This window comes from Oncorhynchus gorbuscha, linkage group LG18, assembly GCF_021184085.1.
Source record: "Oncorhynchus gorbuscha isolate QuinsamMale2020 ecotype Even-year linkage group LG18, OgorEven_v1.0, whole genome shotgun sequence".
NCBI classification, from domain to species: domain Eukaryota; kingdom Metazoa; phylum Chordata; class Actinopteri; order Salmoniformes; family Salmonidae; genus Oncorhynchus; species Oncorhynchus gorbuscha.
This window is the reverse complement of record NC_060190.1, coordinates 56493538-56754875: the sequence shown is the minus strand read 5'-3', so window position 1 is coordinate 56754875 and position 261338 is coordinate 56493538. Positions and strand designations below refer to the sequence as shown.

The 261338-nt window shown below is 43.2% G+C and overlaps 5 protein-coding genes and 3 long non-coding RNA genes across 14 annotated transcripts; 4 read left to right on the top strand and 4 right to left on the bottom strand.

The window, feature by feature from the left end:
* Positions 1–20878: 20878 nt before the first annotated feature.
* LOC124003817 lies at positions 20879–24199 on the bottom strand. The gene is made up of 3 exons (XR_006833276.1): positions 23981–24199; positions 21576–21616; positions 20879–21005 (listed from the first exon to the last, which is right to left on the bottom strand). It is a non-coding gene; the product is annotated as an uncharacterized LOC124003817 (long non-coding RNA).
* A 30736-nt stretch (positions 24200–54935) lies between these two features.
* LOC124003537 lies at positions 54936–100845 on the top strand. Of its 3 annotated transcripts, none has more exons than XR_006833249.1 (6): positions 54936–55174; positions 56241–56314; positions 56952–57037; positions 63856–63904; positions 64137–64250; positions 99581–100845. It is a non-coding gene; the product is annotated as an uncharacterized LOC124003537 (long non-coding RNA). The 3 variants fall into 3 exon arrangements; XR_006833248.1 differs by lacking the exon at positions 99581–100845 and adding an exon at positions 64548–65617; XR_006833247.1 differs by lacking the exon at positions 99581–100845 and having other exon boundaries at positions 64137–65617.
* A 303-nt stretch (positions 100846–101148) lies between these two features.
* On the top strand, positions 101149–176281 carry LOC124003536 (prickle-like protein 2). Its single transcript, XM_046311867.1, is given in 9 exon segments — positions 101149–101235; positions 160133–160316; positions 168152–168265; positions 168431–168568; positions 169245–169448; positions 170166–170352; positions 172918–173001; positions 173004–173777; positions 174793–176281. Coding segments are annotated over 9 exon segments (2649 nt in total). The 5' UTR covers positions 101149–101179; the 3' UTR covers positions 175701–176281.
* Positions 176282–189522: 13241 nt separating this feature from the next.
* Positions 189523–196706, bottom strand: slc2a9l1 (solute carrier family 2 member 9, like 1). 2 transcript variants are annotated; one of them, XM_046313212.1, is made up of 12 exons: positions 196470–196706; positions 195621–195716; positions 195200–195360; positions 194991–195115; positions 194709–194838; positions 194419–194567; positions 193949–194136; positions 193749–193859; positions 190987–191088; positions 190704–190779; positions 190436–190563; positions 189523–189984 (listed from the first exon to the last, which is right to left on the bottom strand). In XM_046313212.1, exons 3-12 carry the CDS (start codon positions 195232–195234, stop codon positions 189799–189801), a joined length of 1230 nt encoding a protein of 409 aa, XP_046169168.1. In that variant the 5' UTR covers positions 195235–195360; positions 195621–195716; positions 196470–196706; the 3' UTR covers positions 189523–189798. The 2 variants fall into 2 exon arrangements, with proteins under 2 accessions (XP_046169168.1, XP_046169167.1); XM_046313211.1 differs by lacking the exon at positions 196470–196706 and adding an exon at positions 196186–196281.
* LOC124004366 (26S proteasome non-ATPase regulatory subunit 6-like) lies at positions 196541–203275 on the top strand. The gene is made up of 8 exons (XM_046313213.1): positions 196541–196835; positions 199048–199253; positions 199529–199674; positions 199868–200087; positions 200372–200480; positions 200631–200799; positions 201011–201088; positions 203019–203275. The coding sequence occupies exons 1-8, from the start codon at positions 196691–196693 to the stop codon at positions 203113–203115; spliced, it is 1170 nt and encodes a 389-aa protein (XP_046169169.1). The 5' UTR covers positions 196541–196690; the 3' UTR covers positions 203116–203275.
* A 15-nt stretch (positions 203276–203290) lies between these two features.
* Positions 203291–244989, bottom strand: LOC124004364 (ataxin-7-like). Of its 2 annotated transcripts, XM_046313210.1 has the most exons (14): positions 244824–244989; positions 244569–244710; positions 236320–236419; positions 232428–232637; positions 232197–232265; positions 226325–226429; positions 212149–212407; positions 211203–211486; positions 210152–210234; positions 209731–210002; positions 209409–209607; positions 209073–209194; positions 206505–207513; positions 203291–206303 (listed from the first exon to the last, which is right to left on the bottom strand). In XM_046313210.1, exons 4-14 carry the CDS (start codon positions 232627–232629, stop codon positions 206286–206288), a joined length of 2622 nt encoding a protein of 873 aa, XP_046169166.1. In that variant the 5' UTR covers positions 232630–232637; positions 236320–236419; positions 244569–244710; positions 244824–244989; the 3' UTR covers positions 203291–206285. The 2 variants fall into 2 exon arrangements, with proteins under 2 accessions (XP_046169166.1, XP_046169165.1); XM_046313209.1 differs by lacking the exons at positions 244569–244710; positions 244824–244989 and adding an exon at positions 242452–242803.
* Positions 242474–245449, top strand: LOC124004367. The gene is made up of 3 exons (XR_006833370.1): positions 242474–243030; positions 243801–243921; positions 244157–245449. It is a non-coding gene; the product is annotated as an uncharacterized LOC124004367 (long non-coding RNA).
* A 3751-nt stretch (positions 245450–249200) lies between these two features.
* Positions 249201–258844, bottom strand: LOC124004363 (interferon-induced GTP-binding protein Mx1). Of its 3 annotated transcripts, none has more exons than XM_046313206.1 (12): positions 258213–258844; positions 252967–253104; positions 252606–252760; positions 252343–252481; positions 252048–252246; positions 251832–251910; positions 251610–251732; positions 251239–251380; positions 250905–251063; positions 250638–250714; positions 250248–250487; positions 249201–249902 (listed from the first exon to the last, which is right to left on the bottom strand). In XM_046313206.1, exons 1-12 carry the CDS (start codon positions 258400–258402, stop codon positions 249678–249680), a joined length of 1866 nt encoding a protein of 621 aa, XP_046169162.1. In that variant the 5' UTR covers positions 258403–258844; the 3' UTR covers positions 249201–249677. The 3 variants fall into 3 exon arrangements, with proteins under 3 accessions (XP_046169162.1, XP_046169164.1, XP_046169163.1); XM_046313208.1 differs by lacking the exon at positions 258213–258844 and adding an exon at positions 257571–257665; XM_046313207.1 differs by lacking the exon at positions 258213–258844 and adding an exon at positions 253596–253752.
* Positions 258845–261338: the final 2494 nt, after the last annotated feature.

Sequence of the window (261338 nt, the reverse complement as noted above, 5' to 3'; positions counted from 1 at the left end):
GTCTCTGTGTAGTGTTCACCAGATAGGCTGTAATTAGTTTTCACGTTCCGTTTGTTGTTTTGTATTTGTATCAGTTATTTCATGTATCGCGATTCATTCATTAAAGACACGAGTAACCACCACGCTGCATTTCGGTCCGACTCTCTTTCGACAAACGAAGAACGCCGTTACAGAATCACCCACCACACACGGACCGAGTGGCGTGGTAACAGGCAACGACAGCAGCGGCAGCGAGAGGAGGATGAATTATTCGGATAATGGACATGGGAAGACGTGTTGGATGGCAAAGGTTGTTACACTTGGGAGGAGATACTGGCCGGAAGAGATCGCCTCCCATGGGAACAGGTGGAGGCACTTAGGAGAGCAGAGGCAGCATGAGATAGGAGCCGACGATACGAGGGAACACGGTTTGCAAGGAAGCCCGAAAAGCAGCCCCAAAAATTTATTGGGGGAGGCTCAGGGGGCTTACAGGGAGTATGGCTATGCCAGGTAGGAGACCTGCGCAAACTCCCTGTGCTTACCGGGGGGCTAGAGAGACCGGGCAGGCACCGTGTTATGCTATGGAGCGCACGGTGTTTCCAGTGCGGGTGCATAGCCCGGTGCGGTTCATACCAGCCCTTCGTATTGTCCGGGCTAGAGTGGGCATCGAGCCAGGTAAGGTTGGGCAGGCTCGGTGCTCAAGAGCTCCAGTGCGCCTGCACGGTCCGGTCTATCCAGAGCCACCTCCACACACCAGTCCTCCGGTAGCAGCTCCCCGCACCAGGCTTCCTGTGCGTGTCCTCGGGCCAGTACCACCAGTGCCAGCACCACGCATCAGGCCTACAGTGCGCCTCGCCTCTCCTGCGCTGTCGGAGTCTCCCGCCTCTCCACGCTGTCGGAGCCTTTCTCCTCTCCTGCGCTACCAGAGTCTCCTGTCTGTTCAGCGCAGTCAGAGCTGCCAGCCTGCATGGAGCAGTCAGAGATGTCAGTCTGCATGGAGCAGCCAGAGCTGTCAGTCTGCATGAAGCAGCCAGAGGTGTCAGTCTGCATGAAGCAGCCAGAGCTGTCAGTCTGCATGGAGCAGTCAGAGCTGTCAGTCTGCATGAAGCAGACAGAGCTGTCAGTCTGCATGAGGCAGCCAGAGCTGTCAGTCTACAAGGAGCTGTCAGTCTGCAAGGAGCTGCCAGTCTGCAAGGAGCTGCCAGTCTGCATGGAGCAGTCAGAGCTGCCAGCCTGCATGGAGCAGTCAGAGCTGTCAGTCTGCATGGAGCAGTCAGAGCTGTCAGTCTGCATGAAGCAGCCAGAGCTGTCAGTCTGCAAGGAGCTGTCAGTCTGCAAGGAGCTGTCAGCCTGCATGGAGCAGCCAGAGCTGTCAGTCTGCAAGGAGCTGCCAGTCTGCAAGGAGCGGCCAGTCTGCAAGGAGCTGCCAGTCTGCAAGGTGCTGCCAGTCTGCATGGAGCAGCCAGAGCTGTCAGTCTGTATAGAGCAGCTAGATCCGCCAGTCAGCCATGATCTTCTAGATCTGCCAGTCAAACAGATTCTTCCAGATCTGCCAGTCAACCAGTCTCTTCCAGATCTGCCAGTCAACCAGAATCTTCCAGATCTGCTAGTCAACCAGAATCTTCCAGATCCTCCAGCCAGCCAGGATCTACCGGAGCCTACTACCTGCCTGAGCTTCATCTCAGTACTGGGCTTCCTCTCAGTACTGGGCTTCCTCTCAGTGATGGGCTTTCTCTCAGTACTGGGCTTTCTCTCAGTCCCGGGCTGCCCCTCAGTCCCGGGCTGCCCCTCAGTCCCGGGCTGCCCCTCAGTCCCGAGCTGCCCCTCAGTCCCGAGCTTCCCCTCAGTCCCGAGCTTCCCCTCAGTCCCGAGCTGCCCCTCAGTCCCGGGCTGCCCCTCAGTCCCGAGCTGCCCCTCAGTCCCGAGCTGCCCCTCAGTCCCGAGCTTCCCCTCAGTCCCGAGCTTCCCCCAGTCCCGAGCTGCCTCAGTCACGAGCTGCCCCTCTGTCCCGAGCTGCCCCTCAGTTCAGTGGGGTTCTGGGTGAGGACTATTAGGCCATGGTCGGCGGCGAGGGTGGATTATCCCAGGACGCGAAGGGGAGGAACTATGACATTAATGGAGTGGGGTCCACGTCCCGAGCCGGAACCGCCACCATGGACAGACGCCCACCCGGACCCTCCCTATGGTTTTGAGGTGCGTCCGGGAGTCCGCACCCTAGGGGTAGGGGGGGGTTCTGTCACGCCTTGGTCATAGGTTTTTGTGTTTTCGTTATATATTTGGTCAGGCCAGGGTGTGACATGGGTTTAATGTTGTGTTTTGTATTGGGGGTTTTGTAGGTATTGGGATGATTGCGGCTGAGTAGGGGTGTAGCATAGGTTGGCTGCCTGAGGCGGTTCTCAATCAGAGTCAGGTGATACCGTATTTAGGTAGCCGGGGTTTCACTTTGTATTTTGTGGGTGATTGTTCCTGTCTCTGTGTAGTGTTCACCAGATAGGCTGTAATTAGTTTTCACGTTCCGTTTGTTGTTTTGTATTTGTATCAGTTATTTCATGTATCGCGATTCATTCATTAAAGACATGAGTAACCACCACGCTGCATTTCGGTCCGAATCTCTTTCAACAAACGAAGAACGGCGTTACACCTAGTTTGTAAATGGCGTTAAGCTATATGACTGCCATCTAGTAGCCACAATAAATTCACGACACACAAGCTTTGGTTCAAGAATCCAGCACTGCAGGTGGTGGTAAATTATCAACATTAGCTTAAACACGTTTTTCAAACATCAAAAGCAGAAGAAGATGGACTACTTTAAATGGAGATGCAGATGCCATAATGGCACAGATAAAATGTTGCGAACTCTATACATCTGTATGGAGAAGAGAGGCAAAACATCTGCACTTTTAAGCTCATTTTAGTTACAGGAGGACTAGTGTCTAGGGAAAAAACTGATAAACGTACACTCCGGGACACTGGTTTCTAAAAATAGTTTCATTAAATGAGATAATTGCCATGAGGAAACACTAATAGTGAAGCAAACACATTCACTTACACTACCACAGGCAAGCTTGTAGTCCTGTTAAAAATGTAATCTACAAGTCTGTGCTTTAATTAAGACGATTTCCTTCAGACTTTACACTAATTACACTAGGAACGTGGAAGTGATCATTATAATTAACCAAATTACCTACTATGGATTAAATAGGAAATTATCTCTACAGAGAGCATTACTCGAGCTCACTAACTGGTGTTTGGAAAGGGGTGTTTTCAGTGAATGAAAATGTACAAATCACTGAGCAATATCTTGTCTTATGAGGTCAGGGCCCCAGTGACCTATTTGAGCAATCATGATTTTTCTGTCGGCCAAAGTTCAAAGCCTTTTGTACCAAGGGAAATCTTTATTCTCTGTGACACTGACAAGATGGATCCCCCACTTACTGAGCTTATTCACTCCTCATGCCTGACATGTTTTTTTTTTGTGTGCCTGGCAACACGTGCTCTACAACTACGTTGCCCCCTCATCCGCCCCTCGCCAGTCCCCCCTCGCCCAATGTGGGTTGATGACATTGTTCTGATGGTGGGGGGCTGGTGACAGTGACTCAAATGAAAGAAAGACAAGGGTCAGAAAGACAAGGGTCACATTTGATCTGGGATGGGCCCCTTCGCTGTACAGCTAATCAGCATGGATGGACTTCTGGGAAAGGGCTGTGATCCAAGGAAAAAGCCGGGAAAGCCCTGTTGTCTGTGGGGGCCCGGAAGGCCCAGTCGCCTTTGATTCCGAGACGGAATGCAGACTTTGGAATGTGGTTTATTTTAGGCACAACTTGCTGTCTGTCCGGGGCATTGTTATATTTGACACTGTAAATAAAAGCATCTGATTTAAATGGTACAATCAAATTGCGTCTGACTGCATGATAGTTGAAAATAGTGTGATAGTTGAAAATTGTGTTGTAGATTAAAGGTAGTTTTGTGATGATTACACTTTACATTGATATCAATATATACATTTCACTCAGAGCATGCTAAAATATAAGCCCATTTATACCTGGTTGCCATAATACACCCTTTGTCCTGATCTTGTCCAGATTCTGATTGTGCCCACATTTTTAAACAGGTGTAGATGATTGAAAGATGCATTGTGATCTGATTGTGATCCGCTCTTCCTGACCATCTTTAAAGGTTGTCAGGCACATTGTATCTGGAAATCTTATAAGTGTAGACGCATCTGGACAGTGAAACCATTTAAATCATTATCCTGTTCTCTAAAATCCCTCTCTCCCCCCCCTTAAGATTTAGATGCACCATTGTAAAGTGACTGTTCCACTGGATGTCATAAGGTGAATGCACCAATTTGTAAGTCGCTCTGGATAAGAGCGTCTGCTAAATGACTTAAATGTAATGTAAATGTAAAATCATTGACATGTGGCACTACTGACTTAAGGCTTCAATATGTGTCTTAAAATAAATAAATAAATATCTGTCAATTAATCTGTCAAATAAGTTGCATAGGGAGAGACCAGAAACTCTGGTCACAATGCAGAAACAGTGGACAGATAAGACACATTTTAATACCATGCATACATGCATTTCTGAAGATGTGGGCACAATAAGAAAGTGGACAAGATCAAGACATACTTGGTAGTGACAGGTATAAACAAGGCTATAATGTCTAGTTTAAGTAATGGTTGTTGGGTAAATTTCTGCATGAATCACATTAACTAACTGCATGTAATAAAGGTGTCAAGTTGACACCCATATCGTTTGTGGATATAGAGAATTGGTGGGTGATTTACTTGTGTTCACTAACTGGTGCGTATTGACAGTGCTGTAATGATTGAAATCCAAGGTAATAGCAAGTTATTGGAGCAGAGTAAAATATCTGGAACGCTCAGTTAAAGAGTATATAAAACCTTGAGGAATGATCTGATATTTGAAAAGCAGCACAGTGACTGCCTGCCCTTTGTTGTAAATGCCTTTTATTAAATGATTTAAGCCTTTGTATAATACTATTTCTCCTAAACGGCCCTCCAGTACCATGATCCTAGCCTGTGTGTCTGCTCTCTGTGTCTACCTAAATCCTAATTCCAAACACCACTGTAATGCCTGCTCGTGGGTAAAACAATAGTATCTAACTTGGAATGTTACCTAAAACACCATATATGGGGCAATAAGAGCACCTTAAAAGTAGAAGTGGCCTGCATGCTCTTAGAGTCCTCATGCAGACTGATGGCTGGCCTCAAGTGGTACTTATAAAGGAGGGCTAACTGTAACTGGTAACAGAATCACGCAATGCTTGGCCCAATAACAGCCTCTTACAGATTTATGCATGTGAGGAACATCTGGAGACTAAGGCCTAGATTAAATCAGATCGAGCGTTAACCAACGTTGGCCGACACCCGCACAGCAGATGTTTTGGCGGTGTTGGAGGTGTAACTGTGGTATGAGCTGACATATCGTTGAGCGGCTTTTCTTGTGTGCAAAAAACACCCTTCCTTATTATCCCTTTCGTGTTAGAAGCTCAAAACGGAGCTAGAAAGTGTAGGCTCTATCAATGTTAGAAATAATTACTTTCAAATGTCAAACCATTGATGATAGGCTAATGCATGTTTTCATGTTAATTTGGATGTGGGGGATTTATGCCTATCTGTCAAATTCAAGTCTTTGAACTTGTAACACGGCTGCATGAACTTTAACCCAACTGCATAGGATTTGTCGGATTATAGTCAGGTGTGGTTTTGTTGCATCCGATGGCATTATACACGATAAGGTCACACAACGAGCTGCTTGTGAATTGAACAGCTTTAACGCAGTTCCACTTCCAACACCGCTAAAACAATCTGATTGAAATTAGCCTTAAGCCAAAACACCAAAATGTAATGGGGGGCTCCTCACAGAAAGACATGTATACATTACATTACAGTACATACATTAAAATGGTCTCCCTTATGTTTATTGAAATTCATTAGAACAAACATATTTCAAATAGTGCGGTACAGAGAGTAACCACGCATTGTTGGTGTTTTGGCATCATTTTTTATTTGGTTATGTCATTCTCCATCTCTTAAAGATGCAACATGCTACAATTCTGATAGTTTGCCTCATTTCAGTTCATGTGATAAAACAATCAAAGTGTAGAGAATCATTGTACCATCTAAACCGCTGTGAAATATCTTTTCAATAAGCAAAAATATTGTATTTTCAGCTGTTTGATCCTGGTGTACCAAACTGAACAAAACAGAATAAATCTACAACTTTTTAGACTTGCTTCCAAAGAGAATGGCAGATCTATACCTCAAATTTCTATGTGAATTTGGTGGTCCCAAAATGTTACATATTGCAGCTTTAAATTAAATGATTTTAGTAACTTTAGATTTGTCATTCCTTTTCATTTTGTGCTTTTGTTTTCATTTGTTAATATAAAATGAAATGCCAATAATAGTGTATAATGCATATAAAACAAATCCATTCACAAAGTGCTCACTTCTACAGTAATTTCCGGTGGGAAGTAACTTCCAGTTGTTGTCCTCTGGACCCTGGGGACATTTAGCCCCGCCCTCCCTCTCCTAAATGAGGTGAAAGGTTGTCGTGGGTTCCTGTCCGGCGCGGTCCCTCACTGAGCAGTGCAGTGCGCCATGCTGGGATACTTACTTGTTCAACCGAGAGCCTGTCGCATCCTATCTGTACTTGCAACTCTACACTGCTCATGGGGCATTTAAGCCCTGAACAGCGCCTGACAAGCAGGCCTGTCTCCCAGGCTGTGTGCCACCCCCAAGACCAAAGCCAGTCGCATGCAAGGAACAACGAGCAATGAAGCCACATTCAAACAGAGCCAGAAAGCTGAAGCCTAGAGGATAAAAGGTAATATAGCTTGTATCTTTCAAAATTAAGACAACTGGTGCCGGAAGTGGCAGCAGTTTACGGGCGCCGAACCAATTGTGCTATTATGTGGGGTTTTTTTCTCATTATTTGTAACTTATTTTGTACATAATGTTTCTGCTACCATATCGTACGTCAAAAAAGAGCTTCTGGATCTCAGGAAAGCGATCACTCACCTTGAATTAGACAGAGTTTTTCTTCAACAAGCAGGATGCACAGGATGTACTTCAAACACCCGACAAGGCCAACATCCCGTCATTGGCAAGAGAAAGAGACGCAGGTACAGAGGACACAGAGCGGGGTGCCTCGTAAGGATCCACAGACGGCGAGTGGGAAAGCAGCCGTTACCGTCAATATTACTTGCCAACGTGAAATCATTGGAAAATAAATTAGACAAGGTACGATCATGAATATCCTACCAACGGGACATCCTGAACTGCAACATCTTGTGTTTCACGAAATCGTGGCTGAATGATGACATAGGTATTCAACTAGCGGGATATACGCTGCACCGGCAAGATAGAACAGCACACTCCGGTAAGACGAGGGAGGGGGGGTGTCTGTGCATATTTGTAAACAACAGCTGGTACATGAATTCTAAGGAAGTCTTATTTTGCTCGCCTGAAATGGAGTATCTTATGATAAACTGTAGACCACACTACTTGACAAGAGAGTTTTCATCCATACATTTCGTGGCTGTTTATTTACCATCGCGGCTGTTTATTTACCATCACAGACGGATGCTGGCAATAAGACCGCATTCAGTCAGCTGTATAAGGAAATAAGCAAACAGGAAACGCTCCTAGGGGCCGGAGACATTAATGCAGGGAAACTTAAATCAGTTTTACCTCATTTCTATCAACATGTTAAATGCGCAACCAAAGGGATCACCTAGATCACCTGTACTCCACAAACAGAGAAGCATACAAAGCTCTCCCTCGCCTTCCATTTGTTAAATCTGACCACAATTCTATCTAGATTCCTGCTTACAAGCAAAAATGAAAGCAGGAAGGACCAGTGGCTCGGTCTATAAAAAAGTGATCAGATGAAGCAGATGCTAAACTACAGGACTGTTTTGCTAGCACAGACTGGAACATGTTCCGGGATTCTTCCGATGGCATTGAGGAGTACACCACATCAGTCACTGGCTTTATCAATACATACCCCAACAGAAGCCATGGATTACAGGCAACATTCGCACTGAGCTAAAGTGTAGAGCTGCCACATTCAAGAATCTAACCAGATAGCTTATAAGAAATCCTGCTATGTCCTCCAACGAACCATCAAACAGGCAAATCCCCAATACAGGGCTAAGATTGAATCATACTACACTGGCTCCAACGCTCGTCGTTTGTGGCAGGGCTTACAAACTATTACAGACTTCAAAGGGAAGCACAGCCGCAAGCTGCCCAGTGACACAAGCCTACCAGACGAGCTAAATTACTTCTATGCTTGCTTCGATGCAAGCAACACTGAGGCATGCATGAGAGCATCAGCTGTTCCGGACAACTGTGTGATCACGCTCTCCATAGCCGATGTGAGCAAGACCTTTAAACAGGTCAACATTCACAAGGCCACGGGGCCAGACGGATTACCAGGACGTGTGCTCCGGGCATGTGCTGACCAACTGGCTGGTGCCTTCACTGACATTTTCATGTCCCTGATTGAGTCTGTAATACTAACATGCTTCAAGCAGACCACCATAGTCCCTGTGCCCAAGAACACTAAGGCAACCTGCCTAAATGACTACAGACCTGTAGCACTCAGGTCCATAGCCATTAAGTGCTTTGAAAGGCTGGTAATGGCTCACATTAACACCATTATCCCAAAAACCCTTGACCCACTCCAATTTACATTCCGCCCAATCAGCTCAGGATTCATATGATGCATATGATACTGTGGGTGAGCACTATTCCAGCCAGGTTGATCAGATTCAATAGCAGACTCAGAGGCTCATGAGTCAGGATGCTGCCATTCATGGTTCCATGTTGAATCATTTAACCCCTTCCCTTCTCTCTGCTGGCTCCCTGTGCCACTCCAAGCTAGCTGGGTCTCTATGAAGCATGCATGTAGTGGCCAGTGTCCCAGTGGCTGCCATAAAGACACAGCCAACGCAGGCAGCCCTGTCAGCACAAGCAACCTGCTCAACCTAAACAGGCAACCTGCCCCTCAGAAGGCAAGCCCACCTATTGCCTCAACTTCTTTCTTTGGATTCAACCTCTTATTAAGATTAAATGGATAGACTGCATGCATAGTAAACTATTGCATATTGTGTTATTCTTAATCCCTCTTTAGGGTCTTTAATGAAAGGAAGACAATGTATTATTACTGAGGATATGCGGTATATGATCTGTATTTACCATTTCTCTCTGCATGTGTGTAACTGTGTGCATTTTGTCCCTCCAGTCACTCCATACCCAAAGCCAGAGCTCATCTACTATGCTGAGCCTGGGGTTCCGGAATTCTAAGTTCTATAGGAGTCCAATCGACCTACAGCTCCAGCAAATGGAGATTTTGTTTTAATTTCTTAAAAGGGAATTATTTTACTTGAACCAGTCCAGTCAATTGTTTATTAAGTATCTCCTTAACAGTCTCTAACAGTCTCTAACTGTGAATGGGAAGATATGATTAAGATGTAAGCCATGTTTGGCAAGTTTGGAATAAATTTGCCAACCCTTTTAATCACAAGGCACTTTTTTATATTGTACTTTTCATATCATGGAACAAATGTATAACATCAAGGGTATGTGTCTTAAAATGACACTATATACCCTGTATAGTGCACAACTAGTCCTGGCCATAGGTAGTGGGAATAAAGAGCCATTTCAGAAGTAGATGCTCATTGCCTGCTTGTTTACCAACTAGTAGAAATATGCCATAGTAAACCAGAATGATCCTGAACCGTAACACTAACATGTCAATCTGCTTGTTGATGAAGGTCCTTCTGAGCTAGGCACTGTTCAGATGTCTTAACCTTTGTATGATATTGATCAGTTCATGCGCAGTTTGGGAGTTGAGGTGTTTTGTAGATTAAATAATTAGTGAAAAAACTATCTCAAACTGGACCTCTAGAAGAAGCACAGTGGCTATTATAGAGGGTATGCTCTTTTGAGAGCATGTTTCAGAATATTGCCAATAGAAATGTAATGCATAGAATCATTTATGGTGTTTACGGACATATTCAATCAATTCTTATCCCAGTCTGCTGTGCCCACGTGCTTCAAGATGGCCATCATTGTTCCTGTTCCCAAGAAAGCTAAGGTAACTGAACTAAATTACTATCGCCCCATAGCACTCACTTCTGTCATCATGAAGTGCTTTGAGAGACTAGTCAAGGATCTTATCACCTCCACCCTACCTGATATCCTAGACCCACTCCAATTTGCTTACCACCCCAATAGGTCCACAGATGAGACAATTGCCATCACACTGCACACTGCCCTATCCCATTTGGACAAGCGGAATACCCATTTAAGAATGCTGTTCATTGACTACAGCTCAGCATTCAATACCATAGTACCCTCCAAACCCGTCATTAAGCTCGAGACCCTGGGGCTCGACCCCGCCCTGTGCAACTGGGTCCTGGACTTTCTGACGGGCCACCCCAGGTGGTGAGCGCCTCATTTCATTCATGATTATCATACACTAAATATCTGCTCTGAGCACATGGAATAGAGCAGCCTTTTAAAATAAATACCACCACTAATACTGACCATTGTCTTTGACAGTTATTTACTTGGGACCAGGTTATGACTCTGTCATTTCTCGAAGCATGTTGACGTCCCTTGCATGTGCTACACAAAAACAAATATAATTCTGTTCATGGACACCCTGGCTATAAATATTCATTACTTATGACTTTCTTGTACACTCTATTGTGCCAGATTAGAGCAACTGAAAACAGGAGCTGAAAAGTGGTTGCTGATCACAGGGGAGTATATTTTTTATGGTCTTAGGCTGCATTTACACAGGCAGCCCAATTAGATTTTTTTGCCCAATTATTGGCAAAAGATCTGATCTGATTGGTCAAAAGACCAATATTAGGCTGCCTGTTTAAACACAGCCCTGTTGTAGGTACTCCGTCATTGTAAATAAGTTAAATAAAGGTTAAATACAAAATATTGTGTGCTGTGGTGAGTGATCTGAATGTTCAGAGTCTGCAGCTGTACATCTGTGATGTCACCACTGAGGTACATAATGTAGAATATGCATGAACTATAACTCAAGTATGTAAAAGACAAAACAGACCAACACGAACGTGAGCAGTAGATCGCCTGCTGGGTGTCGACGAACAGTGGCCATTCAACATGTAGAATCATTGGGAAATAATCAGAAAATGGCTGCAAATATTCTGAGGCTGTGCAAGACCGACGTTAGCGCTGGTCGGTCGTGTCCTTTATAAGGAACAAAGTTGGATGAGACAAGCCATTATCTTCAACAGTGCATTTATTGTCATAGGTCGAATTCAACGTTGCTTCTTATCCGAACACAAGCCGGAAGGAAAAAGAACACCAAAATGTACACAAGCACTAGTCGGAATAGCAAAAAAACAAACAACAATGCTTAAATAAGAGTTAGGGTGCAACCCATTTCAACAGGAGGCTAATGTAAACTGGGGGAGTGCTTTGTAGTCTTAGTAAGAGAACTCATCTCCCCACAGCTAAGGCAGGGAAGTCCTTAGGGTGGTCTGGGTTTGGGGCTACAACATAAGTCTGGAGAGCAGCACAATAGTACATATGAATATACAATAAGTGGTGTTAGGAGATAGGATAGGATTCTAATACATATTTTCTTCATGCTTCTAGAAGGAGAGGTTGCAGCACCTCACAAAATTGACAGAATTTTATGGTCGTCTTGTCATTGGTTTCCAGCATCTTGTCTAAAGGAGAGGATACCTACCCTCTGAGTCTTCTCTGCTCTCTCTGGGCGACTAGTCGTTTCTCTTCCCCCTGACTCGTCCCGTCGACTAGGGTGCTGCAGTCTTCTTGGGCAGGATGCTAAAAGCTTTACATCTGGTTCTTTCATGATCTTCTCTTCAGATCCTCTCAAGCTCTGTCAGGTTGGAGGTGGAGTTCCTAATTAGCTATTTTCAGGTCTCTTCAGAGATGTTTGATCGGGTTCAAGTCCGGGCAATTCTGGGCCAAATGGTTTCAAAAATGAAGCTGCACCTGAGTTGTTTGATTGGTGGTAAAAACTGTTTTCCCTGAAGGGAAGACAATTTCATTATCTAGCCCTACTAGCTGCTGGCAAACTTAGCAAAAATTCTAAATAAAAAAATAAAAAAATATCTCAAACACACATTGAATAATGGACTGCATCACTTCTTATTTTTATAAGAAACATTCATGTGGTGAAAATCCCAAATTGTTTGCATAGTCATGCTTCACCGTAGGGATGGTGCCAGGTGTCCTTTACACGTGAAGCTTGGCATTCTGACAAAAGAGTTCAATCTTGCATCAGACCAGAGAATCTTTTTCTCATGGTCCCCACAGTCCAAAACAAATTCAAGAAAGCATACAGTATTATACTGAGGATTGGCCTTCATCTGGCCACTTCTTCCATCTCATTGGGGGAGTGCTCAAATAAACAGTCAAATCTGGTTAAAAAAACAGATCTCCAAGAGGAACTCTCTCTGTCAGAGTGACCATTGGGTTCTTATCACCTAAATACCCTTCTCCCCCGTGTGTATGCATTGATATTGGTGGTTCCAAACCTCTTCCATTTAAAAAAAAATGATGGAGTTCTGTTCTTGTCTACTTTCATGTTCTGTATTATGTTTCCCCATGTCTGTGCCTGGACTCCAGGAAGAGAGCTCTGATTTTGCAACAGCTAACAGGAATCCTAATAAAATACCAAATAGCAAATCTCAAATTAGCTACTCAATGTCATTTCTTAACAGCTTCTCACTTCTTTGTTTCTCCAGTATACACACTCATTTGTGGCGCACAAATTCAAACATAGCAAAGGGTTTGAACACTTGTGTAAATAAGGTATTTATTCTTGTTTTGCTAATACAGTTGCAAACATTTTAGAAACCTGTTTTCCCATTGTCATTATGGGGAGGTGGGAAAAAACTATTGAATTGAATCAATTTTAGAATGAAGGCTGAATTCAAAATTGTGAAAAAGTCAAGGCATGTCCTTTCCGAAAAACAAAAATAAATTCATCTTTAACAAAATACATCCTTATTTGTTCATATGGAAAATTTTTTTTTCTGAAATGGACCAACAAGTCAGAATTCAGTCTTATGAGCCTCTGCATGCTGCTGAGAACATACAGTACCAGTCAAAGGTTTGGACACACCTACTCATTCAAGGGTTTTTCTTTATTTTTACTATTGTCTACATTGTAGAATAATGGTGAAGACATCAAACCTAAGAAAGTGTGCAAAACTGTCATCAAGGCAAAGGGTGTATTTAGATTTGTTTAACACTTTTTTGTAACTACATGATTCCATATGTGTTATTACATAGTTTGAATGTCTTCACTATTATTCTAACAATGCTAGCTAATCAAGTTCAACTAATTAGCTAAACCCTTGAATGAACATGTAATAAAAACAATTCTAAATGGTTTTAAAACATTAACTGTCACCTTAAGGTTTGTCATTATAGAGAAAAAAGATGTTTATCTCTGAAGGGAATACAATTTCTTATCTGGCCCTACTAGCTGCTGGCAAACTTAGGAAATTCTAAATATCGTATCTCAAACAAAAATAATGGATTCCATATTTTGTATTTTTATAAGAAACATTCATGTGCTGAAAACTCAGAAATGCATCTGAAATCATCCTTAGTTTCAGCATATCAAAAACCATATGAAGGTCCTGATATGGACCTCAGCCAGGAGAAGGATATCTGGAATCGATATAGCATAATATCTTGTATGTGCTGAGAAAAAACAGATATGCAATGTACAGTATACAGTCAGTATTTGTCAACATGAAGAGAGAAAATAGAATGTCACATATCTCAGGATATTGAATGAGTCCATATCCGACTATAGGAAATGTCCAAGTGTGATATTCGGAGTAATCTCAAAATATCATATGTGAATTAAAGGCACATCTGGATTCAGAATTTTTCAGGATGTAGTACATATCCAAAGACTCATAATATGCATTGGAAATGCACTATATTCTCTAGAATATCAAAAACGTGTAATGCAAAGATATCCCCTGATATAGACCCTTTTCGCCCAGTGATTCAGGAGTCATAGCCATGGGGAGTACCGGTACTGAAACAACCCCTGAAAAAACTTTTTTTTATATACAAAATTGATGCACTGGGCCTTTAATAGTTCTATATTAGCAGATATATCCATCTTCAGCACCAGCCCCGGGACGTCCCCATGACTAACCAAGAACTAGACAAGACCTCCAGGTGACCATGACACAACGTTCAAGGAACATTCTAAAAACGTCCCAAGGACAAACTGGGAACAAGACAAAATCTCCAGGGGACCAACATCCCAAGAACATATAGGGGAACTTCAGGGGAACATGACACAACGTCCCAAGTACATCCTAAAAATGTCCTCGGGACAAACCGGGAACTATAAATAGGTGCCTCAGAGAATATTCCCTTGGGACCATCATGCAATGTCCCAAGGACTGGTAAATGAGTCCTGAGAACATCCGAAAAAGGTCCTGACATGGTCCTCAGCGACACCCTGGTAACTTAGAGGGAACTACACAAAAGTCCCCCAGAGAACGTTCCCATGGGACCATCACCCAATGTTCTTGGAGTGTTCTCCAAACTTCAGTGGGATAACTTAAGGAACCTAATGGGAACATCGCTGAATGGCCCTCATGACGTCCCCAATTTGTTGGGTAGCTAGCTTGCTAGCTAACAAGACTACCTAGTTGACTATTTAGATAAGCAGCCCGGCAACCAATCAGTCTTATATAATATTAGTTATATATCAGTATAAAGTTGCCTTATTTTTGAAAGGTGCTAGCTATATTACCTTTTTTCCTCCAGGCTTCAGCTTTCTGGCTGTTTGAATGTGGCTTGATGGCTCATTGTTCCTTGCATGCGATTGGCTCTGGTCTTCCGGGTAGCACACAGCCTGGGAGACAGGATTGCTTGTCAGGTGCTGTTCAGGGCTTAAATGCCCCAGGGGCTCACACTCTGACATGCTTTGATTACCCAACCCGAACCCAACAGCCCCACTGAACTCACAGGCCTGGGAGTACTGGACTGTGCTGGGGGGTGCTGGTGTGGGGTGCCTGCCTGTCAGACAGAGTTAGACCTGGGCCTGCTCAATGACCCTGGATGTGAACGTGGCTGCTGACTGTGTACTGTATGCTTGGCTCACAGCGCAGCAACTAACTCTAAATGACTCTACCTTCTAATATGGACATCCGTTTAACTACAGGGCCTCAGCTTCCGTCGCACATTTCTGTACACTCCGCTTGCTTTTACAAAAAGCAAAAAAACGATGCACTGTAGCAAATGTTTTTTATGTGAATGTCAGTAAATGAAAATCTCAAATTATCAAATATCAAAGTGCTAAATGTGGGAAATTTCTATGTTCAATCTATGTTTATTTGGATTCAAACCAATTCTCATGACTTATGCACGATCCCATGTTATGTACAGTATTTGCTAATGAAAATGTCCCTAACCTGTTGTGCGCTCTGAAGCCCTGTACATGTGTGATATTGTTCTCAAGAAGAAGTACACTGAAAAACTATTTAAACTATTCCCATTGAAGTCATAAACTACTTGACATTGTTCTGGTATTTGTTTTCTGTACAACCCCTCCTCTTACAGTGCTCTGCCACCTGTGGTAAAAGATGGAAGAACTGTAAGGTGAGCTGTATGACCAGGTCAGGTCGACCTGTTTCAGAGGACAACTGTAAGCACCTGACCCAGCCCAGCAAAGAGAGGAGCTGCTGGGGGCACCGCTGCCCCAAGCGGACAACAGTGAACTGGGGAAAGGTACTCTTTAAACGTGCAATAAAACACTGCTGACTACCACCACGAATCATGCTCCCACTTCAGCACTCTTTATTTTACTTGCTTATTCACTGGTGGTGTGTGAGCATATGCGTGTGTGCACGTGCACTGTGAGCTGGGTATCTGAGCAATGTGGTGTCAGCGGAATTTGTATTATTCTGTACATACATCTGTGATAGTCCATTTAGTATGCCATATAATGTTACGTTACTTTATGAATGGAATAGCGGTCATAAAATATAACATTAATTATAGCACGTATACTATCATATGTCTTACCCGGTCGTATAATAGCATGCGAATTGGATAATTGTCACGTTCGTTAGTATAGACGGACCAAGGCGCAGTACGTAGACTTCCACATATTTTTTAGACAGTGAAACTTAGAAAAAACAAAACAATAAAGAATAAACTAAATGTGACAACAATGCAGTAACTAAACATAAACAATATCCCATAACCCACAGGTGGAAAAAAATTGACTTAAGTATAATCCCCAATTAAATCAAATCAAATCACATTTTATTTATCACATACACATGGTTAGCAGATGTTAATGCGAGTGTAGCGAAATGCTTGTGCTTCTAGTTCCGACAATGCAGTAATAACCAACGAGTAATCTAACCTAACAATTCCACAACTACTACCTTTACACAAGTGTAAAGGGATAAAGAATATGTACATAAAGATATATGAATGAGTGATGGTACAGAACGGCATAGGCAAGATGCAGCAGATGGTATCGAGTACAGTATATACATATGAGATGAGTAATGTAGGGTATGTAAACAAAGTGGCATAGTTTAAAGTGGCTAGTGATACATGTATTACATAAAGATGGCAAGATGCAGTAGTAGAGTACAGTATATACATATACATATACATATGAGATTAGGTATGTAGGGTATGTAAACATTATATTAAGTGGAATTGATTAAAGTGGCTAGTGATACATTTGTACATCAATTCCCATCAATTTCCATTATGAAAGTGGCTGGAGTTGAGTCAGTATGTTGGCAGCAGCCACTCAATGTTAGTGGTGGCTGTTTAACAGTCTGATGGCCTTGAGATAGAAGTTGTTTTTCAGTCTCTCGGTCCCTGCTTTGATGCTCCTGTACCGACCTCGCCTTCTGGATTATAGCGGGGTGAACAGGCAGTGGCTCGGGTGGTTGTTGTCATTGATGATCTTTATGGCCTTCCTGTGACATCGGGTGGTGTAGGTGTCCTGGAGGGCAGGTAGTTTGCCCCCGGTGATGCGTTGTGCAGACCTCACTACCCTCTGGAGAGCCTTACGGTTGTGGGTGGAGCAGTTGCCGTACCAGGCGGTGATACAGCCCGACAGGATGCTCTCGATTAGAGAGAATGATTACCAGATGCCTCTAATTGCGACTTATACAAATCACCAACATAGAAAATAAACCTAGAACCACACATAGAAAATATAAACTAGAACAACCCCTAGTCACACCCTGACCTACTCTACATTAGAAAATAAATGCTCTCTATGGTCAGGACGTGACAGTACACCCCCCCCCCCAAAAAGTGCGGACTCCGACCTCTAAACCTGAAACAAAAAGGGAGGGTTAGGGGGATGTCTAGTGTCGGTGGCGGCTCTGGTGCGGGACAAAGTAACCGCTCAGCTCTTGGATCCACCATCTTTAGTGGTGGCTCTGGTGCAGGCCGAAGAACCCGTTCATCCAACGATCCAGCCAGGGACCCAGGCTGAACACTGTGCCTGGACTGGACCTCAGTGCAGATGAAGAATCCTGCCATGGACCGGGACTGAACGCTGTGCCTTTACTGGGCACCAAAGCCAAAGAAGACTCTGGCCTTGGAACTGGACTGGACGCCGTGCTTAGACTGAGCATCGGCGCAGGGGAAGGCTCCAGCCATTGGAGCTTGAGGTTCCGGACCGTTGACCCTCGCAGGAGGTTCGGGACCATTGACCGTCTCAGGAGGTTCCGGACCATGGACCGTCTCAGGAGGTTCCGGACCGTGGAACGTCGCTAGAGGTTCGGGACTGGGGAACGTCGCCGGAAGCTTCGGACTGGGGAACGTCGCTGGAAGCTCTGGACTGGGGAGGCGCACTGGAAGCCTGATGTGTGTAGCCAGCGCAGGTGGCGCCAGACAGGTGACACGCATTTCAGGGTGAGTGCGAGGAGCAGGCACAGGACGCACCTGACTGGGAAGGCGCACTTGAGGGAGAGTGTGAGGAGCAGGAACAGGACGTACCAGACTGGGAAGGCGCACTTAAGGGGGAGTGCGAGGAGCAGGCACAGGACGTACTGGGCTGTGGAGGCGCACTGGAGGTCTGGAGCGTAGAGCTGGCACAACGTGTCCTGGACAGATGACAACCTTCACACAGCAAGTGCGGGGAGCTGGCACAGGACGTACCGGGCTATGGACACGGTGAGTAGAACCGGCACACATTGTACCGGAACTTTAACACACTTCTCAGGACAAGTACGGGGAGCTGACTCAGGTGGCACTAAACTGACAACACGTTCCTTAGGGCAAATGCCGTGCATCCTCCACCAACTCAACAATTCTCCCATTTTTCTCTCCTCCAAATTCTCCCTCTTCTCCCAGACTGGCTCTGGTTCACTCCTCGGCTTCGCCGACTGCTCCCCCCCAGAAAAAATATTGGGGTTTCTGTGGCCTTCCTCCCCGACATCGTCGCTGTCCTCTCATGTTCCTAAGAGACTCCCGTCAAGAAGGCGATCCTGTCCTGACAGGATTTCCTCCCAAGTCCAGGATCCCTTCCCATCTAGGATCTCTTCCCAAGTCCAGGATACTTCCCCCTCCTGGGCACGCTGCTTGGTCCTTTGTTGATGGGAAATTCTGTCACGTTCATTAGTATAGACGGACCAAGTACGTAGAGTTCCACATATTTATTAGTCAGAGAAACTTAGAAAAAACAAAACATTAAAGAATAAACGAAACGTGACGACAATGCAGTGTGAACAGGTAACAATATCCCATAACCCACAGGTGGAAAAAATTATACTTAAGTATGATCCCCAATTAGAGACAGAGATTACCAGCTGCCTCTAATTGGGAATCATACAAATAACCAACCTAGAAAATAAACCTAGAACCCCACATAGAAAATATAAACTAGAACAACCCCTAGTCACGCCCTGACCTGCTCAACCATAGAAAATAAATGCTCTCCTTGGTCAGGACGTGACAATGATTCATAATGATTCTTCTTTCTCTCAGATTGCTTTTTGCACTGTAACAATAAAGGAGAATTACAGGGAGAATTAACTTTGGCAGTTAGTGTAACTAACGACAATGGTTAGGATAATTTATGTAGCAGGTTAGTTGAAATGGGTTAAGTTTTGAATAAGGGTTAGGAGAAGGGTTCGCTAAAATTACGCGACTTGAACATAAAACCTTTGGATTGGATTACGTCCAACCATCCTCCCCGACCAACCTCCCTGCTTTCGTTTCTGTCTGAGGTAACTAGACCATTAGTAGGTATCATACATCTTGGAGGTGCTCAGAAATACATAAGGATGTTTTGCATGGCTAAACATAAACAATATCCCATAACCCACAGGTGGAAAAAAATTTGACTTAAGTATAATCCCCAATTAAATCAAATCAAATCACATTTTATTTATCACATACACATGGTTAGCAGATGAGGTAACTAGACCATTAGTAGGTATCATACATCTTGGAGGTGCTCAGAAATACATAAGGATGTTTTGCATGGCTCTGAGGCCAGGCAGTGAGTTGGCATTTTTTCTACCATGCATGACTGCTCAGTAACACGTGTCCTGTTGCACATCACCTTGTGGTCTGTCTGCTAAGCTGTAGCTCATCCCTCTGGCAGTTTGAGACGATCCCATATTGGGCTGCTATCTGGGGCAGAGGGAGGGATAGTCATGCCTCCTCTTTCATCTGAGCCTGGCTGAGGTTGACTCTAGCCAGCATGAAGCTCCCTGTGCCGCTCTCCCTCCCCGTCTGCCCTCCTATCCCTCCCCAATGGGAAACGTGTCAAAGGCTCCTCTCCCTCTACCCCGCCAAAGAGACAATCTACTTACCACAACAGACCAGACACATTCCCAACATGCACCACCCCAGCTGGAGAGTCTGATGCTCTTTCTCCCGCTATTTCTCTCTCTGTCTCTTTCTCATTCTCCCCCTCCTCCACTGATCAGGGGCCCAGAAGAGATATACATATGCCCTCTATCTCAGACAGCTCAATTGCATACAGCACCCTAAACAATCTTAAAACCCGGAAAGAGCTGATTTAACTGAATGTACTGTACTATAATCATTTAACAGACACCCTATGGTAGCCATGGACCATTTCACAAGATTTACAAAATGCACACATTTTTTGCATCCACAATTGGCAGATAAAAATAAATAAATTCTCCACATGTTAACACCTGCCAACCGGCATTCACACATGTACCCACTTGTGAAGCCATGGTGCCCTCAAACTCAAGTTACAGTTCCACTGCATTTTTTTCATTGTTCCCCTCTAATTGGGGACTGATTTAAACCTGGGACACCAGGTGTGTGCAATTAATGATCAGGTAGAACAGAAACCTAGCAGGCTCCGGACCTCGTAGGGTAACGATTGAGGACCCCTGCCATAGTGAGTAGTACCTTCATAAACAATCAGCTTTATTTTGAATGTAATTATGAAATATGATATTCAACAAATCATTAGTAATTACAAATACAGTCTTAAATGCTCTTAATCTTTTGACATTTCAGAGGGGAAATTTTCCTCCTTCAAGCAGAACTTTTTCAGTAATCACACTTGGAATTTCTTGTTTTGATAATTACATCAATACAAATGATTGAAATATAGAGAAAATAGGTAGCATAAAGAGATGGGATTATTGGCGCTTTTAATGGTTTACATGCACTCATTTAACAAGGCAGTTTCTCACCTCTCTCGCTCTTCGAGCCTCAGGAGGGCATGGACATCTGGATGTGTTTACACACACACACACACACACACACACACACACACACACACACACACACACACACACACACACACACACACACACACACACACACACACACACACACACACACACACACACACACACACACACACACACACAGACACACACACGCACACGCACAGACACACACACACATATACATGATAATGAAAGGCCTTACCTTCATGTGCCGTTAGCACGTAAAATCTCCCTTGGGAAAATGCACAATTAGCAATTATTGTTGGTGCACAAAATCCAATTAAAATGTCATTACAAACACTTTCAGGATTAACAGTATTGAAAGTAGCTATTTGGCTTTGAAGACAATACGCATTCACATTTGCCTTGTTAATGTAACTCTATGTTTCTAATGTTGTATTTTTAAATACCTAGATAGGCCTGCTGTACATGCACATGTGCAAGGTAAGCCATGTAGTAGTGAAACATTACACACCAACCAATATCATACTTTCTACTTACATGTAAACATTACACACCAACCAATATCATACTTTCTACTTACATGTAAACATTACACACCAACCAATATCATACTTTCTACTTACATATAAACATTACACACCAACCAATATCATACTTTCTACTTACATGTAAACATTACACACCAACCAATATCATACTTTCTACTTACATGTAAACATTACACACCAACCAATATCATACTTTATACTTACATGTAAACATTACACACCAACCAATATCATACTTTCTACTTACATGTAAACATTACACACCAACCAATATCATACTTTCTACTTACATGTTGGGATTTTCCTCCAGATGTATTTCTGTTGCGTACAGCTGTAGATGAAGTTTATAAAATCTTTTACATTTCTTGCATTTTTGAAGAAGAAAAAACATGGTCAAATCAGAAAGACATTCTACATTCAAAATATGCAATGTCCTCAAGGCAGGGGTTCAAGCTTGACTGTCTAATGGAGATAACTCTCTCTCTCTCTCTCTCTCTCTCTCTCTCTCTCTCTCTCTCTCTCTCTCTCTCTCTCTCTCTCTCTCTCTCGCTCTCTGTCTGTCATTCTGTAAACAGAACCTTGGTTCAACCTTGTTCCTTGTTCTTGCACATAAAATCATGCTTTTGAACCAAATTCCTAGACCGATCCTTGTTTTGATAAGACTATATAATGTTTTGCAAAGATTATGATGTGTTAGCTCTAATTAGAAGTATTCCTGTTGATATTGAAGCAAATTGTAGTGAATGATGTTGAATTTAAATTATAGTGGTATAGCAGTCCAATGTTTAATAATAAGCTGTGTCCTTCAACCTGAAGCAGCATATCGTCTAAGTCAAGATATATTACATACACAAAGTACAAACCACAGAGGGGTCTGGTGTGAGTCAAACAAATGTCTTATAATCAACAAACAAAATGACAGGATGATTTATGCCATTTAATTAACTTTCTACATGTAGTTCCACAGGCACATGTAACTGAAGTTGTTTGCTTGATAGTGTAGTCTTGTACAGGGACATGATCTTATTGAAGACTTAAAGACTTGCTAGCTAACCCAGGCTCAACACCCGGTAAGTTAAACCAGTGTATGAGAATGACATTATAAACTTGATGTCTTTGCTGTGGAAAGTAAGGGAGGTAGCCGTGAATCATGCCACCACCTTCCCTGCAACAACCGCCTGAACTCAATTCAACAGAATTCCACACACAGGTCCAAAATGAGGGTAATGAACAGAGAAATGAGTAATGATACTCTATGTTAAAGAGTTCATCATTTGCATATTTTGTTTCAACAAGTGCACAATTGTAACGTGGGAAGTAGATGGCTAGGCTAATTGTTCCACTGGAACAGGTGATTCGAAGATACAATTAAAACTAAAGAGAGAGAGATACACTTGTATTGCCATATACACTATATATAGAAAGGTATGTGGATACCCTTTCAAATGAGTGTATTCTTTTGAAATTAGTGGATTTTACTATTTCAGCCACACCCGCTGCTGACAGGTGTATAAAGCACACAGCCATGCAATCTCCACAGACAAACATTGACAGTAAAATTACCTTACTGAAGAGCTCAGTGACTTTCAATGTGGCACTTCCAAAAAGTCAGTTTGTCAAATTTCTGCCCTGCTAGAGCTGCCTGGGTCAACTGTAAGTGCTATTATTGTGAGGTGGAAATATCTAGGAGCAACAGCGGCTTAGCCGCAAAGTGGTAGGCCACACAAGCTTACAGAACGGGACCTCCGAGTGCTAAAGCATGTAGCGCATAAAACTTGTCTGTCCTTGGTTGCAACCCTCACTACCGAGAACTGTTCATCGGGAGCTTCATGAAATGAGTTTCCATGGCCGAGCAGCCGCAGACAAGCCTGAGATCACCATGCGCAATGCCAAGTGTTCGCTGGAGTGATGTAAAGCTCGCTGCCATTGAACTCCAGAGCAATGGAAACACGTTCTCTGGAGTGATGAATCACGCTTCACCATCTGGTAGTCTGACGGACAAATCTGAGTTTGGCGGATGCCAGGAGAACGCTAAGTGCCCCAATAGATAGTGCCAAATATAAAGTTTGGTGTAGGAGAAATAAAGGTCTGGGGCTGTTTTTCATGGTTCGTGCTAGGCCCCTTGGTTCCAGTGAAGGGAAATCTTAACCCTACTGCATACAATGACATTCTAGACAATTCTGTGCTTGCAAATTGTGGCAGCAGTTTGGGGAAGGCCCTTTCCTGTTTCAGCATGACAACGTCGCCATGCACAAAGCGAGATCCATAAAGAAATGGTTTGTCAAGATCGGTGTGGAAGAACTTGACTGGCCTGCACAGAGCCCTGAACTCAACCCCATCGAACACCTTTGGGATGAATTGCTACGTCAACTGCGAGCCAGGCTAAATCGCCCAACATCAGTGCCCGACATCACTAATGCCCTTGTGGCTGAATGGAAGCAAGTCCCCACAGCAATGTTCCAACGTCTAGTGGAAAGCCTTCCCAGAAGAGTGGAGGCTTTAGTAGCCTTTAATAGTCCTTTACTGGTGGACCGATATTGCCATCTGCAGTGCGAACAAAAAAAACTCCCTTTGGACTCAAACAACTTACTTGGTGATGGAAAAAATGGGTAGGGTGGAATGGTATCATTCACAAACATTATGACAATCAAGCAAACCTCAAACATGTAAGAGAATCATTTTTCATGAGTCCTACCTTCTGTCCTGTTCTCTTTCAGTACTCAGCATCAAGCAGCAATGGAGTACAAGAGCGGCCAGACCTGCCGGGTCACTGACTGCCCCTCCTGTACTGGTGGAGATAGGGAAAGTGGCATTCGGTAAGTGCAGCCTTGACGGCTCTTTGGACAAACCCATCCACATGTTCTCCAAAATGAAGGTCAGTTGGAGCGTGGATATTTTGTGTACTTCTGTTTTAAGCGAGGTGAGAGTGCAGCTGACAGACAGAGTGGAACCTCGAGCTGGTCCCAGAGACATTCACTGTCAGGAGGGGGCCGAGGGAGCTCTAGAGCGTGCAGTGGCGTGTGAGGAAGGATTGGAGAGCAGCGCCTGTGATAAAATCTGATGAATCCCTCTCTACCATATCCCTCCTGCAGTGTTCAAACAGAAGCAGTGCTTTGGTAAAAATCAATGGGGAAGCCAGGAATAAAAGGCTACAACCTATGTGTTGTGATAAGTGTGCTGTTTGCTGCTCTATAACCTGTTAGTTCATACGCCACCGTGATATATAAGGCCAAGATAACAAGAAGACAACAGTCCCATAGTGGGCAGAATAAATTCAACCACATGTTTGTTTCATCACAAAACGTTGGGTTACGAATGTAACCTTGGTTCTCTGAGTAGAGTAATTGCTTGCAAAACGACCTATGGGAATTCCTTCCCGTGATGTGATTGAGATGCTTAATATCAAATATGTTTATAGTCACGCCACACCCTTATTGTACCCACGTAGCCTGTCGCTATATAAGGCGGAGTGGGGTGACATACTGTCTACTACTTCACTCGAACCCCCATGGAGGTGGAGGAACAACATGAATACTTGGTGACCCGTTACTCTACTCAGAGAACTAAGGTTACATCCATAACCCAATGTTCTCTTTCGTTTTTGTAATGACTCAACAAACAAACTATGGGAGACGCTGTACCAAAGAGGTAATTTGGGATAATTCACCATTTAACTAAGTCCAGATTAGTCCCTCGGACATCCTTGTATCCACCACAAGATGCAACAGAATATAATACCCAACAAGGTAACACAGAATTTCAACTGTGATATTCAACTGCAAACTGAAAGCTAGAACTTAAAACATGAGGTACAGAACATCTATCTCCCTGATGGTTGATAAGTAAGTATTACAACGTTCATGGTACGCTCACTTATCTGGGTTGAGAGAGCGTGCCGTGTCCAGAACCACAGACATAACATTGACTCTGTAGTACCTCATGAAAGTTGTGGGAGTTGCCCAACTTGCAGTAGCACAGATATAGTCCAGGCAGGCCTCTCTGAACAGGACCCATGAAGTGGCCACACCCCTGATGAAGTGTGCTACCAAGCTGTCTGGAGTTGGTCTACCTGCTGCGGCGTATGATTTTGACACTGCATTGGTAATCCAATATGCCAGTACCCCTGTGCTCCCCATAACACACAAAAAGCAGTTCTGTTTGATGAATAGTTGCTGTTACAGCAAGAGAGGCACTCAACACCCTAACCGGGCAAAGTGTATTCAACTCACAACTCTCCTGAGTGAGGAGGCAGGTGAAATACCGTTATGATTAAGGGCTGGTTAGTATGTGATGATGAAAGCACCTGAGTTAAAGTACCTAAGAATGCTGTATTTGCCCGAAGCACTGCCTTATATCCATCTTCTGCTAAAGTAAAGCATGAAGGATTGGGAGAAAGCGCATGTAATTTTCCAACAAGCTTTGCTGAAACAATAACCAATAGAAAGGCAGTCTTGACTGAGCTCACAACACACAAGTGAAGACAGGGGCTTAAATGTTTGGATCAAATCAAATCAAATTTTATTTGTCACATGCGCCGAATACAACAGGTGAAATGTACAGTGAAATGCTTACTTACAAGCCCTTAAGTTTTCAGAAAATATCGAAAGAATAAATAAGAGATAAGAATAATAAATAATTCAAGAGCAGCAGTACATAACAATAGCGGGGCTATATACAGGGGGTACCGGAACAAAGTCAATGTCAATGTGCGGGGTCACCGGTGTTGAGGTAGTTGAGGTAATATGTATATGTAGGCAGAGTTATTAAAGTGACTATGTATAGATGATAACAACAGAGAGTAACAGCGGTGTAAATGAGAGGGGGGGCAATGCAAATAGTCTGGGTAGCCATTTGATTAGGTTTTCCGGAGTCTCATGGCTTGAGGGTAGAAGCTGTTTAGAAGCCTCTTGGACATAGACTTGGAGCTCCGGGACCGCTTGCCGTGCGGTAGCAGAGAGTACAGTATATGACTAGGGTGGCTGGAGTCATAAGTGATCGTAGGACAATATCTAACTCCCATGAGGGTACTGAAGGAGCGATACTAGAGGGTACGTCCCTGGTGATGAACCCACAATTTGTTCATGACCCATAGAGATGGCTGCCATATACACTTTCAATATAGATGGGTACTTCCCTGCAAACTGACACGCTCTCGAGACTGATCTTCCTCAAGACCTGTCATGCTGATTGAGTTCGAAAAACAGGCTGAAAGCTTCAAAAGGAGGGTGGTGCTTGGAATCATTGTTCTTCCTCTGTCAACCATGGTTACCTGCAAGGAAACATGTGCCGTCATCAGTGCTTTTCAAAAAAAAGTGCTTCACATTGCTGCCAGTAACATTGCACCTAAATCAACCATTTATCAGATCATCAAGAACTTCAAGGGGAGAGGTTCAATTGTTGTGAAGAAGGCTTCAGGGCGCCCAAGAAAGTCCAGCAAGCGCTAGCACCATCTCCTAAAGTTGATTCAGCTGCGGGATCGGGGCACCACCAGTACAGAGCTTGCTCAGGAATGGCAGCAGGCAGGTGTGAGTGCATCTGCACACACAGTGAGGCAAAGACTTTTGGAGGATGGCCTGATGTCAAGAAGGGCAGCAAAGAAGCCACTTCTCTCCAGGAAAAACATCAGGGACAGACTGATATTCTGAAAAAGGTACAGGGATTGGACTGCTGAGGACTGGGGTAAAGTCATTTTCTCTGATGAATCCCCTTCCGATTGTTTTGGGCATCCGGAAAAAAAGCTTGTCCGGAGAAGACCAGGTGAGTGCTACCATCAGTCCAGTGTCATGCCAACAGTAAAGCATTCTGAGACCATTCATGTGTGGGGTTGCTTCTCAACAAAACATCAATATTTTGGGTTCATGTCCATTGAAACTCCCCAGACCTCAATCCCATTGAGAAAGTGTGATCAATCCTCAAGAGGCGGGTGGACAAACAAAAACCCACAAATTCTGACAAACTCCAAGCATTGATTATGCAAGAATGGGCTGCCATCAGTCAGGATGTGGCCCAGAAGTTAATTGACAGCATGCAAGGGCGGATTGCAGAGGTCTTGAAAAAGAAGGGTCAACACTGCAAATATTGACTCTTTTCATCAACTTCATGTAATTGTCAATAAAAGCCGTTGACACTCATGAAATGCTTGTAATTTTACTTCAGTATTCCATAGTAACATCTGACAAAAATATCTAAAGACACTGAAGCAGCAAACTTTGTGGAAATTAATATTTTTGTCATTCTCAAAACTTTTGGCCACAACTGTTTTCACATTCTATAAGGTTGAATAGTGCAGTGCCAACTCTACTATAACATGAAAATGCAGGACCCTGTGATGCATGCAGGACCCTGTGATGCATTCTATCAAAGTTAGACATGCATGGTCTATCCTGTGTATCTATCTCATAAGCCCTTTTGAGAAGAGTACCGTTGCTGGTAACCAATATGCCCTAACCATGATTACCAAATGGGTAATTGCTGAACTGTTGTCGGGCAAATCGGGAACAGAGATCGCTTCAATTATCAGCAACAAACCTCTTGATTTTGGACTTGTGGACAACATTATCACTGACAGGGAAGGGGAGTTTGCAAACGATGCATCACGGTTGACAACTCCATTGTGTCCTCCTCCCAGAGCGCTAAGAACCTTGGCGTGATCCTGGACAACACCCTGTCGTTCTCAACTAACATCAAGGCGGTGGCCCGTTCCTGTAGGTTCATGCTCTACAACATCCGCAGAGTACGACCCTGCCTCACACAGGAAGCGGCGCAGGTCCTAATCCAGGCACTTGTCATCTCCCGTCTGGATTACTGCAACTCGCTGTTGGCTGGGCTCCCTGCCTGTGCCATTAAACCCCTACAACTCATCCAGAACGCCGCAGCCCGTCTGGTGTTCAACCTTCCCAAGTTCTCTCACGTCACCCCGCTCCTCCGCTCTCCCTACTGGCTTCCAGTTGAAGCTCGCATCCGCTACAAGACCATGGTGCTTGCCTACGGAGCTGTGAGGGGAACGGCACCTCAGTACCTCCAGGCTCTGATCAGGCCCTACACCCAAACAAGGGCACTGCGTTCATCCACCTCTGGCCTGTTCGCCTCCCTACCACTGAGGAAGTACAGTTCCTGCTCAGCCCAGTCAAAACTGTTCACTGCTCTGGCCCCCCAATGGTGGAACAAACTCCCTCACGACGCCAGGACAGCGGAGTCAATCACCACCTTCCGGAGACACCTGAAACCCCACCTCTTTAAGGAATACCTAGGATAGGATAAAGTAATCCTTCTACCCCCCCCCTTAAAAGATTTAGATGCACTATTGTAAAGTGGCTGTTCCACTGGATGTCATAAGGTGAATGCACCAATTTGTAAGTCGCTCTGGATAAGAGCGTCTGCTAAATGACTTAAATGTAAAATGTAATGTAGCTTCACTGTCCATGATGTCAAACATTGGTCATGAAAAGTCTAACATTTTCTAATCATAACCATGCAAATGCTATGTTTCTCACAACAGATCCATATATAGACACAATGTTTGCCCAGCTAGAAGCAAAAACAGAGCTAGTAGCAGAAATGGAGACCAAGTATGTGATTTTACAAAAAATGTGAAGTGTAGTAATTCATGTCATGTCTAATGCAAACATCTCCCCTCAGACACCATGCATTAACAGTGTACATTTATCGCAATAGGTGAAAACACTTGCCTTGTGTGCATTCATATTCTGGTTGTGCAGTTGGACTAACAGTTCCTGGAGTATCCTTTAGGGGTTCTTCAAATTGAAACTGTGTGGGAACCCCTATAAGTTATTCAAAGAACCCTTGAAAGCGTTTCTTCGAATAACCCCTTATAATACTTCCTCAAAGAACCTTTTTGTGTTCATTTTTTTAACTCCACCCTCCATTATAAAACATATTTTAATAATAATAATAACAATATTGACAATATTGATTTTAATAATTCACTGTTTATTGAGTGGCACCACAAATGTGAATTAATATTTACTAAACAATTTACCAAACAAAACACATTACAAAATTGCTAAATTTCTGCAGACATGTCAGACCATAATAAATAATACATGTACTTTGTATATTGCTTTCCATTACAATTCCAGTGAATTGAGTGGACTAAACTTGAGTGGACTAATGGAAAGGCTCTGTAAGACATATTATATATATATTTTTTAATTTAACCTTTATTTAACTAGGCAAGTCAGTTAAGAACAAATTCTTATTTAAAATGACGACCTACCCCGGCAAAACCCAGATGACACTGGGCCAATTGCCCTTTGCGACTCCCAATCACAGCCGGATGTGATACAGCCTGGATTCGAAACTGGGACTGGAGCGATGCCCAAAAGCATAATCTGTGCTTGAACTCCCCCTTGCAGTGGTATGGAGCAATGAAGCAGTGGCACAGGGTACTGTACTAAACCACAAAGTACCTCTAAATCCCGCAGCATAATCTCAAAACTTTTAGTTGAGCAACCACTGTACCACAGCATTCTGCAGCGATACACCATCCAATGCTTAGGCTGTGTAAGGGCTATTTGACCGAGAAGGGGAGTGATGGAGTGCTGCATCAGATGACCTGCCCTCCAAAATCACCATACCTCAGCCCAATTGAGATGGTTTGGGATGAGTTGGACCACAGAGTAAAGGGAAAGCAGTCAATAAGTGCTCGGCATATGTGGGAACTCCTTCAAGACTGTTAGAAAAGCATTCCAGGTGAAGCTGGTTGAGAGAATGACAAGAGTGTGCAAAGCTGTCATCAAGGCAAAGGGTGACTACTTTGAAGAATCTTTGTTTAACACTTTTGGTTACTACATGATTCCACATGTGTTATTTCCTAGTTTTGATGTCTTCACTATTATTCCACAATTATAGAACATAGTATAAATAAATAAAAACCATTGAATGAGTATGTGGTTCCAAACTTTTGACTGGTACTGTACATTGTGTTCAGCTGTAATCATCCTCAGTGTGGTTAGGTAGGTTTAACCTAAAACGTATAATTCCTATATCGTATTGAAGCCCATGTATCTAGTTAAATGTCTATCAAATCGTTTTCAAAGGGAAAGATGCACATCCCTATGCTTTTTATTTTGTATGTATGCCACTACCATATTGTAACACCAGCAAATCGTTAATACGGTATGTCTAACTCATCATGACAAGTAAATAGGATTTCATAACTGTTGTCTTCTTACTGTTTAGTGATCTGCTTCTTGTTACGTTGTTTGCACTTATTCTTAGCTTAAAGTAGCCTACAGCTTTGTTTACTTATGTTAGAATAAAGTCAGGCATGCACTGTATACTCCTAATCATTCGATGCACATGTATCAAACTCATCCCACACAGGGCTGAGTGCCTGTGTGTTTTCAGCCTAACCCCTGGCCTAGTGTCTGTGGGGTTTTGGTTCTTCCTTTCAATTAAGACATAGACAACCAGGTGAATGGAGTTCCTTACTAATTAGGGACCTTAATTCATCAATCAAGTACAAGGGAGGAGCGAAAACCCTCAGACACTCGGCCCTCCGTGTAATGAGTTTAACACACCTGATTTAATGGAAATAAACAACATTTCAGCACATTCTTCAGCAAGGGTTGAGAAAACCACATAGACTGCGTTTACACAGGCAGCACAAATTCGGATTGTTTTCCTACAAATTGGTCTGTTGCCCAATTATTGTTTATGCCAATAGTTCAGAATTGGGTTGCCTGTTTAAAAGCAACCATAGTGCTGAACCTTGTTTAATTCTAATATCCTGAATGCTGGGAAGTATACAGAAATGTATTACTTTATTTTTGTTGGTCAGCATCTCAATTTGGTGGGGGGCATATCTACTCATTTGATTTGCTTTTTAAAGTGTAAAATACCTGCTATAAGACAGCAGTTTGTTGAAATGTGACTTGTTTATGCACGTTTTTACATCTATTGCTTTTGATCTGATATCTGCCAGGATGATAGTTTTATTTTGGATAGCCTGTAAATGTCTCTTCCTCTTACACCCTGAAATAAAATCTGTTCACTCAAATATTTCACTGTCAATTTCTGTTTTCAACCTATGAATTAAGCATATGGCCATACATGCCATCAAGGACTTGCTTCCTCCTTGGAAATATTCTGGCGACAAACTTGGAAGACACTCACAACACAGTTGAGTCTTCAGTTCCACATTACGACATGAGAGGCCACTCAAGTAACAACAGACAGGAAAAACAGATTATTTTGGAGTAATTTCAGTACCGTGGGTTAATTATATAATTATTTGGTAATAGTGTTGATAGTTGATTTGGCTTTGTCGCTAATTAACATTGAATTTATTTGCAGTGCTACCAATTACTTTCTACTCAAGGATTGCTCCAGCAGAGGCTACTGTTGGCTTTGGGTAATGTGAGAAACGGTGGGTAAAGTTATAAGCTAGCTGTGAACACAAGCTAGTTGTTCTAGCTTGCAAGTGTAGCACAGAATGGCAGATAGCTAGATCAATACATTTGGTTATCAAAAGTAACTAGTGGAGATGTGAAAATGTTGTTTAAACTTTAGCTAAAACCTAGCTTTTATGTGTGTTTACTCAGCTATACAAACAACGACATAACGACATACAACAATTCAGTTTTTCTGTCAATGACGTTTTGCTTTTGATGTGATATGATTGGTGTGAAGCCAAATCCAAATTGGCTTCCCATCACACGTTTTTTTTTGTGTGTGCCAGGAACATTCACAGTTGTGCTCACTGAGTTTAGCTCAACGCTGATTGGCTATTCTTTTATAATAAAAAATATATAGTAAGGGAGGCCAAATGCTCGCTGCCTTCATTTGCTATTGAATTCAACGCTACTGGCGGCAACAATGTCATACTCTTGTTGACCAGACAGCATCAGATAGATTTGCCACACATAGAGACAGAGGGGCACTGTTTTGCTCACTCTGGTTCTTTCTCCAGTGGGATACATTCAGACACTCGTGAATTGAAGGACAATTATGAAACACAGAGAGGTGAAAGACACATTATTATAATTATTTTTTATTATTGGTCTAATTTTTGGGGAAGGCTGTCTTCCCTTGGCATTCATGAATACACACCACTGGATTCCAATCCTTTCCAGTAGGCCTACAAAGCTGATGTCACGATCGTCATATGGAGGGGACCAAAGCGCAGCGTGGTTAGAATACATCCTTCTTTATTTCAGGAAGACCACTAAAACAAAACAACCGCTATATAACCAATGTGGTAACGCATAACATAGACAATAACCCACAAAATATCCAAAGTAGATGGCTGCCTAAATATGGTTCCCAATCAGAGACAACAATAAACACCTGCCTCTAATTGAGAACCAATATAGGCAACCATAGACCTACATAAACACCTAGATGGAAACAACCCCATAAATCTACAAAACCCCTAGACAGTACAAACACCCTAGATGAGACAAAAACACACATGTCACATTCGGACCTTTATTTCCTTTGTTTTGTCTTTATTTAGTATGGTCAGGGCGTGAGTTGGGTTGGGCAGTCTATGTGTTTTTCTATGTTTTTCCATTTCTATGTTTGGCCTGATATGGTTCTCAATCAGAGGCAGCTGTTTATCGTTGTCCCTGATTGAGAACCATATTTAGGTAGCCTGGGTTTCAATGTTGGTTTGTGAGTGTTTGTCGCTGTGTGAGTGTTTGTCGCAACATGGTACTGTTTGGTTATTTCACGTATTCGTTTATTGTTTTTGTATTTATTAGTGTTCAGTGCTTTTCTTATTAAAATCGTCATGAACACTTATCACGCCGCCTCTTGATCCGATCCTTACTACTCTTCAGACGACGAGGAGGAAATCTGCCGTTACAGCTGAAGACATAATTTATAATGAATATGCGCTTGAGGCACACTCTAAAGAAAATGTTTATTGAACACGAAATCTTGACCCAATCTGACCTCATCAACAATTTTCTTTGGGTAGCCAAAAGTTCAGATCAACAGGCTATCATACACACTGTTATCAGTCTGTTGGTTGTGTTTTTTCTCAGTCTTTTTGTCTTTAAAGGGTGCATTAAAGTTGTATTTTTTTTTATTTATGTTCAGGAAGCCTTAAATCTAGGTCAACAAGCAGCATGAACTCACTGCACTTAGAGAGTGTAGCCTAATTAGTAGAGAGAAAATACCGCCTTGGCACCCCTCAAGCTGCAAACAGCTGAAGGTAATTATGGCAGTTAACCTCATGCTGCTGTTGGACGTTTGGCGGTTCAAGTTGCCTCACTGAAAGTTCCGGAGGCTGGAACTCCTCAGGTCTCTCTAGTCCGTTTAGCCACTGCGGTATCAGTGCACCAAGTTAGGAACCAACAAGACCCTGAACAGCTTCTACCCCCAAGCTTGAGACTGCTAAACAAGACTGCTAAATAGCTAATCAAATGGCTACCCAGACTTCCTGCATTGACCCTTTTTGCATTGAACTCTCTTTCACTGACTCAGATACACACACACTACAAATGCCCACACACACTTAACTTGCGCACACATGCATACTGACGCCACACACTTTCACACATACGCTGCTGCTACGGTCTATTATCTATCCCGTTGCCCAGTCACTTTACCCCTGACTAGATGGCTACAATTTAAAAAATGAATTACATTAAAGGTACTGTTAGATTAATGCATGGATACTATGAGTGGGTTTTATCTTTAGAGTTAGTGATCCAGCTAATGTATTTGGAGTCACCTTTACATTAACCAGGGAGGCCAGTTAAGAACAAGTTCTCATTTACAACTGCGACCTGGCAAAGATAAAGCAAAGCAAAGCAGTGCAACACAACCAACAACACAGTTACACATGGAATAAACAAACATACAGTCAATAACACATTAGAAGAAAAAAACGGCTATATTCAGTGTGTGGAAATGGCGTGAGGAGGTAAGGCAATAAATAGGCCATAGTAGCAAAGTAATTAAAATTTAGTAAATTAACACTGGAGTGATAGAGGTGCAGATGATGATGTGCAAGTAGAAATACTGGTGTGCAAAAAGAGCAAAACAGTAAAGAAGAACAATATGGGGATGAAGTAGGTAGATTAGATGGCCTATTTACAGATGGGCTGTGTACAGCTACAGTGATCGATAGCTGATGTTTAAAGTTAGTGAGGGAGATATAAGTCTCCAACTTCAGCGATTTTTGCAATTTGTTCCAGTCATTGGCAGTACAGAACTATAAGGAAAGGCAGCCAAAGGAGGTGTTGGCTTTGGGGATAACCAGTGGGATATACCTGCTGGAGCGTGTGCTACGGGTGGGTGTTGTTATCGTGACCAGTGAGCTGAGATAAGACGGAGCTTTACCTAGCAAAGACTTATAGATGACCTGGAGCCAGTGGGTCTGGCGACGAATATGTAGCGAGTGCCAGCCGATGAGAGCATACAGGTCACAGTGGTGGGTGGTATATGGGGCTTTGGTGACAAAACGGATGGCAATGTGATAGACTGCATCCAGTTTGCTGAGTAGAGTGTTGGAGGCTATTTTGTAAATGACATCGCCAAAGTCGAGGATCGGTATGATAGTCAGTTTTACGAGGGTATGTTTGGCTAATTCTCCACCTGATTAAGTCTCCACTTAAGTCTCCACTTAGTCAGGTGGTGAATTAGCCCCAAATAAATTTGCTTATGATATTAGAGCACATTGAGGTGCATAAAGACTTTAACTTTACATTGTTGGAAAAGGACCCGTATATGAACATTTCAGTGTTGGTCTACACCTGTTGTTTATGGAGCATGTGACAAATAAAATGTGATTTGATTTGCTATATGTCATTGTCACTTCATGCAGATCTGAAAGTTACAGACCATTTCCATGTCCATTTGTACCATATGCCCTGTCCTTTCAGGCCTAATGCCTTTGTGGGCTAAGCTAGCTTCTCGACCAGCTGTTATATTGCCTTCCTCCTTTGTCAGTTAACCTGAAAGCTTGAGGAAAGGTTTTCAGTGGCAGTCTGTTCTTTGTTTTTCTCACCATAGATTAACATAACATAGATTAACATAACATAGATTAACATAACATAGATTAACATAACATAGATTAACATAACATAGGCTAGGCCACTCATTCTAATAGCTAGGAGTTCTAATATGTCATATTATGAGCAAGTTCCTCTGTCCATTTGTACAATATAATTGTATAGGCTACTTGGTGCTCTTAAAGTTATAATGTTATAGTCGTCATAATGTTATAATTGTTATAATAACACATTTAGAATGGTTTTACATTAGCCCAAACCCACCAGCCTGCTATGACAGGCTAAATTCCACAAAGGCACAGCATGGCTGCTCAGCTCACAATAACAATTCCAGGTATTTCATTTGTTTGACAGCGTTGGACGCATAACATAGATGAAGACCAGCTGGAGTGCATTTGTAAGAGCTGAACTGAAGTGTTTCTGACGCAAGGCAAGGCCTCTCAAGCCCTTCCAAAAAATCTCTAAACTTGGATTACCACCATAACACTGTCCAACAGCATCACAACATTTGTATTTATTTAACCTTTATTTAACTAGGCAAGTCACTTGAGTTACTACGTACATACACTGAATGTACAAACATTAGGAACACCTTACTAATATTGGGTTGCACCTTTTTTTGCCCTCAAAAATGCCTCAATTTTAGTCGCATGGACTCTACAAGGTGACAAAGTGTTCAAAAGGGATACAGGCCCATGTTGACTCCAATGCTTCCCACAGTTGTGTCAAGTTGGCTGTATGTCCTTTGGGTGGTGGACCATTATTGATACACATGGAAAACTGTTGAGCAGGAAAAACCCAGCAGCATCGCAGTTCTTGACACACTCAAACCAGTGCACATGACACCTACTACCATACCCCGTTCAAAGGCACTTAAATATCTTGTCTTGCCCATTCACCCTCTGAATGGCACACATAAACAATCCATGTCTCAATTGTCTCAAGGCTTAAAAATCCTTCTTTAACCTGTCTCCTCCCCTTCATCTACACTGATTGAAGTGTATTTAACAAATTGCATCAATAAGGGATCATAGCTTCACCTGTATTCACCTGGTCAATCTGTCATGGAGAGAGCATGTTTTGTACACAGTGTACATCTGGATGTAGAGAACGAGGGTGATGGCCTGAGATTTCTGTCAGTTCCATCATAAAAGTACGTCTGGACTACAAACATGTTTCAACACACTGCTGTAATGTCGATAGCACACTGCCATCATGTTATTTATCAATTCTCACTCTTCATCCAGCAAATCAACAAGTTCATATACTCTACAGTCTTACAGGAAGTCAAAGGGAGGTTTTGAAATTGTTTAAAGCCTAGTGTTGTAGTATTACCATTGTTGGTCATGCTGAGTAATGTTTCCCATCTCTTATATTCCCCCCCAACCAAGGCCTCTGTCCTCCAACACAGGAGTGGAGGGTTGGAATCTTCGAAGCTGTAAATGGCTTCCAGTCTCTATCAACTATCAGTGTTATGTTTTTTCTCATTTTAGTACTTATTGCCCGTGGCAGGCACCATTACTCCTACTCTTTTCTCCCCCTCAGTGTTAAGTGAGCTGTGGAGATGGAGTAATGGAGAGGACAGTGCAGTGTATTTCTGCTGAGGAACTAGGCAGTGACTGTTGTCCCTCAGACACTAAAACAGAGGCCAGCGAAGCCTGCAGCAGCCCTGCCTTTCAGTAGACATACAGTATCCTCAGTCTCTTCTTTACCTAACTCCTGTTATAAAGTATGTGTGTAATACACCTCTGTAACATAGCTATACCTCTTTTAGGCCATCTGCCCCCGAGCCACAGTGACGTCCAGAGTGTTACCTTTCCTGCCTCGCCTCCAGACTGTAGTCGGAACGACTCAGGGGAGCCTTACTTCCAGGGCCAGAGCAATTTATGGATGCTCTGGGGTAATTCCCACCTTTGTGGATCTTATCTGCTGCTAATGACGAGTTAGTCTGGAATTCCACTGTAGTAGTTGACATTTATTAAACTTGTACACCATGTGAGGTATTCTGAATGACAAAATGAAGTAGTGGGCTACCGGAGAAAAAAGAGCGTGGCTCACAGTTTGGCTACATCTCCCCACCACCACAATTGCATCATAAATGAAAGTTAACTTATTATGTAACCCATAATGCACTTTAGTGTTTCTAATCTATACCCTTACTTTACCAACAAGAGTCTGTCTGATCTCCAGCCTGATGTTGAACAGAACCACCATTTTCTTTTTTCATTTTGTTCCACTGTTCCGACCAGCAATATAAAGGTACCGGTTTATATCGTTCCTTTCTGTTCATTTTTTTAACCTGTGAAATCAATAGTTTACATTTAGTTCATTAAATTACTTCACAAATCTGTACAGATAGAGCCTGGAACGTAAAATAACGTTATTAACCGGTTCCCAAACTCTTAAAATATGGTTCCAATTTGGTTCCAGGTTCCATTAATGTTACTTGAAAAATGTCCTTATTTTCCGGTTTTCTGTTCTGTTCCCTGAACCGTTCCAGCCCCTGATTATAACAAGTACATTTGTTTTTCCATTCTGAAGTTGCTACCCAAGCGGGCTGGTGATTAGTTATTTTCTCATGTTTTAGATGAATGAGACTGAGGGGAACTTCTTTTGTCTGTCTGTCTGTCTGTCTGTCTGTCTGTCTGTCTGTCTGTCTGTCTGTCTGTCTGTCTGTCTGTCTGTCTGTCTGTCTGTCTGTCTGTCTGTCTGTCTGTCTGTCTGTCTGTCTGTCTGTCTGTCTGTCTGTCTGTCTGTCTGTCTGTCTGTCTGTCTGTCTGTCTGTCTGTCTGTCTGTCTGTCTGTCTGTCTGTCTGTCTGTCTGTCTGTCTGTCTGTCTGTCAGTCAGTCAGTCAGTCAGTCAGTCAGTCAGTCAGTCAGTCAACCAGATCAGGTCAGGTTTAGAAATAGTATGTCGTCCTGAAGAGGTTTTAAATTAAATCTCTGGGCGAGTTCTCTCACCCCTTCTTCCTCCTTCCTGTCATTCCTCAGCTCCTCTTCCTCCTCAGGACTTCTGTGCAGGAATGCAGACTGACAAGCCACGGGAGTACATCACCCTGACGACCTGAGAGGGAAAGAACTACTCTGAAGTATTTGCCTTCAGGTAAAGCAACCTATGGATTACTTAATGTATCATAATGTAACTGTCAAAAGTGCAGAGGACAAATGTTATATGAACTTGATTGAGACAGTATGTTTGCTATTTTCCTTTCTAGACTGATATACCCCACACAGTGTCCTATTACAAGGGCCATGAGAGAGGACTGTGAGTGTAGTAGAGACTACACCACTGCTGGCCTCCAACTTCACAAGTGCATGACTAGACCTCAGCAAGACGCACATCATCAGTGAGTAGGTCAAAACCAGTTGCAGAACACATTCACCAAGGCCATGTAGACTACCCTACCAATTATAGTCAATCATTGCAACACACACACACACACGCACGCACGCACGCACACACACACACACACACACACACACACACACACACACACACACACACACACACACACACACACACACACACACACACACACACACACACACACACACACACACACACACACACACACACACACACACACACACACACACACACACACACACACACACACTACATCATAGTTAATTACGCTAACTTGAATGTAGTGTAGTGTCAGGGTACCGTGATTGACTCCCACAACATGCTGTAAAATAAGAGCCTCCTCTTCTCTCCTCCTTATCCTCCTCCTCACAGAGACATTTCATTAAGTCCAAGCAGAGTGGGGTTAATGGGATCAAGATGTCTTTTAGGGTCATTTAGGAGCACGCAATTAAAGGGCCTGAGGGGAGCCGTTTAAATTGCACTAAGTAGATGGAATTATACTGATATTGCCATTACGGTGACCCTAAAAGCAAGGTTCGATTTAGGTTATGTGAAAGTGTACTCATTTTGGAAGAGGCAAGTTGTTATTTTGCTGCTATATGAGTTTTTATAGCGATGCTGGCCAGTCAAAAAGATTGAGCTATGTTCCAGATTGATTTTTACGAAGCATTTGTCTTGTCTACTAATATGTTCTGCCATTGTTTTTCTCTCTTGTCATTTAGCTACAGACTTACAGTTTGCTTTCACACGCGAGGGCCACAGAGTCCCCTTTGCCACAGCTGGAGACTGCTACAGTGCCCCCTGGTGTCCACAGGTAAGAACTAGGGTGTGAGTTTTGAGGTTAGGATTTAAGAATTCTATTGTCCTCACGAATCTAGGTTAATCTTGTTTATTCGGTGTGTCTTTGACAGTGTGTCTGATAGTATTGTCACGATACCAGAATTGCGATGCTATGATACCAGATTTTCCTTGGCAAATTAGAAAACACAAAACAGAGTTAACTCCATGGTCCTTTTAAACTTACTTTTGTAAAATATTGTGTGCTATAGCTTGAAAAATAAACAACTGTGACTATGAGTGAAAACATAAAGCTGTTTTTTACAACATTAGGGCTGTTTTCCTCAAGAAATTGAGTCTGCTTCATATTTTGTTTCCTGTGCTTCCTTATATCCTAGTATCGCGATACTGGTATCCAATCAAATACATTTTTATTTGTCACATGCGCTGAATTCAACATGCTCTGATATCGCTTGCCGTGCAGAAGCAGAGAGAACAGACTGTGACTTGGGTGGCTGGAGTCTTTGACCATTTTTAGGACCTTCCTCTGCTATAGAGTTCTTGGATGACAGGGAGCTCGGCCCCAGTAATGTACTGGACTGTACGCACTACTCTCTGTAGCCCCTTGTGGTCGGATGTGTATTGTGACAACACTAGTGTCTGACCATCTAACAGTGCTGTTGAGTTCAATGTGTGCTAAGTTCCAGCAGAACCTCATGCTCAAGAGGTTAGTGAGGTGCTGAGTGTGGTGATAGTGTTAACAGAGAGTGTTTTCTGTGAGTGGGGACCGAGCAGAGCAGACACACATGTCCTGAGGACGGGGCCCGTCTGTCTGAGGGGAGATTTGGACACACTCCCTGCCTGGGCCAGTCTCTGCAGATCCTATTTGCCTGTGAGAGGAGGCGGCTGGCTGGCACACAGACACACACACACACACTCTCCACTCTCTCCCTTCACCACTGATGCTGTGTGTGAGACTGTAATAATCCCATGTCTCTCTGCATGATGTTGTGCAATGTCTACCTCTCATGTGGGGTCTATCAGAGACAGGCGAGTGTGTGAGGGAGTGCACCTGTGTATGGCTGTGGAGAGGGTATCTGTATATAGTGCCTTCAGAAAGTATTCACACCACTTTATATTTTCCACATTTTGTTGTGCTACAGCCCGAATTTAAAATGGATTACATTTAGATGTTGTGTCACTGGTTTACACACTAATTAATTAAAAATGAAAATCTGAAATTTCTTGAGTTAATAAGTATTTAATCCCTTTGCTATGGTGAGCCTAAATCAAGGCAGGAGTAAAAATGTGCTTAACAAGTCACATAATAAGTTACATGGACTGACTGTGCAATAATAGTGTTCAACATAATTTTTGAATGACTACCTCATCTCTGTACCCCACACATACAACTATCTGTAGGGTCTCTCAGTCGACCAGTTAATTTCAAATACAGATTCAACCACAAAGACCACAGAGGTTTTCCAATGCCTCGTAAAGAAGGACAACTATTGGTAGATGGTTAAAATAAAAAAGGCAGACATTGAAATCCCTTTGAGCTGATACACTTTGGATGGTGTATTAATACACCCAGTCACTACAAAGATGGGGTGCTTCCAAGTGGCGCAGTGGTCTAAGACACTGCACCTCAGTGCTAGAGGTGTCACTACATACAACCTGGTTCAAATCCAGACTCTATCACAACTGGCTGTGATTGGGAGCCCCATAGGGCGGTGCACAATTGGCCCAGTGCCGTCCTAGTTTGGCCGGTGTAGGACGTTAATTGTGAATAAGAATGTGTTCTTAACTGCTTCCAAGTGGCACAGTGGTCTAAGGCACTGCATCTCAGTGCTAAATATTCCAAAACATACATCCTGTTTGCAATAAGGCACTAAAGTAATGTGGCTGTCATGTTTTGTCTTATATCATCTTGTCATTTTGCTTTTCCTTCTGTTCGTTTCCCCCTGCTGGTCTTATTAGGTTCGTTCCCTTTTTCTATCCCTCTCTCTCCCCCTCCCTCTCTCTCCTCTCTCTATCGTTCCGTTCCTGCTCCCAGCTGTTCCTATTCCCCTAATCATCATTTAGTCTTCCCACACCTGTTCCCGATCCTTTCCCCTGATTAGAGTCCCTATTTATTCCTTTGTGTTCCGTTCCTGTCCCGTCGGTTCCTTGTTTTGTATTCACCATGCTGTGATTGTGTTTCGCCCTGTCCTGTCGTGTTTTTGCCTTCATCAGATGCTGCGTGTGAGCAGGTGTCTCTGTCTACTACGGCCTCGCCTACCATGCAGTCTGTGGCCGCTTCTCCAGTTATTCCCCTCTACAGACTAGTTTCTGTTATTCCCTGTTTGGACTTAAATAAACTCTGTTTCTGTTAAGTCGCTTTTGGGTCCTCTTTCACCTGCACGACAGTGGCAAAGATATGAACTTTGTGTCCTGAATACAAAGCGTTATGTTTGTGGAAAATCTAACACATCACTGAGTACCACTCTTCATATTTTTGAGCATGATGGTGGCTGCATCATGTTATGGGTATGCTTGTCATCGGCAAGAACTAGGGAGATTTTTAGGACGAAAAGAAACGGAATAGAGCTACGCACAGGCAAAATCATATAGGTAAACATTGTTGAATCTGCTTTCCAACCGATACTGGGAGACAAATTCACCTTTCAGCAGGACAATAACCTAAAACACAACTATACACTGAAGTTGCTTACCAAGATGACATTGAATGTTCCTGAGTGTCCTAGTTACAGTTTTGACTTAAATCGGCTTGAAAATCTATTGCAAGACATGAAAATGACTTTCTAGCAATAATCAACAACCAACTAGACAGAACTTGAATAATTATTTCAATTATAATGTGCAAATATTGTACAATCCAGGTGTGCAAAGCTCTTTGATACTTACCCAGAAAGACTGACAGCTGTAATCGCTGCCAAAGCTAATTCTGACATGTTTTGACTCAGGGGTGTGAATACTTATGTAACTGAGATATTTATTTGTTTCATTGTCAATACATTAGCTGAAATGTCTAAAAACATGTTTTCACTTTGTCATTATGGGGTATTGTGTGTAAATGGGTGAGGAAACAAATCATTTGAATCCATTTTGAATTCAGGCTGTAACACAACAAAATGTGCAAGTGGTATGAATACTTTCTGAAGGCACCATATGTGTGTGCTGTCCATGCATGTATGTTTCCATGTGTACACACGTGTGTGTGTGTGTGTGTGTGTGTGTGTGTGTGTGTGTGTGTGTGTGTGTGTGTGTGTGTGTGTGTGTGTGTGTGTGTGTGTGTGTGTGTGTGTGTGTGTGTGTGTGTGTGTGTGTGTGTGTGTGTGAGCTTCAGCCAGTGCATGGATAAGGGGTTCTATCTGTATGTGTGTGTATATGCCACCATTCCCACAGTCCCAGCCAGCTCCCAATGTGTGGCACATATGATGAGTCTCCAGAGTGTCGCAGACTGCAGCCCACCACAAGGGAAAGCCAGTAAAACAGGAAGAAACATCCTTCAAAGACACCATTTCACCCACTTTCCCCACACTTTCCCTCCCCTCTTGATGCTGCTTTTCGACTGTAACTCCAGTGTTACGCTAGCCTTATGTTATACTAGGGACATTGTGTTTCCATAGCTCGGGCTGACAGTGAGGACTTGTGACGAGCAGAATCAACGACCTCTGCATAATCAAAACAGTTGCTTTGTAAGAATGTGTTGAAGTTCACAGTAAATGCAAGCTGAGAAGTAACAGTGGCCTGGCTTTGGCCCCAAGTGAGAGCAGGTTCGCTGGAGCCATGGCCCAGTGAGACACGGGTGCCAACCCATGTAAATGCAATTTTTTCAATCATTTCAGGAGATAGGGCTGAGGCCATGTGTTTCCAACGACCGAAAAAGACCCCAATGAAAACTATTGCACCAAAACATGTTGGTTTTGATAGGCTAATAAATAAATATTTCATTGGACTCCAAGAGTTACTGAACATGTTTTTAATTTCCATGAACACAACACACCATGGTAATCAGAAAACGTGTGCACACATTTACAGTAGTAATATACTTCTCACCATGCTCTGTTAACTTGACAAATACTTATGCTTCCATAAGAGAGTTCCAAGAGACGACCTCTGTTTATAGCTGTTTGTGCTGTAAAGAGTCTGGTATTTGTCGCTGGGTTTTGGCAGGCATATATAATCTGGGCTTTGATGAAACTTAAATACAGCTGTGGCATGTAATTGAACTGGTCTCTACTGCTCCCTGCTGTTGGCCTTATGGGGGAGGCGCTGAAAGGGTTGTAAAATTCTGGAAACTTTCAATAAATTCCCTGGTTTTCCAGTAATCCTGGGTGGAGACATCCGGATTTCCAGCGTATTCCCTCCTGATTCCGCGAATCCTCCAACCGTGATTTCGGGAAAATCAGGGAATTTATTTACAGTTCCCAGAATTTTGCAACCCTAGTGCTGATATCTCCCTTGCCCTCTCTATCTCTCTCTCCCTCTCCCTCTCCCTCTCCCTCTCCCTCTCCCTCTCCCTCTCCCTCCCCTCTCCCTCTCTCTCTCTCTCTCCTTCCTTCCTTCCTTCCTTCCTTCCTTCCTCCCTCCCTTCCTTCCTTCCTTCCTTCTCCCTCCCTCCCTCCCTCCCTCCCTCCCTCCCTCCCTCCCTCCCTCCCTCCCTGTGTCCTCAGGGTCGATTCAGCATCAACCTCTCAGCAACAGGCTTCCAGCTAGCTGAGGAAACCAAGTGGATCTCCCAAAGAAACTATGTAGCTGCTGATATACACAAATCCCAGGCAAGAACATGATGCACATCACATAGCCTCATGTTTGGTCACTTATGATGGTGAGTTTTCATCTGAGATTTACCCCAGTGTTTTACCCAACAGGCTTTTCACATTCCTGGTTTCAGACATCATTCTCCACTTCCCTCCTTCCCTCCTTTCTTCTCTCTCTTTCCATCCATCCATCCATCCATTCTTCCCTCCCTCCCTTCCTTCCTCTTGGCTCCAGAGGCTTCTCTGCTCTGGGCATTGGCCCAAGTGGGCTCTGTATCCCAGAATCCTCTGATGCCTTAAGTGCCTGGAGAGACCAGAGCCGCCTTATTGGGCAGTTGCACTGTGAAGTGGGTTTTGTAATGGAGATCAGGCTGAGGACGCTGAATCTGTCTCAAAGCCAGTGGAGCTCTGGACACTCAAGGCTGGTTAACTGAATACCGGTTGTTTTAAGTCAAGTGCAGTGGAGGGCACTCACTATAAGTGTTGTCCAACTACAGAGGAGATGCCGCTCCTTTCATTCCGTGGGATAGATTTGTTGCATTTGAGTATCCTGTGTATTAAGCTGAAAGTGTTCCACATCATTGCTTATTCAAATGCTATTAGATTACTGTGCATTTACACTACCTGTCAAAGGTTTTAGAAGATCTACTCATTCAAGGGTTTTTCTTTATTTTACTATTTTCTACTTTGTAGAATAATAGTGAAGACATCAAAACTATGAAAAAACACATGGAATCATGTAGTAAACTAAAACATGTTAAACAAATAAAAATACAGTTTATATCTGTGATCTGAGATTCTTCAAAGATTCTTCAAATCGTTTGCCTTGATGACAGCTTTGCACACGCTTGGCATTCTCTCAACAAGTTTCATGAGGTAGTCGCCTGGAATGCATTTCAATTAACAGGTGTGACCTTCTTAAAAGTTCATTTGTGGGGGGGTTATACAGAAGATAGCCCTAGTTGGTAAAAGTCTATATTATGGCAAGAACAGCTCAAATAAGCAAAGAGAAACAACAGTCCATCATTACTTTAAGACATGAAGGTCAGTCAATACAGAACATTTCAAGTTTCTTAAGTGCAGTCGCAAAAACCATCAAGCGCTATGATGAAACTGGCTCTCATGAGGACCGCCACAGCAATGGATGACCCAGAGTTACCTCTGCTGCGTAGGATAAGTTCATTAGAGTTACCAGCCTCAGAAATTGCAGTACAAATAAATGCGTCACAGAGTTCAAAACAGACACATCTCATGTCACGGTCGTCATAACGAGGAGACCAATGCACAGCGTGATATGAATACATTCTTCTTTATTAAAACAAAACACTAACTAAAATAACAAAAGTGACACTACAACACAAGTGCTGACATGCAACTACACATAGACAATAACTCACAAAACCAATGGAAAATGGCAACTTAAATAGGATCCCCAATCAGAGACAACGATAAACAGCTGTCTCTGATTGGGAACCAATTCAGGCTAACATAGTCCTACATATACCTAGACATACTAAAACCCCATAGATATACAAAAACCATAGACAGGACAAAAACACCTAGACAATACAAAAACTAAACCAACCGCCCTTGTCACACCCTGGCCTAACCAAAATAATAAAGAAAACAAAGATAACTAAGGTCAGGGCGTGACATCTCAACATCAACTGTTCAGAGGAGACTGTGAATCAGGACTTCATGGTCGAATTGCTGCAGAGAAACCACTACTAAAGGACACCAATAATAAGAAGAGACTTGCTTGGGCCAAGAAACATGAACAATGGACATTAGACCGGTGGAAATGTGTCCTTTGGTCTGGAGTCCACATTGATTTTTGGTTCCAACCGCCGTGTCTTTGTGAGACACGGTGCAGGTGAACGGATGTTCTCCCCATGTGTATTTCCCACCGTAAAGCATGGAGGAGGAGGCGTTATAGTGTGCGGGTGCTTTGCTGGTGACACTGTCTGTGATTTATTTAGAATTCAAGGAACATTTATTCAGCATGGCTACCACAGCATTCTGCAGTGATACGCCATCCCATCCGGTTTGAGCTTAGTGGGACTATCATTTGTTTTTCAACAGGACAATGACCCAACACACCTACAGGCTGTGTAAGAGCTATTTTACCAAGAAGGAGAGGGATGTAGTCTTGCATCAGATGACCGATGACTTGGCCTCCAAAATCACCCATCCTCAACCCAATTGAGATGGTTTGAGATGAGTCGGACCGCAGAGTGAAGGAAAAGCAGCCAACAAGTGCTCAGCATATGTGGGAACTCCTTCAAGACTGTTGGAAAAGCAGCCAACAAGTGCTCAGCATATGTGGGAACTCCTTCAAGACTGTTGGAAAAGCATTCCAGGTGAAGCTGGTTGAGAGAATGCCAAGCTTGTGCAAAGCTGTCATCAAGGCAAAGCATGGCTATTTGAAGAATCTCAAATATAAAATATATTTAGATTTGTTTAGCATTTTTTTGGTTGCTACATGATTCCATATGTATTATTTCATAGTTTTGATGTATTCACTATTATTGTACAATGTAGAAAATAGTAGAAATTAAGAAAAACCCTTGAATGAGTAGGTGTTCTTAAACTTTGGACCGGTAGTGCATATGTAATTCATTCAGCGGCCCCATTTTACAGTTTGGTTTAATACCTTTATAACGTTGTGACAGAGAACCTCACAAAAGGCCAGAGCCTAAAACCACCTTCAACTGGTTTTTTTTCTTCTCATGGCCAGTTATAAAAGAGATGGCATGGTAGATGAGTTGATACATCATGATTTGTGTTACTGTTACTAAACTATGCTGTATCCTGTTTATTATAGCAGTGTAAACATTGTTCCTTGTTTGTCCACAGGATGGAAGCAGAGTGACATTAATGCGTCGGGGTTACTGTGAGAAATGCACTCTGTCTTCTGGCTCTGTCCTGCTCATCACAGTGGCCTAAATTGACAGTTTAACCGTGTGTATATTATTAACTATTCTTTAGAAATAGATCATGTTTTATCACTATTTACCACTATTTCCCTCCTAAACATGAAACATGTCACCTGTATTGTCTTTGTATCCATAGTACACTCACACAGAGAAAAGGTTTCCAAAAGGATTTTACCGGCTCACCCCATAGGAGAACCCTTTTGGGCTACAGGTAAAAACCCTTCTTGGTTCCAGGTAATAAGACTTTTGGCTCCCTCTGTGGAAAGGGTTCTACATGGAACCCAGAATGGTTCTACATGGAACCAAAAGGGTTCTACCTACAAACAAATAGGGTTCTTCAAAAGGTTATCCTATGGGGACAGCCTATGGTTCTAGATAGCACTTTTTTTCTAAATGTGTGTGGTTTTGGCATCCCTCTGTATTGGCATCCCTCCCTCTCTTCACAGCTCTCTTCAGCTGCTCTTCAAGCCAAGATATCCAACCTCTCAGTGGTGCTAAAGTAATGAGGGTTCCATCCTCCAAAGGACCCCTATTCCCTCCAATGTTTAAATATGTCAATAGAACAGGTGTAAGTACTGTACATAGTATGGTAAATGACTTATTTATTATACAATATACTCAACATTTATTTTTACATTGTAAGATCCTTTAAGAATTGTGTTTTTTCTCTCCAACAAACACCACACATTGTACTGTATTTACTGTGTATCTATCCACATCCCTTCACCATACACTAGAACAGGGGTATTCAACTCTTACCCTATGAGGTCCGGAGCCTGCTGGTTTTCTGTTCTACCTGATAACTAATTGCACACACCTGGTGTCCCAGGTTTAAATCAGTCCCTGATTAGAGGGGAACAATGAAAAAACACAGTGGAACTGGCTTCGGGCCCAGAGTTGAGATTGAGGGCACTAGAACATAAAAATGTGCCTTAGAAATATGTAGCATCATATTCAGTCCAGTGTACTGTAGCTGCTTTGTGTTTCTTGCAGTGTTTTTTCTCTCATATTATGGCAGTGTTACGGCCTGGCTCTTCTTTGTCTAATGAGGCAGAAGAAGACTGTTAGTTTTGGGTATGTGTATGAATATGTACACACTTTGTATGCACTTTCTCTCTTACACTCTTAGCTGTATTACAGTCTCTGCATCCTTCAGCGTTGTTTTTCCTATGCTCTGTGGTGTCACTATCCAAGCTAGTTCAGTGGCTGAGTGTTTATGGAGCAGTGTAGTAAGTGCTATGATCCTTCCCAGTGCTTTAGTTCTTGTAATGGCTGTTTAGGCTGGTCTAATTACCTGGTCTAAAGCAGTACACGCAGTCACCAGCAGTGAGCAGTAGGATGGTACATTAGTCAGGTGCCCTTGCAAATGGCAAATGACAGCCCTGCTCGGCTTTGGCACAAAGGCACGAGGGAAATAAGTATTTGACCCCTCTGCAAAACTGACTTTGTACTTGGTGGCAAAACCCGTGTTGGCAATCACAGAGGTCAGACGTTTCTTGTAGTTGGCCACCAGGTTTGCACACATCTCAGGAGGGATTTTGTCCCACTCCTCTTTGCAGATCTTCTCCAAGTCATTAAGGTTTCGAGGCTGACGTTTGGCAACTCGAACCTTCAGCTCCCTCCACAGATTTTCTATGGGATTAAGGTCTGGAGACTGGCTAGGCCACTCCAGGACCTTAATGTGCTTCTTCTTGAGCCACTCCTTTGTTGCCATGGCCGTGTGTTTTGGGTCATTGTCATGCTGGAATACCCATCCACGACCCATTTTCAATGCCCTGGAATGCCCAAGATTTGACGGTACATGGCACCGTCCATAGTTCCTTTGATGCGGTGAAGTTGTCCTGTCCCCTTCGCAGAAAAACACCACCAAAGCATAATGTTTCCACCTCCATGTTTGACAGTGGGGATGGTGTTCTTTGGGTCATAGGCAGCATTCCTCCTCCAAACACGGCAGGTTTATGCCAAAGAGCTCCATTTTACTCTCATCTGACCAAAACACTTACACCCAGTTGAATCATTCAGATGTTCATTGGCAATCTTCAGACGGGCATGTATTGGTGCTTTCGTGAGCAGGGGGACCTTGCGTGCACTGCAGGATTTCAGTCCTTCACGGCGTAGTGTGTTACCAATTGTTTTCTTGGTGACTATGGTCCCAGCTGCCTTGAGATCATTGACAAGATCCTCCCGTGTAGTTCTGGGCTGATTCCTCACCGTTCTCATGATCATTGCAACTCCACGAGGTGAGATCTTGCATGGACCCCCAGGCCAAGGGAGATTGACAGTTATTTTGTGTTTCTTCCATTTGCGAATAATCGCACCAACTGTTGTCACCTTCTCACCAAGCTGCTTGGCGAAGGTCTTGTAGTCCATTCCAGGCTTGTGGAGGTCTACAATCTTGTCCCTGACATCCTTGGAGAGCACTTTGGTCTTGGCCATGGTGGAGAGTTTGGAATCTGATTGGTTGATTGCTCGTGTGGACAGGTGTCTTTTATACAGGTAACAAACTGAGATTAGGAGCACTCCCTTTAAGAGTGTGCTCCTAATCTTAGTTCATTACCTGTATAAAAGACACCTGCGAGACAGACATTTTTCTGATTGAGAGGGGGTCGAATACTTCTTTCCCTCATTAAAATGCAAATCAATTTATAACATTTTTGACATGCGTTTTTCTGGATTTTTTTGTTGTTATTCTGTCTCTCACTGTTCAAATAAACCTACCATTAAAATAATAGACTGATCATGTCAGGTTCTGACTTTAGTTCTTTTGTTATGTCTTTGTTTTAGTATGGTCAGGGCGTGAGTTGGGTGGGTTGTCTATGTTCTTTTTTCTATGTGGTGTTTTTGTGTTTGGCCATGTATGGTTCTCAATCAGAGGCAGGTGTCATTAGTTGTCTCTGATTGAGAATCATACTTAGGTAGCCTTTTCCCAACTGTGTGGTGTGGGTGATTATTTTTCCGTTTCAGTGTTTGCATCATTCAGGACTGCTTCGGTTTTCATTTTGTTTCTCTTGTTCTTTTTGTATTCTGTATACATTCTCATTAAATTACATTATGGATACATACCACGCTGCATTTTGGTCCTCCGATCCTTCCTACTACTTCTCCTCAGAAGAGGAGGAGGAAAGCCGTTACAGATCATTTCTTTGTCAGTGGGCAAACGCACAAAATCAGCAGGGGATCAAATACTTTTTTTCCCTCGCTGTATGCTAATACATAATTTTCATACACAAACCTTGATGTATCACACTATGAAGTATAATATCAAATCATATGTTATTTGTCACATGCTTAGTGAACAATAGGTGTAGACCAACGGTGAAATGTTTACTCATGGTCCTTCCTAACAATGCAGACAGAAAGAAAATAGAGAAATAATAGAAAGGTAATAACACATAATAACACAAAATAATAAATAACACATAATAATAAAGGTAATAATAGCTATGATCTTGCTATGAATAGACAAGAGAGAAGACATGCCTCTGCCATAAAGCGCTCATTGCTTTCATGATGATCACTTTAACATTATTGCACTTTCCCGACCATACCATAAAAAACAGATTTACGCTGTGCATATATTTCTGTGAACCCTCCCCCCATCTTTGTTTGTCTATGGGGGTCTGCTCTAGACAGTCACCTGGTCCTCCAGGTGTAATTACTGGTTGGTAGTTTTTTCTAAGATGTGCAGTACTGTGACCATGTGCTGTTGACTGTCTGTCATACTGTAGCTTACGAACCATACATGAAAGGGACTTGGGAATACAAAGCCAATGCTATGACCAAGGGGCGCCATGAAAATGCATTCAAATAAGTTGTGTGCTGAGGCTCCAGCTAGTTTGTGCAAGCCTACAATACACCAAATCTCAGGTGTATTGTAGGGAGCTTGCGGATTATTTTAGCTGTTAGTTGTCAACAGATCCAGAGGGCTCTATTAAACGCAAGAGAGTGTCTACAGTAGCATAGAAGTGAGGAGAGACAGAGGGAGAGAGAAAGTCATCAGTCTACCAAGCAGAAGGATCTGACAGTGCCATGCCAGAATACCTTGTGTTTCTACAGAGCTGTTCCTGGAAATGACATGACAGATTTCATGCTCACAGGGAAATTATTCTTGTTAGGTAGTGTCATGACGTGGCCCTTTCTGGGTGTAGATTGTGGCATCCCCCCCTCTCTCACTCTCTCCTACACCCAGGTTCTGTTATCTCAGGCCATGAATTCCTGGCGGAGACTCTCTCCTCCTGGCCATACAGAAAGAGAGACACAGAGAGAACAAAGGATTTCACATGGCAAACTCCTAAATCCCCAAAATGGGAATTTGAAACAAAATATCCACTTGTGGGAATGGTCCGTGGACACTTAAGGGATGGGTATGATGAGTGTGTTTCATTTGGTGACATCAGAGAGGACAGGAAACACACAACTATATCTCTGAATCTGTACATTTCAAAATCATGAGGTTTGCATCTAATTATTGTATAAAATGAATGAGTAAAGATGAAACTATTTGTGAAAGGATGTATTGTGATGTTAAACCTTTAGAGAGAATTGTATTCCCTTTAAAGTTTAACTAAGTCATTGGCCCGCCTCTGTGAGCACAGACATGATCTGGCGACATGAACCGCACTTTCCTATTGTTACGAATAAAGACCCCTCCTGAGAATCTTCTTCAGACCACAAAAACCTCAGCATAAGCTAAGGGTGCAATGGTTGTTGAATTGCTAACCATACCACGTGGAGTATTGGCTACACAGGTGGAAATGGTTAAATTCTGAGACAATCAATCCCAACAGAATAAGAGCAAATCTTAGATACTAATTACTAGTCTGCAGCTAGAAATTGTCAACCTTGGATGCGAGACAGACAACCGCCGAAACATCCATTCTATGAGAACATTTCTGAATTGTATTCTGAAGTATCCATTCTAACCACAAAATACTTTGATTTTCAGGGAAGCAGAGAGAGATGCTGATGAACTGACTCTCTGCAGAAGGACCGGATTCCAACAGAAATCACGACGACACACTGGGCGTAAATATATATTAATTGCAATTATACCTGAATGAGTGAGCGTTCATGTGCAAAGGATTAGCATTTCAATTAATATAATCAACTGTATAGTGATTCCATTTGTCTTTCCCGCATGTTTTCAGTCCACACCCACTTCCCTTTGTCCACCAAGCCATCATATCTACTTAGCCCACTAGGGAACCTCCCCTAACATTTCCTTGTAACCATATCTACTGTGTTTGTTTATGCATTTCTGTGATTATTTAGTTAGTTATTAAATAAATGATTAAGCCAATTGGTGTATGGATGATGCATAGTAAAGGCTGGGTTCGTGCAGATAACCAACCATTTGGAATGTGACTAAAGTGAGATAAAGAATAATTCATTAATTAGAAGACTAATTGATCAGATATTCAAATATCTGAAGAGTTATATTAGGAAAATTATAACTTTGTAATCTGAAGATTTTCCTTGGTGCCCCGACTTCCTAGTTAATTACATTCACATGATTAGTTTAATCACAAAGATAATTACAGAGAATTGATTTAATAAAATAACAGTCTTCACCTTTAATGATGCCAAAGACACGACAGTAGCCTACAGTAGATATTGCATTCAATGTAATAAGGTTTTCCTGTGGTGAAGTAGAGGACCAAAACGCAGCGTGGTTATATTGACTCATGTTTAATAAAAACGGATAAACATGAACACTACAAAACAATAAACGTGGAAAACCAAAAACAGCCCTATCTGGTGCAAAACACAGAGACAGGAACAATCACCCACAAAACCCAACACAAAACAGGCTACCTAAATATGGTTCCCAATCAGAGACAATGACTAACACCTTTGATTGAGAACCATATCAGGCCAAACATAGAAATATTACAAACCAGACACACAACATAGAATGCCCACCCAGCTCACATCCTGACCAACACTAAAACAAGGAAAACACATATGAACGATGGACAGAACGTGACATAAGGTTGGTCTGAAACCAGTTGTTTTCGTGTCCAGACAGTTTGTGATGTAGCACTTCTGTGGGTATGTTGTGGATCTAATATACAAGGACCATGACCATGTCATTATCTAAACAAAACCACTGGTCTTTGGCAGAGTATCAATCCTCAGAGAGATAACATCCAATGTACTGTAGCAACCCACATTGACCAGATGTATGGACATTCCCTCAGACCTCAGGTTAAATTAAACAGCCCATTCAATCTCATGTTTTCCAATGTAGGAGGTAGGTCCTCTGTAATATGTTATGGTCATTGGTTCAGCACTAACATGATGCCAGAAAATAGATGACTTTACCTGTGATGGTTATGAGCATTTGATTGATTGTTTTTAAAAGCATGTGTAGCTATGTTACTTAGAACGACATCTCTGCCAGTAGAATGTGTGTATGTGTGTGTGTGCTTGCGCGCCCTCCAACTCACCTGGTATGGTTACTGTTTACCATCTCCATGGATCCTTCCTCACGTAGGCATGTTCTGTTTTAACAAGACCCAGCAAACACCTGTAAGTCTACGGAGCCCAGGTGCTAGGATCACACTGTCATTCACAGCTCCAACTTCAATTATCACTGTCAAAAGGAGAAGATCGAACAACTACTCTGACACCTACAAGGTAAACTGGGTAATTAACTTGTTTCTCCAATCACTTTCTAATATGCTTATGAGTTACAATCTCTCAGTGGACACGTATCTACTGTTTTATTGGCATCCTAATCACATGGAATCTGTTTCCATGAGTACTTATATGAGGTGCTATGACTTGAGCTCAATCTAACCTTATCAGCAATTCATACACACTCATATCCTCTGGCAATACTCAATCTGGAACAGACTGCTAAATAGGTGGGTTGATATAATTATCCAGGTAAAGTGTTTAGCCTAGGGTTAGAGCAGCCGCAGTGTCCCACCTGAACTGTTGCCTCCTCCCCTTCGGGTGAGTTCAGCGTCACTGCACCCTGTATCACCAACCAGAGCCCTGTGCCATGCTAACTAAGTGGTAACAGACAGAAAACCCCTTTGTGGGTATGCTACTAAAACAACCTTAGTATGCAGTATTCCATTGGAAGGCTTTGACATTTCCCCCTGCAGCAGTGCAGGGAGAGTTACCTCTGAATTATGCAGTAGAGCAAGTTCAGCTGTTTCTTTAATCTAACCTCGTGGAGCTGTGCAGACTGCATGTTCATATTTTTTTAGAGCACCTTTAATGCTGGGAGTGGTTGGAGTCCCCTGTCAATGTGTAAAATGTGTTTTGTGTGTATTATGTATAGATTACATGGTTTCACATCATCATCTTGTACTGGAGTGAATATTTAGAATCAATTTCTATTCTATTGCATGTTTGTATTTTTTTATTTTGAACTACAGTTTATATCTAACCATTGTGTAGAATCAGGTGTGTGTGTGTGTGTGGGGGGGGGGGATGGGGTTAGGGTTGTCTGTGTTTGTATCTGTACCTGTGCTTGCATCTGTGTCTGTCTATGTCTGTGCCTGTGTGTGATAAAATCAGACATATTCCCAGATCTTCCCACACAGATTAAACAGTGACCTCGGTCCTTATAGGTCCTGGGGCTCTACTGTACATTCCCAACACATGTGTCCTTTATCCTAAGGACATTTTATTTCTGAACACTGAAAATTGTGAGGTAAAAAATCATGGCATGCCCTGGGAAAAATAAATGAGACACCTCGACCATGATGATCCTCATCCTGTTTTTAGATAACATCAGGATTATGGTAAACCCAGAGGCAGATAAAACACCTTGTAGAACAGCCCCCACCACCATCACCATCATTGCTGTACATACACAACTGTGTGTGTGTGAGCGCGCGTATATCTCTCTCTCTGTCTGTATAGAGCCTGCTAATGTGGAACATTGTGGACGTTTTAGTCCACAGGAGTGAGGAAGTCTGAAGATCAAAGCTCTCACCTTCAAACAGTAGACAGCGCTGACTTCTTCAGAGTAGTGCAACCTTGTTCCAGATTCAAAAGTGTTGAAGACAGATGTCTGAACATTGTGGGAAGTGAAGCAAGGTAAGCACATAGAAATGTAGTGAATTGAGTGGTACATGAGCATGTTGAAGATAGAGAAAAGCCAAGAGGGAATTCAAGGAGTTGTATAATATATTAGGCAGTAATACCATCCTTTGAATGAATCTAAGATATGGGTTCGATTCCCGGGACCACCCATATATAGAATGTATGCACACATGACTGTAAGTCGCTTTGGATAAAAGCGTCCGCTAAATGGCATATATTATTATTATTATATATATACAATTGCCCAGTAAAGTGAATAGAGCCCTGAGCATGGAGATTATTGCAGTGATATTTTTAACATGGCTCTGCTCTCTGTGAAGAATTCTCCTTTGAGAGGAAAAGCAGTCTGTCTGCCTGAGTCTTGGTGATGCAGCAAAGCTTTTCTCTGGTGGTGAATGGCAAGCACTTGTTGGAGAGCCAACTCTGCCTGCTATACCTCACAGGAAATTGAAATGGGAAATTCCAGAGTGGGAGGAAAAAGTTGGACACTTCATCAAACAAATGGTGGTAAATTGTATCATTTCTGACCAAATGTGACTTGGAGAGAATACAGTGAAGTGAGTCCTCAGTTCTGTGTTTGAGAAGGGGAGTTTCTTGGGTTGGCTTGGTTACAGTCTGATGGTAAAACATTAGCATAGGAAAACTCATGAACGATTCAAAGGCAAAGTTTTCCAACTTTTTAGTTTATTTCATACAGTAGGCCTATATGATGGACACATACTCTGATAATTCACTTGTAATGTCAATTACATTTTGATTCTATGTAGCCTAATGAACGTAGTGAATATGGTTAACACTTTACTTTTAGAAATGTAATTAATAACGACAGTGTAAAGTGTTACTTGCAATATTTAGCTGTGAATATGAATATATTCTGCGGAATTTGCTGCTTCTATTGGAGGCAATAAGGTAGAGCTGGAGTATCTGGAAACCGCGCTGCTTCATTGATGAATGAAACGCGAGGGCAGGGCTCTCTGTTTGAGGAAAGTCGAGCGCCACGATTTGTTTACGAACATGCGCAGACACTCTTCAAGTGTACCTTTTGCTTTATTGGTCTCAGTTCTCATCCCACCGTCCTGGAACAAGACTGGTATGTTCACTCGCAGCTCCAAGAAGAGAGAATCCAGTAGAACGGTGAGTGATGCAAGTTGTCGTTTTTCATAGGATCCCACGTTTTTGCAGAAATATAATAAAACGATGCTTGCATGACAACGGCATCAGTGTGGTTACCAGTTTCCACAAACACTGTGCTGTGTAAATGCAGTCTGTGGACTTTGTTTCTCAATCGGCAAAGCAGTGCAATCCTCTTTGTACCGTTTCCGTGGGGAAGTTACAACTGCTCGGGAAAGATAACGCATCCACCAATACAAATCAAAGACTAATTAAGTCACATTAATTGGCCTGCTGATGAATAGTTGGTTTGTATTATACGCCAATACGCATACTTTGTCAAACCTTTCATAGAGACTTCTGTTTTTATGAACTGTTAGACTGAGGCACAGAACTATATTTCTTTCCAACATATTTTCTTTGTATCATATTTTGGGGGAATTTTGCCCAGGTCATATACTCAAAGGGAGTAGGGCCTAATGCACCTGGATTTATGTCATTGTAATGTCTCAAAATTTCGATGCCTTTCGAGATAATCTGTAACCCTACTCTGTCCCAATGTGAATTGTTGTCATGTGAGAGACAGCATATTGTATGTGTTTGATGAAGAGATGCGTTATACAAGGAGGTATCATATATTGGTTCTTCTCTCTGTCACTAGCTGAACACCCTTGCTGAATCAGAGAGTGAACAGCTGTGTAACGTGTGTGGAGACCAGTGACCGGGCTTCATTCTGCACCAATGGAGGTAGGGACCCTCTCTCTCCTTCTCTATTTATACACTTACCCTTACTTTTACAGGGCATATCTCTACTCCCTCCCTGCCTGCCAAAAACTTCAGTTAGTATCAGTTAAAAGATTCAGTGGTGGTAGTTGGTAAGGTGGAATAGTGCTGGCTCCTTGTTTGAGAAAACACCCTGAGGAAACTCTGAATGCATACTGCTCTTGAATAGTATAGACCATATCTCTATTCCAGTTTGAGGCATTGGACACTTCCTTCTCTGCTGGAGCACTGGTCTGGAGGACACCTGTGAGTTACTGAAACCCTCATGTGTTAAGGTTTTAATGGACTCAGCCATGCATATCAGAGTCAGCAAAGCATTGTTCATGATCTGTGTGCCCTAACATAAGTTGACTTTAACAAAGCCATTTATGCAGTATGGGATATTTGAAGCAGTCATTCTACACACACTCTCCAATTGTATTTGTTTTAGAGTGAAAGGAATGAGCGTTGGGTAGACTTTCATATGCAGCACTTATAAACTGTATTGTTATGAATTAGGTATGATTCACTATGAGGCTATATATTAAGACAACATTAATTTTCCAGAACTGATTAAAATAGTTGAACTGTGTGTGTGCAAACTTTATTACAAAACTTAAACTGGGTGGGACAAGCAAAAGCTCTTTTCAGTGTTAAATCGGGGCACTCATCGATTATTGAAAGCATTTCTTCCAAGAAAAAGTAGACATCCCTCTATGTGACACGTCCTCTCTATCAGCAATGTAAGCAGCCCTAATGAAGGCCAAGCCTGGTCTGTCTGTAAAAGAGGGTCTACACTGAGAGAGGAGGGGCTGCCAGTCTTGGCAGAGGCTCATCAGGCCTCCATTCTGTAAACTATTACAGGGCAACAGCCAACCTCTGGAATGTGCCTTTAATTGCCTGTGTTTGCAGTGCCACAATAAAAGTAAACCTTTTCCCGACAAACCAACCCAACGGCAGACATTTCTTACAGACGGCCTTGAAAACTCTGCTTTGTGTGCAGAAGCTAGAACAGTGCGAGGGAACTTTATGGCTACGAACATCACTGACCTCCTTTGTTCCTTTCTAAAGAAAACACTCCAACCAGTCTCTTCCTCCCTGGTTCTCAGCAAAGTATGTTTTCATGCCGATTGATGTAGATATGGGTGTTTTATTTTGAATGTGGACTTTAGCTGACCTCAGTGTTGGAGATTAGGTCATCGGAGAAGGCAGGTGCGTACATAGTATAGATAGTACTGTAGCTAGGCTACTATATAACCCTGCTGTTTATTAACTAAGAGTGCCAAAACTGCTAAGTCAACACAGGGACCTGCAAGACTGCCAAAATCAGACCTTGAATTGTCTCCCTGGGATATTATTGATGATGCTCATGGTGTATATGGATTGGGACTGGGCTATTTAAAAAAAAATATATATATATATATATCTTGTTCTCTATAACAGCCTTTAAACAGCCACTGTTGCTGATGTCAGACATAGTTGCACAATATCACCCTCTTTGATGACATGCACTGTGTGAGTCTGGAGGAAAGCCAAGGAGGTTGGGAAAGCCAAGCCATGTAAAGAACTGTGTTGAACTCTCAGAAATGAATAACTAACAGTAAAAGGGACTGGGCTAAGTAAGCGCTGAGATCCACATCCCCCTACCATTCCCTACACTAACATGTTTATCTCCAGAATTCTCCAAAATATTGATGCTTTTCTAAATGTTCAGGAGCTTGAGATTTCAGGAAGAGTTTGCGGCAGTTTTTTTTTCTTCTTTCCTTCTTCTGTTCTATAAAGAAGCTTCCGCTAAGCTGGTGTCCAGGGGTTTTATACCTACTCTTCCGCAGTGGTTTTATTGTGTTGGCTGGTCCCATTCAGGTCCTATTGAAGGCCCAGTCAAGTGCCATCCATTTTAAATGACTCAGGTCTACTACTGACCAGATTCTTCACCGACCACTGAGCTTTCACCCAACCAATTACACTCAGTTTCTTACACTCAGTTTCTCACACTCTTTCTGAAAAAAGATTGACTAAAGGAAAACTCCAATAAGAATCTGTCACTTTAGTATAACATGATTTGTTCTCAGAAAAGCAATGTATGCAAACGGGAATATGTTATGCGTTACTGTGAGCTACTGTCTTCTAAATAGACTACAGGATGAATAGACTACAGGATGAATAGACTACAGGATGAATAGACTACAGGATGAATAGACTACAGGATGAATAGACTACAGGATGAATAGACTACAGGATGAATAGACTACAGGATGAATAGACTACAGGATGAATAGACTACAGGATGAATAGACTACAGGATGAATAGACTACAGGATGAATAGACTACAGGATGAATAGACTGCTGTATGCCTAGTTGTATTGATTCAGGGGATTAGTTTGATTTGCCTCTGGCTTCAGAACAATTCAATCTGTCCATTTCAATAATGGCAATATATTCTGCTGAAAAGTAGCTGCACATTACTAACCCTAATGCAAGTGTGTCAGAGAGCCAGTGTAGCTGTGTAACCAGAGTTGGCAGGTCTAGGCAGGGGAGGTTAGGATAGGGGAAGACAGGAGTGGATTTAACTTGCACAACGTGCACCTTTGAATTATTAATGCTAGCCGTTGGCTTGATTGATTTTGTTCCGTGCTAATGAGACTCATTACAGAGCTTATTAACATGAGCACTGTGTGAGAGCAGATATCTGATCAGCCTGATCGTGTGACCCACTTAACTCTCCACTGGTGTGTTTTTAAAGCTGTGTTCGATAACTCACCTAACGCACTGCCAAGGCATGTTGGCGCACCACTGCCAATGATTCTTGAATGTTAACACTTGACCAGTAGTTAATACTAGGGCAGGTTATAGTCATTTTACTGTAACTCCTGCAAAGTCTTCCTATTTGCAGTAATTTCTTCGTGCCAGTATCTTAATTCACGTATTACAATAGGTTAGTCTTGGTATTTGGAAAAAGCCTGCTCTTGTATGCACCACTGGCCTAAGCTGAAACCCAAGTTGGAGTAAAATCAGAGGAGAAGGGATATGGAGGGTGTTTGGGTTTGAGTTTTAATCCGGCCTCAGTGAGCGCCCTAAAAGCCCACTGACGTCTGTCCTCACAGTAACCCGATCTGATCTGCATAACACAGACCCACCTTGCTATTCATCATGTTAACAAGTAGCCCGGTCAAATAAAACTGTCAGCCTGGTTTGGCATATGAATGTCCCTTTAAAAAGGACCCTCTCGTTTTAGTTCTGAAGAGGCCACAGCACTAAGGCGGGGGGGGGGGGAGACCCTGGTGGCCACCACCACACAATAGGCCTGTTGGATTTACCATGTAGTGTCAGTATTGGCATGGAGATGGATGCCAACCTCCAGTGAGAGCCCTGAAGAGGTTTACTGGTAATTATTGGACCAAATCCCTATCTCCTCCACTCCCTGTGTCCTTTGAAGTGGTAAGCAGCAACATCTGTGCCGCGTGGTAACACTCATTTAGGTCAGGAGGCAAATGAAATGTTGTGGCGGTTTTTTATTGTGTAAATTGAATGTTTTGTCTTTGTCATTTAAGAGGATCCAATTTTAAACGGCTGTGTTTTGACAGCGCCGGAGGGTTTTTGCTCAGCAATAATACAAACCCAGAGAACTTTTAACCCTGAAATTAATCATAGTTTGACCTTTACAGATCCTCTGACAGGGTTGGGAGCCTATCCTCCCTCTTTTTCCCCTCCCTTTCTAGCTCTCTTACTCTCTTACTCCTCTCTCTGCATCAAAGGCTGGGTCAAGATCAGTTGCTTCTCTGAAAGCTTCTCTATGGGCTCAAGAGGGAGAAGCTGTCTTTGATTGGCTGTAATTCTTTTTTTTAAATTATTAAACGTTCCATTAGATATGGTGGTCACGGAAACGGGGAAGCATGTGGTAACCCGCTGAGACACCGAGGGCCAATCGGACGGCTCGTGAATTCCAATGGAGTGGCATGTTAAAAGTTGAGATGAGCCAGGGTTAGCTGTATCTAAAAGTCACCCCATGTGATGCAAACAGAGGTCATTGTGGAAGGACTACTCCCCAGATAAGAGCCTGTTTTATTAGTTCAGTGTCTCTCCTATCCAGCGCTCTCCTTTGATCTCCAGTCATGTTGAAATATTGTGTTGTAAGCGCTGCTCTTTATGGCCTTTCTGTGTTTGTCTACCTGGAGAGGGGAAATGATATCTTTGGTCTGGATGAGATCCAAGTAGTAATGACACCTCTGTAACAGATGCTTTACGCTGCTCAGGGAGATGAAATCCGTGTATGTGTGTTTTCTGTTACAAGGGTGTCATCATTTAAGCTAATGATTACATGGCGGATGTGTTTGTATTCTTATTTGCAATATGGTAATCTGATGACTGTGTTGTGACCCAGTGGAAATGTCATAAAATAGGCCTACCTGATTACTTCTTCTTATCCCTTGCGCAAATAGCCTACAGCTGTATCTGTCCCAAGCTCACTGGCTCGGGTAACTCTGAGGGCCCAAAATATGTCTTACATTGTTGCAAGAAGCTTCAGGCCAGACCCAACCTGATAGTGTTTCAAGTTCGTTGCAGACAGGCCGTGCATAGCCAATGTGATATATTTATTTTTATCAGGATATTTTCTACCTGCAGGCTGCAATGTTTTTATTTGTTAGCTTTATAGGCTATTTTTACATAGTTGGCAATAGAAGTTAATTTTTTAGGTTTGCATCATTTTCATTTAGATAGAATTTTGATTAACCACGTGACAGTGATTTTGAGATACGAAGACTTTATTATAATAATGAAATTAAACCGTTCTACAAATGTACATATGAAAACCATAACTGGCACGCAGATCAGTAGAAATGGTAAGATAAATTGGCATTACACATGAAAGTTTTCTGACTCCTCATGTAGCCTTTTACCGACAATTCCGGGAAAGTAAGGCAGAATCTGCGAAAACCAGTAGGAGCATGTGGATAGTCGGGTCAGGTTTTTTTTAATGACCTTGATCTCTGGCTCCCTCTTGAGTCATTTGAGTGTTATTTCATCAAACAGTGAGCTTAAAGCATCAGACATGCTCAATGCATACAGTGCAGTGCGTGACTTTTTCCACAATTTGTTAGGTTAAGCCTTATTCTAGAACATATGTTTTTATTATCTACACCCCATAATGACAAAGCAAAAACAGGTGTTTAGGAATTTTTGCTAATTTATTAAAAATAAAAACCAGAAATATCACATTTACATAAGTATTCAGACCCTTTATTCAGTACTTTGTTGAAACACCTTTGGCAGCAATTACAGCTTTGAGTCTTCTTGGGTATGACGCTACAAGCTCGGCACACCTGTATTTGGGGAGTTTCTGCCATTCTTCTCTGCAGATTCTCTCAAGCTCTGTCAGGTTGGAGGGGGGTTTTGCTGCACAGCTATTTCTTTTGTTCTCTCCAGATATGTTAGACCGGGTTCATGTCCGGGCTCTGGCTGGGCCACTCAAGGACATTCATAGACTTCTCCCGAAGCCACTCCTGCTTTGTCTTGACTGTGTGCTTGGGGTCGTTGTCCTGTTGGAGGGTGAACCTTCGCCCCAGTCTGAGGTCCTGAGCGCTCTGGAGCAGGTTTTCATCAAGGATCTCTTTATACTTTGCTCTGTTCATCTTTGCCTCGATCCAGACTAGTCTCTCAGTCCCTGCCACTGAAAAACAACCCCACAGCATGATGCTGCCACCACCATGCTTCACCATAGGGAAGGTGACAGGTTTCCTGATGGTGACATGCTTGGCAATCAGGCCAAAAATCTTGTTTCTCATGGTCTGAGAGTCTTTAACTCCAAGCGGGCTGTCATGTGCCTTTCTTACTGAGGAGTGGCATCCGTCTGCCCACTCTATCATAAAGGCCTGATTGGTGGAGTGCAGCAGAGATTGTTGCCCTTGTTGCCCTTCTGGAAAGTTCTCCCATCTCCACAGAGGAACTCTGGATCTCTGTCAGAGTGACCATCGGGTTCTTGGTCACCTCCCTGACCAAGGCCCTTCTCCCCCGATTGCTCAGTTTGGTCGGGCGGCCAGCTCTAGGAAGAGTCTCGGTGGTTCTAAACTTCTAAACTCTAAACTCCCATTTAAGAATGATCCAGGCCACTGTTCTTGCAGACAGTCAATGCTGCAGAAATGGTTTGGTACCCTTCACAGATCTGTGCCTCGACACAATCCAGTCTCGGCATTCTACGGACAATTCCTTCGACCTCATGGCTTGGTTTTTACTCTGACATGCACTGTCAACTGTGGGACCTTATATAGACAGGTGTGTGCCTTTTCAAATCTTGTCAATTAATTTAATTTACCACCGGTGGATTCCAAGTTGGAGAAACATCTCAAGGATGATCAATGGAAATGGGATGCACCTGAGCTCAATTTGAAAGTCTCATAGCAAAGGGTCTGAATAGTTGTGTAAATATGGTATTTCGGTTTTTATTTATTTTTATTTAGTCCATTATAGAATAAGGCTGTAACAAAATGTGGAAAAAGTCTAGGGGTGTGAATACATTTCGAAGGCACTGTATCTAGTTGATTTCATTAAAACACATAGGGTGTGTCTATATATGACATTGTAAAAAATAATTTTGTTCTTAACTGACTTGCCTCGTTGAATAGAAAAAAATGGATTAAGACATGATTTAAAATTTAGACCAATTGGAGACAGCCCTAAAACCCAGACAGCTTTTAGGGAAACACTTGTGACCTCTCATTGGGTTAAAAGCCACGGAAGAAGAGTAGCCAGAAGTTAAAGCTTAATGTTTCTGCATGACGTCTCATTTTTAATTATTTGCCAACAGGGACAGTTTCGTGGCGAACAAGACACTAATTTGCCATTGGATAAATATGGTAAGATGAACACAGGCCTAGCTATCTGTCCATTCCCTAGCCTGTAATTTCATTAATTTGTGTGGTATTAAAATAATATCCCGCAAATGTTGAAAATTATGTAGAATTGCATCAAATGTTTATAAAAGGTGATTTTTTTTTTCTTTTTTCTCTCAGACCTGCAAATACGATGATAGATTCATAACATTTATAGTAAAAACATTGTATCTTTCCACCCTATTCTTGTCCACAGTTGTCTGCAAACCCACAACCTTCTGGCCCTCAGCCCTGTGCGCTATCAAAATTCCTGCGTTGCCATGTAATGCTTACAGGATGAAGAACCGTTTGGTCTGTCCAAGAATTGAGGGTAAACGGTAGACATGTTTTCTGCTATCCACTTTGTTTGAATTATTATTTAGGGTTTAAACAAGGGCCCCTTTTTATTTTCAAGCGTTCAGGGAGGGTTTAGGTACAATATATTTTGCTGACGGGAGAGCCATCCATGTAACCCTTATTATAAATAATGTTTACTCCCTAACATAAATTAAATATTTGAAGTCATTAGTGTATGCTGTGCAAATGTTAACTATACTATAATTGTGGTAGTGTATAAGGCTTCACATTCCTACAACCCATCGACTTGTGCATCTTGTTCTCTAAACAGCCATGAAGCCAAATTGAAGTGCTGTTGATTAATATCTTGGCCCGGGCAGACAACAGAAGTCGTCTCTTTACCCTGACTTTGACCCTGTGGACTGGCCAGTGTGCCAGTGCCAGAAAACCCACATAATCAGAGAGCCCAGAAGTCACAAGCCAAAACAGGCTCTCTTTGTGTTGACTCAGCATTGTGGTGACTTGCATTTTGAGTAGGTGCTTTTCATTCTGGGATGTTCAAAACCTTTTATTCAGTGTTGGGGGGTGACTTTCATTGTTTTCTAATTCTATGGGACCAGATCTTGTTTTAAGCTCTGAGGAGTCTTGTTCTCCACCTTCACTTAGTTGTTTGTGTTTACTGTCTCAGTGTTGAAACGCTTTTGTTTCTCCACAGGGAGGCGAACATGTCTCATACAGACTAGACTGGAGTACATATCCTTTGTCCTAAAGGGCAATTAGTTTGCAGCAATAGATATCAAATATGGATGTTTAAAAAATGGTCACCCAGCTTTTATTATTGTGTTATCATTTTTTAATAGTGTTCTGCAATTACATGTTTTTAACAACCATGAGAGATGGTCCTCATGGCACTGTGTGTGTTCCACAGCTGATTCCTAAACAAAAACATATCCTAATCTTGTGCCAGACTAGGGGTATCTCTGTGTGTCTTGTTGCTTTAGTCTGATCCCCATCTATTTTCCTAGACTGTTACTAGAGGTCATAGTGAACAGGTGCCAAGCACTCTGGGTATTGGACTGAGACAGATAGGCATCAGAAAATCCCTCTGACCCAGAGAGGGACTGGAGAAGAGGATGAAGTCACTCACTAGATTAGTGATGTAGACCAGCTTATCTACAGTATGTAGGAGAGAGGGAGAGGGCAAGTGAATCCCAATGTCTGGAGAAGTGCATTTGGTATTCTGAATCGATTTGTAACTTTGACTGTCATTGTAACTTTACATTCCTGTAGGAAAACATTCGTCCTCGTGATTTTGTTCGATTTGAATACAAACCTTGTGGTTGCTGTTTACATGTTTGTTCCACTCTGAAATTAGGAGAATAAATAGATCAATGCACTCTCCCCCTTGATGTGAATAAATCCTGGACTTGCCAGAGAGCTCCTTCCCCAGTAGTTTCTAGCCATGAAGGCAGTGTTCTGCTCTGCTTTGGAGTCTAGTGGACTTATTCCGCATGCATCTCCACTGGTGCTGATCCTGGCTTAATGAACTGTCACCTGGAATAAAGGGGGAGCCTCGTAGCCGTCAGTCACACACTGACTTCACTACGTACCACAGCCTACAATTTCCACCCGCCCACACTTGTTAGGGTTTGCACTGTTCATTCATGTTATTTGACATGTTTTCCCGTTAACATCAGGCGATGCAGTCATTATCTCTGTGTCCCTTAGGCCAGGGTCAAAGGCCAGCGCTGACACACTGTCACACACACTGGCTAAGATACACCAGAAACACAGCTGTGTTGGTATCTATCTCTGTCCCCTCACCTAATTACCAGCCCCTCTCCACTTCCCATGATATTCCTGTGACTATTGGCACGTTCAGCAGTCTAACTTTTACCTTCTGTTCATCTACAGTCCCCTTACTCTGGTCTGGTGAACTCCGATGAGTCCTATACGCAGGATGATGAGTTTGCTGTTACACCACCTAGTTGTTATTTAAAGTATTAGGATAGATTTCAGCTCTAGCCCAGAGTCTCCAGCAGAGGTAAGTGTTGTATCTGACGTTATCGCCTGCCATTTTCATCACCAATATGGCCAGAAAGTTAGTTTCTCACTGTCGATTCAATTATTTTTTATATCCATATAATGTATATATAATCAACATAACAAACAAATCAGAAGAGTGGCCCAAGTCAGGTGGCTAAAAGACAAAACAATAGACATTTTAACACTTTCACTTAAATGTTTCCCTCTGGGATGGAAAATGGTGGCACTTCCTATTTTCATTGGAGCAGTATTCATTTGTTTAGTCACAAAAAATGAATTTGATGACACAGCAGACGGTGTTGATGTATTGGAATGGTTTATTGATTTAGCCAACTGACTGGATATTGGTTGCCTTTTAGTAGCGTATTGAGCTGCAAGCATGACCATGGTACAATTCAATCTAACCAACACAGTGGTATATCACATCGTTTAAATGTTAAATCATATTTGAAGTGGTGTAGTAAATGAATGTTTATAAGCTAAAATGAACATGTTCTGGTGTGTAGGTTTGCTTGTATCTGGCCCAAGATGTCTTGCGGACTGTGTTGCATCTATTCCCTCATGCTCAGGCTTTTCATACTGCGTATTCTGCATCATCCGAGGAGTGGGCGAAGTGTTATTTTTGGTCCCCATCACATCCACAGCTCACAATGACTCAAAGCACACAGCAGAATCCATGAGTGACGCAGTAGCAGATATCGTCAACAACAAAACAGAGGAGGAATATTATAGAGACCAGAAAGATCCTTCGTCACCGGTCAACATTTTATGATGTCCCAAAGATTCTATACATACAGAAGCCTTTTTCTCTTGGCTATGCATATTGAGGTGTTTAAGTGTCCATACTTTGTGTGTGTGTCTATTAATAGCCAGGAGGACGCTAGTGAGCCCTGTGTTTCATAGATGAAAGAGTAGCCGCTCTGCTTTTCTGGACTCTGCTTATCAGTCCATCTGAAAGGAGAGGGAGAGGTCAGGAAGTTGCCTCTAATAGGAGGTCTGAGGCACTGCCAGCTTCCTGTGATCAGAGAAGGGACAACGTACGGCTTCCAGAGATCCTGAACACCCCAAAACAAACACGCACATCCTCTCCTTCACAACCTCACACACACACACACACACACACACACACATGTACCTGCACACGCACACACATGTTATGTTCTTCTATCCTCGTGGGGACCTAAAATTAAGTACCATTCCAAATTCTATTTACCCTAACCCTAAACCTATTTACCCTAAACCTATTTACCTTAACCCTACCTTAACCCCTAACCCTAACCACTAACCCCTAATCCTAATTGTATCCCTAAACATAACAACCTAACCCTTAAGCTTAAAATAGCCTTTGTCCTCATGGGGACATGGGAAATGTCCCCATGAGGGACACTGAACACCATGACACTCAGGCCAACACAATCACACATTCCTTCACAAACTGACACACACGCATGCTATGTTCTTCTATCCTCGTGGGGACCTAAAATTAATTTCCATTCAAAATCCTTAACCGCTAACCCTGACCATAAACCTAACCTTAACCCCTAACCCAAACTCTAAACCTAACCCCTAAGCTTAAAATAGCCTTTTTCCTCATAGGGGTGTGGGAAAATGTCCCCACAAGGGAGAATTTTACTATCTTTGTGGGGACCATTTGGGGATTTTAGGTCCCCACAAGAATAGTGTAACCAGTGTATCTCCGTTTGATAGTAATGGCACCACTGGGCACTGTGATGGTCTTCCACCTGAAACTTGAGAACATGAGACCTTTAAGACTATTCTTGTCATGTTTGTCATTTATTATCATGTCTTGTCCCTGTGCTCCCCATTCTGTTCGTTTCCCTCTGCTGGTCTTATTGGGTTCTTTCCCCCTTTCTATCCCTCTCTCTCCCCCTCCCCCTCTCACTCTCTCGCTCTCTCTTCTCTCTGTCGTTCCGTTCCTGCTCCCAGCTGTTCCTATTCCCCTAATCATCATTTAGTCTTCCCACACCTGTTCCCGATCCTTTCCCCTGATTAGAGTCCCTATTTATTCCTTTGTGTTCCGTTCCTGTCCCGTCGGTTCCTTGTTTAGTATTCACCATGCTGTGATTGCGTTTCGCCCTGTCCTGTCGTGTTTTTGCTGTGATTGTGTATCGCCCTGTCCTGTCGTGTTTTTGCCTTCATCAGATGCTGCGTGTGAGCAGGTGTCTCTGTCTAACCTAACCTGCAGTCTGTGGCCGCTTCTCCAGTTATTCCCCTCTACAGACTAGAGGATTTCTGTTATTCCCTGTTTGGACTTAAATAAACTCTGTTTCTGTTAAGTCGCTTTTGGGTCCTCTTTCACCTGCATGACAGAAGGAACCGACCAAGGAATGGACCCAGCGACTTCAGACGCTCGTTACAAGATCCAAGGAGCCATGCTCGGCAGACACGAGCAGGAATTGTCTGCTGCTCGCCATGCCGTGGAGAACCTGGCCGCTCAGGTTTCCGACCTCTCTGGACAGTTCCAGAGTCTACGTCTCGTGCCACCTGTTACTTCCTGGCCTGCCGAGCCTCCAGAACCTAGGGTTAATAACCCACCTTGCTACTCCGGGCAGCCCACTGAGTGCCGCTCCTTTCTCACGCAGTGTGAGATTGTGTTCTCTCTCCAACCCAACACATACTCTAGAGAGAGAGCTCGGGTTCTTACGTCATTTCCTCCTTACTGGCCGGGCTCGAGAATGGGGCACAGCTATCTGGGAGGCAAGGGCTGATTGCTCTAACAAGTTCCAGAACTTTAAAGAGGAGATGATTCGGGTTTTGACCGTTCAGTTTTTGGTAGGGAGGCTTCTAGGGCCCTGGCTTCCTTTATTCTATTGAGTTTCGCAGTGAGTGGAATCCTTAACGCTGCTCGCTCGTTTTCTGGAGGGACTCCGCAGTGGTTAAGGATGAGATTCTCTCCCGGGAGGTTCCTTCAGATGTGGACTCTTTGATTGCTCTCGCCATCCGCATAGAACGACGGGTAGATCTTCGTCACCGGGCTCGTGGAAGAGAGCTCGCATCAACGGTGTTTCCCTGCTCCGCATCGCAACCATCTCCCTCCTCTGGCTTTGAGACTGAGCCCATGCAGCTGGGAGGGATTCGCATCTCGAAAGGAGAGGGAACGGAGGATCACCAACCGCCTGTGCCTCTATTGCGGAGTTGCTGGACATTTTGTTAATTCATGTCCAGTAAGAGGCCAGAGCCCATCAGTAAGCGCTACTACTAGGTCTCTTCATCTAGATCTTGTACTACTATGTCGGTCCATCTACGCTGGACCGGTTCGGTGCTACATGCAGTGCCTTGATTGACTCTGGGGCTGAGGGTTGTTTCATGGACGAAGCATGGGTTCGGAAACATAACATTCCTTTCAGACCGTTAGACAAGCCTACGCCCATGTTTGCCTTAGATGGTAGTCATCTTCCCAGTATCAAATTTGAGACACTACCTTTAACTCTCACAGTATCTGGTAACCACAGTGAGACTATTTCTTTTTTGATTTTCCGTTCACCGTTTACACCTGTTGTTTTGGGTCATCCCTGGCTAGTATGTCATAATCCTTCTATTAATTGGTCTAGTAATTCTATCCTATCCTGGAACGTTTCTTGTCATGTGTTTAATGTCTGCCATCCCTCCCGTTTCTTCTGTCCCTACTTCTCAGGAGGAACCTGGCGAAGTGCCGGAGGAATATCATGATCTGCGCACGGTCTTCCACCAACTCCCTTCCTCCTCACCGGTCACTATGATTGTAGTATTGATCTCCTTCCGGGGACCACTCCTCCTCGAGGTGACTATACTCTCTGTGGCTCCCGAACGTAAGGCTCTCGAGGATTATTTATCTGTGTCTCTTGACGCCGGTACCATAGTGCCTTCTTCCTCTCCGGCCGGGGCGGGGTTCTTTTTGTTAAGAAGAAGGACGGTACTCTGCGCCCCTGCGTGGATTATCGAGGGCTGAATGACATGTTTAAGAATCGTTATCCGCTTCCCCTTATGTCATCAGCCTTCGAGATTCTGCAGGGAGCCAGGTGCTTTACTAAGTTGGACCTTCGTAACGCTTACCATCTCGTGCGCATCAGAGAGGGGGACGAGTGGAAAACGGCGTTTAACACTCCGTTAGGGCATTTTGAGTACCGGGTTCTGCCGTTCGGTCTCGCCAATGCGCAGCTGTTTTTCAGGCATTAGTTAATGATGTTCTGAGAGACATGCTGAACATTTTTGTTTTTGTCTATCTTGAATATCCTGATTTTTTCTCCGTCACTCGAGATTCATGTTCAGCACGTTCGACGTGTTCTACAGCGCCTTTTAGAGAATTGTCTCTACGTTAAGGCTGAGAAGTGCTCTTTTCATGTCTCCTCCGTCACTTTTCTCGGTTCCGTTATTTCCGCTGAAGGCATTCAGATGGATTCCGCTAAGGTCCAAGCTGTCAGTGATTGGCCCGTTCCAAGGTCACGTGTCGAGTTGCAGCGCTTTTTAGGTTTCGCTAATTTCTATCGGCGTTTCATTCGTAATTTCGGTCAAGTTGCTGCCCCTCTCACAGCTCTTACTTCTGTCAAGACGTGTTTTAAGTGGTCCGGTTCCGCCCAGGGAGCTTTTGATCTTCTAAAAGAACGTTTTACGTCCGCTCCTATCCTCGTTACTCCTGACGTCACTAGACAATTCATTGTCGAGGTTGGCCTTCAGAGGTAGGCGTGGGAGCCATTCTATCCCAGCGCTTCCAGTCTGACGATTTCATCCTTGCGCTTATTTTTCTCATCGCCTGTCGCCATCTGAGCGCAACTATGATGTGGGTAACCGTGAACTGCTCGCCATCCGCTTAGCCCTAGGCGAATGGCGACAGTGGTTGGAGGGGGCGACCGTTCCTTTTGTCGTTTGGACAGACCATAAGAACCTTGAGTACATCCGTTCTGCCAAACGACTTAATGCCCGTCAAGCTCGTTGGGCGTTGTTTTTCGCTCGTTTCGAGTTTGTGATTTCTTACCGTCCGGGTAGCAAGAACACCAAGCCTGATGCCTTATCCCGTCTGTTTAGTTCTTCTGTGGCTTCTACTGATCCCGAGGGGATTCTTCCTTATGGGCGTGTTGTCGGGTTAACAGTCTGGGGAATTGAAAGACAGGTTAAGCAAGCACTCACGCACACTGCGTCGCCGCGCTTGTCCTAGTAACCTCCTTTTCGTTCCTGTTTCCACTCGTCTGGCTGTTCTTCAGTGGGCTCACTCTGCCAAGTTAGCTGGTCATCCCGGTGTTCGAGGCACTCTTGCGTCTATTCGCCAGCGCTTTTGGTGGCCGACTCAGGAGCGTGACACGACTGCGCGCAGACTAAGTCGGGTAACTCTCCTCCTGCCGGTCGTCTCAGACCGCTCCCCATTCCTTCTCGACCATGGTCTCACATCGCCTTAGGCTTCATTACCGGTCTGCCTTTGTCTGCGGGGAAGACTGTGAGAGCCGCCAATAAACGCAGGATTAAGAGTCCAAGGTATTGTTGCGGCCAGAGAGTGTGGCTTTCCACTCGCAACCTTCCTCTTACGACAGCTTCTCGTAAGTTGACTCCAACAGGGTCCGTTCCGTGTCTCCCAGGTCGTCAATCCTGTCGCTGTGCGACTGCTTCTTCCGCAACATCTTCGTCGCGTCCATCCTGTCTTCCATGTCTCCTGTGTTAAGCCCTTTCTTCGCACCCCCGTTCGTCTTCCCTCCCCCTCCCGTCCTTGTCGAGAGCGCACCTATTTACAAGGTACATAAGATCATGGACATGCGTTCTCGGGGACGGGGTCACCAATACTTAGTGGATTGGGAGGGTTACGGTCCTGAGGAGAGGAGTTGGGTTCCGTCTCGGGACGTGCTGGACCGTTCACTCATCGATGATTTCCTCCGTTGCCGCCAGGATTCCTCCTCGAGTGCGCCAGGAGGCGCTCGGTGAGTGGGGGGGTACTGTCATGTTTGTCATTTATTATCATGTCTTGTCCCTGTGCTCCCCATTCTGTTCGTTTCCCTCTGCTGGTCTTATTGGGTTCTTTCCCCCTTTCTATCCCTCTCTCTCCCCCTCCCCCTCTCACTCTCTCGCTCTCTCTTCTCTCTGTCGTTCCGTTCCTGCTCCCAGCTGTTCCTATTCCCCTAATCATCATTTAGTCTTCCCACACCTGTTCCCGATCCTTTCCCCTGATTAGAGTCCCTATTTATTCCTTTGTGTTCCGTTCCTGTCCCGTCGGTTCCTTGTTTAGTATTCACCATGCTGTGATTGCGTTTCGCCCTGTCCTGTCGTGTTTTTGCTGTGATTGTGTATCGCCCTGTCCTGTCGTGTTTTTTGCCTTCATCAGATGCTGCGTGTGAGCAGGTGTCTCTGTCTACTACGGCCTGCGCCTACCCGGTTTAGACCTGCAGTCTGTGGCCGCTTCTCCAGTTATTCCCCTCTACAGACTAGAGGATTTCTGTTATTCCCTGTTTGGACTTAAATAAACTCTGTTTCTGTTAAGTCGCTTTTGGGTCCTCTTTCACCTGCATGACAATTCTACACCATGTTTATGGATGTAACATGTTTAAAAGGCTGTGTGTGTACGTGCATGTGTGCCTGCGGTAGCGAGAGGGAGATGGGAGGCAGCGTTAAGAGTATTTCAGAATGAGCACCATGTGAGGTTCCTTCAGTAGGCCTTGCCAATATCACCCTATTAAATCCTCCAATCCTAGAGGAGAATTATTGCACAAGAAACCCTAACTCTTGCTCCAGCAACTCCGTATAGCACTGCATATTTGAATGCAACGCAATGCTCTCTCTTGTAGGGACACATTTATTTGTGTAAATTGACTAATTGCCAAGGAGATGTGTGTGAGTGGCTGCTGGTGCCTGTTGGTGCCTTGACAACTGGCCAGCCCAGAATAACATTGTCACCCTAATAATGGTAATGGCTATGGTCAGAGAGCCAACAGGCAGTTCCTATACAACACAGCCAGATTAACAGCTAGAAGAAGGAAGGCAGTGGGAGAGAGGAAAAATAGCTATTTTGTGAATTGAATTGGCTTTGGACTCCAGTGACCTTGTTTTGTCCTAATAATCTGCTTAGTCATACTACACGTCCTGAGAACAGCTCAGTATTGCTCTTCAGCGTTCGCTTGGTCCTGCTCACTGCATCGCTGTAAAGTTGAGGCTGAGTGAGGAACTTGGATTGAGTTCATGTAGATAAGCTTCAACGAACCTCAACCTTTTTTTTAAAGATAAGCCAGACAGTTCTAAGAATGAAGCACTTTGTGAGGGATAGAGTGTTCCATTTCAACTAATTGACATCAGGTAAGGGTCCCCTCCTAAAATGTGTCATTGACACTGCAGAATCAAATCAAATCAAATGTTATTGGTCGCATACACACACATAGCAGATGTTTTTGCGGGTGTAGGAACACAAGCATTTTGCTATCTCCCACAGTGCAATAACATCTAACAATGAAAAGCAAACCCTTTACTGGTCTGTTGAGGGTTTGATAGTTTGGTATGTAAATAAATGACCCAAGGTTTGTCTGGACTGTCTCAGTGTAGCAGAGTCACAAAGAGTTATTGAACTCATAAAGTCTGCATTGCAATTGAAAAGTTTAGGACCTTGTGTCTTGTGAAATAGGAGACTATATAACTAACAAGTCAAGGCCATTTTTCATGTTTAGGCCACGCAGTGATTTATCTCTCAACCTGATATCCTTGTAGTTTGAGCTTGCAGGGAGCGTTCTTCTTTCACTCAGTTTGAAGTTGAACGTGTTCAAATGAGCTTTGACTATTAATAGGATGTCATATCTAACGACCAGAATCAGTCCAGTCCATGGCATCACAGGTTATTGTAAGTTCAGTACCACCACACTGCCACCAACCCAGCAGAGTGACGTGGTGAATATGCAGGTTGTCATGTGTTAAAGTTAACCAGGAGAATACTGCAGGCTCACTGGAGACTGAGACATCATGGAGGAGGGATTACATATCGTAGGTGTGAAATCATCACTCTCTAACCACACTCTCGCAGGATCCTGATGTGGTGTCACTAATGTGGAACAGCACTTTCTATGCTTTTGGCAGTTTCAAACAAACCAACAATCTGACAACTGTCTGTTTGGCTTTCTGTCACGAATAGAACAAACCATACAGAATCACATTGGGGAGGGATTTATCATCTTTATCCAGTTGACGCTCAGACAAAACCTAGATAATGACTTATTTAAGTGACAGCTTGCATTTAAAGCCTCACCAGAGAACAGAACACCCTGATCCAGCGAATCAAAAGACTGTTGTATCAATGTCAGAGGTCAGCTTTTAACTAACATCCATTTACCCTCCATAATCCTCTGCTTTGTGGTCTTCTCACATGCAGGACAGTGGACAGAGAGGCAGGCCAAGCCAGGGGGACTCTGTTTACATTTCACCAGGCTGGATCCTGTCAGACACATGCAATGTTGTGAATGTTCCATAGTGGTCTAGTGTACCTATAGTCTAGTAGTATGCTTCACGATAACTAATTCAGCTACAAAGCAAGTGATGAACTTGGCTTTCTGTTCAGTAAAGTATTGGAAAACCATCCCGCTCTCCATTCTTATGAACATACAGTAAAAATCCAATGTGATAACAAACAGATACCAAATTATACGGACAATATTTTACTGCACAATACAGTGTAAAAAGCATTGACACTTATTTGTGCTTTACCCTAGTTTAAACCTTATTATACAAAATGTCTCTACCTTTCTACTAAATCTTCATCAGACTTTCTTCTATACGGTAGAGGTGACGTGTTTCCTCAAGCTGTCAACACCTGGACTGCTGAATGTTCAGACTAATAGTTCCCTGGTCTCTGGGTCTGTGCTCTTGACTCACGGCTCTGTGCTGCATACTTTTAGAGTTAGGTTAGCTTTACCTCAGTTAAACCCCTCTCTGTAAAGCAAGCCTCCGTCTATATCATCACACGCACACATTCCTTTCTGTAGAGTGGATCTTGCTCATTTAGGGCAGCGATCAAAGGCTCACATATTTAACAGTCTTTTGGGGTGTAATTTCTTTCTCGTTTGATTCTAATGAGCAGGCCTGGTCTTATTTATTTACTTAAATCCTCTTCTTCCTCTTTTTGCCTCTAATGTCTGCTGATTGAAGCCAAATACACACATAATGAATGCTGTATACAAGTATGCTGAGTAAAATGTAAACTGTTTAGGTAAAAGGGGTGACGCCTTAGCCATAAAAAGGCATTTTGTGACCTATAAATTGGGAATCCATTGTCATGTCTTGTTGAGAAATATCACCTATAAACGGTGACTTAACCTCAGCCGTCCCGTATGGGTTTCACAGTGCAGTTCACCAAGCCCTGTTGCTGCATCTGGCCATCTGGTTTGAATCAGAATCTCTGTTTGTTTGTCTCCTAATGTGTTTTACTAGGGAGGCTGACTATGATGACTGGATCCAGAACCATGATGCATGTGTAAATGTTCCTGCACTGGTATCCACTCTGGGATGAGCGGTCCAAAATATTTCCTTTCACTCCAGATAGGAACAAAAGAGTGAACGTGATATGTTTTAAATGTAGGGCCATTATGGGTTGTGTTGGAAGAAGAGGTGTCTGTATATCGGAGAAGGATAGGCGGGGGGTCTGACATCGTCCGAGGTGTTCCACTCCTGTCGTCCGAGGTGTTCCACTCCACTAATGTCCAAGGTGTTCTCTTTGTCACTCTGATAGGTGGGGTTTAGTGGCATGTGTGTGTCACCATACGGTAGGGTGGGGTACAGATGTTAATATTCATTTGATCTGCCTGTTGCAGGAGAACCTTTGGTGTATTTGAGGTTTAAAAAGGCGTCTGAACTTTAATTTCCCGTTATGAAATTTCAGACTTGATTTTCAAAAATGTGCATTGATTATAATCCACATAATAATTCACATTTCCTGTTGCTTTAGGATTATTTTCCTGCAACAAACTGGCTCAAATGAATATCTTACATCTGTACAGGCTGGGGGTGTGAGCAGGTGCTCAATGCCTGATCTCGTCCTGTGACAGAAGGACGTCCAAAGGTTTGTGTGTGTGTTCCTCCATATTAGGAGGGCGTTTTCATATCTTAATTGTTAAAGAGTTGATGCTTGACACGGGTCTTCTGTCAGCTTGTGTATCTATCCATTCATATGGTCCAATTCAGTGTGTTTTGATGAATGTCTATGGGAGCCTCAGAGAGTCCGTAGGGACTGTTGGCCTGGGCATGAATGTCTGTGTTGTGTAAATGTGAAGCTGGTCCTCCTGAGAGGAACAGTGGCCTTATCTGTGTCTCAAAGTTGACCTTTTATTATTACATCTAAAATAAATCCATCTCAACGAACTGATGGCTGAGACTGCAATGTCCCAGTAGACACACACACAGAGACTGTGTCTTTGTTCCAGGGGTCCAGGTTTGCAAGGGTAGCAGAGAAATTGCCTTGTGACTGTTAAGGCCTCACCCTCCGCCTACGTCAGCGAGGGACATCATGTGACAGACATCATATCATGTGAAGCCTCAGTTATGCAAAAGATTCTTTCTCTCTCCCTTCTTCTATTTCAATCTCTCTTACTCACTATCCCTCCCCTCTTCCTCTCTCTCTCTCTCTCTTGCTTCCTGTTCCTCTATCTCCCTCCACTCCCTATTCTTCTCTGGGTCTCTCACCACCTCTTCATCTGGTAAGTCGGGCACGTCCTGTATGTAGATTGGAGCCACAGCCTCTCTCAATGCAGACTCAGCCTCTGCCCTGTTTGAATTGTAAATGCTCAAACTCGGGCAAGCTGTGCATCTTTTACAGTGAATAATGCATTTGGACTACAAGGAGAATGTTTGATGTGTGTGTGCATTTTGTTAGTGTCTATAGGCCAGAAGGTGACGGTTTTGAATTAAATAAACCCAAGTCTTCTCTTCTACTGTGACTCACTGTGACAATTCCTTCTTTTACTAACAAGGATCAATATTTCTCAGTCAACAGTCTTTAAAAACTATGGCTTTTGTGTGTGTACATGTACAGTTGAAGTCGGAAGTTTACATGTTTTTCAACCACTCCACAAATATCTTGTTAACAAACTATAGTATTGGCAAGTCGGTTAGGACATCTACTTTGTGCATGGAAAATTCTAGAAAATTATGTCATGGCTTTAGAAGCTTCTGATAGGCTAATTTACATAATTTGAGTCAATTGGAGGTGTGCCTGTGGATGTCTTTCAAGGCCTACCATCAAACTCAGTACCTCTTTGCTTAACATCATGGGAAAATCAAAAGAAATCAGCCAAGACCTCAGAAAACAATTGTAGACCTCCACAAGTCTGGTTCATCCTAGGGAGCAATTTTCAAATGCCTGAAGGTACCATGTTCATCTGTACAAACAATAGCACGCAAGTATAAACACCATGGGACCACGCAGCCGTCATACCGCTCAGGAAGGAGACTCGTTCGGTCTCCTAGAGGTGAACTTACTTTGGTGCGAAAAGTGCAAATCAATCCCAGAACAACAGCAAACGATTTTGTGAAGATACTGGAGGAAACGGGAACAAAAGTATCTATATCCACAGTTAAAATGAGTCCTATATCGACGTAACCTGAAAGGCCGCTCAGCAAGGAAGAAGCCACTGCTCCCAAGACCGCCATTAAAAAGCCAGACTAGAGTTTGCAACTGCACATGGGGACAGAGATTGTACTTTTTGGAGAAATTGCCTCGTCTGAGGAAACAAAATAGAACTGTTTGGCCATAATGACCATCGTTATGTTTGGAGGAAAAGTGGAAGGCTTGCGAGCCGAAGAACACCATCCCAACCGTGAAGCGCTGGGGTGGTAGCATCATGTTGTGGAGTTGCTTTGCTGCAGGACGGACTGGTGCACTTCACAAAATAGATGGCATCATTAGGCAGGAACATTTTGTGGATATATTGAAGCAACATCTCAGAACATCAGTCAGGAAGTTAAAGGTTGGTCCCAAATGGGTCTTCCAAATGGACAATGACCCCAAGCATACTTCCAAAGTTGTGGCAAAATGGCTTAAGGACAACAAAGTCAAGCTATTGGAGTGGCCATCACAAAGCCCTGACCTTAATCCTATAGAAAATGTGTGGACAAAACTGAAAAAGTGTGTGCGAGCAAGGAGGCCTACAAACTTGACTCAGTTACACCCAATTTATTGTGGGAGGCTTGTGGAAGGCTACCCGAAACGTTTAACCCAAGTTAAACAATTTAAAGGCAATGCTACCAAATACTAATTTAATGTATGTAAACTTCTGACCCACTGGGAATGTGATGAAAGAAATAAAAGCTGTAATAAATAATTCTATATTATTCTGACATTTCACATTCTTAAAATAAAATGATGATCCTAATATTTACTAGGATTCAATGTCAGGAATTGTGAAAAACTGAGTTTAAATGTATTTGGCGACGGTGTATGTGAACTTCCGACTTCAACTGTACATGTGTGCACGCCTCATTGGGTTAGCCATAGAAGAAACCAGTGCATATATTAGTCTGAGGCGATGGACTGTCGTGGCTGATTTTAATGGTGTGAGACAATTGAGTGGTCGGTGGACAGACTTTCTGCCCAAACACAAAGAGTCTTTCTCTACACCCACAAAGGCTCTGGCCCAGTACAGGCAACCTCATCACTGAGACAGTCATCAGGCCTGGCCTGCTAGACTTGGATTTGGAGCAGCCAGCACCTGTGAACTCCAGTAGGTTCTAATGATGAGGGAGAGACCAATATACCACAGTCCTTCTGTATTGGAAATGGGCCCCGAAGGGCCACAATCATAATATTATTTCAGAGGGGCTTCTCAGGGAATTGTGTTCAGGCAGACAGCTGTAAGTGATCTTCAGGGTCTTTAACTTGGATAAAGACCCTGAAGTCAGTGTGTTTGGCTAAGAACCGCTGGGATTTCAAAGCCACAGTACTGCGTCATGGCAGCTATTACAAAAGTAAAAAGAAAGTAAATATTCCTACACATAGCTATTGTTCCCATACATCCTTGTTATAATGGTTTGGTCTGTGTGTTTCTGTTACCTAGCACCTTAGTGCAAAATGATGGGGCGTATGACAATGTTGATTTCAAAACCATTACAAAAGTGTAATAATTGACTCCTCTATTCCTAAAACGTTGTTTCCTAGCTTTTCACCCACCTATTGTTGAGGCCTTTTGTACTTGCACAATACCTGGGTGGGAGCTATTCATTTGTACATCCTTCAGTCTGACGTTTTGTAATGATAGACCTGGGTACAATTCTCAGCAAGCCAGGTTGTTGTGGTGGCCTGTGTGTGTTTATTGTCAAGCCTCTAGTGCTGATGATCAAGCCAGCGGAGACTGTTGAATATCTGTGCTCTCTGCACACTGGAATTTATGTATTTCTGAAGAGGCATTTCTCTCCTGTAAGTTCAGAGCTGTGGATCCATCCGCTACATCAGACGCCTTCTGTGTCAGACCACAAATTATCAGGCTATTTTCAGACTCTTCATGATTTCCCCCCTCTTCCCTGTTAAAAGGCTTCTCCCTCCCTGTGCCTCCCTTCCTTCCTTGTGTGATAATGCTCTCCAATTTAGGGGGATCAAAATATTTGTAATCTCCTTAAAGAGCTACAAATTTATTATTTTTCTGAAATCTCTGAGGTAGATCTTCAGGCTTTCGGTTGTGTAATAAGGGGTTCCATAGCTTGGGTAGATCAGATTTGGTGTTTGGTTAGGATTTGATATCATATGTAAAGGTGATAAGCCTCTGCTGGTTCTGTGCCAGTCAATCCCAGATCCTTGTTTTCTGAACATGAGTGTAGGATTAGGGTCCTCTAAATAAAAGGGTACGTGATGAGAGTTCTTCATTGTATTTGGGTGGGTTTCTTTTACAAGTCTCTCTTCAGATTTGGCCTTTCTCTCTACACACAGACGCATGCACACACACTAGGTTGCATATAGTTCAATAATCAGCTTGGTGATTGTGCTGAGGAGCTGTGCTTAACTTAAACTCGACTGTGACAGAGTTTGCAGTAATCCTTTGCCCACCATCTGTTGTTTGACCTCCTCCTGGTCAACATAGAGCAGATGAGGAACCAGCTCTGATAGGAGCCGTCTGTCTGCCTGTCTCTGTCTGTCCGTCAGTGTGTGACTATCAGTCAGTGAATCAGCTGAGCTGGGACCAGGAGTGAGGTGTCATGAGTAGGCCTTGTTTTGGGTTAATAGGGTCAAGCACTAGTCAAAGGTCCACATGTGGAAGCTATTTTGGTGTGAGTGTGTGTTGGGGGGGGGACATACTCGGGTTTCAAAGTAGACACACTAGCAATGGATGTAGAATGTGGTGTTGTGTTTGGGGAAAAATGACTGGTTATCTGAAATCGTGGTGGAAACGGACTTCATTCAGTCTCTACATTCTCTTAACGGATAGCTTGCAGGACAACATATCATTTTACATAGGCCTAGGCCATTTGACCTATTTCGATTTGTAATTGACAATCGTCTCGTTGGCCTGCTGGGTAATGGCTACCAAGTTCATTAATCAGAAGTCAGTATGAGGCTGTAGGACCCCACAGTGACCCCCTGTCCAGCACCCTGTGGCCTTCACATCCCAGTCTAATGACAGCACGCTCATATCAAGACCAGGCATCGCTCTCCTTACTAATACCAATCAGATGCCTCTACAGTCCAGTCCAGGTCCAGAGCTACTCAATGGCCAATCAGACACATTCATGTAGCCATTCTCGCTCTTTCCCCACTGAGCCTGAGCAGTGTATGATTGACTCTCATCAGATGGAAGGAGGTCATTACGAGCCGCATTCTTGGTCTTATTACTGGTGGATTGGTGGGGTCTTAGGTCACTTGTTCTCTGTAGTTATTTTAAGTAGAAAACATTTGAATCCGTTAGAGGCAGACTGAATAGTACTTTTCATACTTTGACTGTGGGAGACATTTCTGCATGGAGATTTCTCGACACTGGGATAAATTTTATACATGTAACACATCTCAACCTTGTTTTATTCCAAAATGGTTGGGTAACATCTTTCCTAGGGGGCTCTGTGGAGAAAAGTTAAGGTGTCGTGAAAGAGATTCTCTGGCAGGCTTCTGCACTGCATGGGTCTTATAGTGTTGGATATGCTATGTGCTTTTCAGAGTTCCGCTCCTGTGCCATCTCTCTCTCTCACACACACACACACACACACACACACACACACACACACACACACACACACACACACACACACACACACACACACACACACACACACACACACACACACACACACACACACACACACACACACACACACACACACACACACACACACACACAGTAGTAATACAAATACACACAATGCGCTGAGCTGGAAGTCGGGCTACTTTTTTTAGCATTTTTGGCAGGCTCTGCCTTGTTGATCTTTCCAAGCTCTCACAGAGATGGTAATGAATGAAAAACTAGTCCATTCCTAATACCTCTGTCCTAAAACCTCATTAGGACACAGTGAAGGATATGAAGGGTACAGTCTGGGGATGTATGCAGAGCTTTCTCCAGCGTCAGCATTGTTCAAATCCAGGAGTTGAGGAGCATCGAAGCTAAGAGCTCTACTCAACAGACTGAACTACTTAGTGATTTGTGTTGTGACTAAAATATCTCCCATATGCTGCTGCTCACAAACCCTGCCAGAGCAGCAGCATAAGCCAGCGGTGTGCACCCCTCGCGTCTGTAAAAGTTTACCTTCCAAGTGGCTAATATAAAACGGCTCCACCACATGGACTGTGTAGTTGTGTATACACAATGTTGGTGTGAGCATAAGTACAGTGTAGGTTGGCTGTTCTCCTTCACCAGTCATAATCTGACGATATTGGGTGTAATGACCCAGGTGAGCTTCATCAGCCATTTCCCTCTCTGAGCTTCTCTGGTCCGATGGGCTGCCTGGAGTGTGAGAGCAGTCAGCCCGGTGTAAAACCTGGGAGAAACAGGGCAGGTAGCCTGGGTGAGGCTGGTGAAACAGGGAGGCTGGGTGGGATCTTGGTAAGAGGCAGATGCCAAGTGGACGGTGTTAGTTTTATTTAATGTCATCTTTAATTAGTCCACCTGGCTCAGAGGAGATGCAGTCTGGCTTTGAACTAAAGGAAATGGACTCTGACTGCAGGTCCAAGGGAACAGAATGTAAATCATCGTTGAAACTTTGAAAAGTTGGTGCTCTGGATATTTCACAACCTTAACCCTTAACTTTAGCTACTTCCTGAAGAAAAGATTGGCTTTGCTGGTGTGTGTGCATGCATTTGTGTTTGCGCTTCCGTGTGTGTGTGTGTCTATATGCATGTTTTATGTGTGTAAATTGGCTGCTTTACAGCAGAGTCTGGGTAAGTCTCCATGGGAAGGGGTATTTATGATGACCTGTTGCATGATCAACAGAAGGAATCATTATCTCACCAGGCCACTTTGAAGTTGTGCCCTCTTTCTGTTTATCTCTCGCTCACATTGATTTGCATCTGCTAGTTGCTAACCTTTGTAGTGCAAAAAAAAAACAAGTTCACTTCCAGCTAATGAGCTCCATTTTCCCAAAATGTTCATATTTTTTAGGAACGGGGCAGTCTTTTTTCAGGTGAAAAATATGCAATGCTAGTGCAATGAATATATTTTGTGAAATGGGGCCATCTTTATTTAAGAGTTTATTAGTCTAACTTTGTCATCATGGACTACTGTTTAGAGAGAGCTGTGCTGCGGTACTTGGCCTGTGACATCAGTCTATGGCTGTCTGAGCTCTGAAATAGACTTTCAATAAAGTGTCATCCTTCCTTTTTGTGTGTGAAATGCAGGACCAAATAGCTGTCTATTGATGATTTCTGTTCAGATAGAGAGTATAGCCAGGGGTTAGCAGAGATGGACAGATTGAGAGTGAAGGAGAGAAAGAAGGTCTGTGAGAGGGAGAAAGAGAGGCCGAGAGAGGGAGCAAGGCAGGGTTTCTACACTAACTTTTTTCCCTGGTGGCACTGCTGCTACCAACTTATTCAGTTGGTGGCATCAGCACATGATTTGATCTCACCGATTTAAAAAAAAAAATATATATATATATATATATATATATATATATATATATATATATATATATTATTTTTACAAAAATATCTGTAATTGATAATGAACTGGCCTATGTCCCGTAATGTCAAATCAAATCAATACACATACACATGGTTAGCAGATGTTAATGCGAGTGTAGCGAAATGCTTGTGCTTCTAGTTCCGACAATGCAGTAATAACCAACAAGTAATCTAACTAACAATTCCAAAACTACTGTCTTATACACAGTGTAAGGGGATAAAGAATATGTACATAAAGATATATGAATGAGTGATGGTACAGAGCAGCATAGGCAAGATACAGTAGATGGTATCGAGTACAGTATATACATATGAGATGAGTATGTAAACAAAGTGGCATAGTTAAAGTGGCTAGTGATACATGTATTACATAAGGATGCAGTAGATGATATAGAGTACAGTATATACGTATACATATGAGATGAATAATGTAGGGTATGTAAACATTATATTAGGTAGCCTTGTTTTAAAGTGGCTAGTGATATATTTTACATCATTTCCCATCAATTCCCATTATTAAAGTGGCTGGAGTTGAGTCAGTGTGTTGGCAGCAGCCACTCAATGTTAGTGTTGGCAGCAGCCACTCAATGTTAGTGGTGGCTGTTTAACAGTCTGATGGCCTTGAGATAGAAGCTGTTTTTCAGTCTCTCGGTCCCAGCTTTGATGCACCTGTACTGACCTCGCCTTCTGGTTGATAGCGGGATGAACAGGCAGTGGCTCGGGTGGTTGTTGTCCTTGATGATCTTTATGGCCTTCCTGTAACATCGGGTGGTATAGGTGTCCTGGAGGGCAGGTAGTTTGCCCCCGGTGATGCGTTGTGCAGACCTCACTACCCTCTGGAGAGCCTTACGGTTGTGGGCGGAGCAGTTGCCATACCAGGCGGTGATACAGCCCGCCAGGATGCTCTCGATTGTGCATCTGTAGAAGTTTGTGAGTGCTTTTGGTGACAAGCCGAGGTTGAAGAGGCGCTGCTGCGCCTTCTTCACTATGCTGTCTGTGTGAGTGGACCAATTCAGTTTGTCTGGGATGTGTATGCCGAGGAACTTAACTTACTACCCTCTCCACTACTGTTCCATCGACGTGGATAGGGGGGTGTTCCCTCTGCTGTTTCCTGAAGTCCACAATCATCTCCTTAGTTTTGTTGACGTTGAGTGTGAGGTTATTTTCCTAACACCACACTCCGAGGGCCCTCACCTCCTCCCTGTAGGCTGTCTCGTCGTTGTTGGTAATCAACCCTACCACTGTTGTGTCGTCCGTAAACTTGATGATTGAGTTGGAGGCGTGCGTGGCCACGCAGTCATGGGTGAACAGGGAGTACATTGTTGAGGATCAGCGGGGTGGAGATGTTGTTGCCTACCCTCACCACCTGGGGGCGGCCCGTCAGGAAGTCCAGTACCCAGTTGCACAGGGCGGGGTCGAGACCCAGGGTCTCGAGCTTGATGACGAGCTTGGAGGGTACTCTGGTGTTAAATGCCGAGCTGTAGTCGATGAACAGCATTCTCACATAGGTATTCCTCTTGTCCAGATGGGTTAGGGCAGTGTGCAGTGTGGTTGAGATTGCATCGTCTGTGGACCTATTTGGGTGGTAAGCAAATTGGAGTGGGTCTAGGGTGTCAGGTAGGGTGGAGGTGATATGGTCCTTGACTAGTCTCTCAAAGCACTTCATGATGACGGAAGTGAGTGCAACGGGGCGGTAGTCGTTTAGCTCAGTTACCTTAGCTTTCTAGGGAACAGGAACAATGGTGGCCCTCTTGAAGCATGTGGGAACATCAGACTGGTATAGGGATTGATTGAATATGTCCGTAAACACACCAGCCAGCTGGTCTGCTCATGCTCTGAGGGTGCGGCTGGGGATGCCGTCTGGGCCTGCAGCCTTGCGAGGGTTAACACGTTTAAATTTTTTACTCACCTCGGCTGCAGTGAAGTAGAGGTGATGAATGTAATGAACTCGCACACCGAATCAGCGTATTCGTCAATGTTGTTATCTGACGCAATACGAAACATATCCCAGTCCACGTGATGGAAGCAGTCTTGGAGTGTGGAACCAGCGTTGGACAGACCTCAGCGTGGGAGCTTCTTGTTTTAGTTTCTGTCTGTAGGCAGGGATCAGCAAAATGGAGTCGTGGTCAGCTTTTCCGAAAGGAGGGCGGGGCAGGGCCTTATATGCGTCGCGGAAGTTAGAATAACAATGATCCAAGGTTTTTCCCGCCCTGGTTGCGCAATCGATATGCTGATACAATTTAGGGAGTCTTGTTTTCAGATTAGCCTTGTTAAAATCCCCAGCTACAATGAATGCATGTATGGATTCCAGTTTGCAAAGAGTCAAATAGTTTGTTCAGAGCCATCGATGTGTCTGCTTGGGGGGGAATATGGTCCTTCTGTAGCTCAGTTGGTAGAGCATGGCGCTTGTAACGCCAGGGTAGTGGGTTCGATCCCCGGGACCACCCATACGTAGAATGTATGCACACATGACTGTAAGTCGCTTTGGATAAAAGCGTCTGCTAAATGGCATATATTATTATTATTATTATAATCGAAGAGAATTCTCTTGGTAGATAATGCAGTCGACATTTGATTGTGAGGAATTCTAAATCAGGTGAACAGAAGGATTTGAGTTCCTGTATGTTTCTGTGATCACACCACGTCTCGTTATCCATAAGGCATACGCCCCCGCCCCTCTTCTTATCAGAAAGATCTTTGTTTCTGTCAGCGCGATGCGTGGAGAAACCCGCTGGCTGCACCGCCTCCGATAGCGTCTCTCCAGTGAGCCATGGTTCCGTGAAGCAAAGAACGTTAGTCTCTGATGTCCCTCTGGAATGCTACCCTTGCTCGGATTTCATCAACCTTGTTGTCAAGAGACTGGACGTTGGCGAGAAGAATGCTAGGGAGTGGTGCATGATGTGCCCGTCTCCGGAGTCTGACCAGAAGACCGCCTCGTTTCCCTCTTTTACGGAGTCGTTTTTTTTGGGTCGCCGGCTGGGATCCATTCCGTTGTCCTGGTTGTAAGGCAGAACACAGGATCCGCTTCGCGAAAATCATATTCTTGGTCGTACTGATGGTGAGTTGACGCTGATCTTATCGACTGTATGTAATGAAACCTAAGATGACCTGGGGTACTAATGTAAGAAATAACAGTCCACGATAATATTTAAACCACATCAGGGGACCATTCTGGAGGTCTGGTAAAAAACGATATATATATATACAGTATATACACTGTTCAAAAAAATAAAGGGAACACTTAAACAACACAATGTAACTCCAAGTCAATCACACTTCTGTGAAATCAAACTGTCCACTTAGGAAGCAACACTGATTGACAATAAATTTCACATGCTGTTGTGCAAATGGAATAGACAACAGGTGGAAATTATAGGCAATTAGCAAGACACCCCTAATAAAGGAGTGGTTCTGCAGGTGGTGACCACAGACCACTTCTCAGTTCCTATGCTTCCTGGATGATGTTTTGGTTACTTTTGAATGCTGGCGGTGCTTTCACTCTAGTGGTAGCATGAGACGGAGTCTACAACCCACACAAGTGGCCAAGGTAGTGCAGCTCATCCAGGATGGCACATAAATGCGAGCTGTGGCAAGGTTTGCTGTGTCTGTCAGCGTAGTGTCCAGAGCTTGAAGGCGCTACCAGGAGACAGGCCAGTACATCAGGAGACGTGGAGGAGGCCGTAGGAGGGCAACAACCCAGCAGCAGGACTGCTACCTCCGCCTTTGTGCAAGGAGGAGCCCTGCAAAATTTAATTTGAATTTTACCTTTATTTAACCAGGCAAGTCAGTTAAGAACAAATTCTTATTTTCAATGACGGCCTGGGAACAGTGGGTTAACTGCCTGTTCAGGGGCAGAACGACAGATTTGTACCTTGTCAGCTCGGGGGGTTTGAACTCGCAACCTTCCGGTTACTAGTCCAACGATCTAACCAAAATGACCTCCAGCAGGCCACAAATGTGCATGCCCAACACCAACACCGTGCAGGACGTTTGACACTTGACAGAGAACACCAAGATTGGCAAATTCACCACTGGCGCCCTGTGCTCTTCACAGATGAAAGCAGGTTCACACTGATCACATGTGACAGACGTGACAGAGTCTGGAGACGCTGTGGAGAACGTTCTGCAGCCTGCAACATCCTCCAGCATGACCAGTTTGGCGGTGGGTCAGTCATGGTGTGGGGTGGCATTTCTTTGGGGGCCGCACAGCCCTCCATGTGCTCGCCAGAGGTAGCCTGACTGCCATTAGGTACTGAGATGAGATCCTCAGACCCCTTGTGAGACCATATGCTGGTGCGGTTGGCCCTGGGTTCCTCCTAATGCAAGACAATGCTAGACCTCATGTGGCTGGAGTGTGTCAGCAGTTCCTGCAAGAGGAAGGCATTGATGCTATGGACTGGCCCACCCGTTCTCCAGACCTGAATCCAATTGAGCACATCTGGGACATCATGTTTCGCTCCATCCACCAACACCACGTTGCACCACAGACTGTTCATGAGTTGGCGGATGCTTTAGTCAAGGTCTGGGAGGAGATCCCTCAGGAGACCATCCGCCACCTCATCAGGAGCATGCCCAGGCGTTGTAGGGAGGTCATACAGGCACGTGGAGGCCACACACACTACTGAGCCTCATTTAGACTTTTAAGGACATTACATCAGAGTTGGATCAGCCTGTAGTGTGGTTTTCCACTTTAATTTTGTGTGACTCCAAATCCAGACATCCATGGGTTGATACATTTGATTTCCATTTATCATTTTTGTGTGATTTTGTTGTCAGCAGATTCAACTATGTAAAGAAAAAAGTATTTAATAAGAATATTTCATTCATTCAGATCTAGGATGTGTTATTTTAGTGTTCCCTTTTATTTTTTTGAGCAGTGTATATATTTACCCTCCAATTCAAATCATATGTAGCAAACTTGTGATGGATTTTTCAAAACAAATGGCCACTGGGTTGATGCAAATAATAAAGATTCTGCCAGGTAGAATCTGGCAGAATGCTACTTTGTATATACCTATTAATTGCCTTTCCATCTACCTGAAAAAGTTAGGCTATCATTAGCATCACTAATGGATACACAAAGTGGTAGACAAATAGGCCCTACGCACACAGCAGGGATCCACAGTCAGGTAAATTTATCAGTGGCACACCGGTCCAGTGCCAACTGAAAGCTACTGTGGCAAATGAAAAGAATACTTCTACATTTTATATGTAATTGTTGTAATTGTCTTTATAGAAAAAGTATGCATTAGTACTTAATGTATTCTTTAATAGGCCTACCCAATGGCATTATGCATTAGTACTTAATGTATTCTTTAATAGGCCTACCCAATGGCATTATGCATTAGTACTTAATGTATTCTTTAATAGGCCTACCCAATGGCATTATGCATTAGTACTTAATGTATTCTTTAATAGGCCTACCCAATGGCATTATGCATTAGTACTTAATGTATTCTTTAATAGGCCTACCCAATGGCATTATGCATTAGTACTTAATGTATTCTTTAATAGGCCTACCCAATGGCATTATGCATTAGTACTTAATGTATTCTTTAATAGGCCTACCCAATGGCATTATGCATTAGTACTTAATGTATTCTTTAATAGGCCTACCCAATGGCATTATGCATTAGTACTTAATGTATTCTTTAATAGGCCTACCCAATGGCATTATGCATTAGTACTTAATGTATTCTTTAATAGGCCTACCCAATGGCATTATGCATTGACGTTCACATCATTTTTACATTCTAAAATGTCATAGTAATGTGGACATTGCCTGACTAAATACATGCATGCTCCCAACACAAACACATTAATGGAGTCTGTGCAAGAGCTAGTCAGTCACGCCATTTCAGATGTTGAAGAGTTTTGAGGGGTTACTGTATTACGTTTTAAAACGAGAAAGCATCCAAAAACCATGTTCCCTTTTGTAATGGACCGGTCTGTATAGAAAACCAAGTTGAACCAACATTTGATGTTGTCGTGCTCATAATAACCCTATGTGGTTTTACCACAAAAAGCACAACAGAGCAGCGCAACACCTTTCCATTGAAACGGTGGGAAACAGATCAGATATGAAATCCTAACTTGTAAATCGGCTATCATACAGCCTTCAGAAAGTATTCACACTCCTTTACTTTTTTCCACATTTTGTTGTCAAATTCTAACATTTGCAAAAAAAGAAAATCAATGAAAAATAGAACACGAATATACCTTGATTATATAAGTATTCACCCCCCTGAGTCAATACATGTTAGAACCACCTTTGACAGTCATTACAGCTGTGAGTCTTTCTGGGTACATCTCTAAGAGCTTTCCACACCTGGATTGTGCAAGATTTGCTCATTTATTATTTTCAAAATGTTTGTTTCAAGCTCTGTCAAATTGGTTGTTGATCATTTCTAGACAACCATTTTCAGGTCTTGCCATAAATGTTGAAGCAGATTTAAATTCAACTGTAACTTGGCCACTCAGGAACATTCACTGTCTTCTTGGTAAGCAACTTCAATGTAGATTTGGCCTTGTGTTTTAGGTTATTGTCCCGCTGAAAAGTGAATTCACCTCCAAGTGTCTGGTGGAAAGCATACCGAACCAGATTTTTGTCTAGGATTTTTCCTGTGTTTTGCTCCATTCTGTTTCTTTTATATCTTGGAAAAACTCCCCAGTCCTTAACAATTACAAGCATACCCATAACATGATGCAGCCACCACTATATGAAAATATGGAGAGTGGTACTCAGATACTCCAGTAATGTGTTTTATATTTCCCAAACATAACACTTTGTATTCAAGCCAAAAATGAATTTCTTTACCAATTTTTTTGCAGTATTACTTTAGTGCCTTGTTGCAAACAGGATGCATATTTTGGAATATTTTTATTCTGTACAGGCTTCCTTGTTTTTACTCTGTCAATTAGATTAGTCTTGTTGAGTAACTACAATGTTGTTCATCCATCCTCAGCTTTCTCCTGTCACAGCCATTCAACTATGTAACTGTGTCACCATTGGCCTCATGGTGACATCCCTGCGGGGTTTCCATCCTCTAAGGCCACTGAGTTAGGAAGGACGCCTGTATCTTTGTAGTGACTGGGAAATATTGATACACCATCCAAAGTAATCAATAAGTTCACCCTGCTCAAAGGGATATTCAATGTTTGTTTAGTTTTTTAACCTTTTTTATCCAAAAATAGTTACCCTTCTTTGCGAGGCATTGGAAAACCTCCCTGGTCTTTGTGGTTGACTCTGTGTTTGAAATTCACTGTTCGACTGAGGGACCTTACAGATAATTGTTTGTGTTGGTTACAGAGATGAGGTAGTCATTCAAAAACCATGTTAAACCCTATTATTGCATACTAAGTGAGTCCATGCAACTTATTATGACTTGTTAATAAGCACATTTTACTCCTGAATGTAGTTAGGCATAAAACAGAGGTTGAATAGTTTTTGACTCTAGACATTTCAGCTTTTCATTTTTATTAATTTGTAAAAATGTCAAAAAACATAATGATGAGGTATTGATTGTATGCCAGTGACCAACAAATCTCAATTCAATCCATTTTAAATTCAGGCTGTAACAAAATGTGGAAAAAGTCAAGGGGTGTGAATACATTCTGAAGGTACTGTAACTTCAATGACTTTTTATGGTTGGAAAAGCCTAGAAAAGCCAACTGTTACTTTGAACTTTTTAAATACCTGTTTTGCATACCCATTCTTGCCTTAGCATTTACTGGTATATATCATAACTTGGAACATCATTTCCACCGCTTTCCTATCCTTACCTCTGTCGGTCTTCACTCCACGCAACAACCAGCTGTTTGAGAGCAGCGAGCTCTCTCTGCCCTATATCATTTCTATAGGCTATATATGTGCAGCGCGTGTGATAAATAATCAACATAATGAACAAACAGCTTCGGGGATCCATCTGTTTTTTTTATAATCAATTCGATAGCCTATATTAAAAATAGCATTATTACAATATTATTGTTTACTGGCGGCTGGCCCGGAGGTTTTCCAAAACCTCTCCTGTATGCCGAGCCCTGACGCACAGACTGGGACAATCCCATGCCGTTGTTGCCTTTTCATAAAGTTGGTTTATTTGTGGTCAATTGCACATTACTGTTTGAATAAATCATGATGATTAAAAAGAAGTTAATTCTGAACCAGTAAAACGTGTATCACACTGCCAGTCAAACGGTCACAAATATGACTGTTTTGATCACAGTATGGAACCCTGGAGCAAGGAGATGGCAGGGAAGACATTGAGCCTGAGAAGGAATGAGGCAGAGGTGAATCTATCCTGAATGCTTGTTTCCATGGTACAGACGTGATTCGAGAATCAGTACAATGACAGCTCTCTAACCTGACCCCATGTGCCCCTTCTCGCTCATCCTCTCGCTCATCCTCTCGCTCATCCCTTTTCACCACTCCTGTCTGCGCCTCTCCACTCATACTCATCAGTCAGGCAGAAGACAGATGCTGTATTTAATATGGAAAAGCATAGATTTGTCTTCCAAGATAGCTATACTTTGTGCTACATTGTGGGTTTCAGCAGTATCAATTGTCTGGTGTGTACAGTATAAACTGTCAAGCTGTGGAGAAAAGACTAGTCTGTGATCTAAACAGCACAAAAGGAGAATCGAGAAGACGGGAGTGTTTTCCATCACCTGATACTGTATTTTTAGCTTCCACAAATGTGCAGATCCATATAAATATCTAATGAACTATTCATTCCACTCATCCATTTTTCCAATCATCTAATCATTCAAGTCATTTGTAAAACTCCCTTGGGGCAGGACAACGCTTTGTTTTGTCTGTCTCTGTCTCAAACATCAGATCTGTATACTTTATAAGGCTCTGCAGGGTCTGATCGGGCAGACCTAGTCCTAATGTTAGGGTGAAAATGATTAGACACAGAGGTCCATTAGTTTATCAGCTAGATCACTACAGCCTTCCTCAAGACATTAAGGGTTAAACAAGTGATGTGTGGGTGAGAGAGGGAAAGACAGGGAATTAGAGTGAGTGAGAAGACTGAGTGATCTGGAGAATAGAACATAAAGTAAGGATAATCCTACCTAATATTATTTTCTCTCCCTCTGGATTTTCACTTGTTTGACTCTCCTTTTCTGTCCCCAGAAATGTATCTTGCTCCCCTCACATGTTTTTGTAGTTTCAGGACAGCTTCCGTACTTACTGTGCTACCAGCACATACTGTACTGTAGAAGGACCGAGCCAGAGAGGCAAAATTCCAAATATAAAATGAATCATTCCCTGAATTTGTGTTTCTGCCCATGTTCAACCTTCACCAGGGTGGTGATAAATCTTATTAAAACGTATAATCTGTTTTCTGCCACTAGGGAATCAACAGCTCATCTGAGTTAGAACCCCTGAACCATGAACAGCCAGACCTGGACCCAGATAGGACACCCCAGCACTGAGGGAAAGTGGGAGAGTGACGTGTGTGCTTGCATGCGTGCATTCGTTCGTGCGTGAGCGATCACTATCCCCCAGGTCCATAGAGAGATGCCTCGCGTCAGCTCACTTGGTGGTGTCTCGCCTGCTGTCTGTCATCCCTCAGCTGACCTATAAGACAGTAATTACAGATATGGACGCCTATTTGAGAGGGTCCTTATACGAGTGTACCTACAGTGTGCATGCATAATGATATTTTGCTTCCTGTGTCGAATATTTGTCTTGAAATATTAGACTACATAGTATACATCATTAAACAAAATACATCATATTATTTTGGTGTTAATGGTTATGTAGTCATGTAGAGCAGATTTTAGTTCCTCAGCCAGTCAAATCCCTCATGTCTTTGAGGACCAGCTCTTCAATTGATTACACATATTCCATCTCCCATCCAGCCCTCTCCTTTCAAACGGACTTGTACAGGTCAGCACCATCACATCATAATAGCTGATCGGACAACCACTTATTGTGCCAAGTTCTTTAAATACGCCAGAAAGTAAAATAGCAATTTAATAGCCTTTCATTGGAGAAATGATTGAATTGTAAGGAGAAGGGGCTGGTTGGCTGGCTGCTGTAATTGTGAAAGAGGGATAGATGGCTACAGTAGCCAGGTCACATTACAGTGAAGTGACCCCACTCTGTCGCTGCTTCTATTGCTTGTTGTTAAGGTCTCCACTCTGTGTTCTCTTTTACGTTCATGTGTGTTGGGGCCTGCTGTCCTGCTCCTCACTTCACAGACAAAGGTAGCCTTTGAGTGCCTGCTTTCCAGGGCCCACTGATCATCCCATTGTTCCTCTCCTACATACCTACCCCAAAGACCAGAGGGAAGGTCTATGGCCTTGCGCTAGCTCTCTCCCTTACTCCTTTTCTCTGTCTGTTCGTTCTCTCTCTCTCTCAAAGGAAAGGATGTTCGGCTGAATAGATGTTTGGCTTCCTTGGAGAGTCTAATATATGACATCTGTCTGTGTGAAATTGGATTCTGGCCATCCCATGTGGCACATGTAAATGCATCACCGGTATTTCTCTGTTCTGTGCGGAGGGATAGGGGGTTGGGGGGGAGCAGTATGATAGGCGTGAGAAGGACCGTGCTTTTCGGAGAGATAAAAATCACTCATGCGGAACTGGGAGAGGAACTGACACTGGCTTCATGAAGTTTACACGTTGCTGTCAGGGAGCTTATTGCCTTTTCCATCCCTCTGATAGTGTGTAAAACGGCTCTGTCTTCCTCTGGAGTGTAATTTCGCCCTCTGCTTCCTGTCCAGTTCAGATTCTAGCCTCACTAATGGTTCTCCCTCATTGCTTACATCTTAGCAGTTCTCTGTCAAAAGAGATCTGTTTTCTTCTAGGGGTTTTACCGGCCTACTGTGATCTCATTTTCAATTTTAGTTTATTTTCAGCGTCTTATTTTCCCTAATTTGATACCCTCTTCTTTAAACAATCACTGCATTATGCGCAGGTTGACATTTATTGTCATGAGTCTTGTCCTGGAGGCAGAACTGAGCGATTTCCCCCTTAGTGAGGCCAGCTGCAAAGTCAAACTAGGCTACATTGTAAAAATTTATTTAAGGTTCAGGTTAGGCATTAGGGTTAGCAGGGTGGTTAGGCGTTAATGTTAGCAGTGTGGTTAAGGTTAGGTTTGAAATGAGATTTTATGACTTTGTGCCAGCTAGTGACGACTGCAGAGCTGCCTCAAGAACCAGATTCATGACAACGAATGCTAACCTGTGCATTATGCATGCACAGAAAGTGAATCATAGTAAATTAAATATTCATAAGGCTATACACAGTGGCCCCCAAGGAAAGTATCATTTTGTGCTGTCTGATTGGGTTAGTAGATAGGATCTATAGACTGAGCATGTGAGGAAGGGAGAGATGAAGTGAAAATTAAGAGAAAGATGTGGACACAAAGATGGAGGATGAAATGTTTAGGGAGAGAAGCATGAAGGAGGAGAGGAAGAGTGGGAGGTAACATCATAGACTCTTATGGACACTGTCAATAGAATCAATATCTGCTGATTGATAATGTCATTGTGTCACACAGTGCTGGTCCCCAGTGACCAGGGGTGAAGGGGGGGGGGGGCTGTTCGATTATATGGGTGTGACCACTTGCATTTGTTCGGGACACTTTTGAGGGAGGCAATGTGTTTTAGATGAGAGGAGGAAGGAAAGGAGGGAGCATGTGTTTTGCATCATTGTAGATTGGGTTTGGAGAGATTGGTTTGGCTGTTCTCAGATGTGCTTGCTGATGAGCAAAAAAGCATTTCATGTGTTTATACCCCCAGGACATCAGAAGAAAATGCATTGTTAGGATTCGCGAGGCAGTGGTCTTTACCACAGCTCATCACACGCTCTCTGGCTGCCAAACTAAGGCATCTCAAATGTGTGGAAGACACAAGCAAAAATCATCTTCTTTCCATATTCTGTATTTTATTGCCGCCCCAGACTCCAGTGAAATAAGCTTTGTCGTTCTCCCAGTGGGCCTTGTTGATTTGTGACCTTTCAGATGCCTCTTCTTACCCTTGTCCTTTCATCATGACTCTCTGTGGAGATGTGTACATTATTAGAGCATTGGTCATAGAAGACTTAACGTCATCATCCCCCTTAACACAGAGAGATAATCCAAACACGCTAACTAGAGTTTGCTTACTTAGTGCATAGCCCATTCACTGCTGTAGGTTAGAGATGTTAGTCAGGGGTAGCTGGATTATGTGTCTCTGGATCTGACCTCGGTGTGGTTGAAGACCTCAGAGCCACTGTCTCTAACAACCTCTCTGACTGAATCCCATGATGTATAATAAAGGATGAGGCAGTAAATGGATCGTGCTCAATGCCCACCCTGTGAATGTGTAGCAGATGGACGGTCTATAATCAGTGGCAGCAGAGGTCTAGAGCTGTAGCTCAGCTGTGATGGTCTGACTGGCTGACTGGCTGACTGGCTGACTGACTGACTGGCTGACTGGCTGACTGGCTGACTGGCTGACTGGCTGCATTCTGTGGTTATACAGTCAGTATCTCCCTCCTTCCGAGGACTGGCTGCCGGGAACTGACTCAGGAGTCTCAGCCCCATGACCCTCTCACCTCCTGTTCACTGTGGCGAGAACACTCCCAACTCGATGGATAGATCAGGGTTCTAACAGGACATAGTCTTGTTTTAGTTTCCTTTGGTGACCACAGATCTGAAAGAGTGCTACCCTTGAGAGAACAGTATTCTGGAGCTTCATCAACATAGTTATGGAGCCATCTATCTCCACCATGTTGAATAGCTTTGACCTATCCTTTCAGGTGAAACGTGTGGCCAGTAGACAGGGGGAATGAGATGAGACACCCAGGCTGTATCATCACTGTCTGTTTATGGCGTAAAGTTAGGATGAGGTCAAGGCTCCCTCAATCTCTATCACTCTCTCCATCTCCTCCACTAACTGAAATGACCAAAACTCTCATCAACATAATAACGATCACTGCTACAACGCTCACTGTCCCCAGAATCGACCAGTTCGTTATATTATTTTAAACAGACACTGATTTCTCTATGCGACTCCCCGCCTTGGTGCTGAGTGTGATTGACAGATGTGGCGACTACTGTGTATAGCTCATTAGCTTGTGTGTACTGTGAGCTCTCTTCCTCTGTCGGGAGGGGAGTGGCTCAGCCGGCCAGCGGTTAATAAAGACACACTGACTGACAAGTCTGGGACAGAGGCTGCCTCTTTACTGTCACAGACTATGCGTATGTGTGCGCGCCTCCAACTATCCCTGGAGAGAGGACATGTCTGGAGAGGAGGAGTAGATGGACGGAGGAGACTATGAAGGGTGGAGGGGGGGATGAAAGGATGGACTTGAGCCTTTTGTAGCAGTGGCTTGATCCCCAGCTCTGATCCCAGTCCCCAGAGTCTGTGTTCTGGAACGTCTAAACTGCAGCCTGGCATTTTCATTGGCTTTCTGGAGAGGCAAACAGCTGGGCATTGTGAGACTAAGTGGCAGGAACACCGCTGGACTTTAACCCCTTGAGCCCTGCACTACAGGGGCGAACTTATCGCCTATACATACAGTAGTTTATCTATATATACAGTATGACTCTTTGCCTCAGGGGTTCTAGTGTGGACTTTCCCCAGGTTGACTTCTGTCATTTAAACTTTTCTCATCTCCCTTTGTTCTGAGAATACACAGATCAGAAACAGCTGTCAGAGACATCTGTCTTCTCTCTGACCTCGGCTAACTTTGTTCTGCAGTCATACTGTAGATCTCTGTCCCCCCCATCTCTCTCTATATCTCTCTCTCTGTATTTCTCAACATCTCTCTTTATCTCTCTCTGTGTCTCTTTCTCAATGGATTGCATGAAACTCGTTCCAAAGTTTCAGTGTTGGTTTAACCTTGCTCTCTTCTCATCTGACATTTTGGGTGATTTTCAGCCCCCTCCCACATCGCCTTCCACCCCCAGTATTACCCAGACGCAATGGATACCAGAGGGCCTGCCAAAGGGCTCACTGCCAGGGCAGTGCAGAGAGGGGGGGATTGGTCTCTCTCTCCTTTCTTCACCTCCCCCCTCTCTCTCTCCATCTTGGCTGACGGTCAGCCTGTGGTCTAAAGGCGTACTAGGTTTGGTTTGCTCCTAGCAGAATGGCTAGGCGAAGTGTACGTCTGTGCCTCGCCTACTCCCTTAAAATACCTTCCCTTGAAAAACGAGGAAAAAGCAGCAATAGTACTTTTTGTCTCTCTCAGAACTAACCTAAGATAATTCATTTTGTTGTTTTTGCCAAGGAGGTCTTAGTCACACAATTTTACATCTAACTAAGATGTTTGGTGCAGTATTTCTCAAGTGAAAATGTTTACATGAAAACGAGTCATCTCTTGTTGAATGACAACAAACACTTAATTGAAGAATCCCTACTGTTGATCAATCACTGACGAAGGGGTGTAGACTTCAGTTACCAAACTTGGGCTTGCCTCAGCAAAGAAAATGTTGCGCACAAACAGCCCAAAAAAACCTTGCCGGAGACCTAAAGGAACGAAAACGTCACAATGTTTTCATAATATATGCTCTAAATGTTTCAGATGGGAAGCATGAGGACGCCTGAAGCGGGCCTCTCCTCTGGGGTCTGAAAGGGTAACCTAGGCATGGTAATGTGCCAGTGAGCTGACAGTCCGAGCCCGTAATTGGCCCAGTGTGGATAGCCTGGATCAGAGCTTCCATCCTTAGCACACTCCTTGCTGTGGTTAGGCTCTGCATCAGGGTAGTCTCAGACAGGATTCTGCTCTATATGAGCTCCTAATGCTCTACTACAGTCTAGACATGCTTATACTGTAGGCTGAAGCAATGGGGTTCCTTTGATACTCTATTGTACCATGTCACTCTGTCTGCCAGCTGTCTCTCTAATGGCTTCAGAATCGGAGAAGAAAGCAGATTCCCAGCAAGAGACGGAAGCAGAGTTCTTAATCGTGAGGATTCTCTGTTATGTGTATGGGATGTCAAAGCCCATTGTCTGCGTGACACATTTACTTTGTGAGAGATGGCTTTAATAGCTACAGCCGTGTTATTGTGTTATATTGGTCTTTGCTCTCTCTTTTCACCGGTATGGGTGAGAAGACAATATTGATTCAGATATGTGGGCACTAACTATCTTGTACCAGCTCATTACTTCCGTCACCATTGATTACCTTTGCCAAGTTGCCAACCCACAATTCTTTGGTGCACTATGGGTATATAAAAGACTCTTGATGAGTAGTCTGTGACATTTTTAAATCATTTGTATTACATTGTACCATGCTGTTTATTTTTGCATGTTATAATAGTCATGTCTTTTTTTCAAGTCCCCTTATAAGGCAGATGGCTCATGATTATCTCAGAACGGCTTGTGATAAACACACACTCTCCTTTCACTCGGGCAGTTAGCTGCCTCTACCACTCTACAGAATGTGTGTGCTGTTGGCCCATGTTCCCCTCTCTCAGTGAGACTGAGCAATTGATTGATCACTTAATTTAGTCCTGAGGGGCAGACAACGAGTTAACCTCTGTGGGCAGTGGGATGGGTGATGGAGGGATGGGGTGGAGGAGGGGAGAGTCACGTCTTTAGCATTTCCTCTGCATGACCACATACACTAACCTTGTTGCGATTAAAAGCAAAAAACTGTTTTCAGTGAGAAGTAGGCATTGGTCTGAAATTCACATGAGCAACACAATGTGTACTTCACCCATGCTCTACCAAGGTTTTCCAGCCTACAGTCTATTGTACTTCCAACCATGTGTAGGCATGTTGCTTAGGATTCAAACCTTTTCAAACAGCTTAATTCATACTCTTAGAGGAGGTTCTGCCACAATAATGTGATTTATACCAGATACAAGGTAATGTATAGCATTCTTCCCACCCCACATTAAGACATTACCCCATTCCCACTACCATTTCAAGCTTTCTTTCTTTTTTTAAATGAAAGCAAGCTTTAGTTTTATACTTACAACACCATCAGGCTTGATTGAATGAGCAGTTTTGTCATGTAGTAATGTGGTGCCTGCCTGTATTTCCTTCAATATTTATTTTAAAAATACATGTAATTGAAAGTACATTTTTCATAACACATTTTTGAGTCAGTAGGTACCCAACATAACAGGAGGTGGTGTGTTTGACACAGTCACTCATAAAGATATAGAGGTCTATAGAGCCTGTCTGCATTCCTCATTTCTGTAACCGTTAGCTTACCAGAGTAATACTTTTCAAGCATGGTCCTGTTTTATCATATCCTGTGCTGAACAATGGACAGTTAATTACCTCTGTCATATGACTATGTAGCAGCTTAAAGTTATGTGTGTATTTGTTAGTGTTGTGTTGGAGACCACCTAAAGTGAGACCGATCCAAGGCCGGAGAAAATCTAGTCCGAGTCAAGACCAAGACCAGAAGGGGTCGAGACAGAGTCCAGACCGGGAAGGGGACGCGGGATCTGAGACCAGAAAAATAATAACAGAGTTGAAAATGTCCAATATTTCTGTGTTCATATTTCAGAACAACATATGGATTCTTTAGACATTCAGAATGGTGTACATAAAATGTATGCTGAGAGAAAATAGAGACAGTCTACAAATGTATTACTAACCCAAACACAGTGGGAAACAATGAGGGCCTTAATGCCTTCAGAGAAGGGGTAAGGATTTATAAAATATTATTATTCTTTTCAATGATGTTCTGATTTAATCTCTACAGTTTTAGTTGGAAAGTTAAGACTAAAGAGAAAAAAGATCCAATGTGGACTTTTCTTTGGTGGTCTCTCAGGGGAGATAAATATAGCTAGCCAAGTCAGCCATTGGCAAGGCACCAGAAGCTAGATAGAAGGCATCTGCCATTCAACTGTATTAAGGGAAAAATGTTGAGTGACGGTGTAATCAACCAATCACATTTTGACTTGAAATAGGTGTGACTGTTTTCACAAAAACGTAAAAACACTGCGCAATTGTGAGCAGTAGTTGTCCCACGGTCTAGCTTGCTAGTTTTTGTTGTAGGATAGTTTGCAACGGCTCCAGCAGGTGTATCGAAGAGGATGTTGCTAATTTGTTGGCCTCTCCCTTTTCAAGAATAACTTTCAACAGCAAGAGTGGTGGTGGAATAGTTTTTTTTTATCTTTGAAAATAACTTGTGTGTTTCACACCCTGAGCGGTTTCACCTGTCTTTGTGATTGTCTCCACCCCCCTCCAGTGGTTGCCCATCTTTCCAATTATCCCCTGTGTATTTATACCGGTGTTCCTGTTTGTCTGCCAGTTCGTCTTGTTTGTCGAGTCATCAGCGGTTTTTGTATCAGCACCTGCTTTTCCCCAGTCTCTCTTTTCTCGTTCTCCTGGTTTTGACCCTTACCTGTCCTGACCCTGAGCCCCCCCGCCTGACCACTCTGCCTGCCCCTGACCCTGCCTGGCGTCCTGTACCTTTACCCTGTTGCTGTAATAAACATTGTTACTTTACGTTATTATTTCCGTACTTGCATAATTAATAAAGATTATTTATATACAACAACAAAAAATCTGGTGTTTGTCAGTGTTATCATATTTCAGTATTATGTGATGTATATAAAGTGCAATATTGGGATGCAAACTAAAAATTGAATAAATGTCAACTCTATATCTGACATGGTACAGGTGTCTACTTTTTTTAAAGGCCATAACGAGGTGTATACTGTACTTTTGTTTCTAAGTATATTTGTTTAAGACTACCAAGAATACCTCTGTGTGATCCTGATTTAGCCCACTGCAGTAAAATGTTCATGTTTCAAGAATGGAGTGTATATATTTGGCCTGGCAAAGCGGTTTTATGCACTGACTGAGTGGAAGCTAATAATTCAGAGTTTGTTTTACTCCGCTGGTCTCTGGAAGAAATGATGAGTCCTCCCTTTCCGAGACCGACTCAAGACACTGAGACAAGACCGAGACACTCAATGTGGTCTCAAGACCAGACCCAAGACCAAGACTGCTCTCAAGTGCTACAACACTGGTATTTATAATTATTTTTGCAATAAAGATGATGACGCTACAATACACATTTACAATTGGCCTATGTCTAAAAATACAAACAGCCTAATTATATCTATCTATATATACTACCGTTCAAAAGTTTGGGGTCCTTGTTTTTGTGCTGACATAATTGCTAAAGGGTTTTCTAATGATCAATTAGCCTTTTTAAAATGTTAACTTGTATTAGCTAACACAACGTGCCATTGGAACACAAGAGTGATGGTTGCTGATTAATAAGCCTCTGTATGCCTACAGTATGTAGATATTCCATTAAAAAATCAGCCGTTTCCAGCTACAATAGTCATTTACAACATTAACAATGTCTACACTATATTTCTGATCAATTTTATGTTATTTTAATGGACATAAAATGTGCTTTTCTTTCTAAAATAACATTTCTAAGTGACCCCAAACTTGTGAACGTTTTTATGTGTTTATGTTTATGTTATTTTAATCGCAGGACACCATTGTCCGTTATCCCTCTGAAGAGTATGAATCCTAAGCAACCTGCCTACACATTGTTGGAAGTACAATAGACCAGCATAGCTACTGTAGTAAGTCAAAGCTGTGTGTTGGTAGAGCATGGGTGAAGTATGCATTGTGGTGCTCATCTGAATTGACTTTCTTTTTCAGACCAATGTAGTTTTTTGTTTTTAATTTCCATGGCTTTTACATCTGAAGGTGATTATACAACATTATAATACAGCTAAACAAAGCAATACAAGTAAAGTAATAGTACACAATGACAAATGGCAACAGAAATAATGTAGTTATTAGTATTCATTTAATATTAACAGCTGTTTTTCCAGAGGGAAGCGAAAAAACTGAAACCCATTTATGCCAATATGGAGTAAACTAGACATTTGTTCCCTGATCTCTTAACAAGACAATTGAAATGGCTCCTGTAAAATACACAAAATAATCATCTACCCATTACCTATTTACATGGAAATGTACTTTAAAGTTTACTGAAGAAAGGCCTAGTACTACATTACCTGTAAACTATAGTGAATTAGTATAAAATATACAATTTACAATCAAACGTACATTCATCAGATATAGTAAACTTTATACATAGAATTCAAGCATGGCCACAATTGCTCTTGAAGAGTTACAGGGTTATGCAGGCGTTCTTGTTCATGCCCAGTTTTAACAAACCTGATTCTCGATGAACAGCTGAGGTCTTGATGAACAGTTCATAGAATCAGGTGTGGTAGCACTGGGCTTGAACAAAAAAGCCTGTATAACCCTGTGGCTAGTCAATAGCAATTTTGGTAACTCCTAAAACAAACAAATGACAAACGGCCGAGAAGCACCTGTAAAATACAAAGTCATTAGACGAGTACAAAACACTTTGAAGAATACGTACGTACAAATCTGACAATGGATAGGCGCTCTAAATCCTTTAGCTCCAAACGTTCTTACTAATGCTGTACACCGCTGTCCAACTCCAGTAAAATGGCACACATTCCCACATTTATAAATGGCAGTATAAATATAAGAAACAGATGCGAGTACTCACAGGTTGGGAATAGAACATACATAAGTACTACTGATAATGGGCATATGAATAAGCGTAAGTCATTTGTCAGCTCCACATTGGCCAGCTTGACCAATTTCATGCTTCTCAAATGACAGAAGGTGCCTGAAAAGGAGAAACATTTACAACCTGTACAACTTATCAAGTGCATTTGTACCATAGGGATGGCGTGCATCTGACAGTGAGGACAACGACCACTTCCTTGAGAGTTTGAGAACTGGTCTCTCCACTGTTCTCTCCTCCATGGTAGCAAGACACCACAATAGTACTAGTACACATCACACTCTGACCCTTGCCACTCAATGATGCCCAATGAACCCAAAGGCTCTTTTAAGAGACACCAAGTAAATAACAATAAGCACACGCTCTTGGTGTGTGTGTCGGGAAACGGAGGTGGGGAGCGGGTCTGCGGTAGGCAAACCCAGGACCTTCAAATCCCAGGGCTGTGAAGCTAGCCATTATAGATAGTCAACTTGACATTATTTAAATGGACAGTCTGATGATGACAGTCTGGCGATAACAAAAACATTGTCAAACATTCAATCAGTACTGAGTACATTTTTTTCTTGCTTGGTTAAAAACCAAATAGTCAAACAGTTGATGTGTTGAAAATGGTCTCGTTTTTATTACATAGCTAACCAAGTTATCAGTCATAACATTTTCTTTTGACTGTGAACAGATTGCGAAAGGAACCCCAGATCATCATGTTGTTTTACCTGGATGCTTTTTGGGAAGACATTGTAACGTAACTTGACACTGTGTTGATCAGTCAGTGTAAATTTGGATTATAATGACAAGAATAAATTGTGTTGAGAAAGGAGGGAGCGTACTGAATTAATGCACATGGTAAGGGATCGAATTTCCTCTGGATGTTCTAACAGCGACACATTTGTTCTGCTGTGTGCATGTATTGTAAATTTGAAGTGTGACAGTTTTTCCAGAGTTTGGTGTATATAACTTCAGCCAAGGACATTCATGAGCTTATTTGTTTGTCCCCTGACTACACGCAAGTGTCCAGGTCAGCAGTTTTATGAAAGCCATATGAAAAACTTTCCATAGCTAAATATACCTAGCTAGCTACCTTCTGCTTCACATCCAACTGGTGTTAGCTTGGCCATAGTACAACACTGGGGCTGAGCTTCCTGCCATCAGGGACCACCATACCAGGCGGTGTCAAAGGAAGGCCCTACAAATAGACCCTAGTCAGACTGTTCTCTCTGCTACCGCACGGCAAGCGGTACCGGAATGCCAAGTCTAGGTCCAAGATGCTACTAAACAGCTTCTACTCCCAAGCCATAAGACTCCTGAACATCTAGTCAAATGGCTACCCAGACTATTTGCAGACTACTTGCGAATTCCACATTGATGTTATATTGGCTTAGATATGATGGCAGGGAGATTTGACTTTAACATTGAGCTTCAACCAATGCATACTATCGTGTGGCTCGACTATAATACTAACACCAGTTAAATCAACACAGCTGCCGGTATTTTCCTAAATTGAGTCTTTACTAGTGATCCAAAGCTTGTTTTGGACATTAGATATTTCTCAGTGTCATGCATAAATTATGATGCACTTTAGCATGCAGCTGTCCATAGTAGCAAAAAATAGCAACATCTGAGACATTTATTGAGGTTGAGTGTGGCTTGTTGCCTAGTACTGGGCTAATATACAGTACATTAATGTTAAGTGGCATACACACACGCTGCTGGGGAATGTTCATGTGTGTGTGTGTGTGTGTGTGTGTGTGTGTGTGTGTGTGTGTGTGTGTGTGTGTGTGTGTGTGTGTGTGTGTGTGTGTGTGTGTGTGTGTGTGTGTGTGTGTGTGGGTGTGTGTGTGTGTGTGTGTGTGTGTGGGGGGGCGGGCGGGCGTGCGTGCGTGCGTGTGCACGAGCATGAGGGTGATGATGGTTGTAAAGAGAACACTGGCACTAGTTGTCAGGTATGAGTGCGTGCTGCTCTCCTGGTGTGATTCCTTGTCCTCCACCACAGAAATCCATATGGATTGTAGCAGTGTAGAGTGCTGCTGTAGAACCAATCATATTCTACCCACAGCACACTACTGACAGGTCCAGAAACCTCACTCTGGCTCTCTAGTGATAAATGGCTCTGATTTAACCTGTACTCACATGCTCTACAGGTCCTGTTCCTATATTTATTGGTCATGTGAAGAGGGGGCAGTTTGGGGAGAGAAGATGTTTGGCATGGAGAGGCCTATGGTAAGATGAGGTTACACTCCATTTAAGATGTGTGCACAGTTGAAGTCGGAAGTTGACATACACCTTAGCCAAATACATTTAAACTCCATTTTTCACAATTCCTGACATTTAATCTTAGTCTTAGGTCAGTTAGGATCATCACTTTATTTTAAGAATGTGAAATGCCAGAATAATAGTAGAGAGAATGATTTATTTCAGCCTTTATTTCTTTCATCACATTCCCAGTGGGTCAGAAGTTTACATACACTCAATTAGAATTTGGTAGCATCAACTCTCCCCATGCCAATCACACGGGGATTGTTTAATTTGGGTCAAACATTTCGGGTAGCCTTCCACAAGCTTCCCACAATAAGTTGGGTGAATGTTGGCCCATTCCTCCTGACAGAGCTGGTGCAACGGAATCAGGTTTGTATGCCTCCTTGCTCACACACACTTTTTCAGTTCTGCCCACAAATGTTCTTTCGGATTGAGGTCAGGGCTTTGTGATGGCCACTCCAATAGCTTAACTTTGTTGTCCTTAAGCCATTTTGCCACAACTTTGGAAGTAAGATTGGGGTCATTGTCCATTTGGAAGACCCATTTGCGACCAAGCTTTAACTTCCTGGCTGATGTCTTGAGATGTTGCTTCAATATATCCACATAATTTTCCTTCCTCATGCTGCAATCTATTTTGTGAAGTGCACCAGTCCCTCCTGCAGCATAGCACCCCCACAACATGATGCTGCCACCCCCGTGCTTCACAGTTGGGATGGTGTTCTTCGGCTTGCAAACCTCCCCCTTTTCCCTCCAAACATAACGATGGTCATTATGGGCAAACAGTTCTGTTTTTGTTTCCTCAGACCAGAGGACATTTCTCCAAAAAGTACTATCTGGCTTTTTTTATGGCAGTTTTGGAGCAGTGCTTCCTCCTTGCTGAGCGGCCTTTCAGGTTATGTCGATATAGGCCTTGTTTTACTATGGATATAGATACTTTTGTACCTGTTTCCTCCAGCATCTTCACAATGTCCTTTGCTGCTGTTCTGGGATTGGGATGGTGCAAAAAGTGCAAGAAGTACATTCATCTCTATGAGACAGAACGCGTCTCCTTCCTGAGCGGTATGGCGGCCATTGTGTTTATACTTGCGTACTATTGTTTGTACAGATGAATGTGGTACCTTCAGGCGTTTGGAAATTGCTCCCAAGGATGAACCAGACTTGTGGAGTTCTACAATTTTTTTGTGAGGTCTTGGCTGATTTCATTAGATTGTCCCATGATGTCAAGCAGAGGCACTGAGTTTGAAGGTAGGCCTTGAAATACATCCACAGGTACACCTCCAATTGGCTCAAATTATGTCAATTAGCTTATCAGAAGCTTCTAAAGCCATGACATAATTTTCTGGAATTTTCCAAGCTGTTTAAAGGCACAGTCAACTTAGTGTATGTAAACTTCTGACCCACTGGAATTGTGATACCGTGAATTATAAATGAAATAATCTGTCTGTAAGCAATTGTTGGAAAAATGACTTGTGTCATGCAGAATGTAGATGTCCTAACCGACTTGGAAAAACTATAGTTTGTTAACAAGACATTTGTGGAGTGGTTGAAAAACTAGTTATGACTCCAACCTAAGTGTATGTAAACGTCCGACTTCAACTGTAGCTCTCTTGTAGTTAAACCAATAGAGTGTTACTAGCTGCACATCACATAAGATCTGGCTCTACAGAAAGTATTATAGCAGATGTTTCCATCCAGTTCAGCACTGTGCAGACAGGTATGTGGAAGTAGAGGTGGATTATAGTGAAAAGATGCTGGCTGTACCCAGTTTCTCCACTCTGCTCCGCTCCAGTCTTTTCAGTAGGTAGAGGAGAGTAAAATACCACAATGAAACCTGAAGTTAACCTTCTACTGTCCTTTTTATATGGCACAACATGTTGATTAGTCCTCTTTTCCCGAGCTTTCCACTGTGGCAATCTAACCTCCATGCTAACTGGGGGTCCTGGCTAAGGAGCCTGCCTGCTCAGCTCCTAGCTTGGTGATCATCCCTGATCACATTCCTCTGGTGAGCAGCTCTTTCCCGCTCTCTGTCCCTCCTTCTCTCACTCCATGCACCCGTATGGTTGATCCACTGGTTGCAGTCTAGTGCAATCTTCCCCTTCAGATCAGCAACACACTCAAGGCAATCATCTCCATGTCAGTCTCTCTCTCTCACCCTTCTCTCCTGGTTGCTCATCTGAGAGAGGAACAGCCTTTTTCAATTACATAAATGTTGAAAGTGTTTTCAGGCTATCGTGCTGCAGTGATTATCCTCTGAGAGCCTCTGTCGTTTAACTGCATGATCCCCAGTCCCTGCACTGCTCAGCCAGCTGGAGGGGAAGTGGTGAGTAACTTTTACATATTAATTCAACTCTGTAGCAAACATGCCATTTCACACACACACAAACTGACAGCCATGGAATCTCTGCCTGGATACACTCATGTAAGTTTCCTAGCTTTTCTCTCTGTTGTGTCCAATACCTTTAGTGATTGACTGACTTGTGTTTCTGTAGGCAAATGTGTACACAACTGGTATTTTAGGTTATTTGGAAATACATTTCTGTGTCTCTATAAGCCTTTTGTTGTCGTGAGATGTTGTGGGATTCAGATTGTGTGTGTTAATGTGTGAAAGGCTTGTGACATTTGTGATGTCAACATCTTTTGAAGCATGTCCTTCCGTTCTCTTAGGCTCTGTAGAGCCTGCCAGGTAAGGTGCTGGGAGTGGGTAGGCTCTGTAGAGCCTGCCAGGTAAGGTGTTGGGAGTGGGTAGGCTCTGTAGAGCCTGCCAGGTAAGGTGTTGGGAGTGGGTATGCTCTGTAGAGCCTGCCAGGTAAGGTGTTGGGAGTGGGTAGGCTCTGTAGAGCCTGCCAGGTAAGGTGCTGGGAGTGGGTAGGCTCTGTAGAGCCTGCCAGGTAAGGTGTTGGGAGTGGGTAGGCTCTGTAGAGCCTGCCAGGTAAGGTGTTGGGAGTGGATAGGCTCTGTAGAGCCTGCCAGGTAAGGTGCTGGGAGTGGATAGGCTCTGTAGAGCCTGCCAGGTAAGGTGCTGGGAGTGGGTAGGCTCTGTAGAGCCTGCCAGGTAAGGTGCTGGGAGTGGGTAGGCTCTGTAGAGCCTGCCAGGTAAGGTGCTGGGAGTGGGTAGGCTCTGTAGAGCCTGCCAGGTAAGGTGCTGGGAGTGGCTGCCAGGTAAGGTGTTGGGAGTGGGTAGGCTCTGTAAAGCCTGCCAGGTAAGGTGCTGGGAGTGGGTAGGCTCTGTAGAGCCTGCCAGGTAAGGTGCTGGGAGTGGGTAGGCTCTGTAGAGCCTGCCAGGTAAGGTGTTGGGAGTGGGTAGGCTCTGTAGAGCCTGCTAGGTAAGGTGCTGGGAGTGGGTAGGCTCTGTAGAGCCTGCCAGGTAAGGTGCTGGGAGTGGTTGCCAGGTAAGGTGTTGGGAGTGGGTAGGCTCTGTAGAGCCTGCCAGGTAAGGTGTTGGGAGTGGGTAGGCTCTGTAGAGCCTGCCAGGTAAGGTGTTGGGAGTGGGTATGCTCTGTAGAGCCTGCCAAGTAAGGTGTTGGGAGTGGGTAGGCTCTGTAGAGCCTGCCAGGTAAGGTGCTGGGAGTGGCTGCCAGGTAAGGTGTTGGGAGTGGGTAGGCTCTGTAGAGCCTGCCAGGTAAGGTGCTGGGAGTGGGTAGGCTCTGTAGAGCCTGCCAGGTAAGGTGTTGGGAGTGGGTAGGCTCTGTAGAGCCTGCCAGGTAAGGTGTTGGGAGTGGGTAGGCTCTGTAGAGCCTGCTAGGTAAGGTGCTGGGAGTGGGTAGGCTCTGTAGCGCCTGCCAGGTAAGGTGTTGGGAGTGGGTAGGCTCTGTAGAGCCTGCCAGGTAAGGTGCTGGGAGTGGGTAGGCTCTGTAGAGCCTGCCAGGTAAGGTGCTGGGAGTGGGTAGGCTCTGTAGAGCCTGCCAGGTAAGGTGTTGGGAGTGGGTAGGCTCTGTAGAGCCTGCTAGGTAAGGTGCTGGGAGTGGGTAGGCTCTGTAGAGCCTGCCAGGTAAGGTGCTGGGAGTGGTTGCCAGGTAAGGTGTTGGGAGTGGGTAGGCTCTGTAGAGCCTGCCAGGTAAGGTGTTGGGAGTGGATAGGCTCTGTAGAGCCTGCCAGGTAAGGTGCTGGGAGTGGATAGGCTCTGTAGAGCCTGCCAGGTAAGGTGCTGGGAGTGGGTAGGCTCTGTAGAGCCTGCCAGGTAAGGTGCTGGGAGTGGGTAGGCTCTGTAGAGCCTGCCAGGTAAGGTGCTGGGAGTGGCTGCCAGGTAAGGTGTTGGGAGTGGGTAGGCTCTGTAGAGCCTGCCAGGTAAGGTGCTGGGAGTGGGTAGGCTCTGTAGAGCCTGCCAGGTAAGGTGCTGGGAGTGGGTAGGCTCTGTAGAGCCTGCCAGGTAAGGTGCTGGGAGTGGGTAGGCTCTGTAGAGCCTGCCAGGTAAGGTGCTGGGAGTGGGTAGGCTCTGTAGAGCCTGCCAGGTAAGGTGCTGGGAGTGGGTAGGCTCTGTAGAGCCTGCCAGGTAAGGTGCTGGGAGTGGGTAGGCTCTGTAGAGCCTGCCAGCTAAGGTGTTCGGAGTGGGTAGGCTCTGTAGAGCCTGCCAGGTAAGGTGCTGGGAGTGGGTAGGCTCTGTAGAGCCTGCCAGGTAAGGTGCTGGGAGTGGGTAGGCTCTGTAGAGCCTGCCAGGTATGGTGCTGGGAGTGGGTAGGCTTTGTAGAGCCTGCCAGCTAAGGTGTTGGGAGTGGGTAGGCTCTGTAGAGCCTGCCAGGTAAGGTGCTGGGAGTGGGTAGGCTCTGTAGAGCCTGCCAGGTAAGGTGCTGGGAGTGGGTAGGCTCTGTAGAGCCTGCCAGGTAAGGTGCTGGGAGTGGGTAGGCTCTGTAGAGCCTGCCAGGTAAGGTGCTGGGAGTGGGTAGCTTTATCTTTGGAGTGAGAGATGGAAAATAGTCAAAGGGTGAGTACAGTGAAGAGGGAGAAAAGGAGGAAACAGCGGGAAGAAAGAGGGAGAGAGAAGAGAGAGAGAAGAGAGAGAGAAGAGAGAGAGAAGAGAGAGAGAAGAGAGAGAGAGAGAAGGGAAAGGCCTGTAAAAGCAGTCTCCTGTCATCTCAGCTGTTGTGATTTAAGTGGACTGACAGCACACAAATCTCCCTGCATCTCACAGCTGTGACATACCTTCCTCTTTTATTTTTAACTCCACTTATATGGGACTATAGCAGGGACAGGGAGCATACTATTGTCTCATCAGGTGTGTGAGTGTATTAGGGTTGTGCGTTAAGGTTGTGTGTAGTTGGCTGTGAATATCAGGGTAGTCTAGGCATTTATATCAAAGGCTTTTGGTGTGTGTTATGCTTCAAATCATGTCAGATATGACAAGTTAAAGTACAGTTTATATCTGAGCTATACACTGCTGGGTTTGCCGTCTTTATTGTCCGTGTGAGTGTCTATAAATTGCGAGGTACATTCCACATAGATGTGCCTGCACTCAATGTTTATGGCCCCCGGGTGTGAGTGGCTGGCACAGGCCTAGTAGGGAGAAGAATAGGGTTTGACACATAACAGGCTGTGGCTTCCTGAACACGCCCTTTCTGTCCCTAAAATGGCCTCCATGTTGACTGATTTAGAGCCAATGGTTAAACCAGGAAAAATAGAACAGATATTTTGATTGAAAGTGGTATCAACAGGGGCAGATGTAAAACTGTCAGCTAGATAAGAATCTTGGAAAGTTAATCCCATTTTGGGTTCCAACTGGCCATTTGAACCTTTACTTAGAGCTACATACTGAAGGCTAGTGCTGACTGCATCAATCCACACAGACCCAGGACAAACAGCCTCCTTTCAATACAATACCCCCAGGAAGAGGGCTCTGCTGAGCGCAGAGGAGGGGAAGATTAAAGGAGGGAGAGAGAGTGAAAGACAATGGGCTGGATGGATGTGGTGTGTTGATCTTTAGAGGCTCTCCAGGTGGTAGGTGTGCCCATTGATTTAAAGAGTGGGTGTGCTGCCAGCCCCATTTCCTGCTCTAATGCTGTTTACTGATCAATGTCCTGGGCACAACTCTCCACGAGCCAAACCAGCGGGCAGATTTAATCTTGAATCATATTTAATCTCAGACACTTTGGTTTAATGCTGCCAATCAGGGTAGCCTAGTGGTTAGAGCGTTGGACTAGTAACCGAAAGGTTGCAAGGTGGAATCCCCGAGCTGACAAGGTACAAATCTGTCGTTCTGCCCCTGAACAGGCAGTTAACCCACTGTTCCTAGGCCGTCATTGAAAATAAGAATTTGGTCTTAACTGACTTGCCTCGTAAAATAAAGGTAAAATTAAAAATCCATCTTTAGTCTGTTACTGTTGTAGCTCCTCCTGTTCTAGTATAACAACATAACCAAATATAACACCAGTCAACTGTCCACTGACAAGAGTTTGAACAAGGGCGACATGAGCGACATTGATATGGAAACAGAGCCGGAACCCCTCAGTGAGCTCACAATGCAGACTGCCTCTGTAGTGATGTCACAGTGTAGGCCTACAACTTGTAACTGGGGAAAATAGAGAAGCGTGCGCCAACATGAACAAATTCATTCCATCTGTACATGGAATTTCAAATAATTGCATCTGAGTGACATTTAGTATGTTTATATTACACATGTCCAACATCATTTTTATTAGATTTTCTTTGTGTGCTAAGCCAACCGTATCTTTGTCTCCAGTGTTAGGCTCGACACCCACCACACTTGAATCTGCCAGAGAGACAAGAAAGCGGGTTGACTAACCAGCCTGCCACTCAGTACTTCCAAGCCTGCCATCTGATAGCACAGGCCAGGAAGGTGACTGCACTCTGGACCTGTCTGTCAAACACAAGGCCTTCCTTCAACAACTCTAGAGAGGGGAGAGAGAGAGAGGATAAAGCAGCCTGAATTTGATTTGAGAGGGTGGAAGAGGGGGAGTGAGGGAGAGATAAATGTAGAGGGGGGGGGGACAAGGGAGGTGCTGAAAGAGAGAGGGATAAGAGTGAGGTGCAGAGAGAGGGCTGAGTGAGGGGGGGGGAGAAAGAAGGGATACTGAAACGATGAGGCCAGATTGAGGGGAAAGGAGTGGAGACAGAAGGAAAAGTGAGAGAGAAAGAAGAGGGATAAAGAGAGTGAGACCCTCTGTCTATGTGCCAGCCAAACCACTGCTCTCCTCTCTCATCTCTCTGTCATGGATCTAACCAGAACACATTTTTCTATTCCCTCTACTCACCCAGTCCTCTCATTTTCAGATTGTTTCCTCGCTAAACCAGACTATGTTTCATAGAATTAAACACATTATCATAAAATCTCATGGAAATCATGTCAAATCCAACTAGCTCGAATGACATTACAATAGGGCTTTCTCTGCTGGCTTCTTTTATACAGAATAGTCTTAGCAGATTTCCCCCTAGGGGAATGTAAATGTGAGATAGTTGGCTTAGAACGCAAGACCTTCATCCCCTCTACTTCTACCTTGTTGACTGAAACTTTTTTATAGTTGTGCTGACAGAGATGAAACTGAAATCTGCCAGTGCTGCCTTTTCTACTGAGGATGGTCACGTCAGTCTATTGTGACTTGGATAGACTGTTAGTTGATAGACTGCATTGCTCACGCATATGCAGGCACGCACAGACTCACTCACTCAAAACCTCACGCATTGCCGCACACACCCACAAAGGATCTCTCTTTGTCTGAGCTATAGTGTAGATAATCAGTCATCGAAGAAGCCTTAGATGATGCAGATATTTAACTATCTCCATCAGCCATCTCTTTACATTCTGGTGAAAGTGGTTTGTAAATCGTTACATTGGTAAGGTCTTACTCCTAACCGTGGGTTCATTACACATGAAAGGCTATATTGGAGTTTCATTGGAGAGAGAGAGCAGCCTCAGTTCTCTCTGCTTGAGTTAATGAAAAGATGAGACACACAGCTGAGCCATTGTGCTAAAGCTCTGTTAATTGGGCTTACCTCCCAAACAATTGCTTTGTGTTTCCTTCATGTTTGCTTAGGGGACAGAACACTAGTTGCCAAGCACACCACTCCTAACGCTCACCAGTTTACACTGGAAAGTAGACTACACGAACAGTTTGGTGGTTATGATTCTGCTCCTAGAATATTTCAAGCATCTGCATTTCCTTTTTCTGTCTTGATTCCACACAGATTGGCCTATAACCTGTAACGACTGGATGACGGGTGCTCATTTTTCAGACTGACAGGCCTGCTTTAGAAGAGTGCTTTGGGCAAATGAGTCCTGGGGTCATGTGTTAATGTTGTTGTGTCATATGTCAGGTCACATTGAGCAAATCCCAAAGGCATGGCGTATATCTTCCTTTCCCTATCTGGCCTGGGACATGGTGGTGGTTAGCTAGCTAGAGCTGTGGGACTGCGGAGATGCAATCCAAGTTTACAAAATAACTGTCAGTGTGACCAGTGTCAGAAAGAGAGAACCACTTGGTTTCATTCGGGAACACATGTGTAAAGAAGTTGTATTTTCTGTCTTCAGAGAATGTAAAGGAGTTCTATTAATTTTCTCCCATTGGCTTAGTTGTCTGACAACACGCATCAGACATGGCTGTTTTAAAGGTTTCTATATAGCACACACCACATGCCAAAGAGCAGTGGGTCAGGGCTCTGTTGAGAGGAGGGAGGAAAATGGCATGCCATGAAGTCAGAAGTCCCGTTAAGTGGGGCTTGCTTCTTTACCAGAAGGTCAAATTGCGATCAGCCACGCCACAACACACTTTATGACAGCACTGTGGAGTAGCAACCCCTGGGCATTTAACTCTGCTGCTACGGATCCTGGGAAGTTGCATCTGTCTCTTAGGAGAAGCATCATCACAGCAGACCCAGGCTCGTTACGGTCATTATACTTTCTCCTTTTATCTCCTGTTTATAATGTCAAGCTTCCCTAAGTTAAATACAGGACCAGAGGGACTAATGATGTTCATCTACAGCGACTGAGCCCTAATTGGACAGAATGCCATCCATATGTTATTGCAGGTAGTGGTGGTCGCCAACCCTGTGGTCCTAAAGCTCACAGGCAGGGCTCTGGGGGGAGGGTAAAGGTGTGGGTGGGAGGCAGGGTTTTTATGAGACGGTTGGTTTATATGGCGGCAGAACTTGGGGCTCTGTAGACACCCAGGTCTCTGTGCACTGACTGCATTGCAGATGGCTTCAGTGTGCAACGTTCCGTAAGGTGTGTGTATATATATGTGTATATATATATATATATATAGTGCCTTGCGAAAGTATTCGGCCCCCTTGAACTTTGCGACCTTTTGCCACATTTCAGGATTCAAACATAAAGATATAAAACTGTATTTTTTTTGTGAGGAATCAACAAGTGGGACACAATCATGAAGTAGAACGACATTTATTGGATATTTCAAACTTTTTTAACAAATCAAAAACGGAATAATTGGGCGTGCAAATTATTCAGCCCCTTTACTTTCAGTGCAGCAAACTCTCTCCAGAAGTTCAGTGAAGATCTCTGAATGATCCAATGTTGACCTAAATGACTAATGATGATAAATACAATCCACCTGTGTGTAATCAAGTCTCCGTATAAATGCACCTGCACTTGTGATAGTCTCAGAGGTCCATTAAAAGCGCAGAGAGCATCATGAAGAACAAGGAACACACCAGGCAGGTCCGAGATACTGTTGTGAAGAAGTTTAAAGCCGGATTTGGATACAAAAAGATTTCCCAAGCTTTAAACATCCCAAGGAGCACTGTGCAAGCAATAATATTGAAATGGAAGGAGTATCAGACCACTGCAAATCTACCAAGACCTGGCCGTCCCTCTAAACTTTCAGTTCATACAAGGAGAAGACTGATCAGAGATGCAGTCAAGAGGCCCATGATCACTCTGGATGAACTGCAGAGAACTACAGCTGAGGTGGGAGACTCTGTCCATAGGACAACAATCAGTCGTATATTGCACAAATCTGGCCTTTATGGAAGGGTGGCAAGAAGAAAGCCATTTATTTTAAGATATCCATAAAAAGTGTCGTTTAAAGTCTGCCACAAGCCACCTGGGAGACACACCAAACATGTGGAATAAGGTGCTCTGGTCAGATGAAACCAAAATTGAACTTTTTGGCAACAATGCAAAATGTTATGTTTGGCGTAAAAACAACACAGCCCATCACCCTGAACACACCATCCCCACTGTCAAACATGGTGGTGGCAGCATCATGGTTTGGGCCTGTTTTTCTTCAGCAGGGACAGGGAAGATGGTTAAAATTGATGGGAAGATGGATGGAGCCAAATACAGGACCATTCTGGAAGAAAACCTGATGGAGTCTGCAAAAGACCTGAGACTGGGACGGAGATTTGTCTTCCAACAAGACAATGATCCAAAACATGAAGCAAAATCTACAATGGAATGGTTCAAAAATAAACATATCCAGGTGTTAGATTGGCCAAGTCAAAGTCCAGACCTGAATCCAATCGAGAATCTGTGGAAAGAACTGAAAACTGCTGTTCACAAATGCTCTCCATCTAACCTCACTGAGCTCGAGCTGTTTTGCAAGGAGGAATGGGAAAAAATTTCAGTCTCTCGATGTGCAAAACTGATAGAGACATACCCCAAGCGACTTACAGCTGTAATCGCAGCAAAAGGTGGCGCTACAAAGTATTAACTTAAGGGGGCTGAATAATTTTGCACGCCCAATTTTTCAGTTTTTCATTTGTTTAAAAAGGTTTGAAATATCCAATAAATGTCGTTCCACTTCATGATTGTGTCCCACTTGTTGTTGATTCTTCACAAAAAAATACAGTTTTACATCTTCATGTTTGAAGCCTGAATTGTGGCAAAAGGTCGCAAAGTTCAAGGGGGCCGAATACTTTCGCAAGGCACTGTATATATAAAGGAAAGCACAGACTTCAGAGTGCCACCCACCAGGTGCTGTTGATGCTCATTGTGCTCCCCAACCCTCTCCCACGTGCCACCCACAGGACCCATGAGGCTGTGGATGTCACCAGGTGCCAATGATACCACCCTCAGGCTTCCAATACACACACACACACACACTGAAAATGCATCAGTGAATCCCCATATTTCCCAATTGTCACGCGATGCTCACAGAGGACAGATGAGGCAAGCAGAGTGCAGAGGGCACCCACTGGCACGGAGAGCAGCAGGAGGAGGAGGAAAGGGGGAGTGCTGGAGTGAAAACAGCCTGACAGGTTGAAGGTTATTGGGTTACCAGAGAGGAGGAACAGTGGTGGGAGCTAGGAGAGGCATTTAGAGACAGAAAGAGGGATAGGAGGTTGTTAGTCAGTTGCACAACTGAATGCATTCAAACAAAATGTGTCTTCCATATTTAACCCAACCCCCTGAATCAGGATGGTGTGGGAGGCTGCCTTAACATCCCTGTCATCGGCACCCAGGAAGCAGTTGTTGGGGGTTAACTGCCTTGCTCAAGGGCAGAAGAACAGATTTGTACACCTTGCTCTGGGATTCAAACCAGCGACCTTTCGGTTACTGACCCAACACCTAACCTAACCGCTAGTCTACCTTCCGTCCCCACAGCCAAAAGACCGGATAGATAGGAGGGAAGTAACTACATGAATAAAGGGGAGAAATAGGGAGTTAAGTATGAGAGGGAGAAGACAGAAAGAGGGACAAAGATTTAGGGAGGGAGGTAAGTAGAAAAGGAGAGAGAGAGTGGGAGTGAGGAACGCTGCCAAGATGTCCCATGGGTGATAAATGAGGCCATAATGATGTATCTGTGCTCATCTCCCTCTGGCTGGAGAAAACTGCAGCCTTGGCACAGAGCAGGCCTCGCTCTATCATGCCATGGAGAAACACACACAGCTCTCATCTGCATAAAGTGTGCTCTGATTGTCTCCATATATACAGGGTAAGTCCTACCTGGCCCTGGCAGGGTGGGTTACTTTGCGCATGCCTTTGTTCAGTGTGACAGGGCTAGGGTTGCAAAGGGAGGTTATTTTACTGGAAACTTTCAAAGTTTACCAGTAAACTACCAGAAGTCTGGTATCTTTCAAGGATTTTATGTAATCTATCACAAAACATCTAGTGTACCTTAGATTATCACAGGTATATGTAATTATCTCTGGCTTTATCTCATGTAAAATATATAAAATAATTAAATAAGATGATTTTAAAATAAAAAATGGAATGAAAAAGCTGTATAACATGATCAACTAATTGAATACCTTTGGTGTTTTATATGAGGGTTTCAGCATGAATATCCTTTATATTGTTTTTGCTATGTCAATATGTATTTGTAGTCAATGTTTTGGCATCAAACTGGTGGCATTTGTGAAAAAAAGTCATTAGTTGGACAAGTTGCAGAAGTAATTGAAAATAATGTAATTCTTGATTAGATACTTTTTTCATTAATTGGGCTATTTTCTCTAGAACCAGATCTACTAAACTAATGGACAATGAATACTTTTATATAAATACTTTTTTTTTAAAAGCTGCAATATAACTTTTTAGGTGACCTGACAGAATTCACATCAAAATTTGAGTTCTAGATTTGTCATTCTTATCAAATCAAATCAAATTTATTTATATAGCCCTTCGTACATCAGCTGATATCTCAAAGTGCTGTACAGAAACCCAGCCTAAAACCCCAAACAGCAAGCAATGCAGGTGTAGAAGCACGGTGGCTAGGAAAAACTCCCTAGAAAGGCCAAAACCTAGGAAGAAACCTAGAGAGGAACCAGGCTATGTGGGGTGGCCAGTCCTCTTCTGGCTGTGCCGGGTGGAGATTATAACAGAACATGGCCAAGATGTTCAAATGTTCATAAATGACCAGCATGGTCAAATAATAACAAGGCAGAACAGTTGAAACTGGAGCAGCAGCACAGTCAGGTGGACCGGGGACAGCAAGGATTCATCATGTCAGGTAGTCCTGGGGCACGGTCCTAGGGCTCAGGTCCTCCGAGAGAGAGAAAGAAAGAAGGAGAGAATTAGAGAATGCACACTTAGATTCACACAGGACACCGAATAGGACAGGAGAAGTACTCCAGATATAACAAACTGACCCTAGCCCCCCGACACAAACTACTGCAGCATAAATACTGGAGGCCTTGAAAGCAAGTTTAAGAAGCTGTAGATCTATTCTATGTGCACTATTTCTATGCTTCCCGTGCTTAAGTTTTTGCTTCTTTTACTTTGTTTTCTAAGCCCGCTTCAAACAGCTGAAAATACAATATTTTTTCTTATGGAAAATGTATTTCACAGCGGTTTAGATGGTTCAATGATTCTCTACACTACACTTGCTTGTTTTGTCACATGAACTGAAATTAGGAGAACTATTAGAATTTTACCAGGAAATGGCAGAACAATTTCTGAGTGGTGCATCTTTAAAAGTTATTCAAGTATAAATTACCAAATCCAATGATGGATTGCCATATGTTTTTTATTAATTACCAAATTTACTGATGATTCCAGTAACTTTGGTAAATTACCGGTACCTTTGCAACCCCAGACATGGCTCTGATGTCAAAGGCAGTGTGGTTCTCTCAAAGGGAATGATGGAAGAGAACACATGTCAATAACTCTCTGGAGGAAACAATGGGGTCTTCTGCGGTTTGTTGTGGCACTTTCTCACTGAGATGTTATTCTGTTAGTCCTCAAGATGTGTAACAGTGAATCTTAAGTGTGCAAAAAACGTAAGGCATTTTTGTAAGATGACAGTGAAATAACAACAGTGTGTATGGGAGAGAGGGATTGAGAAAGAGAGAGACAGAAAGCGAGGGATTGAGAGAGGGAGAGGGAAGAAATAAAGAGAAAAGAAGCAGGATCATTTTTTAAAGACCAGATGTTAGATAATATCATGAAAGATGAAGAGACACAGAGTCAGCAGCGTTCTATGAGATTAAAGCATGAAAACCTCACGCAGCAGCCAAAGCAAACCTTTCTCCTGCACCTGAGTTGTGGCTGTTTTGCTAGTGAAGGTGTAACCCTTAGTGTCAACACCTAGCCCCAGAAATAGAACCCTCCTGTGAATTCCATATGCCAGTGTCAATCAGTACGGTTTGGGCCAGGGTGTGTGTGATGGGATGGGGGGAGTGTTTGTTAATTAAGTGGTCTATCTGGACCCAGGTCCCGAGGCCAACACAGCACTGACGTGTTGGGAGACATGGCCCTCTGCCTTCCTTAGGAGGAGGAGCTGCAGGAGGTGTGTGTGTGTGTGTGTGTGTGTGTGTGTGTGTGTGTGTGTGTGTGTGTGTGTGTGTGTGTGTGTGTGTGTGTGTGTGTGTGTGTGTGTGTGTGTGTGTGTGTGTGTGTGTGTGTGTGTGTGTGTGTGTGTGTGTGTGTGTGTGTGGCTGCTGTTACATGGGATCTGTCTCTTAGCCTGCACGTGTCACTTGATTGACACAAAGCGTCTCTGTCTTCATACTTCCTGTTGTTGTAGCCTTTCCTTTAACATAATCTCATTCTGTCATCTATTCCATAGAAGGCCTGAACATGTTTGAGTCAGGAACTTTTATAGTGGTTGTGTAGTGCTATTTGGGTTGTTCATTGGATTTGTCCTGATGTTCTTTTATTTATTTGTGTGTGTGTATTTGTTTGACGTTTTACTGCATTGTTAGGAGCTAGTAACAAGCATTTCGCTGCACCCGCTATAACATCTGCTAAACTGTGTACGTGGAAAATACATTTAGATTTGATTTGATTGAGAGGGAGGAGAGGTTAGCTTTGCAGTGACTGTGTGGACCGAGGCTTTCTCATATTCATCCCAGTGGACAAGGGGAGGGGAGAAACCTTCACTGGAAAGTAGCACAAGGATAATGTGTGTGTGTGCATGTGTGTGTTTACAGTACACATATGTATACATGTGCATTCAGATATAGGATCTTAATTTGATCACTATTTTGCTGAGAATTTTTCTATACAGAAGGAAATGCAAATGTGTAATGTATTAGATGTTTAAAAAGGCTTCTAAAGTTTGTAATTTCCACTTTAAAATTTCAGACTTGATTTGCCATAACAAAAACTGTATCAGCCCCTACAAAAAATGTCCATTAGTTATAATTCACATGTTCTGTTACTGCAGGATTATTTTCCTGCTGCAGCAAACTTGCTCAAATTAAGATCCTACATCTGTACGTGTGTCCTACATACATTAGTGAGGAGTGTGCAGTGTTGGTCTGAGTTTTCCCAGTGTGCCACTAATGTAAAGACCATATGGAGCAGGCAGTCCAGGCCATGCCCACTCCTACATGCCTAGCTGGTGCACGATTCAGGATCTCTCTCACACTGCCACCTCATCAACCACCTAGCCACCCACCCTCCATGCCACTGCACCCCTCTAAGAGATATACGGGAGGGACTCAGGGTATAAAGTGGTCCTCACCCAGAATGCTAACCACTCTTGGCATATAGTTGTAAACACACATACATTACATGCATAAGGCATTCCCATAGGCTTCCCTGTTCCCTGTAGGGCACCTGCATATGAGTTTGTTCCTGCTGAGGAATGACCTCATTTCCCGTATGCACCAGAGAGCACTAAAGCAACGCCCAGTATGTGACTTCCCCTGACCTTCATCCATCTGAAGCCCATAGGAGCAGACCTGTTATAGTATGGATACACTCAGAAACACTCTACTTTCGAGTTATTTGAGTTATTTTGTTCTGATAGTACAGTGTGGCTAAAACAGTTTTACTCTAACTTGCCATGTTTAGCGATGGCAAGTTAGTAAATCTATGTGACTGTGTGAGGGATCCAGTATTGTAGATTGACTGTGTTCTTTGGTAGCATGTTCAATATGGGTCTGTGTTCAAATATCTCTAGGGAGTGTCTCTAGCCCAGCCAGCCCCGTGTAGCCGAGGCCCAGCAGAACCAGGCTATGACCTGCCGTATCGTGATGGAGGTTGTAGTGGTGATGGCGGTACACTCATAGAAAAGAAAGGTGCCATCTAGAAACAGAAAGGGTTCTTCAGCTGTCCCCATAGGAGAACCCTTTAACGAACCCCTTTTGGTTCCATGTAGAACCCTTTTGGATTCCATGTAGAACCCTTTCCACAGAGGGTACTACATGGAACCCAAAATAGTTCTACCTGGAACCAAAAAGGGTACTACGTGGAACCAAACAGGGTTATCCTATGGGGACAGCCGCAGAAACATTTTCTAAGAGTGTAGAGATGATGGGGGTATATGTGCTTTGACTCACCATGAAGTAGACCAGGGATAAGCAACTTTGATGGGGGTGGGGGCCACAAGAAATCTGAAGTCATCATGAGGGTTCACAGTACCCACAGCCACACAGAGCTGCCCTGGCCTTTTGGGGGCCCTATTCACTGCATCGATACAGTGTATTTGACAATAAAACATAAATATATATTTATACTATTCTAACTCTCAACAGTAAGTTGAGACCCTGACTGAGTTCCTACAAAAGGGGGCTACATGGTCACCCATTGCCCGTCCCTGAAGTAGAGCAACACAAACAAACTCCAGCCTGGTGAACTCAGCCTTTAGCATTCAGCAGTCTCTCTCTCACTCTCCATTTCCCCTCTCCTCTCCACTTCGGGGACAAGGAAAATGGTTTCATGAAGTCATTTCCAGAAGTCTGTGATCCGTCTCTCCTCCTAATTGTTTTCCCAAATCCTGAGTGGGCGGGGTTTAGGACAGAAGCGTGGAATGCAGGGGAAGGTTATTACACACTTGAACCTCTGTCTTTAGCCCAACATGTTGCTACGTTACACAGAGTGCCAGATCGGTCTAAGATACTGGCTGGGTAATGGAGGGTGCATACAGTGTGTGGTTGATGTATGTTTCTGTGTGTTGAGAGGGAGAAATGGGGGGAGAGAGGGAGAAATGGGGGGAGAGAGGGAGAAAAAAACAAACGAGAGAGATGTAGGGAAAGTGGGAAGCATATAGAAACCAAGAAAGAGACAGACAAAGTGAAAGAAACAGTGCATACCATAGAAAAAGAGAGATGGACCAAGAAAGAAAGAAGCGAGAGATGGCTGGCATTGTAAAGGTCAATGTTTGTGTGACCGCGTTAAGAACTGGTGAGGCTGAGGATAATTCTAATGTGTCTGAGCTCAACACACCTCCACAGTCCACACACTCGTGGGAAGACTGCCTGTCCATCAAACACTAGAGGGTCCAGTATGAAATAAATAACAGTGCAGAGTATACACACACACAGACAAAAATGCACATACAGTACACAGCAGATGCATGTACACACATTAATTACAACCCCAATCCCTCGTCTTCTCACTAAAGCAATTCCACCATAATTTGCCACATATTTGCTCATATTTCCACACTTAATGTGTTTGTTATATTGCAGTAGAATATCCTGTCTATGTTCCTATTCTTTATATTTAGAATTCTCAATCAGTCTCATAACTTAAAGTATCTTTGATCTGAACTTCCCAACCGGAGTATTAAAAGCCTATTAGTGAATAGTGCTGAAACTGTTGTTTTTGGGAGGTGTGTGTGTGTGTGTGTGTGTGTGTGTGTGTGTGTGTGTGTGTGTGTGTGTGTGTGTGTGTGTGTGTGTGTGTGTGTGTGTGTGTGTGTGTGTGTGTGTGTGTGTGTGTGTGTGTGTGTGTGTGTGTGTGTGTGTGTGTGTGTGTGTGTGTGTGTGTGTGTGTGTGTGTACATGTGTGTGAGCAGTGAGTGTGGCCTTGCTCGCCCCTGCGGTATTGTTTTTCTGGACTTGCTAAGCATTTATGAGGTAATTGAGGTTGGCTGGAGCTGCAGCGCTAGTGATAAGGCCTGTCTCCAGACCCATTATTAATGTTCCACGCTTCACTGGGGCTCCAGAGGGGCCCACAGACCTGCAAGCAGCCTAATTGGAAGAACTGGATCTGTTTAGGGAGAATTCTGATGACTTTCAGAACTGTGTGTGTATGTGTGTCTACTTAGTGTGCTGCATGTGTGTGTGTTTGCCAGATTGAGCCCCATTATTTGATCTCTTACTGTATGTTGTGTTTGGGAAAAACACATTACACAGCTGAGCAACACCCCTGGAAATTCTCACAGCCTGAAAAACATAAAATAGGGAAGCTGCCAATATCATAACTTAAAATGTTCCTAATGTTGTATTGCAAATTGCATTTATTTCAAACTTCCACATCAGCCAGCACTAAGAAATATGAGGTGGCATGAAGCTGTGAAGTAGTAACTGCCTTTCCTTTACATCGGGTCCCAGGGAGAGTCCACTGTTTGCTCTGGTTCAATGTTAGTGTGTGGGGAAAAATAGCTTTTCCTCTCCCCCATCTCTGACCCCATGGTGACTGTAGCCACGACGACCCTGTGGTGTCTGTCTGTGTCTGCGTCATAAAACAGCACGTAAAGAGAGGCCCTCCTTTGAATCTGGACAATGACCTCAATCTTGTCGCTCTCCGAAACACCCCTCTGCCGTTGTGGTGGTCGAAAAAAATCAACAGCGGGAGAGACTTCCTACACATTGGTTTAGGTGTGTTTAGGTGTGTGTGTGTGTGTGTGTGTATGAGTGCGTGTCGGGAGGTAAAATACTTGTTTTGCCATGGAGATGGGGGGGGGCAATAGGGAGTGTGGGTTGGGTTTGGTTTTGAGTGTTGGTCTTTAAAATTCCTTCCTGCCTGACCTCTGATGTCATCGATGGACGCCCCCACCCCCCACAGACAGCACTGCATGTGGCTGAAAATTGTTCCGCCCACAAACACGCAGAGAAAATAGAAAACACATTTATGCCATTAATGAATCGCTTCAACCGCAAAACCATCTTTCCCCTACACGCAAACACAGACAAATGTACCCAGTAACCTCTCTCTCTGTTTGTGAATCACTTCGTAAGCGGTTGGGGGAACCTTTTGGTGTGCCACAGCAAATAAATCAATCATGTGCAACCAGCAGTACACAATGGCTGACCCCCCTAAGAGACAGCAATAGCACAGCGTGATTCTGTTTGGCTACAAGTCGATATGTTGAAAATGTGCCCCATCGAAAATGTGTCCCATCGGTATTCCATTTGCAGGTGATTATGCCTGTCCCCAGTGTCATCGCTGTGTGTCAGAGCTGTGTGGTTTCCTGCTGGTCTGAGGACAGGACTATTCCCTTCCTAATGAAGGACACTGAGCTGGAACCACGTTAATGTGATGCCTCGCCTTAAATCATGTTCCAAGCTTTGTCATGTTGTATAATCATCTGCTCTATTCTCTCACACACACACACACACACACACACACACACACACACACACACACACACACACACACACACACACACACACACACACACACACACACACACACACACACACACACACACACACACACACACACACACACACACACACACACACACACACATTACACAAACACCTCCCCCACATCTCACATAACCCAAATCTGTCACATTCCACATTAAACAAAGATGCTACAACATGGGTGTGTTTTGTATTATTGTATCACACAGCCAAAGCCCCTTCTTCTAAGTAAGAACATTAACAAAAACAGACACTACCATCCCTTTGGTGCTGCTGACTTTTTGTTCTCTAAAGTTCATTGTAATGTTCTCAGTCCTTTCTCATCACATTTGTGTGGTGTGACACTGGTACAGTAAAAGCTGTCCCTGTCACGCTGCTGTGTATGTCCCTGTCACAGAGCGAGAGCCTTCAAATGGGAGGACAGGCAGGACACAGTGACAGTGGTGAGTCACTGCTGGGTGTTAATGTCACCTCCAGGCAATTAGCTGCCTCTCAGTGTGATACAGGGATCAGACAATGAAAGAGACACCGAATGAATCACCACTGAGACACAGAATGAATCACCACCTAATTACTTTCCCTTAGTCCGTACTACACTACATCAATCCCGTCACATTCTGATTCTTACACTGTTTTATTAGACTGATTATGGGTTGTTTATCATAATTTCCCCATCTGAGACTAGTCCGTGGCCATTTGCTTGGTTGTTATGGTACATTATAGTTGATGTAGTGCTTTAGGTGGCCATATGACCTGACCTTGATGTGAGTGACAGGAAAGCCCAGCCCCTTAGTCTCATATCCACACTTCTGCTTTCTCTCCCTGTATTTTGTTAATTTTCTTTAACCCGCCAACGTCCCTATTCTATGGAGGACAACGCTTTTTGTATCTGTGCAATTCGTATGTACAATCAGCACAAAATAGTATCCGTGCGAAATAGTACACAAATGCATGCACTCACTACTGTAAGTCGCTCTGGATAAGAATGTCTGCTAAATGACTCAAATGTAAATGTAGTTGATGCACAGTATGATGTATCTCTTTGCATCCCCCTACCCCTATAGCTGTGGGATAGGACTTTCTCTTTCTAAGCCCAGCCTACACACGTCACCCAACAGTGACTGCCTCTCTGGGTGTGTGTTGTGCTGTAGTTACAGTATGTCCCTGACCTCTGGGCTGTTTGGCTGAACCGTGGACTGTGGTCTGGTCCCACCCACCACAGGGACACCAGATGTGGTGGGCCCACCTCAGGCCAACCAGTGGCTGGTAGGTTAGCTGGTAGGGTAGGTAGGAAATACGTTTCAATTTATGAGATCTACCAGTAAATGCTAACTAAGGCAACAATGGGTATGTAAACCAGGTATTGAAAAGTTTGGTCCGGAGTCTTGGTTAGTAAGCTAATTGCAATGGGCAGTTCAGTCATCATGCTCTGTTTGAATGAACATTTCTAAAGGCTTTCCCCAAAAAACTTCCCAATTAAATGTTGATTACAAAGTAGGCCTACCTGACATAATGATATCATGTTGGTTTGTATCAGTGGGGGGGGGGGGGGCATTTGTTTTGCAAACTCTGCCAATACGTACTACACCAGCTCCAACTAGTGGCCATGGGTGAATTTATTTGGCCCCCTAAGTTTTCTGAGCAAATTTTTTAAATAATAAAAATAATAATTTTAAAAAGTAAAAACAAATGTTGTACATAAAATATTGTAAAAACCAGCACAAAGTGATTTTAACTTTGGAAAGCTGTTCCAAAGTATTGTCACACATACAGTGGGGCAAAAAAGTATTTAGTCAGCCAACAATTGTGCAAGTTCTCCCACTTAAAAAGATGAGAGGCCTGTAATTCTCATTATAGGTACACTTCAACTGTGACAGACAAAATGAGAAAAAGAAAATACAGAAAATCACAGTATATAGGATTTTTTATTTATTTATTTGCAAATTATGGTGGAAAATAAGTATTTGGTCACCTACAAACAAGAAAGATTTCTGGCTCTCACAGACTTGTATCTTCTTCTTTAAGAGGCTCCTCTGTCCTCCACTCGTTACCTGTATTAATGGCACCTGTTTGAGCTTGTTATCAGTATAAAAGACACCTGTCCACGACCTCACAGTCACACTCCAAACTCCACTATGGCCAAGACCAAAGAGCTGTCAAAGGACACCAGAAACAAAATTGTAGACTTGCACCAGGCTGGGAAGAATGCATATGCAATAGGTAAGCAGCTTGATTTGAAGAAATCAACTGTGGGAGCAATTATTAGGAAATGGAAGACATACAAGACCACTGATAATCTCCCTCAATCTGGTGCTCCACGCAAGATCTCACCCCGTAGGGTCAAAATTATCACAAGAACGGTGAGCAAAAATCCTAGAACCACACGGGGGGACCTAGTGAATGACCTGCAGAGAGCTGGGACCAAAGTAACAAAGCCTACCGTAAGTAACACACTACGCCGCCGGGGACTCAAATCCTGCAGTGCCAGATGTGTCCCCCTGCTTAACTTCTTGCGTCGAGCAATCCCGTATTCGGGAGCGTAATCATAGCCTCAAGCTCATTACCATAATGCAACGTTAACTATTCATGAAAATCGCAAATTAAATGAAATAAATATTGGCTCACAAGCGTAGCCTTTTATTAACAACAATGTCATCTCAGATTTTCAAAATATGCTTTTCAACCATAGCTACACAAGCATTTGTGTAAGAGTATTGATAGCTAGCATAGCATTAAGCCTAGCATTCAGCAGGCAACATTTTCACAAAAACAAGAAAAGCATTCAAATAAAATCATTTACCTTTGAAGAACTGCGGATGTTTTCAATGAGGAGACTCTCAGTTAGATAGCAAATGTTCAGTTTTTCCAAAAAGATTATTTGTGTCGGAGAAATCGCTCCGTTTGGTTCATCACATTTGGCAAAAAAAAAAACGAAAATTCAGTCATTACAACGGCAAACTTTTTTCCAAATTAACTCCATAATATCGACAGAAACATGGCAAACGTTCTAAACGTTGTTTAGAATCAATCCTCAAGGTGTTTTTCACATATCTATTTGATGATAAGTCATTCGTGGCAGTTGGGTTTCTCCTCTGACGCAAATAGAAAAATACATGCAGCTGGAGATTACGGAGGACACCAAGCGAGCACCTGGTAAATGTAGTCTCTTATGGTCAATCTTCCAATGATATGCCTACAAATACGTCACAATGCTGCAGACACCTTGGGGAAACGACAGAAAGTGTAGGCTCATTCCTTGCACATTCACAGCCATATAAGGAGACATTGGAACACAGCTCCTTCAAAATCTGGGGCATTTCCTGTTTGACATTTTATCTTGGTTTCACCTGTAGCATCAGTTCTGTGGCACTCACAGATAATATCTTTGCAGTTTTGGAAACGTCAGTGTTTTCTTTCCAAAGCTGTCAATTATATGCATAGTCGAGGATCTTTTCGTGACAAAATATCTTGTTTAAAATGGCAACGTTTTTTTATCCATAAATTAAAAGAGTGACCCCTATATCCAAGAAGTTAAGCCAGTACATGTCCAGGACCATCTGAAGTTTGCTAGAGAGCATTTGGATGATCCAGAAGAAGATTGGGAGAATGTCATATGGTCAGATGAAACCAAAATATAACTTTGGTAAAAACTTGTCGTGTTTGGAGGACAAAGAATGCTGAGTTGCATCCAAAGAACACCATACCTACTGTGAAGCATGGGGGTGGAAACATCATGCTTTGGGGCTGTTTTTCTGCAAAGGGACCAGGACGACTGATCCGTGTAAAGGAAAGAATGAATGGGGCCATGTATCGTGAGATTTTGAGTGAAAACCTCCTTCCATCAGCAAGGGCATTGAAGATGAAACGTGGCTGGGTCTTTCAGCATAGAATGATCCCAAACACACCTCCCGGGCAATGAAGGAGTGGCTTCGTAAGATGCATTTTAAGGTCCTGGAGTGGCATAGCCAGTCTCCAGGTCTCAAACCCCATAGAAAATCTTTGGAGGGTGTTGAAAGTCCGTATTGCCCAGCAACAGCCCCAAAACATCACTGCTCTAGAGGAGATCTGCATGGAGGAATGGGCTAAAATACCAGCAACAGTGTGTGAAAACCTTATGAAGACTTACAGAAGACGTTTGACTTCTGTCATTGCCAACAAAGGGTATATAACAAAGCATTGAGATAAACTTTTGCTATTGACCAAATACTCATTTTCCACCATCATTTGCAAATATATATTTTTTAAATCCTACAATGTGATTTTCTGGAGAAAAAAAATCCTCGTTTTGTCTGTCATAGTTGAAGTGTACCTATGATGAAAATTACAGGCCTCTCGTCTTTTTAAGTGGAAGAACTTGCACAATTGGTGGCTGACTAAATACTTTTTTGCCCCCTGTACACGTTGTTCATATCCTTTGCTGGTTTGTGAGTTATTAGCCCCGTTTTAGATCATTTGTAGTCAGTAATAGTGGAGTGATTGCTTCCTACTAGAGCACAAAATGTATACATTTCTAGACATCTTTGAAACGTGAGTCAGGTAACGTTTTTTTTGTCTTAAAGGGGAAGTTGTATATTTTGAGACAGACTTGAATAAGATAAGTAGCCAATAGGCAGAGTTTAGCATAGTGTGTCTAATTCTATGTAATAATGGTATGAGAATAAGAATGCATTTTATTTTGCATCAAACAGCGCAAAAACATTTTCAGGCACCTTCTTGTCTGAATGGCAAGTGGATAAACAGGTTAATGTCAAGCCCTGCTTTTTTTCAAAATTTTCATGGAATGTAGGCCTAAATTGAACACGTCACATTGGCTGCTACTGTAGGCTGAATGATAGAACAGCTATTTCCATTTTAAAATGTAAAGGGATGCATTTTCTCCATTGTTTTTGATGGTGGACCACTCAGATAGGCCTACATTATGACCAAATAGCCACAGTAGCCTACATGGCCACTATTAAAACTGTAACTTAAAGCGGGTACAGCCTCAGTGTTCACAGTAAACGTGCATTGGAAGTTGTACAGAATTTTCACAATGTTCAAGTTTGTGCTCAGCAGACCTGAAATTTGCTCCGTGCTAAAAAATGTTTGAGGCAACATTAGTTGAGTGAGGTTTACCGAAAATAATGCTGTCTGTTTTAAGCTTAAAGTTAATGTCATTGACTTCTTTGACTGCCTGTATGTGACACATTGAACTTGGCTTCCTATCATATACTGTAGGTTATCGTGACTTTTGATCATAGGTGCGTTTCTTAGGTCTGTCCATACAAATTGCCCTTGTAGTCCATAATGTCTACTTTGTCTGTGTTTTTTTTTATTTGCATGCCCAAATTAAACTGCCTGCTTCTCAGGCCCAGAAAATAGGATATGCATATATTGGTAGATTTGGATAGAAAATACTCCAAAGTTTCCAAAACTGTTAAAATCGTGTCTGTGTGTATGATTATTTTGTTGTTGTAGTTTTCTATTCAATGCCATTACAGTATCCATTGATTTAGGACTTAAATTGCAGTTCCTATGCCTTCCACTAGATGTCAACAGTCTTTACAAATTGGTTCAGGCTTGTATTCTGAAAGATTAGGGAGTAAGAGCAGTCTGAATGAGTGGACCCTGCAGTGTCACAGAGCGTGTGCCTTTCTTGTTTACCTTTTATATTGATGACGTTATTGTCCGGTTGAAATATTATTGATTATTTAGTCTAAAAACAACCTATGAACTGAATATAAACATCGTTTGACATGTTTCTATGAACTTTACGGATACAATTTGGATTTTTTTGTCTGCCTGTTGTGACTGCGTTTGAGCCTGTGGATTACTGAAGAAAGCGTGCAAACAAAACTGAGGTTTTTGGATATAAAGAGAGACTTTATCAAACAAAACAAACATTTATTAAGTAAATGAATGTCTTCTGAGTCCAACCATGTGAAGATCATCAAAGGTAAGGGATTAATTTTATCTCTATTTCTGACTTTTGTGACTCTTCTACTTGGCTGGTTACTGTTTGTAATGATTTGTCTGCTGGGCGATGTTCTCAAATAATCGTAAGTTATGCTTTCGCCGTAAAGCATTTTTTAAATCTGACACCGTGGTTGGATTCACAAGAACATAATCTTTAAACCTATGTAAAATACTTGTATGTTTTCTGAATTTTTATAATGAGTATTTCTGTATTTGAATTTGGCGCTCTGCAATTTCACTGGATGTTGGCCAGGTGGCATCCCACATACCCTAGTGAGATTTAAGACACTAACATCTTACAGATGGTAGGCAATTAAGGTCACAGTTATGAAGACTTAGGACACTAAAGAGGCCTTTCTACTAACTCTGAAAAACACCAAAAGAAAGATGCCCAGGTTCCCTGCTCATCTGTGTGAACGTGCCTTAGGCATGCTGTAAGGAGGCATGAGGACTGCAGATATGGCTAGGGCATTATATTGCCATGTCTGTACTGTGAGACGCCTAAGACAGGGAGACAGGACGGACAGCTGATCGTCCTCGCAGTAGCAGACCACATGTTAACAACACCTGTACAGGATCGGTACATCCGAACATCACACCTGCGCGACAGGTACAGGATGGCAACAACAACTCCCCAGTTACACCAGGAACGCACAATCCCTCCATCAGTGCTCAGACTGTCCACAAGGGGCTAAGAGAGGCTGGACTGAGGGCTTGTAGGCCTATTGTAAGGCAGATCCTCACCAGACATCACCGGCAACAACGTCGCCTATGGGCACAAACCCACCGTCGCTGGACTAGACAGGACTGGCAAAAAGTGTTCTTCACTGACGAATTGCAGTTTTGTCTCACCAAGGGTGATTGATTCGCGTTTATCGTTGAAGGAATGAGCGTTACACTGAGCCCTGTACTCTGGATTGGGATCGAGGTGGAGGTCCATCATGGTCTGGGGCGGTGTGTCACAGCATCATCGGACTGAGCTTGTTGTCATTGCAGGCAATCTCAATGCGGTGTGTTACAGGGAAGACATCCTCCTTCCTCATGTGGCACCCTTCCTGCAGGCTCATCCTGACATGACCCTCCAGCATGACAATCCCACCAGCCATACTGGTTGTTTTGTGCTGAGTTTGTGAGCACGTGGAGGGCTTCCCCAAGTTTAAGAGATGTGTTTGTGGTTCGACACAGGATCTATAAAGTTTACCCAGCTTGCCAGCCAAGGGGGTGCCACATTTCACCCCTCTGCTCTAAAACGGTAATTTGCAGCTGAGAATGCTGGGAGTGTGAAGGGGCTTGTTTTGGAATTTCTGCTTGGTTGGTTTCTCTGTACAAAAGGGAAAATAAATCAACTTAAATATGGGTTGTATTTACAATGGTGTTTGTTCTTCACTGGTTGCCCTTTTGTAGTAAGAGTTATCACACATCTCACTGCTGTGATGGCACACTGGTAATTCACTCAATAGATTTGGGAGTTTATCAAAATTGGGGAAATATGTGTCTCTAATATGGTCACACATTTGGCAGGAGGTTAGGAAGTGCAGCTCAGTTTTCACCTCATTTTGTGGGCAGTGTGCACATATTATACAGTCTTCTCTTGAGAGCTAGGTCTACCTACGGTGGCCTTTCTCAATAGCAAGGCTATGCTCACTGAGTCCATACATAGTCAAAGCTTTCCTTAAGTTTGGGTCAGTCACATTTTTATTTTGATAGGGAAGCTGAAAGGTCAAATATATTTAGGTTTACACCTTCACTATTACAGTGAAACATTTTGTCCAGGAAGTTATCTAAAAAGGCTTGAATTTGTTGTTACCTAATTGTTTTTTGGTAGGTTTCCACACTATTTTCCTTCCTTTCTTAATATTATTCAGTTCCTTTGGCTTTGATGCCTCATGATTGAGTATTGATCTGTTCAAGTAGACCATGATTTTGCTGTGATCTGATAGGGGTGTCGGTGGGCTCACTATGAACGCTTTGAAAGACTCTGTGTTGAGGACAGTGATGAAGTAGTCTACAGTACTACTGCCAAGAGATGAGCTATAGGTGTACTTTCCGTAGGAGTCCCCTCGAAGCCTACCATTGACTATACCCAGCATGCGACAGAGCTGCAGGAGTCGTGACCTGTTTTTGTTGATTATGTTGTCGTAGTTGTGCTTATTGGGGCATATAGAGGAGGGAATGCTGTCACAGGTAGGTGTTTGTCCCCTTGTGTGCTGAGGGTGTCAGGTTCTTGTCCAGTTCAGGCATTTAGGTCGCACAGGCTAGTACATGTCCCTGGGTCTGGAAATTATTGATTTCCCCCTCCAGGATGGAGAAGCTGTCTATATTATTATTATTATTATTATTATATATATTTTAAATGTAACCTTTTATTTAACTAGGCAAAGTATGGAGATTCTAGTGTGGGGATATAGGTAGCACACAGGAGGACATTTTTCTCTGAGAATTTCTAACCAAATGTAAAATGTTCCTGTTTTGATTAATTTAATAGTGAGTTAGGTCTGCTATATACCAAATTAGCATACAACCTGAGTCCCTTCCCTGTTTCACACCTGGTAGTTTGGTGAATGGGACTACCAGCTCTCTTTAACCTAGAGGGCAACTAGTGGGTCCATCTCCTCTATACCATGTTTCTTGTAGGATGACAATGTCTGTATTTCTGATTTATTTGGTGAAGTCCAGGATCCTGCTCTTTAGGCCAAAGGCAGATGACCTCAGGCCTTGGATATTCCAGGATGAGATAGTGAAGGCGTTGCGGTCCATAAAGTGTCCAATAATGTTAGTAGTGTTGTTTGGCCTCAGACCAGTAAGTGTAAGCAGAGCCTGCTGAGCATCTGGTACATGCCATTGGCTTGGGCTAGTATAAAAGTGGGGGTTGGTCCTGTTTGCCTGCTCACTGCCTGATCGTATGTGTGACTTTCATGTTGAGGCCCTCTTCATGGGAGTGGGGGGAACGGGGTGGGCACGAGCGGCATAGGTCTGATCTGAGGGGGCCTATATGGGGTGTGGGCATGGTTGGTTTGGGGGGGGTATTGATTGGTTGGTATGTGGATGTGGTGCTGTAGTCTAGATGTAGGTAGGTCCGCTCACTGTGGGTCCTCTATATGTAGGTCCGGGGAGGGTCCGTAGGTCTGGGAGAGTGTCTTGCTGATCTGGGCGCGGTGTCTATTTATCTTTGCTCCTGTGTGTGGTGTTGGGGCTGCGGTTGAGTGCGATGTCCTTTAGGGTGCTGGCGAAAGTGGGCACTGCTGCCTTGTATAGGTGGACCTGGTCATAGAGGCTGTTCTAGTCCAGATTGGAGTGGTGGGCCAGGTAAACATTTGGTTTTGAGGCACTGTCACAGGAAATACTTGCGTTTACCTGCTGTATGGTAGCAGGGTGGAAGTATTTTCATGGTAGCAGGGTGGAAGGGCGCGAAAGACAAAAGACACTACACGGTTGATAATTATAATAATTGAAATGCTAATCCTTCGCACATGAACGCTCACTCATTCTGGAATAATTGCACACAATATATATATTTACTCTCAGTGTGTCGTCGTGATCTCTGTTGGAATAGTCCTTTCTGTTGGAAGTTCATCAGCCTGTCTTTCGTGGTTAGAATGGGTACTTCAGAGTCCCATTCAGAAATGTCCTTATAGAATATATGTTTCGGTGGTTGTCGGTCCTCGCATTCACAGGTACATAATTTCTAGCTGCAGAATAGTAATTAGTATCGAAGAGTAGCTCTTATTCTGTCGGATCGATAGTCTCGGATTTTAACCATGTGGTATGGTTAAGAATTCAGAAACGAGGAATGCATGGTCTCTACTCAAACCTTAGCCCTCTCGGTAATCGAGGTAAGCTGGTCTCAAGGGAAATTCCCAAGGTGGGGGTTATATCCAGAACAGTAGGAAAGAGCTGTCCCATGACACTAGATCAATGTCTGTGCTCATGGGGCGGGCCTATGACTTAGTTAAACTCCAAAGAAAATTGGAGTTTCCTTCATTAAACAGTTTAAAATCACATTACATAATTTCACAAAGTTTCATCTTTAGTCATTCATTTTACACAACAATTAGATGCAAGCCTCACAACTGAGACTCTTGTATAAACAGAGTTATGGTAATGTGGCTGTATTGTCTCTCATGAGTTTCACAAACATTAAACGAAATGGACTGGTCCTAGCTGGATGCTCCCCCAACCGTGTACACATTCTCCAAAACATGGACAGACATTGTTCAGTTCTCAAGCTCTGTGATGCGGAAGAGTTTCCTTTGTTCTCCTGTGAAACTTTCTCTCTATACTGTCTGGTCATGAGGAGAGACTCCTCTAGGAATTTATGACCTGCATAACAGAGCCTGGGTGTATTGGGAAGATAGAGAGGTGGTGAGAGAGAGAGGAGGATGGTACTCGCTATCCCCAAAGAGGGCCACGTCATGACAGGACTATCGGGGTGGCTGACGTGGGGGGTGCTCAGAGGGGGTGGCATCCCTGGGTTTGGGCTTCTTCACTATACTATACTTTGCTTACTTATGCTTAGAATATAACATTCAATAGGAGTAAACTTGCATCAACAGATTAAAGACATCTCAAATATTATTTTTGAGAAATATGTAATAATTTGCACATACTAAATGTGTCTCAGATGGCAGGGTTCATGTGTTGTTCAAGCTTTTTGTGCAACACTCTGGTTTCTGCTATGTCATCATCTTTTCCCATTTGGGAGACATCTTATATTGCTTGTTTTTATTTTTAGATTTATCTAACCATTTCTCGTGACCATCTGTCCATTTTCACATTTTTTTAAGAGACTGAAGCTGCTCTCTCAATTAATACTTTCCCCAGCCTTTTCCAATGTATTGATTGGAAATGGTTAAGGAAATGGACGTCCTCCCCTATGTCCACATGAAAGACTAAAGGCTCTGCATTTTAGGAGTATTCAATAGAGTTTAAGGTGAGATGAAACAGTGGGCTGATCAGGTCCGTGGCCTTAGGGGACACAGAGGGACCAGGCTTGGTCAGGCCAGCCGAATACTAATATACCTCTGATCAAAGGGCACATTAATGCCAGGTATACTATCAATTCAATTGAAATGGCTTTATTGGCATGGCAACCATATGTTTACATTGCCAAAGCAAGTGAACTAGATCATGAACAAAAGTGAAATAAACAATAAAATATTAACAGTAAACATGACCCACTTTGGAGGAATAGAGACAATTCAAATGTAACATTATGGCTATGTACAGTGTTAAAACAATGTGAAAAACAATGTGAAAATAGTTAAAGTAGCAAAGGGAAAATAAATCAACGTAAATATGTGTGTTGTATTTACAGTGGTGTTTGTTTTTCACAGGTTGACATATTCTTCTGACAACACTGGTAATTCACCCAATAGATATGGGAGTTGATCAAATTTTTTGTTGGTCTGTGTAATCTGAGGGAAATATGTGTCTCTAATATGGTCACACATTTGGCAGGAGGTTAGGAAGTGCAGCTCAGTTTCACCTCATTTTGTGGGCATTGTGTACATAGGCAGTCCTGGCTCTCAAGAGAAGGCAGGCTATCTCAATAGCAAGGCTATGCTCACTGAGTCTGTACATAGTCCAAAGCTTTCCTCACGCTCTCCCTGGAGGTGCCGGCACAGCAGAGGGCCCTAGGGCCCACGGGAAGTCATCTTGACTGAGGGCGGTGATTTAGTGATGGCCAAGGGCTCTGCACTGTGAGACAGAGAGGAACTCTCATTGGTTGGTCCATGTCATTGACCTCACCCCTCCAGCCCCTGGTTTCACTGTGTAGATTAATGGCCTCCCTCTCAAAGCAATAGGGGACATACAGAAGTCTTATGATGAGAAAACCAGAATGATCTGTCAATGGAAGGTTTCAATAATGTGATACACTCCATGGGGAAATGTATTCTAATTACTTGTAGCCAGCCAAATACCAACTCCTGGTGGCACCATGTCAGATGAATGACTTCTCTTCCACTGCTTTTTCTCTTCAATTCTCTCTCTCTTTGGCTTTCCCTCTCTCGCTCTCTCTTATTTCTCTTTCTTCTTTCTCTTTCATTCCGTCTGTATCTCTCTCTCTCTCTCGCATTCTCTCTCTCTCTCTCTCTCTCTCCCTCTCGCAGTCTGTTTTCTCTGACCTCCTCATCTTCTTTAAAGCTGGGTGGGCAGGCTGAGGGTCATTCAACTGGACTCCAGGCAGCGCTGTCTTCTGGCTGGCAGACCAGTAGCACTGCAGCCTGTATCATAGCAGCAGGCTTTACTCTGCCCACTAATACACTGGCCTACATACCAGAGCTGTGGCACCAAGCACATTTTTCTTAAATTCAATACAAGGATTAATTCAATTGGATTTGGAATTCGGGCTGATTTTCCCGTAATGTAAAAGGGGCTTTTTGAAATCAAACTGCCGTGTCCAATTCCAAACCATTAAATGTTCTTATTTTGTAGTTTAGCCCAAGCTCTTCTGGAAAAGCATTGCACAATAAGAAAACAAATTATATGTCTAGTGAAGCTGATGGAAATGCGTAATATTCTCAGCTGGTCATGTGTATGTGAGTGTGTTTCTGTATAAAGTAACTGGTGGGAGCTACAGATGCTCAACATAGCAACAGAGGTGAGTAGGAAACATTTGCAGTAGTTAAACATTCCACCTGCAAGTAAATGGTCAACGAGTCCAACAAGTCAAAGGGCCTTTAGGGGATATCTACAGAGGGTTGAAGTCTTCAGAAGGAAAATCACTTTAACCCAAAACAGACCTCAACTGACATTCAGTTGCTAGGTTATAATTGTTCTAATGATTGCACATATACACTGTGTAAAACTAGTGTGTAACTGAGAATGGGTGGAGCCTGAAACATTAGATTCATAACGTAGTCTTATGTCAAATGTGACAGCATTGCCATCTGATTTTCCTGGTCAATATTCCCACATCATACTGAACAGTCTATTTCTTGCCATTAATGTATGAGTTGCTATTTTAGAGAAACCCACACATGGATAGTTGGGAGTCAGAAATCACAACTGTAAGCAGCTAAATCACAGCCCACCAGTCCTTCATAAATGTCAGTCTAGCTAAATGTCTGTTATTTTACATCTCAGTACATTCACACCCACAAAAAGTAAACTACGAAAAGTTAACTCAATATTGTACAGACATCTATCTATTTGGCTGTGCGCGCATGCGTGTTCTTTGAGATTTCACAGTATCTGGCTTGGTGGCACAGTCCTTCCAGGCTGTGGATTAAAACATTGGGTTCATTGACGATACACTCTCTCATCCTCCCCTACCCCTAGGCACTGTTACCAACCCCATCCCAAACCCACTATTCCTCCAGTCTCCCTCCTTCATCACAGGGGCTGCTTTGAGTAATCTCCATGCATAGTCACTGGCATTGTGCAGTGGAGGGATCTGGAGAGGGACTAGCAGGCAGTGGTCAAGAGCTGAAAGAGTACTACCCATATGTGGGTCACAGTGCTCTGTGGCTTCAGGAAGGCAGTGGGGCGTCTGCCGTGCAACCCTGGCTGGGCACACAGAGGACTATCTGTGCCTGGAGAAGCAAAGGAGTGCCAGCGCCTGCTGGGAGATAAACACGCTGTGAAAAGTGTGCTAAGAGCGTGGAGGAGTGTGAAAGGGGCAGGACACAGGATATGCTTTAGAATAGCCGACCTTGCCTTCCCCTTCCACACACACATGGATGGTGCTGTTCGTAGTTCAAATAAACAGGGGCGAATGGCAGGCCGGGATTATATAAACAGCCTTGTGCCTGGGTCATTTAGTTCTTCTCAGGGTGTTGCTCTCTCACTGATTTCTAATGGGCCAAAGTCTACACAAGGGGAAGTAATAGAAGCTACAGTGAATAGCAGGAACAGACAGATGGAAGAGTAGCAGTAACGGCAGTCTTCTGTTCTGTGGAACGTGGTGGAGGGGCTCCTGAGTGTCTAAATGCCTCTACCTTTTGTTGGATTGTCTGTGAGTGTGAGTGTGTGTGCGTGTATTTGTGTGTTCTGCTGAGTTTTCATGATTACACAGTACACATGGATGCTGAATGAGTTATCTATTCCTTATTCCTTAGTGCTGTCTCAGACCTTCTCCAATCAGTCCTTGCGTTGCTAACACACTGAGTCTCAACACAACACATACTAGGCTTGGGCGATATACTGTTTATACCTTATACCGGGATATTTCAAAATACCAATATCTTTAAAAATATATATATAGATGTTTGGGGTGGGGCAATTAGAAATCTTAGATGTGAACTAAATTAATAATAATAATAATAATATATGCCATTTAGCAGATGCTTTTATCCAAAGCGACTTACAGTCATGTGTGCATACATTCTACGTATGGGTGGTCCCAGGGATCGAACCCACTACCCTGGCGTTACAAGCGCCATGCTCTACCAACTGAGCTACAGAAGGACATTATATCCACCTCAGGGCTCCAGCTATGCATTTGGTTTGCTAACTTGTGGCTAGATGTCAAGATCAAGCTTGTTGGTTACAGCAGAGACATTCAATCCCTCCTGGATCCAGATCCCTAATGCCTAAATAGTTTTGTGTGTGTGGGTGCGTGCGTGCACAGTTGAAGTCGGAATTAGGTTGGAGTTATTAAAGCTAATTTTTCAACCACTCCACAAATTTCTTTTAAACAAACTATAGTTTTGGCAAGTCGGCTAGGACATCTACTTTGTGCATGACACAAGTCATTTTACAACACTTGTTTACCAACAGATAATTCACTGTATCGCAATTCCAGTGGGTCAGAAGTTTACATACACTAAGTTGACTGTGCCTTTAAACAGCTTGGAAAATTCCAGAAAATTATGTCATGGCTTTAGAAGCTTCTGATAGGCTAATTGACATCATTTGAGTCAATTGGAGGTTTACTTGTGTATGTATTTCAAGGCATACCTTCAAACTCAGTGCCTCTGCTTGACATCATGGGAAAATCAAAAGAAATCAGAAAAAAAATTGTAGACCCCCACAAGTCTGGTTCATCCTTGGGAGCAGTTTCCAAACGCCTGAAGGTACCACACTTATCTGTACAAACAATCGTACGCAAGTATAAACACCATGGGACCAGGCAGCCATCATACCGTTCAGGAAGAATGCGAATTCAGTCTCCTAGAGATGAAAGTACTTTGGTGCGAAAACTACAAATCAATCCCAGAACAACAGCAAAGGACTTTGTGAAGATGCTGGAGGAAACTGGTACAGCAGTATGTATATCCACAGTAAAACGAGTCCTATATCGACATAACATGAAAGGCCACTCAGCAAGGAAGAAGCCACTGCTCCAAAACCGCCATAAAAAAGCCAGACTACAGTTGGCAATTGCACATGGCGACAAAGATTGTACTTTTTGGAGAAATGTCCTCTGGTCTGATGAAACAAAAATAAAACTGTTTGGCCATAATGACCATCGTTATGTTTGGAGGAAAAAGGGGGAGGCTTGCAAGCCGAAGAACCATGAAGCACGGGGGTGGCAGCATCATGTTGTGGGAGCGCTTTGCTGCAGGAGGGACTGTTGCACTTCACAAAATAGATGGCATCATGAGGGAGGAAAATTATGTGGATATATTGAAGCAACATCTCAAGAAATCCGTCAGGAAGTTAAAGCTTGGTCGCAAATGGGTCTTCCAAATGGACAATGACCCCAAGCATACTTCCAAAGTTGTGGCAAAATGGCTTAAGGACAACAAATTCAAGGTATTGGAGTGGCCATCACAAAGCCCTGACCTCAATAGGCAGGAAAGCCTAATGGTTAGAGTGGTGGACTAGCAACCGGAAGGTTGCAAGTTCAAAACTCCCGAGCTGGCAAGTCTGTCGTTCTGCCCCTGAACAGGCAGTTAACCCACTGTTCCTAGGCCGTCATCGAAAATAAGAAGTTGTTTTTAGCAAGTGCCTAGTTAAATAAAGGTAAAATAAAAAAATCCCATAGAAAATTGTGGCCAGGACTGTGGCCAAGTGTGTGTGAGCAAGGAGGCCTACAATCCTGACTCATTTACACCAGCTTTGTCAGGAGGAATGGGCCAAAATTCACCCAATTTATTGTGGGAAGCTTGTGGAAGGCTACCCGAAACATTTAACCCAAGTTAAACAATTTAAAGTCAATGCGACCCAAATTCTAATTGAGTGTATGTAAACTTCTGACCCACTGGGAATGTGATGAAAGAAATAACGGCTGAAATAAATCATTCTCTCTACTATTATTCTGACATTTCACATTCTTAAAATAAAGTGGTGATGCTAACTGACCTAAAACAGGGAATTTTTACTTGGATTAAATGCCAGGAATTGTGAAAAACTGAGATTAAATGTATTTGGCTAAGGTGTATGTAAACTTCTGACTTTAAGTGTGTGTGTGTGTGTGTGTGTGTGTGTGTGTGTGTGTGTGTGTGTGTGTGTGTGTGTGTGTGTGTGTGTGTGTGTGTGTGTGTGTGTGTGTGTGTGTGTGTGTGTGTGTGTGTGTGTGTGTGTGTGTGTGTGTGTGTGTGTGTGTGTGTGTGTGTGTGTGTGTGTGTGTGTGTGTGTGAGTGAACTAGTGCCCCCTGTTTGCACATTCGTTAATATCGTATAAGCCGTTATTGTATGGAAGTGGTATGAAAATCTGGATAACTCCCTACCCTGACACATACTCTGTTGATCCTAGAATGCCAATCTCTCTTCAGTTACCGGTCCATAACTGCCACCGGAGCTGGGCAAGACAGCTCCTGTGGAGAAAGCAGTGGTGGTCATATCGACATGGGGCGTGTGTCATCACAGCTTATTGCAGGAAATCTGATAATGAAATGGACCTTGGGTGGAATAACTGGCCTGACCAAAGTGAACTGTTGTTGTATTTGTAGTTGGTGAATTGGATGGGTGGTTCTTTTATTTCAGGGTTGGTTGAGATGAAACACTGTTGATTGGATGAGGACCCCCCTCACAGAACCTCTGTTGTGTGGTCAGGAAGTCATCCTCTTTATATTTCTATTGGCCACTTAGGTAAGCTCTGAAATCAGATTCAGTGTATTAAATCCCCCTTTTCTCCTTCTCCAATGTCATCTGTTCATATCAGACAAGTCTATTCAATCCTGACTCTACACACCTTCGCTTTTACTTTATTCTGAAAAACCTCATCAATTAAATTAATTTTAATCCAAAATAGCCTGTAGTACTAAAAGCATAATTCCCCTGTGAGATAGTGATGTAAGTGAAACGCTTTAGGGTTATTGAGGTGAAAAGGGGAGGGTGGAAATGGATTGGTGAGTAAGCCGGTCTGTTTTCCTATTCCTGTGTAGGTCTACATAGAGTTCAGATGGGCTTGACGGTAGCAAACTGGCTCTACTAATGCTGCAAGATATGGGCCTGTGTGAAAGTTTCTAACCAATCATATTTTGACAACACCAACCGATCAAACTGACTGGAGCTTGGTGTTTGTAATAGGCATGTTGCAGGCTGAAAGGACTGATCCGATTTTTCAAATGTGCTATTCTCTGTTGCAAATCACGGAGGTATTTAAAGCATGAGCTAATGGTAATATGTTTTCCTACAGATGAATAAAAGAGCATCCTGGTTTTCGCTAGGTCTCTCTCTCGCAATCTCTCTCGCACTCTCACTCCTGTAACAGGAAGCTATATCAGTCCGTCCTGGGCTCTGATTCACGCCCTCCCTGATCCCTAACCCTGATACATTTACCAGACTGTGTGTGTGTGTGGCTGCTGTTGCATGAGTTGTAGGCTGTCATTGTAAATAAGCATTTGTTCTTAACTTCAAGGTTAAAGCTAGGGGACAGAATTTTCACTTTTGGATAAATAGCGTGCCCAATTTCAACTTCCTGCTACTCATGCCAAGAATATAATATATGCATATTATTTATAGATTTGGATAGAAAACACACTGAAGTTTCTAAAACTGTTTGAATCATGTCTGTGAGTATAACATAACTTATGTAGCAGGCAAAACCCCGAGGACTAACTGTTCAGATTTTTTTCCCCCCATCTCTCTTCCCTATATTGTCTTTGCCATTGGAAATTGAATAGGAACATACTTTCAGTTCCTACTTACTGCACAAATAAAATCTGACAGATTATTTTTTTTCTAGTAACCGAAAGGTTGCAAGTTCGAATCCCCGAGCTGACAAGGTACAAATCTGTCGTTCTGCCCCTGAACAGGCAGTTAACCCCACTGTTCCTAGGCCGTCATTGAAAATAACAATTTGTTCTTAACTGACTTGCCTGGTTAAATAAAGGTAAAATAAAAATAAAAAATTTTTAGTCTACTACATGTTCTTATTCGTGCAACAACTAGGAGGAAAAGTGTCCTCTAGACAGTTGTCTGAGGAATGTTCTGCCATGGCCTTGAATTGTGTTGATAACAAATTGCAAATCAAACGGAGCTGTAAGTGGACATAAGCAGAGCACTGTACTCCCTCCTGGTCCTGGACTAGAATGGACAGACAGAACCGCTCAATCAGACCCACCACTGTTTGACTGATCCTTCTCTCCTTCCAGCCAGTCTTTCTCAAACTAAATATTTAAACATGGCATACTCGAGCAAGGGTTTATTTAACTAAAAGTTTGGATGGCTCAAGTTTAAACCGTTACAGGAGCCTCTGGAGAAATTGGAGCACTACCTAAGTGATTGGCTTAAATAGAAGAAGATAATCACACGGCTGTGTTTAAATCACTGGGCCGACCGACCTGAGGATTTTTACTCTCTATTGATGTTCAACATGAAAACAAGTCTACGTCTTTGTCCTAGACCACATATTGTGTTCAATTTTGCATCTTCTATTTCTCTCTTCAAGTAGTATGCATTATCAGCATGTACTGTTGTTCTGCATACCTGTCTGTGGTGTTGTAGAGTGTGCCTGAGGCTTTAGTATTGGTATTGTGTGGTGTGACGTTCTCAAACAGAATGAGGCAATAATGTATCAAGCTGCTGGGTTGTTGCACTGCTGTGGTCACCCTAATGAGGGTGATCATATCCTTTATTAATGAACATCTGGTCACTCCTCTCCGCATGGCGACTGCAGGGAGAAAGGAGAGGGCTGCAGAGCTCCAAGGAGGAGAGATGTATGGTGTTCCAGAACCCTGCAGTCTGACTGAATGGGAGTGATCACCCATTGAGGTACTGACACCCACATGGCCGACATGACTATGGATTATTCCTCCCACTGGTGGATGAATGGGAGCTTAGTCATGAAACTGCCCTTGTATGTTTGGTGTGGGAGGTTTAGACAGCAGGTGGTTCACTTTAATTTTCCTATTTCACGTTGATGTAAAACCATTTCTTTCTACATTTTTCATGTTTATGAGTCGACATTTCCCTGTGCATCTACGCATACCTTTACTACGTCCCACCCCTTTTTCAACCAGAGGAAAGTGTGACCCAGTTATGTTTTTAATCAGAATCCGCATGTAGGACTGGGAAAACTCAGAGAGACAGAGGTAGAGTAGGGTACTGTGGACAGAGGAACGTGCTCCACAGCCCCTGAAAGCCAGGCTTCCTGTGGCTTGAGATGGATGGGGCCCTAGCTACACGTTTCTCCATGCTGAAGACCTCTTGTTTTAAGTGGGCCAGCAGGGGCAGAAATAGCCTACCCATCAGGAGCCTCTCCTCAAGATCACTCCAGTGGCCCCTCCATGAATGGAGTTGGAGCAGGACAACACACTCTCTCCCTGTTCACGAACCCCCAGGCAAATTATAATTTCAACAAACTGGCTAAACTTTTCTCTCCCCTATAAAAATACAATTATGCTGCTCAAACCGTGTGGAATTAATCCATTTAACATTCAACATGGAGTGTGTAATAGTCACTTATCTGCTGTGAACACTATTGTAGAAGTGCTCGTGAGCTTTGTATCCATCCACAGCCTCAGACCCTCTAATCTAAGGATAGAGTACATGGGTAAACGCGCTGGAAGAGACTTCTAAAAGCGGTAGCAGAGATTTGGGGAATTACTCCAACCCCCTAAATCCCTATCAGAGGCTGGAAATATGTCTAGTCTGTGGGAAAGGAAGTTGGATCAATCTAACTTGCTTGTTGGTCCCAACTGCTTTGATGCAAGCCCAGCCCAGTCACTACACACCAGAATGTAGATATCTATACACACCAGAAAAGGAGTGTTATTTCTTTCTCTCTCTCTCGCTTGCTCTCTCTGTTGCTCTCTCTCTCCCTCTATTTTCTCTTGCTCTCTCAATCTCTTTTCTCTATCTCTCCTCTCTCCTTAGTGATCAGCTGTTGGGGTGAGATTCAGCTGCCTTGGTGTTGACTCAGTGATAGTCATCATCAGCATTTCCCACATGAAAGGAGAGAAGGGGGTGGTGTTACATGAAATTGTGGGTCAACTCGGGCCATTGGAGCCATTGCTCTTTGTTATAGTGACAGATAATTTTTTTGTTGTTGCTTTAGTTTGTTCCTTGGTAAGGTTTATATAATATCGGTGTATGATAAGATCCTCTCAGGAAGTGCAACTATAAAACATATTTGACATGGCTTGTTCATCCCTCGGGCCAGTAAGTATGCGCTATCGTTCATCTTGTGCTTTGATAGGGACAAAAGCACTGATATGCTCCTACATGCTTTTGAAGGGAGTAAACTTGTACTCCTCGACTAAAATGACCATGCAGAGGCACTGCATGCCTACAGTAAAGTAAATGTTATCTGTGGCATGTTTCCCAAGCTGGCCTCTACATTTTTATTAGAGCATTAAAGCAGTTACAGGCCCTGGATAAGTTTATTGGGAAAGTGCAGAGCCCATATGAGGTTAGCAACGGTCCCCAGACCAGCTGATCCGCTCTGTGGCTATGAGGAGTGGGGACGCTGTCACTTACAGTTCCTCATAAAATCCTGTGGAAAGGCCTTAGGTTCAGGATAAGGGGCAATTGATACTCTTGTGTGTGGGGCTAAAAGACGTGCAGGCCAGGGAGAGGCGGTCTGCCACGTGTGAAGATGGAATCCAAGCCAGACACAGCATTGGGAGCAAAAGCTGTAGGCTGACTCAAGGAGGTAAAGGAGAACGGAAAGAAGACTGCGTCTTCCTCAAACTGTGGAGGTCATTCAGAGCCACCGGCTGGTTTTACCAGCTTCACAAACTGTTTATACAGCGTTCAACCACTGTTTCAAAGTGTTTTGTTTTTTTACTTTACTTTTTGGCTCTTGGCTAAAGCAGTGCAGAGGCTTTTGAGGAAGAATAAACACATCTTGATTTAATTACAAACTCTCCCTCATTGCACCGTTTCCCCTTTGAAATCAACCACATTCAATGCAAGACAAATAAGCAAATTAGCAGCAGCAGTCAGACATTGTTAAACACTCCTAACACTGATTCTGGAAAGGAGCTCAGATAGCATTACAGGCTTATAGCCATGCAAGTGTTTGTAAATTACGACTAACCAAAATAGCCCAGATATAATGAATCTAGTAGAGAACAATCAGCCTGTTTATTTAGTCCCTTTTAATTGCAGGTTGAGTCCACAAGTAAACCGATCAATACCAAATCACATCCCAAATGGAAGAATTCATGTTGATTGACTTTCCATAGTTAAAGATGCACTCCGGGCGGCCTCCCGGGTGGCGCAGTGGTCTAGGGCACTGCATCGCAGCGCCAGCTGTGCCACCAGAGACTCTGGGTTTGCGCCCAGGCTCTGTCGCAGCCGGCCGCGACCGAGAGGTTCGTGGGGCGATGCACAATTGGCCTAGCATCGTCCGGGTCAGGGAGGGTTTGGCCGGTAGGGATATCCTTGTCTCATCGCGCACCAGCGACTCCTGTGGCAGGCCGGGCACAGTGCACAGTAACCAAGGTCGCCAGGTGCACGGTGTTTCCTCCGACACATTGGTGTGGCTGGCTTCCGGGTTGGATGGCGCTGTGTTAAGAAGCAGTGCGGCTTGGTTGGGTTGTGTTTCGGAGGACGCATGGCTTTCGACCTTCATCTCTCCTGAGCCCGTACGGGAGTTGTAGCGATGAGACAAGATAGTAATTACTAACAATTGGATACCATGAAATTGGGTAGAAAAAGGCGGTCTTATTTAAAAAATGTATTTTTTTAAATGCACTCCGGGATCTAAAGCCCAACCAATTTGAAACATATTGCAGGAATTGGATTTGGAACATATCACACAAATTGCTAAATGTGTATGATATAATATAAATGGCAAAACTCAGAACATATCACACTAAATGGATGACGTAGTACACAATTGGATACACAAGTACACAAAAAAACGGGTACCACTTTTGGCTCGTGAGCACCACTTTCAAAACTACTGGCTGAAATTATACAAAAGTTAGAGAGTTAGTCAAATGAATATTTTGGTTTGCAACTTGACACACTGATTTCATTCCAAAAGTGTAACTATTTATTTTGGTCCCAAGCCGACAGACCCCTATCACCCAGTGTATAGTTCTTACAACTGCTTATACTGTATGTCATTGTTTCTACATTTGGAAGTTGTTTTATGAAGGAAGTACAAGGTCAATATGAATTGTTTTGTCTCTAAACTATGTTTCAATTGCCTAGTGTTCAATAACTGTCTTGCCTGTCTCCATCCCCTCATACTCACTGTTGTGGAAGAGCTGAAAGGTGAACGCTATTGTTCACTTCTGTTTTTTTATTATTTATTGGACCTTTTTAACAAGTCAGTCAATTCTTATCTTCAATGACAGCCTAGGAACAGTGGGTTAACTGCCTTGTTCAGGGGCAGAATGACAGATTTGTATCTTGTCAGCTCGGTGATTTGAACTTGCAACATTTCAGTTACTAGTCCAATGCTCGGGAAGCTATTTGAGAGACCTTGTAACAATGTATTTCTTCTAAATCTGTTGATAAACATTTGATAACTAACTAAGCAGTATATTATAGGACCTCTTCGGCTACAGTGTATTGGGAAATAAGGGCAGGGGGAAGAGTAGCTTCTGCTTTTGCAAAAGCTAATGGGGATCCTAATAAAATACAAAAAACGTTTGGTTACCTTACTCTATTCCACACCAGTGTTCTGTAACCTATAGGCTATCTATAACCCTTCTCCATTCTCCTCCATTATTTTGGTAATTGTTATGCATTTTGTTTCCAAATCAATGTTTGTCACATGCACCGAATACAACAGGTATAGTGAAATGCTTACTTACAAGCCCTTACCTTATAACCAACAATGCAGTTTTAAGAAGAGTAAGTGTAAAGAAAGTATTTACTAAAATAAACTGAAGTTTAAAAAAATAAGAAAAAAATAAGAAAATAGAAATGAACAAAAAATTGATGAGCAACAAGAAGATAACAGTAGAGAGGCTACATACAGGGGAACAGTCACTTTCACTATTGTAAAGTGACTGTTCCACTGGATGTCATAAGGTGAATGCACCAATTTGTAAGTCGCTCTGGATAAGAGCGTCTGTTAAATGACTTAAATGTAATGTAATGTTAAATGGATACGGGGGGGGGCAGGCAATGCAAAGAGTTTGGTGTAGCCATTTCATTAGCTGTTCATGAGTCTTATGGTTTTGGGGTAGAAGCTGTTAAGAAGGCTTTTGGACCTAGACTTGGCGCTCCGGTACCGCTTGCCGTGCAGTAGCAGAGAGAACAGTCTCATGACTACGGTGGCTGGAGTCTTTGGCAATCCCTCCAATACCGCATGGTCCTTCTATTCCCTTTCTCGCTCTCTAGCTGGCTGCCCTGGGGCAGTTGATTCAGTGAAATTGTTTAATTTGCATGCAAATAACTCCAAAAAACCAGTCATTCACGCCGCTAATTATACCAGTGTTGGGATGGTGACTTGCTGACATCACGGATGGTCATTAGCATTCGGGAGGGGTGGGGGTGTGGTGGTCCTGGCAAGGACAGGCTACTCCGTTATTCAGCCAGTCACTCGGGGTGAGCAAGTCCCCTGCTCAGCGCTCCTTAACTAAGCGCATACGGTAAAGGAGTCCCTGTGGATCGTTTTTCAACTTTCTAGCTTTCTGTTGCTGCCTCCGTAAATTATTGTTTTGGATTCGTTCGAAACGTAATCTACAAAGTTAAGGCTATTGCATTATCTCAATGTAGGTGGACTAAATGTAGGGGTATTTGTGTTTAACCGCTTATTGGGTTTTGTGTCGCTTTACCAATCCTTGCGCTTGGTGAATGTGTTTGCAGAACAGCTTGACAAAAAGGCTCACAGAGCGAAGAGGACAGAGCCTAGAGGAACAGATTGCGCCTTCGCACTGACCAGAGAGTGAGAGTGCCGGATTCGTAAAATTGTGTCGCAGGAATAGTAGACTATGAAAAGGCTTGCAATGAGGAAAGTGTGGTTGAAAGCTATTATCACCGGGTGCATAGCCATGCTCTCCCTCACACCTACTTGGTGATAAGGTAAGCATTGACTACATTTTACCGTTTGTGGCTCCGTTATTTTGTATCAATCTGTTATTTACACAGCTGACAAGACTATCTTTGCGCTCTGTTGTGTCCGGAACTTCAAGACAGTATCTATTTCAGGTTTTAAACTGTGGCCAAGTTTAATCAGCATTTCCAGTTTGAGTTAACTTTTACTGCGGTTGAAAGGTCGTGTTTAGAAGGGGTTTGATATTTCCTGACTGCAAGATGTGTGCTACAATGTAGTCTGTGGCTCATTCGTGGTGTGCTCGATTTAAACTAAATCATATCAACATCAATGAGGTATGAGGTGAAATGTATTTTAACGACTAGGTAGGCCTATTCATGATTTAGAACTAATGCAATCATATTTACATTGCAACTACTAAGCAATTACACTGATTATTCTGTAATATATATTTTTTTATTTGAACGTTACATTTTTTTTGCTCGTACGCAATAGTTGCACTGACGGTCTCAGTCATTTTCACCTTACTGACTCATAGACTATCCTCCGTAATGGATGTGTTGTTATCCATTTTCTCTTTCTACTCTTCGTGGCGCGGCGGTCAAGCTAACCAGTTTTTTTTTCAGTGGGATTAGTCTTTGTTGTGTTGCCTCTATGGTCTGGACGTGGCCGGCCGCGGGATTGATTGAGTCAGGATAGGTCATTTTGGATTAGCATATGAACGGATTTTGTGGAATAATGAATAATGGGACACTCCAGCAGCTGGCCCGAGAGTCCAGTGGTAATGGAGATATCAGGCTGCATTGCTCTGAAACAGACATTTAGACTACAGGTAGCCTCGGCTCATAGGCAACCAACCATTTTATCAGTCTTGATGTGCAAAATAATGTCAGTTGGTTTTTGACCATCCCCTTTCAACACCATGAGATTGTTTAATCTGGTCCACTGTTTTAAGACATGTTTAGACTAGTTGTGTTTGTCAGCATTTCAAACTTGCAGATAGTTTGCACAGATGGGTTCCCCAATGACAGCTTGATAATATCGCATGAGAACAGCATAGCTACAGTTCCGTATAAGGACTGAGGTCTCAGGAGCCTGAAAACCTGCCCACATGTGACATACCATGCATCTGTCCCAGTAGCAGTTACCGAACAAGTAACATTTATGAATAAGTAACATGGTCATCTGGTATAAAGCTGCCATCCTCAGTTAATGTTACATAAATATATAGTCCTCTCTCACTTCCTGCACTTCTGACACTAAACCTTTACAAATTCTATAAAGGTGTAGTGAGATTACGTCTTTTTTTAAATTTATTTTAATTTTTACCCCTTTTTCTCCTCAATTTTGTGGTGTCCAATTGTTGTAGTAGCTACTATCGTGTCTCATCGCTACAATTCCCCACTACGGGCTAGGGAGAGACGAAGGTTGAAAGTCATGCGTCCTCCGATACATAACCCAACCAGCCGCACTGCTTCTTAACACAGCGCACATCCAACCCGGAAACACCATGTACCTGGCAACCTTGGTTAGCGCGCACTGCGCCCGGCCCGCCACAGGAGTCGCTGGTGCGCGATGAGACATGGACATCCCTACCGACCAAGCCCTCCCTAACCCGGACGACGCTAGGCCAATTGCACAGCTGCTGCTGCAGTACAGGGCCCTTAACCACTGCGCCACCCCGGAGGCCACGAACATTCTTTGATAGTGTTCAGTCAATGTATATTTTATGGAGTGTGTGTGTGTTGGACAAGAATAATGGATTATTATTTATTGCGGCAGGTGGGTGCAGGCCTAATCTCCATTAGATTGAATATATTGGATTGAGTCGCCAGTAATTAGCTACTAATAAACACCTTTTTTTGTTTGATTCCTCTTTGGTATGTAGTGCAATCCAGTTTAACACCGATTAAAGATGAACATGTCTGCTTCAATAAATTACCAAATTAGGACAATTTAAGACTAAATACACTGAAAGGAAATGCCCATCTGATCTCAGAACAAAATGCATTTAAAAAATAGAGAAATAATCTGTCCTCCCTGCCTGTCCAGAGAAAACAAAAGAAGCAGAAATAATAGAAATTTGGCTGCTGCCTGCCTCCAGCTGTTCCTCTGAACATTTTTTCTCCTTCTCCTCTCTTCTGAGCTGCCATTTAAACATGCTGTCTGGTATGATGACACAGAAACACAGCAGCTGTTCCTCTGAGCTGCCATTTAAACATGCTGTCTGGAATGATGACACAGAAACACAGCAGCTGTTCCTCTGAGCTGCCATTTAAACATGCTGTCTGGTATGATGACACAGAAACACAGCAGCTGTTCCTCTGAGCTGCCATTTAAACATGCTGTCTGGAATGATGACACAGAAACACAGCAGCTGTTCCTCTGAGCTGCCATTTAAACATGCTGTCTGGTATGATGACACAGAAACACAGCAGCTGTTCCTCTGAGCTGCCATTTAAACATGCTGTCTGGAATGATGACACAGAAACACAGCAGCTGTTCCTCTGAGCTGCCATTTAAACATGCTGTCTGGTATGATGACACAGAAACACAGCAGCTGTTCCTCTGAGCTGCCATTTAAACATGCTGTCTGGTATGATGACACAGAAACACAGCAGCTGTTCCTCTGAGCTGCCATTTAAACATGCTGTCTGGTATGATGACACAGAAACACAGCAGCTGTTCCTCTGAGCTGCCATTTAAACATGCTGTCTGGAATGATGACACAGAAACACAGCAGTGGTTCTGGGAGCTGCTCTGGAATTAGTCGGGAATGGGGTTCCTTTCGGATACCACATCAAGCCCACTCAGCTCCATGGCTGTTTTTCTCGAAGGCAAGGGTTGTGGATGTGTTGAACACTTTAGAGGAGGTGTTTAAGAGCCTGGATGACACCTTGCCCTATGGCCAATGAAACTGTTAATATTGGGTTTGTTAAATGAATGGCACCACCACTCAACCCAACCTCTTGAGATGTCCCTGACTTGGCAGAGGATTTGTACCAGTAGGTTGAAAGAAGAGGATTTGTACCAACCAGTCCATGGGTGGTTATTAAGAGTTCCACAGTGGTGAATAATACTGAAAACAAAACAATAAGTATCTCTAGTCTAGTAAGAACTTGTCTGTGTGTGGGTCAGTCATTTCTTGGGCGTTAGCTTCACCAGTGGACAGGGTCTTTATGGGTTGGGTGTGTCTACTGACTGACTGTGCAGTGTGTCAGAGTGTAGCTGTTTAACTTGGCTGTTGCCAGGGTGATGTAGAGGAGCAATGCAATGATTAACACTGTGGTGGTGACTGATTGTCTGCTTACATCACAGTCTCAGCGATTACTGTCCACTCAGATACCTTCCAGTCATTAGAAGCTTCCTGCGGTGGTCTGCTCTGACCATGGAAGGCTTTATCTGCCCCAGGAGAGGAAAAGACAGTCTACTTCATTTATTTCATTTTCTTACCTTTGTGGAGTTTTTTTAGAAGGCCTTGGTTATATACTTGACTTGTATTGAAGTCATGTAGATGACAAGTGTAACATGGGGTATTGTTTCAGGATAGAAATCCCAGTGATGTGCACCTTGTTGTAAATCTGGGCATATCTCTGCCAATCCTGATGCAGGGAGATCAGATGTTTGGGAGGTGAATCACTGGATGATGGCCCTATACATTTGGAGAGAGACAGGCTCACGGGTCCCATGGGACTCCAACTCTCGTGCTCCCATGTCCAGTTCAAAGACGATGAGAACAATTGGGTTGGTGTTTATAAGGCCTCTGTCTGTATCATTTTAAAACGGAGACACTCCGGGAATGCAGTGTGAAACACTCTACCCCATGCCCAATGTACTCCTCCAGGCTATATTTAAACCCCTATCTCCAAGCCTGTTCTCCACCCAAAGGCAGAATGAGCCTCTTGCATGAAAAGGAGTTGGAGATGTGTGTGTAATGGGGTTTTTCTATTTTATTTGTCATTTTTTGTACCTCTGAATCATCTCTCCGTGTTCTAACATACATTTAGTATGTTGGTGTGTGTGCATATATGTGCATACTGCAAACTCCAACTTGAGAGAACTTCGGCACAAATTAACTTAAAACTTAAAATGACGTGTTTGCTCAACTTGACTCATATGTTCATTCAACTAGATATTATTATTTTGGTATCTTCATAAAAAATGGCTGTGGAACTAGTTACACACGGTGCTTTGACATACAATGTTTTAAACTTACATAATTGACCAACATGATTACATTGTGCATGTATACAGTAATTACTATTCAACAAGTCCTCACCTGGGATCTTCCTGCTTTGCCACCATGTCTGTGTCAATTATCAGTTAATCTGACTATTGATTTGATTGTCTTATTTCAGCAATTTAAAGGTTTTCTGTATAGTTGTCTAATGTTAGTGGGGCATATTACTCTGTGTTAATGTTTATCACTATGATAAATAAAATAGTTATAACAGAACTGAGATTTACTTTGTAAATAGTGCCATACATGCACTCAAACGTATTCAGCTGGTCCTTGCTGTTATGATTTATGTGGCGGATAGGTGGCTGGTTCGGGTCCATGTTTTGACCTTGTGGGAGATCTTTAAATGCGCCCTTGGGCAGGGCGTTGACCCTGGTTGCTTCTGTGGGTCGCTCTGGATGGGAGTCTGTATGATGACTGAATGTAATATAAATGTTCACTGCAAGTAGATTGCATGTTTTAATATTCAATCAAAATAAAAAATAAACACTTTGATCAAAAAGTTGAGGAAACTAAAAAGACTGGAATCAGTCAATTTAATAATAATTAGTTGAAACAACTAGATTTTTTGTACAGTGTGTGTACGTACGTACATGTGTCTCTAATCCCACATCCATTAGTAATGATGGAGAACTGCTGTATTGTAATGAGAGGACTCTGTAGCCCCAGGCTAGGTGTCCCACTGCTAGGATGGGCTGTTTAATTCTCCCTCTCCTGTATGGACGGGCTGGTTGTCAGAGAGCTGATGACTTAGTCTGAAAACCGAGGCCTGACTCCATGTACTACCTACCACTCCCATCAATATTCATAGATGAGATGTCTTGGCATTTCAGTATTCATTCATATGTTGATTTAATATTCATGCACACTGCTCTGAAGCCAATCACCTCCAGGAGATCAGGTAGATTGCCCTTGCCCAAGGGTAGTGAAGAAGCAGAGATGTATGTAGTGGTCCCCAGCCATGCATCACTAGTTTATTTAACCAGTGCTTGACTTGGACAGGTGCTCACTGGAGCTGAGTACCGGCACCTCAAATTGCTACTGCTTAAGCTCCTATTCCTTTTATAGAACATTAGCTCAAATGTATTGTGGAGCTCATGCACCTACATGTAAACAATACTGGCACCCATAATGAATACCAGTCCCTATTTCAGTCCAGGTCAAGCACTGTATATTATGTTAATTTGGGGGCAGGTCGAAACACACATGAAACATCCATGGATATTTAGTCAGCTAGCTGTTGCTCTCCTCGTTTGTCTTTCAAGCATCCATGTGGGTTTGTACCTTCCTGATATCCAATAATGAGGGGACTTGCATAATCAAGTTCTATTTTAGGGCCTGGCTACACAGACACTCGTTCACGTGCGCAAGCGGTGTGGGAGAAAGGACTGAATAACGTGTGTAAATGGATTTTGCAACGCTCGCGCACGCGGCCGGTGAGGTTTGCATGTAAGAGTCTCTGTCTCTATCTTTCCGTCAAAGAAGTCTAAGCCCCTGTTCCTTATCCTGTGCTGCCCACCGGGCATCTGTCTGTGTAATGGGATGGAGTACCCTGCCCTGAACCTTAGACATGTCACTAGCCGGATACCATCCGGTACTCTACTCTGCACCTTAAAGACTGCTGCCCTATGTACATAGTCATTGGACACTGGTCACTTTAATAATGTTTACATACTGTTTTACCCACTTTATATGTATATATTGTATTCTAGTATATACTGTATTGCCTTCAGAAAGGATTCACACCCCTTGACTTTCTCCACATTTTGTGTTACTGCCTGAATTTAAAATGTATTAGATTTAGATTTTGTGTCAATGGCCTACACACAATACCCCATAATGTCAAAGGGTAATTCACAAATTAATTACAAATTAAAAGCTGAAATGTCTTGAGTCAGTAAGTAATCAACCCCTTTTATGGCAATCCTAAATATGTGCTTAACAAGTCACATAAGTTGCATGGACCCACTCTGTGTGCAATAATAATGTTTAATATATGATTTTTTCAATTACTACCCTTTCTCTGTACCCCGCACACAATTATCTGTAAGGTCCCTCAGTCAAGAATGAACACAGATTCAACCACAAAGACCAGGAAGATTTCCCAATGCCTTTCAAATGGGCACCTATTGGTAGATGGGTACAAGTAAACATCTGACATTGAATATCCCTTTTAGCATGATGAAGTTATTAATTATACTTTGGATTAATGTTGTATGTCACTACAAAGATACAGCAATCCTTCCTAACTCAGTTGACGGAGAGGAAGGACACCTCTCAGGGATTTCACCGTTAGGCCAATGGTGACTTTAAAACAGTCAGAGTTTAATGGCTGTGATAGGAGAAAACTGAGGATGGATCAACAACATTGTAGTTACTCCACAAAACTAACCTAAATGACAGAGTGAATGGAAGAAAGCATTTACAGAATAAAAAATATTCCAAAACATACATCCTGTTTGCAATAAAGAACTAAAGTAATACTGCAAAGAATGTGACAAAGCAATACGTTTTTTTGTCCTGAATACAAAGTGTTATGTTTGTGGCAATTCCAATACAGCACATTACTGAGGACCACTCTCCATATTTCCAAGCATAGTGATGGCTGCATCATGTTAGGGGTATGCTTGTAATCGACTTAAAAAATAAACGGAATGGCGCTAAGCACAGGCAAAATCCTAGAGGATAACCTGGTTGTCTGCTTTCCACCAGACACTGGGAGATGAATTCACCTTTCAACAGGACAATAACCTAAAACACAAAGCCAAATCTACACTGGAGTTGCTTACCAAATAGACAGTGAATGTTCCTTAGTGGCTGAGTTAGTTCTTAATTAAATCTACTTGAAAATCTATGGAAGATCTGAAAATGGTTGTCTAGCAATTGATCAGGAACTCGTTTGACAGCGCTTGAAGAATTTGAAAAGAAAAATAGGAAAAAGTTGCACAATCTAGGTGTGGAAAATTCTTAGAGACTTACCCAGAATGTATCACAGCTGTAATCACTGCCAAAGGTGTTTCTACAAAGTATTGACTCAGGGGTCTGAATACTTATGTAAATGAGGTATTCCTGTATTTAATTTGAAATATGTTTCCACAAATTTCTACAAATGTTTCCACTTTGTCATTACCGGTTATTATCTGTAGATGGGTGAGAACTTCATGTTTTTGAATCTATTTTGAATTCAGGCTGTAACACAACAAAATGTGGAATAAGTCAAAGGATTTGAATACTTTTTGAAGGCTGTAACTACTGCTGTACACCTTTTCTATTCACATACTGTCGCTATACACCAGTGGAGGCTCCTCAGAGGAGGTAGGAGAGGACCATCCTCTTCATTGAATTTCATAAATATTAAAATAGTGCACCGAAGTTGTAATTTTTTTGAAAAAACTATACTAAATATATTCACATGTTGCCAAATCATTGATTAGAACACACTGTTTTGCAATGAAAGTCTACAGTAGCCTCAACAGCGCTCTCTGGGGTAGAACCATGGTGTAGCCGGAGGACAGCTAGCTTCCGTTCTCCTCTGGATACATTGACTTCAATACAAAACCTAGGAAGCTCACAGTTCTTGACCCCACCCATAGACTTACACAGGAGTCATGACAACTTCTGGAGGATTTCCTCCAACCCATCAGAGCTCTTGTAATATGAACTGAGAGCGAGAGAGAGAGATTTACATGCACTCAATTATTATTTGGTAGCATCGCCTTTTAAATTGTTTAACTTGGGTCAAACGTTTTGGGTAGCACAAGCTTCCCACAATAAGTTGGATGAATTTTGGCCCATTCCTCCTGACAGAGCTGGTGTAACTGAGTCTGGTTTGTAGGCCTCATTGCTTGCATATGCTTTTTCAATTCTGCCCACACATTTTCTATAGGATGGAGGTCAGGGCTTTGTAATGGCCACTCCAAAACCTTGAATTTGTTGTCCTTAAGCCATTTTGCCACAACTTTGGAAGTATGCTTGGGGTCATTGCCGATTTGGAAGACCCATTTGCGACCAAGCTTTAACTTCCTGACCGATATCCTGTCTTGTAATGTTGCTTTAATATATCCCCAATTTTCCATCCTCATGATGCCGTCTATTTTGTGAAGTGCACCAGTCCCTCCTGCAGCAAAGCACTCCCACAACATGATGCTGCCACCCCCGTGCTTCACGGTTGTGATGGTGTTCTTCGGCTTGCAAGTCTCCCACTTTTTCCTCCAACCATAACGATGGTCATTATGGTCAAACAATTATATTTGTTTTTCATCAGACCAGAGGACATTTCTCCTAAAAGTTTGATCTTTGTCCCCATGTGCAGTTGCAAACCGTAGTCTGGCTTTTTTTTATGGCGGTTTTGGAGCAGTGGCTTCTTCCTTGCTGAGTGGCTTTTCAGGTTATGTCCATATTTGACTTGTTTTTACTTTGGATATAGATACTTTTGTACCTGTTTCCTCCAGCATATTCACAAGGTCCTTTGCTGTTGTTCTGGGATTGATTTGTACTTTTTGCACCTAAGTACATGAATCTCTAGGAGACATACTGCTCAGGAAGGAGACACATTCTGACGGCTGGTCCCGTGGTGTTTATACTGGCGTACTATTGTTTGTACAGATGAACGTGGTACCTTCAGGCGTTTGGAAATTTCTCCCAAGGATGAACCAGACTTTTTTCTGAGGTCTTGTTCTTATTTCTTTTGATTTTCCCATGATGTCAAGCAGAGGCACTGAGTTTGAAGGTAGGCCTTGAAATACATCCACAGGTACACCTCCAAATGACTCAAATTATGTCAATTAGCCTATCAGAAGCTTCTAAAGCCATGGCATAATTTTGTGGAATTTTCCACGCTGTTTAAAGGCACAGTCAACTTAGTGTATGTACATTTCTGACCCAATGGAATTGTGATAGTGAAATAATCTGTCTGTAAACAATTGTTGTAAAATGACTTGTGTCATGCACAAAGTCTATTTCCTAACCGACTTGCCAAAACTATAGTTTGTTAAAAATACATTTGTGGACTGGTTGAAAAACGAGTTTTAATGACTCCAACCTAAGTGAATGTAAACTTCTGACTTCAACTGTATGTTCTGAGCAAGGAACTTAAACATTAGCTTTTTACATGGCACATATTGCACATTTAATTTCTTCTCCAACACTGTGTTTTTGAATTATTTAAACCAAATGAAACATGTTTCAATATTTATTTGAGACCAAATAGATTTTATTTATGTATTATATTAAGTTAAAATAAATGTTCATTCAATATTGTAATTGTCATTATTACAAATATATATATATATAAATCCTCCGGTTTAATCGATATCGGCTTTTTCTGGTCCTCCAATAATCGGTATCGGCATTGAAAAATCATAATCGGTCGACCTCTAGTTACAACGATGATAGCGGTTATGGTATGAAGGTTTGGCTTGTTTTTTTTTGTTGCTTCGTCACAGACAGCTGTTGTATTGTGCACTGAAGTACGCAAGCAAAGGGAAAAGGTGAGAGGATGAGAAGGTCCGAGAAGGAATTCTACAACAAGCAAATGATTGTGCTGTTTGTATGTGGCTGCTATGAAAAGGAACTGTGTTTGTGGTGATCAAGGATGTATTCCTTCCGCCGATTTTGTAGAAAAACTATTCTTAAACGGAAGGAAGGGGATAAACTTACCTGAATATGTCCAATAGAAACTCTCAATTGCAACTGTTGGACTAATTACACCCTAGATTAGCAATAGCAACATTATGATGAGTATAGGAAAATGTTTAGTATCATGTTGTATCTTAAACCTTTCAATGTTACATTGAGCAGGGTGAATGAACTATGAATGACAGTCATCCAATATGCTCTAGTAGAAAAAAGGCCATGTTCATTTAAAAAAATCGGCCTCCCTCATCTTAAACGGCACTGACCGCCACTGCTATACACCATTTACACACATTTACATTCCAGACTCTGTTCTGGAAGCTAATTTCCTGCAATTCCATCCATTTTGCCATGGTGTTTTGTACTGTGTATTTAAGTATGTCGAAATAATTCTTGACATTACTCGTTCTAATATTTCTGCTATTTTAGTTACACCGTTTATACACACCACATATTTATTTATATACTGGATTCTTGACATAGCTCACTTTAATATATCTACTTCTGTACATGACATTCTTAGTATATCTTGTGTAGGTTCATCTGGTGTATATATGTATAGACTGCATTTGGATTACTTTTACAGTGCTCTTTGGCTTGTTAATTGGATTAGTTATGACATTTCGTGATAAAAAATAATTCTTAATTTTCTTTTGTGTGTGTGATTATTTGTGTAATTATTTGACATTTTACTGCATTGTTAGGCGCTGGTAACAAAAGCATTTCCCTGCACACGCTTTAACATCTGCTAAACTGTGTGCGTGACCAATAAACTTTTGATTTGTTTTTGATTGGCTACCTGAGGGGCAGTAGAAGTCAGTGGATACGACCCGCGGGCCTCCCTCTGTGTCCAATGGTTACAGGGTCTGCTGCCTGGACAGAGTTTCAGTGTGTGTGTGTGTGTGTGTGTGTGTGTGTGTGTGTGTGTGTGTGTGTGTGTGTGTGTGTGTGTGTGTGTGTGTGTGTGTGTGTGTGTGTGTGTGTGTGTGTGTGTGTGTGTGGCCTAGTTCACAACGTTAGTTTATTCTGTTTTAAAGGGTGAGGGTGAAAAAAGGCTCTAGTCACATGTATTATACCTAAATTTGCAATCCTTGTTCTGTATGCGAACAAACGGATACCTTGTGTGGGTGTGTTAATCTGTTGCATGGTTCTTGATTAATGAGAACAGATTTTTATCCTGTTTGAGCATCTGAAACCACTTGAAGCTAACCTTGTAAAGACAGGAGGAGAAATGTGTATTTACAGTACTGCTTTCCATCACTGTCAGTAGCTCGGCGAATCATTTCCCTAACCTGTTTGTCGTTATGTCCTCACTGGTGTTACCTAGAGGATTGTGGGAGCTAGAATGTCTCTGAGATCCTGCTCTCTCTGTAAAACATGTGAACCCTGGCCCTTGAACTGTGTGGAGTTCACATGCTTCATTGCCATGGAGATTAGATTTCACATGCTTTGTTGCCATGGAGATTAGATTTCACATGCTTTGTTGCTTTGCAATGGAAACCCCTCAAAACAAAGATGGACATCGAGAGAGGTCTGAACTCAACCCACATTTTGCCATACGTACAAGGCACAAGTCCTGGTTGGTTGCTGACAGTGTTTTATATCACTAAGCTTGGACTATGGATAACAATTTCTCACTTTTCTATTCTTCCTGAAGAAAAGACATGTCCACTCAATGTTAGCTTTGGTATCTTATCACTGACCTCAGCTCGCTGTCCCAGTGTCCTGTAGAAAGATCTGTGTCCACTGTAAGCTTTGATAACTGACTTCTGCTTTGTCCCTGTGTCCTGTAGGAACATCTGTGTCCACTGTAAGTGCCACCGTGAGGAGCATGTGGTGACGGCCATGCCTCTGGAGATGGAGAAGACCATCACTAAGCTGATGTACGACTTCCAGAGGAACTCCACCTCAGACGACGACTCAGGCTGCGCGCTGGAGGAGTATGCCTGGGTGCCCCCGGGGCTCAAACCTGAACAGGTATGATAGACACACACACACCGGGGACTCAAAAAGGAGTATGGTTTGCTTTCACTATTCCATCTCCTCTGTGTTGGATTACAGTTCTACTTGCCATCTTATATTGCGTGTGTGGTGTTCAAGTAAGCTGATAGGTTTACACGGATTATATGATGCCAGTGGTTGAGTGAATATCTCATTAATTCTGCTTGCAAACTGTTTACTCGTGATTTCACAAGCCCATTGTTGACTCTGTTAAGCTGGGATATGCATAAATATATTACATGCCCTGTGAGCATCCAAAAAAAACATCTTTACAAGGCTCTTGTGTACCGAAGGTGTGCGTGTGTGTGTGCTTGTTATTGGACAATAAAACCTTTTTATAGATGTGAGTTTCATTTTCTTGATGAACTGAAAGGAAGCCTTATTGCTTGTGCAATCGGGTGGTCAATATTCTGTTAACTAGTCCCCCATTTCAGTCGCTGAAGGCTGAGCACCGCCATTTTTCATCCCCAAGAGTCACATGTGACCTCCAGTCAATTAAGCCCCCCTTTAAAAGCAGCGTAACACCAGCCTGCCAAAATGGAGCCGGCAAGGATAGACTGACTGATCGATTTCTGAAGCAGTAGGGCAATAAGACTGGGCGTGTTGCAGTTATAGGAGTGGCTTTGCATTGAGGGAAAAGGCTATATTTTGCAGGATTTACTGTTGGTTACATATGCACATTGAGTATCCAGGTATACAGTTGAGCTTTTCCCAACCTGACATTCAAGTCAGTCGAGTCATAGAAATGTGTTTTCAACGTAGAGAGAAGAGAGAGAAGAGAGAGAAGAAAGAGAGAGAGAGAGAGAGAGGGGGGATGCGAGAGAGAGGGGGGTGTGTGAGAGAGAGGGGGGTGCGAGAGAGAGGGGGTGCGAAAGTGAAAGAGAGAGAGGGGAATGTGAGAGAGAAAGAGTGGAGAGAGAGAGAGCGAGAGAGAGAGAGAGACTGACTGACTGTGAAGAGGGACAGTAGGCTGAGAGAGAGAGAGGCTGTGAAGAGGGACAGTAGGCTGAGAGAGAGAGAGGCTGTGAAGAGGGACAGTAGGCTGAGAGAGAGAGAGGCTGTGAAGAGGGACAGTAGGCTGAGAGAGAGAGAGGCTGTGAAGAGGGACAGTAGGCTGAGAGAGAGAGAGAGAGAGGGGGGGGATGCGAGAGAGAGAGAATATATATATAAATACCAGTTAATCTGTAGAATCTGAGCTCCTGGTTTAGGTTTCTCCTCAGGGACCCTGCTCTGTCAGGAAGAGGAGCATCCTATTTAGTCTCAACTGGTGTCAAGTCACCATTCTGTAACATATTTTCCACAAAGATAGTGGGAGCCATTCCACCAAACAGTGTTTCCGGGGATAGCTAAACATGTTTTCCCCTTGCTCTGCAATGATATGAACGCCTGGATGCATGTATGTAGCTAAATTCTATTGGTAATGTGAAACTGAAGGATTCTCGGCTGCATTTCAACTACAAGTTCTTATTTTTATAAGACTGCCATTATTGACTGTGCTGAGAAGTTATTGGTTCTGGCCTCAGGAAGGTCCAGCCAATAGACACTCTCTCCCTTGATGTCAGAGCTAATAAAATGTCAGGACATTGCCAGGATACAGGGAAGTTCAGGCCAAATATGTTACTAAGCAGCCGTTACTGATGTCTCTCTGCTGTTGGAAAGGCAGGGCACTCAGTCTGTCTCCCGTTGCTTTTACCTTGTGTCACAAGAGACGAGGAAGAATCTGCCTGCTCATCCAAGAGGAAATTAAACCAAAAAGCTTTGACTGTTTCATTGTTTTTGTAGCTGTAAAGACAATGTCTACACTCACGTTGAAGGAAATGGCAGCCTGTTACCATTCATTGTACTTTGGAATGGCAGTCCTTCCGTCTTGACCTGACGAAGATCCGTTTCGGATCATATTGTTGTCAATAAAGTTGCGATTTAACAGTGTGTGCGGGCCTTCTTGTTCCTTACCTGTCCTTCCTTCATGCGTGATGAGCTGTTGCAATGGTGTTTTGTTAAAGTATGGTATGTCCAATAAACACTCACTGTTGCATGTTTCAGGACTGGACTTTGATTGTGTCCTAAACGCTGCCAGTCTTGCCAGTGAACAGCGATGAAAAACAAGTGTGGGGGGAAGGACTCTGTTCTGTTGGTTTCCAAAATAAACCCCCAAACTCTGCCATTTGATTTACCCTTTAAAAGTAATACATTAGAAAGCAGATTGAATCTTACTACATTTAGTTTCCATGCCCCTGATTACTATTATTATCCTAATCTGCTCATCCTAACTGGCTTTGGGGAGTGTGGATGTGTGTCCTGCTCCACACATCTCTACCACAGTGTGTGTGTGTTGGGTCTCAAGTGTATAGGCCAGTGGTTGTTGTTGGACGTGTGTTCAGGGATTTATCAGGGCTTGGTCTCCGTGGGTGTGTGTGTCTGTGTGTTAAGTGATTTATCAGGGCTTGGTCTTCGTGGGTGTGTCTGTGTGTTAAGTGATTTATCAGGGCTTGGTCTCCGTGGGTGTGTGTGTCTGTGTGTTCAGTGATTTATCAGGGCTTGGTCTTCGTGGGTGTGTGTCTGTGTGTTAAGTGATTTATCAGGGCTTGGTCTTCGTGGGTGTGTGTCTGTGTGTTAAGTGATGTATCAGGGCTTGGTCTTCGTGGGTGTGTGTCTGTGTGTTCAGTGATTTATCAGGGCTTGGTCTTCGTGGGTGTGTGTCTGTGTGTTAAGTGATTTATCAGGGCTTGGTCTTCGTGGGTGTGTGTCTGTGTGTTAAGTGATGTATCAGGGCTTGGTCTTCGTGGGTGTGTGTCTGTGTGTTAAGTGATGTATCTGTGTGTTAAGTGATTTATCAGGGCTTGGTCTTCGTGGGTGTGTGTCTGTGTGTTAAGTGATTTATCAGGGCTTGGTCTTCGTGGGTGTGTGTCTGTGTGTTAAGTGATGTATCAGGGCTTGGTCTTCGTGGGTGTGTGTCTGTGTGTTAAGTGATGTATCAGGGCTTGGTCTTCGTGGGTGTGTCTGTGTGTTAAGTGATTTATCAGGGCTTTGTCTTCGTGGGTGTGTGTGTCTGTGTGTTAAGTGATTTATCAGGGCTTGGTCTTCGTGGGTGTGTGTCTGTGTGTTAAGTGATTTATCAGGGCTTGGTCTCCGTGGGTGTGTGTGTCTGTGTGTTCAGTGATTTATCAGGGCTTGGTCTTCGTGGGTGTGTGTGTCTGTGTGTTCAGTGATTTATCAGGGCTTGGTCTTCGTGGGTGTGTGTCTGTGTGTTAAGTGATTTATCAGGGCTTGGTCTTCGTGGGTGTGTGTCTGTGTGTTAAGTGATTTATCAGGGCTTGGTCTTCGTGGGTGTGTGTCTGTGTGTTAAGTGATTTATCAGGGCTTGATCTTCGTGGGTGTGTGTCTGTGTGTTAAGTGATTTATCAGGGCTTGGTCTTCGTGGGTGTGTGTCTGTGTGTTAAGTGATTTATCAGGGCTTGGTCTTCGTGGGTGTGTGTCTGTGTGTTAAGTGATGTATCAGGGCTTGGTCTTCGTGGGTGTGTGTCTGTGTGTTAAGTGATTTATCAGGGCTTGGTCTCCGTGGGTGTGTGTGTCTGTGTGTTCAGTGATTTATCAGGGATTGGTCTTCGTGGGTGTGTGTCTGTGTGTTAAGTGATTTATCAGGGCTTGGTCTTCGTGGGTGTGTGTCTGTGTGTTAAGTGATTTATCAGGGCTTGGTCTTCGTGGGTGTGTGTCTGTGTGTTAAGTGATTTATCAGGGCTTGGTCTTCGTGGGTGTGTGTCTGTGTGTTCTCTGATGTATCAGGGCTTGGTCTTCGTGGGTGTGTGTGTGTCTGTGTGTTCTCTGATGTATCAGGGCTTGGTCTTCGTGGGTGTGTGTGTGTCTGTGTGTTCTCTGATGTATCAGGGCTTGGTCTCCGTGGGTGTGTGTCTGTGTGTTAAGTGATGTATCAGGGCTTGGTCTCCGTGGGTGTGTGTCTGTGTGTTAAGTGATGTATCAGGGCTTGGTCTTCGTGGGTGTGTGTCTGTGTGTTAAGTGATGTATCAGGGCTTGGTCTTCGTGGGTGTGTGTCTGTGTGTTCTCTGATGTATCAGGGCTTGGTCTTCGTGGGTGTGTGTCTGTGTGTTAAGTGATGTATCAGGGCTTGGTCTCCGTGGGTGTGTGTCTGTGTGTTAAGTGATGTATCAGGGCTTGGTCTTCGTGGGTGTGTGTCTGTGTGTTAAGTGATGTATCAGGGCTTGGTCTTCGTGGGTGTGTGTCTGTGTGTTAAGTGATTTATCAGGGCTTGGTCTTCGTGGGTGTGTGTCTGTGTGTTAAGTGATTTATCAGGGCTTGGTCTTCGTGGGTGTGTCTGTGTGTTCTCTGGTGTATCAGGGCTTGACCACAGTTGTTGTTTCATGAAATATGCAAGGATCCCTGAGCCGCTTCCCTTGTCGACCCGAGCCAAGCCAACCAAAACACAACCAGAGGAATTGAGTTGCACTTAAAGCAGCACACACTTATAAAAGGGGGACGTTTCACCCTAGACATGCATAAAAGTTAAAAGAGTACCCCACAATAAACATGCACCTAGTTTTATTTCCAAGAATCACAGACTATTTCCAGCTGTCATAGAACATGTTGTAGTGTGTTTGGGTATAAATTTCGACATCAGAGATTATAGATAATCCAGAGGCTATACATACACACACACACACACACACATACATACATACATACATACATACATACATACATACATACATACATACATACATACATACATACATACATACATACATACATACATACATACATACATACATACATACATACATACATACATACATACATACATACATACATACATACATACATACATACATACATACATACATACATTTGCAAATAAATTCATAATAAATCCTACAATGTGATTTTCTGGATTTTTTTCTCTCATTTTGTCTGTCATAGTTGAAGTGTACCTATGATGAAAATTACAGGCCTCTCGCATCTTCTTAAGTGGGAGAACTTGCACAATTGGTGGCTGACTAAATACTTTTTTGCCCCACTGTACGTGTGTACACACACACACACTGAGTGTACCAAGCATTAAGAACATCTTCCTAATATTGAATTTCAACCCCTTTTGCCCTCAGAACAGTCTCAATTTGTTGGGGCATGGACTATAAGGTACCAAAAGAGTTCCAAGGGGATGCTGGCCCATGTTGACTCCAAGTCAAGCATACAGCATTGTATGAGGTCTTGCGTTTCTTGACCATTTCTCACATGGAATAGCCTTCATTTCTCAGAACAAGAATAGACTGATTAGTTTCAGAAGAAAGTTCTTTGTTTCTGGCCATTTTGAGCCTGTAATCAAACCCACAAATGCTAAGGCCAGTTTTATTGCTTCTTTAATTTAAAAAAAACAACAGTTTTCAGCTGTGCTAACATAATTGGGTTTTCTAATGATTAATTAGCCTTTTAAAATTATAAACTTGGATTAGCTAACACAACGTGCCATTGGAACACAGGAGTGATGGTTGCTGATAATGGGCCTCGGTACGCCTATGTTGATATTCCATAAAACATGCCATTGGGGCGGCAGCGTAGCCTAGTGGTTAGAGTGTTGGACTAGTAACCGGAAGGTTGCAAGTTCAAACCCCCGAGCTGACAAGGTACAAATCTGTCGTTCTACCCCTGAACAGGCAGTTAACCCACTGTTCCCAGGCCGTCATTGAAAATAAGAATGTGTTCTTAACTGACTTGCCTGGTTAAATAAAGGTTAAATAAAAAATTTCCTGCTACAATAGTCATTTACAAAATTAACAATGTCTACACTGTATTTCTGATCAATTTGATGTTATCTTAATGGACATAAAATTGCTTTTCTTTCAAAAACAAGGACATTTCTAAGTGACCCAACTTTTGAACGGTAGTGTATATATTTCTTCATTATTCATTCCTTATTGTTGTGGTAGCGGGCCCTTTGTATCGCACCCAAGGACAAAGCCGATAGGTTCCAGTCCAAAGATCCATTTATTGGGTACCTAGGCTATTAAAATGGGCTTGCCTGTGGCTCTGTGGTCAGCACATATTGATTGCCTCTCCTGTACCGCTGGCCCCCTTCTCTCTCGCTCTCTCTCTCTTTTGCCTTCTTTTGCTCCATCCTCTGGCGCTTGATGCTCCTGACATCAACGCAATTGAAGACCGCTGGCTCCCATTCTGTTCTGCCCCCCTGTTACTCTATAATGGAGAGACTGTAATACATTTCTACCAAAATGACGTTCATTGTTGGCCGGCATAATGTAGAGAATGTAGCAGTCATTTTGAATGGTGGGGTTAGTATTAATCCTCTGTCTGACACAAACACGGTTTGTGTGTGTGTGTGTGTGTGTGTGTGTGTGTGTGTGTGTGTGTGTGTGTGTGTGTGTGTGTGTGTGTGTGTGTGTGTGTGTGTGTGTGTGTGTGTGTGTGTGTGTGTGTGTGTGTGTGTGTGTGTGTGATGTCGAGGGGTAATGCATTGCATTCTCATGTCAACATGCTGGGAGGGAATAAAAGGCCAGGTTCCATTAAGACTGCATCGGAGGGTCATAAATCAAAGTGATTGTATATGTGTGTGTGTCCTTGTGTGTATGTACTGCATGTATGTGTGTTCTTGTGGTAGGGTTAGGGTCACACTGCAGATATAAATGTTCTCCTTCCTCAAATAGCCTACATGATTCCAATAAATGTTCATTTGCTACTTGTAGCCTAATCTTTGTACCATGTCACTGGTATTAAAAAAAACTATATATATATATATTTCACCTTTATTTAACCAGGTAGGCCAGTTGAGAACAAGTTCTCATTTACAACTGCGACCTGGACAAGATAAAGCAAAGCAGTGTGACACAAACAACAACACAGAGTTAAACATGGGATAAACAAATGTATAGTCAATAACACAATAGAAAAGTCTATATACAGTGTGTACAAATGGAGTAAGGAGGTAAGGCAATAAATAGGCCAATAGTGGTGTAGTAATTATATATGTGTAGATGAGGATGTGCAAGTAGAAATACTGGTGTGCAAAAGAGCAGAAAATCAAAAACAAATATGGTGATGAGGTAGGTAGTTGGTTGGCTGGGTTATTTACAGATGGGCTGTGTACAGCTGCAGCGATCTGTTAGCCGCTCTGACAGCTTACCGTAGTGGTGGATCTGACAGCTTACCGTAGTGGTGGCTCTGACAGCTTACCGTAGTGGTGGCCCTGACAGCTTACCGTAGTGGTGGCTCTGACAGCTTACCGTAGTGGTGGCTCTGACAGCTTACCTTAGTGGTGGATCTGACAGCTTACCGTAGTGGTGGCTCTGACAGCTTACCGTAGTGGTGGCTCTGACAGCTTACCGTAGTGGTGGCTCTGACAGCTTACCGTAGTGGTGGCTCTGACAGCTTACCGTAGTGGTGGCTCTGACAGCTTACCGTAGTGGTGGCTCTGACAGCTTACCGTAGTGGTGGCTCTGACAGCTTACCGTAGTGGTGGCTCTGACAGCTTACCGTAGTGGTGGCTCTGACAGCTTACCGTAGTGGTGGCTCTGACAGCTTACCGTAGTGGTGGCTCTGACAGCTTACCGTAGTGGTGGCTCTGACAGCTTACCGTAGTGGTGGCTCTGACAGCTTACCGTAGTGGTGGCTCTGACAGCTTACCGTAGTGGTGGCTCTGACAGCTTACCGTAGTGGTGGCTCTGACAGCTTACCGTAGTGGTGGCTCTGACAGCTTACCGTAGTGGTGGCTCTGACAGCTTACCGTAGTGGTGGCTCTGACAGCTTACCCTAGTGGTGGCCTGACAAGTCTGTTTCTCTCCCATCAGGTTCATCAGTACTACAGTTCCCTGCCTGAGGACAAGGTGCCCTATGTAAACAGCCCAGGAGAGAAGCACCGCATCAAACAGCTCCTCCATCAGCTGCCCCCCCACGACAATGAGGTGAGACCCCCTGCCTCACGGGCCCCTGGGCACACAGACGTTGGAAAGGGGTCATTTGTCACAGTGACATTGTAACGTATATCTCTAGCTTAATAATTACAACAAACTACAGAGTTTGTGTTTCTCTGCTGCCATTTATTTTAACAATCTGTGTGTGTTTTCCAGGTACGTTACTGTAACACTCTGGACGATGAGGAGAAGCGGGAGCTCAAACTCTTCAGTAACCAACGGAAACGAGATAATCTGGGCCGCGGCAGTGTGAGACCGTTTCCTGTGACGATGACCGGAGTGATTTGTGAGCAGGTACACTGACTCCTGCGAGACTGGGACTGGTGCACTCACATGATGAGTAGGGCAGAGGCAGGACAGACATCTGGTAGACGTTATACATCAGTGGCTATAGTTGGTGAGATGTGATAGAAATACGTGTATAGTCACATCACTATGAGGGATCTCTCACAAGAAAGAAAAATACTTTAGAAGGTTATGAAAGGAAAGGACTATGAAGGTGAAGGACATGCACATCTCTTTTGTGGTAGAATCTAACAGAATCTTAAGTACCCAGTGACATTTCTCACTTTTATTGTGATTCACCACGTGAAGTGCTCAGCTGACATTTAAAAGCAGCTCATATAATGGAGCCTCACATTCAAGTTATGACCCTGTCTTTCACCAATGGTAGACTTGAGGGTCTTGTGTTTCCCCGACTGTTTGTAACTTTCTCCCACCCCTCTAAATATCTGCTGCACTCCCTGACCTTTCTCTCATTGTCACTCTGTCTCCTTCACTCCATCTCCCTCCTTTCTCCCCTCCCTACCATCTCTCACTGTTAAACCCCACTCAATTCCCACTCCCTGTACCTTTCTTCTCCTCTAATCTTCCTCTCCTCTCCCTCCCCCTTTTTCTCTCTCCTCCACCATGTCTCTTTCTCCTCCCCCATCTCTCCCCTCCACCATCTCTGTCTCTGACCATCTCTCAGTGTGGGGGGCAGATAAACGGAGGTGACATTGCAGTGTTTGCGTCGCGGGCCGGCCACGGCGTGTGTTGGCACCCTGGCTGCTTCGTGTGCAGCATGTGTGACGAGCTGCTGGTGGACCTCATCTACTTCTACCAGGAAGGGAAGATCTACTGTGGTCGGCACCACGCAGAGAGACTCAAACCACGCTGCTCCGCATGTGACGAGGTGAGTGCATACCCCGCTAAACACACCCACAGGCACACAAACACACATACAGTACACCCACGCAGTCACAATCCTCTCTGATACTAAAGGTTTCATAGGCCTTCCCAGCAAATATTATATTGAATACTATGACACTAACTGGGCTCCCGAGTGGCACAGCGGTCTAAGGCACTTCATCTCATCTCATCTCTGATTCGATTCCAGGCTGTATCACAGCCGGCCGTGATTGGGAGTCCCATAGAGCGGCCCACATTTGGCCCAGCGTCGTATGGGTTAGGGTTTGGCCGGGGTAGGCCGTCATTGTAAATAATCATTTGTTCTTATCTGACTTGCCTAGTTTAATAAAGGTTCAATAAAAATACTTTTTTTTTTAAACTGCCATGCAAAACACAATAGATGATTTAGAGATGGGTAAACAGAAGAGACCTATATGGTGTTGTCTGAAATACATTGCTATAATATGGGAATAATTAAGCATTATTTTCAATTAGATCTCCATACACATGATCCCAAAGAGTGGGTTGTAAAAGTGGTGTAATACAGTAGGACAGTGTCTGTCAGTATGCAGGAGGGAGAGGTCTACAGCAGCAGGCAACGAGGCCTTGATGTCTTTGTCCTGTCATTCTCTGTAATTGGGTGAGAAGGGCCTTGCCTCAGAGAAAAAGCAGCATGATAAATGATACCTTCCCCATCCCTCTTCCCTCTCTCCGTCTGTAGATCATCTTTGCGGACGAGTGCACGGAGGCGGAGGGCAGGCACTGGCACATGAAGCACTTCTGCTGTTTCGAGTGTGAGACGATGCTGGGTGGCCAGCGGTACATCATGAAGGAGGGCCGGCCCTACTGCTGCAGCTGTTTTCAGTCCCTCTATGCAGAGTACTGTGACTCCTGTGGGGAGCACATTGGTATGCCACACACCCAACCCATCCATCAGAGCCAACGCAGGGCCCTAGGTCCAATACGTGAATCCTATTATTGAGCGCTAGAGCACTGGCATATGCAAAGCTAGATGATTTCACTGATGCTCTTTCAGCTGAAGGATTTCTGTAATGGTAATAGAGAACAGAGGAATGACCTGGATTTAGCTTGGAGAAACATTTCAGGGAGAAATTTGCAATGGTGCAGAGATTACCTGCTTTTAGCTGAGAGTAACTGTGGGTAGGACTTAATGCAACACTGGCATGCAGATACCGTATTGTCCTTAAATACAGACTATGTGAACTTAAGACCGTTTTCACAAAGGGGAAAATGATCAGTGTGTGAAATCAATACAATTTAACATTTACATTTAACATTTAAGTCATTTAGCAGACGCTCTTATCCAGAGCGACTTACAAATTGGTGCATTCACCTTATGACTTCCAGTGGAACAGCCACTTTACAATAGTGCATCTACATATTTTAAGGGGGGGGTGAGAAGGATTACTTTATCCTATCCTAGGTATTCCTTAAAGAGGTGGGGTTTCAGGTGTCTCCGGAAGGTGGTGATTGACTCCGCTGTCCTGGCGTCGTGAGGGAGTTTGTTCCACCATTGGGGAGCCAGAGCAGCGAACAGTTTTGACTGGGCTGAGCGGGAACTGTACTTCCTCAATGGTAGGGAGGCGAGCAGGCCAGAGGTGGATGAACGCAGTGCCCTTATTTGGGTGTAGGGCCTGATCAGAGCCTGGAGGTACTGAGGTGCCGTTCCCCTCACAGCTCCGTAGGCAAGCACCATGGTCTTGTAGCGGATGCGAGCTTCAACTGGAAGCCAGTGGAGAGAGCGGAGGAGCGGGGTGACGTGAGAGAACTTGGGAAGGTTGAACACCAGACGGGCTGCGGCGTTCTGGATGAGTTGTAGGGGTTTAATGGCACAGGCAGGGAGCCCAGCCAACAGCGAGTTGCAGTAATCCAGACGGGAGATGACAAGTGCCTGGATTAGGACCTGTGCCGCTTCCTGTGTGAGGCAGGGTCGTACTCTGCGGATGTTGTAGAGCATGAACCTACAGGAACGGGCCACCGCCTTGATGTTAGTTGAGAACGACAGGGTGTTGTCCAGGATCACGCCAAGGTTCTTAGCGCTCTGGGAGGAGGACACAATGGAGTTGTCAACCGTGATGGCGAGATCATGGAACGGGCAGTCCTTCCCCGGGAGGAAGAGCAGCTCCGTCTTGCCGAAGTTCAGCTTGAGGTGGTGATCCGTCATCCACACTGATATGCCTGCCAGACATGCAGAGATGCGATTCGCCACCTGGTCATCAGAAGGGGGAAAGGAGAAGATTAATTGTGTGTCGTCTGCATAGCAATGATAGGAGAGACCATGTGAGGTTATGACAGAGCCAAGTGACTTGGTGTATAGCGAGAATAGGAGAGGGCCTAGAACAGAGCCCTGGGGGACACCAGTGGTGAGAGCGCATGGTGAGGAGACAGATTCTCGCCACGCCACCTGGTAGGAGCGACCTGTCAGGTAGGACGCAATCCAAGCGTGGGCCACGCCGGAGATGCCCAACTCGGAGAGGGTGGAGAGGAGTATCTGATGGTTCACAGTATCGAAGGCAGCCGATAGGTCTAGAAGGATGAGAGCAGAGGAGAGAGAGTTAGCTTTAGCGGTGCGGAGCGCCTCCGTGATACAGAGAAGAGCAGTCTCAGTTGAATGACTAGTCTTGAAACCTGACTGATTTGGATCAAGAAGGTCATTCTGAGAGAGATAGATAAATTTCAAATGTATTCAGCAGATACATGTTTCACACATTATTTTCTGTAGGTTAACCAACCCTGTTCTGAGTAGGAGAACTTATTTTGGAGGGTAAACCCAGCACCGTATCACCAGTTGGCCCAGTGCAAGCTCTGTGTGTTCCTCTCAGTCCAGAGAGCTGCTGGTTTATCCCTCAACAGGATCCCCAGCTGTGATCTGGCATGGCCCTCAACAGACAGACATGCAGCTCTGTAATTATGTGTTATACAGGATAAAGAAAGTATTTGAGTAAAACTGATTATAAATTGAAACCATCAAAAAACACGTTGAAACCAGATGGCAGCCATTAGCCTAGGACCATTCTCCCCGGAAATTCCATACATACTTCAAATGCAATGTGTTTATACAGTGCCAGGCATGGTACATAATGAGTAAACTCAGCTAAGTGTCTAAGCCCCAAAGCCTTTCTTCACTCAAGTTTACTTATAATTTGCTACTACAGTTTTTTTTAAATCCAGTTTAGGGATGATATCGTTATCTTTTGATTCGGATATGAGTTCTCCCTCTAGAATATTTAGCTCATGTTTTGTATTTGATTAGCCTCAATTTGCCTAGCTGCTTATAGCACTTTCTCTTTCACATTCCCCAGCAACAGTATTTCTACAATGATTAGTCTTGAGGGTTTTATGTTGCAGGCATTGACCCTAAGCATTACTGAGCAAAACGGTCAAATGTATTGGGACTTTTTCATGGACATTTTGGCTTATATGCTAACAAGTCTTTCCACTCTTTCCCGCAGGCATTGACCAGGGCCAGATGACGTATGACGGGCAGCACTGGCACGCCACAGAGGGCTGTTTCTGCTGTGCCCGCTGTAAGTGCTCCCTCTAGGTCGCCCCTTCCTGCCCAAACAGGGACAAATCTTCTGCTCACGCTCCTGCAGCCTTGGAGGTGAGCCTAACGGGTCAGACTCCTCAGACTCTGCCTTCCAGAGCACACACTCCACTCGAGAGCCCCACCGCAGCTCCAAGGCTGGGAAGAACAGGGGTCAGGCGGGGCGGTTTTCGGGCGAGGTGGACCCTCTCTCCTTACAGATGGACCTGCTGAGTCTGTCCAGCCAGACGCCCAGTCTGACCCGTGAGCCGCCCGCATGGAAGAGCCAGGGACAGGGAGGCGACACGTACCCCTACGAGGGCCGATCAGACCACACAGCAACACCCACTCCACTCCAGCTGCTCAGCCAATGCAACGTGAGGACTGCTTATAACTCCACCTCCCCCGGGCAGGGCAGCCAACCAGACCCCAGGTCCAAGGAGACGGGTGTCCCCAAGAGGCCGCTCATCTCAGCCGTGAAGGGCCACTCTATGAATGAGAACTGGTTCCACAAGGACTCAGTCAACTACTACTCACCCAAACTGAAACCCCAGCAAAGCATTGATGTACCCCACAGCTCCTCACCCCACAATGGCTTCTCTGACAAGCGCTCAGTCAGTCTGCATGTGTTCCAGAGGGAGAACCAGAGGGACAGGGAGGTGGGGCCTCCCCAGATGGGGCGCAGCAGGAACCCCATCAGTGCACTTAGCTTCACGGAGCAGCTCACTCCCCTAGAGCAGACACCCAGGGGTTCCATGGAGTCACTCACCCTGTCCAACGCTACAGGTAACTCATTCAAAATTCACCATCACGTGAAGATGAATTCATGTGATTATATTTGAAGCAATATATTTTACTGCTCAGGACATTTTATTTCTCACATAATACTGCAACCGATCTGGGGCTAACGAAACAGGTATCGTTCACATAAGAGTGTAATATGATGGTGTGTTATATTGATGGTTATAACCGACTACTATCCTGATGTAGTAATGATATTCAGGGGAGTGCCAATTAGTCTGACAAATTGAGTATCGTAACGAATATGGGCAATTTTCTGGATATGATTATGATTCAAGTATTTTTTGTCACTATCAGTGATCAGGAGAAAAAAAATATGCCAACAAGTATCTTTCTCATGTCAGTCAGAAACAGAGTTTCTAAACCATGCGGTGCTCTATTTGAGCCAGTCATGTGTGTGCTCTGAATAACTGGCTAGTTTTCCTGTCTGTAAAGAGAAGGGCGGGCGGGACAATGATTCTGCTGCTCTGATTTGGATAGAGTGAAGCTGTATTTCTCCATCCACTCGCTTCATAATTTCACTCGATCACTTTCCCTCGCGTGTTTTCAGTCTGATCATTTAGATTTCTGCTGCTACTATGATAAATCACATGGCGAAGACGTTTGCTATCAAGCTATCAATGTGCATAATATCTAACAAGTGGGGCATGGGTCGGGAAAAAATATGAAATGCTAATGCACATTCTGACTGAGTGACAGCAAACTTGGCTGCCCACTGCAAGTTGAGGACATATACACACCCACCCCTCTGCGCACTGCTCCTAATCTGCAGCTTTTTTGCAGTGAGAACATGCAAGGAGGTATTTTGTCCACATTTATTTGGGTATATTAAAACACTTCCGTTTTTCCTATCACGAGTACCATTCGATCTGACTATCAACTGTCAACTTACGGATACGATTAGGAATACGAGTATAGCAGTGTCAGCACACTCCTAATGACCATAATGAGGACAACTGATGAAGTTGACCACTGACTAATCCCTCTTCTCTCTCTGAAGGAACGTCAGCAGATGGAGGGAAGCGCCAGGAGCACCTGTCTCGTTTCTCTATGCCCGACCTGAGCAAAGACTCTGGCATGAACGTGTCAGAGAAGAGCAACATTGGCACCCTCAACTCCTCGGTCCAGTTCCACAGTTCTGAGTCTCTGCGCAGCCTGACCTCAGGCCAGCCCTACATGGAGCTGGAGCCCCCGGTGCAGTATCCTCTGCAGTACTGTGAGCCCCCGGGCCTGGGCATGGGGATGGGCCGCTTGCCCCCCGGCTTCACCTACCAGGAGGAGGACAGGGTCAGCCTGGTGAGCAGCGCTAATGCTGCACGCCTCCCGCCCATCAGCGAGCGCACCCGGAGACAAGGAGAGGGCCCGGACACGGCTGCCCCTGAAGACACCCCTCAGCGCCGTAAACACCACCACCACCGGTCCCGTCGCTCCAGACGCTCCCGCTCTGAGAACGCCCTGCACCTGGCCGCTGAGCGCAGGGAGAGGCCCCAGCTGAGAGTCAGAGAGGATTATGACCAATTCCCCCCTCCCCGGGGCGCCAGGGACCTGTTTGGGGGTGCAAGGGGGAGGTGCAGGGGGCCGGAGCCATTCCGGCAGTGCCCTCGCACCACCTCTGACCTCACCCTGCAGAACCCAGGTGCCCACCGCCGTCTTGCCGGGCCCTACTCATGGGACGACTATGAGGATGAGTGGTGCTCCACCTGCTCTTCATCATCTGAGTCAGATGACGAGGGCTACTTCCTGGGAGAGCCCATTCCTAGGCCCGTGCAGCTCAGGTACCTAAGCAGCCAGGAGCTCCTCCACAAGTACAGCTCCACGGGGGTGGGCGGACCGCACCAAATGAGCGGCAGAGGAGGACAGCTGCACACCCGGAAACGCCGGAAAAGCAAGAATTGCATAATCTCTTAACATTCGGCACATGGCAAGAGTCAAGACAATGTGCCCTCCCTCCCCAGTATACACTAACATAGTTCATCTGTTCAGAAAATAAGTCTGAAGTTGGGTATTGTGAGATTGACAATGTTTGATATGCAGTTGGGTAAACCGTTGACAGAATGTTTTGCATGTTTATCCATTTAATGTTTCAGAATAAGATATCCCGAGTACTGATTATATTTCTCTGACTCTCGCTCTGCGTTACGCTTGTCTGTCACCATGTTTATCAAAGACAATGTGCAATCGTAATAATAATCATTTCCATTCAGCAACAGTGAGGTACAGACAGTTTAGTAAGGTCCAGCTATTTCATGCAATGTGATTTAGGTCTATACCATTATACTCAAGTTTATAGGCTGTATATAACTAAATTAATTAATTCACTAAATTAAGGAAGTAATGTAAATACGATGTAAATGATGTCCCACATATTTTTATATTTTGTATAGAATCATTTATGTATTGAATATCTATAATGTAGAAATAGAAACCGCATGCCTGTTAATGTACTGATGTTGTCCTGCATTGGAATAAAATAGCATTTCAGAGAGAGATTGACAGGTGTCCGTACCCTTACTGGAGACTGGTGGGTTCATGTGAAGCTATGTCTACCACTGATCAGTCACGCTCACCATCTGCTCAGTGCTAAAATGAATGAGAGAACATGGCAAAAGCACACCTCTCTGTAAATGTCATTACCCCCATGAGGTCATGAGTCAAGTGTTACAAATATTGTGATTAATGGGCCTTTACAGCACTGTTTGTAAACAGATGTCTGTGAGCTCCAGCTGAGCTCATCATAAACCCAGATAAATGATGTGCTGATGATACATCTCCATGAATGATTGCATTAAAAGCTATGCTAATGGGATTCATATGGTCTTCACTGAAGCGCAGTTTGTAACTCACAAGCTGTCTCCTCAATTAATATAACCTTTACATCCAAAATGACAGGAGTAGTTTACTTCTCTCTTGTCGTTTTTATTCTCCCGTTTTCTACTTTTACACTTAGACAAGAGATCCAGGTTAAGTTTGTGTTGAAGTAGCAGGGCAATAAATTGGACTGTGTCAGTGTGGTCAGAGGATTACGCTAGCTAGGTCTCAGGCCCTCGTAATCTGTGTCCACTCCACACCCTCCCCTCTGCTGCAGGTCTCAAAACTATAGGTATTTAACTACACGCTCTAGATTAAAAGTGATTGAAGACCAATGCTACTGACATGTTGGGGGCATTAGTATGTGTTCATGTAGGTTCCTTTTAGAGGCTGTCTTTCATTGTTATGTTTTGCTGTGGTCAAATAACAAAGGGCCAGAGAGGAGTTCTCATTTTGTTGACTGTTATGACCAAAACAGAGGCACAAACTTGAGACACATTTCTGTTCGGTCTTTTTACCCCTGTTTTACTGAGCCCCTAGGCCACTGCCATTAAGTCATACCCGCAGAGATGCACATTGTCACCAAAGAAATGAGTAGTGGGAAAAACAAACCCCCCTTTTGTCACCAGTCATCTGTGTATTAATCTAACGGAACACGTGTTTCAAAACTCATCAGCGCACACAGCCTTACTTCATTAACCCAAACCATATATTTATTCATTTCGTCTACATATCTTCTCATCCATGTGGGCCTTTACCCAAGGACAGAGGGGTTGTGCAGTCAGTGTGTGTGTCAATGGTTTGGCACTGAGAGCAAGTGTCTTTTCCATGTGCTTAATTAAAGCTGAGATGAGAGGCACCACAGATTGTAAGCCAAATGCTTTCTGGGCTACACACCATAGAGGGAGTAGATAATCCCTGAGTTGTGTTGATGCAGGTCAGTGGTCTGGTCCACAGGGGGCCAGCTGACTCCAGGAAGATTACACTGGAGAGAACAAACATCCCATATATGGCTCTGGGAAAGTGGGATACCTAGTCAGTAGTCCAGCTGAATGTGTCTTCCGCATTTAACCCAACCCCTCTGAATCAGGCTGCCTTATTCAATGTCCATGGCGCCCAGTGAACAGTGGGTTAACTGCCTTGCTCAGGCAGAAGGACAGATTTTTACCATGTCAGCTCTGGGATTTGATCCAGCAACTTTTCCATTATTGGCCCAACACTCTAACCACTAGGCTACCCTCTGGTAATATCATCTTTGTTATTTGTCTCACTGAATGTTGTGGTCCATGTATTTACACAGTACATTCTTATGGGAATGTGGTTTGAATACTTCTATACTTGTTTTGTCATAGGGAGTTTGTATGGGGCTTGGGAAAAGCACAATGTGTCGAAGTATGTAACATTCAAAGCAACTTGAAAACAGCTTGTGTCTTTTCAATTTGCATTTTAATTGCAGAATGAAGTTGATCATGCCTAAGCTAATGACGATCACATATTTCAAATGAAGCTAAACTGCTGCAGGTCAACAGAGTGAAAAGAAGTGTGATTGACCACCTGTTACTAAGGAGACTGCTAACAAAGGCACGTGTGTTATAAACTCAGCAAAAACATAATCGTCCTCACTGTCAGCTGCGTTTATTTTCAGGAAACTCAACATGTGTACATATTTGTATGAACATAACAAGATTCAAAACCTGGGACATAAACTGAACAAGTTCCACAGACATGTGAATAATGTGTCCCTGAACAGGGGGGGGTCAAAATCAAAAGTAACAGTCAGTATCTGGTGTGGCCACCAGCTGCATTAAGTCTTGCAGTGCATCTCCTGCTCATGGACTGCACCAGATTCGCCAGTTCTTGCTGTGAGATGTTACCCTACTGTTCCACTAAAGCACCTGCCTGTTCCCGGACATTTCTGGGGGGAATGGCCCTAGCCCTCACCCTCCGATCCAACAGGTCTCAGACGTGCTCAATGGGATTGAGAGCCGGGCTCTTCGCTGGTCATGGCAGAACACTGACAATCACGCACAGAACGAGCAGTATGGCTGGTAGCATTGTCATGCTGGAAGGATGAGCCTGCAGGAAGGGTGCCACATGAGAGAGGATGTCTTCCCTGTAACGCACAGCGTTGAGATTTCCTGCAATGACAACAAGATCAGTCCGATGGTGCTGTGACACACCGCCCCAGACCATGACGGACCCTCCACCTCAAAATCGATCCCTCTCCAGAGTACAGGCCTCGATGGAACTCTCATTCCTTGGATGATAAACGCAAATCTGACCATCACCCCTGGTGAGACAAAACCATGACTCGTCAGTGAAGAGCACTTTTTGCCAGTCCTGTCTGGTCCAGTGACGGTGGGTTTGTGCCCATAGGCGACGTTGTTGCCGGTGATGTCTGGTGAGGACCTGCCTTTACAACAGGCCTACAAGCCCTCAGTCCAGCCTCTCTCAGCCTATTGCGGACAGTCTGAGCACTGATGGAGGGATTGTGCATTCCTGGTGTAACTCGGGGAGTTGTTGTTGCCATCCTGTATCTGTCCCACAGGTGTGATGTTTGGATGTACCGATCCTGTGCAGGTGTTGTTACACGTGATCTGCCACTGCGAGGACGATCAACTGTCCGTCCTGTCTCACTGCAGCGCTGTCTTAGGCGTCTCACGGTACAGACATTGTAATTTATTGCCCTTGCCACATCTGCTGTCCTCATGCCTACTTGCAGCATGCCTAAGGCATGTTCACGCAGATGAGCGGGGACCCTGGGCATCTTTCTTTCGGTGTTTTTCAGTCAGTAGAAAGGCCTCTCAAGTTTTCATAACTGTGACCTTAATTGCCTACCGTCTGTAAGCTGTTAGTGTCTTAACGACCATTCCACAGGTACATGTTCATTAATTGTTTCAGGTTCATTGAACAAGCATGGGAAACAGTGTTTAAACCCTTTACAATGAAGATCTGTGAAGTTATTTGGATTTTTACGAATTATCTTTGACTGACTCTCTCATGGCCAGTGTAGGGCTCATGAAGAGCATTCAAATGATTCTAAATAGAATGTCTGTAGCATGTGACTGCCAATTAACCAATGTTCCTGACATTCTATTGGCCCTGGCATGCACGGAACTCAGTCATGTGATGACGCTAAAGTTAGCAGACAGAGATTCATAGGATGAAACACAGAGAGAGTCTGAAATCCAGAGGCTGTTCCTGTATCATGACCATGACTGAATAAAACTAGCACGTTGTCCAGTGGTTAACACAGAACACATCTTTCTATTCTAGTGTGTCAGAAGCTGTTCTGGGAACACTAAGCTCTGTCTTGGTTAACTGGGAGGTATGCACATCATGGGAAGTGGCAATTTATAAGGTTATCAGCTGAGACGTAAAGACGGATAATTCTCCTGTTTGCTGAGATCCCTGAGGAAGGTCAGAAGCTATTAAGTGATCTTCAAGGCCAGCACAGAGAAGGCGCCTGCCTATCTGCTGTATGTAGAGAGTACAGGGACCAAAACGCCACCAAATTACAGCTCCACTCAGCGGGGACTGAAATAGCCTGATTCAGTTATTTAGCTGGTGAAGATGCGTGACAGGAATGGCTGAGGCTTTTCCTGGCTGTCTACCCCTCGTCGTGTGTCCAATTACCGTGGTAAGAAATCACCATAACACACACACACATAAACTGCACAGCGATAAAAGTAGCATCATACTTGGCCTTTGATAGTAGCTGACATTGAGATTGATGAATCAATATGGAATAAAGTGATTTTGTTAGCTGAGAAGATATAAAAACAATTAAAGGCTGAACTGCAATTTGTCAACCTCCGATGTAGATGATATTGATACAGAGAGATTTGCAGGTTTTCTCTGTATTCCACTGACTAAAGCTTGATGTTTTTGGAGAATTGGCCAATATGACCCTTAATCCTGACTCTGCGGTTCAGGAACAAGCAGGGTATTTCATTCTCTGATGACCACCCAGAGTCCTCTCCTAAACAACAGGACCCGCTCCCTCACAAAGTTGTGCATGAGTGCCTTTGGCTGTCCTGAGCCTGACCCATCTCCTGAGGATGTTGTGTTAATACAGGGTGACAGTCAGTAACCCCTCTATCTGGTATTAACTCCATCTGCTATACCTCAACTCACTGGGCACCCCCCCCCCCCGCACTGCTTTAACTCTTACCCAGTTTCAGATCAAAAACTGGGGGACATACTGGACCCACATCTCATTCCAGCTGCCCACCAAAATACAAAGGTGAGAAATTGTGAAGTGTCCCATGAATTAAGTGAACTATACCAAAAGTGTTAGTCAAGGTTATAGCAGGTAGGAATTGGACCTCCACTCATTAACCTAAGCTTAGCTCCAACCCAGTCCTCATCTTCAACCCTTGCCTTAAACTGTTCTCCATCCACAGCCTTCTTTAACTCTCACTTTAATCCAGGCTTTAAAAAGTCTCAGTGCAATTATGTGTGTTATATCATATTGTACAACAGCTGATGAAATTAACACTGTAAAATTGTGAAAACATTTGATCAGTGTTATTTCCTGATAGTTGCTGGTTGAAAATACAAATCTACACAGGAGCTTCAAGTTTCACGTTTTATTTGTGAAATGGGTGACTTGCAAGCCTTTCCCAACAGTGTAGTATTCAATTTAAAAATAGTATAACAAAACATGAGAAATAAGAAAGGAATAAAAAAACTGGATAATGTAAGTTAAACACAGGTACCAATTTTACAATTTTCAGGGATACTGGAGTAGTTGACGTACAACTTTAAATATTTACTGCTGTTGAGCTATTTTGCAACTACCTGTTAGCTAACCCTTCCCCTAACCCTTTTAGCTAACCCTCGCCTAACCCTGACCTTAACCCTTTCAAATAACACTTCCCCTAACCTTAACCCTTTAACGTAACTAAACTTAGCCCTAACCTTAACCCTAACCCCTAGCCTAACTAACATCAGCCAGCTAGCTACAGTGGCTTGCAAAAAGTATTCACCCCCCTTGGCATTTTTCCTATTTTGTTGCCTTACAACCTGGAATTCAAATAGATTTTTTGGGGGTTGTATCTCTTGATTTACACAACATGCCTACCACTTTGAAGATTCACAATAAATAATATTTTGCAACAAACAAGAAATAAGACAACAAATTTGGATGTGCATAACTATTCACCCCCCCTCCCCAGAGTCAATATAATGTTTACATACCCCACATTACTCATCTCATATGTATATGTATATATTGTACTCTATCACCTACGGCATCTTTATGTAATACATGTATCACTAGCCACTTTAAACTATGCCACTTTGTTTACATACCCTACATTACTCATCTCATATGTTTATACTGTACTCGATACCATCTGCTGCATCTTGCCTATGTCGTTCTGTACCATCACTCATTCATATATCTTTATGTACATATTCTTTATCCCTTTACACTTGTGTGTATAAGGTAGTAGTTGTGGAATTGTTAGGTTAGATTACTTGTTGGTTAATTACTGCATTGTCGGAACTAGAAGCACAACCATTTCGCTACACTCGCATTAACATCTGCTAACCATGTGTATGTGACAAATAAAATTTGATTTGATTTATAAGCTTGGCACATCTAGCCACTCAGATTTTTGCCCATTCTTCAAGTCAAAACTGCTCCAGCTCCTTCAAGTTGGATGGGTTTCGCTGATGTACAGCAATTCAGTCATACCAAAGATTCTCAATTGGATTGAGGTCTGGGCTTTGACTAGGCCATTCCAAGACATTTAAATGTTTCTCCTTAAACCACTCATGTTGCTTTAAATCTCTGGAAGACTTTTTTCCCCCTGTATTTAGCACCATCCATCATTCCTTCAATTCTGACCAGTTTCCCAGTCCCAGTCGATGGATAAACATCCCCACAGCATGATGCTGCCACCACCATGTTTCACTGTGGATGGTATTCTGGGGGTGATGAGAGGTGTTGGGTTTGCACCAGACATAACGTTTTCCTTGATGGCCAAAAAGCTCAAATTTAGTCTAATCTGACCAGAGTGAGTACCTTCTTCCATATGTTTGGGGAGTCTCCCACATGCCTTTTGGCGAACACCAAAAGTGTTTGCTTATTTATTTCTTTAAGGGATGGCTTTTTTCTGACCACTCTTCCGTAAAGCTGAGCTCTGTGGAGTGTGCGGCTTAAAGTTGTCCTGTGGACAGCTCCTTCAGGGTTATCTTTGGTCTCTTTGATTAATCTTGGATCTACCCATCCCGGATCCGGGAGAAATGTCATCAACTGACACCAATTAGCATAATGCAACAGACATAAATATTACTAGAAAATATTCATATTCATGAAATCACAAGTGAAATATATTGAAACACATTTTTCTAAATAAAAGCCTGAAACTATGTATTGTGACACTAGACACATTAGAGAAGCCATAGAAAAAGGAATCTGGTTGATATCTCATTCACTGCTTAATAGGGACGCATAGGAACGCAGATCTTTATAAATAAGAGTCCGATCCTGATTGGATTTTTCTCAGGCTTTCGCCTGCAATATCAGTTCTGTTATACTCACAGATAATATTTGTACAGTTTCGGAAACTTTAGAGTGTTTTCTATCCAAAGCTGCCAATTATATGCATTTTCTAGCATCTTGTCCTGACAAAATAGCCTGTTTACTTTGGGAACGTTATTTTTCCAAAAATGAAAATAGTGCCCCCTAGATTCAACAGGTTAATGCCCTCCTTTCCTGGTCTGTGAGTTTTGGTGGGCGGCCCTCTCTTGGCAGGTTTGTTGTGGTGCCATATTCTTTAAAAATGTTTAGAATGGATTTAATGGTGCTCTGTGGGATGTTCAAAGTTTCTGATATGTTTTCATAACACAACCCTGATCTGTACTTCTCCACAACATTGTCCCTGACCTGTTTGGAGAGCTCCTTGGTATTCATGGTGCCACCACTTGCTTAGTGGTGTTGCAGACTCTGGGGCCTTTCATAACTGGTGTACATGTACTGAGATCATGTGACAGATCATGTGACTCTTAGATTGCACACAGGTGGACTTTATTTAACTAATTATGTGACTTCTGAAGGTAATTTTTGCACCAGATCTTATTTAGGGGCTTCATAGCAAAGGGGGTGAATACATATGCACGCACCACGTCAGTTTGTATTTTTTTAAAGTTATTTTCTTCATTACACTTCACCAATTTGGGCTATTTTGTGAAATACAAAATAAAAATCAATTTAAATTACAGGTTGTAATGCAACAAAATAGGAAAAACGCCAAGGGGGATGAATACTTTTGCAAGGCACTGTAACATTAGCCACCTAGCTAGAATTTGTAACACATCATGCAGCATTTCCCTTCATAATGTGTTTTTTCCTCATCTGCCACATCCACAGTGAAACTGTGCCAGCTTGGGGCTGGGTAGTAATCCACAAATTAAACAACTGGGAGACATCTCATGTTAATGGAGAGTGACACACCGGGTATCTTTATACCACCACGATAGAGGGCTCCGTCTGGTTCATGGTGTCACGTCCCCAGGCTCTCTGGCAGTAACTCATTAATGAGCCCCAGGTCCCAGAGGGTTCCCATCTGTGTGCCACCTGCACTAAATCACCACAACCAAAACCTCTCTCTCTCTCGCTCTCTCTTTAATAACCCTCTTTCTTTCGCTCTCTCTCTTTTCTCTCTCTCACCCCCTCTCTCTCTTTCCCAGTATAATGGGTTGACCACTTTAGCCCTCAGATGTAAATGAGGCAGAAAGTGACGGTGATGTTTTCATTCCAGGACATACTTTTCTTTATTCATCACCAGGCTGGCACTCATTACCTAGAGTGATTCATACAAGGTTGCTATTGCGTTGTTTGATCCCATCCCAGGTTATGGATTTAAATACTCTTTAAACTGTTATTGAACAATGCAAAAATGTTTGAGGTACTATGCACTGAGTGTACAAAACATTAGGAACACCTACTCTTTCCATGATATAGACTGACCAGGTGAATCAAGGTGAAAGCTATACTCCCTTATTCATGTCACCTGCAAAATCCACTTCAATCAGTGTAGATGAAGGGGAGGAGACAGGTTAAAGAAGGATTTTTAAGCCTCGAGACAATTGAGACATGGCTTTTGTATGTGTGAAATTCAGAGGGTGGATAGGCAAAGATTTAAGTTCCTTTGAATGGGGTACGGTAGTAGGTGCCAGGCACACCGATTTTAATGTGTCAAGAACTGCAACACTGTTGGGTTTTTCATGCACAACAGTTTCCTGTGTGTATCGAGAATGGTCCTCCAGCCAACTTGACACAGCATCATTTTGTTTGTTTTTTTGCATTGTTTGTAACGCATTTTGTAGATAATGTTGCTGCTACAGTCTCTTATGACCGAAAACAGCGTCTGGACATCAGAACAGTGTTTACTCATCTCAAACTGGATGAAGATGTTTTTCTTTAATGAGTCCGACGTGAAGGATATACTGCTTTGTCGAGACCAGGCCCAAATGCCATTCATCCGTGTGAAGAAAATACTGAGAAAAAGGGGGAGGAGGTCGGGGTGCCTTGTGAAAATTCACCAGCGAGTGGGTAAACCACCACTACCCTCCGTATTATTGGTCAACATGGAATCATTGGAAAATAAACTGGAAAATCTATGATTAAGTCTATCCTACCATTGAAACATTAAAAACTGTAATATATTATGTTTCACCGAGTCGTGGCTGGACGATGACACATAATATAGAGCTGGCTGGATTTTCTGTGTATCAGCAGGAAAGAGCAGATACGTCTGGTCTGGTAAGGCGATGGGAGGGGGTGTGTGTCCATTTGTCAATAACTGCTGGGGCGAGATGTCTAATATTGAAGGAGTCTCGAGGTACGACTTGCCTGAGGAAGAAAACCTCATGATAAGCTGTAGACCACACTATCTACCAAGAGATTTCTCATCTATATTATTCGTAGCAGTCTATTTACCACCACAAACCAATGGCGGCACTAAGGCCGCACTCAACGAGCTATATAAGGCCATAAGCAAACAAGAAAATGCTCATCCAGAAGTGGCGCTCTTAGTGGCCGGGGACTTTAATGCAGGCAAACTTAAATCCGTTTTACCTCATTTCTACCAGCATGTCATGTGCAACCAGAGGGAAAAAAACTCTAGACCACCTTTACTCCACACACAGAGACGCATATAAAGCTCTCCCTCGCCCTCCATTTGGCAAATCTATACTCCTGCTTACAAGAAAAAACTAAAGCAGAAAGTACCAGTGACTCGCTCAAGACGGAAGTGGTCATATGATGCGGATGCTACGCTACAGGACTGTTTTGCCAACACAGACTGGAATATGCTCCAGGATTTATCCAATGGCATTGAGGAGTATACCACCTCAGCCACAGGCTTCATCAATAAGTGCATCGATGACATCAACCCCACAACACTGAAGCATGCATGAGAGCACCAGCTGTTCCGGACAACTGTGTGATCACGCTCTCCATTGCCAATGTGAACAAGACCTTTAAACAGGTCAACATTTACAAAACCGCGGGGCCAGATGGATTGCCAGGGCATGTACTCAAAGCATGCACAGACCAACTGGCAAGTGTCTTCACTGACATTTTCAACCTCTCCCTGACCGAGTCTAATACCTACATGTTTCCAGCAGACCAACATAGTCCCTGTGCCCAAGACAGCGGAGATAACCCGTAGCACTCACGTCCGTAGCCATGAAGTGCTTTGAAAGACTCATTCCGGAAACCCTAGACCCACTCCAATTCACATACCGCCCCAACAGATCCACAGATGACGCAATCTAAATTGCACACCACACTGCCTTTTCCCACCTTGACAAAAGGAACACCTACGTGAGAATGCTGTTCATTGACTACAGCTTAGCGTTCAACACCATAGTGCCCACAAAGCTCATCACTAAGATAACAAACATCAAGACAGTTGAAAGAGGGCACAACAACACCTTTCCCCCCTCAGAAGACTGAAAGGATTTGGCATGGGTCCGCAGATCCTCAGAAAGTTCTACAGCTGCACCATCGAGAGCATCCTGACCTGTTGCATCACCGTCTGATATGGCAACTGCTCGGTATCTGACCTTAAGGAGCTACAGAGGCTAGTGCGTACGGCCCACTACATCACTGAGGCCAAGCTTCCTGCCATCCAGGACCTATATTCTAGGCGGTGTCAGATGAAGGCCCAAAAAATTGGCAAAGACTCCAGTCACTTAAGTCATAGACTGTTCTCTCTGCTACCGAACGGCAAGCGGTAAGTATAGATCCAAAAGGCTCCTTATCAGCTTCTACCCCCAAGTCATAAGACTGCTGAACAATTAATCAAATGACCCCCCTTGTTTTACACTGCTTCTACTCCTATCTACATGTACAAATTACCTCAACTAACTTGTACCCCAGCACATTGACTCTGTACCGGTACCCCCTGTATATAGTCTCATTATTGTTATGTAATTGTCTTGTTACTTATGATTTGATTTATTTTTACTTTAGCCTATTTAGTAAAAAAAACTATTTCTTGAACTGCATTGTTGGTTAAGGGCTTGCAAGTAAGCATTTCACGGTAAGGTTGTATTCAGCGCATGTGACAAATAACATTTGATTTGATCCCTGTGGAACACTTTCGTCACCTTGTAGTCCATACCCCAATGAATTGAGGCTGTTCTGAGGGAAAAGGGGGTGCAACTCAATATTAAGGTTTTCATAATGTTTTGTACACTCAGTGTATATTTGTGTGGCCAGGAGGTTTCAGTCATATACTGTAGATCTAAACTAGGTCATTTTACGGAACTACCATGAATGCCTTGTAAGTTTTGTTTGCAATATTGTTACTGAGTGCTTGGCCCACATTTCACCTCTGTGTCCATGAGGAACAGCTACTGGAGACGGCTTTTCCATTATGTGCAGAGGCAGGAGTTTATTGAAGCCAGTAAAAGTCCTAAAAATAGCACCAGACATTTTAAAATGTATCTTTCACGGTATGACCTTGTACAGTGGTTTTGGGATAATATCATTTTCACTTCAGCAAAATGGTTCTTCAGTGATCATATGAACTGACCTTAATGGTTGTCCTTTCAAAAAATGCATTTTGTTGTATTGTGACGCATTGAGAAGCAGTATCAGTCAACCAAACCTATTTTTATCACTGATTCCCTCAAAAGATGTTAGTGTGAATGTACACTGAACAAAAATATAAATGCAACATGTAAAGTGTTGGGCCCATGTTTCATGAGCTGAAATAAGATCCCAGAAATGTTCCATAAGCACAAAAAGCTTATTTCTCTAACATTTTGTGCACAAATTTGTTTACATCCCTGTTAGTGAGCATTTCTCCTTTGCCATCCACCTGACAGGTGTGGCATATCAAGAAGCTGGGAACAAGAGAAGGCCACTCTAAAATGTGCAGTTTTGTCACACAATACAATGCCACAGATTTCTCAAGTTTTGAGGGAGTGTGCAATTGGCATGCTGACTGCAGTTTGGCGTTGTAACCACCATCAGTGGACAAATGCTCACCTTCAATGGCCACTGACATGCTGGAGAACTATGCTCTTCACGGATGAATCCCGGTTTCAACAGTACACTGCAGATGGCAGACAGCGTCATGTGGGCAAGTGGTTTGCTGATGTCAACGTTGTGAACAAAGTGCCCCATGTTGGGGGTATGGGCAGGCATAAGCTACGTACAATGAACACAATTGCATTTTATCGATGGCAATATGAAGACAGTGAATTAATGCCGTGACGAGATCCTGAATCCCATTGTCGTGCCATTCATCAGTCGCCATCACCTCATGTTTCAGCATGACAATGCATGGCCCCATGCTGCAAGGATCTGTACACATTTTTTTAAAGGCATCTGTGATCAACAGATGCATATCTGTATTCCAAGTCATGTGAAATCCATAGATTACGGCCTAATGAATTTATTTAAACTGACTGATTTCCTTATATGAACTGTAATTCAGTAGAATCTTTGAAATCGTTGCATGTTGCATGTATATTACTGTGCCACAACGTCTGTGCTGTTATGCCTTGAATTAAGTTGTTTTCACAATGCAGATTAACTCTGCCATCTGTTGAACTTGGTCTCACTACAGCACAATAAATAATAAACCAATATGGTCTATCACGAACGCTCAATTTTGTCATATTTAAGCATTAATCTTCCCAAGATCAATCTTCTATAATTTACAGTTGAAATATACCACATTGCATTTGTCAAGAACATTGTTTGTTCTAAGTCCAACCCTTTATTTGACACATACGCTCAGATGGAAATACCTATTATACTGTATGTGTCCATGATTGTTACCTCAGTCAGCATTTTCTATTTTCTAAGAGTAAAAACAGCCCATTGGCCAGGCAGGCAGGTTAGTGAGGAGAAACGGTTAGGTGTCACTATGGTACCTCTAATGAATCCCTTCTAGAGATAACGCACAACAGTGGGACGCCGGGGAAACATCTCACCCATCTAAGATAATATCAATCACTCCCCATCCCTGAATGGGAGCTGTGCACCTAGCGCCTTTAACTGCGAATGAAGACCCTGTGCCTGGCAGCAGCTGGCAGCCAATGATAAGGGGGAGATGGGGAGCCCCTCAGAGCCAGCAGGTTCACAACCATACTGGAAAAGTCAATTCCATCAAAAACCCAGCCACATCATTATGGGAGCCAGTTCTCAAAGAGCCAGCTAAGAGGCTGAGGGAGTCCCCCACGTGGGCCGTGGGCATCGGTTAAGTGTACAGGGTTCTTACTAATGAGTCCGTAAGAAGTCAGACTTGGGGAGGATTTTATGTGTTATGAGATATAAAAGATAAAGAGTACATTTTTGTCCTAGAAAATGTATAATATGAACCCTCTCAGGAAAACAGACAATCAGACCAGACCATATGGCTTGTAAAAAAGGTTGGAAACAAGTAAATTAAAGATCGTTTGAAAAGTAATTTTATTATAAATCAATAGGTCTCTAAAAGTCATTCAGATGCATAAAACAATTGTTTTTATACCTGCATTGCTTGCTGTTTGGGGTTTTAGGCTGGGTTTCTGTACAGCAGTTTGAAATATCAACTGATCTAAGAAGGGCTATATAAATACATTTGATTTAATATATGCTGTGAGTGCACATTGTATGAAGATATGATACAAACTAAACAACTCAGAGTGGGATAAATCTCAGTTAATTTGCTATCAACAGTTTTCATAACCTTGTCTCCAGGGTCTTGTCAACTGAGAGGGGCTTTTCACACAGTGTGATGTTTTTAAACTCCCCTGAGATCTCCAGGAGGGTTTTCCCCTTGGTCTCCGGCAGGTAGAAGAAGATGTAAAATGACGCCAACAGACACATGCAGGCAAACAGCACGAAGCTGACTGATTTTAGCAGCTCCTGTGGTACAGAGAAGAGGCAGGCAGGTGAGTTCCTATAGTTACAATAACCAGGGGAACAACTTGGACAGTTGGCTGAGAGCCTGTGATTAAATAGTCCTCTCCTAATGTTCTACTCATGGCTACAGAAAACCTTTGTTTCATTTGAGATAATTCCACTTATGTCTAAATTAGAGCTCTGCTGTTTTACAGACTGGCTGAGACAAAGGTAATACTGAGATAATAAAGAAAAGTTTTAATTGCAGTGTCTCAATGTAATGTTCAAAGTATGGAATTACTATATGCCTGGTATCTCTGGGGTATCAAACTGTCATAGTGAAGAACAATGTGCTTTGTGCTCAGGAAATGTCATTGTGTCTCAATTGGTAACTTTGAAAGAATTATAAAACTTTGCAAGCATCATAAAAGCATAATTACAACACTTCATTCCAAAATGGTCTATATAGACTTACGATAAGAAAAGGGAAAACTAGTCCCAGCACGGAAAAGCCAAGCCAGCGCAGGATCCCAGTAAACACAAACGCTGCAGGCCGGCACGATTGGATAAAGATCTCATGTGTGAGAGACGGCAACACTCCAGCTAGGAATAGCACAGGCAACAGGAAAGGATGCATTAGATCAATCACCACTGATGATCACAGCAATGTAATGTTGGTATTTTGTCTATACTTTGTTATTGTATTATTACTAATCCATTCTGTGGTTTGATATTAAACATACCTGGTCCTCCTCCATAAAAAATGACAAAGAGGAATATCAAGCCAACAGTGCTGTATGGAATCCAGAAGCTGTAATCCTATAACAATATTGTTAAAACATAATAAATTATATTTTATTGTATATTTTCCATGCACATGGAACAACCACCACTGTTGCTGGGGAAGTCGTGACCCAGGGGATTTGGGACACATTCTAATGTGATACACATCCATGTATCATCACTTAGGTCCTCTTACTGTATATTTGTCACAATGCAGGAGAGTTGAAAGGTCAAGGGGCTCACCTTTAGATTGAGAGTGATGGTGATTAATATCATGATGGCAGACATGGCCCCAAAGCCCCCCCAGAGTAGCGCTCTCCTCCCCACACTCTCGATCAGCAGGCCCTAGGGATGAACGGACACAACAGAACTTATCCGGAACCTTCCCCATCTATCACTCCCTCCTTCCCACCGCACAGGGGATGGCAGAGCCAGAGGAGCTCAGACATGATTTACTGTTTAGGAGCTCAGGAGGGGCATTCACATCTTAGTGACAAATATGTTCAACCTGTAGCGGAGCTTCTGTACAGTAGGCACAGGTGGTGGGATTCCTGCACGGGGACAGTGTTTCTTCCTGTATGGTCATTCCTACAGTTGCCTAATGACCACTTAACGAGTGACATTTTCACATGAATTAAAAAGGGCTCTACTTTAAACCTTTTTACCCTAGGTCAGGGGTGGATAAACCTTTTGGCTCAAGGGCCACATTAAGTCAATGAAACCAAGTGAAGGGCCACATACTATATGCATGTCAAAACATGTGAAGACTATTCATTTTCAAATTGACATGCATCTACTAGTGTACTGTAGGTGTACATATGCTTGCAGAACAATTCTACCCTTGTACCATCTCTACCCTTGTTTTTTGAGAGCAAATTTCTCACAAAATTGATATAATTTATAACATGACACAGTCAAACACACACACAGATCCTGCATCTCTACCCTTGTAAAGTACAATCAAACTTTGTCACAATATGCAAACTTAAATGGCAGATGTGTAAAAAAAAAGATAAAAAAATGTGAGTGGAACATATGGTAAGAGCATCTGTTTAATTTGGAATGATCTGTTTTTGAAAGCATGTTAAGAACACATCTCCAATGTGAGCCATATTTACAGTTATCCAATCATTTCAGTCCAAATAAGTGTTAATTGTCAGATGTATGGGGACAAATAACCTGTATCCAAGTGCATTGCTGGATAATTCTCACTGCATTATCATCACCATGAAAAAGCATAATCCTTTCCTACCCCAGTCAGAGTCTTAATGTGAACAATGGGTCTGGTCACCTCTCTTGGCAAGGGCATCAAAGTCTGGTACATGACTGAGAACATTTGTTCACACACATGTGGACCCGAATAAAACAAGCATCCTTTGGGTGTTTTTTTTTTTCATGTTTGTAAACTTTGTTTCGTTAAGTGAGCCATAGAACGGGACCATTGTTGCTGTTTTGTAGTTCTCCTTGAAAGCACTGTCACATTGGATGTCGATGTGTCCGGTGGTGCTTTCTCACTGTCGAAAGTGATACTGTATGTCTCAGTGTCAGAAAATGAGCAAGAGACTGGCTGCTCATTTGTCTGGATGCCCCAATATGTCCACACCGAAAGCAAAGTCGCCCAGCCAGTCTGTGTCTTTCAACTCGGAGAAGTCATCAGCTTTCCGACCGTATCAAGGAACAAACCTATGTCCCCTCTCAGTTCCCACACATGGCAATATACTTTCCCAGGCTTAGCTAGCGCGCATTGAGTAGCTGCATGAACTGACTGATGGTTCAGCCCCCTTGCCCGTATGAAGTTGACACTTTTTATAACCACAACATTTTCCAGCTTTAACAGACTTTTACACAGGGCTTCCTGATGAGTAATACAGTGAAGAAATATCAATTCCTCAGAGTTTCTTATTCTCCTTTGTCTTGTAATCTTTTTAGTAGGCCAATATTTTTACAGGTTAGATTTGGTGATCTATCTGTTGTGACATTTGTCAGTTTGCTCCTTGGTAGATACATTTTTTCCAAGCTGGCAGACTTCCTGTCATATAAATCAGAGCCCCTGGTTGTTCCCATCATTCATTCGATTGCAAGAAGTTCATCTTATTTCAAATTTCTCATTTATTCCTTTGACAAAAATGCAAAGTTGAGAGGTGTCTGATGTCAGTACTCTCATCTAGTGCTATAGAAAAAGGCTTGAAGCTATCTGCTTTTTTTCTTCAACTCTGAGATTAGCTCCTCACCTATCACTCCTCACCTATCACTCCTCACTTATCATGTGATAAGCTAATTTTCTCCAAATTGGCTTTTACTCTCAGGACAAAGTATATCAGCAGGCTCCATACACTCGTTCACAAACGCTTCACCAAAAGGCTTGCTATGCTTTGTGATTTTATGTGCCAGTACTTACAGTCTTGAGTAAACTTGAGTAAACCGTTTAGTAAACATATTTTGTTGAGCTTTTAAGTTTGAGGCCTCTCTTGCCTTTTCCTGAGAGGACAGATCGCTAGCGTAGTTAGCATGCTTGCTTAAAAAATTATGATTGAGATTATATTCCTTAAAAACGGCAACACTTTCTTGGCATATCAGACATACCGCTATATGTCCAATATTAGTGTAACAAGTATTTTGCTGTCCATTCTTCTTTAAACACACAACGTTCAGAGTCCCACTTTTCTCATTTTCGCAGCACTCATTTTGTCAAAAGCCGTCAAGCAATGAATTGGCTATGATGACTGAGCGTATTCTGAATCTGACTGACTAGGCCCAAATACAGAGCGCGCTGTCAGGCTACAGCGCCATCTATTGGAGGTTGTTTGTATATCATGGAATGAGTCATTTTAAACCAGAAATCTTACAATATAACAATATTTAATACATTTAAAATATGTCTAGCGAGCCGTACTTTGCCCCCCATTGCCCTATGTACATAGTGATGGCCATGCTTTGTAGAAGTTACAGAGGGGTATCGTAGTGTACCCCCTATAGTGTAGCCCATTTTACCCAGCAGCACTCACACAGGTGATGGAGGTGAGGACCTCAGACACTCCAACACCCAGAGTCACATAGCGGATCTTATCCAGGGGTATGCCTGCCTCCTTGAAGATGTCAAAGGAGAACACACTGATCTGAGGGTGGATGGAAGAAGAGGAGGAGGATGTAGAATGTACAGTAGTAGGTACAGTATGAGATAAAAGACAGGGGGGGCTGTGCTTACTGCGGTGATGCCAGAGAACTGGATGCAGCCGTACACCACCACCATGGTGATGAGCTGCCATCGTACACTCCTGTCTCTCAGCAGCTCCAGGAGAGTCTTCGAGGTCTCGCCTTTTATGGCAGCCTGCTCCAACACCATCTCCGTCATCTCCAGCTTGTACTCACCCCTGCCCCACAGACTCTGCAGAGCTGACACACAAACACAGTTTCTGAATATGATACAACAAGTAACTAAAGTCTCCTCAGCTGTATAGACTTTGCAACCAGCTATACAGGCCTTGGCCAATCAGTCCGCTATGTGTAATAATATACGTTTATGTATTTAGATGCAGTGTAATATAGTACTGTACATCATTTCTACATTCGCACAGACAGTACTCAATGTTCTGAGTACGATTGTTGCTACTTAGGATGGATCCCTTTGGACATCAATAATTTCAATCTTGGTGCCTATGAGGAAACACAAACTACCTTTTTTGCATGCCTCTGCATTGCCCTTTTCTATCAATAAGTATCTTGGGGCCTCAGGGAAGAAGGGCAGTGTTAGCAGCTGTACCACTGAGAAACATGTTGAAACACACAGTAGGATGTTCCAGCTATCCTCACGACCAAGAATCTCCCTGAGAAAGTTGAGATAAAGAATCAAGTCAGAGCATATTTCAGGATATCCAATTTGGCACACAGTGATAACCATCAGTTTAATGTGATACTTGATGTTTTTTTGTCTTTTGAAATGTTGAAATTCAGAATGAGCACTGTACCATAGTCCACAAAATTGTCCTGACAGTTTACCAATGGAGAGGAAGGTAGCAGATGTTAGTGTTACCATGCCCCTTATCTTTTTGGGTGAACTCTCACCCAGGTATATTGCATGGATATTCACTCCTAAACCTGAGATTCACAAACAAGAATAAAAAAAATCAATGCTATCAACATTAAGATATAAGGCCATTCCATGATTTTATTTTACCATGGCTAAATGATCCATAGATTAAACTAATCTGCATGAAATGAAAGGTGCAACATCATCACATTGGTAGGACCTGCACTGAATCCAAACAGAAACCGAGCAATCAGGATCATCTCAAAGGAGTTTGCCCCCCTACTGGTGAACATGATCACTGCAGCAACAATGTTGACAACATTGTTCCATATCATGGCTCTCTTCCTGAAGAAGAAATGAAGAAAAGTTTGAATGAAAAAGTAACTTAAATTGAGATAAATACAGATGATAAAAATCAGTTCAACTCACCTGCCAAACCTCCCAGCAATGCACCTGACACTCATCGAGCCCAGGAGACCCCCCACAGCGTACAGAGACACTATAGCTGACCAGAGGAGTTTGACTGTCTGTGTCGGTGGGGTTTCTTCATATCGCCCAATCCAACTGCTATTGATGAAGTTCCAGATGTACTGCAAGCAGACCGACATGGTTATGGAAACAGACAGTCTACTGGTGAAGTAGGCTATGTGTTCATTTGAGCAGGGTTGAATATGCAGATTTAACTTGTGTGAGATGAAAACAAGATATTCATAAACCTTGAACACCATGTTATATTTCCTAGGTATTTGTTGCCATGGGAAAAGTTGTGGCAATTTCAGACTCATCAAAACATATTTAGTATTTTAATAAAAATGAGTGTGTGGGGAATCAATGTGTTGATGTCTCTTACTGGTGAAGGGGAACTGATGACAGTAACATGGAACCCATTTTGAAAAGATCCGCCAATACCCAAAATGATTATGAAGACTAGAGCATTACCACGGGTCTGGAATGGAGAACATAAATGGGTAAACATTTTACAATGAAAGTTACAGGTCGACACATATTTAATGTCAATGAGGTATATAACCTCAATCAATAATGTATCTTAAAAGTATTCTTAAAACGCTTTTAAAAAACATTGACAGAGATGGCATGGATAGACTACTATGTAACCTCTCGTCAACATTGCTTCTCTTCCCTGTTTAGCTGAGTCATTGTGCTCATAGATTTGTCTAATTTGTACCTATTGTGATTTTATAACCCTTTCATACAGCAATTAATTGTGTTATGGCTATAAACGTGTTGTTCGTAATAAGAACCTAATTTGGTAATAGATTTTTAACATTTTCAACAGTAACATTTTTGCTTATGTTACCTTTGGATAAAATAACAGGAAACTTACTAATACTTACTCATTCAGATATGAAAAAGTATATCCCGTTTCAATAATAATAATAATAAAGGTTGCCTACCAGGTGCCTCAACAAAGTCTCCATTCTGTATATCTTGATAGGTCCATGTAACACAATTATGTCTAACGTTACATGTCCACCTGACAGTTGCTCTGTTAGACATTTTCAGGAATAAGATTAATATTTTACATCTCAGAGGGAGCTTAACTTTCAACCACTGAGTCGCTGTCACATTAGTCCTACTCGTCTCTGTAGAAAGTAAGAAAGCCTATAAACCATTTGGCAACATGTGTTTAATCTGAGTGAAAAAATTGTGTACTTTGACGTGAGATAAATTGGCATACTTCGTGTGCTCGGCGGACATTCCCTTATTAGCCAGACGAGGGCAGCACCATCTGATCTTGTCACCCCTGACGTTCTCGCTGTAGCGGAAGTAGCAGACCAGTGTTATCCGTAGTCATTGTTAGCTAGCTAGCCAAATATATCTCCCCCTTACCCTTGTTGTACCAGAGAAAATATATCTGCTATTTAGTAAAGTCATTACTTTAATTGTATATTTGCCAAAATGCCGTTGGAAAATCTGGAAGAAGAGGGTCTGCCTAAAAACCCTGATCTTAGGATAGCACAGCTGAAATTTTTGCTCACAATGGATGGTCACCGACAAGATGCTAAAGTGAAAACCGAACTCATGGACTCAATCAAAGAAAACGGTGAGTAGCTAACGTTAGCCAGAAAGTACCGGTACTGGCAAAGTAACTAGCTTCTGCCAAGCTAATAAACCGAAAATAGTAACGTTAGCTATCTGTTGTAAACAAAATATATAGCAATGTGGCCTAGCAAGTCATGCTAGCTAGTGTTCTCCTATCTTAAAGTGTTGAAATTGCTGACGTTAGCTAGCTCCTGTAGGTAGCTAACTCGCCTGGCACATTTTTGTCGCTAGCGAGTAGACTTGCTAACTAATGCGTTGACACGGGTAGGTAACTAGTTACACTACACTAAACAAACATATAAACGCAACATGTAAAGTGTTGGTGTCATGAATTGAAAATAAAATGTCCTAGAAATGTTCAATATACACAACATTTATGAATCTACAATTTTGTGCACAACATTGCATTTCTCATTTGCCAAGATAATCCACTCACCTGACAGTTGTGGCATATCAATAAGCTAATTAAATAGCATGATCATTACACAGGTGCACCTTGTGCTGGGGACAATAAGGCCACTCAAATGTCCTGTTTTGTCACACCTCCACAGATGTCTCATGTTTTGAGGGAGCACGCGATTGGCATGCTGACTGTAGGAATGTTAAAAATGTCTGGCAACAGCTCTGGTTTATGTTAATTTCTCTACCATAACCCCCTCCTACGTCGCTTTAGAGAATTTGGAAGTAAGTCCAACTGGCCTCACAACCGCAGACCACGCCAGCCCAGAACTTCCACATCCGGCTTCTTCACCTGCGGGATCTTCTGAAACCAACCACCCGGACAGATGATTAACCTGGGTTTGCACAACCAAAGAATTTCTTCACAAACTGTCAGAAACCATCTCAATGAAGTGCATTTGCATGCTTGTTGTCCTCAACAGGGTCTTGAACTAACTGCAGTTTGGCTTCGTAACAGACTTAACTAGGCAAATGCACACCTTCGATGGCCACTGGCAGGCTGGAGAAGTGTGCTCGTCACGGATTAATCCCAGTTTCAACGAGACCAGACTGATGCCGTCGTGTGGGCAAGTGGTTTGCTGATGTCAACGTTGTGAACAGAGTAACCCATGGTTGGGTTATGGTATGGGCAGGCATAAGCTACGGACAATGAACACAATTTAATTTTATCAATGGAAATTTGAATGCACAGAGGTACCGTGTCGAGATCCTGTGGCCCATTATCGTGCCATTAAACCATCATCAGATCATGTTTCAGCAGGATAATGCATGGTCACATGTCGCAAGGATCTGTACACAATTTCTGGAAGCTGAAAATGTCCCATTTCTTCCATGGCCTGCATACTTGCCAGACATGTCACCACCCATTGAGCGTGTTTGGGATGTTCTGGGTTGCCGTGTACGACTGCGTGTTCCAGTTTCCGCCAATGTCTAACTTCGCACAGCCATTGAAGAGGAGTGGGACCAACAGGCCACAGTCAATAGCCTGACCAACTCTATGCGAAGGAGATGTCACATTGGATGAGGCAAATAGTGGTCACAGATAGTTTTAAAGTATCTGTGAACAACAGATCTGTATTCCCAGTTGTGAAATCCATAGATTGGGCCTAATGAATTTCTTTCAATTCACTGATTGCCTTATATGGACTGGAACTCAGTGAAATTGTTGCATGTAATATTTTTGTTCAGTGTCGTTAGCATCACTGTCAGACATAAACCTTGCCAGAAGATACCGACCCTACCATTACACTTGTTTCCACTGAGCTGCACTGGGGTTGGAACACAGTCATGGTTACATTAAGACATCGTGGAGTCGGCGCAAGATATGGGTGGTAAAAACGTACCTCAATGCAGGGATGGGATATGCCACTGTACTTCAGATTTGATCTTTATCCACACTGCTCCATCAAATTGAATACTGATAGTAACATGGAAAGGTACATTTGGAGTACAGTGGCATATCGCATCACTGCATTGAGGTATGTTTTCTGAACTGACCCCAGTGCAGCTCAGTGTAAACAAGCCTAACTGTAGAGTCGGTATCTTCTGGCAAACATATACCTATCCATATCAACCTGCTACTTAGTCAGTTAGCGAGTAGCTAACTAGTTAGATACTCAAATGAAATTATGCTAGCTAGCTAACCAGATACATATGGAATAAAAATGGCTAGCTAGCTAGAATGTTGCCAAAGGTTACAAGTTAGTTCGCTAGCTAGTCACTAACGTGATAGCTGATGAATTGTCTTGTTACAGATATGGCACCTTACTACGAGAGCCTGTGTAAAGACCTGAAGTGGCAGCTTGACACAGACCTAATGAGTAAGATGAAGAAGGCCAACGAGGACGAGCTGAAACGTCTGGATGATGTCCTGGAAGATGCTGAGAAGAACCTCGGGGAGAGTGAAATTCGAGATGCAATGATGGCTAGAGCTGAATATCTCATCAGAATAGGGAATAAGGTGCTTTTGCATTCATAAGCTGTTACATTCAGAGCAGAGGCCAAAGAATCAGAAGTCATGTTAAATGTTATCAGTCATAGTGCCACGGTTGCACGGTGGACCTTATACAATATACACACAGTATCATGCTATACATACACATAAACCTCAAGAATCTATCCCAGAAAACCCCATTCTAACTTAGCCATGCATGTAGGTCATTAGTTTAACAAAATAACCCATCAACAACACATCACCAGTATCTTAACTGTTTTTCTTGCTGTGTAATTCCACAGGAGGAAGCGTTGACTGCCTTCAGGAAGACCTTTGATAAGACTGTGGCCCTGGGACATCGGCTAGACATTGTGTTCTACCTGCTAAGGATTGGACTGTTCTATATGGACAGTGACCTCATCACGCGCAACACTGAGAAAGCCAAAAGGTAGTTGCATTCACTATTCTATGATGACATGTCATTAAGTCTCATGTGTTACCTGGCACGGTTTAGATTTCATAGCAGCCAGCAACATTTTGCCTGCCATGGCATTGTATTGACTATTTATTGTAAGCTGTTTTTCTATATTCTCGTATTTTGTACGCATCATAATTTCAATGACCTCCTTGTATCTGCACAGCCTTATTGAGGAGGGGGGTGACTGGGACAGGAGGAACCGTCTGAAGGTGTACCAGGGCCTGTACTGTGTGGCCATCCGCGACTTTAAACAGGCTGCTGAGCTCTTCCTGGACACTGTGTCCACCTTCACCTCCTACGAGCTCATGGACTACAAGACTTTTGTCACATACACCGTCTACGTCTGCATGATTGCCCAGAAGAGGCCCGACCTCAGAGAAAAGGTTGGTAGCAGGAGAGGAAGATTCTGGAGCCACGGTGGTTGTGTTGTCAACAGGGCATCAATGTGCTTACATAATTCTAGAGGTGGTAGTTTTGCAGACTTCGTACTTACCCTGACAGACAATAAGACAAGTATGGTTGCAGAAAACCTGAATATGTTTATACAATACTTTCTACATGTCAGAACAGGTATATTTAAACTTGTTTTGATAAGGATAAATGTTTTATACAACTGGCAGATTTCTAGTTTTGTCATGACTTTATCCTGTTGACTGTTCTGTTTCAGGTGATAAAGGGAGCAGAGATTCTGGAGGTGCTGCACAGTCTCCCTGCTGTCCGCCAGTACCTCTTCTCACTATACGAGTGTCGCTACTCTGTTTTCTTCCAGTCACTGGGTGAGACCCCTTTTTTCTCTCCCCTCATTTAGGCGTGTAAATAGTAAAGCTGAAGAGAATGAATGTCCGCAGACAGTGAGTGGACATGCATGTTTCACTATCCCCCATTCCTTAGTTGTAAACCTGTTTGTCTCTGTCCCCTCTTTGCAGCCACAGTGGAGCAGGATATGAAGAAGGACTGGCTGTTTGCCCCTCATTACCGTTACTATGTGAGAGAGATGCGTATCCATGCCTACAGCCAGCTCCTGGAGTCCTACCGCTCACTCACCCTGGGTTACATGGCTGAGGCCTTTGGAGTCAGCACAGAGTTCATTGACCAGTGAGTCTCACTAGCTCTTGTTCCATACCCACAATGCCGATTAGTGCTCCATTGTCTTACGCCAGACAGCGCGACGACTTCATCTGCACTGATGGTTGAGGACTGCGAGTCGCATAGGAATGATGCCACCCATCAGAAGACAATTGGTGCTCTTGATTACACTGATACAGAAAAGGTACTGTGATAACTTTTGTTTTTTCTTCCCTCTCAGGGAACTCTCACGATTCATAGCTGCTGGTCGCCTCCATTGCAAAATCGACAAAGTAAACGAGATAGTGGAAACAAACAGGTAAGAATTACTATTCATTCAAGAGTTTATTTTTACTATGTTCTACATTGTAGAATAATAGTGAAGACAAACTATGAAATAACACATGGAATCATGTTAACCAAAAATATATTTTAGATTCTTCAAAATAGCCACCCTTTGCCTTGATGACAGCTTTGCATTCTCTCAACCAGCCTCACCTGGAATGCTTTTCCAATGCTTTACACAGTTGAAAAACCAATGATAGTCCCACTTAGCGCAAACCAGATTAGATGGTGTATCACTGCAGAATGCTGATTAAGTGTGCCTTGAATTCTAAATAAATCAGACAGTCACCAACAAAGCACCATCACAACACCTCTTCCATGCTTCATGGTGGGAACCACATGCAGAGATCCGTTAACTTACTCTGCGTCAAAGACACGGCAGGTTGAAACCAAAAATCTGGATTCAGACCAAAGGACAGGTTTCCATTGCTCGTGTTTCTTGGCCCAAGCAAGTCTCTTATAAATTGGTGTCCTCACAGAAATTTGACCATGAAGGCCTGATTCACCCAGTCTCCTCTGAACAGTTCATGTTGAAATGTGTCCGTTACATTTATTTGGGCTGGTAACTCTAATGAACTTATCAAAAATGCTTTTCAGCAAAAGCACTACAAACAATTGTTAGGTCTCCACCAAACCACAATAAGCACAGCCATTTTCCAGCAAAATATAGCATTCAAAAAGCAGAAAGAGAAAATGAATCACTAACCTTGAATTATCTTCAGATGACACTCATAGGACTTCATGTTGTGTTTGATAAAGTTCATATTTATCAACAAATCTGAGTTTACATTGCCGTATTAGATTCACTAGTTCCTAAAACATCAAGTGATTTTGCATAGCCACATCGTTTCATACTCATGGAATTATAGATATACCTCTCCTTAATGCAACCGCTGTGTCAGATTTCAAAAAAAGTTTACGGAAAAAGCAACAATCTGAGACGGAGCTCAGAACAGTAGCCAAATTAGCCGCCATGTTGTAGTCAACAGAAACCAGAATGTAAGTCACTCTGGATAAGAGCGTCTGCTAAATGACTTAAATGTAAATGTAAAATGACACGTTTCCTTACCTTGGATGAACTTCATCAGAATGCAGTCCTAGGAATCACAGTCCACAATAAATGCTTGATTTGTTCGAAAATGTCTGTTATGTCCGATTAGCTACTTTGGTTAACAATTCCAAAGTCAAAGCGCGTCCACTATAACGTGACGAAATGCCCAAAAGTTCCGTAATAGTCCGTAGAAACATGTCAAACGATGTACTGAATCAATCTTTAGAATGTTGTTTACATATCTTGAATAACATTCCAACCGGAGAATTAGAATGACTTCAGATGACCGGTGGAACGTGCATGGCAGTGGTGACTATTTCCTGTCTCATTCGACCCCCCCCCCCTAGTGGAAGGCGTAGGAAGTGAAAACTCATCCATATCGCTGTAATTTCAATGAGAGCTTGGTTGAAAATCTGCCACAGAAAAAATAAACAGGAAGTGGAATTTCTCCAGTTTTGGCCTGCAATATGAGTTCTGTTATATTCAAACAGTTTTAGAAACTTCAGTGCTTTCTATCCAATAATAATATGCATATATTAGCAACTGAGACTGAGGAGCTGGCCATTTACAATGGGCACCTTTCATCCAAGCTATTCAATACGGCCCCTGCAGCCATAAAGTTAAAGGCACACATGTTAATTGAAATGCATTCCAGGTGACTACCTTATGAAGCTGGTTAAGAGAGTTTTACTTTTTTGGTAGTGTGATTCTATAGTTTTGATATCTTCACTATTCTACAATGAAAAACAGTCAAACCCTTGAATGAGTAGGTGTCCAAACTTGACTGGTACCCTACATGTGAAAATGTTTCTATTAGAAGTGGCAGAGCTCAGTGTTATTTTATTTCTTCCAGACCTGATAGTAAGAACTGGCAGTACCAGGAGACCATCAAGAAAGGGGACTTGTTGCTCAACCGTGTCCAGAAGTTGTCTCGAGTTATCAACATGTAAAATGGATGGCCGTGTTCTTTGGGAGGGAGAGATGGATTTTTCTGTTGTACCAGTATCCAAGAATTGACCCTCATTGTGTATATAAAATTCTTTTTGGTGACTTCTTTGTTTTCCTTTGATACAGACTTGGAGATATCAAATAAAATCAGTAAAGAAGAGAGTCAAGTTTTCTGTATAAATAGCTGTATAAATTATTTATTTACAGAAACCTGTTACAAATCAAATAGAATATACAATCTTCTTTAAATATTAAGTAAATCTAACCTACCATGTTTGTTCATTAATTACATAGCAGCCAATACAAGTCCAGCTGATCAAATGATTCTGATAATGTATACAAAAACTGCACGCTCTTACTGAGGATATTTTCCTCCCGCAAGCTGTGTTTCACTTTCACATTCCAAGTCTGTGGTACTTGATAAACATCTTTGCAAAGTTTCCATCACATGAAAACAAGGTTAGCGTTTTCAGTGGAGGTTGAGGGTAAACAAAACACTTTGCTGAACCTGCTACAAGCAATTCATAATTGACCAGGAAGCTTCAACACCCCCTGGTCTGCACCTCATCTGGAAAACAAATCAAAAGAAAAGAGTTAAAAGGTTTCATACCAGCTCGCTGACAAGCCTCTTTTTTTTTTTTTACACATTTAGGGTTCATAGGCAGATTTCAAAAGCAAGCTCCTAAAACACTGAACATTCAAGTAAGGTAAAACTAAAAAAAACTGTCCTCAGTCAGTGTTAAACAAATTCAGGCACTTTCTTAATTTCAGCATTTTGAGTCGCTGAAAACTAAATTTTCTTAATGCTGAGTTTCAAATTATGTTTGGCAACAATGATGCAAGCAGTTGTACTGTTTGAAGTGTTTATCATGATTGCTTAAGTCCCTTCAGCCTTAAAAGGAAAGTGTCAATGATGAAATGTTAGTCTACAGCTGTCGTGTTTACACAGGCAGACCAATTCTTTTCACTAACTAGATCAGCTCTGAAAGAGATCTGTTATTGGTCAAAAGACCAATTATTGGAGAAAAATCTAATCAGAATTGGGCTGCCGGTGTAAACACGAATGCAGCCAAATTAGTTGAGTGAATCCATAGAAGTCGCTTAGACAACTGGCACAGCTTTCAGCCTGCGGGGCATTTCAGAATCAGGCTATTTGGGTCACAAAATTATTATTTTGAGGCAACTTGAAAATAGTAAAAAGCACAAGTGAGACCTTGGAGAGTTCAAACAAAACATATTGTCTATCACACAAACACATGCTACAGTGGAAACACTTCACCTTTTAAAGGATCCCAGTACATGATTCATGAGATGCTTCAACCTCTAGTTATAGGCCTATTGCGTTAGACTTGGCAGTGAACCACTTCAAATAAGTTAAGTTCTTAAACGTGTTATTTCAATTACTAAATAAATAATCTCAATTGTACCAAAACATTTTGTATAAGAAAATGCCTGTGCAAAAATACATATTTCAATATGTACAATTCGTTAACAAAATATGTATTCTGAAATAGGGATACTTCGATGTTTGTTCAATACATACAAGAAAAAGCTCAAGTAAGATACAAAACACTCAACTTCTCTGCTGCCTGACATCAGTGGAGTTAATGAAATTTACAGGGGTTACAAACAAGTTGTAACTTCCTCTGAAGCCATCTCCATGAATCTCACACCCCCCAAAAACCACCGCTTACTCAAAAAAAAGCATCATCTCAGACAGAGGGAAGTATTGCCAGTTTAAGACTTCATGCTTGATGAAAGACTTACAAGTTTGATGTCAATCATTACAAACCCCTCTACTCACAAACACAGTATTGTGACATTACTAAAGGTACCGGAATGGAAACTAGCCATAGCTGGGATAGTGGTTACAGACTATGGTGGGAGAAACAGATGGCTGCCTTTGGCTAGCTTTTGGGGCAAATAAGCACAACTTAAATGTCCTAAAGCAAGTAGTGGGTCTGTATTTGTTTAGTGCTGTTCAGTTAGGGCTAGGTCTACTGTGGCTGTTCATTAGTAAAATGTTAATATTGTAGGAATTACGACTTCAAGCTTGGGACTAAGGTAAATCTGCATTTTTGTTCAAATGTAGTTATTGACAGCCTTATTCTGTTCAATGTTCCCTACCTATATAGTACTCAAAATAACACAATTCATGTTGTTAATTTCAAAAGAATACAATATAAAAACTGCTTAACTTTAAAGCTAATTATCTCAATCATCTTTTTTCAGCTAGAACCTTATAGTCCCAAGCACTCAGCTGGTCTTTCATGAGCATTAGTGCCTCTTTCACGACCATTCAATCAAATTGTCACATCAGGCATCCTTTTTCACATATGCATGCACAATTGACCCCCCCAATCTGCTGTAGTTGAATTCAGTGAAAACATGATAAGAAACATAAAGTAACACTTGCATAATTGTTTGGGTCATGTATGAAACTCATATAGAATTGACTGGATCTGCTCATGTCATTCATCTCTGGCTACTGTACATAACATGGCGGTATCTACACACACGCCACAATGATTCAAACCAACCAACTAAATGTAGTGAAGAGATAAAAACAACGTGATTGAAGTTATGTAAGTGACAGTTTGTCTTCCTGCCCTCTCCATTCAAGGCTTCTGAGTTCAGGCCTGCAGGTGTAAGTTTGAATTTCCAGTAGTCCAGTAGAATCTGACGTGACAAAGTCAAACACTCACACACACACACGGAAGAGATCGTCAGATACCAACAGATTGCGGCTTGTTGGCTCTCCAGTCACTCCCAGTGGCTCTGCATCATGGTGGGTGGGCGGTGGCATGGCTGTTGTGCCAGCCCTTCACCCTCCCTCCATACCTCTGGAACTTCAACATGGAGGTCAAAGGGCAGGAAGGCTGCAACGCCCTCCTCTCCTCCCCATAGGAAGACCTACCTCAGGACAACACTGACTGACAGGGGGACAGGTGAGACCCACCCCAGGTGCTAACGCCTGCCACCTCCACATGGCTTTAGGAGAAATAGTTCCACTATAGACGACATCACAGGGTTGTCCAGATCACCTCCACCCTGAGGATCATGGGAAGCTGAGAGTAAGGCATTAGAAGGCCTCGTGCAGTCCAGAGCAGTGTACAGGTTGCCCCCTTATCATCCGCCCCTCAGTTCCATACAGAGGACACAGCCACTGCTGTCAGGGGCGGGCCTTTGGCTGAGGGGAGAGAGAGAGTGGCAGGGTTTTTAAATGATGAGATTTTTAGTTTGTGTTTTGTCTAACGTCAATATATGTACATATGTTGAAGCCAGATAAGTCCTAACTGCACAGTAAATTTCCCAACAGATAAAGAGATTGACTGGTTGATGATAGGAAGCGTTAGCAGCCAGTGTGTGAGGCTGTAGGGGTCCAACCCACCTGATGGATGAGGGAGTTGTTTGGGAGCCCTGGGCCTCCTGGGATTGTGCGTCCATGTTTGCTGTGGATGTTGTTGATTGCTGGAGACTTGGCCACTTTGGGCCTGCCCGGTCCACCTCCACTGTTGACGGAGCTGGCAGCGGGGGAGCCCTTGCGTTTCTTCCCCTCCAGGCGGCCGTCAGTGTGGGCATGGCTGAACCTGCTGTGGTGCTCTGAGGCCTGGTGGACAAAAGGCCCCAAGGAGAGGGTGGAGTCACTGCTGTTCATCACCACACTCATCCTTTTGATGGACTCGGCCGGGCTACCCGAGGGGGGGCCTCTGACCCCAGGCCCCGACACCCCTGCTGGCCCCGAGGGCTCTGCCTTCAAACTGAGGGAGTTGGTCCTGGCATTGGGGCCACAATTAAGTCCCACACTGTGGACACCGCTGTGAGATGAGGGGACTAGTGGGGCGTGGTGGGACGTGCTCCCTGAGCTGCCACTGTTTACCGTGCAGTTCTTCTTGAAGGAGGAAGAGGTGGGGTTGGAGGAGGACTCTGAGGAGTAGGTGGTAGCGTGAGACAATGTGAGGGAGCTGTTCTTCTTCTTCTTCCCCGAGCTGAGGCTAGTGCTGCCCCCGCTGGTGGAGTTGGTTATGGCGGCTGTGGAGGAAGACTCCCGGGTTCTGAAGGACTTGCCGCTGGATCTGGACTTGAGCGGTCGCCCTGAAGCCAGGGTGGTGACCGAGGAGTGGGCTGAAGGCATCTGGGGCGACGAAGACACTTGTCTGGCCTGTGTTGCACTGTAGGCAGGGTGGTCGGCCGTGCCCTGGGAGGCACGAGCGTTTAAGGTGGTCCCGTACGAGAGCACAGACTTGCTGTCGTAAGACTGGGTGTAGGGGGGCGGAGGGGGCGCAGAGGGGCTGAGGAAGCCTGAGGCAGGTGTGCTACCGTGGGATGAGGACAGGGAGTTTGTGCTTGTCCTGTGGGCCGGTGCAGAAGAGGAATTCTCCAAGGCCAAAGGGATTTTCCTATAACACAAACAGGCCACAATGAGCATTCCCATCAGTAACATTTACACATAGGAGAGGAGTCAGCACAGGACAGTCCTGGATAGAAACTGGAACTGCTTTACACACAGAGAGGAGTCAGCACAGGACAGTCCTGGATAGAAACTGCTTTACACAGAGAGGAGTCAGCACAGGACAGTGCTGGATAGAAACTGGAACTGCTTTACACATAGAGAGGAGTCAGCACAGGACAGTCCTGGATAGAAACTGCTTTACACAGAGAGGAGTCAGCACAGGACAGTCCTGGATAGAAACTGCTTTACACAGAGAGGAGTCAGCACAGGACAGTCCTGGATAGAAACTGGAACTGCTTTACACAGAGAGCAGTCAGCACAGGACAGTCCTGGATAGAAACTGGAACTGCTTTACACAGAGAGCAGTCAGCACAGGACAGTCCTGGATAGAAACTGGAACTGCTTTACACAGAGAGCAGTCAGCACAGGACAGTCCTGGATAGAAACTGGAACTGCTTTACACAGAGAGCAGTCAGCACAGGACAGTCCTGGATAGAAACTGGAACTGCTTTACACAGAGAGCATTCAGCACAGGACAGTCCTGGTTAAAAACTGCTTCACACAGAGAGGAGTCAGCACAGGACAGTCCTGGATAGTAACTGGAACTGCTTTACACAGAGAGAGGAGTCAGAACAGGACAGTCCTGGATAGTAACTGGAACTGCTTTACACAGAGAGAGGAGTCAGAACAGGACAGTCCTGGATAGTAACTGGAACTGCTTTACACAGAGAGAGGAGTCAGAACAGGACAGTCCTGGATAGAAACTGGAACTGCTTTACACCTAAGAGAGGAGTCAGTACAGGACAGTCCTGGATAGAAACTGGAACTGCTTTACACCTAAGAGAGGAGTCAGCACAGGACAGTCCTGGATAGAAACTGCTTTACACAGAGAGCATTCAGCACTTGCCTAAATGTTCTGAAATATCCTTGAAACAAATAAAAGTTAAGCTTGAAATGGGCAAGGTCTCATTGACTCAACAACCAAAAACAAATATCTATGTTTAGCTTTCTTTATTAACCAGAAATCAATAGTTATTTATGGTTGTTCATCAAAATTAGCAGGCCAACTCATTGATCATGCTTTGTGGTATACCCCTCTGGTGTCCCAGGTCTGAAATCAGTCCCTAATTAGGAGAGTATGAAAACCAGATGTGTTCTGGCCCTCCAGGCCCAGAGATAAATAGCCTAATGGTGTCCCATACAGCACTAGATCTCCCTTCACCACCCGGTGTCGTGGAAATATTCATTCAATAATATTTCTCAAATACCGGAGCCTGTAAGTTCAATTAGACTTTATTACAAAGTGGTTCATGAACCAGCTCTGCTTTTATTACCTTGTTATAAAGTATAATTGAACTCACAGGCTCCAGTATTTGAGAAATATTCTTGACTGAATATTTCCATGACACTGGCAACGCTATTACTCCCTGCCTCAGTGATTTTGCAATAGGTTTGTGGATTAGGTAGGTATTATGGAACGCTGGTCTAATGAATTTACAGACTTACTTCCACATCTGAGTATTGACGTGCTTGTCCATCATGGCAGTAAGAGCACATCGCATTCGATCCCAGCGCCGGTCAAACGAGTAGCAGCTACTCCCAAATAGTCGACTTCCAAAGGTGCAGTACTGAGCAGCAAGGGAGGAAACAGTTAACACACACTGCACGGTAAAAGCTGCCACTCAATGGAGGTTGGTACTGTTTATAGAGCCTGTAAAGACAGGTTGAAGACTTTCTCGTGCATCTGGCTAAGCTGTTGTTTCATTGTTTCTGTGGTGTGAATTTAAGGGCTTAATAAATGTAGAGCATAATCCTGTAAGAGTTAAATATAAAGTGACTTACAGCTGCCGGCCGTGGTTGGTAACCTGAATAGTGACAGTCCAGTTTGTCTGTGCCTTCCTCCCTTTCCTCGTTCTCCCCCTCGTCACTGGACAGGCAGGCGACCCCGTCGGGGGCGGGCGTAGAGTGGTGGGGCGACTCGTGGACCAACGAGGGTTCTTCCAGGAAACCGCCACCTCCTTGAGAGATACTGCTGTTCAGTCTTAGAGCAGAGGAAACAGTGATTTACGAACATACATCAGGGATGCAGGTACTGGCTGTACCACATTGTAAAAAGTATTTGTTGGATGTTGCTTACCCAGAAAGAGTACATGGAGTGACTCACCGTGGAAGACCAGGATTTTGAGGTTTGGGTTTGCCGAGCACCAAAGGCTTGGTGGCGGCGTCGGCGGCTCCGTTGCCTTGAGCGACCTGGTGGGCGTCGTGGTGGGGGGCGAGCCGGGAGGGGGAGGGGTGGGGGTCCCTGAGAGGGGGGATCTGCTGGGGGTGGGTGTGCTGCAGCTCCCGTTCCCGGGCTTTGCTCTTGTGCTCAGTCAACAGTGTGTCAAAGCGCTTCCTCCGGCCCAGCACTGCCCTCCGCTGGCTTAGGGAATGTGTCTGAGGGAGGAAGAAGGCCAAAGGGTATGTTAGGTCAGGATGAGCTGCACTCAGTCTGGAGGCTGCTGAAAGACCTAGGAAATGTGACAATGAATATTTCCTAACCAAACAGAACAGAGAGAAGGGGGGCAGAAGAGAGGGCTTGGTACCTTGCATGTTAGGGATCGTGTGCATGGCTTCCGAGCTGTCATATCCAGGACCCCACAGTGGATATCTGGATTAAACTCACGTTCTGATGGAAGAGAGAACAGGAGCGAAGAGAGCGCGAAAACAAGAAAGGAAGAGAGAGCGAACAAGAAAGGGAAAAAGGAAGAGAGAGCGAACAAGAAAGGGAAAAAGGAAGAGAGAGCGAACAAGAAAGGGAAAAAGGAAGAGAGAGCGAACAAGAAAGGGAAAAAGGAAGAGAGAGCGAACAAGAAAGGGAAAAAGGAAGAGAGAGCGAACAAGAAAGGGAAAAAGGAAGAGAGAGCGAACAAGAAAGGGAAAAAGGAAGAGAGAGCGAACAAGAAAGGGAAAAAGGAAGAGAGAGCGAACAAGAAAGGGAAAAAGGAAGAGAGCGAACAAGAAAAGGAAAAAGGAAGAGAGAGCGAACAAGAAAAGTAAGAGAGAGCGAACAAGAAAGGGAAAAAGGAAGAGAGAGCGAACAAGAAAAGTAAGAGAGAGCGAACAAGAAAGGGAAAAAGGAAGAGAGAGCGAACAAGAAAAGGAAAAAGGAAGAGAGAGCGAACAAAAGGAAAAAGGAAGAGAGAGCGAACAAAAGGGAAAAGGAAGAGAGAGCGAACAAAAGGGAAAAAGGAAGAGAGAGCGAACAAGAAAGGGAAAAAGGAAGAGAGAGCGAACAAGAAAGGGAAAAAGGAAGAGAGAGCGAACAAGAAAGGGAAAAAGGAAGAGAGAGCGAACAAGAAAGGGAAAAAGGAAGAGAGAGCGAACAAGAAAAGGAAAAAGGAAGAGAGAGCGAACAAGGAAAAAGGAAGAGAGAGCGAACAAGAAAAGGAAAAAGGAAGAGAGAACAAACAAGAAAAGGAAAAAGGAAGAGAGCGGTAGCAGAAAAACAGTATTCAGTTCGTGGCATTTCTGGGATAAAATCAGCAGAGATTTTACTGTTTGGCAATGACATGTCAGTACTTGGATAAATGACTGAGGTTCTAAATCTATTGCAGCAAACCATATTACAGACAATCCCTTATCATCTCCTCTCACCCGACAGTCTCTTGTGGAGGTGTTGTCTGTTACTGGCACTGTTGTCCTGCTTCTTGTCCAGGGCAGAGAGGGAGATGTGGCCCTTGCCATTGGGGATCTGGCCAGGGGCCAGCAAGGGAGCCTTTGGTATTGAGGGACAGTTAAGGCCTGGCTTCACGGGTGATGAGGAGCTCACAGTGCTACTGGAGGAGGACGATGTCGTGGCGGCCAAGGGAGCCTGCACCAGCTTGGCCCACACATCCACCTTCAGACGCATCTTCTCCACTTTGACCGCAGGAGTCAGGCTGGAAGAGAGAGATGGACAGATGGAGGAGAAAGTGAAGGATGGCAGGAGGAGGGAGTTTATTTATCTATAGCAGCAAAGCAAAGATCTCAGAGAAATCATTTAATTTCAACAGAACAGGTTTAGGTAGAGTTTGAAATGTGTTTAAATCCCCAAGTAGAAAGCCAACATGTTTTGAGTGGTTGCAAATGGAGTTTGATAAAGGATCTTTTTAACACTCTTTAAGGGGTTCATTCACATAGAGGGTAGTACGGGGAGATGTCAGTCAGAGCTAGACTTAGGAGCAGGGAGAGGAGGACTTGAAGAGAGAGAAGTAAACATAAAGCAGGGCTATCAGAGGCAGGGGGGTGAAGTTCAACATGACAACACATTTTTCTTGGGTTCAGCATGGGCTCCCGAGTGGCGCAGCTGTCTAAGGCACTGCATCTCAGTGCAAGAGGCATCACTACAGTCCCTGGTTCAAATCCAGGCTGTATCACATCCGGCCGTGATTGAGAGTCCCATAGGGCGGCGCACAATTGGCCCAGTGTCATCTGGGTTTGGCCGGGGTAGGCTGTCATTGTAAATAAGAACTTGTTCCTCACAGACTGCCTAGTTAAATAAAAATGAACTTAAAAAATAATAAAAGCTAATGATTCAGCAGCTAGGTTTGGCATGGCTTACATTTTGTCATTGAGCTCCCTGAAGGGAGGGAAGTGAGGTCTCTGCTGGATGCCTGGCAACTTCTCTTTGGCTGGTTTGAGGATTTTGGAGTTGGACACGGCGCTGGTCCCACTGGAGGAGCGGCCCATGGCCCCTCCACTGACACCCCCGGCCCCCGCCCCAGTCCCACTGCCCCTGCTCCGAGACAGAGCAGACAGGGAGAAGGCTGACGAGGGGGCCGAGGTGGAGGGGGGCATGCTGGCCGAGCTGTGTCTTCTCTCTAGGGATCAGGGGTAAAGCAGGTTAGGGACGAACTACAGTCCACTCAGAGACATGACCAACAAGCATCGACACAGGCACATAAATCAGAAGGTCGTAACTAGTGTTCCATTTTTTCTTAAAACAGGCCTTTGGACAGGTATGTTTTTCCAATAAATGTGCATGGAATCAATGTGTGAATAAACACTAGTATAAGTGGGAAAAATGTACTAAACAAAGTCAAAAACAGGTAGTTTTAAAAACAAAAAGACTAGAAAGCCTTGCTGATCCAGGCCAATTCACCTGAAATAAAAATAGGGGTCATGAGCTTGATTTCCTGTCTGAAACAGAATGGAACAGTTAGGCTTAAAATAACTGATACAAGAAAATACTAATACCAGAAGAAAAAAATACAACTAAGAGGAAAGAACAAGAGGTGCTGAACAGGACAAAAGGGAATATCTGCATTGCAGTATTTAGCCTAAACAGTTATTTCTAATGTTATTGAGCACTCACTCCACAAACTAACACAATCTGAACAAGCACACTACATGACAATTGAAAGTAAAACAGACAAAGAGAAAATGAAAGTTATACAGAAAAAGCAGAAGAAAGCATGTGAAAGAATGCGAGAGGTTTCGCTCTTCAGGCCGAAGCAACTGAAGGCCGTTCCAGTCCTGAGGGTTAATCTGACCATTCTATAGCCAGATAAGACACTGACTGCACTACCTCCTCCCAACCAGCAGAGCAGCACAACAAACATGTTTCATCTTCTATCCATGGAGAAAAGTGTGTCAGAAAGAAGAGACATACGCCTACAGACATAAAGACAGAAACAGACAATCAGTGAATAAGAGGGCAGATAACAAGAGAATGGAGCGAGAGGATGAGAGCGATAGATCGAGCAGATCAGAGCAGGATTAGTGGGAAATAGTCTGCCTGGCTGGCTCGTGGTGGCGTGGCGAGTTAAAACGAAACTCCAACTAACCTTCTGCTAAGCCCATGCAGGTCTGGGCTGCATGCCGAGGCTGTCTCAGTGGGAGAGCAGCAGTAGAGCAGGACAGAATGCACAGCTGCCACTCCCAGCCCCACACCACCCCAGCTAGCTAACAGAGCAACAGCTCCAGGCCCTTCTTCCCTGAGCCAAGCTGGAGCTTCACACCTCTTCCACCCTCCTACTCATGACCCACTGCCTTCCTGCTAACAGGACAGCACCCAACAACCTCTCGCCAACCTCCCCCAACCCATAGCTGCCACTCAGTCAAAGCCAGACGTCGCTGCATAACCCACACAAGCGCGAACAGGCTTCCCCAGCATGACGTTCCCACGACGCCTGCCAAATGCTGAGAGCCAGCCAGCGAGAGGTCCTGGTAGACCAATAGAACAGGAAAACAGAGACCGAGGAGAGGAGCAACATTAAGGTCTATTCTCACACTGGCAAATAACAGTAGTCTCTCTAGAGGGCCGGGAAATCCCTGACGATGGAGGAGACAGGCTTGCTGGGGTACATTTTGGAAAGTGGGCCACAGCATAGGCCTACAGCACTCAATGTAGGCTACACATAAAGCAGCTAGGGCCAATCAAAATTATTTACATGGTCCTGTCAACAGTGCAGGCCTGCTCTCCTCAGCATACTATAGCTCTGCTTCTGCTGATCCCAGGTCTGTAGTCTCACAGTCAGTCACTGCTGAGTACTCACATATAGCTGTGAGGAGAGGGTCTTTGTTCAGCGACCGGATTAAATAAGAGGAGCAGAGCTGCCTGCTTAGTGCCTGTTTAAACTCCAGAGTGTCACTCCTGCCCACAGCGCCAGGCTAGCTGCTCCCTGTACTATACCCAGGGGCCCCACTGTTCAAACACAGCATATGGATGGGCTTCAAGCAATACAGGAGAATGAGGTGAGACAGTCTAGATGGGAGAATCACAGTGCATTGACCTTCAGCAGACTCTCTCAGCTAATGGCCTTCCTACCAGCAGCAACACTGTGGCTTCATGGAGTGAAAGTCATGTAAAACTACACAGACCACATCCAGGGCAGAAAGGGAGGGTCCCGACACAGACCACATCCAGGGCAGAAAGGGAGGGTCCCGACACAGACCACATCCAGGGCAGAAAGGGAGGGTCCCGACACAGACCACATCCAGGGCAGAAAGGGAGGGTCCCGACACAGACCACATCCAGGGCAGAAAGGGAGGGTCCCGACACAGACCACATCCAGGGCAGAAAGGGAGGGTCCCTACACAGACCACATCCAGGGCAGAAAGGGAGGGTCCCTACACAGACCACATCCAGGGCAGAAAGGGAGGGTCCCTACACAGACCACATCCAGGGCAGAAAGGGAGGGTCCCGACACAGACCACATCCAGGGCAGAAAGGGAGGGTCCCGACACAGACCACATCCAGGGCAGAAAGGGCAGGGTCCCTACACAGACCACATCCAGAGCAGAAAGGGAGGGTCCCGACACAGACCACATCCAGGGCAGACCAGACATCCAGGGCAGAAAGGGAGGGTCCCTACACAGACCACATCCAGAGCAGAAAGGGAGGGTCCCTATTTTAATATAAGTTCACTAGTGTTTCACTGACTAGACAAGTTCAGTCGGCTTCAGATAGAAACAGTTGAGTCCTGCATTAACACACGGTACACTGGAAAACCAATGAATGAACAGGCCTATTATGGAACTTCATAATGCCGAGCCTATCAAATCACAGCGATTATGCAGATGAGACTGACAGGCAGTCTGTGGTACCAGCGTGTGAGCTATCGGAGTCAACGTTATTGCACAACATTTAAGTAGAAAGTCATATTAATGAACTCCACTGTAGTAGTCAGGGGCAACCACACCGGCACTAGGCTAACCTCAATTTATGAGGAAAGTACAAACTTCTGTATTTGCTCCTCTATTCACATTTGCTATTAGTCAATGAATGCTGTGACTCTTGCCACAGGACCAATGAGTGTCACCAATGACACTTGTCTCCCTCTTGTGGTCAATCCTGATCACTGTATTACCAGCAATAATCAGATGAAATATTACAGGCTTAGCTGTTTATTCAACATTTCCTTTGAGAAAGAAAGAAACAAACACTGCATTGTAAAGAGAGAGTCGTGATTCCACTGAAACCCGTGGCCTTGACTGGTCAAGTTAAATAGTATGGATCTGCTTACAAGCCCTTAACCAACATTGCAGTTTAGAAAAATAAGTTTTAAAAAAAAGAAAACATTAAAAACGCAAAGAAATAATTCAAGAGCAGCAGTAAAATAACAATAGCGAGGCTGTATACAGGGGCTACCATACAGAGTCAATGTGAAGGGGGCACAGGTTAGTCGAGGTAATTGAGGAAATATGTACACGTAGGCAGAGTTAAAGTGACTATGCATAGATAATAAACAGCGTAGCAACAATGTAAAGGGGGGGGGGGGGGGGCAAAGCAAATAGTCAAATGGGAAACCATTGATTAGCTGTTCAGGAGTCTCATGGCTTGGGAGTAGAAGCCTTTTTGTACCTAGACTAAGCGCTCCGGTTCCGCTTGCCATCCATGTGGTAGTAGAGAACAGTCTGACTAGGGTGGCTGGAGTCTGACAACTTTTAGGGCCCCCTCTGACACCGCCTGGTGTAGAGATCCTGGATGACAGGACACTTAGCCCCAGGGATGTACTGGGCCGTACGCACTACCATCTGTAAAAGCCTTGTGGTCAGAGGCCGAGCAGTTGCCATACCAGGCAGTGATGCAACCAGTCAGGCAGGATACTCTCAATGGCGTAGCTGTAGAACTTTCTGAGGACCCATGCCAAACCTTTGCAGGCTCCTGAGGAGAAATAGGCTTTGTCAGGCCCTCTTCACGACTGTCTTGGTGTGTTTGGACATGATAGTTTGTTGGTGATGTGGACACTACAGCACCGTCGTTGAGAATGGGGGTGTGCTCATTACTCTTTTCCCTGTAGTCCACAATCATCTTCCTTTGTCTTGACCATGTTGAGGGAGAGGTTGTTATCCTGGCACCACATGGCCAGGTCTCTGACCTCCTCCTTATAGGCTGTCACATCGTTGTCGGTGATCAGGCCTACAACTGTTGTGTCATTGGCAAACTTAATGATGGTGGAGTCATTCAGTCATAAGTGAACTGGGAGTACAGGAAGGGCCCCCGTGTTGTGGATCAGTGTGGCTGATGTGTTGTTACCTACCCTTACCACCTGGGGGCAGCCCGTCAGGAGGTCCAGTTGCAGAGGGAGGTGTTTAGTCCCAGGGTCCTTAGCTTAGTGATGAGCTTTGAGGGCACTACGGTGTTATTGTGTGAAGTAATGTGTGCATTAGTGTTGTCACGATACCATCATTTTACTAACGATACCAGGCCAAGCATCATACCAACAAGTAATATTGGTGATATTGGTGTCAACAAAACAAAAGGAGATGATTGTGGACTTCAGGAAACAGCAGAGGGAGCACCCCCCTATCCACATCGATGGGACAGTAGGCGAGAGGGTAGTACGTTTTAAGTTCCTCAGCGTACACATCACGGACAAACTGAATTGGTCCACCCACACAGACAGCGTGGTGAAGGCGCAGCAGCGCCTAATCAACCTCAGGTTGTCACCAAAAGCACACAAACTTCTACAGATGCACAATCGAGAGCATCCTGTCAGGCTGTATCACCGCCTGGTACGACAACTGCTCCACCCACAACCATAAGGCTCTCCAGAGGGTAGTGAGGTCTGCACAACGCATCACCGGGGGCAAACTACCTGCCCTCCAGGACACCTACACCACCCGATGTCACAGGAAGGCCATAAAGATCATCAAGGACAACAACCACCCGAGCCACTGCCTATTCACCCCGCTATCATCCAGAAGGCGAGGTCAGTACAGGTGCATCAAAGCAGGGACCGAGAGACTGAAAAACAGCTTCTATCTCAAGGCCATCCGACTGTTAAACAGCCACCACTAACATTGAGTGGCTGCTGCCAACATATTGACTCATCTCCAGCCACTTTAATAATGGAAATGGATAGAAATTGATGTAAAAAATGTATCACTAACCACTAAACAATGCCACTTAATATAATGTTTACATACCCTACATGACTCATCTCATATGTATATACTGTAATCGATACCATCTACTGCATCTTGCATATGCCGTTCTGTACCATCACTCATTCATATATCTTTATGTACATATTATTTATCCCTTTACACCTGTGTGTATAAGGTAGTAGTTGTGGAATTGTTAGGTTAGATTACTCGTTGGTTATTACTGTATTGTCAGAACTAGAAGCACAAGCATTTCGCTACACTCGCATTAACATCTGCTAACCATGTGTAAGTGACAAATCAAATTTGATGTTGATTTTTATTGCAATACCACAGTGGAAAAATTCAGGGTGGCCTAATTAACTGTTCACCCGCCCCCCCGACGCTCGTTGTAGTTCTCTAAATGTTATGCGCATGTGCTAAAACCTGTCACTGATATTCACACTTCTACTCAATACAACACATTGTATTTAACTTCACACTGTACAGTTGTGGACAAAAGTTGAGAATGACAAATATTAATTTTCACAAAGTCTGCTGCCTCAGTTTGTATGATGGCAATTTCCATATACTCCAGAATGTTATGAAGAGTGATCAGATGAATTGCAATTAATTGCAAAGTCCCTCTTTGGCATGCAAATGAACTGAATCCCCCAAAAACATTTCCACTGCATTTCAGCCCTGCCACAAAAGGACCAGCTGACATGTCAGTGATTCTCTCGTTAACACAGGTGTGAGTGTTTACATTTAACATTTAAGTCATTTAGCAGACGCTCTTATCCAGAGCGACTTACAAATTGGTGCATTCACCTTATGACATCCAGTAGAACAGTCACTTTACAATAGTGCATCTAAATCTTAAAGGGGGGGGGGGGGTGAGAAGGATTACTTATCCTATCCTAGGTATTCCTTAAAGAGGTGGGGTTTCAGGTGTCTCCGGAAGGTGGTGATTGACTCCGCTGTCCTGGTGTGTTGACGAGGACAAGGCTGGAGATCACTCTGTCATGCTAATTGAGTAAGAATAACAGACTGGGAGCTTCAAAAGGAGGGTGGTGCTTGGAATCATTGTTCATCCTTTACAATTGGCTCATTAATCCCCCTCTCCCATGTAACTATTCCCCAGGTCTTTGCTGCAAATGAGAACGTGTTCTCAGTCAACCCACCTGGTAAAATAACGGATAAATAAATCTACTGTCTCTACTAAATCCTCTGTCAAACATAGTTACCTGCAAGGAAACGTGTACAGTCATCATTGCTTTGCACAGAAAGGGCTTCACAGGTAAGGATATTGCTGCCAGTAAGATTGCACCTAAATCAACCATTTATCGGATCATCAAGAATGTCAAGGAGAGCGGTTCAATTGTTGTGAAGAAGACTTCAGCACGCCCAAGAAAGTCCAGCAAGAGCCAGGACCGTCTCCTAAAGTTGATTCAGCTGTGGGATCGTGGCACCACCAGTACAGAGCTTGCTCAGGAATGGCAGCAGGCAGGTGTGAGTGCATCTGCAAGCACTGTGAGGCAAAGAATTTGAGGATGGCCTGGTGTCCAGAAGAGCAGCAAAGAAGCCACTTCTCTCCAGGAAAAACATCAGGTACATGCAGATATTCTTCAAAAGGTACAGGGATTGGACTGCTGAGGATTGGGGTAAAGTCATTTTCTCTGGTGAATCCCCTTTCCGATTGTTTGGGGCATCCGGGAAAAAAGCTTGTCTTGAGAAGACAAGGTGAGCGCTACCATTAGTCCTGTGTCATGCAAACAGTAAAGCATACTGAGACCATTCATGTGTGGGGTTGCTTCTCAGCCAAGGGAGTGGGCTCACTCACAATTTTGCCTAAGAACACAGCCATGAATAAAGAATGGTACCAACATCCTCCAAGAACTTGTCCCAACCATCCAGGAACAGTTTGGTGATAGACAATGCCTTTCCAGCATGATGGAGCACCTTGCCATAAGGTAAAAGTGATAACTACGTGGCTTGGGGAACAAGACATCGATATTTTGGGTCCATGGCCAAGAAACTCCCCAGACCTTAATCCCACTGAGAACTTGTGGTCAATCATCAAGAGGTAGGTGGACAAACAAAGACCCACAAATTCTGACAAACTCCAAACATTGTTTATGCAACAATGGGCTGCCATCAGTCTGGATATGGCCCAGAAGTTAATTGACAGCATGCTAGGGCAGATTGCAGAGGTCTTGAAAAAGAACAGTCAAAACTGCAAATATTGACTCTTTGCATCAACTTCATATAATTGTCAATAAAAGCCTTTGACACTTATGAAATGCTTGTAATTAAACTTCAGTATTCCATAGTAACATCTGACAAAAATATCTTAAGACACTGAAGCAGCAGACTTTGTGGAAATTAATATTTGTGCCATTCAATACTTTTGGCCACGACTGTATAATAGAACGTGGCATAAAATGGCAACTTTGCTCATATTTGCAAAGGCCTAGCTATGATTTGGCTAGAGGAATGGGAGGAAGGAATATACATGCATATGATCTGCATGTCATTGTGGCAGTAAAGGGAAAACAGCATGAAACCTCTTCAGTTAACACACAGACCAAACACATGCACGCTGCCCCCAAATTTAAAAATGTTAAGCACCAAACAGAATGTAAAGAACACCAGAAAGTAGTGATGCACCGATATGACATTTTTAGCCGATACGGATATCCTATATTTTCCTTGCCAAAAAAAACAAAACAATACAGATAACGGATGTTTAAAATTTTAGCTGCCTTTTAAGCATTCTAATACAGTTAAATAGTTAACACACAGAGCGTTCTAAGGCACTGCATCTCAGTGCAAGAGGAGTCACTACAGTCCCAGGTTCGAATCCAGGATGGATCACATCCGGCCGTAATTGGGAGTCCCATAGGGCGGGGCACAATTGGCCCAGTGTCGTCCGGGTTTGGCGTTATTATAAATAAGAATTTGTTCTTAACGAACTTGCCTAGTTAAATAATGGTTACACACACACACACACCAAAAATGGGGGCAATTACATGTCCCCATTACCAGTAAAACAAATCAAAACCTATTTCTTACTTGCTGTGCTGTTTCATGGGTTCATTTGTTCAGTCAATTCTCAACCAGGATTTCATCATACATGTCAAACAGTGAAGTTTCAGCTCAGTCTGTGGCGCCTCTTCGTCACGGTGTCCGTTTCCATCTTGTCCAGCTGTGTATGTAACATTTCACGTAAACCTTGTTTTTGTCGTCTTCGTCGAAGTAGCGGTCCTTGTACATAGTATCGAGCACGGTGGCAACACAGTGAAGAGAGAACACCACCGAATCACTTTGTTGAGCAGGTGTTTCAATGCCATGACAGAGGTATCACGTCTGCTGCAGGCTAAGTTGATGAGCTTATTTCTCGAGTCAGTTGTTCGAATGGAGCTAGCTAGTATGTTCATATTTCCAAGTTTCAAACATGTTCTCAAACAAATGCCATTGAAATTGCAGCAGCGGTATGACAACCAGCACATTCATAAGCATGCAATATAACCTTCCTCAGTACGAAATCCTAGATGATCCACTGTGCTGTCAGACTCAGCATGCTCATGGGGTTGATATCGGTGGTCCAATTGTCAGTCTTGAAGCTAATAGCAGTGACGCAATGTTTAAATATTTTTTTTTAGCAGTGACTTGCTTACTGTGCAACTCCGGTTGGGCAACATCTGAAAAATAGCGCACTTAGCAGTGTAACAGTGCTCAACCAGTCGGTGAAAGCCAACATCACCCACGACAGAAAACTGTTGATTGTCAAGGGCAATAAAGTCCATTATCTTGGCATTAATGGACTTTGCCATGGAGTTGTCTCACTGAATTGTTTTTACTCTTTCAAATGACTGCTTGATCCACACAGCAGACATTGTGGGCTAGGTTAGGAATGCTGTGTTGCACGTGTAGCGCTAAATTTTAAAGTGCAGACATTACGTCATGTAACTATGCACGTCAGCTTTGACATCGGTTTTGCCAATCAGTGTTAAACTAGACATTGGGCTGATGCTAGCATTTTTAGATATACACTGAACAAAAATCTAAACATGTAAAGTGTTGGTCCCATTTTCATGAACTGAAATAAAAGATGCCAGAAATGTTCCATATGCAATGAAAGCAAAGTCCTCTCAAATGTTGTGCACACGTTTGTTCACATCCCTTTTAGTGAGCATTTCTCCTCTGCCAAGATAATCCGTCCACTGGAGTCTGATAATTACAGAGGTGGACCTCGTGCTGGGGACAATAAAAGGTCACTAAAATGTGTTGTCACATAGCACAATGCCACAGACTTCGTGTTTTGAAGGAGTGTGCAATTGGCATGCTGACTGCAGGAATGTCCATGAGAGCTTTTGCCAGAGAATTGAATTTCTCTACCATAAGCCACCTCCAACATCGTTTTATAGAATTTGACAGTATTTCCAACTGGTCTTACAACCACAGAACACGTGTATGGTGTCGTGTGGGTGAGAGGTGCCCCATGGTGGCGATGGGGTTATGGTATGGGCAGGCATAAACTACGGACAATGAACACAATTACATTTTATTGATGGCAATTTGAATGCACAGAAACACCACGAAGAGACCCTGAGGTCCATTTAAGGCAATCTGTGACCAACAGACGTGCATCTGTATTCCCAGTCATGGGAAATCCATAGGTTAGTGCCTAATGAATTTATTTCAATTGACTGATTTCCATATGAAATGGAACTCAGTAAAATATTTTAAATTGTTGCATGTTGGGTTTATATTTTTGTTCAGTATAGTTTAGGCTTACATTAGGCCTATATAAATCATACCTTTGAAGCACATCTCATGACAAGCAGACCCTTTTCCTTTCTAACTGTGCCAATCAAATTTGCCGAGAATTACTGTCAAGTTACTAGGTTACTAGCTAGGTAACACGACTTCACAACATTGTTTGTCATCAAACCAATAATTAGTGGCCCAGGATTAGTTTAAAACAGCCAGTGGCATAGTGTTTGAAATGTTATCAACAATTTCCTTCCCTGTTTGAGCTAGACAAGTTGTTTTCTTTGCTGTAAAATTGCAAGCATGCCTGTCGCGAAGCGGTTTTTCCTCTTTAGCACTGCTGGGTGACAAACTTGCAAAGCCTACTTCAACTGCCTTGTGCAGGTGAGTGATGGCTGGAAGGGGATGCGCCTGGCGGGTTAGCGCTGCCACATATCAGCGGGTTAGCGCTGCCACATATCAGCGGGTTAGCGCTGCCACATATCAGCGGGTTAGCGCTGCCACATATCAGCGGGTTAGCGCTGCCACACATGATATGCGCATGAAAGGTAAGTGGACAGTATTGGACCAGCGGAAAAAAGACTAGTTTCTGTTGCTTACATTTTTTATTATTACATTTATAAGCCAAACTGAATTTATAAAAATGTTATAATATGTGCTAGCCAGTGGATTCTTTAGATGGTTATGGCCCAAAAAAATGTGATAGTATAATATGAAACGGTATTCAAAAATGTTGGCATCATAAGTATCATGACATTTTGGTACCGTGATATACCAGTATACAGCGCAACACTAGTGTGCATATTGGGACACAGGTGGAACTTAAGTGACCAGCACAGAGTAGAAATTGAAGGAAGTGCCATTCGTTTTCAGACACCTAAATGAAGAGAATACAGGCCAGAGGTTCACCTGGTTCACACTATTATTATTATTATTATTATTATACTGGAGATATCAAATCAAATTTTATTTGCCACATGTGCCGAATACAACAGGTGTAGTAGACCTTACAGCGAAATGCTTACTTACGAGCCCCTAACCAACAATGCAGTTAAAGAAGAAAATAAATAAAAGTACCAAATAATTAAACAGCAGCAGTAAAATAACAATAACAAGACTATATACAGGGGGGTACACCGGTACAGAGTCAATGTGTGGGGGCACCGGTTAGTTCAGGTAATATGTACATTTAGGTAGAGTTATTAAAGTGACTATGCACAGATAATAACAGAGTAACAGCAGCGTAAAGGGGTGCAAATAGTCTGGGTAGCCATTTGATTAGATGTTCAGGAGTCTCATGGCTTGGAGGTAGAAGTTGTTTAGAAGCCTCTTGGACCTAGACTTGGCGTTCAGGTACTGCTTGCCATGCAGTAGCAGAGAGAACAGTCTATGACTAGGGTGGCTGGAGTCTGACAATTTTTAGGGCCTTCCTCTGACACTGCCTGGTATAGAGGTCCTGGATGGCAGGACCTCTATACCAGGTAGATCAAGTGAATATTCCAATTAAAGTTTAAAAATCAAATTTTACGAACTAATTTGTTCTAAAGACTGAAAGATCCATCCTAAAGCTACTAAAAGAACGCCGTTCACACTGTTCCTCTGCGTGAGGACATTGACATAGCCAACATAAAGTGCCTTCAGAAAGTATTCCCACCTCTTGACTTTTTTCCACATTTCACTGTGGTATAGTTTGAACTTAAAATTGAGATTTGCTGGGCACTGGCCTACACACACAAAAAAAACATGTCAACGTGGAACTAGGTTTTTTGATTTTTTTTGCTTATTAAAAACAAAAAGCTGAAATGTCTTGAGTCAATAAGTATTCAACCCCTTTATGGCGAGCCTAAATAAGTTCAGGAGTAGGAATTGGCTTAACAAGTCACATAAGTGGCATGGACTCTCCCTGTGTGCAATAATAGTGTTTTAGTGATTTATTTAGATGGCTACCATAGCTCTTTACCCCATACATACAATTCTCTGTCCCTCAGTCAAGAAGTGAATTTCAAACAAAGATTCAACCACAAAGACCAAGGAGGTTTTCCAATGCCTCGCAAAGAAAAGCAACTATTGGTAAGATGGGTAAAAAAAACACAAAAAAACAGCATGATTAAGTTATTAATTACTCTTTGGCTGGATTATCAATACACTCAGTCACTACAAAGATACAGGAATCTTTCCTAACGCAGTTGCCGGAGAGGAAGGAAACTGCTCAGGGATTTCACCATGAGAACAGTGGTGACTAAAACAGTCAGAGTTATATGGCTGTGATAGGAGAAAACTGAGGAAGGATCAACAACATTGTAGTTACTGCACAATACTAATCTAATTGACAGATTGAAAACTAGGAAGCCTGTACAGAATAAAAATATCCCAAAACATACATACAGTTTTCAACAAGGCCCTAAAGTAATACTGCATAAAAATGTGGCAAAGCAATCAACTCTGTGTCCTGAATACAAAGCATTATGTTTGAGGCAAATCCAATACAACACCTTACGGAGTACCACTCTTCATCTTTTTAAGCATAGTGTTGGCTGCATCATGTTATGGGTATGCTTGTAATCGTCAAGAGCTGGGGAGTTTAAATTATAAAAAATAAAAAAAAACTGAATGGAGCTCAGCCCCAGCAAAATCCTAGAGGAAAACCTGGTTCAGTCTGCTTTCCACAAGACACTGGGAGAGGAATTCACCTTTCATAAGGACAATATTCCAAAATACAAAGCCAAATCTACACTGGAGTTGATAACCAAGATGCCAGTGAATGTTTGAGTGGCCGAGTTACAGTTTTTACTTAAATCTACGAAAACCTGAAAATTGTTGTCTAGCAATGATCTACAACCAATTTGACAGAGCTTGAAGAATTTTGAAAATAATAAAAATGGGCAAATGTTCCACAATCCAGGAGTGGAAAGCTTAGAGACTTACCCAGAAAGACTCACAGCTGTAATCTCTGCCAAAGGTGCTTCTACAAAGTATTGACTCTGGGGTGTGAATACTTATGTAAATGAGATATTTCTGTAGATCATTTTCAATAAATTAGAAAAACATGTTTTCACGGGGTATTGTGTAGATAGGTGAGAAAATACATCTATTTAATCAATTTTGAATTCAGGCTGTAACGCAACAAAATGTAGAATAAGTCAAGGGGTATGAATACTTTCTGAAGGCACTGTATGTGTTATTAAACACATGAAAATACTTCTAGAATTACACAAGATAGGGTTCTGTGTCAGTTTAGACTAGGCCATTTCACAAAAAAAGTAATCCTACAATGAAACAGCTCAATGAACAGATACCTTGCTCTTCTTTACTAGAGGTGTCAATGATAACTGTAGGGGAAGGTAGAACTATACATTTTACAGACTAAAATCTATTTTAAAAGGTCTCCAAACTTTAACCTAAAGCACCTATCATGGAGATAAATTAGCCAGAGAGGGAGAGAGAGTTTACACCACATTATCTAACCCTCTGCCTCACAGGTGCTTCACTGTGTCTGTGGAGAGAGCAGTTCTCTTAATAATTGCACTGAAGCACATGGGTGGGTGTGTGTGTGTGTGTGTGAGCACAGAGGGTTCACCAAGCTGGATTTAACGAGATACACAGCAAAGCAATCTCTTGATTCTAAAATCCATAATTCATAAATTCTTCCCAGCGTGCCGGCCAAAAAGCCAGTTTAAGAACTCACACAGCGGAGGGGGAAAAATATACTCCTTTACTCTTTGTAGTACTTTTAAGACCTCTTCAGACATCTCAGGGACAGCTTAACATGCTAAAACAATACACTTGACTTCACTCACAGGGGCGTGGACTCGGAGGAGCACATCAAATATTAACAGGAGAATTGTAAACAAGTCTTAGGCGGTGGAAATCAAAAGCCTGAACGCTCCTTTCTCATGTTACGTTATAGAGAGTGTAGTGGTGAATGGGAGGGGTGCTTTAATCCTTTTGAATGTGATAGTGTCTGAACATGCATGCACATGCACATGCACTCTATAGTTGTATCATCCTGACAGAGATTAGTGCCGAGCAGGTTTCCCCAATGCACAAGTCTAGAATACGCTCTCCCTGCCCAAACCCTTCAGAAGAGCTATAAAACAAAAAGCTATTAAACCCGATCCTGGATCAGCTCGGTTTGTGTGTGTGAGACTTACCGTAGTGTGCTTGGAAGGCCTGGGGCTTCACCACCTGACTGCAGTGGCTGCACATCACCAGGTAGAAGTCATCCTGTGCTGGACACTGGCCAAATATGGGCATGTCTGTGGTTCCATGGAGGAGGGGGACACACAGATGAACAGGATAAAGACAACCAGTATCTATTGTAAACTGTAGGGAGGTAGACACAGGAAGTTTCTGAATTAAACATTTGAAACCATGTAGTGTTATGGACAGAGGGAGATAAAGCCTAGGCAAGCCCAATTTCACAGTACAGGAAACAACCTAGTGATAAGAACAAGAAGATGACCGAGTCAGCACTCCAAAGGTTAACTGCTGCAGAAAACACACTGACAGGCTACCCACACGCTACACACCTAAGGGGCGAAGCAGGCAGGATAACTACAGCCAGTGGCAGAGCCTGTGAATGATCTGTGACTTCAAATAAACAAGAGGATGGAGAGCAACTGAGGCACAGACTGTCACTTGGGCCGTACCTGCAAATATTCAAATAAACTAAATCATCCAGGCAAAAAAAAGAACACCTTCATTCACAGGAATGCATATGGCATATTATTATCTTATGTAACCAGAAAACTGCAATCCACTGTTAAAGTTAAAATGTTCAACCTCTGTCAGTCGTTGAGTTAGTTAAATGCTTAACAGAGGCAATTGGTTGGTTGGTGGATTCATTCATGTGCTCAACACCACCAGTCACAAATCTAATTTTATTTGCCACATATGCCGAATACAACAGGTGTAGTAGACCTTAGTGAAATGCTAACTTACGAGCCCCTAACCACCAATGCAGTTTAAAAAAAATATATGGATAAGAAAAATAAATAAAAGTAATAAGTAATTAAAGTGCAACAGTAAAATAACAATAACGAGACTATATACAAGGGGGTACCGGTACAGAGTCAATGTGCAGAGCGAGAAAGGGAATAGAAGGACCATGCGGTATTGGAGGGATTGCCAAAGACTCCAGCCACCGTAGTCATAAGACTGTTCTCTCTGCTACCGCACGGCAAGCGGTACCGGAGCGCCAAGTCTGGGTCCAAAGGCCTTAACAGCTTCTACCCCCAAGCAATAAGACTCCTGAACAGTTAATCAAACAGCTACCCAAACAATTTGCATTGCCCCCCCCCCCCCACCTTTTTTTATTTACACCACTGCTACTCTGTCATCTATGCACAGGTTAGTTTAGGTAATATGTACATGTAAGTTGAATTATTAAAAGTGACTATGCATAGATGACAGAGAGTAGAAGTAGTGTAAATAAAAAAAATTAAAAAGGTGCAAATTGTTTGGGTAGTCGTTTGATTAGCTGTTCAGGAGTCTTATTGCTTTGGGATAGAAGCTGTTAAGGCCTTTGGACCTAGACTTGGCGCTCCGGTACCGCTTGCCGTGCGGTAGCAGAGAGAACAGTCTTATGACTAGGGTGGCTGGAGTCTTTGGCAATCCCTCCAATACCGCATGGTCCTTCTATTCCCTTTCTCGCTCTCTAGGTGGCTGGAGTCTGACAATCATTAGGGCCTTTCTCTGACCACAAATATTGTTGTAGGGTGGTATTATACACTTTTTTTCTTGTAGATATGTTGTGGTGTAATAATGTTATATGATGTACTGTTTTATCTTTTGTTGTATGTGTGATGTAAGTGCCTTAATGTGTTTGGACCCCAGGAGGAGTAGCTGCTGCCAAGGGGGATCCATAATAAACAAATATAAGACGCAATCCTTTTTTGGCGAAAGCTCCATCATGGAAATCAGAGTGGCACACTGGGAGACAAGGAGAGCTCAACATTTACCCTCACAAGGAGAACAACAAAGAGCTAATGAAGGGGCTAATTAAGGGATCACCCAGAGTGCCCGCCCACACGCCGTAGCAGACAAGGCCCTCCAACACACGGCTGAGGACACTTGAAATGTCACCAACGTTTCCGAGGCTCTGGCTATTCAAGTCCACACAAAAGCCTACCTGTGCTCTTAGAAAAGTAATTTGCTGCTGTGTATGGGGGAATTAACAAGCTGACCTGTACTAAACACAGGGTTAGTGACTGGTCTAACTGGTCTCTTAAATGAGCACCATCTGACTCACCAGTCCACTCTGCATTCAGGACATTGGCAGTGACACTGCACTATTGAAGCATCAAACATTTAAAAAATTGGTGAAACTCCATGTGCCATTTCATTCCCCATTTTCTTGTGTGGTATGGAGATGAGAGAGAAGGACAGAAAGAGTAGAATGCAGTTAATTTCACCTTCCTCTTCAATGGCAGTGATGAATGATCTAGGTAGAGTAGTAGCAGATATTGGATGCTCAGAACAGAGGCTGGCTGCACACAGACACAGGGCAGCAAGAACCTTGCTGATCTTTGATCCCATGTACCATCTCCTGCCGTGGAGCCCTTGGGCAAGGGACTTAAATCCCCACAATTTTTCTCCATCCAGAGGCGCTGCATTGCAGCTGACCCTGTGCCTCGCAGCGTGTATGTGTGTACCTCAAGGGTGCTGGGAAAGGCAGAAGATACATTTCTGTTCTAACCAGAGGACAACAAGGTTGTATTCTATTGATGTTTTAAGGACACGATCAGCTCTCCCATTTTCTTACATCTAGTCAGCAGTTTGTTGCACTTACAGTGCATTCAGACCCCTTCCCCACATTGTTACAGCCTTATTCTAAAATGTATTCAAATAAAGTCTTCACACAATACCCTATAATGACAAAGCGAAAACAGGTTTTTAGAAACGTTTCAAATTTATTAAAAATACAAATCAGAAATGCCATATTTAGGTAAGTATTCAGACTCTTTGCTAGGAGACTCAAAATTGAGCTCAGGTGCATCCTGTTTCCATTTATCATCCTTTGGATGTTTCTACAACTTGGAGTCCACCTGTGGTAAATTCATTTTGATTGGACATGATTTGGAAAGGCACACCTGTCTATAAAGGTCAGAGTTGACGTGCATGTCAGAGTAAAAATCAAGCCATAAGGTCGAGGCCCATATATGGGGAAGGGTACCAAAAAATGTCTGCAGCATTGAAGGTCCAATAACACAGTGGCCTCCATCATTCTTAAACGGAAGCAGTTTGGAACCACCAAGAATCTTCCTAGAGCTGGCCCGCCCAGCCAAACTGAGCGATTGGGGGAGAAGGGCCTGGGTTAGGCTGGTGACCAAGAACCTGATGGTCACTCTGACAGATCTCCAGAGTTCCTCAGGGGAGATGGGAGAAGCTTCCAGAAGCCACTCCTCAGTAAAAGGCACAAGACAGTCCACTTGGAGTTAGCCAAAAGACACCTAAAGAACCCAAAATTCTCTGGTCTGATGAAACCAAGATTGAACTCTTTGGCCTGAATGCCAAGCATCACTTCTGGAGGAAACCTGGCACCATCCCTACGGTGAAGCATGGTGGTGGCAGCATCATGCTGTGGGGATGTTTTTCATTAGCAGGGACTGAGAGTCTAGTCAGGATCGAAGGAAAGATGAACGGAGCAAAGTGCAGAGAGATCCTTGAAAAACAACTTGCTCCGGAGTCTCAGGACCTCAGACTAGGGTGAAGGTTCACCTTCAACAAGAAAACGACCCTAAGCACACAGCCAAGACAACGCAAGAGTGGCTTTGGGACAAGTCTCTGAATGTCCTTGAGTGGCCTAGCCAGTGCCCGGACTTGAAACCGGTCGAACATCTCTGGAGAGACCTGAAAATAGCTGTGCAGCAACACTCCCCATCCAACCTGACAGAGCTTGAGGATCTGCAGAGAACCTCCTCAAATACAGGTGTGCCAAGCTTGTAGCGTCACACCCAAGGAGACTCAAGGCTGTAATTGCTGCCAAAGGTGCTTCAATAAAATAAAGGGTCTGAATGTGATAGTGTATTAATACATTTTCAAAAATATATAAATTCTGTTTTTTCTTTGTCATTATGGGGTATTGTGTGTACAATGATGAGGGAGGAAGAAAAACAATTTAATACATTTTAAAATAAGTCCTTAACGTAACAAAATGTGGAAAAAGTCCAGGGGTTTTAATAATTTCTGAATGCACTTTATATAATCCCATTGGATCCTGCAGGTCACACCAGCAGCATACCACCCTGCATCCCACTGCTGGCATGCCTCTGAGGCTAAGCAGGGTCGGTCATGGATGGGAGACCAGATTCAGCTGGAAGTAGTGTTGGAGGGCTAGCAGGGGGCACTCTGGTCTTAAGATAGAATTCAAATGCCCCGGGACAGTGAAGGGGACATATCCCTGCATAGGGTACCGTCTTTTGGATGAGATGTTAAACTGCTGTCCTGGCTCTCTGTGGTCATTAAAAATCTCATGGCATGAGTAGGGGTTTTAACACCGGTGTCCTGGCTAAATCCCCAAATTGGCCCCCCATTTCCATCATGGCTACCTAATCACCCCCTTCATTCCTAAATGGCATATATCAGTCCTCATCATGCTAGCTGATGTGTCGTTAGCATTCTGGCACAAAATGGTTCACCCAGGTGGGTGCCACACATTGGTGGTGGATGAGGTGAATTTCCCCATTACTTGATAAATGCTTTGAGAACCTCAGTTGGTAGAAAGGTGCTATATAAATCCAATACATTATTATTACACAAACAACTAGAAAAATCTGAACATCTGGGTATTGTTCATGTCACATTCTCCTGTTCCTAACAAATATTACCATTTTCAAAAATAAGTGATATCTGTCTGTTTAGGTTCATTTCAAATTGTTCCGGAACCTTAACTGCCTGACAAACACGGCCCAGATTGAGGCCTTCAGAAGTTCAGACATGTAGCTGGTGCTGTTTCAGTGTCGACACCTTACTGTGAGACACTGCCACATTTCACTACTGCAGAGTCAGCTGTCGGTGGCATTCATTATCAGTAGAGTGTAGATATTTGTATGTTTAATCCCAGCCCCGTCCCCGCAGGAGGCTTTTACACTCTTGGTAGGCCGTCATTGCAAATAAGAATTTGTTCTTAACTTGCCTAGTTAAATAACGGTTCAATGAAATAAATACGGATCGACTTTACTCTCACATTGGCACCAAACGTATCAAAACCATTCGAATTTGCATTCTCACTAATATGTAATTGTCTTCCAACCTTTGTCTTCGCCATTTGTATAGCATGGTAATTAAACATTTCATGACAATGACAGTCTATCAAATCACTGACACCAACCCATGTAATAATTCAATTATAAATCATAGCGTCCAAAAAAACAAAACAGTAAGACCATTCTGTGGTTAATATTGTAAATATAGAGCACTTTGAATGTGCTTATAAAACTGTTCTCAACAAATGAGTGTGTAGTAGTTTAGAAGCACTATAAATATTCAACTGACATAGGAAAGTCATTGGAGGTTTCAAGAAATTTCCATCAAGAGTAGCAGTTATTCTTAATGACAGACTCGTTGCTCCCATTTTAACTGTGAAACTGCTGTCACCACACTGAGTGTGCCCCTCCCCTAACGGTGCACCTCAGGGCTTTTCAGGTGGGCACAATGATACAGAACAGCCAGACAGAAATTATAGTGTAAAACAGACAAACTATCTGTTGTGTATAATAAACAATCATGTCAGCTTTATCACATTACATTTCTGTCTTTCTACCCCACTGAATAAGCACTGGCTGGTTGTTAGCTGTGATGTGCACCTACTTAGGAACAGAGGATAGAAGTCCTCTCTTCAAGATGTCAACTAGTGGCCATAGATTCCAGGGCTATATCATTGATTGATCAGACTTGCGTTGTCACAGGTCAATCTGGTGCACTTGTTCAACAGAACAACCAGATTTCAGCTGGTGCATGTGAAGTGTGTGTGCAACCCACCAAAACACTCATTGGCTCTGACAAAAAAAAGAGAACACTCACCATCTCTGCACAATCGCATGGCTTCTCGATTTTTCCCGAACTCCTTCAAACTTTCCTCCGATTCAGCACCTAAAATGAGGCAATCGAATACAGACACAAATAGTTGCACTTGCTTGCTTCTGCTGTTGCTACCAGTAGCGTGTCTTCATATTCCCAAAACTGCACGCAATCGGAAAAAAGCTAACGATCATATCTCGACTACACACACATCCAGTACGCACGAGCACTCACCGTCGTTGCCTTTGGGTATGGCAGCATCGACCCAGTTGCTCCAAGACTGTCCCAACATCATTTCTGGACTAGGCAGGGATCTGCGCTCCGCAACAGTCGCCATTGCTGTGGAGCCTTCTCCCCGCTGGATCTGCTGCTGCTTTAGCTGCCTGGCCGCTCTGCGCTGCTCCCCCCTGACGTCATCATCGGCCCTTTCCGACATTCTTTCCGCTACAATGTAACACAACAGCAGTCAGCGTTGAGGTGGTGTTCTCAGGATTCCTTCATTGATCGACTCAGGCAAACGCATGTTTCGATAACACTAATCCCTTTGACGTTTTCAGAAGCTATAGAGAGTCACACTCCAATTAAATCGCTTTTTATTTAGACGGGAGCATGTGTGTGCGAGGCCACATACCGTCTGGGCAATCACAGATACAACTTTAAAGGAGGGACATAACTTCACCTCCCTGAGCGCAAGAAACGTGGGAAATCCAGGTCACTTACAAGGGGTGTTAAAACGTAACTGCTTATCAATTTAAATCATGCAGTCCCACATCAACTTCTTAAATGTAGCCTACGCCAAATGTATACATTTCACATTGTAGGCATTCGTTTGTTGTTGGTTTTTTGTTTTGTTTTTATCGAAAAAGCGGCTTTGTGAAAGAGAACTAACCAAATTATAGGGATCCAAAAATGTGTTAAAATGCCCTAAGAAAATAAATGTGTCACTTCATGACAGCCAGAATATCACTCGCTCTCAACTTCAGAATCGAAGGTGTGTAGCCTATGACTGAACAGTTCGTTTATATTTTTAAAAAGTGCAACAATTATGACCGGGATTTTATTTTATCGTCGACGGATGGGGGAAGAAATATACATTGATGTTATACTAAACTTCCTTAAAGAGCGACTGCTTTCCAGTAAAACGATTCATATTTCTCACAACCTTTTGCGTCAGTGTCATGTGGCGCAATGACGTTCTAGGAACTTGGAACACTTATTCACAAAACAAGCAGAAAGAAAGCTATAGTCCTTCCGTTAGAAAAGAGTGATGGGATTGTTACGTTCTAAAAAACTTCATTCAGATCTACAGTACTATACGAGTTAAATAAAGCCTAACAAAAATGAATGTTTAATGTCTTCAAGTTTGTAGAAGTGAAATATTTCCTAACGGAATTATCCCTTACATTCAAATGGGATTCTGAATGACAGAGTGAGTGGTATGAGCCAGGATGTCGTCAGATATTCTCTCATGTTTGCAACTCAGCACTACATCACAACATAAAATACTGTTGGGCAGAATCAATATGTAACAGATAGTTAAGTGGCAAAATCCTACACAACCATTATCATCAGTTTTCAATATTGCTTACCAGTAGTAACCAGAATTTACCAAATGCATTTTCAGTGCATCCACCAAAATTCAAGCGCCATAACTCTACTGCCATTACAATAGGCATACAATGGGTCAACTAACAAGGGGGCAGAGACTAGCCCTATAAAATGACAACTAATCAGTTTACAAAATACTAGGTTATGACAGTGCAAAAACCCTCCCTTCAAAATAACTTGTGGGCATGTTAAGGGTCTAGACCACATGTCATACTCATTCCATGGAGAGCCGAGTGTCTGCCAGTTTTCACTCCTCCCTTGTACTTGATTGATGAATTAAGGTCACTAATTATTAAGAAACTCACCTCACCTGGTTGTCTAGGTCTTAATTGAAATGGGGGGGGGCAGCAGACACTCAGCCCTCTATGGAATTACTTTAACACCCCTGGTCTAGAGACATGTTAACATTTCTTGGCTTATTAATTTCCAGACACATTTTCTAAAATATAAAAACTTTGCATCTTGTTATGGTTATACTTGTGGATCCAAAAACCAAAAATGTCATACAAGACACACATTAATGCAGCTATCAAAGCATACATTGATAAGGATACTAAGCCTAACTAAATACATCCAAACATTACCCTGGTTCTATACCATATACACTCACCTTCCTCTGTATGGTGGTACAGTGCAACTTTTCTTTTTAAAAGGAGAACCAACTTCTGAACCTCTTCCGCATTTGTATTTATGTGTGAATGGATAGGAATAGAGGTATGGAGACAGAGGGATCTGGTTTTGGGTGAATGTATACGGTTCCGAAGGCGAGAGTGTTACCACTAAGCCAGACTCAGTGCAGTGTATTACAAAAACGAAGTCATTGTTTACATGTGTGTGTATACTAATCAATTATAAAATCAACATATTACTTGGCAAATGTTCTGCATCTAACAGACTGACATAATAAGAATAAGGTTGGGATTCTTTAAAAATGACAACTGATAAATATTACACTTCCATGGTGGTCTAAGCAGCTGTTATACCATATGCATTTAGGCCTCCTGCTTATCTGACCAACAGGTCTTCTGTGCTTCAGAAGGCCTTGGGCTCGTTTGAGGGCTAAGGCAACTGACTGTTGACAAAAGTCGAGGAGTGAAGTTGGGGGAGGTGATGTGCATCTGCGATAGCTGAAAGTCTGATACTGATGTGTTTTTCCAACAGCAAGGCTCAATGCAACATGGTAGTGTTGCCATTGTTTATCATTTTTCTTCTTTATAATGTTGTCATAAACATGTCTCTGACCCTCATATCACACACTCACAAACCGATAATATACACCGGGTGTACAAAACACCATGACAGACTGACCAGGTGAAAGCTATGATTCCTTACTGATGTCACTTCAAATCCACTTCAAATCAGTGTACATGTTAAAGAAGGATTTTTAAACCTTGAGACAATTGAGACCTGGATTGTGTAGGTGTGAATGGGCAAGACAAAAGATTTCAATGCCTTTGAACGGGGTATGGTAGCAGGTGCCAGGCGCAATGATTTGAGTGTGTCAAGAACTGCAAAGCTGCTGGGTATTTCACACTCAACAGTTTCCCATGTGTATCAAAAATGCACCACCAACCAAAGGACATCCAGCTAACTTGACAACTGTTGGAAGCATTGGAGTCAACATAGACCAGCATCCCTGTGAAACGCTTGACACCTTGTAGAGTCCATGCCGCGACTAAGGCTGTTCTGAGGGCAAAAAGGGGTGCAACTCAATATTAGGAAAGTATACAGTGTGTGTACATTGTACAATGAATTGGCGAGACAGCCTCAAATATCACATTAATTTGTACATATCCACTGTATAGACAAATAGTGGCAAAGTTGGTTCCTGTCAATCAGGTCTTTGGTTATGTTCCTGTTGGTAAAAAAACAGCTTAATGATTGGTTGACAATAGCGCCTCCCACAATGCAGGTGATGGCTGTTTGTGAAGCTCAACTGCAGAAACTTGGCAGTCGACAGCAGTCAAAACTTCATGACCTTTGATTGCATGGTTTTTGTAAAGTTCATGCAGTCGACATGTAGGAGCAAGTTGGACCATTTTTTAATCCCCACAATGCAACACACTTTGACGACTTGACAGAAGTGATCCACTCAAACAGGCCAACTGACTCGGGGAGCCAACGCAGCTCTTTAGGTATCAAACATACCTCCATTACACTTCACCCCACTTTGACCTATTGGGGTCACTGAACTAATGTGACCCACAGGGTTCAAACCCAGGTCTATCGTGCAGCAGAAGAGCGCATTAGCCTACTAAGTCAAAGTCCAACTCTTCAGGACTCAGGCTAGGTTACTCATATGTAAGTTTGGTCATCAAACCACTTCCGTTACACTTATTAATGAAGTATCACTATCTTAGAGATTTTGTAATGCAATGGCAGCTGAAAAACTGCAGTCCTGAGAGAAGAGTCTGACTGCAGCCATGTCTGTAGACTGTGGAGAGAACCTCAAAACTTGAACCAGTGATGGTTAGAATTTCAGTAGAAAAATAGATCATTGTGCTCACTGAACCCTTACCTTGTCAAATGTGGAAAAGGGAACTCAATCGTAACTGGATCAGTAGAACCTCATCAGTTTGGGTGATCGCTGGTCGCCCCACACAAGTTGTGGAAGGAATCTGGGTGAGAGAAAGAGACAGGAGGAAAAATTTGTATCAGCCTCATTGTTTTCCTTGTCTTCATACCGTAATCACGGTTTAGGGAATTACGGGGTTGTTGGTCTGGAAGATAACACCGCCTCGCATTCTCCTGGTGGATCTGGAGCCGCAGCTTTCACGAGCTACTTATGGAGCTCCTCCCGCAGCAGAGTAATCCAATCCAATAAGCACTATCCCTGGTTAACCACTCCAGATCCCTGCAGTTTGCAGCCCAATCATCCCTTTAAAGATTATATTTTTGTTTTAAAGAACTTTAAACCATTGGTTTTACCATTGTAGGCTTCTCATCAATTCAACACAATGTGAATAATGACAACAGTATCACAAAGATAGAGATTATATAGGTGAATATGAAGCCCTTTGAGATGTATTGCCCTGTTTGCTACAGTGACAAAAATGTGGAGGAATTTCTACAACAGGCGTTGGAATGAGCGGATCAAATTGTCTTGTGCCAGAGTTGCATACAGTATAGAGTAGCTTATGCCTAGGCTATCATACAACAAAACTGTTGCTTGCTAATAGAGAGTTGCATTTCAATGAAGCTTAGCTTAATCAAAAGGATGTACACGTTAGAGCTGGGACGATAACAGAATTACCCATACCGAGCACTTCACGCAGGCATTTTTGCTGATATTCATTATGATAAGTAGCCTATACTAGAGAAATGTGAAGTTTGAAATGAAATAAGTTTGATAATATGGGTGACTGTTGCCATCAATTGCCCCATTAACAATCAAACTAGTAGTAGTAGTTAAAGGGTAATAACAAAAAACAGTGGTGCACATTAACGTTAAAAATCATTATCATTATGGCATCAATCCAGGCAATTTATCACAATATGGATTTTTGTCCATATGGTCCAGCTCTAGTACACATCACTAAACACAATAGGCCTAGGCTACATATACCACTGATGCATCATGACTTCAACTAGCCTAGGCCTACAAGGCAACATAATGTAGACTACATTAGAGGACTTAAGCCTAGTTAATGCAAAAGTCACATTTCCAAATTGAACAATTAGCAAGTAATCTACTGAAATTCTGACACCAACAATGTGTCGGTTACTTTATTTACCAATCAGCTAGCATTAGCTGCATTATATGCAAACTAATAGTGAAAGGGTTACTTGTTAATTTGCTAAAACAATTACTAATCAAGAGCATTAGCTAGGTTAAATGTATTATTTGAGTGAACTACATTTGTATTAAAATAATCAAAACGATTTACATAAGCTGATAAAAAAGGATTAGGCCAATTGTATACAAATGTCTTTATGCTACATTTGGTTTTCAGTTACTCAAAATCCAATGCACTTTGGTCATGCAAATGGTTGTTCATATGAATGACAACATTGTGGCACATACACACTCTTGCATGGTTCTTTGGAGGGTATTTCACTGCTCAACACCAATGTTCTCCGCACAAAATACATTTAACATTGTAAAAATAATAAATGCATAGTTTAGACTCCATTGAGACACACCTAGAAGTAACACAATACTTATTTGAATCAAATTTGATTTGTCACATGCGCCAATCACTGGGCTGTACGCACAAACCTCTATTGCTCCTTACGGTCAGATGCCGAGAAGTTGCCATACCAGAAAGTGATGCAACCGATGGTACAGCTGTATAACTTTGAAGATCTGGGGACCCATGCCAAATCTTTTCAGTCTCCCGAGGGGGAAAAGGTGTTGTCGTGCCCTCTTCACGACTGTCTTGGTGTGTTTGGATGATGATAGTTTGTTGGTGATGTGGACACCAAGGAACTTGAAACTCTTGACCCGCTCCACTACAGCCCCCTCAATGTTAACAGGGGCCTGTTTGGCTCTCCTTTTCCTGTAGTCCAATGTGTCTTGCTCACATTGAGGGAGAGGTTGTTGTTCTGGCACCACACTGCCAGGTCTCTGACCTCCTCCCTATAGGCAGTCTCATCATTGGTGATCAGACCTACGACTGTTGTGTCGTCACCAAACTTAATGGTGTTGGAGTCGTGCTTGGCCACACAGATGTGGGTGAGCAGGGAGTACAAGAGGGAACTAAACACGCACCCCTGAGGGGCCCCAGTGTTGAGGATCAGTGTGTCAGATGTGTTGTTGCCTAACCTTACCACCTGGGGGTGGCTCGTCAGAAAGCACAGCATCCAGCTGCAGAGGGAGGTGATTAGTCCCTGGGTCCTTAGCTTAGTGATGAGCTTTGTGGGCACTATGGCGCTGAACACTGAGCTGTAGTCAATGAACAGCATTCTCACATTTGTGTGTTCCTTTTGTCAAGGTGTGAAAGGGTAGTGTGGGGTGCGATTGACATTTAATCATCTGTGGATCTGTTGGGGTGGTATGCGAATTGTAGTGGGTCTAGGGTTTCCGGGATGATGGTGATGATGTGAGCCATGACAAGCCTTTCAAAGCACTTCATGGCTACAGATGTGAGTGCTACAGGCGGTAGTCATTTAAGCAAGTTACCGTTGCTTTCTTGGGCACAGGGACTATGGTGGTCTGCTTGAAACTAGAGGTTGACCGACTAAATAGGGCCGATTTCAAGTTGTTTTCATAACAATTGGAAATCGGTAATTTTGGACACGGATTTCGCTTTTTTTTTATGTACACCTTTATTTAATCTTTATGTAACTAGGCAAGTCAGTTAAGAACACATTCTTATTTTCAATGACAGCCTAGTGGGTTAACTTCCTTGTTCAGGGGCAGAACAACAGATTTTTACCTTGTCAGCTCAGGGATTCAATCTTGCAACCTTTTGGTTAACTAGTACTACGCTCTAACCACCTGCCTCACGAGGAGCCCGCCTGTTACACAAATGCAGTAAGAAACCAAGTTAAGTTAAGCTAGCATTAAAATGAATCAACCATAACCACTAGTTATAACTACACATGGTTGATATTACTAGTTTATCTAGCATGTCCTGCATTGCATATAAATCGATGCAGTGCGCATTCGCGAAAAAGGACTTTCATTGCTCCAACGTGTACCTAACCATAAAATCAATACATAGAAGTATACATTATTAAACCTGCATATTTAGGTAAAAGAAATCCGGGTTAGCAGGCAATATTAACCAAGATAAATTGTGTCACTTCTCGTGTTCATTGCACGCGGTCAGGATATATGCAACAGTTTGGGCCGCCTGGCTCATTGCAAACTAATTTGCCAGAATTTGACGTAATTATGACATAACATTGAAGGTTGTGCAATGTAACAGCAATATTTAGACTTAGGGATGCCACCCGTAAGATAAAATACGGAACGGTTCCGTATTTCACTGAAAGAATAAACGATTTGTTTGAGATTATAGTTTCTGGATTCGACCATATTAATGATTTAAGGCTCGCATTTCTGTGTGTTATTATGTTATAATTAAGTCTATGATTTGATAGAGCAGTCTGACTGAGCGGTGGTAGGCACCAGCAGCCTCGTAAGCATTCATTCAAACAGCACTTGTGCGTTTTGCCAGCAGCTCTGCTGTTTATGACTTCAATCCTATCAACTATCGAGATTAGGCTGGTGTAACGATGTGAAATGGCTAGCTAGTTAGCAGGGTGCACGCTAATAGCGTTTCAAACCTCACTCGCTCTGAGACTTTGAGTGGTTGTTTCCCTTGCTCTGCAAGGGCAGCGGCTTTTGTGGAGCGATGGGTAACGCTGCTTCGAGGGTGGCTGTTGTCGATATGTTCCTGTTTCAAGCCCAGGTAGGAGCGAGGAGAGGTACGGAAGCTATACTGTTACACTGGAAATACTAAAGTGCCTATAAGAACATCCAATAGTCAAAGGTTAATGAAATACAAATGGTATAGAGAAATAGTCCTATAATAACTTTAACCTAAAACTTCTTACCTGGGAATATTGAAGACTCATGTTAAAAGGAACCACCAGCTTTCATATGTTCTCATGTTCTGAGCAAGGTACTTAAACGTTAGCTTTCTTACATGGCACATATTGCACTTTTATTTTCTTCTCCAACACTTTGTTGTTGCATTATTTAAATTAAATTGAACGTTTTTCATTATTTATTTGAGGCTAAATTGATTTTATTTATGTATTATATTAAGTTAAAATAAGTGTTCATTCAGTATTGTTGTAATTGTCATTATTACAAATACATTTTTAAAAATCGGCCAATTAATCGGTATCAGCTTTTTTTTGTTGTCCTCCAATAATCGGTATTGGCGTTAAAATCTTAAAACGGTCTACCTCTTACTTGAAACATGTAGATTTTACACACTCGGTCAGGAAGAGGTTGAAAATATCAGTGAAGACACTTGCCAGTTGGTCCGCACATGCGCCGAGTAGACGTCCTGGTAATCAGTCTGGCCCCACAGCCTTGTGAAAGTAGGTCTTGCTCACATCAGCTACGGAGATCACAGATCACAGATCATCAGCGTGATCACAGTCGTCGAGCCAGCTTTGTGCGCTCATGCACGCTTCAGTGTTGTTTGCTTCAAAGCGAGCATAAAAAGGCATCTGGTAGGCTCGTGTCACTGGGCAGCTCACGGCTGTGCTTCCCTTTGTAGTCTGTAATTATTTGCAAGCCCTGCCACAGCCATCGAGCATCAGAGCTGGGGTAGTAGGATTCAATCTTAGTCCTGTATTGACGCTTTCCTGTTTGATGGTTCGTTGAGGGCATAGCGGGATTTCTCCAAATTAGTAACCCGCTCCTTGAAAAAGTGGCAGCTCTCGCCTTTAGCTCGGTGCGGATGTTGCCTGTAATCCATGGTTTCTTGTTGGGATATGTACATACGGTCACAGTGGGGACGACGTCTTCGATGCACTTATTGATGAAGCCGGTGACTGGTGGTATACTCCTCAATGCCATTGGATGAATCCCGGAACATATTCCAGTCTGTGCTAGTAAAATAGTACTGTAGTCTCTGTGTGGTGTAAAGATGGTCTAGAGTGTTTTTTCTCCTAGACCACCTTTAGGCCGTTATTGTAAATAAGAATTAGTTCTTAACTGACTTGGCTAGTTAAATAAAAATAAAACCTCATTGGGTCTAATGGTGGCCCTGTGTCTTCCGGGATCCTTGGGATGTTCCTCCCATTGAATTTGAAATTTAAAAAGTTTAAGGCACGGTTTCTCAAACTCGGTCTTCAGGGACCACTACACAGCTGATTCAAATAATCATCAAGCTTTGACATGTTAAAAATATATATCTATATGTATTTAACTAGGCAAGTCAGATAATTAAGGACAAAATCTTATTTACAATGACGACCTACCCCAGCCAAACCCTAACAACGTTGGGCCAATTGTGCGCCGCCATATGGGACTCCCATATGGCGGCAGTTTGTGATACAGCCTGGAATTGAACCAGAGTCTCTAGTAACACCTCTACCACCGAGATGCAGTGCCTTAGACCGCTGCGCCACTCGGGAGCCCAAGTGATCATTTGAATCAACTGTGTAGTGTTAAGGCAAAAACCAAAACGTGGGTCCCGAGGACCGAGTTGGGGAAACACTGGATTAAGGTTGGGTTAGGGACGTCCCAAGGATTCCGAGTAGCACTGACCATCTCTCGCTCCCGCAAGAGTAGGCCGTCAAAGACTATATAAAGACGAGATGTTTTGACTAAGATGAAAACGTGTCAGTTTATCACTTTTACGAGGTTGGCGTAATAACATGTTCAACTACTTAATACATTGTCTCGAATATAGCTAGTGCCTTTAGATTTCGGGAAAAATAAACTAAGGACATTTTTTTCTCTCAGTTTTTCACTCATAAACTTCTCAAACACCAAACCCCGGCATGGTCTGCTTGGTGTTTCGCAAGCGTTCCCGGAAGTCTCGCGATGTTGCGTCTCTGGTTTAGAAACTCTGTGCCCATAACACCAAACTAGATAATTTCGCAGTCAATCGAGGAGTGGCTAGCTAGCTATCATTAGCGCTAACTCAAGTAAGCTAGCTTGCTGGCCAGCCATATCTTCCAATGAACCTGGCAGAAGTCATTAACAGGCGACATAGAAACATGATGAATTTGCACTTACCAAGGTCCTGGACGTTGGGGATGCAAATGTGACGGCAGACAGATACAAATCTGTTGAATGTGGCGGATATTAAAGTATGGAGATCGTGCAGAAAGAACGAATGCAATGCTCACTGACTGTGGAGGTCTTTACCAGGTGCTTCCATGTCTGTTTACCAAACTGCATTCTGGGATGCAGACGTCACATTTTTTTTACAGTCTATACTTCACGCACGCACGTCGCTGCCGTGCCAGCTAACTGTTTTACCCGTTCTTTTATTCCACAATGGGTTTCAAAGAGCTGAAACTGGTAGCATTTGGTGTCTTGTCATAGGGGCCAAGTAACCATTTTCAGCAAAACACATGCATCGTGATCGAAGAGGAGTAGTTTCACGAGATTCTCATGCTGTCAAAATTAACACGAGCTGGTCTTTTGACCAATCCGTGCCCTTTTTTCCCCAGAGGCGGGGTATTTCCAGTAGGGCTGGGGTGCGTTCAGTCAGAGATACTTTTAAGGAGATGGGAAACTCCATTGGAATTGTATTAACGTCCTTGAATACGTTGCCCATACAGCATCAATGGGCCGCGCGGTGCATTATGGGTGAGTATAGTACAGCGCTAGCACCACAGAGTTTCTAAACCCAAAGACGCAACACTGCGAGACTTCCGGGAACATTTTGACCATGGAGACCAGGTCAGGGTTTGGGGTTTGAGAAATCAACGAGGGAAGTGAACATTTTCTTCCTTAGCTGTTAATTTTCTCGACATCTAATGGCACAACCTAGATTTGAGACAATGTCTTAGGTAGTTGAGGATGTTAAAAACAACTTTATATTGAATGAGTGGGTTTGAGTTGATAGCCTGTACATGCGCAGTTCGACGCAAAACGACCGGTAGAGCTGAGGACGTATTTATGCGCATGCGCTTAGCTAACCAACGTCGCCATGACATCGCCTACAATCGTGACTCGGGATTTCCATTGGAGAAGCAGTTTCTGCCTATCTTTATACCGAACTCTTTGATAGTACTACCACATAAATGAAGAAAGGATAGGGACAACTGTGCCAAAAATCTCTTCTCCAGCAGGTGGTGGTGTTTTGTTTCTTTCGCTCACTAAGCGATGAGTTTTTGTATGGAGGTCAATGAGAGAGTTGAATTTGGTGCTCTAAAAATGTAATGGCTTATTTTCTATGTGAGGTTTATTTGATCAAATATACGTTTTGTAATGCTTAGGTTGTTACGAGTGTACTGGTGTAAGGGCAAAAACCAAAATGTGTACCCAGGGAGGGCCCCAGGACCCCTTCTGGGAAACCCTCCTCTAGGAGGTGGTCAAAGTGCTCATTGGTAACGTTGCTTACTTATCCATTACAGGCAAAGATATTTGGAAACGTCTTCTCATTGATGGAGATGGAGCTGGAGACGACCAAAGTATCAATGTTCTTTTGAAGAACTTTACTAAATGGTGCAATTCAACTGGGTTTCCTGAAGAAGGGTACGTGTGACTACTCTGCCCTGTGTGATAAACCGTTGTTGCTACTAGCTAACTAGCTACCGCCAATCATTGCCTATTGTAGCTACATCAAAACCAGGAGAGATTGATTTGACTAATGAAACATTTTCTCTTGGTCTTGACAAGCCTATATATGGCTAATACTGTTTCATTCAAGTTTACATGACAGTTGATGTAAACTATCTTAATGTAAAATTATAATTATTCCTCTTTGCAGATTTACACAGTACCAGAGGATTTTGGGTATATAGGCATAATGTCAATTCTCAATGGGGAAGACTTTGCTGGTGTATGACATGAACCTCTGGGAAATGGAAAACTATGAGAAAATATACACTGACATAAGTGAGAGAAATGAGACTGGCGTGTCAGTCCATTACACTACATTCTACTGTCAACCCATACTTTAGTCAAAACGTGGAGTCACACGTATGATATACCATTTTCTAGCTCGGAGTCGCTACTTTTATCCAATGTTATAAACACCATTTCAAATTTTGCTACATAAGACTGAATCGAGCCGGTCGGTCACATATACTATATCTGATATCTCCTTCACATTTACATTTACATTTAAGTCATTTAGCAGACGCTCTTATCCAGAGCGACTTACAAATTGGTGCATTCACCTTATGACATCCAGTGGAACAGCTTCTTGACTGCTGGTTCCTCCAGTTGTTTGATCTGGTCTTTCACCATCACCTCAAAGGTCTTGTAGTTGATGAACCCTGGCAGCTCCCTTCCACGGTACGTCTTCTCATAATCAGCTAACTGCAATTTACAAAAGGATGTCATTGTGTTGCATTACACTAAATAAGCAAGTGTGTGAGCCTTCCATGTCAAATAAAAATTATCAATGCAAATAGCAATTCCTTGTTATCTACCTCGCCCAAATTAGCCATTGTTTTCGATGGGTGCATGAAAATGGTTTTCTCCAGTGCGATCCAGGTGTAACTTCCATTTCCCAAACCCTGTTCTGCGTAGAGAAGACATTGAGATGAACTACGCTCTTCAGCTCCTCCCCAGTGCTCAGGTTGATGGCATCCTGGGTGAATGCAGTCACTTTCTGAGATATAGAAAGAGACGTTATTAGATACATGGGAGGGATATGTGTAGATGTGTAAAGAGAAACAGCTATGGATAAGATTTCAACAGCTTTCAAATTCTTTCCTGAATTGACAAATTTAGCTAACAAAGGATCAAATGGCTGTTGTGAGTTTGGGTTAAGGGTCAAGGTCAGAGCAGAGTTAAAGAGTGGGTAATTAAATAATCTGGGGGTTATAGGTTGGGGGACTCACATCGATCATGAACTACAGCCTCGGGTCTGGTACCATATTTCTCCAGCTCGGCGTGTGTCTCTGCAAGTGGCTATTTTAGCATGTCAATCTTAGTGGGGCAACAACAACAAAAAACATTTGGGGGTGTAAAGCGACTACACAACACTAAACAATACATTGCACTATAACGGTGACAAATGGTGCCCACAAACTGTTAAGGCCTACATAAAGCTGTCCCAACACCTTGCCACTGCCATACCTGGCTATCAGTGGAGCCTTGTCTGGCAGTGAAACAGTTCATTTGTCACGCCCTGACCTTAGAGATCCTTTTAATTCTCTATTTGGTTAGGTCAGGGTGTGACTAGGGTGGGCAATCTATGTTTTCTATTTCTTTGTTGGCCGGGTATGGTTCCCAATAATGAGGCAGCTGTCTATCGTTGTCTCTGATTGAGGATCATACTTAGGCAGCCTTTTTCCACCTGTAGTTTGTGGGATCTTGTTTTTGGTACTGTGCTGTTTAGCCCTACTAGACGTTATGTTTAGTTTTGTATTTATTATTATTTTTTGGCGTTCATGTAATAAATTAAAATGTACGCCTTCCACGCTGCACTTTGGTCCGATCCTTCCATCAACGAACGTAACATAATTTAGCCTCATTTACTGCCTTTAATTTTAACTAGGCAAGTCAGTTAGGAAGATATGGCTAAACAAATATGGTTTCTACTGACAATTCAGATGTACAAGCTATGGCGTAAGGGGACAACAAGCGGATCAGAGGCAATCCATAATAACTCACTCATTAAAGTCAACACAAGTCCACATGGTTTATAAGCACCATTACACAAGAGTTTGCTTCATAATATTTCAGAACAACACAATGAGATGCAACAAATCTATTTTTTCTGTCAATGAAGTTTAGATTTTTTTGAGAGCAAAACGTCATTGACAGAACTTTATTTCATTCCCATTGTAGGTTAGCCCCTCCTGTTGTGTGGCTGTGATTGGTGTGAAGCAAAATCCAACCTGGCTTCCCTTGACACTTTCTCTTGGTGCGCAAGGACCATTCACAGTAAAACTGCAAAAAGACTAGAAATCATGGTGAATGACAATCTAATACAGGATGCTGTCGAAATAGCAATAGCCTTCAATTCCTACTTTGTTGACTCTGTCAGGGTACTGACACAGAACCCCTCCACTGGTTTCTTTGGCTCAGTGCTAGTGAAGGATACTTAACCTGTCTTCATCATAAGGAAGGTTTCTGAGTCAGAGGTGAACAAGGTGATTAGATCACTAAAGAACTCTAAAGCCAAAGATTTGTTTGAGCTGGACTCGACCTTTCTTAAAAACCACAATTAAAACCACAATTACACAATTGGCCCCATTACTAAGGTAACTAAACATAATAACGGCCATCTTTAAACCAGGTGACCCTGCTGACATGAGTAACTACAGGCCCATTAGTATACTACTTGTGGTTGCGAATGTTGCTGAAAAGTGTGTAGCAGAGTAACTGATTGCCCACCTCAACAACAGCCCTTTCACATTACACTCCATGCAGTTTATCTTCAGAGCATACGACTCCACAGAAACGGCCAACTGCTTTCTTCTGGTAGATGTGAAGTCCAAGACTAACAAAGACGGTGTTGTTGGGGCTTTATTTCTAGACCTAAGGAAAGCTTTTGATACTGTTAACCATGAGGTACTCGTCACAAAATTCAACTTTGTATGCAGATATACTCTACAGTACTGTTCAAAAGTTTGGGGTCACTTAGAAATGTCCTTGTTTTTGAAAGAAAAACACATTTTTGTCCATTAAAATAACATCACATTGATAAGAAATATAGTGTAGAGATTGTTAATGTTGTAAATTACTATTGTAGCTGGAAACAGCTGATTTTTAATGGAACATCTACATTGGCGTACAGAGGCCCATTATCAGCAACCATCACTCCTGTGTTCCAATGGCACGTTGTGTTAGCTAATCCAAGTTACCAATTTTACAAGGCTAATTGATCATTAGAAAACACCTTTGCAATTATGTTAGCACAGGTGAAAACTGTTGTTCTGTTTAAAGCAGCAATAAAACTGGCCTTCTTTAAAACTAGTTGAGTATCTGGAGCATCAGCATTTGTGGGTTCGATTACAGGCTCAAAATGGCCAGAAACAAATAACTTTCTTCTGAAACTCGTCAGTCTATTCTTGTTCTGAGACATGAAGGATATTCCATGCAGGAAATTTCCAAGAAACTAAAGATCTCGTACAACGCTGTGTACTACTCCTTTCACAGAACAGCGCAAACTGGATCTAACCAGAATAGAAAAAGGAGTGGGAGGCCCCGGTGCACAACTGAGAAAGAGAACAAGTACATTAGAGTGTCTAGTTTGAGAAACAGACGCCTCACAAGTCCTCAACTGGCAGCTTCATTAAATAGTACCCGCAAAACACCAGTCTCAACGTCAACAGTGAAGCTGCGACTCCTGGATGCTGGCCTTCTAGGCAGAGTTCCTCTGTCCAGTATCTGTGTTATTTTGCCCATCTTAATCTTTTATTTTTATTGGCCAGTCAGATGTGGCTTTTTCTTTGCCCCACCTCTGGATTACCGACCTCTGCCTGAGCCTGCCTGCCGTCCTGTTTCTTTGCCCCTGTTGCTGTAATAAACGTTGTTACTTAGATTATGGTCTGGTTCTGGGTCTTACCTTGATTCCTGATACATCCATGCTTCACGGTGGGAACCAGAGAGCACAGATCATCTATTCACCTACTCTGCATCTCACAAAGACAGAGGTTGGAACCAAAAATCTCTCATTTGGACTCCACAGACCAAAGGACAGATTTACACCAGTCTAATGTCCATTTCTCCTGTTTCTTGGCCCAATCAAGTGTCTTCTTCTTATTGCTGTCCTTTAGTAGTGGTTTCTTTGCAGCAATTTGACCATGAAGGCCTGATTTACGCAGTCTCCTCTAAACAGTTGATGTTGAGATGTGTCTGTTACTTGAATTCTGTGAAGCATTTATTTGGGCTGCAATATGAGGCTGGTAACTCTAATGAATTTATCCTCTGCAGCAGAGGTAACTCTGGGTCTACCTTTCCTGTGGAGGTCCTCATGAGAGCCAGTTACATCATAGCGTTTGATGGGTTTTGCGACTGCACTTGAAGAAACTTGAAAAGTTCTTGAAATGTTCCATATTTACTGACCTTCATGTCTTAAAGTAATGATGGACTGTCTCTTTGCTTTTTTGAGCTGTTCTTGCCAAAATGGAGACTTGGTATTTTACCAAATAGGGCTATCTTCTGTATACCAGCCCTACCTTGTCACAACACAACTGATTGGCTCCAAGAAAGAAAAAAAATCCACAATTGAAGTTTTAAAGCACACCTGTTGATTGAAATGCATTCCATTGTTATTTCATAGTTATGGTGTATTCACTACAATGTAGAAAATAGTACAAATAAAAAAAAACATGTACAGTCTGGTACTGTACATGTGTATTGCAGTTTTGAGGAGAGCATTTCGCTACGTTTGCTTCCTGTATTCAGGGCATGTGACCAATAAACTTTGATTTGATTTGATGACAGCCAGGGACTAATTTTGAAAATGTACTGGGCAGGGGCGCAGCCTTGGGTGGGCCTCCACCCACTGGGGAGCCAGTCCGTCAATCAGAATGTGTTTTTTTCCGCACAAAAGAGCTTTATTACAGACAGAAACACTCCTCAGCACTCGACTCATTTTCCTTTAATGGGTACAAAACAGCCGTTGTCATTCCTGAAATCGTATCTTACACGGTATGTTTCACTTTCATTTCTTCATTGAAAGTTAGTGCGAGGGGTGAGTCATGGCGTCATTCCTAGGCTAGACCAGTAGATGGACCTGTTTCACCATAACATTTCTACTTCAGATTGAGAGGTCTCATCTAGAGTGCAATAAAATTTGATAGTTCAACATGTTGTTTTTTTCTTCACACATTTTTTATTTGTCTTAAATATTTTTAAAGAAATTATAATAAATATACAACTTGGTTTAACATAGATAAACCCTAATTGTGAGGCCATTAGTTGATGCTCAGTGGTCCACAGGCCCACCATCCAGACATGATAAAAAGGAGACACAATAACAATAAAATGTATGTCAGCAGAAATATAGACCACAAGTTATACATTGCCTTTCAATAAAATGATTGCACTTCCTTCTCTGTTCCCAAATGTTATCAGGCAGGTTCCCACTCCACCTGGTAGACTAGCTGCTTGCGTTCGTCAGACATTTGAGATTAATATTCAACAAAAAAGGATAACAAAGGACTTGATTGCATAGTACCTTCTATTACATTTACTATGCAATGAACTGAGATCACAGAATATATAGGCAAAACCCCACTGCAACACACCTGTAGGTCTACTTCCATTGACCAATCCATCTGGCATTAGTCAAGACCATCCTAAATGTTAACAAGCAGCTGTCCATACTAGAACTCCACTAGGTAGCTGTGTGCCTTCATCAGGCGTTTGAGCTTGCTCTGCAGTGCAGCCCTCTTGCTGCCGATGTCGAAGTCCTCCTTCAGCAGCTGCTCGATGTTGTCCTTCTCCTGCAGAGTCTGAAGCATCTCCCTCTGCAGCTGGGAAGCAAACTCCTGCAGCACCAGGTAGCGGATCACCATGGGAATCTGATCAGCCAGACGCTGACTGGATATCTGGCAAAGATAAAGAGACAGACAAGACAAAACACCTATTAATAAAATAGATAGATATAGTGGTCTACCATCACTTTTGTCTCATTCAAGTTGTAGTCCCCTCACAATGGTTGGTTCACACACACTCTGAATTGTATAATGTTATAGCACATTTACATGCAATATTATATTCTAGCTTTCAGGGAATTGGTGAAGAAATTAGTTTAAGAATCAGCAGTTCCATTCAATCTCTGAGTTAGTGCCCTCTTATCCCTAGTCTGAAGAGCTGGTGGAAATACAGGTAGGTTCTTGTTTAGGGTTCTTGTTTAGGCCAGCATCTAAGATAGTGATTTACACAGTGCTTACCCAGTAATAGGACTTGAGGTGCAGAATCATCTCCTGTAGGGTGGCATGGTTGTCTGTGCTAAAGATCGTACTCCTTATCTCAGTTAAGAGTTGGTCTTCGTCCTCCTCCCTCTTCCTCTCACACAGACTGTGGCTGTAGGTGCTGTCCTGTGTGTACACTATTAGCTCCATCTTGAACTGAGTCCTCAACATGGACTCAGCTGTAGACTCATTCACCTGCTTAATGGCCTCAATCTTTGTCTGTAGTTAACAAAATACAACTCAGTCAATCAACAGGAGATAAATATAGTTGGTGCATGTCAGCCATCTCATTCACATACAGTTTGATGACCAACTGTGGGAATATCAGGGATAAATGGTGACATTAATATTGCATGGTGTGAGATAAACCTTCGCTGATTTCAGGAGGTTAGGAAATCCAGTGAAGCTGCTCTGAGCCAGCAGTAAGAACACCTTCCTAACGGCATCTAGAGAAGGGAAGAAACACCATAACATCACTCTGACACGGGACTCACAGATAGATTACATTCTTGGATGGAAAATATACATAAAGCATCTTGGCTTTACAGTTTGGCAAATAGGGCCCCCATATCAAATACAATCACAAACTGGGTTTCAGTATATGTATAAAATAAAATGATCAAACATCTACTATACCTGAAATCTCCTTCAGTTTCTTGACTGCTGGTTCCTCCAGTTGTTTGATCTGGTCTTTCACCATCACCTCAAAGGTCTTGTAGTTGATGAACCCTGGGAGCTCCCTTCCACGGTACGTCTTCTCATAATCAGCCACTTCTCCCTCAATCCTCTGGTTAACTGCAATATACAAAGGATGTCACTGTTGCATTACATTAAATAAGCACGTGTATAAGCCTTCCATGTTGAATACAAATTTGGTACAGAAATCTCAATTCACATAGCTATTATTTGTTATCTAGCACGCTGAAATGAGCCATTGTTTTCGATGGGTGTGTGATAATAGTTCACTCACAGTTTTCTCCAGAGCGATCCAGGTGTAACTTCCATTTCCCAAACTCTTTTCTGAGTGTGGAGAAGACGTTGAGACGAACTCCGCTTTTCAGCTCCTCCCCAGTGCTCAGGTTGATGGCATCTTGGGTGAATGCAGTCACTTTCTGGGACACAGAAAAATAAGTTGTTGGATACATGGAGAGGGATAGACGGATAGAAATAGAAAAAGCTATGGATATAAAATATTATCAACTTTCAAATTATTTCCAGAATTTTCCAATTTTGCTAACAATGACTAACATGACTGCTGTGAGTTTGGGTCAAGAGTCAAAGCCAAAGCAGAGTGAAAAAGACTAACTAAATAATCTGGGGACTGCAGGCTGGGGGACTCACATCAATTAGGAAATACAGCCTCTCTGCCGAGTCCTCAGGTGGCCCGGTACCATATCTTTCCAGCTCGGCATGTGTCTCTGCCAGCTTTGCCTCAATCTGCTCTTCTAGACGAGGCAGGGATTTCTAAAGGGCACAATGCAGAGTCATGGCTTATGGCAACAGTCACTCAGTAACAAATGTATAGGATTTTGTGCAGTGAAATGTAATGGAAGAAGAATTTACCTCGATATGATGCACCAATTCAATAGTTAATTTCTCTGCCAGTTTAGGGATGGTGGCATGGCCCTCATCATAAAGTGTGCTGCACAAATGAAAGGATTTTTTTTTTCTCACAACTTCACAGTTTGGTTATCACACAGGTACAAACTTTATTTAAAAATCTATAAAATAGATCGTATTGTATAAAATCTGAGGGACACATCAGCCTAGAGGACCAACCTGAGATGAGCGTGGTCTTTGAAGAAAGCCTTCTCCCTCTCTGTGGCCTCGGTCAGTGAGACACGCTCCATGATCTCTTTCTGTCCCCTGCACTTGACTATCATGTAGCCCTTTTTCAGGTGGATAACCTCATTATGAACTATGTCCACCACCGTCTCCTCTGTGCCTTTGTCTACCAGGTCAGGCTTGGTCAGGATGCCTGTTCAATGGGAAACACCCACAAGTCTAACTCCATAAAGTCAACACAAGTCAACATGGTCCATAATAGTTGAGTAAATAATAAAAGGGGGATTACCTAATGTCCTTTCCCCTTCAGGGTCCACCTCTTGTGCCATCTGCAAAGCTTCTGTGGTTGCAATGTCAACGTTGCATGGCACAACCACCAAGTTAATTGTTTCTTGCTTCATGATGAACTTCCGTATCAGTCTCTTAATCTGAAAATGTTGAACATTATTATACATAACATGTTGTGGGGGGACTTGGTTTCTGTTCTAAAACTGGGGTTAAAAATGCACAGTGTTTTCCCACTAACATTGTGGGTGGGGTGGAAGGGTGTACCTGTTCACCAATGTTCTCAGGTTGACCTTTGACAGCTACCCGGGCGATGCCTGGCAGGTCGATGAGTGTGAGGTCTGGGACGTCAGGGGAGCCAATCTCTAGGCTGATGAGGTCATCACTGATACCCACCCCCACACCTGCCATTTCATCCTGGGCTGGAGGGGGGGGAATAAGAATACAGAACACCGTTGCTAGAAACAACCAGGGTTCCAACAGCACAATAGTAAAGTGGATCAAGTTATCTTTTTTTTGCCATTTAGGTATTTAATACTTATGGGTGTGCTCTCTTATGGAGTAGAGAACATAGATAAGACTTTAGAGACTTTCATCTTTGCTATGATCAGCAGACCAATGACCACACCTTCACGAATTTTCTTCTCCACATCAGAGGGGTCCTCAATCTCCTCCTCATGGTCTTGGTAGCTGATTTTTCCATGCCATTCTTCTCCTTCTTTCTTCCTCTTCATCTTCAGCTCGAGAGGGCATCGTGTTACAATACCTGTCAGAGTTGACAGAGGAGGAGGAATTAGAGAGAGTGGGATCAAATGAAACTGAACAAAAGCCCATACATCAACTAAAGCAACCAAAAATAAATTACTTTTAATGAAAATTAAATTGACCAATGCTTAATTACCAAGTGAAATTAGAGATCAAATGATAATCAAATCAATATAGGCAATATAGGCTTCTTCAATCTATTTGAGACTGATATTGATAAATAAACAAGGCTACAGTAAACATGTCATCCCCCACAAATGATGCAACCATACAGATATGAACTCTGTTTAGGGTAAGGGTTTGGGTTAGGTGGTCAAGTGGCATCTCTAACAATGAAAATAAATGTCTTCAAAAATGGAAAGCAGTTAGCCTCGGTACCAGTATCTTTAGGTAATCCACTCCCTGTTCTCCAATGTCATGCACTGAGGCATAATAAGAATTAGAGACTGCCTCCACGATGACCAAGCTTTGTTTTCAATGTAATCTACTCACATTCACTTTTTCGTGGTTGCTGCCATCTTTCTTACTGGGATTAAGAAGCCTGCGCACTAGCACTCAGTGCACACTGAACAGACAGCATTATCGAGCAAACATTCTCCAGCAACTCTGTCAGATCATATGGACAGCTAAACAAGCCGACCAGCACTTCCCCGGGCTAGCTGGGATCATGATCTCAGAGCATGAATATAAAATGTTCATATCCTAATAACCACTTTAGTCATCGTTGCTGCGCGCCCTGCACCCTGTATGCACTGAGTGCTAGTGCGCATGTGATGTTGGTCCTTATAAACTGGATTCAACCCGGGTATAGAGGGTCCATGAATCTGCCTATGCGAACATGAATAGATTACCTTGAAAACAACAAGCGGACGCAGTCTCCGGTTCTTATTATACCTCAGTGGAGGAGGCAAGATCAGTGGGACCAATGATGTGTATAAACCCACAATGACTGACAGAGGGTGCTGTATTGATGTTACCACGCAGCCATCTTGCTACTTCTCCTCCATGTTAAAAAAAGATTTAGGAAACTATATAAATGTATTTATTCATGGCTACATTCATTTATTCTATTACAGACACCTTAATGTATACTTTAAGTTATATTATGTGAGATAAACATACACATCTATTTATATGTTTTGCTCACATAATATAATTTAAAAGTTTGAAGGTCAGTCAATCCAGATAATTTCAAGATCTTTGAAAGTTTCTTCAAGTGCAGTCACAAAAACCATCAAGCGCTATAATGAAATTGGCTCTCATGAGGCAATTTAAAGACCCATAGTTACCTCTGCTGCAGAGGATAAATTCATTAGAAATTGCAGGCCAAATAAATGCTTCGCAGAGTTCAAGTAACAGACACATCTCAACATCAACTGTTCAGAGGAGCCTGTGTGGAACAGGCCTTCATGGTCGAATTGCTGCAAAGAAACCACTACTTAAGGACACAAATAAAAAGAAGGGCCAAGAAACACGAGCAATGGACATTAGACCGGTGGAAATCTGTCTCTTGGTCTGAAAAGTCAAATTTTGAGACACAGAGTAGGCGAACGGATGACCTCCGCATATGTGGTTCCCACCGTGAAGCATGGAGGAAGAGGTGTGATGGTCCTTTGCTAGTGACAATGTCTGCGATTTATTTAGAATTCAAGGCACACTTAACCAGCCTGGCTACCACAGCATTCTGCAGCGATACGCCATCCCATCTGTTTTGCGCTTAGTAGGACTATCATTTGTTTTTCAACAGGAAAATGACCCAACACACCTCCAGGCTGTGTAAGGGCTATTTGAACAAGAAGGAGAGTGATGGAGTGCTGCATTAGAAGACCTGGCCTCCACAATCACCCTACCTCAACCCAATTGAGATGGTTTTGGATGAGTTGGACCGCAGAGTGAAGGAAAAGCAGCCAACAAGTGCTCAGCATATGTGGGAACTCCTTCAAGACTGTTGGAAAAGTATTACAGTTGAAGCTGGTTGAGAGAATGCCACGAGTGTGCAAAGCTGTCATCAAGGCAAAGGGTGGCTACTTTCATTTGGATCTCAAATATATTTTGATTTGTTTAACACTCTTTTGGTTACTACATGATTCCGTATGTGTGATTTCATAGTTTTGATGTCTTCACTATTATTCTACAATGTTGAAAATAGTAGAAAGTAAGAAAAATCCTTGAATGAGTAGGTGTGTCCAAACTTCTGACTGGTACTCTATTATTGATTTTTTTTACTAATGCTACGGTCCCGCTACTATTGTTTTTTTAATTAAACATGTAATTGAAATACTGGAAATACTGTAGAATTCCATTCATTCCTATGGAGGAGTGCCAATTTGGCTGACTGACCAGTGGCTTCAAGCCTCTCAATGGCCAATAGGCTACATGGCATCAGCAATCCAAAGTTTATATACATCATTGGGTGGGACCATTTTCAATTTGTATTTATTATGGACCCAATGTGACCAGCAAAATTAAGGCAGTTACTTCTAGCTAAGAGGACAGATATGCGTGTGAACAATGGGTGCGACTCCAAAATAAAGTTTTTATTTTATTTTTAAGTTGCCGGGATGTCATGTGTCCTACTTATCAGTATACTCCTAACAATCTATGCACACACAAAAAATATATTCAACCAAATAAGCCACACTTACTGAATAAGCCATTCCATTTTTGTTAACCACATTTCAACACTTTCTCATTGACCTCTATATTAAAACGCCACCTGCTGGAGAAGTCAGATATGGATCGCCATTTGGGTCTTTGTGTGTCAAAAAATATAATGTAGCACTGTCAAAGCTGTACAAAAAAGTTTGCAAACAAGCAAACACCGGCCACTAACAATGTGTTTACAATACCACGTTGGGTAATAAAGTATCATTTGTTCGAGCGCAACTTCTGGAGTAGCTAGCTTTATCTTGGTATTACCTAATGTTAGCTAGCACCAATACAACCAGCCTGAAAACAATGACCAGTAGAAACTGTAGTAATTTCCATTATTCTTAGCAATGGTTTAAGAATCCTTGTGTAAGTATTAGCTAGGTTGCCACTTGTTCGCCTATTGAAACTGAACTCCAGTTCATGAAAAATAAATAGCTATCCAGCTACTTAACCCTGTTATAAGCCGCCAGCTAGCTAGCTTCATCTGGCTATTCAGCTTCATCTGGCTATTCAGCTTCATCTGGCTATTCAGCTTCATCTGGCTATTCAGCTTCATCTGGCTATTCAGCTTCATCTGGCTATTCAGCTTCATCTGGCTATTCAGCTTCATCTGGCTATTCAGCTTCATCTGGCTATTCAGCATCATCTGGCTCGACCAGACCGGGTTATGTGTTGTGAAGGTAGCCACAATAAGGATTAGGCACAATAGTGGAATTTGCGGATTGCCTTCAAAATAAAAGTATGTCATTGACAGTGATGCAAATTGTTATATTCTGTTAATTACTGATGTCCCATTTAAGGATGGAGCACCCTTGGTCATGCAGTGTTGTTCTATGTTATTCTGGTACTAACTCGTTTGAGTAAATGTGAAGCTCCAGTTCAATTGCTTGTATTCCGAGTCTTTCTTATTACATAAATAAGTACTAAGTGTTAAGACACTACACAAATTAATACAAATAGTATAATTATGCCATATTTTTATTTTGAAGGCTAACCGCAAAGTCCACTATTGTGGCCAATCCTTAATTGAGGCTAGCTTCACATAGATGGGTCCGATGGGTCAAATAAGAACTGTTTTAAAAATTAGGGTTATTTGAGATGACACCTTTTTGTTTTACGTAGTGATTACACTATCACTCGTATTTCATATGTCACAACATTTCATCGATACGTATGCTACATTGCTGGTAAAATTGTCTCGCGCACCTACAGTGCTGGTCATAAAAAAACTAGCTAGCTCATGGATGCAAACAATGTTCTTCCTCCAAAACATAGCAAAACGACATCTGTTTCAGTAGCTATGTAGCATACGTATCGATGAAGCTCTTCTTGTTCAAGCCCTTAACAACAACAACTCTGCTAAAGATGATAACCTGTTTGCATCTGTTCATTTATTGGCTGTCCAGTATCAAGACGACCTGTCCCGAGAGCTTCCTATAAGGTTCATCACTTTCCGTAACGTGTTGAGGCCGGTGGGTACACACTCAATTCTTTATTGCTGTGACTTGCTTGCTAGTTGAGATTTCTGATCTTCACTCAAGTTATCGGTTTAGCCTACATTTCACTGATCTTAGTAGCAGAAAGCATTTTTTTATCTGTGTCCTTCAAGGCAGCTGTCAATGATCACGTTAGGCTGCGTTTCACTTTTTTTTTATGGTGGTTTGATCGCAGGGGAGGAACTAATACTGTCTGCAGTTTTCGGTTTGGCTATTTGTTTCAAGTGTATTAGTCTATAAATACATTTCTTTGACACAATTCGTCATCTCTCCCATGTGTTATTCGACTAGTAGTTGTTCCGAAATTGTTATTGCTTACCTACATTTGACTCCCTCTATGTTTATGTGGCCGATGTGAAATGGCTAGCTAGTTAGTGGTGGTGCACGCTAAGTGTTTCAGTCGGTGACGTCACTCGCTCTGAGACCGATAAGAAATTGTTCCCCTTGCTCTGTGGAGCAATGGATAAAGATGATTCGTGAGTGACTGGTTGATGTGTGGAGAGGGTCCCTGGTTCGAGCCCAGGTTGGGGCTCATTTACATTTACAACACCGCATGACTAATGTTACAGAACTCCGCCCAGTTTCCCTGATGTTGCTACGGCAATCAAACTGTTAAATATGTCGCTTCTACTAAGATTGTTTTCTCTTCAAAAACTAAGAAGAATTAGGCTAAGTAAGCTCCACTCATTGCACTGTCGTCTGGCGCCATCTTAGCCTTGATCACGGCATTTATTCAAGGACATACCATATACTTTCAATCAGTAATATATTTTTTAGTCACATTCCTGAAGCACAAGAACGTAGCTTCCTAGTACATAATGTTATTAGTGACTTTTTGGAGTGTTACTGTATAAATGATTTATTAAATACATTTTTTAAAACGCATCGATAAGCTGAGGCTGCTGGGGTGTCAGGTACGCCAGTGCGTCTATCCATGAGTCCAGGTCTAATTATCACTCACCACTACCCCTTGGCAAAGCCACCCCAGACAGCGCCTCCAACACGGAGCTCTTCCCCGAACTCTGGTCCCCTATCACGGCGATGGCTGGCAGCGCAAGGTCCTTCTCTACGCCAAGGGAGCGCAGGGAGTCGATGAGGTCGATACATGGCCGCACCTTCTCTTCGTAATGTTGGTTCAGCGTATTATTCATGGTGTATTATTATTTAGTGATACAACTTAAATAAAAAGCTAGATTTTCTGCTATCTGATGCCCACTGCGGATGTTGAAAGGTTATGAAATGATTGGCAATGCATATATTTCAAAAGTAGTCTATTCCCTCCTCAAGCTCCAGTCCCTTCTCCGAGAGGGAGAGTTTTTACTCTCGACTCGTTTTTATAACAATCGGTTGTGTAAAACGGAGGGAGTATCATTCCTGGGAATCGAATCTTACACGGTATGTTTCACTTTCATGTCTCAATTGAAAGTTAGTGCTGAAGCTGGATGCTGCCATGGGATGGGGTAAGGCTATATTAGGGCAGGGTTCCCCAACAACGTCGCCTATGGGCACAAACCCACCGTCGCTGGACCAGACAGGACTGGCAAAAAGTGCTCTTCACCGACGAGTCGCGGTTTTGTCTCACCAGGGGTGATGGTCTGATTCTTGTTTATCGTCGAAGGAATGAGCGTTCCACAGAGGCCTGTACTCTGGAGCGGGATCGAGGTGGAGGGTCTGGTCTGGGGCGGTGCGTCACAGCATCATCGGACTGAGCTTGTTGTCATTGCAGGCAATCTCAACGCAGTGTGTTACAGGGAAGACATCATTCTCCCTCATTTTATACCCTTCCTGCAGGCTCTTTTTTAAATATTTTTTTATTAACAACAAATCAATACATAAAGCACATGAGCCCTTCCTGCAGGCTCATCCTGACATCAACCTCTAGCATTACAATGCCACCAGCCATACTGCTCGTTCTGTGCAGGATTTCCTGCAAGACAGGAATGTCAGTGTTTTGCCATGGCCAGCGAAAAGCACAGATCTTAATCCCATTGAGCATGTCTGGGACCTGTTGGATCGGAGGGCGAGGGCTAGGGCCATTCCCCCCAGAAATGTCCGGGAATTTGCAGGTGCCTTGGTGGAAGAGTGGGGTAACATTTCACAGCAAGAACTGGCAAATCTGTTGCAGTCCTTGAGGAGGAGATGCAAAGCAGTACTTAATGCAGCTGGCGGCAACACCATTTACTGACTGTTACTTTAGATTTTGACTCCCCCCTTTTGTTCAGGGACACATTATTCCATTTTTGCTAGTCACACACATGTCTGTGGAACTTGTTCAGTTTGTCTCAGTTTTTGAAACTTGGTATGTTCATACACATATTTACATATGTTAAATTTCCTGAAATTTAATGCAGTTGATAGTGAGAGGACGTTTCTTTTTTTTTTTGCTGAGTTTAGTTGATGATCCCTGCTATAACGACCGACACCGAGGTAAAGTCCGTGTCAGGTTGGATATTCAACTGATTGATATTCGCGCTTTCAAACCTCAATAGCCTTCAAACATTCAGAATGGATTAAATGCATTTTTTTCTCTCACCAATCTACTACACACAGTACCCCATAATGACAAAGTAAAAACAAATGTTTAGAAATGTTTGCAAATTCATTGAAAATTAAATACAGAAATATCTAATTTACATAAGTATTTACAAGCTTTGTCAAATTGGTTGTTGATCATTGCTAGACAACCATTTTCAAATCTTGCCGTTGAGTTACATTACCAGTCAAAAGTTTGGACACATTCAAGGGTTTTTCTTTATTTTAACTATTTTCTACATTGTAAAATAATAGTGAAGACATCAAAACTATAAAATATCACATGTGGTAACCAACACTTTTTTTTAACAAGCTTGAGAGCTTTACACACTTTTTTAACTAGGCAAATCGGTTAAGAACAAGTTATTAACTGCCTTGTTCAGGGGCAGAATGACATATTTTTTACCTTGTCTGCTCGGGGATTCAATCTAGCAACCTAACCGATCTACCTGCCGCCCCTCTTGGCATTCTCTCAACTAGCTTCACCCTGAATGCTTTTCCAACAGTCTTGAAGGAAAAGATTAAGTGTGCCTTGAATTCTAAATACATCACCGACAGTGTGACCAGCAAAGCACCATCACATGGTGGGAACCACACATGCGGAGATCGTCCGTTCACTTACACTTCTTCTCACAAAGACACGGCGGTTTGAACCAAAAATCTAACATTTGGACTCATCAGACCAAATTACAGATTTCCACCAGTCTAATGTCCATTGCTTGTGTTTCTTGGCCCAAGCAAGTCTCTTCTTATTATTGGTGTCCTTTAGTAGTGGTTTCACGCAGTCTCCTCTGAACAGTTGATGTTGAGATGTCTGTTACTTGAACTCTGAAGCATTTATTTGGGCTGCAGTTTCTAAGGCTGGTAACTCTAATAAACGTATCCTCTGCAGCAGAGGTAACTCTTTCCTTTGGCGGTCCTCTAGAAAGCCAGTTTTATCATAACGCTTGATGGTTTTTGCGATTGCACTTGAAGAAAATTTCAAAGATCTTGACATTTTCTGGTTTGACTGACCTTCATGTCTTGAAGTAATGATGGCGTAACACTTTTTTTGGTTACTATATGATTCCATATGTGTTATTTCATAGTTATGATGTCTTATTCTACAATGTAGAAAATAGTAAAAATAATAAACCCTTGAATGAGTAGGTGGTACAGTAAGTCAACACCTTAACTAGGCCACTCAGGAACATTCACTGTCTTCTTGGTAAGCAACTGCAGTGTAGATTTAGCCTTGTGTTTGAGGTTTTTGTCCTGCTGATTAATAAACCCTGTTGTGTTTGTTTCATGCTAATTAATTCTGTGTTCCCGGTACAAAATAACCTCTTAATTATAGCTGATTATAAATCCATAATAATATATTATCACCTAATGTTGTGTTAAATCTTTTTATCAACTTAAGTTCTTGTGAACATTACACGTTTTGAACTTCTATTTGCTATTTATGGCCAGTATGACCTGAGCTCGTACAACCCGTTTTTGAGTTTTAAAAAACAATGTATGGATTATTTTGACTAACAAATACTCAGATGAAAAATATTGTGCTATTTATCAC

Bases quoted from the DNA above. Each gene is read 5' to 3' on its own strand.
- slc2a9l1 (XM_046313211.1), bottom strand. From the start codon at position 196,209: ATGGAGACTTTGTTGAGGCACCTG. The intron at 193,860-193,948 runs GTAAGCACAGCC...ATCCACCCTCAG, and splicing joins AGTTCTCTGGCATCACCGCA to ATCAGTGTGTTCTCCTTTGA. The intron at 191,089-193,748 runs GTGAGTGCTGCT...GTTCATCCCTAG, and splicing joins TCCTCACCTCCATCACCTGT to GGCCTGCTGATCGAGAGTGT.
- LOC124004364 (XM_046313210.1), bottom strand. From the start codon at position 232,629: ATGTCGGAAAGGGCCGATGATGACGTCAGGGGGGAGCAGCGCAGAGCG. The intron at 210,235-211,202 runs GTGAGAGGAGAT...CTCTTCCATCAG, and splicing joins CCTCCACAAGAGACTGTCGG to AACGTGAGTTTAATCCAGAT. The intron at 209,608-209,730 runs GTGAGTCACTCC...CTCTGCTCTAAG, and splicing joins CAAAATCCTGGTCTTCCACG to ACTGAACAGCAGTATCTCTC.
- LOC124004366 (XM_046313213.1), top strand. From the start codon at position 196,691: ATGCCGTTGGAAAATCTGGAAGAAGAGGGTCTGCCTAAAAACCCTGAT. The intron at 199,254-199,528 runs GTGCTTTTGCAT...GTAATTCCACAG, and splicing joins TCATCAGAATAGGGAATAAG to GAGGAAGCGTTGACTGCCTT. The intron at 199,675-199,867 runs GTAGTTGCATTC...GTATCTGCACAG, and splicing joins AACACTGAGAAAGCCAAAAG to CCTTATTGAGGAGGGGGGTG.
- LOC124004363 (XM_046313206.1), bottom strand. From the start codon at position 258,402: ATGAATAATACGCTGAACCAACATTACGAAGAGAAGGTGCGGCCATGT. The intron at 251,733-251,831 runs GTAAATTCTTCT...TGTGCCCTTTAG, and splicing joins AATTGGTGCATCATATCGAG to AAATCCCTGCCTCGTCTAGA. The intron at 251,381-251,609 runs GTGAGTCCCCCA...TCTGTGTCCCAG, and splicing joins GGCTGTATTTCCTAATTGAT to AAAGTGACTGCATTCACCCA.